This window comes from Puma concolor, chromosome A3 (genome assembly GCF_028749965.1).
Source record: "Puma concolor isolate L17-30 chromosome A3, mPumCon1.1.hap2, whole genome shotgun sequence".
NCBI lineage: Eukaryota > Metazoa > Chordata > Mammalia > Carnivora > Felidae > Puma > Puma concolor.
This window is the reverse complement of record NC_141669.1, coordinates 52,908,916-53,152,572: the sequence shown is the minus strand read 5'-3', so window position 1 is coordinate 53,152,572 and position 243,657 is coordinate 52,908,916. Positions and strand designations below refer to the sequence as shown.

At 39.8% G+C, this 243,657-nt stretch overlaps 3 protein-coding genes, 2 long non-coding RNA genes, 1 other non-coding gene and 1 pseudogene across 25 annotated transcripts; 4 read left to right on the top strand and 3 right to left on the bottom strand.

The window, feature by feature from the left end:
• Window positions 1–12,057: 12,057 nt before the first annotated feature.
• LOC147582445 (uncharacterized) lies at window positions 12,058–21,785 on the bottom strand. 2 transcript variants are annotated; one of them, XR_015249123.1, is made up of 3 exons: window positions 21,659–21,785; window positions 16,942–17,003; window positions 12,058–12,258 (listed from the first exon to the last, which is right to left on the bottom strand). It is a non-coding gene; the product is annotated as an uncharacterized LOC147582445 (long non-coding RNA). The 2 variants fall into 2 exon arrangements; XR_015249122.1 differs by lacking the exon at window positions 21,659–21,785 and adding an exon at window positions 21,520–21,650.
• Window positions 21,786–21,824: 39 nt separating this feature from the next.
• On the top strand, window positions 21,825–61,785 carry NAGK (N-acetylglucosamine kinase). 3 transcript variants are annotated; one of them, XM_086700905.1, is made up of 10 exons: window positions 21,825–21,949; window positions 23,701–23,785; window positions 23,939–24,037; window positions 24,603–24,744; window positions 25,546–25,656; window positions 26,355–26,467; window positions 27,925–28,012; window positions 28,995–29,092; window positions 29,584–29,662; window positions 61,556–61,785. In XM_086700905.1, the coding sequence occupies exons 1-10, from the start codon at window positions 21,921–21,923 to the stop codon at window positions 61,768–61,770; spliced, it is 1,059 nt and encodes a 352-aa protein (XP_086557031.1). In that variant the 5' UTR covers window positions 21,825–21,920; the 3' UTR covers window positions 61,771–61,785. The 3 variants fall into 3 exon arrangements, with proteins under 3 accessions (XP_086557031.1, XP_025787799.2, XP_086557032.1); XM_025932014.2 differs by lacking the exon at window positions 61,556–61,785 and adding an exon at window positions 30,504–32,639 and having other exon boundaries at window positions 21,832–21,949; XM_086700906.1 differs by lacking the exon at window positions 23,701–23,785 and having other exon boundaries at window positions 21,931–21,949.
• Window positions 33,696–67,251, bottom strand: PAIP2B (poly(A) binding protein interacting protein 2B). 5 transcript variants are annotated; one of them, XM_086700909.1, is made up of 5 exons: window positions 67,024–67,251; window positions 41,738–41,886; window positions 40,208–40,274; window positions 39,604–39,780; window positions 33,696–38,694 (listed from the first exon to the last, which is right to left on the bottom strand). In XM_086700909.1, the coding sequence occupies exons 2-5, from the start codon at window positions 41,809–41,811 to the stop codon at window positions 38,638–38,640; spliced, it is 375 nt and encodes a 124-aa protein (XP_086557035.1). In that variant the 5' UTR covers window positions 41,812–41,886; window positions 67,024–67,251; the 3' UTR covers window positions 33,696–38,637. The 5 variants fall into 5 exon arrangements, with proteins under 5 accessions (XP_086557035.1, XP_086557034.1, XP_086557036.1 ...); XM_086700908.1 differs by having other exon boundaries at window positions 67,064–67,250; XM_086700910.1 differs by lacking the exon at window positions 67,024–67,251 and adding an exon at window positions 60,562–60,726.
• A 20,016-nt stretch (window positions 67,252–87,267) lies between these two features.
• LOC147582444 (uncharacterized) lies at window positions 87,268–100,824 on the bottom strand. Of its 2 annotated transcripts, XR_015249124.1 has the most exons (7): window positions 100,584–100,824; window positions 99,139–100,020; window positions 98,916–99,030; window positions 93,545–93,658; window positions 93,269–93,337; window positions 91,574–91,841; window positions 87,268–90,178 (listed from the first exon to the last, which is right to left on the bottom strand). It is a non-coding gene; the product is annotated as an uncharacterized LOC147582444 (long non-coding RNA). The 2 variants fall into 2 exon arrangements; XR_015249125.1 differs by lacking the exon at window positions 91,574–91,841.
• Window positions 99,354–240,426, top strand: ZNF638 (zinc finger protein 638). 12 transcript variants are annotated; one of them, XR_015249120.1, is made up of 29 exons: window positions 99,354–99,509; window positions 168,207–169,719; window positions 174,810–174,871; window positions 180,032–180,070; window positions 181,049–181,341; window positions 182,384–182,661; window positions 184,467–184,613; window positions 185,738–185,860; window positions 191,230–191,288; window positions 191,659–191,711; window positions 202,817–202,867; window positions 205,631–205,702; window positions 207,139–207,225; window positions 207,483–207,551; window positions 207,936–207,976; window positions 210,328–210,459; window positions 212,727–212,855; window positions 215,027–215,068; window positions 215,530–215,664; window positions 218,006–218,131; window positions 225,158–225,195; window positions 229,847–231,071; window positions 231,673–231,738; window positions 233,358–234,312; window positions 234,820–234,939; window positions 237,604–237,702; window positions 238,417–238,535; window positions 239,837–239,963; window positions 240,106–240,426. XR_015249120.1 is itself a non-coding variant. In XM_086700892.1 (28 exons), exons 1-28 carry the CDS (start codon window positions 99,394–99,396, stop codon window positions 240,169–240,171), a joined length of 6,237 nt encoding a protein of 2,078 aa, XP_086557018.1. In that variant the 5' UTR covers window positions 99,355–99,393; the 3' UTR covers window positions 240,172–240,426. The 12 variants fall into 12 exon arrangements, 11 of the variants coding, with proteins under 11 accessions (XP_086557018.1, XP_086557017.1, XP_025788595.2 ...); XM_086700892.1 differs by lacking the exon at window positions 239,837–239,963 and having other exon boundaries at window positions 99,355–99,509; window positions 207,939–207,976; window positions 234,835–234,939; XM_086700891.1 differs by lacking the exon at window positions 239,837–239,963 and having other exon boundaries at window positions 99,355–99,509; window positions 207,939–207,976.
• Window positions 141,610–148,655, top strand: LOC147582443 (ATP synthase F(0) complex subunit C3, mitochondrial pseudogene; annotated as a pseudogene).
• On the top strand, window positions 171,895–171,998 carry LOC112869788 (U6 spliceosomal RNA). Its single transcript, XR_003224434.1, has one exon. It is a non-coding gene; the product is annotated as a U6 spliceosomal RNA (small nuclear RNA).
• Window positions 240,427–243,657: the final 3,231 nt, after the last annotated feature.

The following is a 243,657-nucleotide window of genomic DNA, read 5'->3' as shown; positions in this document are numbered from 1 at the left end:
CTTTGTAGCCAAGTTGGACAGAAGCGTAGGTCCCCTGGAGACCCGTGACTGTAACTGGCATCTGACTTGAGGGCAGTCTTGTGGGACTGAGCCCTTTAACTTGCAAAATCTCACACCAACTCCGTGTGGTTAGTATCAGAATTGAATAAAATTATAGGACACCGAGTCTGTGTACAGGTTGTTGGAAAATTGGTTGATGTGAGGGGAAAAGCCCACATGTTTGGTGTCATAAGGGTTGTGAGTAGAGAAACAGTTTTCCTTTATTACCACAATGACAAAGTATGAATGAACGTAAATGATGTTTCAAATTACCTTCAATCATGTGAGAGAGTTAGGGATATTACTAACAAGTACTATGAGTCTGTTGCCTTTATTCACCATGGAGGGAAATGTTTAGTTTCAGTTAGAGGTTATTAGTGCAAATAAGGTGGAATTTTTTTTCCTTCCAATTTCCCAGGGTTCTGGAGTTGATCTCCCTGAATTCTATGTCCACTGTTGACTTCTAAGGTGTCCCAAACCCCTGCTTAAGAATTCCTGAGAAGGGGGGCCTGGGTGGCTCAGTCAGTTAAGCGTTCGGTTCAGGTGATGATCTCACGGTTCATGAGTTCAAGCCCCACAGTTGGACTCTCTGCTGACAGCTGGGAGCCTGGAGCCTGCTTCCAATTCTGTGTCTCCCTCTCTCTCTGCCCCTCCCCTGCTCTCTCTCTCTCAAAGATAAATAAACATTTTTTTAATTTAAAAAAAAGAATTACTGAGGAATATGTATAAGGGACAGTGGGAGCTTAAAGGGCTGTGTGCCTGTTTATAAGCCTCTTTGTTGCAGCATGGGGAAACAATGAAAACGAAAGTTTATTAATAGGAAATTGGATAAAGTACCTTTTGATACATCATACAGTAAAGCCATAAAAACAAATGAGGATGGAATAAGTCACGGGGATGAAAGGTACATCAGAGGGAATACAGTCAATGGTATTATAATAGCGTTGTATGGTGACAGATGGTGGCTACACTTACGGTGAGCAGAGCATAGTGTATAGACTTGCTGAAATCACGATGTTGTATACCTGAAACCGATGGAACATTGAGTGTCACCCATACTTTAATAAAAAAGAAAAGAGTAGAAACGAACAACAAAAATGAGGATATTCTTTATGTACCCATGTAAGAGGATCCCCCTTTTGAATAAAGTAAAAGACTGGGGAAAAACAATCTAGGTATTCTTTATTTAGGTATTTCTTTACATAAAACATTTCTGAAAGGATACATTACAAAATGATAACATTTAAAAAAATGGTAACATTATGGGGTGCCTGGGTGGCTTAGTCGGTTAAGTGTCCAACTGTGGCTCATGTCATGATCTCGTGGTTCATGAGTTCAAGCCCTGCGTCAGGCTCTGTGCTGACGGCTCAGAGCCTGAAGCCTGCTTTGGATTCTGTGTCTCCCTCTCTCTCTGCCCCTCCCCCGCTATCCCTCTCTCTCTCTCTCTCTCTCTCTCTCTCCCTCTCTCTCTCAAAAATGAATAAATATTAAAAAAAAATTTTTTTTAATGGTAACATTGCTTTCTTCCTAGGAAGAGAGGGTGGGGTTCAAGAGTAAGAGAGAGCCTTTCCACTGTATGTCTTTTTGTCTTCTTAATACATGAAACTATGTAAGTATATGTAAACACATTACCTATTCATAAATTAAATTTAAAATTAAAATTTTCATAGTATGCTGAATCTTCTGGGAGGGCTCAGGTTTCCTGTTTCACCCCATCCCTTTGTGAGAAAAGCCACCGTGTAGTGGCTTACAGGGAAGATGCCTAACCTTGGATCATGTGGCCTGGTCACCTGGGAGTTTGAATTTGAGACACAGATGCATCAGTGAGTAGAGGCACAATAAAATATCAATTGTTCTTATTTTTCCTAAATATTATCTTCCCTGGGAGGGAGAAGAATATAAAAGTATTCCCCCAGTCCTCCCAGAATTATACATCAGGGGAATTTGAGGGCCACAAAGTAAAGCGCGTTGTGGTGACTGACGCGTGGTTGTTGCTGCAGAGCTGGGTACCTTCACTTCCCCGCACTCTTAGGGCCCAATTGGCCCCAGGAACCAAGGCTTGAGCACTGGCATTTCCTCCCACAGCAGGAGAAGCCATAATTTCCTGAGAGCAGTGAGAAGCAAGCCCAAGGAACTGGCTCCCGTCTGCCCCACCTGACCCAACAGGGCTGGACAGGGCTCAGGGAGGCTCTTTTTTAAAATTTTTTTTTTCAACGTTTATTTATTTTTGGGACAGAGAGAGACAGAGCATGAACGGGGGAGGGGCAGAGAGAGAGGGAGACACAGAATCGGAAACAGGCTCCAGGCTCTGAGCCATCAGCCCAGAGCCTGACGTGGGGCTCGAACTCCCGGACCGCGAGATCGTGACCTGGCTGAAGTCGGACGCTTAACCGACTGCGCCACCCAGGCGTCCCTCAGGGAGGCTCTTCAGGAACGATGCTTAGTAGGCAGAAGGTCACAGGGGAGAGCAAACCCAGCCTCCCTTGAAGGAGGGTTGGGAGGAAGCAGGAGGGCTTCCCACCTTCAGTTCAAGGGACTCAAGAGTGAAAGGGTCTGTAGATTCAGAAGTTGGTTGATTTACATATTGACAATAAGTATATACACTTATTCCAATGTTACACACAATCCTTTAACTTTTACTAGTTCACACACTCATGTGTTACCATTTAATGCTGGCGTGTGTGGGGACCCATTTCCATACATGTCATGAGGATGTTCTAGGGGACATTAGCTTTCAACATCATATGGATCTCTTCCTCAAAACACTTAACTGCTAGCATTTATAGTGTTCTTACTCTGTGCCAGGCACTGTTCTAAATGATTTGTATGTATAAACCCATTTAATGTTCACATCTAGCACAAGAGATAGTGCTCCTATTATGTCCTTTCCACAGAGAAGAAACCTGAGTCATAGACACCTTGTCTATGGTCACACAGCTAGTACTTAGGAGAGGCGGGGTTTGAATCTGGGCAGTCTGGCTCCAGAGCCACTGTTTTTTCTGGTCTCTTAAAAGTCACTTGCTTTGTTGTGAGAGTGATTCTGCCTGTCTTGTCACCATCTGCCATTTGGCTAGTGGGCTGGATCCTGCTTTATCTCCCTGCAGCCTGCTGGACCTCTGGGTCTTCCTCTTTTCCCTCTACCTTTATCCTTATGGGAGCTGATGAACACACCTCCAGGTTCTGGTCACTTCCCATCCCTTCCTGCATCTTCACTCTGACACTCTCACAGCCTTACACTTTCCCTGAGCCCCAGGCCAGGGATGGGAACTTAGCTGGTTCTGTGGTCCCACTGGCCCACACAGCTGGGGCGGGCACATCCCCAGGGGCTGGGAAGAGCAGGACGATTCGGAAGGAAAAGGCTGGGGAGGGCAGCAGTGTGCAGCTTCAGTTCTGCGTCTTGGCTGCTGCCCTCTAGTGGCAGCCAGAGGAGCTGCAGAGGACCAAAGCCAGGGCTAGTTCAAAGTCTATTGAAGGAGTTTTGAGAGACCGTGGGAAGCCTTATCACCAGTGTTAAGTGTGGGCCAGGAGGGCACGCCAGGAGAACACACACACACACACACACACACACACTACACACAGATGGAGACAAAGTGCACATCGGCATCTGGGCCTCTGCTGCCCCTGCCTGGCCTGGCCTGGTTGTGTGAGAGACACAGTGAAGTCAGAGACAGACGGTGGCAGGCCTGGAGACCCAAGCCCCTCTTCCTTTCTGATCTTCTTCTCCCCCTGTGGAGCTCCTTCCTGCCCCTTTCCCTGTCAGCACCCCAGCCCCAAAGGAAGCACAGTTATGCCCCCCACTGTACCCTCACACATACAATGTCACTGAATGATATCCCCTCTCCAAGATGCCCATGTCCTAGGGGAAATTTTTCCTAGGATGGTCTGTGTAATCAGCAGCTTTATTGTTTGACATCTCACCCCTCTGGTCTTTGTTTTGCTACAGTTTAGCCAGAGCAAAATTTGGTTAAGAAACAAACCACAAACAATGAAAAACAATGACCCCTGCTATGTTCACATAATCTATACGTCCCAGGATTCTAGGCCTCCTGACCCTGTTTCTCTGCTCTGCTTCCCCCACCCCAAACAGCTGCCCTGGTGTTCCTGGCACCCCTGTCACATGCCTGGGGCCCCAACTCAAGTGGCTGAATTAAAGGGCCTTCTAATGACAAGTCCTCAAAGGGCTCTATTAATTGCCTTTCATTAAGCTACTAGGCCTGAGAGGACCACGTGGGAGGTGAGGGTGAGGGGGTGAGGCTGGGGAATAACAGGAAAGAATAAGGTGGGGGAAGGGAAGCAGTCTGGGACTTCGTACAGATCACATGAGACCCTTGCTGACCTCTCTCTCTCTCTTGTCTCTCCCTGGCTCTGTCTGTCTCTCTCTCTGTGTGTGTGTGTGTGTGTGTGTGTGTGTGTGTGTCTCTCTCTCTCTCACACACACACACACACACACACACACACACACACACACACACACACACACAGCAGAGCCCCTGAGCAGGGTTGTGGGGAAGCAGCCAGCTAACGGAAGCCCAACCAGGGCTGGGAGCTCCTCTCCAAGGAAGGAGGCAGCCCCATCGGCCAGGACAGCAGAGAGCTATTCGTTTGTGTCTGTCTTTAGCATAACACAGATTATTGGAATCATGGCTGGAATGTCTCCCCATCTTTATTCAAGCAGCTCTGAGTGGTCTACCAGACCAGGAATTGCTGATTAGAAGAAAAGAAACTGCTCTCTCTGACAAGCTAGCTCCCCTCCTTGGGGGGGGGGGGGGGAGGGAAGGGGGGAAGGAAAAGGATGAAATGAATATATCACAAGACTAAGGTTTTTCAGGACCAGGAGATGGCTAGTTCTACCATCCACTTCACAAAGCAGGCCTAACATTAGCCTATATTTGAACACCTTAGCAAATCACTATCCCCAGTCTATAAGGAAATTTTTCCTTCTACTGGGCAGATTGGTCCAGTTTTCTCCCTTGGGACCACCCAGAAAAAGTCTATATCTAATATAATATTGTTATTAATGGCTAATGTTTGTTGAACATATCTTTGTGCTAGGCACTGAGCTATGTCCTTTACACAAACTCTCTTGTTTAACCCCCACAAAAATTCTATAAAGTAGGTATTATTTTTATACCCATTTTACAGGTAAGGAATCTGAGGCACAGAGAAGTTAGCAAATTGATCAAGTTCACTCTGCTGGTAAGCCCCAGCCCACTCTGCTGGGCGACCAACCATGCTGATATACTCAGCACAGGGGATTGCAGCGCTAACCAGGAAAGTCAGGCAAACTGGGATGCGACCAGTCCCTAGTCTTCTGGGCATGAGCTACCCACATGCTTAACCACTGAGATACTGTCGAGCAGAGCACCGTGCAGCAGGAACCAGTGCCAAGGGAGGACTCCAACTACAAGGAGGGTAGCCAAGGCCATCACAATGCGAGCCACCAGGACCAGAAATCCAAACACTGCCCACTGCATCTTGGTGTTGGACTCACCCAAGAAAACATCACAGTCAAGCACTGGATGGAACAACACTTTACTCACATAGAAAAGAGAAGATCAGTTTCAGCAGTGAGCATCTGTCCCTCATGGCCAGCGGGTGCCCCCAACAACGGATGCAGCCGGCAGGGCATTTGACTTCCGTGCAGCCATCTCCTACCACAGCAGAAGGCCCCAACTCCTCCCTGGACTTTGAAATATGGAAGGCTGGGGGTGTGCCCGAGGGCTATTGACACACCGCTTGGGCAGAACAAAGAGGCACACATCCAGTCTGAAACAGGGAAAGACATTCTCACAAGAGGTGATAAGCCCAGCATAGCTCTGTGGGCTTTTTGTCTCTTGGTGAGGAAGTGGTCTGGGCCTGAGGCTTGTTCTTAGGCACACACGGACGCCTTTCCCCAGGATACTTGGCCTCAGAATACCCATTATTCAGATGCTTCACATGCACACACTCCCGCACGGCCTCTCCTTCCAGCCAGTCTCATATGTGACACTCTTCCTCCACTTTGACAAACTTTTCATCACCTCCCTCGTGGCCCTGCGGTGGTCTGAGTCAGGTGCTTACAATAAAGGGGAATGGCCACATGTAGGCTGAGCAGGCTACTGCCAGACCTCCTCCTTGCCTTGTCCTCTCCTGCCAGAACCCCTATTTTGTTTAGGGCAGCAACGGTGCCCTGCTTTTCAAAACAAAACAAAACTCTCTGTTATCAGCCATGGGGGGCGGGGGCAGGCAGGAGAAGCAGGAAGAGGAGGTGGAGGTGTGATGCAATTCAAATCCAACAACCTGTAAACGTAAAGCCCCTCTGGGGAGCCCTCCTTGCCTCGGCATGCCCCCACTCTGCTCACACAGACAAGAGAGAGAGAAAGAGAGAGAGAGAGGAGAGGTTTCTTCTCTTTCCGTGCTTTCTTGCCTCAGATGCAGACTCCAGCCTTGCTCGTTTCTATATGTGCTCATTTCTATACCCCAGCACCTGGCATGGGGCCTAGCATGAAGAGGGGCTTCTGGTGGGCAAATCTATCCCACCTACAGCCATATTTCTGCTGGGTGATACTGCACCCCTAAAGAGGTAGAGCCTTGACGCAAGCTAGCCAAACTGATCCTCTTTTTTTTAAATTTTTTTCTTCTTCTTCAACGTTTTTATTTATTTTTGAGACAGAGAGAGACAGAGCATGAACAGGGGAGGGGCAGAGAGAGAGGGAGACACAGAATCCGAAACAGGCTGCAGGCTCTGAGCGGTCAGCACAGAGCCCGATGCGGGGCTCGAACCCACGGACCGTGAGATCATGACCTGAGCCAAAGTCGGACGCTCAACCGACCAAGCCACCCAGGCGCCCCTGATCCTCTTTACCTAAGCTAGCCAAACTCATCATTATCTCCCAGAACTGGAAAGGTGCCTGAGAGAAAGCAGGACCAGCCTGTGTGTGGTGTGTGGCACTTGGTCATTAAGGGGTCAACTTGCAGGCCTATCATGTGGATGACAACAAAGGAAGCCAGGCCACCATGAGAAGGCCCAGGCTGATGTGTTCTTAGAGTACAGTCAGTGGAGCATGGCCTGGGCCTTCCAGATCCTAGTTCCAGGCCCTTCCCTTCCCAGCTACCTTCTTATCCTTGGTTCTGTGAGGCACCACTGAGTTTCTGTTTCTTGCAACTCCAGAATTCTAAGTGTCCCAGGGGAAGAGGTTCCCAGGGCTCAATAGTGCTGACCCCAAGTTTGGGCCCTTTCCATCCCACGGCCAGCTGGACTGACCCTTCCCCCTCCTTGTCCAACACTGAGTCAAATGGTTCTTGGTCCTGGTCGCACAATGTAATGACCTCAGACTGATGGAATCAGACGCTCTGGCTGGGACCTGGGTGGCAGCAAGTCTCCTGTTTGCACAGGGTTTCCTCAGGGCAGCTGGATGGGAACTTCTATCCTAGGGGGAAGGAGAGCACAGGAGATGGTGGGGTCACAAGAGTCCTGAGCACTCATACCCACCTCCTCCTCTCAGCTGCCCTACCCAGCCTGCCTTTCTTCATCCTCCTCTCATCCCTACTCAGCCAAGGACAGCTCTCTGGAGCTTTCCTGGCCCTACTCCCAACCCCCACATGGGACATTTTGAACCATGGCTCTAGAACCCTAAAGAATCCCACTTATCCTGACCCCTGCCCTGCAAAGACTCTCCTACTCACCCTTCTTACTTCACAGTGCTCTTCCTGCCCCTTCTCTCTGCCTGTCCAGTCAGTTCCTACCAGTCTTTCAAGACCCAGGCGGCATCCCTCCTCCACAAAAGCCTTGCTGAGAGTTCTAGGCCACTCTAACACCTTTCTTCTCTGACCTCCTGTTTAAACTGAGTCCACAGCCCTCATCAGTCTCATCTGCTGCCTCCCTGTGACTTCTGAGCTTCTGAGTGAACTTTCTAGGAGGTGACGCCTTGCCTGCCCAGCCAGTCTGTGAGACCCACGTCTGTCCACCTGCAGCCTGGTTCAAGCCCTGGCAGGCACGTAGAGGTGCTCAGAAGGGATGCACTGGTTGCCACTAGGAGCCCCTTTCCCTCACTTCTGCGTGTCAGATTTTCAGGGAGGGGTTCCCACCCTTGGGAGAGTCCTAAAGGGGCCGGGTTAGAAGGGAGCAGGCTCACCCTCACACGGAGCCACAACTGTAGCTGACAAAACCGGTTCAATTGGGGAAGAGGGCCAGATTACCTCTTAATTTCCTCCCAAATCTGAAATCTGAGCCCAACATACTGGATGAACTGCTGTCCCAGCCAGCCTGCCTGCCTTTCCTCATCCCCAGCCTCCATACTCCTTCAGCGTGGGCAGCAACAGTGATGAGAGCCTGAAGCCATAGCCAGAGGCCAGTAAGAGGCCAGAATCAGCATGCCACTGGTCTGGCTAGCTGTGGCAGCGGGAGTGGGGGTGGGGTGGGTGGCAACATGTAGGCAAAGCTAAGTGCAAATCTCTGCCAGCCAACAGCAGCAGAATCACATCTCCAAGAACTACGAGTCTCCTTGCCACCCTGTCTACAGCCTTGACAAGAGTGGAGCAGGCAGCTTCTCCCCAGAGCCTTAGGGCCAGGCTAAGGAACAGGGTGGTACAGACCTCAGAGGCTGACAGGTGACAAACCTCAAGACAACTCGCCCACTCATGCCCAGAAAGGCATGTACACATAGAGGCCCCCACACAGCCTGCATGTTCAGGGGCCACAGAGGGGCCCACAGGCAGACATATAGGCACATGGGACTCACTCACAGACACGTGAACAATCAGAAAGGTACCAGACTGACCTAGATATCAAAAGCACACATGCACAAGTAGACCCACAGACACAGCTCCCAGTGAGACACATGGACACAGGCTCCATGCCTGACATCATCCTGGGAAACCCAAGTCAATCTTCCATGGTGGCAGGAAGGCTCTGGCTGGTTTGGCAAGGCAATAACAGTGTTTCCCACCCAACCACCTCCCTTTCCTTTCTTTCACCTGCCCTTTCCTGGAGGTCTCCTGAGCAGGGCACAGCTCAGCTTCCCCTCCTGAGCTAATGAGGCTCTCTGTTCCAGGGCTGTGGGGTTTAGACAATAGAAGGCAAGGTCTGAAGCTGGCTCTTGGCCTCTTTGCTGGGAGCTGGATCCTGCCTTGTTTGTGAAGAGGGATTGGGCAAGACAGCAAGGGCTGGAGAGGCCACCAGCTTCCCTCTTTTCCACCCTGGTTGCTACACAATGCCAGACCTCCGAAGGGGAGCCTGGGCTGGATCCCCAGTGTTCCCCTCCAGCCTCTCAGCCATCACATCACACCGACCTGCCAGCAGGTCCTACACATCACGCCAGTTGCCTCTGGCTACTAGGATGAGACCGGTTTCAGGCTCTGGTTTTAGGGCTGGGAGGGTCCTGTTTTCTCTTCCTGGGCAATGGCTTCCTGTGGCTGGCACTATATGGGCACAATTGGATTGGCAGAGCTGAGGGGACTGTGCCTGGGGACAGTCGGGACCCGCACAAGTAGAGAGGTCTCTGTGTGCTCGACCCTGGGACTGGATTTGGGGGAGGGTCAGAATTACCCCTTAGAGCTGAGCTGGGCAAATAGATTTTTACCCAGAGGGCTGTCCCACTGTCTGGACCATCAGATGTCTCCACAGCTGTGGAATCCCCCTTTTCCTCCTGTCCACGCCATGCACACCGGCAGCGTGGTAGAATTCTAACTCCCCTTGCTCTGTCCCCGATGCCCGCCATCTGTCTACAGCCATCCTCCTCCTGATATTCAACAGGCTGCCATCATTTAGGTGAAGGTCACCTCTTCAGAGGGGTCCTCCCTGATCACACTCTCAAATAACTCCCCTACCCCATTTCCTGTTTTACCTTTCCCCGTGGCACTTACTACTGTGCTTCCACATAGATGTTTATTTGTTTCTTTTTTGTCTCTCCCATTAGAATGGAAGCCCCATGAGGGCAGAGACTTTGGCCCGTTTAGTCTCAGAATGCCCAAGTGCACACAAAGTCGGCATGAAGTGGACACACAAAGTACGTTAAATGAACGAAACGTGCTGAACGAACATGAGCAGGCAGGCACACAGACACACAAGTCCTCAATTGTGAATGTGCGCATGAGCACTCACAACCACGCACATGGGCGCAGGCACAAGCAGAGGCATGCGTGCTCACGTGCCCGGCTCCCCAGAGCCCAGGGGGAAGTGTTATCACCCATGTTCCCCCATCCAGGCAGCCTCCAGCAGGACTCCACTCAGCCCTCCCCGTGCTAACTCAGCCTGACACGCCAGTTGCACGTGGGGCTTCCCGTGGAAGCTGCGGCAAGTCCACCGCCATCGTGGTGGCCGCTAATTGGCTCTGTGTTGGGCCTTGGGTCACCGCTCGGTCAGCCATGGCTGATACCTTCTTCCCACTTGTCTCAGGAAAGGCACTGCTGTCCCCTCTGCTTAGGCCTCAGCCGGCCACTGAACCGCACATGCCCGGCCATGTGGGACCGGCTGGGCCAGCGAGGCCCTCTGACAGTGGCCCCCGCTCCTCTCACTCCCGAAAGGGAGCAGAGATATCTCAGCAACCAGGATTGGCCGTGGGGTGGGCATGTGCCTAAGGGCTGTGGTGTGATAACAGGAGTATGGGGAAGATTCCAAGCCCAAAGATCTCTGTCACAGCACCTGAAATGCCACCATCGGACATTGGGCCCGCTAGGTCAATCCTTGCTCTCCCACAGGGTTTCTGTTAAAGTACACATCCCCTGATATGGCAGGGGGTGGGGGGGGGGGGAGGTCCTGAAAGGTGGGAAGAAAACACACCGCTAACTCGAACATTAAAATCGATCCTTGCTTGTATCCATCTGTCAGGGCCGTAAGCTTGATACGCTTATGCTCTCAACACCCCATTGCCAGGGATTTTCAGTGAACCGTTTTTAGAGTAGAAGCAGCTGCCCTAGCTTAATGCCACCACACCCCATTTCTGAGATATTAGGGTTTGGGTGAAGATAAAGTGGATTTTCCTCAGCCGTGTCTGGGATCCTGGGTGGGTGCTGGGTTATCTGACTTTCTTCCCAGACAGTGGGGTTGTGCCTGGGCCTTGAGAAAGCTCAAGACCTGGTTTCCTGTACAGAGGTGCTCTCCTTGCTCCCACTTTTCATTCTTCCAGATCCTAACTTATATCCTTTCACAGTTTTGCCAGGCCCCAAGCTTCCTTCCAGTTTGGGACTGTAATATCTGTCACTCTCCATGCCATCCTCCAATGCTGCCTCCTCCAGGGAGGCCCCTCTACTGGTGCTCTGGCCTGGTTTTGCAACCAACCTGTGGCCACACCCTTGCCTGATCTGCCCCATGTAGGGGACTGCAGAGCTCAGGGAGGATTGGGGCAGCACCATCCCTCCCCTGTCTTTCTTCCCCCAGTGCCCCAGCTGGGGATTTATGACTGCACAAACCCCATCTGGTCAACAACTCCAGTGACCTCCTTTGATATATTCCACCACCCAGAGAGGCAGTGTGCTAGAGAAGGTCCACAACAGGCTCTGGGCCTCCCAGGCCAGCCCTGACCCCTGCTCTGGGTCTGGAGAGCTGACAGCCACCTTGCCCCTCTCCTTAGGAGGAAAAGGCTGGGGCAGGCCAAGGTCTTACTGACCCGGAATCTGGGCTGCCCCAGGGAAGGAGGAGTGGAGGACAACCAGCCCCTCCTCCTACCCTGCAAGGCAAGAGGATGATCCAAGGCTTCTGGTGGTTCCAGCCCAGAGAGAATCAAAGCCCAAGCCTGAGGCCTTAGGGTGAAGAGCGGAAAAGTCCAGCATTTAAAAGACAATGGATTATTAAAGAAAAAGAGAGAGAGAGAGAGAGAGAGAGAGAGAGAGAAATTCAACACGAATGGACATTACGCTTCTAACTGGATTATCTTTAAAGTCTGCCCATGGGATTACTGAGTTGGTACAGGCCCTCCAGGAGCATGAAGTGGGTGATCCTATAGATCTATGTTCTTTTCCAGAGTTTTCCAGTCTGGAATTATGAGAAAATTTGTATGTGTTGGGTGAAAGCATTTGCAGCGGGGGTAAAGACAAGGCTCCTTCTGTGCAAATAACCTTGTTTATTGAGCCATTAAACAGGATGAAACAGGTTTCTCTCCCTTGGGGCTTTTCTGAGCCTTAATGTACTGACAGGCAGCAGAACTCTCCATGGTTAGGGTATGGCAGGCGGACGGATGGTAGAGGACTGTGTTCCCAAGAATCACAGGAAGTCTTTGTTCTGGAATTACCAGTTAACATCTCCTGAGGAAACAGCATTTGGGAAACATTCCGGAATTGCTCTGTGGGTAATACTTCATTCTGTTATTTGCTGTCACATGTAAATCCTGCTCTCCTAAAGTACTGGAAGACAATTCTATAGAGCTGAAATCTGAACATTTCTCCTAAAAAATACTTGAGTCATATAATGTGTCATGGATCGTTGGGGCAGCCCCTTCAGACTTGCTCTAGGATGGCCCTCTCCAGAAAGGATTGTTTTTAAAGGGTGACCAACTCATCCCATTTTTACAACTGCAAGTCCCATATCCCAGGACCTCCCTCAGTCCTGCACAAACCAGACCACTGGTTTCATTGCTTCTTTGCAGGTATTTCAACATATTTCAATAGCAGGGGTCAGCTCCAAGGAGCTCAGGAGCTCTCTGAGCCCTGCATGGCACCCTGCAAGAGGCCTGTTTCAACTGATTAGGCTACTGCTCAGCCTTCTTCTTCCTTCTGTTTAGTCTTCTGCCCCACAGGTCACACTGGCCAGGTCATACTGGCCAGGGAAGGGAAGTTACCCGCCCTCACAAGACACTCTGCATCCTGGCTCTGGAGTCCTAAAGAATCCCACTCATCCTGGCCCCTGCCCTGCAGAGACTCTCCTACTCACCCCTCTTACTTCATTCACAGTGCTCTTCCTGCCCCTTCTGCCTGTCCAGTCAGTTCCTACCAGTCTTTCAAGACCCAGGTGGCATCCCTCCTCCACAAAAGCCTTGCTGAGAGTTCTAGGCCACTCTAACCCCTTTCTTCTCTGACCTCTGTTTGTACTGAGTCCACAGTCCTCAACAGACTCATCTGCTGCCTCCCTGTGACTTCTGAGCTTCTGCGTGAACTTTCTAGGAGGTGACGCCTTGCCTGCCCAGCCAGTCTGTGAGACCCACGTCTGTCCACCTGCAGCCTGGTTCAAGCCCTGGCAGGCACGTAGAGGTGCTCAGAAGCGATCCGCTGGTTGCCACTAGGAGCCCCTTTCCCTCACTTCTGCGTGTCAGATTTTCAGGGAGGGGTTCCCACCCTTGGGAGAGTCCTAAAGGGGCCGGGTTAGAAGGGAGCAGGCTCACCCTCACACAGAGATGCAACTCTGGCCGATAGAAAGGGTAAGTTGAGGAGGAGGTCGAAAACCCTCAGGATTCTGGGAGGAGGGAGCTTGGGCTGTTAGGGAAGTCTTTTGGGCACCTGTAGGGAGTGGCAGAGCCAGTCAGAACACCTGGCTGCCCTGGAGCAAATCTCCCAGCCTGTGCTTTCCTCACTTCTCTCCCTCTACCTGACTCAGGGGACCACTCCTTCTCTCATGGGCTCTCCCTGGAGGTCCTGTGCCAGTCCAAGGCTTGAGCTGCTTACTGTGTGTCCAAACACAGACACTTAGTGCCTGATAAGAGGATCCTAGCCAGGCTCAGCTCTGGGAGACAAAGCCCCAGAGGTCTGGGTCCTGAATTCCCACCTCCTTCCAGGAGCCCTGCTGGCAGAGGCCTGTCTGATCCTAGGACTGCCCTTGCACTTGTCCCATCCCCAGGCAGCAGCTGGTGCTGGTGGGGACTTGCTCTGAGGGGGTCCCTGCCCAGCCTCTACTGGCTCCGGACAGCCTCCTCTGTCCAAAAGAAGTCAGAGTAGAAAGAGAGGCTCTTGTCTAGACAGGTGCTAGTCTGGCAGAGGTTTATTTACCTCTTCTCCCTTCTGAGGTCCCAACACCTGCAGGCTTGGGACACTGGGCTCTGCTCAGCCCCTTCCCAGAAAACAGTCCCACCCAGCCTGGGGACAAATACTCAGCCACTAGTGCTCAAGGGTGGGTGCCAAAACATGGAGTTTCTCCTTATTTTTCAGATTCTTCTGTGAGGCTCAAGGATTTGCAGATAAGGAGCCACAACTTTATAACCTTTATGTCCATTATATAGGATTTTGTATGTGGGAAATATTTCACTAGAAAGAAATGCACTCCATCCAAATGGTGGAATGCTACTCAGCAATGGGAAGGAGCTACTGAGACATACGACAACTTGAATGAGCCTCCAGGGAACTGTGCTTTGTGAAAAAAGCTTCCGTTTATATCACATTCTTGAAATTACAAGGTTATGGAAAATGAAGAACAAACTAGTGGTTGCCAGGATCAGGAAAGGGGATGGAGGAAGGGAGGGAGTGTGGATAAAAAAGGGGCACTTTGCGGGATCCTTGTGGAGACGGGACTGTGGCAGCCGACATATGGACCTACAATTGTGATGAAACTACACAGAACTAACACACATACACACACATGTGCACACACGAAAGCAGGTAGAGGGAAACTGGGAAAATCTGGGAGACTGATAGATCTGTGTCAATATCTGGGTGTGATATTGTGCTACAGGCCCTGGGATCTCTCTGTAGTATTGCTTACAATTGCTACAGTTGTCTCAATAAAAACTACAATTCTTTATTTTTGGAAAAAGAAGTAATTTTATTAAAGGGGGTGTCTGGTTTCCCTACATTTGCATATAGGCAAGGCAGGGGCCTGGAAGAGATGAGGCTTCCCCTCTACCCGCCTCTCCCTTGCAATGGAGGGACCTCTTCCCTCCTGGGAGCATCTGACCTCAGGGCTTGTCTGCCTAACCCACCCCACCCTCAGTGGTTTGCCCTTCCCTCCTGGGACACAGACTGTCGGCAGCTCAGAAAGTTCTGGGTCCAGAGCTCCAGCTAGGTGCCAAAGAACAAATCCTGAGAAAGGAATGGGACAGGCTGGGGAGTGGAAGTTGGTGAGACTCATCCCCCCCCCGCCCACCCCTTTACGTGTCTCAGACTCCCTACAGGGTCAGCCTCCTGGCCCTCGCTCCGGGTACACTTATTTCTGGATTTCCTGCTGTACCACAGCGTCAGGGCAGGTAACAACAGTTGGTACAAAGTCAGATGACGGAATTTGGAATTCTATGATTTATTGAGCATCAGTGGCCTAAGGCATCCTGACCAAAAGTATGTACCAAGTGCCCCTAATCTGCTGAGAATTGGGGCCATCTGGTAGAGTGGAAAGGCTTTAGAGTCAGAAAGAACTGGGTTCAAACCCCAGCTTGGCCCTCTGTGAGGCCCTTGACCTATGGGCATTTTGGTCTCTATGAGATGGGCTTGCAGTTTATCTTATGGGTGTTGTGTAGTTAGGTGACATGATGCTCCTCTCCCCCCCCACCCCCCCACCCCCCCACCCCATTAATCCTGGAGGGGGCATCCTGGAGGGAGAGTCCAGGAGACCAGGAGGAAGGAAACTAACCCCTCTGAACCGGACAAGAGGACATGTTCCAAAAATGGCAGTCTAGACTGAACAACTAGAGGCTTCCTGGGGCCTGGAAAAATCTCAGGAGAGGGAGACTGGTTAGAGGCCCTCACAGGAGAACTGGGCATCTTGGCAGCTGGTATGGCCGCGCCTCTTCACGCTGCTGCATGTTATTTAACCCTGGCCCTCAGATGCAAACCTGGGGAACTATTGTGGGAGGGGGGCGCAAGTGTTTGGTCTACACTGAAACCTGAAATGACTGAGTTCACCTGTACATGATTAGATTAATAGTGGAGGACTAAGACAGGAATTAATCTTAGTTGTAGGAAATGAGTTGCAGTTTAGCACCCCTGAGTTTGTGGTCTATCAAAAAGTGAACCCACTACACAGGTACATACTTTCATACATGTACTTCTTTTTTTGTTTATCTATTTATTTTTGAGAGAGACAGAGCATGAGTGGGGGAGGGGCAGAGAGAGAGGGAGCCACCGAATCTGAAGCAGGGCACAGGCTCTGAGCTGTCAGCGCAGGCCTTGACACAGGGCTCGAAACCACAAACTGTGAGATCATAACCTGAGGTGAAGTTGGACGCTTAATGGACTGAGCCACCCAGGTGCCCCATCATATATGTACTTTTATGTACATATATGTACTGATATACACAGAGCACAGATGTCTCATACACACATAAAACATATATACCCAGTGTGAGCTGGTAAGTGTTTAGCAGTCAGCTTTCTGGAAAACAACAACCTGATTTATAGCAGTTATTGATTTCTGTGTTGTAAATATTCCCACCATGGCAATTTCGAGCTATAATGTGATTATCACCTAATGCAAGTTAGAAAGATGTGCACAATTAGTTCTTTGTGAGCTAGTGTAAGACAGTTCCAGCATAGCACTGCAAAGTTACATTTATACATCTATGTGTCTGCTCAGAGGTGCCTACGTATCCAGGATTGCTTAGGTTCCTTTAAGAATTGAAATTCTAGGGGTGCCTAGGTGGCTCAGTCAGTTAAGCGGCTCAGGTCATGATCTCATGGTTAGTGAGTTCGAGCCCCACATCAGGCTTTGTGCTGCCAGCTCCGAGCCTGGAGCCTGCTTCAGATTCTGTCTTCCTCTCTCTCTGCCCCCCTCCCACTCACGCGCACGTACTCTCTCTCTCTCTCTCTCTCTCTCAAAAAATAAACATTAAAAAAAAGAATTGAAATTCTAATTGTAATTTGATATGTACACTAAGTACAGAAAAATGCATAAAGATATTGTCTCAAATACATGTGCTTGTAAACACAGAAGTCACTTAGAAGCCTATACAGGTCCAAATATATAAATAAATATATATACACCTACATATAGGTAGGTACACGTAGGCCAAAACATGCATATAAACCACACACACAGACACCCACACACTCAGGAAGAAGGAATAAACCAACCTGATTTTCTGGGATGGCTGCACTGGCCTAAGACCCCACATCTTCAGGTCGAGGGCAGGAGACTAGAAGATCAGATAGGTTATTTATAGTCAACCATCTACACCTGCTTCTGCACTCTGTCTCTCATACCCCTCCTCACATCTTCTGACTGTCCTGCAGGTCTGGAAGAGCCTGTCTCTTGCCTTACCAGCCCTGGAGTCCCACCTCCATCCTTAGTAAGGGAGCTCCTTACCTGTCTTCTTTCACTGTGGGAAAGTGAACTCCAGCTTCTGTCTCTGCCCTCATCCCAGATCAACAGAGAGAGAGGTCAGCAGGACCTCTTGGATCTCTCCTCCTGACTTCTGCTCTACCTTATCCCTTATCAATTCCTTGTTCATCTCATTCTTGCCTGGGCCATTGCCCCAGCTTTCTAAATGTCTCCCTGCTCCAGGTTCTTCCCTTCCATTTGTCCTGGTATAAGGAACCTGCCAGATTAATAATCCTAAGCAGTGCTGAGGTCACACTTGTGCTGGCAGCTTCCCAATTCAGGACAAATTAGGGCTGGATCCCTTTGAGGCCCCTTGACCACTTCTCCAACTCTTGCTCCCCCAGGCCAGTTTCCCTTCTGTTTTCTCCAAACATCTTTCTCTCCTCAATCAGTTCTGCAAATTGTCTGTGCTATAGAAACAGCTTGGGGGCGCCTAGGTGGCTCAGTTGGTTAGGTGTCTGACTTCAGCTCAGGTCATGATCTCAAGGTTTATGGGTTTGAGCCCCACACCGGGCTTTTTGCTGACAGCGCAGAGCCTGCTTTGGATTCTGTCTTCCTTTCTCTCTCTCAAAAACATTGAAAACAAAACAAAATTGTTCGTTTCCTTCTTTCGTTCACAGTGGGGCATTTACTACCTCTCATGACTGCAGTACAGTGCTTTATAGTTTATAAGCACGCTCAAAACTACCCTGCCCTGCACTGAGGTTAGCCCTGTACTCCTCTCACCTGCCCTGTACTGAGGTTAGCCCTGGAAATACAGTGGTTAGTGATGTGGAAATGTGGGGGTTAGGAGCCAATGGCCAAGAAAGAATTCTTGACACATCTTTAGTGCAAAAAGGTGGTTTTATTAAAGCATGGGGACAAGACCCGTGGACACAAAGAGCTGCCCTGGGATTATGAGTGACTGATTATATATGATTTTCTACCCTATGGAGGGGAGGGTGATGACAGGGTCCCAGGACTTTGAATCTATAGGTTTCTGGAAGTTTGGCTATTGATAAGATCGTTTTTCTTGTAAATCATTAAGACAGTTGCAAACTGATACAGACTCAAGTCCTGCCTGACTGTGATCTCTGTCAGTTAACCACTAGTTTACTGTGATCTTTATCAGTTAACCACTTGTTCCTCCCTCCAGCAAAGCATTAAGACAATTGGGTGTTCCTGGAGGAATGTTATACTCTGCCTGTTTCAAGTATTTGTCAAGTATTTGCTGCAGGTTATAAGGAAATTTATCTACATTTCTTTTACCTTTGTTATCCACATCAGTGACTAAAAACAGTTGTTGTGCCTTGAAGTCAACATAACCTGTTGAGGACCTTGGGCCCCAAAGTCCTCTGCCCCAAGATCATAAGTGGATTTGGGAGAGAAGATATTTTCCTACTGTCCCCTTTGCCTGCCCCAATCCCCACTCCCAATGGAAATATGGCCTCCCTGGACTCACAGGGACAAAAAAGGGAAGACAGAGAACAAGACTGTGGCTTGCAGAAGAGGACTTTACCAACCACATGAGCATCACAGGAGGGGCTGTTGGGATGTTGCAAGCCCAGTATAATGGGCCATTAAACTTTTACAAAGCTAAATAGAGGTTAACACTTGTCTCTATTGCAACATCTTTATTTCCTTCCCATAACTACCACACCCATAGTAAGGAACATTTATTTGTGTAAGCCTAAACTAAAACTTTGGTTTCAGAGCCTCAGTTTCCTCAGTTGTAATATGTGGTTAGAAGTCTCTGGTATTTTCATGGGGTTGGTAAAATGATCAAACGAGATAAAGGTACATGTAAGAGTTTTATGGAAGTATAACGTACAATGCTGTCAAAAGTTCAGAAATAACAGAAGTAAAACCAATGAGTCATTGAAGTAGTAAAAGTTTACTGTGCACACTCCAAAATAAAGAGTTTGCAAACTAGGAGCACTCAAACCAAAACATGGAATGAGGTTCACTGTTGTCACATATTGTTATAAAACAGCTTGTTTAGTGACAAAACAGTGACTGTTTATTCTTTACTGTGATTGGTTGTTTATGGTGTCTAAATGGGTTATCTGTCTTGATAGATGGGGCCTCCAAAATGTGGGGCAAAGATCAGGTGGAAGCTGCTGGCTCGGGAGGTGAAAGAATTCACCTTCAGCAAACAAAGGAAACAGGTTATTGAATACACCACAAGGGAGAAGCAGGCAAAACAGCAAAGGAGAAGCTGTGGACAACAAGGCAGTGGGTGGGGGCTGTTTTTAAAGGGGGAAGATGAGGTACGGCCACGTATGGAATTCTCCCTTTTTTGGTAACTATGCCTGGTTGTAAGTAGCCCATTGGTCAGTTAGGGCCTAGGGATATTTTGAGGTGGGTGGCCCAATGCGCCTGTCTGTACTCAGCCAGGGAGCCCTTGTGGGCCTTTTCTACATTCCATTGCTCAAGCCTGTTTGCCTACAAGTGGCCTCTGCTGTTATAACATTAAAATTTTCTTAAATGATAGGGAATTGGTCAGTGGTTACTTCTTATGAAACTTGGGAAACAGTTTGCTTATGATTTCTAGAGGAAAAAGCAAGAAATGACCCAGGTCAAGTTAGTCTTGCAAAATAAGCTAAATTAAGCCTTGTTTGTTTGACTAGACTGGTTTTGTCCTCTCAGGGAGTTTTCAAAGCTGGTCTCTGTTTGTTAGCTTATTTTGCAATCCTGTATTTTACAATTACAGCACATCTCATTTTGGACTAGCCACATTTCAAGTGTTCAGAAGTCCCATATGGCTAGCGTGCTGGACAGCACATGGTAATTAACTATGTAAATAAAAATTAGTTAAAATCTGTGTACTCAAGGGTTCCAAAATTCTTCTGATATTTATTTAAATTCTGTGTTATTCTGGGGAGGTGGATGTTTAGCATTTCCATTTTGTAGATGAGAAGCGGCAGCAATTGTGTGTAATTCACCCAAGGTCATCAGCTAATTTGTGGTGAACTTAATCCTTGCATTGGAATCTTGGAATCTGGGCACTTTCTCTTCTGCTTCCTTTTCTTTTTTTTTTTTTTTTTAAATTTTTTTTCAACTTTTTTTTATTTATTTTTGGGACAGAGAGAGAGACAGAGCATGAACGGGGGAGGGGCAGAGAGAGAGGGAGACACAGAATCGGAGACAGGCTCCAGGCTCTGAGCCATCAGCCCAGAGCCCGACGCGGGGCTCGAACTCCCGGACCGCGAGATCGTGACCTGGCTGAAGTCGGACGCTGAACCGACTGCGCCACCCAGGCGCCCCTTCTGCTTCCTTTTCTAAACAAGCAGTACAAAGGGAAACTTTGTCACACATACAGGTCCCAAAGCTGACTGCACTAGTGTGCAAAAAGGCACAGTCCTTTCAAATCCACCTGTAATCTCCTCTCCTCTAAAAATCCTGCCCAGTTTAATCCCACCAGAATCTATGAGTTCCATTATTCTAAAAACGTGTGTTAGATTAAGCACTTCCCAGCTCAGATGTTCTAGGAACGTAAATGATACAAATGGGCATACAAAAATCCTCTCTCTGATATTCTCTATGACGCAGTGATTTACATTTTAACTACACTTGAAGGGTCCAATGTGGTGTTTCAGCGTCCCAAATAGGTAAGACATGAGATAAAGACTCCTCTCTTCCAGTCTAAAAAAGCACATATATGCCAAAGGTTCACACCAAAACATAACCAGACCCAACTGGCTATCAGGGAAAGAAGCTACTAATGCAGGGTTTCTCTAGAAGGAGATGCAAGTTACGTCGCGGGGAGGAGGGGAGGGCAGAGCAGGGACCAGGCTAGGACTCCTCCCTAAGGCTGAAGAGATGCCAAAGGCAGCTGACTTCCCTCCTGACCTGACAAGCTGTCCCATCGTGGGCCCCGAGCAGCCTGGAGGAGTCGGCTGAGTGCTGCAGGAGCCCCAGCCCGGCTCCTAACCATGGCTAGTATTCCCCGCCCCCCTCCCCTTCTCGCTCTTTCCCTTTTCCAATTCCGTGTAAAGGAGAGTGGGGTGGTAGTTGGAGGGCAACAAAAGTTTTGTAGTCTATGTCCCCGCAAATACCCTCCCTGCACAAAGACTTGAACTGAGCGGGTACTAAGAGCTGACCGCCCCCTTATCCGGGTTGCAAGGCCAGCCTCGAGGGCTCTTCTTTCCCAGCCCAATTCTAGTTACTTCCGGTTACGCACATTCGGCACGAGCGCAGCAAAAAGTCTGCGTGGTGCTTGTACGCGCAAGCGTGACTTTTGCCATCTCCAGGCAGGTGCCGGGTTGGCCATCCTAATTTTTAACGCAGTGCCCCTAACTTGTGCGCTCAGCGCCCCGGGGGCCCACATCCACTCAGGGAACTGGTCGCACCTCAGTCTCAGAGTCCGTCACCGACAGCCAACGTGGCTCACAGGCTGTGCGCACGCGCGAGGCGGGGCTGCCAGCAACTTCCGGGCGCTGGGGGGTGGGCAGGGCACTGACGTTTCCAGCAGGTGGGAACCGGACACACCTTTCTGGCTCCTTCATTTGGAATCTGGTATCATCTCCGGAGGCAGGGTCCAGTTGGTGGGGAGGGATCCGGCCGGGGTCCGGAGTTGCCGCAGAGGCCCTCACTGGTTCCGCCCCAGGCTAGCGGCGGCTCGCTGCGCCACGCCCCGCGCAGTCAGCTGGACGGCGCGGACGTTCACGTGACGCGGGGCGGGGCGGAGCGGGCAGGTGGGCGGGAGGAAACCGAACAGCGGGATCGGCGGCTGCGGCGGCGCACTACCGGCATGGCCGCTCTCTACGGGGGTGTAGAGGGGTGAGTGCGGCCCGGCGGAGGGAACCCGGGAGGGGCGGCTTGGAAACGGTCGGAGGGCGGAAGGAAGCCCGTGCCCAGGCTGGCAGGCTGGGGACCTCCCACTTTAGGGTCTGGCCGCTTTAGGCTTCTGAAGTGCGGGGGCCTTGCGGAGGAGGGGTGTGTGCAAGCGCAGCGATGCCTTTCCGCGCGGGATCGTGTGCCGTGGCCACAGCCGGGGCGCGGGGTCTTTTATGTTTCACGGTGGAATCACACCTCTTTTTCCCACGAAGACCCACTCCACCGGCCCCAGCTAGAGAAGTTCCTTTTCCTCATTCCCGACCCTGGAGAGAGTTTGGCTGAACTGGTGTCAGGTGTGAAGTTGCTGGACTGGGGTGGGGAGTGGGAGTGTGGTGGAAGCCAGGACAAAGACCTTTGCCAGAGGGTAGCCCAAGTGCTAGCCTGTACCAGTGTCTGGAACCCCTCTGTTCTTGTCGGCACTTCAGGCTCCTCACGCTAGATCGAGCCCGCTGTCATTCTTGGATTTTTCCTGCTTAAAAGCTCGTTTACTGGATTTTTTGTAATAATGCTTCCTGTATGACTGTGGGCAAGACTTTGGCCCTATCTGGGCTTTTATCACATGTGTAAAGTGAGAAGAGGGATGAATGAGAGGATTGCCAAGTCCCCTGCCAGTGAAAGCATTCTGTGGATGTGGGTGTGTCAAACCCGAGCTTAATAGAGGGTGGCTCTTGTCTCAGCCCAGGTACTTACTTTTGAATCTGAAATTGGGATTACCTCTGTGGCAGCCACATCCCACTGCTGGCTCGCAACTCAATGTCTTTTTTTTTTTTAACATGAATTTTTAAGGTTGATCTCCCCCATCCTATCTGTTAAAAAAAAAAGTACAGGAGCTTGTGTTTATCCATGTTCTATTCATGTGTAAGATAATGACCTATTTTTCTAGTTTGTCAAATTCTTTTGGATACTGAATCTGCCACCTCATGCATTGACTACACCCTTGAAACTTCTTGTCGTCTTTGAGTTTGAACAGTGGGACGTTTGGTGTCCTCCTCTGATATTCCCAAGAGTACTGATCGATAAAGAAACGTACATCACACCACCACAGACCTCTCACCAAACTACCAATGACCATTTCCCCCATTAATAAGCATTTTGCCATTTGGTTGCCTAAGTAGGCATAAACTCTCCCTGCCATCTGGCCAGTGTTTCTCCCAAGGGTTTCTTGAAGAACTGGGAACTGGACCTTGAAAGGCAGCCTTTAGCTATTGTGAAAGAAGCAGAGATGTGTGCCATTCCCTTTAGTCACATTTACTGAGTCTGGCTGTGCCAGGCATGAGGGTGGACACATGATCCAGAGCTTGGTCCCTTGGAGCTGGTAGTCTAGTGAGAGGCAGATAGGAAAACATCTAAACATTCTTAACAGAATCTTGAGAATTATGGGGGCACTGATACAGCTTAACTGAGGCAGCCGTGGGGGTTGGGGTGGGCCACATGTCAGAGGTCTCAAGGACCAGGTGATCGAGAAGTAGGGTCTTGCAGGATAAGTAGGACATTCCCAAGGGAGGCTGAGCAGGAACGTTTCACTTCGGTAGCACATCAAACACCAAACCACAGAAGTGGGCTTGGGCACGGGACTTGGGTTTGCCGAAGCTGCCTCCATCTCACTGGACTCTGCCTGTGACAAGGACTGCATAAGCTTAGCCGTACCTGCAGGTTTGTCTGAGTAAGACTGAGTGCCACCTTGTGTTCTGTAGGGGAGGCTCACAGTCCAAGGTCCTTTTACTCTCAGAGGATGGGCAGATCCTGGCAGAAGCGGATGGACTCAGCACAAACCACTGGGTAAAGACCACAGTGAGGGACCAGTGGGTTTGGTTGTGCTTTTATTCTCTGTAGCTCCCATTAAGGTGGTGGTTGGGGCCACTTACAGCAGCCTCTAGGGGCAACACAGGTCATGTAAGCCTTTGTAACTTCTCTTCCCTTGCTTGGGGCCAGCTGATCGGGAAAGACAAGTGTTTGGAGAGGATCAACGAGATGGTGAACAGGGCCAAGATGAAAGCGGGGGTGGATCCTCTGGTCCCTCTACGAAGCTTGGTGAGTCTGGGATAGAGCGTGGGAATTAAGTCACAGAAACACAGCGATTTTCACTAGATGAGTCTGATAACGACAGAGTGAAAGGCCTTGAGGGCTTAGTCTCTGGTGTAGAAACACAGATTCTCACCTGTTCTTGTGGCTCAGCACAGAGCTTGACCTATAAGCATTCATTAAATGTTAGCCGTTATTCTTAGCTCAGATGTTTCTCTCAAGTTGCTGTAGTGCTGACCACTCCCTGGCCATAGCCTCAGTGAGATGTTCTGCAGGCCCAGCTAAACCCCATGTGTTCCAAACCAAGTCTGTCTCCTCTGCTTGCTCTTCCGCCTGTTCAGGGCACTACTGACCCTCCCATGCTACAAACCTGGCATTGTTGAATCGCCTCTTTGGGTTCATTCCCAGATCAGGTTCCTCTTGCAGCCACAGCCCTCTGATGGGTCATGTTTAGGGTAGAAGGAGGACTTACGCCCCGACGTAGAGAGAAGGGACAGACACCATGAAGGGAGGGGGTTGCGAAAGGAGCTGAGTCTAGGGTGCTGCTCGCTAGCTCACCTCCCCTGCGGCCTAGGGCCTGTCCCTGAGCGGAGGGGAGCAGAAGGACGCGGTAAAGATGCTGACGGAGGAGCTGAGGGACCGATTTCCCTACCTGAGTGAAAGCTATTTAATCACCACCGATGCTGCCGGCTCCATCGCCACGGCTACGCAGGATGGTGAGGAGAAGGGAGGGGTGAGATTGAGAACTGGTTTTCTTGGGAAAGCCCCTTCAGGATAGCCAGCAGAACTTGTCTTACAATATCTGGAAGGCAGGCGTCAGCATACCCCGTTTCCTTCTCCCTGTTCTTTTTATTGGCTTAAGTTCCTGTCAGAGCAAGGCCCGGACAGAAGGTGGGAGGGCAGAACAGTATCTTGATGGGAGGCAAGAGTGAAACCTAAGAGTGTACTGCAGAGGAGGGAGCCCCTGGGGCAGTGCGGGGATGAGGATGGCTGGGAAAGCAGTCAAGTGCTAAAAAGAAAATGGGAGGAGCTCTGTGGTAGCAGTGTAAAAGGGCCTTGGTATTATTGCAAGATCAGCATTTCAATCTCTGTTCCTATTTTGCCAGCGTACCATCTTGGAGAAGTTCTAGAACTCTCTGAGTTTCAATTTCCTCCACTCTAAAATGGGGCAGTTGTATTCACAAATGTAGTTTAGGATGTTGAATCAGTATCACTGTGTGAACAGGATCTGGCATAATCCCTGGCTCATAATAGGCACTCAGTAAGGCAGGTAGTCTCTTGGCTGGGAGAGGAGACAGGCTCGTGTTCCTCTTGTCTTCCAGAGAAGGGCTCTGTGTAGACTGGAGCTTCTTTGAGACTCAGGCCCTCCACTTTCAGGCAGGAAACTAGCTGGGCTCGGTTATGTCTACAAGATTGGGTGGTGAGCCCAGGGCTGGTTTCTGTCCTGTCTTTCCTCAGAAGCTGTGTGCTCCGTGGGGGGCCTTGACTACACTGAGCCTCCCATGCCCTTTCCCCAGGTGGGATCGTGCTCATCTCTGGGACAGGTTCCAACTGCAGGCTCATCAACCCGGATGGCTCCGAGAGTGGCTGTGGCGGCTGGGGCCACATGATGGGGGACGAGGGCTCAGGTGAGCTCATGCTAACTGGGCCTGGCTCTGGCTCGGGGTCCTGGACCCTTCTCTTCCTTCACCTCCCCATCTTCCTCTCCCCTGCCCTTGGCCCCCGACCCCTTGGGGCTTTCTCAGACAGCTCCTGAAAAGTTGTTCTGAGTACAGGATAATGACTGAGAGGTGCCAGACTAGTGGTTGACCTTAGTCCTCAGCAGTGATCTGTATCCAGATTCAGATTCATGCCTCAGCGTAATAGTTGTTGCCTACCTGTGTTCACTTTTGGAGTCCTTTGGGAGAAACTGACACTATGAAAGTTAAGGCCATAGGTGCCAGGACATCCTGTATCAGTCTGCTAGTAGGAGAGAGGTATAGAAGCTCCTCCTGCATGACCTCTTCATAGGTAGCAGGTGTATATTTTCATAGGGGCCTTTGGGGTCAGCCCATGGCAGTGACTACAGTGGTTTGTGTGACAGCTGACCGACTTTATTTTGGGGTAGGAGCTAGTGTGACACAGCTTCCGCTGTCCTGTCTTCCCCCTAGCTTTCCCTTAGTGGATTGGTCAGGTACAGTTTAAACTGAGGCCCCAAGGCTGGGAGTTGGGGCACCTAATTTGCTGTAATACCCATGCTAATCATTGACCTGTCTAGGTCTGAGTTTCCCTATCTGTGAACCCAGGGAGATTGCCCCATCTACTTAGTCCTCTCTGCTTTCCACAGCCTACTGGATTGCACACCAAGCAGTGAAAATAGTGTTTGACTCTATTGACAACCTAGAGGCGGCTCCTCATGACATTGGCTACATCAAACAGGCAATGTTCAACTATTTCCAGGTACTTCCCCCTGCCTCTGGTAAACATGCACACCTGGGATGGGCAATGGCTGCTGAGCAGGAGGGAATGTAGATGGATGAGCCAAAGGGAAGTTGGGGTGAGTTGTGGGTCAGAGCTGGAGGATGGAAAAGTTCCAAGTGAGGACAGGATTCATAATGATGTAGGTGATACATTCCATGAGGTTGTCAGGCATGAGGAATAGGTAGGCTGGGGACAAGTGGTTAGCTAGAATTCATTCTTGGGCAGCTAGACCCTGCTGGGAGATGAAGGCAGATGCCATTTTAGGCTTGAATGAGAAGTGCAGGGTGAGATCAGGAGACTGTGTACTCAGAGACAGCAGGTGAAGTTTGCACAGGTGTGTTGGACAATGAGCTGTCTCTGGCCTGTATGGGTCAGGGAGGACAGCTTATTAAAGAGTTGGGCAGGGAAAGTTCTGAGGGAGGTATAATCTCCTACCCAGGGCATTAGGGACTGACTTTTCCTCTGTCTGGGCCATGCTTACTTGTAGTGGGTTAGGAAACAGCTGCCTTTAGCTGAACCTGAGGTAAAGGGGGAGACAAGGAAGAGAAATCTATTTGATAGACACCTCTGAGTGGGAGCTGCTTTACAGGGGCTAGGGATCAGCTCAGTGAAGGAAATTAGAGTTGCTGGAAGATGGGACCTGTGTTTTCAAAGTTCATGGATTGATGATTAAAGAGAAACTCTGGCCAGGGCCCAGGTGAGGGATGGGGAAGGACCAGGAAGAAAAATTACTTTGGACAGCAGTTGCCGTGGAAAGTGGAGTTAAGCTACCCTGACCCAACAGATTGGTTCTACACCCACCGATATATCTGCCACTCCCTCTTTTGTCCTTTAGTCATTCTTCTAAAGTCATTTCAAAGATTAAGAGAGACCATGTTCATAACATGCTTAATATATTGTTGTAGCTGCCCAAATTGTAGCCCCCTTGTTCCATTTTCGTAGTGTATTCTGGGGAAGCACTGGTTCCTCAGGACCTGCAGAGGCGGTTTGTTGGGGTGAAAGAAGGGAGAGAAGTTTGTGGTCAGAGAAGTTTGGGAGAAACAAATAGATTTCTTGGTTCTGGACTTCATAGGGCCTTTAATTTGCTAATGTGCACTGTGACTCAGGGTTGCAATGTGTGATAGTCCTTAGATTCCTTTCCCCAAAGAAATCTTTTCATGAGCAACTCAAGGAACTACTGAACACACCTTGGTGAGCCCAGATCTGTGATATGTGCTGTATGTATCCAAGCTAAGGACAAGGAGCGATGGAATCCATGTGGGGAAAACAACTTTTTTCAAATGAGAAATCTCAAATCTTTATATTCTCTAGAACTTAAGAAACAAACATTATTCCAGCTTTCCAAACAGAGACATCAGGAAGGTCAACTTGGGTGGGCCAGCTGGTTATTTTCCTTTGCTTCTGATAACTATCTGTGCCCTTTCTCTGTCTCTCAGGTGCCAGATCGGCTAGGAATCCTCACCCACCTGTATAGGGACTTTGATAAATGCAGGTTTGCTGGGTTTTGCCGGAAAATTGCAGAAGGTACTAGATAGAGGTGGGGCAGGGTTTTATTTAGTTTGTTTCTCAAAGACCTCCCTAATTGGGGGATAGAATGGGGTTCGTATGGAAACTGGAAGCTAATTTCCCTTTGACCAAGTGATTTCAATTCTCTGCCCCCGTGCGCCTTGGTACTGGTGGGCCTTGGAATGGAGCCTGAAGGACACGTGGGTTGTATGAAAATTATTTTATATTATCTATGTTTCTCTTCTTGACAGCTGTTATTGCTTGTGCAGGCTATGTGTCTGTTTCTGAGAAATTTATGAAGCAATTCTTTGGTCACATCTATAATTAAAACAAAACAAAACAACTAATGATACCCAAAAACCTAGGAGGTCATAGAGAGGTTTGGCCTATTGGGTTGGGTGTCAGGAGAAACTAAACCATAGGGCTTGCTTGCCTGCACATTGCTTCTCCACTATAAGGTTCATACTCCTTTCATTTGATCCCTAAGGCCTCATGGCATTATAGGGCCCTCTTAGGTCTTGCTGGACTGAGACCTTTTCAGAGCAGAGCTAGGGAGGGGCTGACCAACAGCAGGCTGTTGGATGGGGGCTTAGGGGGGCGGGGAGGCAGGAGCACCAGTCAGCTGCCCAAGTAAGGTCTTGGGTCCCTAGAGGTGAGAGACCTTCAGGGATAGACTCAGTAACTGTGTAACCTGGAGTACAGACCAGGTGGCACTGTGCTCTTCCGGGGCGGTGGGGGGGCTGCCCCTTCTCATGCACGTGGGATGAACCTCCTCCATACAGGACACCCCTCCTAAGGTGGGAGTATGTGGTGTGGGCAGGGGAGTAAGGATGGAGAGACCGATTTGGAGGCTTGCTTACCTACATGCCAATGAGGTGGGCATCCATTCCTACTTTGCTAGCTATGGGTACTCCTGTTGCTGCCCTGCAACAGAGGGAATAGCAGAGGACAGGCAGCTCGCTAGGTATTCACCAGCTCCCTTCCCTCCCCTCTCCCCCAGGTGCTCAGCAAGGAGATCCCCTTTCCCGTTTTATCTTCAGGAAGGCTGGGGAGATGCTGGGCAGACACATTGTTGCTGTGTTGCCTGAGGTTGACCCGGTGAGTTGAGGTGGGAAATGAATCCTCATTTATCACCGCAGGTGGGATGCTGCGGGGCCAGATTTGACTCTTCTCATTAGGGTTGAGACTGTCCTATCAAACTCTGTAAATGGGGCGCAATTTTAAATGAGCTTAGGGTATGAGAAAAATTCCGTATAAAGTCTGTAACACATGGAAATTCTTTGGTCCAGAGCCTCCCCTCTGTGGCCGGCCTGCAACCTGTATTTGTATATAGTAAATTGGTTTAATGTGGTGCATGTTTTTGTCGATTTCCATCTCTTCCCTTCCCTCCTCTGTATTGTTGCTTACCGTTTTTCCTTTCCTTTCCCTCCCTTGGTTTTATGAATCCCCCTGTTTTTCTCCCTTATTTTCCATACACCTTGGCTAGAGGGAGAATAACTGGGATAGGGTAGGCTGGACTTAAGAAACTACCCCACTTCGGCACTGGATAGGTTTGGTTGCCCCCAGTAGCCATTTCTGCTCTCCGCCAGGCCTTGTTCCAGAGGGAGATGGGCCTCCCCATCCTGTGTGTGGGCTCTGTGTGGAACAGCTGGGAGCTGCTAAGGGAAGGTGAGTATAGGGTGGGTGGCAGAAGGGGGTGCTTGGGAAAGCTGCCTGCCCAGGGAGGACTTGGAACCTGGGCCCAGAGGCTTGGATAGGCCATAGCCCTTAGCCTTCACTCTGCCATGGAGCCCTGATACAATGTCCCATCCAGCTTCCTTGAACTCTTTAAACGATGTTCTTTTTAAAGGATTTATTAAATATGCACCACTTTTTTTAAACACTTTATTTTATTTTTTGAGAGACAGAGACAGAGTATGGGCAGGGGAGGGGCAGAGAGAGAGGGAGACAGAGAATCCAAAGCAGACTCCAGGCTCTTAAGCTGTCAGCACAGAGCCCATTGCGTGGCTAGAACCCATGAACTCGAGATCATGACCTGAGCCGAAGTTGGACACTCAACCAGCTGAGCCACCCAGGCGCCCCTAATATGCACCACTTTTTAAAAATTAAAGATAAACCTCACTTAAAATGAGAGCTTCTGACCAGCATGTGGTGACATTTGTAGTCAACACAGTCCCAGCCAGAAGGAAACCAACCCAGCATTGGTTGGTTCGGGTAACTGTGGTTTCCATTAGACATTCTGAAGTAGTTCAAGGACCCCATTGCTTCCTTGGAGTTCCTGGCATTGGGTGCTTGGTGGCTGCAGGCTCTAGGACCCCACAGCCATTACTGGGCTCCTGTACCCTGCTGCCCTGTTAGGGATTTGGCATGTGGGCCCCGCGAAGACCTGTGTGGGAATGCCTCAGGGCCTGGACCTCTTCTTTCCCTGTCTTTGTCCCACCTTCTCCTGGTCTCAACCACAGGGTGCTGGTCTGCTGTCACGTCCGTCATCTGCCCTCTTTCCCTCCAGGTTTCATTCTGGCACTGACCCAGGGCAGAGAGAAACAGGCCCAGAACTCCTTCTCCAGCTTCACCCTGATGAAGCTGCAACACTCCTCTGCCCTGGGCGGGGCCAGCCTAGGGGCCAGGCATATTGGGCACCTCCTCCCCATGGACTACACTGCCAATGCCATTGCCTTCTACTCCTACACCTTCTCCTAGGGGGCTGGCCCTGGCTCTACCACTACAAGCCCAGTGGACACTGAGTATTGGAAAGGCGGAGGCTTTTTTCCTTTTCCTTTTTTTTTTTTTTTAAAGAAAAACATATGAAAGAAAATAAACACACTTTACCCACTCCCCTATTGGATTGTGTTATCAAGCACACTTGCTGTGTACATCCTCAGGGCACCTGCCAGTAGGTATCCTATAAAGCTCAGGAATGGTTTTAGTCTAGGATTTAAAGCCCTGTGCCCAGGTACTTGGCCTGTGGTTTGCGATCTGCTTGCCACGCAGTTGCACAGAACATTCACGTGTGCCATCCCTCCCCAGCCCCCCCAACATTAGCATATGTACATGCTGTGCGGCTGCCAGTTAAACAGTGACCTCAGTTGTCTCCTGTCAAAATGGGTAATGATGCCTGTACAGCCATTTTTAAGGAGCTAAAGGTTTTCTGTGGAGAACATCACAGGGACTAACCTTAGACACACCCTCACCTCCTGAGAGCCCCGGTAGGGTTTAGGGGACAGTACCATTCTGGTCTCAGAGAATTACCTCACTGGATTTGGTGCCTCTAGGTAAACAGCACATTTTGCAGTTTTTCCCCACGAATGAGTTCTTGAGAGGTTATGAGGATGACTTAGATCCAAGAAGGCCAATTAGACACAACTAGGTGGCCTCCATATTCCTGGTAACTACTAGCCTGGCTCTGGTTATAGAAGACATTTTGCATTTGTTGTGTGACACATAATAATGAACATCGGTGAAGAGCAGATAGGATTCCTGTCCCCTGGATACTGTTGGTTTGATCAGTAAAGACCAGGCCAAAGCTTCCTGTTTTGCTGCCCATGCTGCTCGGTGAAGACCAAAGACGGAGTCTCTGTCCACAATGGCTGCTTCTGTAGATGTTCAGAGTGTAAGCTGTTAGAAGGCATGGACCATGTATCAGACATTGGTTCTCAAGCTTATGTGCATCAGTTATTCTAGGTTGTGATATCAACACAAAAGACTTTTGTCTTTCTCTTCTATAAGGTGTCTGATTCAGTAGGTCAAAGAAGAGGTGGAAATGTTCATTTTTGCTGAATACCTCGGGTGATTTGTGCTGCAGAGGTGCAGCACATGTAAAAAACTTTGAGAAGTTTTTTTTACATGATCTCAGGACCAGGATCAATCAGTATTTTGGATTTAGAATCTAAAACTTCATTGGTGGAGAGTGTACAAATAGAACATAAATATAAGAGTTCATATTCAAGAATATGGCCATCCCTCTTCCTTACTATTCATTGTCTAGGCTCTGCTATTCCAGTGGGACACTACAGGTTTTAGAGCCAAGCAAGGAGCACATTTTAATTGATTTTTTAGTCCCCGTGCATAAGGGTTGAATAAATGTTAGTTGAGAAAAATAAAGGCAATATTAAAGTGCACAAGGTCAAATGTGTTCCTGTCTCCTCATCCAGTGTAATTTTCCAGCAGGAGGGCCCTGTTACCAGAGGTTGTGGTGCAGAAAGTCATAGTGATTTTTGATGAGTTTCTCCACCTTTTATTTAAACTTGTAATCTCCTTCCCTAATAAGATACTAGGAGTAACTAATGGGATTCCATGCTATGAAGGCGTTAGAGATGGATATATTTATCTCTCCTGAGCCTCAAACAGCCTTGTGACCAAGCAAAAGCATGGAACAAGAACGGGACTCAAATGAAGCCAGCACTGCTTTACTCTACCTGTGGGATTTCAGCAACAGCACAGCCTCATCTATATCATTCATTCAGCAAGCACTGAATGTCTCGTGGCTGTGATGGGTGCTCTGAGGATTAAAAATGAGTACCCCCCTATACCTCCTACCAACTGAGAAGTTGACAAAAATTTATGGAACTGCATGTTTACAATATCTGCTTTTCTGTAATCTACTTCAGTTAAGTTTAATAAAATGTTTTAGTGAATGAATACAACATTCCCATCTTCAAGGATGTGAATAAATGAATAGACATAACTATAGTATTTCAAAAAGGTCTAAACAGGCAAATCAGCTCAGATTCCACCCCCCCCCCCCCCCCCCCCCGCCCAAATCCTGGTTTTAAGAAGGCAGCAAAGAAAACCAGCACTCGAAGCAAAACCCGTGGCCCATGAGCCATGGGCGGGTCTGATGATTTTGTCATATGACAAAGCCCCTCAAGAGAATCACTGGGAGATTCAAGCTAGGTGTAACCTGAATAAATATGAGTTCTCAAACATCCCCACAACAGAACAGACAATGTCCAGTAGCTCTGGTACCTAGGTCAGTCCTTGGTACCTAGCAGGGTCTCCGACTTTTTCAGGATTTGAAAGGCAGATAGAACTTTTACATGTTTTCTAGATCGGAGTCTGTTTTCCCCAGAGGCAGGAAGAGAACAGCTATCCAATTTCCTTAACTTCCTTTCAACTCCAAGGATTTCCTGTTAATCATCTTTGTTCAAAGCTGTACAGAGGGACGCTTGGGTGGCTCCGTCAGTTAAGTGTCCGACTTCAGCTCAGGTCATGATTTCTTGGTTCATGAGTTCGAGCCTCACATTGGGCTCTCTGCTGTCAGAAGCCTGCTTTGATCCTCTGTCTCCCTCTTTCTCTGCCCCTTTCCTGCTTCCGTGCGCACATACTCTCTAAAATAAACATTAAAAACAAACAAACAAACTGTGCATGTTACTGCCGCGACTGCCACTAAGAATGAAGCACCTTCCCTGTGCCAAGCAGTATTTTGAGATTAAATGCAGTTTGATTTTCACGACAGCCCCAGGAGGGTGGTGTCACATCTTTATAACTGAGGTGCAGGCTGAAGGCACTAAGAAAGTGGTGGAGGTGGGATTCACTTGGCATGGTGATTCCAAGTCAATGCTTTTACTACTTCCTAACACTAGAATGAAAAATGCAACTAAAACCACGTTCCATCTTGGGACAAAAATCTCTCACACATACACTCCCTGTATGAGGACATATAATTCAACCTTAGGAAAAACAGTATGCTGCCAGCAGTAAATGCAATTTATTCTCATTTTATTGAGACTTTCCACAGCTGCCATTTGGTTTGTATAGCAAAATTTTTAAAAAGTAACTTTTTTCCCCATTTTTTATATTTTTATGAAAATCATTTCTTCAATTTTAAAGCCCTCCCCCTCCCCCAAAGAAGTATTAGTAACTACCCTGTAATGTTTATTTGGGGAGGGGGAGGGAACAAAAACAGCTTTTAAACACTTGTGAAACGGGGATCACAGTCCAAAGTCAAGACATTGCACTAAGCTGCCGCGGGGCACCATCAGCACTATGCCATCCACACCACCAGATGGGTGAGCCATGCGTAGACCCTCAGGGCTTCTTGTTCCACAGGCTCCCCTCCCTTTCTCGAGACCTCCTCTGCTGGCTGTCTTCTCCAAATCCATCCAACAGAGGCAGCACAATCTTTAATACATGCTCAACTTTGTAATGGAGACAATACTGTATTCAGAAAGTTCAGAGATCCCCTCCATCCAGTTCAAGAAGATCAAATACCAACAGAGTACAGATGGTTTCACTTTTGTGTCCACTCAAAACATACTCATTAAATTATCAGATGTTTCAAAAGTCCTGATGTGTAGACAGCACGAAAGTTCCTTATAAAAAAGAAGTTGCAAAATTATAAAAATTTTTGCAGTCGAGGCTCCTCATGTGGAGCTTCTGGTGACGAAGCTGGTTCTGGTAAGCAGTTCCTTTGACATGCACAGCAGCTTCCCTAGGAGTTCTGTGTTCTGAGGGTTCTGTTCAGAACACAGGAGGCTGAAATCCAAGTTTAAAAGATTACCTGCTGACAAACTGTGGTATATCCGTCAATGGAATACTACCGAGCACTATAAAGGAAGAAACTACCAACGCAAGTTATACTTCATGGATGAAACTCAAAAATATGCTAAGTGAGAAAAGCCAGATATAAGAGACCACAGCTTGTAGGATTCCATTGATACGATGCCCAGAAAAGGCAAATTTATAGAGACGGAAATATAAGGGATTATCATGTAAAAGAGCACGAAGGATCTGGGGGTGGGAGGAGGATGAAAATGTTGCAAAGGTGAGTATGGTTATGGTGGTTTCCTACCACTCAGGAAACTTACTAAAATAACTTGAAATGGGTGAATTTTATATGTAAAATATGCCTCAATAAAGTTGTTGTCAAAAAAATCCCTGCTTCCCAAACCACACATCAAGCATTAAACATTTCTGAAGGCTCACAATCAACAGGGCAGGATTATCCCTTAGTGTTGAGTTACTGGGTGAAAACGTTGTACCATTTTATAGTAAATAGCATAGCGTACAGCAGATCTGGGTCAATCCTCCTGTTCTCTCCACTCATTTCCCAAACGCACGCATTACCCCCAGGGAGTGGCTGGGGATAGATATACAGTCTTCCCCAATAGGTGGACACCCCCAAATCTTGGTCAGATTTGTCAGAAGTCTGCTACACGTCACCTAAACCAACACACATTATTAACCTGTGATGCTGGGACCCTTATCGAAGAACACTTGTCCCCTCCGATCACAGCAGCGTCCGTTCCTGGGTGCCTGATGTGTCTACGTGGGGTCCGTAGCGGCACTAATACAGTCAAACTGTTTCCTTCAGCTCCTCCTTCACACAGCTCTCCTCTCTGACATCTATAATTGCCAGACTATTTTAGTGACCTCCTTACTTCTTGGCCTCTCCAAAATCAAGACAAAACTCACACTAGGACAGTACACAATTTAAAAAATGCTGCTTAGTATTTCACTGAAAACATTTTTTAGGCCATAGTTAGCCTCTTAAAGAGACCCCAGCTGTTTTGACTTTGAAAACCAAAGGTGCTGCAAAGGTCCAGCCTTTTCCTTACAATCCGTTTTGGTTTGACCATACGTGACCCCCAGAGTCAGCTGTTGCGTCAGGAATGCCCAAGGACCCGCAGCTGCAGGTGCTTAGGCCTAGGCTGTGTCCGTCAGGTTTTCCGCTGCAGTTCAAAGACCTGGAGAAACTGAAAAGGCACTTCCTCGATTTGTTTTTTTTCTCTTGAAGAGCAAGAGATAAAATCATTTTCATCTTGGAGTTTTAGAGTCCAATAATCACAAGACTCAGAAATCAGTCACTAATAAACTAACACTGGGACCTGCCAGAATTGGCACATGTTGAAAATACATATTGTATTTCTATGCAAATCCTCAAACTTCAGTTGCCAATAGGAAAAGTTTAAACACAGTAGTGGCTTAAATTCAACATGAAAATAATCACTTAGAAATAGCAGCCTTGCCCTTAAAGGGTAAAGATGCCCCGGCTGGTACTCAGTCAGAATGTTTGCTACAAAGGGCAAAAGTTGGAGACAGAGGCCCCCAGCCTTTTCCCAGTGAAGGTCCAAAGAGACCCACATGAATTTTTCTGCTAAGGAGCTGGCAAACTCTCTAGCTGAGCCTATGATCTGGGTGACAACTGTGCTCCTGCCTCACAAGATCTGAACAATGGAGAAAAGAGCCAGGCTACGGAAAGAAACTGCAGTGCGAGCCTACTCGTTAAGAAAGGGGCCAGTCACATTGCTGGCTGCTTCCTGATCCTGGAGTCAGCACACTCTTGTGTCTGGATAGGACTGGAAAGTCCAGCCCTCAGGTTTCACTGCTCATGTGGCAGGGAGCTCTCTTAGTCCTGACCAAATCTGCCTCGTGAAACCCGTGCTAAAGACTGGCATGCAAAATGGAACTCCACAGCAGACAGGACTTGGACCGCACATAGTATCTTAGCCTATCCTGGTCAGGAGAACAAGCCTTCTTCAGAATGAAGAAATGGCTCCACCTGGATCCTTATAGGACTTTCCAGATTGGGAGCCACACGAGAATCCATTATATCTTTGTGATGGAGACATCCACACTCTAGAAAACGGCTCTTTCTGCAGTCTCAACATATTTCCAACAGCCTTCAGGACTCTGAGCTTGGATAAGGTAATGGAGACTGAAGGAGGAAAAGGGGTCCCAGCACAGACACACCTCTATTCCTGCACTTCCAAGGCCCTTTCCCTATTACAGGCAACAACCCCAGCTGAAAGCTGAAGTTGGAATAAAGAAGTTTCTTTATTCAGAGGCCTCCCTGAAAATGGGTTAAGCGTTCCATTCTCTCAGGGTAGAGGCTTCAGGAATTAACATGCATGTCTGGCAGTACAAGCTCCTTAAGCTACTCTCCTATGTCGTTGACCTAACAAAAAGGGCCATTCTTCAAACAATGCCATCCTATAGACTCAAATGAGGGAAAGATGTGGGTTCATATTTTAAAACTGACATTAGCCTGCAGCTGTTGAAAAAGTCAACAAGGAAGCACGTAAGAAAAGGGAGAGATTCCTAAGCTTTCTAGACGCTGGTCCTTTCCTTCCAACCTCTGTCCTGTATCCACATACTGAATTTAACAGACTTTATTTCGTTACATGGCCTTTTCCTAATAGGCCTGTCGCACAACACAGTAGCAGTCACACAGAAGCCACTGTCCCCCTCGGGCCTCTGCAAATCCTTGTCCTGGGAGAACGGCCAGGACTAAGACATGTTCTCTTTTAGACCTAACTCTGCCATCTACATCTTTATCACACAAAGGCAGCTTCTGGTGCCCATTTTAATTCCTTATGAGTATCAGCCAAAACTCCTGTGACTTATAGTCGGGAAAGACAAAAGGAACATACCCGAAGAGCCCAACCTAGAAAACTTGCAAAGCTGGGGGTCAGGGAACAGCAAAACTTTATAATTGCTGAAACTGTACCAGTGGGTCACATGGTCACATGGGTCAACCAAGACTCATTCTCCCAGGCTTTTTTTGAGTTCTTTTGTATAATTCTGTAAGGTGGGGAGAAGCATCCAAATTGTGAATGGAGCTCCTTGCTGGTGTCCAGAAAAATATGTTTACTTGGGCAAAATTATTGGGAATAATTTACTAATAAGGGAAGATATCAGGAGGACCAAGTCTTCACAGGGCTGGCAAAAAACTGTCAAAATACTCTTAAGACACAACTAACAGGATTCAAGGTTGACTTCTCCAGGCGGAAGCTGATGGCCCGCACAGCATGCCTCTGCTTCACCTTTGGTAACAGTATCTTTCCTTAAAAACAGAGTAGGGTTAGGGCGGAAAGGAGATAGGGGTCTAGATGCCATGAGAGTTGAAGTGACAAACCCATCCTAGAGCTCTTTTACCTTGTAAATAATGAATAATGAGTTCGGTGATGGCTCTAAGCAGAGGCTTAAGAACAGGTCAGCAGTGATTGAGTGACCCAAGCGACCCAAGGGACAGTCACTGTTGCAGCCCTCCCCTGCTGGTTTACAACCTCCATTAGCCATCACAAGAGTTACCATAACCCAGTACTTTAAATCTGTGTTTTCTTGAATGGGGTTCCAGGCAAGGAGACATGGGCTTGGCAGGCCACGGTAATCCGGTTCATTGCAGGAAAGCCCTGGGAGTCAAGGGAGTTGGGCCGAGTACTCTGATTTGCAACACCTGCTTCTTCCACTCGTCCCTCTTCTCGTCCAGCTTAACGGACTCGATAAGTAGTTCTCCAGGTGCTCACTGCCCTTGGTAAGTGTACAGCAGGGTGAGAAGGGCATTCTTAAACACCCAGATTTTCTTGGTCAGCTTATTTTGTTTAAACACACACAGCAGAACATTCCTGATAAAGGGAAAAAAAAGATTGCAATTTCCTTAACTCAAAAAGCTAGTAATAATAATAATAATAGGAAACTGCCCCAAACCAAAGTCTGTAGAATAAAAGAGAAAGACTCGGAGGCTTGTAGAGTAAGACTGAGCACATTAGTTACTCCACTCACAGTGTCAAGTTAAACCACTGTCCCCCTTCCCCACTGTGCACCCCTCGCCCACCCCACCCCCCTCTTCAGCTCTGCCTCTTTGTGCAGCACTGTCCCCAGATGTGGGGACATACAAGTTCTCCTCAAAGCTTTCTGTCAGTTCAGTACTTCACTCCCGGAATAAATTCCTTGGCATCCGGGTTCAGGTTACTTTTGCTCTGAAAGAAGAACCAAGAGATAATAAATCCCACTTTCAAGGTTATTTTCTGCATGCTTCCATTATCACCAGGCTGTTATTGTTGGGCTGCTCTCAATGGCTCCTGACATATAAAGCCTTGACCAACCTCATTTTCTCCTTCCTGCTTTACACTCCTGTTCCCTTCATGACGCTTTCATTAGAGGCTTGGAAGTCTGACTCCAAAAATAATTTCTCAATTCACTGAGTACCTTAACTCGATGAAAATCAGAGTATTCCGCCAAACCAGTTTGGTTACCACAATCCCTTTATTTTCCCCCTCACTGTTTTCTCTTTGGTGATCCACTCTCTTGTGAAAGTCCAAAACCTGGGACCTGAGCAAACCGCGGGGCACAGTCATTTGGAACATGAGTTCTGGGAGAACTAAGCCACTCACAGAATTCTGACTTTAAGTAAACATGAAAGGCAGGAAATTGGTTTATCCAGTCTTCTAATTTTAAGTGGGAAATGGCCTCTTAGGAGTCATGTTCCTTCCGAAACGAACAGGCAATTTTTATAACCGCATCGTTCAAAACTATAAATACAGATTTGAGGAACAGTAAAAGGAAAGAACAACAAGAGCAAATGCTAATTTGAAACCAAACCTCCTCTGTGTTCCAATTCTTACCCTTAATCCCAATTTTACTTTGAAAAGCCCACTGGGGAAAATAAAAGCTGGCGCTGCTGCGACAATCGTGTTTTCACGGCACTTTATGCGGCACAACGCATCTTCGTCGCACCCTCTTATGCGTGTCCGTGGGATGAGTGAAGAAACGGGGGCTCAGAGGCTCCAGAGATGGGCCCAAGGGTATAGGGCCCCAAGGGAAGTCTGTGACTCCAAATCCCATATTCTTTTCACTATGTCTCGTGTGCGTCTGCATATGGCTCTTACCAAAATGTCTTCGGAATCATGGCCATCGCTGACTGACAGTCCATTTAACTGCTGCTGCAACTGTCCCATAGCCGGAGGCAGGTCTCGTGAGGGGATAAACCAGTCTTGGTCTTCTTCATCCAGCATCTCCTGGAAACAGCGGTCTAAGAAGTCTTGCTCCTGCAGCTCCTCCTCCACCTAGCAAGCAAAGGTGATGAGCTCAGACTTACCGTCCTGGTGGGACTTGCCCCTTCCAGTTTTCTGCCTCTTTCTTTCAGAGGTCCTTATTCTGCTATTAAGAATGATCTTGTATGAGGTCTACTAAGAATTAAGATGCTTCGAATGACTGGCCAGAGAAAATATAATTTTTGTTTTTTTTCAACCACATTCCATCAACAATAAGACTAAGGAAACAGTTATTCAGAATAGCAGAAAGTCAAGGTCTTCGTACCTCTTCTAACATCTCAAATATGTGACAAAAATACTTTTCATTCAGACGGCGCTTACAGAAAATCATTTTAAAGTGTGAGATTCTTTTCTCAACCTTGTTAAGAAGCAATTCTTCTTAAATTTCCCATTTTATAAGTATGAAAAAGGTACAGGAATTACAGAACTAGACCACTACCTGGATAGTGGAGATTAAATCAAAACCAACTCCCAGCTTCTGGCCCACTTTTCTGGTAATGAGGCCCCTAAAGGAGAAAAATACTTTCAGAACCTTAGAAAGATATAAAGAACACTTTTTGGCAAACCAATAGAAAATGATGTCATCGATGTAGGTAGCCTTCCAAAGCAAGGAAAAATATGAATATTTAAACAACTCTGTATTTCTTAAAGATTGCCTTAATCTAAAGCAATATACATCTAGGATATTTTACACCTTCTTTGCAGGCATTGTTAACTCATAGTGAAGAGTATGGTTCACTCTGCAGATTAAGTGTGATTTTAACAGGTCCTGGGCTTCACATTTGGCTATCCCTTTCCCGTGGGCTACCCTACGTGGTGACAGATTCACAGTTCACTAGCACCACCACCAGAGGGAAAGTCAAGCAAAAACAATCACCCAGACTAGCTCATACAGTTATTCATGAATTCAAAAGTCACCAGTAGCACAAGATGTAAAAATAGTGGCATTACAATTAGCCACACTTTGATCTCAAGTAAATTAGATAGTCTGAAGTACTTAAAGTAACAACAAGCACAACATATTTCCAAGCCATAAGATTTAACACGACTGCTCAAGATCTGCCCTGCCTCTACACAGGAGCATCACAGTGTGCTCCTCCCTATTAAATCTACCCTTACTCACTGGCGCAGCCACAAAAACAGTTACCTGGGCACAGGGATGTGATGGGCAGCATGGTCTATGTGCTGTTCACACAAATCATGACACAGTGAGCTGACTGGGGTGGAAACTGTTGGTTGCCCAGATAAACTTGTTTCCTTCTTTCCAGAGCACCAGGCTCTTCAGTTAAAATCACGTCCCGTCTCCCATGCTGGCGGTGGCCACATTACTATTCATCATGTAACAGCCCCCAGAAGGGGTGTGAACACTTAGGCATCACTTGGTTAAAAGGAGATCTCTTCCTCGGCCTTTAGCTCTCCCCATTTCCCAGTGGCTAGACTTTCAGTTATCCTTCAGTTACTCAGCTGATAAATGCCCTGCTATGGCAGAGAAACACCACGGAAGAACCATGTGGTCACAGAATCACTGTCTACCTGGAATGCCTACCTTGGGCTATCAACATCACAGAGATACAAGACAACAGGTTACTGCTGAACCTTTGTTCAAACAGTCTAGCCTTTTCCTACCTAGCACACTTCTCCATCTCAGACACACATTCTACCAGTCCCTGAATTCCCATGGGGGCAGGGGGGGCATGCCAGGCTGGCCTGTCTGCACACAGCTGTTGTTTCGCAGAAGTCTATACCAGATCGCCATGGCACGAGAGCCTCTTGTAATCAAAGTGAGAGAAAAGAATCAGGATCTTCCTCCAAAGTACTGTTACTCTGGTGTCTTACCAGCTGAAGAGGCTCCTTGGTCAGCCCAGACCAGGCCTCCATGCATTTTTAAATTATTCTAAAGCCGACAAATCCATTTCTTTCGTTACAGATGGATGGCAAGATATTAAAGCCGTTCCACTTCTTTCTTTACCTGTCTGTTGAAATCTTCTTCATTCTCCATCCACATGTACTCTGCAAATGGGTTTTCCTTCTCATCGTGCCCATTTAATCCTTGGTCCTCTTTGGATTTTACATTAGGTGATGTATTGGCTACACTGGATCCATTCATTATGATAGAATCTAAACAGGAGCAAAAAGAAGGACAAAATGATACAAGGATCAAGGAAATGAAAATCTACAACATCCAGATTCTTCCAGAAGTTTCTGAAGTTCTAAGTCAAAGTTATTAACTATAGATGAACAGAAACCATTAGCCTGTAACTGTTATAAAATTAACCATATTCTGCAATTATCAACTATGCAGATGTAGAATTCTTAAAGAGTTAAAAGAGGTGCAACTGGGTGGCTCAGTCAGTTAAGCGTCCAACTCTTGATTTTGGCTCAGGTCATGATCTCACAGTCATGAGATTGAGCCCCACGTCAGGCTCTGCGCTGAGTGTGGAGCCTGCTTGGGATTCTCTTTCTCCCCCTCTGCCCCCTCTTTTCTCTCTCTCTCCCTCTCTCTCTTTCTCTCTCAAAATAAATAAATGAACATTTTAAAGAAAGAGTTCAAAGAAAAAATGTCTAGGCTTAGTTAGCCTTTCTAGGTAAGTGAGGGAGGGGGAATCTTTCCAAGCCAACTTTTTTGCAGGTTCTAGAACCTAATTAAGGTCACACAGTTTCGTTAATGTTTAAGTAGGTAGAGAAAATGCATTTTTTTGATTATTTTATTTTATTTTAAGCAGACCACATGCCCAACATGGGGCTTGAACTCATGATCAAGAGTTGCATGCTCTATCAACTGAACCACCCAGTGCCTCAAAAAAATGCATTCTTAATGAACATTGTAAGCAACTGCCCCTTATTCTGATTCTCAAGCTGTTTTTCTATAAATCATATTTCTTTAAAAAAATTTTTTTTTTAACGTTTATTCATTTTTGAGACAGAGAGAGACAGAGCATGAATGGGGGAAGGTCAGAGAGGGAGACACAGAATTTGAAACAGGCTCCAGGCTCTGAGCTGTCAGCACAGAGCCCAACGCAGGGCTCGAACTCACGGACCGCAAGATCATGACCTGAGCCAAAGTCGGACGCCCAACCGACTGAGCCACCCAGGCGCCCCTATAAATCATATTTCAAAAGGTAACACATATTCGCTGTCTTGATAAACAAAAAAGAGATAATTAAGGTTACCAGTTGTCCAACTATCCAGAGTTAAAGACTATTAATGATGTAGTGCATATAACCTCTCCGATGTCCCCTAAGTGTATGCAGTCACATATACGCACACACTTTCCCCAAGCATCTATTCTTAGAGTAACAGCATGATGCTCTATCATTTGCATTTTCTCATTTTTATGTTAATATCACCATACTGTCTTTTGGGATATTTACAATGTTTCCATGTTATAAAGGTTAGATGAACATCTTGTGTTCATCTTTTTCAATGACTTCCTTAAGATAACTCCTAGAAACTGAACTGCTATATTGGAAACTATGTGGTTTTTAAAAAATGTTTATTTATTTTTGAGAGAGAGAGACAGAGCGTGAGCAGGGGAGGGGCAGAGAGACAGGGAGACACAGAATCTGAAGCAGGCTCCAGGCTCTGAGCTGTCAGCACAGAGCCCAATGTGGGGCTCAAACCCCTGAACTGCGAGATCATGACCTAAACTGAAGTTGGATGCTTAACAGACTGAGCCCCCCAGGCACCAATGGAAACTACGTTTTTTCTAAGGCCCTCAATTCATTGCCACACTGCCATAAGAATTTAAATTCCCACCAGTAGTAAGTACCTATTCCTCTGCATTTGTGTGTATTGTTATTATTTTTTAAATGTTTATTTACTTATTTTGTGAGAGACAGAGCACGGGTGGGGGGCAGGAGAGAGGTGACAGAGAATCCTAAGCAGGCTTTGAGCTGTTAGCGTGGAGCCTGATGTGAGACTCAATCTCATGAAACATGAGATCATAACCCTAGCTGAAATCAAGAGTTGGACGCTTAACCTACTGAGCCACCCCAATGCCCCAGGTATTATTATTTTTCAAACCGCTGTCAGTCTCATAAGAGAAAACTTGCCATTTATTGTTTATGTTTACATTTCTTTGATTTTTGCTGAGGTTGAATATTTTGAGATATACTTACTGGCCATTTTTATTTCTTGTTTTGTCATTTTTCTACTAAAGTATTTTGACCATTTTTCTATCAGGATATATACCTTTTATTTGTTGTAAGAACTTGTATTACATTTGTCAAGATTTTTATTTTTCATAAAAGAATTTATAAATTAAAAATACTATATTAGTTTTACTTGCTTAATTTTTTTGGTGGCAGTTTTTGCTGGCCTTAATTTTTGTCTACATCTTGTATGTCTGCCTGTCTATGGCTTTTTAAAGTACATATGTATCTTTTTTTTTTTTTTTTCAACGTTTATTTATTTTGGGGACAGAGAGAGACAGAGCATAAACGGGGGAGGGGCAGAGAGAGAGGGAGACACAGAATCGGAAACAGGCTCCAGGCTCTGAGCCATCAGCCCAGAGCCCGACGCGGGGCTCGAACTCACGGACCGCGAGATCGTGACCTGGCTGAAGTCGGACGCTTAACCGACTGCGCCACCCAGGCGCCCCCATACGTATCTTTTTTAGGTGCTTATACTTGGCTTCCAAATCCACACTGATGTGTTTGCTCTCATCTGGAATGTGTCTTTTTCCTGTTCTTTATTTAAATCTTAACCATTCTTCCAAAAGCACTGCAGTCTTTACTCCCTGCCTCCTTCCTCTAAGCTCCTGCACCTAACGAGTGTTAATACTACTTAACCGTATTGTTTCATATGCATAATTTTCCTCTAATTAGAGTTTCAATTTGCAATAAGCAAGAGGGAGGCTCACAATCTCAATCTCCACTCCATCCCCACCTCCATCCTCCTTGGGGCATCTTTGAGTTTTATTTAACAACTTCTTTCTTCATTCATTTCCATCTTGGCAAGATTCATGAAAAAAGTCTTTCTCTATGTCTGGGTGCACTAAAAAATTATTGCTTACTCCCCTTTAAAGTTCTTGCAACTTTCTAATCTGTTATGAACATTAGAAAATCTAATCTTTTTAAAAGACAAGGTAGAATTGTGAAGAGTAAAGAAGAGATGAAAAACCAACTCACTGATATCTCAAAAAGAATTTCATTTATGACAGAACCCGTTTAATTCACTGTTGGTTTAAAAAATTTTGTTTGTTTGTTTGTTTGTTTGTTTGTTTGTTTGAGAGACAGAGAGAGAGAGAGCACAAGTGGTGGAGGGGCCCAGAGCGAGGGAGACACCGAATTGGAAGCAGGCTCCAGGCTCCGAGCTGTCTGCACAGAGCCTGATGCCTGGCTTAAACCCACGAACCATGAGATCTTGACCTGAGCTGAAGTCAGACGCTGACCCGACTAAGCCACCCAAGCGCCCCACTGTTGGTTTAAATAGGGTGCCTCGGGGCGCCTGGGTGGCTCAGTCGGTTAAGCGTCCGACTTCGGCTCAGGTCATGATCTCACGGTCCGTGAGTTCGAACCCCGCGTCAGGCTCTGTGCTGACAGCTTGGAGCCTGGAGCCTGCTTCAGATTCTGTGTCTCCCTCTCTCTCTGGCCCTCCCCCGTTCATGCTCTGTCTCTCTCTGTCTCAAAAATAAATAAACATTAAAAAAAAATTTTAAATAAATAGGGTGCCTCGTATGAAATACATTGGTTTAACATATTTTAAATAAAGACAAAAGAAATCAATGATTATTCCAAACACTGCTCTATAATAATAATTCTATAATGAAGGAAGGAAACCAATTCTTTATTTTGACCACCACCATTTGCAGCATAATAATGATAGAGGCAAGTCTGCTCTAAATGCCTGGGCAACTGCATAAATAAATAGGGTATTCCTAAGCACAGAGACCCTTAAAGAACCTGACCCTTGCTCGGTAGCAGGTTAAACAGTATTATATTTCCAAAGGCTCATTTCGCAGTGGGTTATAAGCAGCACAGCGATTTCTCCCCATCAGTACGGAAATCACTCAGACAGAACCAGTATTCAGTTTTCTAAAATATCTGCCTTTCCCTAAAAAAATAAATCCTAAGTGCACATGACCATAAGGAAAAAGAGAAGGCAGAGAAACAAAGAATAGAATAACCTGTCTGACTCAAGAGCACGGTGGAATACAGAGCAAACTGCAGGATGCCCTCGCTCATGAGAAAGGGAATGGAAACATACCATAATCCCAACATGGGGAATGTCACCCAATTTAATGCAAATACTTTAGAGAAGTTGAAAATATTGAGATATGGGACTGTTAATATTAGGAAAATGGTTCTCAGTAGGCTATATAGAGTGTTTATTTGCATTTTATACCATTCTATCTGTGTTTTCCACACAATTGGAGAGTTTAGGTTTCTCTAAGTAGAAGGAATGCAACAACTTAATTTGTATAATGTTTAACAATTTATTAAGTACTTTCATATCTATACTCTGACTTCAGGTGCATAATCTGTCCAACTTCACTCTAAAAAAAAAAAAAATCTAGATAGTGCTATATTTAAGACCAAAGAAAGTACCAGATTCAAAGGTTAAGCAAGCTGATTTGCCAGCTTAGCTCAAGAACACTGGTTTGTGGGCCCTAGTGCCTTAGTGCCTAATGTGCCCCTAGACTTTAGTAGTGAGGGGGGAATGGGGAGCTTTTGCTGGACACTGGTAACTCCTAGGTAAGGCACTTGGGGATACCTTCCAACTTGGGGAAGACACCAGGTAAGACAGGACCATTGCCCATAACTTCCCTGATTTTCCTGCTTCCAGAGTTTCATGTAACATTCTCTTTCTGTTCCCAGCTCCTCTCTAGCTCACCATCCACTATGCTTGCCCTCTAAGTGCACAGTGTTTTTCTAACCATCCTATTTTGACCTTTTATATCCATTATTTCACTCGATCCTCACCCACATCAAGGCACATCATGTGACATCCTAGTGTAGTGGGGACAAAGAAAATACCTCCAAAACTTCCAGAATCAGGGGAAATGCCTGGCTATAAAAGTAGAATCACAAATCAGAATGGCTGCCATATTGTCAGCTATGTTATGGAGAGGCCTATGTGACAAAGGAATTGAATCCTGTCAACACCGTGTGAGTAAGCTTAGTTCATCTTCCCCCAGTTAAGCCTTCAGATGAGACAGCCATCCTAGCTGACTACTTGACTGTAACTTCATGAGACACTCTGAGTTAGAGGCCCACCTAACTAAGTTGCCCCCAGATTCTTGGCCCACAGAAACTGTGAGATAATAAATGTTTGTTGTTTTAACCTGCTAAGGTTTGTGGTAAGTTATCATGTGGCGATAGATAATGTAGGTATTTGATAAACAATGACTAGCTCCACCACACAAACCATCAGTTGCCACATTATTCCTCTTATTTAATCAGCAGACAAATGTGCAGTTTGAAGTAGGTCACTGCTTGAGAAATTCTTCAAGATTTAGACCTCAATAGCAGAAAAAAGAGTTTATGTCTGGCCTGGATCTATACTGCACTATGAAATCTGAGAACTATTTGACATTTATTCCCCCTCCACCTCAGTTTCCCTCTTCAACACATGACAAACGTGCTGAAAATAGAAAATAAAAGTTGTCATTTAGGCTGAAGATGGGAAAGCACATAGCACCACACAGTCAAAATAGGGGTGCTAAGGTCTGCTAAGCATTCACTTTAGCACTTTGCCATGGTCAAGGGTTCATGTCTAAAATATATGGCTTGAAATAGGGACCTTAGTTCCCAGCCATAAAGAACTTCAGGACTTTTAATGTACGTAGGACATTTCTACAACACGTGCTTCATCAGTTCAACACTTTGAACACTCACAACTGTCAGATCCAATGTGCTCATACCAAATACTAGCTATTTTTTGAACCTGAGATTTTTCAGAAGCTATAAACCTGCATTGTGCCCATGATAACAGCTTGACAGTGAAAAATACTTGGGACTTTCGGCTGAATTATCTAGAAAAAGTCTATTGAGCAGTTGCTATAAAAACTAGTCTCTACTATTCTGTTTCCTAGAGTTTTGTGAACTTCCTTCAGTCTGGTTAATACCATTTTTTAAATTAAATATTGTGGATATTAGTTTAAATTCTTATTTTATTTCAAATATGTGACACTAGATTCAGCTTTGGTCCATTCTCAGTTATGTCTTAGCAACTCAGGTCATTAGATGCACTCACTCATTAGTTTTTGAGTGCCTATTTACCTTAGCCACTGTACTTTACTGGTGCTTTGAGAGGGTATATGGTTTTCACCCTGGTGATATTCACATTATGACAGGAGAGAGGTAAGCAAATAATTAAGAATAATTATGATCCATGTTACAAAAGGTGAGGTAAAGGGGAATATCAGAAAACAACAGGGGGACCTAATCAAATCCAGGAGTGGGTGGTGGTTATGAAAAGTTTCCCTGAGCAAGAAACACTTTCTTTGATACCTGAAAAATATAAGTTAGCTAGCAATAGCGAGTAGAGGGTATGGGCCAAAGGTAAGAGCCCCAAGATAGGCCACTTTGGCATAAATATTATTTTGAGATTAAAGCACCTAAAACCCACCAGATTCAGGAAAAGCTCTTTAACTCCCCCTCAAGTGCCTAAATTTACATTGGAAAGGAGAGCCTGTACCAGGAAGAGAGTTCCTAACAAAGATTCCTCTTTACCTAAGAAATTTAAGGTAACAAGGTAACCTTTGTTTTCCAAATAATCCCTCCTTCCTGCTAAAGGTCTTCCTCCCCTTCACATCCTCAGACTCCATCCTAATTCCTTAACTCAGAATGTCATGTAAGCTTCAAGTCACCTGTCTTTGGAATTTCATGTCTGTGTGGATTCCCATACACATGAAACTACATTTGATTTCTCCTCTTAATCTGTCTCACATGAATTTATTTCTTAATCCAGCTATAAGAACCTTGGACCAAGGAAAATGTCTTCCTTTCCAAAGAGGAAAACACATGTGCAAAGATTCAGAGGCAGGAAGGAACTCTCAGGAACTACAGTAGGGATGCATACAGTTGGCGGGTCAAAGGAGAACCAGTGGGAAAATGGCAAGGAAGACAGATGAAGTAGCAGAGACAGATGGGGTCAGATCGTGCAGGACATTAAAAGCTACACGGAAGATTTAAAATTTTATCCTAAAAGCAATGAAAGCCTTCAAAAAGGGTTCCCGGCAGCATCACAATAGGATTCAATTTATATTTTGAAATCAGTCAGGCTGCCATATGGAAAATGGATTGGAGAGACTGAGAGTGGATAATAGGAGACCAGTGAGGAAGCTAACGCACTAATCCAGATGGAAAAATGGTGGCTGCTTAAGACTAAGATAATGGCAGTAAGAAGAAAGTAGGCAGATTCTGAAACTATTTTGGGTTGTTTTGGTGATGGACGTGGGGAAATAGAGTGAAGTTAATATCAAGGATAACTTTGGCGCAAGCAACTGGGTGGATGGTAATGTTATTCACTGAACTAAGTAATTCTGTGGGAAGCGCAAACTTTTCTTGGGTGGTGATGAGGAGTGGGGGTAAATGGGGTGAGGAGTTCTATTTTGAACACATTAAGTTTGTAATGCCTCTGAAACAGTCAAATGACTATGTTAAGTAGGTTGTCTATATGCATCAAGAATAGGAAAGTTCTGACTAAATAAAGAAATATGGAGTGGTCGTTTATATAAATTGTAATAGAAGTCACGGGACTAGAAGATATTACCTAGAAAGAGAGGGCAAAGTGAGATTAGAAGAGGATCCAAGACCCAACCTGATGCATGTGAACATTTTTAAAAGTCGGGTAGAGGAGGAGGAAAATACAGAAAAAGAGACTGAGAAGAAGCCATAGAGTTTAGAAGGAAAGCAGAAAAGTATGGCATCACACAAATCAAGGGAAGATAGAACTCTGTATAGTGAGTTGAATGGTAGCCCCCTCCCCCCAAAATATGTCCACATCCTAATCCCTAGAACCCAGGAAGTTACTTTATTTGGAATAAGGGTCTTTGCAGATGTGACTAAATTAAGAACACTGAGATAAGTAGATCATCTTAGATGATCCCAGTAGGCCCTAAATCCAATGATGAGTGTCCTTATAAGAAAAGAAGAGAAGAGAAGGAGGCAATGTGACCACGGAGGCAGAGACTAGAGTGATGTGCCACAAGTCAAGGAATGTCAGTAGCCACTAGAAGAGGCAAAGAACAGACTCCCTCTCTCCTAAAGCCTCCAGAGGGAGTGCAGTTTGGATGACATCTTGAGTTTTTACTTCTGGCCTTCAGGACTGCAAGAGAATAAATTTATGTTGGTTTAAGCTACCTGCTTGTGGTAATCTGTTACAGCCGTCATAGAAAACTAATAAATCCAGTAAGGTGAGTGTGTTGAAGTCTGCTAAAAGGTCAAGAGAAAGGCTGAGGAGTATCCACAGAACTCAGGACCATGGAGGTCTCTGATGACCTTACTGAGAGCAGTTTCCATGAACAGAAATGAGGAGGAAAGTCAAATGGAGGGGATGTGAGTTGCACATGACAAGAAGTATAAGATAACTCCTTCAAGGAGTCTAGCTGCCAAGGAAAGGGACAGGAATGGACAGAAACTAGAGACGTGAGAGGTCCCTGGAAACTTTTTAATGACCGGAGAGTCTAGAGCTTGTTTAAATGTTCATAGAAATGGTCTAATGAAGAAGAGGCTACAAAAGAGGAGAAAGAAGAAATGACTGATAGTGTAGGCCATGGGAAGGCAGGAAGGGATACTTTGAATAGCCAATACATTCCCTAATTCAAAATCTAAATGCCAGGGATTCTTAATTAGTAACAGACAGCTGCATGATGAACATATAGTCAGAACTGAGGAAAAAAGAGCAACAGGAGAGAGATTTTATCCATCACAAAGCCACATGAAACATCCTTACTACGTCGCAGGATATTTTACTTCCCTTGGTGGCAGGGATGCTTATGTACTTGTTGCGGAGGAAAAAAGTTTTCTCTACTTTTCAAGATTCTTATAGCTGGTCTAAGAATCAAATTGACACGAGACAGATTTGTAGGAGAAAATTGGAAGTTTAACACGTATACCTCTTGTAGACATGGGAAAGACCCAGGAAAATTCAGTAACTCACTGAAACGGCTAAAGCCATCACCTTAAATACCACCTCCAGCTAAAGACAAAAGAAATATTGAGAGTGGAAAGTCAGTTATGGAAGGTTACAAGAAAAGCTCAGTAAACACAGGTAAGGTTGTTACACAGATTGAAGTCTGCCTTAAGATTTAAGCCCATGCCTTCAGTTGTTCCCTTTCTCCTGGTACTGAGGGAGACATTCTTACAAATGGAGATTTCCCTTATACTAGTAAATGTCTCTACTTAGTTTTTAGAGGTTCTTCTGGGTCTGCAGTTTCTTAAAAAATAAAACAGTTTGAAACAATCAATATTCCATAGAGGCATATCTTGGGGTGGCAAAATTTGCTCCCCTAAATCCCCCTAAATACAAGTCTCCCTACCTGGACAGCTGCTGGATAAACTACCAAATGCCTTCTAAATTTTTTGCAGGTGGTGTGTGTGTGTGTGTGTTGTGCATGTGTTTTATCTTAAATCTACATAAGCAATAAAAGAAATATTTCATAAAGCATTTTAAATTCATGTAGAACATATTTTTGTATACCATGTTATACTTTACGCTAAAATAATTTGTTGCCTTGTTCTACAGTCTTCTTTTTAAATATTTGTTTATTTCAGAGACAGAGAGAGAGAGTGTGTGTGCATGAGTGGGTGAAGGGCAGAGAAAAAGGGGGACAGAGGACCCAAGTCAGTCTCTGTGCTGACAGCAGACAGCCAGATGTGGAGCTCCAACTCACAAACCGCGAGATCATGACCTGAGCCGACCGAAGTCGAACACTTAACCGACTGAATCACCGAAGAGCCCCTTCTTTTAATAAGTAAATAAACCCATCAGGTTTTCTCCATCATTTGGTTAAAGATCAAGGTGGAAAGAAGGTAGGATGAATAGTTCCGCTTTTTTGGGGAATGAGGTGGGAAAAACATGTAGAATATGTACGTGGAGATTAAAAAACAGGTTCCAAGTCAACCTCTAATTAGAATGATCTTGTCCCCTCTATTTCCATTTCATTTGTTCTTGGAGAAGCTACATGGACTTTAACAAAAAATAAATAAGTAATCACCTTGCTAAGCCTTCCTATACTGACCTCAATACACAAATGCTCCATTAGTTATTTTTCCTTTGATGCAAGAAAAGGGCTTGCAAATAGAATGTCAATGTGCTTGTTAAGCACACAGAGAAGTGAACTTACCTGCAATTAGAAGCTGATGAGCTGCTTTCAAAAGCTTATTAGCATACTCAAATAGGATTAAGAATGCAGTTAGCAAGTGTCCAGAAGGCATATTCTTAATCAGTAGTTCACTATCTCTAGAGTACATTAGAATCACTGGGAAGCTTTTCCACATCATACCTTTTAGATATTATAATTTGTTAGGCTCAAACCAACGCCCGACATTTGTATTTTTGTTTGTCAACTCCCATAGGTGATTCCGAGTATAGAAAGACTAAAGACTAAGAACAATTCCTCCAATAAAGTGGCAAATTCTATGTGGAATAATCCAAATCCTAATTACCCTAATTCCTACATCAGCAGTTCCCAAACTGGTGAATGCTGTTTGCAAAAAACAAACAAACAAACAAACCAAAAATACAGCCAAGTAAATTCATTGCTCTGAGAAATCCTATTTAACTTTACTACCAAACATTTCCTTAATTAAATAATTGCCTTTCTTATTAATTTATTACAATTTTAATCTAACACCTATTAACAACCCACAATTTTTTTGAAATAATACCTCAAGGATGCCTGTGATATTATCCAATTGGAAATGTCTAGAACAGACATAAAATGCACTCCATAAAGCATTTAAAGTCACTTCTAAGGTAGAATCAACAGACTTGCCTACGGTCAGTGGTAAGTTCTCTGAACCCCAGAGGTCTGCCTTCAAGTTCCACTTCCCCAGGTAAAGGCCATCAATTGTCCTCCCAGGATAACATCAAATGGTGGTCATTATAGGGACGCTGAATTCTCCATATCCAGCCAGCTCCGGATAGATATATGCTATTATAAAGGCCTCTAAATGTCTTAGACTAATCTGATGATGCTTTAACTTGTCTTTTAAATGCACAGTAATATCAAAATACCAGTATGGAAACCTGAATACAATCTGTGCATAGTATCAGAAATGACACTGTAGAAACCTGAATATAATCTCTGCCTAAAGTCTCCCCTATTTCCACCCCCATTTTACATTTGATTATACATATACTCACGTAAGCATTATTCATTTGTTTGGGGAACAGTCTATTTATACCCTTAGACATTTTTGAGGGCAAGAATCAAGTCTTTATAGCTTCTAGCGTGCCTCTGTGTGCCCATCATGTCCTCAATAAATAATTTATTGACTGTCATTTTCAGAATGCTGTATTCTAAATCTCATTTCCTAGGAAGGAGACCCATGTGCTTAGGGGCTATGATCTGTGGTTGAGCATTCTTCATTGAGTATTAACAGATATTGCCCACAGCCAGTGACAACATAACTCAGGAATCTGTTTTTGACAGGTTAAATTACTCTTGAGGGGGAAAAAAATCCCTACTTCTATTCTAGGAAATATTTTTATATGCTCTTGTTTACTATTTTAGCATTTAATAACAGCAGGTGGTTATAATAGTCTTCTCAAGAGCTGTAGGCTAGGCATAAAAGCTTGCCATCATGCAATTATCTAAATTGGAAGAAATTCATACCATGGATTCTCAACAAATATCACCAAAAGGGACCACATGCTCATTTTATCTGATATATTTTTGGAAAAAAAAATTGTCTGCTACAACAAAGTGGGAAGAAAGGAGACAACCACTCTAAATACATACATAATGAGGTTGAGAAAACTGTATTCACTAGAAGTCTTTTCAGGAAAGGTACCATTTTGGGTAGAGAAACTCCTTGAAAATTAATTTGCAGTAGAAGGACAGTTCTTGAAGCCTGCTTCAGATTCATGTTTCCCTCTCTCTCTCTGCCCCTCCCTGGCTCTCTCCCCCCCCCCCCCCAAAATAAATAAACATTTAAAAAAAGCTTAGGAGCTGATGGATTTTTTGGTGTGGAAACCACTGAAGAGACAGAATTTGACATCTATATTGTAAAGGCAGAGTAGAAATTAGTCGTGAATTGGGAAAGTACTTGAACAAGTTTTCCCAGACGTCTAAGGGAATAAAAGGGCACCACAGGACAATCAAGTTACAAGGAGGAAACAAGTAATCCATCCAAATACAAGGGGAAAAGACAAGAATAAAATAACAGCTGTTCTAAGTACTTCACTAATGTTCTCTCTTTAATGTTCACAACAATCCTATGAGATAGGTGCTGATATTATCCCTGCTTTTCAGATAAATTCCCCACCATTCAGAAATTAAACACCTTGCCTAAGGGATAATATAGTCAGGGCCAGAATCGGGGCTTAAGTTCAGGTCTTCCTATTCCCAAGGTTCACGCTCTTAGCTACTTCCTTAATACTCTTGCACTTCCCACTTTAGCTCCAGAATGCTTATGATATTAAACTCTGATTTTCCTCAAATATTGCTAATGGGAGTAGGGAAACCAGGCTGAAGAAAATGCTATTTAACAAAAGGACTAGGTCTTTGGAAGGAAAATATGAACAAAGTAATGCTGGTGTAATAAATTATGTTCTCTACCATAAACATACAAAGCTCCACTGAATCTGAAGCTTGCCAGCCCTTTTAGGATGAGAAAGCAGACTCCCAAACACGTATATAATTCCTTATGCACAATTCCAAAATCCAAAAAGTTCTAGAAGCTAAAAAATTTCCATATGCTTTATGTCAAAACTCAGATGACATTAAGACTTGAACTGATGTGAAGCTATACATAGCCTACATTTATCCCACTTAGTGTGAATACTCCTGTTTTGCTCAGAAATACTAATGTGTGTGACTAAGGGTGCTGCAATAGATCACAGGGGCATTACGTAACACACAGAGAAAGCATCTCTCTAAAATTTGAAAAATTCTGAATTCTGAAACTCATCTAGCCAAAAGTTTTTGATCCTCTATGGATTTGTATTCCAAAGTATCTTAAAAACAATTTCCAAGAATGATTAGATCAGAGGTGCTTAGTCTTCAGGATCTCATAGGCCAGTAAATTTTAAAAAATATTTTGAAGATGACATAGAATTGCAATTTTTTTTAACTAAGGATGGTAAAAATATCCTTAGCATCATTTTATAAAAGGATATTTTCAACACCAAAGAACACAGGAAGGCCTTAATTCAATGCAAAAGACAATTCTTTAAATTGAATAAATTTAACTTTATGACAAACACTATGTGGTCTTAATTTTTCTTATTTCACCACAGTCGGATGGAAATTTACTGGAGACCAACACTGTTCTGGTCAGAGGCATAGAGTTCAGCTGGCGAAAAAAAAATCACTTCAGGAAATTATTAAAAATGTAGTCCCTCAGGCTCCATCGCAGGAGAAGGTCTAGGGGTGAGCCACATTTATACTGAATTTTAGAAAACTTGTGGGTGGTCTCTGATGTCTCTGGTGTCTCTGACCAGCTTCAGAACCACTGGTCTAGTCTATAGGATCTAGGTCTACCTTTCTTTTCCTCACCCCACTTCTTTTCTGAGGGAGTAAGGGGAACAAAACAGAAATGTTTCCAAATAGGGAGTCTGCCGAACCCACTGTTTGTAATACCAGTTATTCCTCCATAGTCAATGCTGGACCAGCTGGTCAACTTGCAAACTGAGGCTGTTAGCAGTGGAACAACAGAAATTAGGTAGTAGACAAGCGAGAAAAGCCTGCTGAAGCAAAACTCTGTGAAAAGGTGTGGCTTCCAGAGTTTCTTTCTCTTCAACTCAAAGATTCAGTGATGCCTAAGTTCAGCACAGGTACATCTGTCTTTGCTGAAAAAAAATAATTTAAAAAATATATGTGTGTATATGTATTTATACATGTATGTGTGTGTATGTGTGTGTGTGTGTGTGTGTGTGTGTGTGTGTGTGTATCTACCTATTCCTTCATAGCTGTCTTCTCTGTCCAGCTGTCGCTCCAGGTCTATGATTTTGACTTTCATTTTTCCTTAGGGGATTACAAAAATTAGTAGTATTACATCAAACAACATAATGACAAATAACGAAAACAACTGAAAATCCATGGCATGCTTGATGTTTTATGCAGCAGGCTATATTCTCCAACATTCCAATAAGATAACAACTCATTCCAATAATTTCTTTTTTGGGGAAAAAAATTCTCTTGTTCTCTTGTTACTATCTTTAAAAAATAGTAATATAGTAATAGTATAGTAATAGTAAGAATAAACATAGCTAACATCTTTAAAAACACACAAAACTTTCAATAAGCAATCAAAGTTCTGTCCCAGTTAAAAAAAATTAACAAGTAAGTAAGGCTAAATAGTAAATGATGAGGGACACGAAAATGACACATAAATAATTCTTATTCTCATGGGGTTAATCACGAAATCCTATTTGACCAGAATCCCTTATTCTCTAAGCTTTGCAAATGAAACATCTCTCATTTGATGTTTGTCTAGGGCTTCAGTCATGAAACAAGAATTATTTTATGTCCCTGTGTATGGCCGATTACCTGAATTCAACACTATGCTGGCAGCAAGAGGGGTGAATCTTTCAGGATTTGCTCCATAACCTATGTACTTCTTATACTCCCAAACCAAATTCAGCTTTCTTCTAGAGCTAGAATTCTAGTATTTAGTTAGCATACAGCAGTGGTTCCCAAAATTTAGTCCCAGGCCCAACAGCGTCAGTAATACTTGGGAACTTGCTAGAAATGCAAATTCTCAGGCCCCACCTCAGACCTGCTGAATCAGAAACCCTGGATGGGACCCAGTGATCTGTGTTGAAATAAGCCCTCTAGGTAATTCTGAAGCAGGCTCAAGTTGTGAGAACCACTGCCGGTACAGCAAGTAAAAAAAAAAAAAAAAAAAAAAAATGTGATTCCTCTGTTGGTCCAAAGCCAGGGGTACTATATATTCTATCTTGATATGAAATGAAGACATCCAATTAAAAGACATAATCTCCTCACAACTCCTACCCTCAACCCAATGTATTTTATTTTTGGGAGCTAAATAAAAAACCACACTGCAATCTGAGATTTAGTTGAAAATGTATACTTAATAAGCATCAGTTCCCATCCAGCTTATTTCACACAATGCCACTTTTACATCTTCTTATATCTAAAGTTCCAAAAAAGAATTTTCATAATGTAAGCCTCAGACACTTCGAGAATTATGTAATAAAACATCATCTAGGTCTGAATATATCAAGCTTACTAGAGAAGAGAAGTGGAATTATTTGCTACATCTTAGAACTGTATTCAACAGGGAATTAAAGTTTAGGATTTTTCATCTTTATACTTCCAAGTTAACACAATTAAACCAGAACTCCCCATTCATTAAAAGATTCTAGCGAGGCAAAGTTTCACTGCATTACTTATTGCTTTCAGTGAGCATAAAGCAGAGCCCTGGGAGGCACATTTTGTATATCTGCAAGGCTGCAGAACTAAACAGTCACATCTGCTCGATACTAAAACAAAGGTCCCTGTAAACCCTCAGATGGTGAGTGTAATATTTCAGTATTAGCTGTGGTAATAAAAAGACACCAAGAACACCACTATCAAACAAAAGCAATTACATACTGTTCTGTTTCTGTTTATACTAAAATCACTATGTTAAAACTTCACTTCCCCTAATATTGCATTTTAAAGAAGGGGGCAAGACCAGTCTGTAGTTCACAAAGCATCTACTTTCAAAAAGCAGATAATTTCCATGGAACTGTTTCAGAGCACGAATGAAGAAAGCCTTCTAATGATTAGTTTACAGGTAGCTCAACATATTAAACAGAACAAAAATAGCACAAAAGAAAACCACAGATCGATTTCCATGCTATAACCATACACTTTAAAATAAAACATGAGTAAATAAAATCAAGCAAGTAATTAAAAAACAAAACAAAGCAAAACCAAACCCTGATCAAATAGGGTTCAGTCCAGAAATGCAAGGATAGTCTAAAATTAAGAAATATAAAAATGTATTTTTTCATATTAACAAGCAAAGGAAAAAAACTACATGAGCATCCCTATAGTTGTCAGAAATACATACACACACACACACACACACACAATGATTCTACCGTAAAAAATGTTTCCATGCAATGCATAAAAACATTTGGGTAGCAAAATTACAGACCATTTTTCTTCATATTTTGTTTCCTAATTATTATAAAAAAGAATGTGGCTTCTTTTATATTAGGGAGGAATATTTTTGTTTATAAATATTTAAATCTCTTTCTTATTTTTCCTCATGTATGTGTGTCACACGTAGACTACGGGGCTTGAATTCCTGCCCCGTGAGGTTTAGCAGCCCACTTCTGGGATGTGCACTGGACAAAGCTGCCCCTACCTTCATTATTTTTGAAGGTTCTCTAGTAGCAACACAGAAAAAACATAATTAGGTAAGCTAAAAAATAAGAAAAGTATGATTACAATTGAAAATCATATGTATGCATTAAAAAACACTACAAGTGAACATGAAAAAGAAAGCAGCTACTTAAGCCATGGGGTGACCACCTGGAAACATTGATTTCAGTTGTTTTATTGTGCTCCACATATTTTTTAAATATACAAAATTGAGTAAAAGGAGAAAAAACAACCCTGCCAAACCGTTCTTGGGGCCACTCTTCCAATCTTTGCTACTATTGTTATGTATTCACCTGATATCCTCAGACTCTTCTTTCTCATAACTCCATTTCATTCACTCATTCTACTCAATTTTTTTAATGTTTATTTTTGAGAGAAAGAGCGTGAGTGGGGAAGGGCAGAGAGAAGGAGACACAGAATCCGAAGCAAGCTCCAGGGTCTGAGCTGTCAGCACAGGGCCTGATGCGGGGGCTTGAACCCATGAACCATGAGATCATGACCTGAGCTGAAGTTGGATGCTTAACTGACTGAGCCACCCAAGTGTCCCTCTACTCATTTTTTTGAAAAGGTAACACAAACATGATTCAAAAAAATGTTTTAAATATACATAAAGGCATATGCCAAAATCCCATTTCCATTTGTATTTCTTCCATTGGTATCTTATACATCGTTTCAGATTTCTTTTTGCAATTATAAGCAAATATGAATGCATATTCTTACTCTACCCTTCTTTCTCTCTCAGCACAAAAAACAGCATTCTAAATACATGGTTGCATGCTGTGCCCCTTTTTTAAAAATCACAATATATCTTAGAGCTCTTTTCCATCAGTACATAGTCTTCCCCATGCTTTTCTACGACTGTATAATATTCCAGGGTTTGCATGTACCAGAGTTACTTAACTAGTTCCCTACTGACAAACACTGGAGTCATTTCTATTATGCTATTACAAACAATAATGCCAAGCATAACCACACACACACACAACCCCAAATTCATTTCTGAATGTACCTTTGAGGAAGTTTATGAAATGGTTCAAGATATTAGATGATTACAAAGTCACACATTTACCAGACTGAGAAGTTAGCCCCTTTTCTAGTTCTCATTATATATAGCGTTATGTAGCAAAAGATGTAACAATTCTGTGAATCAAGCAATTGTACTCTTAGGGATTCATCTCATAAAAATAAAATGACTAAAACACGCATTTCTATAAAAAAATGATGAATGTGCACAAAAGGTATAAAATAAACCCATCAAAATGTGAACCACTGCCGTAGTATGGTGGATGTTCTTAAAATTTCTTTTAACGTTTATTTATTTTTGAGACAGAGAGAGACAGAGCATGAATGGGCGAGGGTCAGAGAGAGAGGGAGACACAGAATCCAAAACAGGCTCCAAGCTCTGAGCTGTCAGCACAGAGCCCAACACGGGGCTCGAACTCACAGACCTCAAGATCATGTCCTGAGCCAAAGTCAGACGCTTAACTGACTGAGCCACCCAGGTGCCCCAGTATGGTGGATCTTAGTATGAGTGCTCTATAGCTTCCCCCTTCTCCATTTTTGCCCATCAATACTTTCTAATTTTTCAGAATTAATGTACTATTTCTGTAATATAAAATTAAAAACTAAAAAAATGTTAATTCAAATTAAGCTGGATACTTTGTTAGTCTGTCTTATATTTGTACAGTGCTTCAGAGTTTCTAAAGTACGCTTATGTGCATCATTTAATTCTTACACTAACCCTATGTATTTTCATTCTATCAAAACAGAAAAGGAGGCAACAGATGGTTAGGCAATTGTGCTCAATCAAGGTCATTCAAATAGAAACCTGGCAGAGACAAACTTCAAACCCAGATCTTCTGACTGCAAATTCAGTACACTATCAGAAACATTATTGCCACTTCCTTAATTTTAACAATAACTTGGAGTTAATTACATAATCAGAATTTGACAGATGAATTAAAATTACACAGTATAAGGCCTCAGCCCCTAAAGCTCATATAATCAGATCTTATTGAAGGGAGAACATTAGCATACAACTCCCAAAACTCCAGAGTTAGTATGCATATAAATAAATTACCCAACTGGCAAAATATACATCTAATATGGCCCAAAATGAATGCCTGATAAAAGTAACATCCTCTCACATTGGAAGATTCTTACTTTCAAGACACCCTTTGTCTTTGCCCTGCTCTAGTCTGGTCTCCACATACCTCATGGAAACATGAGGTATAAAACATGTGAATATAAAACATTTTTTTTTAAGTTTGGGACTTACTGACCAAGATGACAATAAGTTGACTAGGATGTATTCTTTCTCCTCAATATCTCTCCTTCTTTCCTATAAAATTATACAGGTTGTTTTGCAATGCACATGGAGACGACTGATAAATCTTGGTTTGTTAAAGTACATTTTAATTCATCATTCCTCAAAATATGTCTCATATAATTCTGTTCCAAAAGATGATTAGATATGCTGCAGAGGGGGTGGAAAGGAAAGGCCATGGTTAAATACAATATACCCCTTTTGGAGATCCATAATTTACAGAGGACATTAATGTAATAAAGGCCCTAGAGAAGTCCTGCATCACAGAAACCTTTGTTTAATCCAGTTTAACAAAAAATTCTTCTACTATGGCATAACTATTCACATCTTGTGTTTAGAGAAACCGCTTGAATATAGTTATTAACTGTACACCCACAACAGATATGACAAACATGGATAGCTCTTAAATCTTTTCTACCACAAAAATATTAATTCTTTAAAAAGTTTCTATGTTCAGTCTAGTGAACTCCTTCCTCTTCACCCACCAAAGCCTTGCTCAAATATTATCTCACTTGAGAAATCTTCCCCAGTGCTCTCTATATTACTAACTACTCCTTTCTGCTGGTTTAGACAGCTTTTATTTATATCTCTATTATCTCACTTAACGTGTGATAAATCAGTTCACCCACCTGTCTCCTTGATAGATGGTGAGCTTCTTGAGAATCAGTTTGTTTATATTTTCATCACTTTGAACAGTATGGGGCACATATGAACTTCATGATGGAAGTAAATAAAGTCACTATGGTATAACAGTTTCCCAGAATTCAATTCTTATATTTCTAAGCTGTTAGTGATACCCTGCCAACAGCCCGAGAATATTATGCTCTCTCCCTAAAACTTGCATCCATTACTGAGCAACAGTGGTCATAGTAAACTCAGTTGTGACATGTCTTCTAGCCAAGCCCATTCAGTTTTTTCCTTAGGTGATCTTTGTTTGTTTATATCTCTAGGCCTTTGCACCTGCTGGTCCCTGCTGGTCATACAGTTTTATTCATCTGGAAAACATTCCTACTCACCCTTTAAGAATCAGTTTGAACAATACCTTCTTTGGAAGCCTTCATATCCTCCCATCCTTTCAGGAAAAGTGGGGAATTCCTCAAGTCAAATATTTGTGCACCTATTACTATGTAAGATAAAAGTGTGGACCCCACGTTCAAGAAGCTGACAGCCTAGTAAGGAAGACAGCCATATGAACAAATAACCACACTATAATAATATTAAATGCAATACCAAAAGGAAGATTTATGAAATATTCGACATGTGTTTACTTTGTTAGGTTCTTTATTAGACATTATCAATGATCACGTTAGATAGGTATTTGAATTAGACAGATGTCTACAAAGCTCTAAGGACTGCTATATTCTCAACTGTCTTCTGAAGAAACTGTCTCCAAGGGGTTCTTTTTATATATGCTGAGGTCTATGCAACAGATAATACATGAAAACACCCTACTTCTTGGGCCACAAGCACCTGGACTAGCACTCAGAGCCCTAACTAAGGACAATCTACAGGTTGAACCTGAGAGAGAGATCACCTAGGACATGGCTTGGCTCAAAATTCTGCCCAGGGGTGCCTGGGTGGCTCAGTCGGTTAAGAGTCCGACTTTGGCTCAGGTCATGATCTCGCGGTTTGTGAGTTCGAGCCCTGAGTCAGGCTCTGTGCTGACAGATCAGAGCCTGGAGCCTGCTTCAGATTCTGTGTCTCCCTCTTTCTCTGCCCCTCCTATGCTCATGCTCTATCTCTCTCTGTCTCAAAAATAAATAAACATTAAAAAAATTAAAAAAAAATTCTACCCAATAGGGGTCCTCTATTTTAGGTGACAAACCAATACAATCAGTTTCTCTCTTGGAAAATACAAATGTTGGGTGAGCAAAGTAAAAGAAGGAAGGTCTCCAGAGCTCAAATCCTATTCTAAATACTGCTCAGTTATTATTTTTTAAAGCTTTGAAGGCAGTAGGGCCAAGGGACAATATGGCTGCTGAGATGACTTCCCATTTAAATTTATAGTAAACCCTCATCATCAAAGGTAACATGTGGGGGCACCTGGGTGGCTCAGCTGGTTAAGCGTTCAACTCTTGACCAGCTCAGGTAAAGATCTCACGGTTCATGAGTTCAAGCCCCACATCAGGCCTTCCGCTGACAACGCGGAGCCTGCTTAGGATTCTCTCTATGTATGTGCTTCTTCCTTTTAACTGACAAGGGCCTAACACATCATATCACCACTTCTGAAATTAGGAAACAGGCTTAAGAGTTCTACAACTTGACCAAAGTCACTCAGTTGGTAGTTGGCAGAGCCAGAAATCAAAGACCAAATCAGCCTGAACCTTCTAGAAAATCCTGCCAGTTACATGGGTAAATGGCCTCAAAATCAACTAATGACAAGTACAAGTTGACACAGGTTAATGGAGGGAGACTTAAGGCTTTTTTTTTTTTTATGTTTATTTATTTTTGAGAGAGAGACAGAGACAGAGACAGACTGCGAGTGGCAGAGAGGCGGAAAGAGAGGGAGACACAGAATCTGAAGCAGGCTCCAGGCTCTGAGCTGTCAGCACAGAGCCCAATGCAGGGCTCAAACTCACGAACTGTGAGATTGTGACCTGAGCTGAAATTGGATGCTTAACTGACTGAGCCACCCAGGTGCCCCTACAGAGAGAGACTTAAAAGGAAGAGTTTATGCACAGAGTAGAACAGAAATGTTCTGTAAGTCAATATGCTGGGGGATGTGAGGTGGTCAAGTTAATTTGTCATTCCAACCTGGACCTCTTCCCTGAGCTGTTAGGTGTCTATCTCTTTTACTCAAATATAATATCAGTAAGGGCAAGAGCTTAATCTCTTTGTTCACCAAAGTATAAAAAAAGCCTAGCTTATAGTAAGTGCTTAATAAATATTTGTTGAATAAATGAATAAGTGAACAAATTATCAGAGAAAAGGAACATTCTACAGTGGACTGCAAGAAGGGTTATGGAGTCCATGGGAATGCAAGCTGGTATAGCCACTCTGGAAAACAGTATGGAGGTTCCTCAAAAAACTAAAAATAGAACTACCCTACGACCCAGCAATTGCACTACTAGGTATTTATCCACGGGATACAGGTGTGCTGTTTCAAAGAGACACATGCACCGCCATGTTTATAGCAGCACTATCAACAATAGCCAAAGTATGGAAAGAGCCCAAATGTCCATTGATGGATGAATGGATAAAGAAGATGTGGTATATATATACAATGGAGTATTACTCAGCAATCAAAAAGAAGGAAATCTTGCCATTTGCAGCTATGTGGATGGAACTGGAGGGTATTATGCTAAGTGAAATTAGAGAAAGACAAAAATCATATGACTTCACTCATATGAGGACTTTAAGAGAGAAAACAGAGGAACATAAGGGAAGGGAAACAAAAATAATAGAAAAACAGGGATGGGGCAAAACAGAAGAGACTCATAAATACGGAGAACAAATTGAGGGTTACTGGAAGGGTTGTGGGGGGGGATGGGCTAAATGGGTAAGGGGCATTAAGGAATCTACTCCTGAAATCATTGTTGCACTATATGCTAACTAATTTGGATGTAAATTTTAAAAAATAAAAAATTAAATTAAAAAAAAAAAAGAAACAGACTCCAGAGGTCATTTACAAGTGGAGTTGATCCTCATTTTTTATGGATCCTGTATTTTTGAATTATCCCACTTGCTAAAATTTCTTTGTAACCACGAAATCAATACTCACAGTGCTTTCCTGGCCATCCACAGACATGTACAAAGTGCAAAAGTTTTGAGTCAGCCCTCAAACACACTCCCAGCTAAGGTGGAACTAGGGAGTGCTCTGCATTTGTATTTCCATGTGTCGCAGAGATGACTAAAGGACACAGATGGTAGGGGGCAGTGCAGTGTACTGCAAGAGGTTCTGGCTCTGAGTCCAACCAGACAGGGTTTGAATTCTAACTCTGGTACCTGTTAGAGGGTGGCCTCAGGCAAGTCACTTAATACTTCTGAACCTCATTTCCTCTCTTGTAAAATACAGAAAATATAATTTAACTGTATTTAGGATCTAAGATTATAATCCATGTAAGATGTATATATGTGCATATTTTCCCTAGGAGCAGTGGTTCAGTATTTGCCAATTTAGCGTTCTAGGTGGCTTTATACACCAAAATTACTGCAAATAGTGAAAATCAAAGGTATTTATTTATAATAAAATAACTGAAAGATACAGCAAACAATTATTTGGATGGAGTGCAGGCCAGTGTCAGGCTTCAAGAGATTTTGCAATAGAACCTCACTAGGCGTATGAAGTGTGGAAGAGGCTTTCAAGGAGCGAGAACAGCACCTACAGACAGAGACCCAAGTGTGTAAGATAAACAGGTTGGTTTAGGAAAGGCACATCAGAAAGTCTAGAGCAGGCGATGAGGCCAGAACACCGGATCACAGTGCTCCTCTGTGTCCTACATATACCCTGCACTGCAGAACCTCTCCCTCTGCATTTAATTCTTGGTTTACAGGCGTCTCTTCCATTAAACTGTGAGCTCTTTAAAGACAAAATCTCTAGGAAGAAAGCATAGTTATAAGCCTTTAAAGTTGCAAACGAGTATTTACTAAGCACAAATACACCTGAAAAGACTGCAAAATATAACTTCGGTTTTCAGTCGCAGCCTATACCAATGCATAATAGTAACCAACCCATCAATCTGCAGTTTTTCCAGGACTTTTCTTTGATGAATGCTGCTAATAATTCTGTAATTAATACTTTTTATTGTTCTCAATACCTGTGCATTTGTTAGAAAAGCTTTAAAATCTTCCCCTTTTCATGTGATTTATTAACAGGGCTCAAACATATGGTCTATTAGACAACACAATGCTGCCTCCTCAGAGTGAAGATTCCCTTTAAATCACTCTATGACTTATTTCTCTGTATACAAGGTACAGTCTTACCACAGTAAAATACAAGGAGATATATATATATAGTTTTCCTTATTTGTAATATATATATATATATATGTTACAAATAAGGAAAACAATAAGAATTTTTCAAAAACTTGCAAAAAACAATGTACATATTAAACTAACTGCTTACATTTCACCTCTGTGAACTAAGAAAAACAATTCCAATTTATGTGAAGACTCTCTCTCATACACACATAGCCTAAGGGGCCCATCACGCTTATTCCAATACTTCAATCTCCTCAAAACAAAACTCTTACTGTCCAATATGTAAATTGATATTTTCAAAACTCTAAAGTGACAAGTTACTTTTTCCCCATAAATTTCTTGGCATAATTTTATTTAGGCACAACGCAGTTTGCACTATTATCTTGAAACATATGGCTAGAACCAATATCATTAAAACACAAACTGATATACTATGAATGTAAATACAAATCCTCTGTGACTGGGGAATAGAGAATATTGTTTTTAAACAGATTCAATGCCATATTATCCATAGTCTGGTTGTGATCAATCCCACTGAGCCACACAGCTAAAACATGTTGTATATTTTATGATAAATGAGGATGGACAGGCCCTTACACTGCAAACTCTCTGCCACTCCAGTTAAGCCAAAGTATAATGCAAACTGCCTACTTAAAATAATAATAAGACATTTTCAATTTCTTGTGGCCAGTAAACCCTTCTCGCCTGCATTTCCAGAAACTATCATCAGGACTGTCCTGGGACAAAGATTCCAGAGAGGATATTATGATCGAATGCCATTTTAAGGAAGGCAAGAACAGTTTACCGTTAACAAAACTGATTAAAATTCCCAATCTTGCAAAGCTCCCTGTACTATGTATCCTGCGTCTCTTGCATTCACCTTCCAGCTGCTTGGAAGGAGCAAGTGGAAAATGTTAGTTTCCATGAGAGATGTAGATGAAATTCAGGTGGTGGAAGGGGTAAAGGCTCACTCGCAGAACGGAAGGCAAGAGACAAGTGGCCAAGGTTCCTAACTCAAATAAGGTATTAAGAACGAAAGCTGGGGTAAAGCGGGAGGTGGAGGGAGTGGAAGAAACACAGATAACGCACCCAGGCCCGCGAATGGGGGAGGGGTGAAAATGTGCAACTCCTCCCCGTACCCGCCTGGGGAGGGGACCAGGGGATGCAGCACTGGTCACTTTCCCTCGCGGTGTTGCGCTGGGGTAGTGAGGGGACTCGCTTCAGTCCGAAGGAGGCTGAGGAGGCTCAGGGAAGTTGAGGGGCGGGGGAGGAATAGCGTGCCTGTGCGGGGAGAAAGGGACTAAGGACCCTCTAACGACCGCAAGGGGGAGAGGGTACCCCCCGCGGACGCCCCTTCCTTGCGTATGGCCGCGACGTGGGACCGGCCGTCTTACCCTCCCCACAGGAGCTCGGACGGGCGCGTGTCGCCCCTCGCAGCCCGGACGGCTGCGGAAAGGGAGGCGCAGGGCGCCCCCAGAGCCAGGAGAACGGCGCTTACCGCGGGTCCCCTCCCCGGCAGCCCGGGTGCCCGAGCCCACCTGGGCTGACCAGAAGCCCTTCCTCCAGACCGTACTCCGTCACTCCTCCGACAGCCTCAGCCGTCGCCGCAGAGGTCGCCGTCGCCAAAACAGTCTTGGCCTCCAGTACCAAAGCGTAAGCGAGCCACAGCACGGGAAAAGCGCCGCTGCCACTCGCCAGGTTATCTCTTACAGCACACTGGCTATTTACTCCGCCCCCGAACCCAAGCCATTGGTTGCTGGGCACCGCCCCATTCGCCTATTGGACTGAAGATGATGCCGCTCATTCACCTAGAAGGGCATGTGTGGTGCTTATTGGTCTAAATGTGAAGCAGTTCCCGCCCACTCTCTCAGAAGTTCCAGCTTCCGATTGGTATGAACATCTGTCTTTTTGCTCCCTTCGTTCTTTCTCTCCGGGTGGAGCGCCTCCTTTCGGGAGACACCGGCTCTGATTGGCTGAAAGGATGCTACGTTAGTCCTGGATAGGCATTGGGCCAAGGGTGCGTCCGGCCCCCCACGTGGGGGAGGAGCCCAAGCCTCAGCACAGCTGGGTTTGTTTACACAGGCTCTTGTTCGCGCTTCCTTCTATTGGCTGAACCAGCGGCCCCTCCCACCGGGTTGAGCCATTCAATCTAGCAAGGAGGGGCAAGGGGCGGGCCTCAGTGGGATTTCCCCAACTGTTCATTACCAAGGGAGGAGCTTTGAGCTAGGTTGGGTTAGAAGCTGGCGCCGCGCTTTGCCGTCGGGAAGTTGGGGAGTTGGACTCTTTGAAAGGGCTGGAAGGGAGCAAAGAGACTCTCTCACATTTCTAGAAACAAACCTAACTTCTGGAGTGCTTTTAAAAAAATAAAACCGTTTTTTCCACTTAAATTAGGACGTCCCATTTTTGCTTGCTAAGGACTTTGAATTTTATCCTTCGGGAAGCGGGGATTTCTTTATACGTCTTTGTCTCTTCCCACCTCTCATGCTAACTATATACGTAACACAAAGTAAAGGCTTAGTAAGTGATTACACAATGAGTAATAAATGATAAAAATGAAAAGGAAATTTAAGTAAGATTAAATAGCATAATAGTTAAATGTGTTAAACATACATTTAATATAAATAATGTAATAAAGTTAATACATAAATAAATTCATTCAACAAATATTATTGAGCATATGCTATAATGTTCAGGCTCTGATCTAGGCTGTGGTATATGATATGAATAGGACAATGAAAATGCACCATGGTGCTTATTCTCTAGTGGAGGAGATTGACAATAAACAAGTAACCAATAAATAATAGAATGCCATGTTGTGATTAAGTGCTACAAAGAAAAATAAAGCAAAGGTTAAAGAATGGTTGAAGAAATGGCTATTTTAGGTAGAATGGTCAGTTTAAGAGCTGTTTGAGGAAATAGCATTGCACAGGAATGTGAATAATGTGAGGAGTGGGATGGAGGCTGGTAAGCAGGGCCACTACATTGCACAACACTATCATACTGCTTCATGTATTTCCAACTTGTGTTTGTAGGTATGGATAATTTTAGGATCATCTGCTCTGGTTTAAATTTGATTTGGTTAAATAATGTAAATGGATCCTACAAGAAATACTTACCTTCTTTAGGAAAAAAATCTGACTCCAGAATAACTTCCCCACCCTCCACTGCTTCTTTTCCTAAGGTGACCCTCAGGTGTTTCGTGACAGTGGTACCTACATGATCTCAAAGCTTTGGAAAACAGGGTCCTCAAGTCCATATGGTGTTCTTGCATAATCAGAAATACTCTTCAAGGATGAAGATATACTACAGGATAGCAATGGGATCTGAGGAAGTGTTGGTAGACTCCTGTTGTTTCCCTCCCTACCACTGACACTGCTCATAACTTTATGACTGGGTATCACCAACGATAAAGAGAAAATCTTAAAAGTAGACAGAGAAAAAAGGTACTTTGCATACAGAGGTGGGGAGGATAAGAATTACAGCAGACTTCCTATCAGAAATTATGGAGGTCAAAAGACAATGAAGGAGGGAGGTAGCCAGGTGGATATCTGATAATGGCATGCAGAATAAATAGGCATCCAAAGTGAGAGAGAGTAGGCAATAATCAATCATAAAGTTATAGGGGATGGTGTCAGTTGGAGAGAGGAAAACAAAAGGAGTCCACCAGTCCTTCCTGCACATTCCATTTTTGTCATGGTGATAAATCTTCATCCTTGAAGGGTATCTCTTTTACTTTTATCGTGGTAAAAAACACATAACATGAAATTTACCATTTTCACCATTTTTAAGTATACAGTTCATTACAATTCATAAGCACATTCATTGTTGTGCAGACATCACCACTATCTATCTCCAGAATGTTTTCGTCATCCCAAACTGAAATTCTGTACCCAGTAAATAATAACTCCCCATGTCCCCCTCTTCTGTTCTCTGGAAATCACCATTCTACTTTGTGTGTCTGTGAATTTGACTATCATAAGTACCTCACATAAGCAGAATCATAATATTTGTGCTTTTAGGTCTGGCTTATTTCATTAGCCATGATGTCTTTAGGTTCATCCATGTTGTAGCATATATCAGAATTTCACTCACTTTTAAAGCTGACTAGTATTTTGTTGCATATACATTAAATCTTTTGTGTATCTGTTAATCCATCAATGAAATTTGACTTTTGTGAATAATGCTGCTATGAACATTGGTGTACAAGTATCAGTTCTAGTCCCTGCTTTCGATTCTTTTGGGTATATAGCTAGAAGCAAAACTGTTGGATCATATTGTAGTTCTACATTTAATTTTTTGAGGAACTTCCATGTTTTCCACAGCAGCTGTACTATTTTACCAACAGTACACAAGGATTCCAATTTCTCCACATCCTCACCAACACTTGTTATTTTCTTAAGTCATATATATATATATATATATACACACTCATTAGAATAGATATTACATATATATCTATATTACATATGGATATAGATATATATGTAATATAGATATATGTAATATAGATATATATGTAATATCTATTCTATAATAGATTCTATAATATAATATCTATAGTATAGATATAATATAGATATATATGTAATATCTATTCTAATGAGTGTGAAGTGGTATCTTGTGGTTTTGGTTTGCATTGTCTTAATTACTGGTGATGTTGAGCATCTTTTCAGACTCTTGTCTACACAAGTCCTTTGTACATTTTTTAATACTGTAGGCAGTAGCATAATCAAACTAATTCCCCATATTTCAAAGCAGAAAAGTGATAGACAAAATGGTCTAAAACTTAAAAAATTCTAAGAATAAACATATAACCAAATTTTTTTTAAATTTTTTTTTCAACGTTTTTTATTTATTTTGAGAGAGACAGAGCATGAACGGGGGAGGGGCAGAGAGAGAGGGAGACACAGAATTGGAAACAGGCTCCAGGCTCCGAGCCCCAAATTTTTAACATATGAGAATAATATAAAAGAAATAAGTACATACACACATACATACAAAATCAGTAAAAATGTTGGAAAATGTTGCTGCAAGGGCCAAGGAGGAGACTGGTGATTTTTATTAAGAGCTTGTTTTTTTTTTTGTTTTTTTTTTTTTTTTTTTTTTTGTAAGCCAGATAGGGGCACCTGGGTGGCATCCAACTTCAGCTCAGGTCATGATCTCGCCATTCCTGAGTTTGAGCCCTGCATCAGGCTCTGTGCTGACAGTTCAGAGCCTGGAGCCTGCTTCAGACTCTGTGTCTCCCTCTCTCTCTGCTCTTCCCCTGCTCATACTCTATCTCTCCCTCTCTCAAAAGTAAATAAACATTAAGAAAATTTAGTAAAAAAATAATAAGCCAGATAAAACCAAATGATTTTGTAAAACATGTGCAGGCATATCTTTAAAGACATGTAATTAGAAAACCCTAAGGTGTGAATGTGGGACCCTGTTGATAGAGTTTCTATTTGTAGCATTCTCCCTGCTGGTCTTTACTCTCATGTTCCCCAGCTCCCTGACCTTGTCTCAGGATCTTATTACTTGTCTCTGGCTCCTTGCATGATGACTGGATTGGCTGAGTTCCTCAGTGTTGGCACCCGTCCTTGGACATGGCTTTGGTATTTGTCCTCCAGCTGCAAGTCTGGGACTCTGGGTGTCTAAACCTCTCCTGTCAGAAGGGGGGCCAGATAAGGACTAAAGCCAGATTAGTCAGATTAGGCTTCGGTGGGTTCCAGGCATAGTATGTGGGCAGAGCACCTCTTTCCCATGTTTATGTGGCCTGGAGCCAGAAAGCAGAGACCAGAATCAGAGGCAAAAACAGAGATCATACACCAGGAAGTTCATCCTAGGGGCAATGGCCCCTGGATAGTAGGGGCCAGGTTGTAGAGCCAATGTGGAATGAGTGAACATGGGTGAAGGAATGGAAGTCTTCCAATAACAAGGAGTGACAGAGAGACTAGAGTGAGCCTTGAGTAAGGATGACAAGCAAATGGGCCCTAACAAGTGGGTCCTGACTGATGAACACATTGGCTATGAAGGTACAGACAGGGGCTAATATGGAAAACGACAGGTAAGAGCTTGGGTCAGAAACACACGAGTAAGCACTGGGAGGATGCATCAAATCCTCAGGATTCCCAGGCATCTCCTGACTTCAGGGTGGAAGTCACATGTAGTGGCAATGAGCAGGATGTCAATTTTGATTCTGTACTTTGTAGACCATATTCAGGGCTAGTTAAACCTAGTAAAAAAGCATGGTGACAAGGCAAAAGCCTGAGCACATGCTCCTTGAACTTCAGGAAAGAGTGTTTACCTAGCAGTTTTGGCTGTCTGGAGTGTATGAGATTGAAAGCTCAAAACACTAAAAGAGGCAGCCTGCCTGGTATGAACAAAACTTTCCTGCATGTGGCAGCTGCTACAGGCTGTGATGGGATAGGTGCTCCACCCTCAGATGTGGAGTCCCTAAGCAACAGTGCCCGAAAGCTGATTTTAGGCTGGAATTCCCATTCCCTGGGATGGCATTTGACCTTCACTGGGGTCACCTTCCATGAGAAAGGGGCACAGGGTTAAGGTACCAGACCTGATGTCCCTCTGGAATAGAGTTGCCTGTATAACTTTGTTATAAGAGACTATAAGAATTCCAGACTGGCTCAGATAAAGTTAGAGTAGAGATAAACAAAGACTACAGCCTCTGTATTATAAAGCAACTTCCATGGACCTAACAAATCACCTTGCCTTCTCAATGAATCAATTGTGGTGCTTTCAGAACATGAAAGGAGTAAATGAGCATTTGTACTATCCAATGCCTCCAGATATGGTGATGAGCTATGTTGAGGCTGTGGTAATCATGGTAGGAGTTCTTTACAAAGCTCAGTGGGGTCTCACTGGGGAACTGATGTTGTGGTTAATGAGAAGAGCTTCAGGCTAGAAGGGGAATGCAGCTGCTTGGCAAGAACTCAGGCTGGGCACATGTTCATGTGAACACTTGTACCAGGGAGAGGGGGGTGATAATAGGGCAGCTCCTCAGCCTCTCTGTAGGTGGTATACATCTGAAATATCTGGCATTGAAGTGGCAGAGAAGCTGAAGCTCCAGGGGGCCCAAGCCATGCTGGTGGGTGGCAGGCACAAGTCCTTCAAGGGATGCTTTGGTTGTCGGCCCTCAGTCTGGAGAAGCCAAGGAACTCAGTGTGGGCAGCTGGGACTAAAAGAAGCTGGCTCTGGGCATTTTGCTCCCAAGAACAGCTAGAATGAAGTGGTCCTCGGGGTCAGTGCCCTTCCCTCCATTTCAACCTCAGGAACATTGCTTCCTTTCTTCTTTCCAATACTTAAAGAAGAGTTGGGTCTAGTTAACTGCAAGTCTTTGTTTTCCTGAGTCAAGTATGCAAGTGGTATGTGATCACCTACTGTCTTTCTCCACGCCTCTCCACATAGTGTGTAACTTTTCCTTTAAAGAAACATTGAACAAATATTCTTTTTTTTTTTAATTTTTTTTAACGTTTATTTATTTTTGAGACAGAGAGAGACAGAGCATGAATGGGGGAGGGTCAGAGAGAGGGAGACACAGAATCCGAAACAGGCTCCAGGCTCTGAGCTGTCAGCACAGAGCCTGATGCGGGGCTTGAACTCACAGACTGCGAGATCGTGACCTGAGCTGAAGTCAGCCGCTCAACCAACTGAGCCACCCAGGCGCCCCTGAACAAATATTCTTTAAGTTTATTTATTTTGAGAGAGAAAGAGAGAGAGAGAGAGAGAGAGAGAGAGAGAGAGAAAGAGAGTGCACCATCATGGGAGGGGCAGAGAGAGAGAGAGAATCCCAAGCAGGCTGCACGCTGTCAGCACAGAGCCAGGGTGGGGCTCGAACCCATGAACTGTGAGATCACAACCTGAGCTGAAGTCAAGAGTCAGACGCTTAACCGATTGAGCCACCCAGGCACCCCTAAACAAATACTCTTTAAGCATTGATTTAATGGAGCATCAAATCATTAGCTTCCTTGGGTACCTGGGCGTCCTGAACTGGCCCTTCTCCACCTACCCTAAAAAGGAAGACTCTATGAATGTACAGCTGAAATGCAGAAAAACTCTTCTTTTAGTTGAGGTCTGGAGAACGACACCAAACCTGTAGTTCAATGAAGCATCAATCTGAAGATTCCAGATGGAGAAACAGGAGCAGAAATGAAGCCGTGGAAGTGTGTTCGGGCACAGCAAAGAGAGGGCAAGATAAATTTCCAGGTCTTTAGAATCCCTAAATGCTAAATGCAAAAATGTCCCATTTCCCTAGATGAGGACCCCAGTAGATGTCCAAGGCATAGCTTGCCCAATGTTGGCACCGGTTTGGTCAAATAGGGTATAACAACTGAAGGAAAGAGATCCAGAGGAGGGTCCAAAAACTATCCAGGAGACAACTGAGGCCAAGACTGCAGAGGCCAGTGGTGTCAGGTTGGAAGGGTAGCAAAAAGCAGGTAAAACTAAAAAGTTGGGAGCCAGCTGAAAGAAAGTGAAAAACAAAGGCAAAAAAGGGGAAAAGGGTCTAGCCAGGGCTTGTAAAAAGGGCTGAGATACCCAAAATTTCTTTGTGTTAGATTATAACCTAACACATGATAGGAAGGGATATTAGGCAATTAAAAATATAAGTGATACCAACAGTAGTTATTTAATGGTAATGGTGATTTCAGTGATCTTTTAAGTAACAAGCTAAAACAGCTATAAAATATATTTGGAACAGATAGGAAAATATAAATGTGTACTGGATATTATCACAAGGGAATTATTGTTCATTTTGTTGGTCTAATGGTAGTATTATGGTTAATAAGGAGAATATTCTTAACTTTTTACAGCTACAACATAAAATATGTAAGGATGAACTATCATAACCGACATAAACTTTGAAATGGTTTAGTAATACACACGTATATACACAAAGATAAAGTCAATATGACAAAATGTTACCCAGTTTTGGATCCAAGTAATGAGTATATGGCTGTTTGGTGTACCATTCTTTCTAATTCTTTCTTATTTTCTGTTTGTTTAAATATCTTTCTTAAAAAAATTTTTTTTGAAGTTTATTTATTTTGACGGAGAGAATGAGGGGGGTAAAGGCAGAGAGAGAGGGGAGAGAGAGAATCCCAAGCAGGCTCCATGCTGTCAACACAGAGTCCAGTGGGAGGCTCCAACCCATGAACCATGAGATCATAACCTGCCGAGATCATAACCTGAGTCAAAATCAAGAGTTGGATGCCTAACCAACTGAGCCACCCAGGCACCCTTTAGCTTTTTTTTATTTTTATTTTTATTAAGAAAAATATTGGGGCGCCTGGGTGGCGCAGTCGGTTAAGCGTCCGACTTCAGCCAGGTCACAATCTCGCGGTCCGTGAGTTCGAGCCCCGCGTCGGGCTCTGGGCTGATGGCTCGGAGCCTGGAGCCTGTTTCTGATTCTGTGTCTCCCTCTCTCTCTGCCCCTCCCCGTTCATGCTCTGTCTCTCTCTGTCCCAAAAATAAATAAAAAACGTTGAAAAAAAAAATTCTAAAAAAAAAATTCTAAAAAAAAAAAAAAAAAAAAAAAAAAGAAAAATGTTTAGGGGCTCTGCACTGACAACATGGAACCTGCCTGGGATTCTCTCTCTCTCTCTCTCTCTCTGCCCCTCCCCTGCTCATGCTCCTTTCAAAATAAACTTTAAAAAAAATTAAAAAACGAAATCATTAGCTTTTATAAATAGACCAATTAGAAACTAAAATACAGCTATGTAATAAATTATTGATTATACTAATGAGAAATCAAGACTTATGTGGGTGAAAATGTTATCAACTCTCAGTGTTGACCAGAAACCTTTGGCCAAAAGCCTTTAACATAGACTCTGCACATTAAATCTGATTAGAGCTGATTGATAAAATAGTTTCTGAAGTTCTCCAGCAGTTTCTCAGGTGTTTCCTGATTTCAATAACCTAAATATTCATTTGCAAATTCATCTATCTTAAGACCATTGGGAGCAATGATTTCTTTCTTCTTCCTGAGTGCTGTTATGTGATCCTTATCATTTTTTGCCTAGCACTCTTAATTATGTCATTGTGACTGCCTGGTTTATTCCTCAATGAAACTGCCACTTCTTTAAGGGTCAAATTTCAGAATTCTTGATTTCTCTACCCGATATGCATCTATCCCCAAAATATATATTTATGGAAGGACTTTAAAGATTCATGCTGTGATGTTTGTAGAACCCAGAAACTCTACCACCACTACACAATTTGTTTTGCAAACCATTATTTTTATAGTAGCTTGCGTTCTGAAAGCAAAGCTCATCCACGTTTCCAATGATCAGACGGGTTCCACTGCACTTTGGGAACCAAAATTCCAAGAATGCCTTCAGGTTCCAAATTTACCCCTCCTGTAATGGAAAATCCAGTGCCGACCTCTCCTGCTGAGGTGGTAGTTTTTGATTGCACAATATTGTTTTCCCTTCTCAGGGCTTCAAGAGCCAACACTCTTTGAGAACCTCTCTCACTAGAAACACAGACTGTTCATTTAGCAATTAGAGCTGTCAGCACAGCAAGCTGGCAAGAGAGCAGCTTATGTCCCTGGGCAGGGAGCCCTTGGCAGAGCCAGGTCCTCAAGGCCTAGGGAAATAGGTAGGACAGTGACTCTAATTTGTTACTTCCCCAGCACTTACTAATTTGCATCTTGTATCCTGGCAAATGACATATGTTTTAACTGCACCTATATGGCAGAGAGGAAAGTTAGACAGGAAGGGTAGGGAGGAAGAAGAGGAATGGTCTGTGAGTCTCCAATGGCTTGGATCTTGGTGCTGCTGCCCCATCCATTCATCCCTCCATTCAACATGCATCTGACGATCTGCTCTATACTAGTTCCTGAGATTTGTGCCAGGGATTCACTGGTAAACATGACATGGTTCCTGTCTTTGAGGGACACACAGGGAGTGACAAAAAAACAACCACCAAAATATAAATAAGAGCAACAGGTTTCAGATTTTATGGAAGAGAGAGATGACATACAAAAAGGAATGGAATAAAATGTCGGTCTCCAGAGTTTCCACTTGCCCCTTTGCCCTAAGGAGCCAAATTTCCTAACCATTTTGGCATACTAATACTTTCCAGGTTCTTTTTTGAGGTTTTCTATCATCTGACCAGGAAACCCTGAAATTTCTCAAATTTTTATGGTACATGCTATTTGTGCATTTTATTTTGTCCTATAAAATGTGTCAAGCCTGTGATAGCTATCTAGGTATTGCATGTATATAAATCTTGCCTCCCGGGGCGCCTGGGTGGCGCAGTCGGTTAAGCGTCCGACTTCAGCCAGGTCACGATCTCGCCGTCCGTGAGTTCGAGCCCCGCGTCGGGCTCTGGGCTGATGGCTCAGAGCCTGGAGCCTGTTTCCGATTCTGAGTCTCCCTCTCTCTCTGCCCCTCTCCCGTTCATGCTCTGTCTGTCTCTGTCCCAAAAATAAATAAACGTTGAAAAAAAAAAATATCTTGCCTCCCTGAGGCCCCTCACTTGATGATGGTGATTATCTTGTATTTTATTATATAGCTACTCAATATGCATTTTTAATTGGACAGCTACTGAGCTGTTAGAAGGACCTTCATCTTTCTATCAGATGCTACATGTGAAAAATGAAGAGAATTGCCCTGCCTCCTTACCACCCCTCCCCCCCCCCCAGAATTGATGATCAAGGGCTCTGAAGAATGAATATATTCTTAAAAAAATTTTTTTTATGTTTATTTATTTTTGAGAGAGAAATAAAGAAACAGAGTGTGAATGGGGGAGAGGGAGAGAGAGAGGGAGACACAGAATTCAAAGCAGGCTCCAGGCTCTGAGCTGTCAGCACAGAGCCCGACGCGGGGCTCGAACTCACAAACTGCGAGATCATGACCTGAGCCGAAGTCCGATGCCCAACCGACTGAGCCACCCAAGCGCCCCACAAATTAATACATTCTTGATAGATAAGGGTGAATAATTAGTGTCCTCCCTTTCATAATTCAAGATACAAATGTCAGGGAAGGATCAAGGATAGTGCCCCTTGCTACCCAAGACTCTTTAGGTATAACTAACAGAAACCCAACTCCAATTCCCTTAAGCATTAAGAAAGGGAATTTGTTGGTTCAATTAACCGAAAAGCCCTAGGATTGGTATTATCTTCAAGCATAGCTTGACATAGGTGTTTAAACAATGTCATTAGGCCTTATTATTCCCTCTCTCAGCTCTGCTCTCCTCTGTGGTAGGAAACAAGGACATGTGTATCTTTTGACTTTATGATTCTCAACAACGTTCAATTCTAGAAAAAGAGCCTTACTCTCCAACCATATTCTAGCATATCTCATGTAGTGACTCTGATTGTCTGTAACTGTGTCATATGCCCATTCATTTGACTACTGTGGACAGTAAGAGGAAGCATTACAACTATCTAGGCCTAGGGCACTTTTCCACCTCTACCCAACGATGTTGGTACGGCACTACTTGATAATACTACCGGAACTACTACAGACAGGGAAGGGATGTTCTCCAGTGGAAAAAGGGATATTGGGAAGAAAACACATATCCACAGCCTCCTTGATCATTCTTACTTAGTCCAGAAGCAGGGAGAATTCAAGTCCATGTATGGGCAGTGGAACCTACTGAGGGACCACTATTTATCCTTTGGTGGATGACTACATCTTGACTTCCCTTTCCAAGTGCTGGCAGCATCTAATTGGTAGAAAGTAAACTAACTGTTTTAATTTGTTCCTTACTAGTTCTCTCCTATTCATAGAGAGGAAAGTGGCCTCCAAGTAGGTTGTACTCCTTGTCACAACTTGTGGGAAGATGTGGCTTATTTTATAGGTAGGTCAAGGCATGATACATGGCCAGGTCACTTCAGAGTAAAGAACAAGGGGCCAAGTATGAAACAGATTACAGGCTCCACGTCTAGATAGGAGCCATAGTGCATAGTGACTGCCTTAAAGCCCAGTTATAGACTGGGCTCATCAGGGATGCAATTTTATGGGTGGGGCTTATCAGAGATGCACCATATGAGCAAAATAAATTCCCCACCCCAGCTATTGGTGCACTGGGAGTTACAAATATTTCCCCAGCCCTTCCAACTCCTCCATCCCTTCCCTAGCAAAGAGAAATCTCTGAACTGATTGATTAGATTAAAATGCTAATTAGGCCTTGTTCATTAGGTCTTGTTCAAAGATCAAAATCTTTTGGGGTTGGAAGATTCATTTACATCAATAGTAGTTGATGCAGACTCAGTTGCAGCTGTCAACTGGAGTGTCTTGGCTCTAATTCACATGATTTCTCCATGTGGCTTGGGCTTCTCCCACCATAGTAACTGGGTTCTAAGAAGCAGTATTCCAAGAAAAAGGGAGAGGAGGTAACCAGTTCTCTCAGGCCTGGATTCAGAAGTCCCAGAACAACATATCCACTTCCATCTATTGGTAAAAGCAGTCACAGGGGCAGCCTGTATTCAATAAGAGGGACAATAAACTTCACCTCTTGATGCGGAGAGCAGCATACACATAGAGGGAAGGGAAGAATTTTGCTGTTGTCGGAGGCCCTCTTTGGAGACTAGCTACCAGAGTTTGGGCCTTACTCTTATACGATAACATCACAATGTTTTTAAACTTTTAAAATATTTTAAAACATTATCTTATTTAACTTTGCATATCCTTAATTACTAGTGAGGTTATGAAAATACACACACACACACACACATATATACAGTTGACCCTTGAATAATGCTGGGGGTTAGGGGGATCCACCCCCCATGCAGTCAAAATCCTTATTTAACTTGTAACTCCCCCCAAAACTTAACTACTGATAGCCTATTGTTGACTGGAAACCTTACCAGTAATAGTTGTTTAACACATATTTTGTACATTATATGTATTATATACTGTATTCTTACAATAAGAATGTTATTAAAAAATCATAAGAGGGGCACTTGGATGGCTCAGTCGGTTGAGCATCTGACTTCGACTCGGGTCATGATCTCACAGTTGAGGTCAAGTCCCACATCAGGCTTGCTGCTGTCAGCCTGTCAGTGTGGAGCCTGCTTTGGATCCTCTGTCCCCCTCTTTCTGCCCCTCCCCCCTCAAAAAATAAATAAAACATTAAAAAAAGAAAACATAAGAGAAAATATATTTACAGTACTTTACTGTATTTATCAAAAAAATCCACATATAATCCACATATGTATATGTATATATAGCTATTTGAATTTTTTCTGAGAATTGTCTTCACATCTTTGTTCATTTTCTCCTTATGATAGCTTATTGATCTTTAGGAGCTGTTTATATCTCATGAATATTAATCCTTTGATGTTTGTTGCAAATACTTTCTTCACATTTTTCTTTTAACTTTATTCATTCTGCTATTTGAAATTTTAAAAAACTTTATGTTTTTTGAAACAATCTATCAGTGTTTCCCTTTAGGTATTCTGGGTTTCATGTACTCCTTGGGAAGGGCTTTCTTACCTTAACATCATAAAATACTGTCATCCATCTCTTTCACTGTGTATAGTTTTCAAATACGTATCTATAGAGGTATTAGGTTTTCATATCAATTATAGGAGTTGTGTATATATTAAGTCCTTATTAGTCATATTTGCTACATATGTATTTCAAGTGTAGCAAATTAGTGATATAATTTTGGATTGACTACAAAATTTTAATTTTCATAGGGTTGATTTGCTGACTAGATTCATCCAATGCATTCATGCTTAGAAGAATTTTCCTTCTGTGATCTGATACTAAATTCTGTTTTATCTCATTACTTTTAAATATATTTTACTACTTTTTAATATTTCCCTCTTTCATTCATCTGTAGGTTACTTTGGGCTATAAACCACTTATTACAGTAACATTTAATAAGTCATCCTCATTTGGGGCACCTGGGTGGCTCAGTCAGCTAAGCGTCTGACTTCAGCTCAGGTCATGATCAGGTCACCTTGTGAGTCTGAGCCCCACATCAGGCTCTCTGCTGTTAGCATGGATCTGCTTCTGTTCCTGTCTCCCTCTTGTTCTGCCTGCCCTTCCCTAGCTCGTGCTTTCTCTCTGTCTCAAAAATAAATAAAAACATTAAAAATTTTTTTTAAAAAGTCATCCTCATTCACTTATTTCAGTGGTGTCTCTTTTTGTCATATACTAAATCCTGACATACTTCTGTGCCATTCGTCATAGTCCAATTTATACAAGTATACAAGTATACCAATTTATACAAGTCATTTTGATTACAGTTGCTCTGTTGTACTTCTTAATATCGAAGAGGGTTAGACTCCCTTCTTTGCTATTCTTTATGTTTTAGAATAGTCTGTTTCTTTCACTTAATTATTCTTACTGATGTAAAAGTTGAGCAGTATGCCAAGAGTCCAGTCAACCAGGGTTTCTAGAACGGCTCTAGAAATGGGACAGGAGATTATGTACTTCTACCAAAAGGAATAAGATACAACTCAGGGGCCCAAACTTATGATAGGGGTGGGGGTCAACATGGGCTTGAGGTACAGAGGGAGAAAAGGGAAGGGAATGTCACAATTTTAGTGCTATATGAAAATCCGTCAACAGGGATGGGATATGTTTATTTTTAATTAATGAAAACACTGTTTTAATATTTTTTCACTTTTTAAAAACTAAAAACTATTTTATGGTCAAAATTATAGGTTGTATTAATAAACATCCAATGATTCATAAAAACATGAAGAGGAAGGCAGTGTGTCCACAAATAACATTATCCAGAGATAACCACTATTAATAGTTCCTTCCAGATATACCCCTCTCTTTATTTAGCCACACACACACATATGCACAGGCAGGACCTTGTACACATGATGTTCTCTAACCTCTTTTTTCATTTGAAAAAATATTGTGGGTATCTTTTCATGTTAATATATCTAGGCTAACATCATTTTTTTAAATGTTTACTTATTTTTGAGAGACAGAGAAACAGAGTTTGAGCAAGGAGGGGCAGAGAGAGAGAGACACAGAATCCGAAGCAGGCTGCAGGCTCTGAGCTATCAGCACAGAGGCCCACGTGGGGCTTGAACTCATGAACCATGAGATCATGACCTGAGCCGAAGTTAGATGCTTAACTGACTGAGCCACCTAGTTGCCCCATAGGCTAACATAATTTTCAATGTATGTGTAGAATTCCATTGTTTGTATGCATGTCATAATTTATTTACCAGATCCCTATTAATGAACTTCTGTTTTATTTACAATATACAAATACTGGTATTAACACTCCTACAAATGTATCTTTAGAAATTTGTATTATTCATTCCATAGGATAACTTATAGAAGTAAGGGGCACCTGGGTGGCTCAGTCAGTTGAGTGTCCAACTCTTGATTTTGGCTCAGGTTATGATCCCAGAGATGTGGGATTGAGCCCCATGCCAGTCTGCACTGAGCATGGAGCCTGCTTAAGATTCTTTTTCCTCTCCCTCTCTCTCTCAAGTTAAAAAAATTTTTTTTAATAAATGAATAATTTATAGAAGTAAAATCCTGGTTAATTTTCTCCCTAAAGGTTACCATTATATAGAATTTTGTGCTAATCACTTCTCATTTTTCTTTATAATTTACCCCACCTGTAGTTACTTCTAAATTTACCCCACCTGTAGTTAAATTCTTGTGTAGGTCAAACTTATCTATTCTCCTTTATGATTTATGACTTTTGTTTTATGTTTAGAAATGTCTCTCTCATTTATATATTCACTGTATTTTCTTTTAGTACCAGTTTCAGTTTTTTTACATTCAAGTGCAAAAACAATCTGGAATTTATCTATTTGATTTAGGAACTGAGATAGGAAATTCAACCAATTTTTTTTTCCCCCGGATGGTTAACTAGTTGCCCCGATAGCATGGGTTAGAATAATCTGTATCTTAAGAAGGATAATACAACTCCGTTTCTTGCTCCTTTGTAGAAACCAAGGAAGATGTGGTTCTGGGCTAAGAATGTAATCCAGTCACTAAGAGCATTATAGTAATCTTCAGAGCCTTGGCCAAGTCTTTGTGCAACTGAGGAAAGACCATAAAGAGCCACTGGGCTTCTTTTTCTCAGCAAGCCAAAATGAGCACAATCTGTGAGCCAAGAAAGGGCGGAGGAACTAACAGCGCTCTGCATAATAATGCGAGACTCTGACACCAGTGTGAGAGTGCTCCAGATGCATAAGTTAAGAAATGCTGTTCCTATTTAAGAATTTATACTGAATCAGGAGTCACGCGTGCCTCGTTTAAATGTTCCTTCTTTTGTCCATTCATTCATTTATCCACAAATAACTTATTGAGTGCATACCATGTGTCATGTACCGAGGCTGGATTTCAAAGAGCTATTTGTCCCTCGGGCCAGAGGCCCTGGGCAGGGAGGACATCCCTTGGAAGGTGACACTTGAGCAAATGTCTGAGGTGAAGGATAATATAGGAAGCATTCTAAGTAGAGAGAATAGCAAGTGCAAAGGTCCTGAAACGGAAATGTGCTTGGCATATTTAAGGAAAAGCAAGAAAGGCCCACATGGCTGGAATGAAGAAATCAAGAGGGAGAGAAGCACCAATGAGTTAAGTGGGAATGTACACCATGTAGCATCTTGAAGGCCATTGTAAGAACTTTGGCTTCTAGTCTGAGTGAAATAACCCAACTTCATTTTAAAAGGATTTCTTCCATTGCTGGGCAGAAATAAACTGTAGGGGAAGTGGGGGCATGAGAGGAAGACCAGTAAGATGGGGATGATGGGGGCCTGGACCCAGATGGCAGCACTGAAGGTGGTGAGAAGTAACTGGATTCTGGATATATTTTCACGGCAGAACTGACAGGATTTGCTGCTGGATTAGATGTGAGAGGTGATCAAGAGGAGTCAAAGGTGACCTCAATCTCGGTGTGGGAGATTGGAGGGATGAAGTTGCCCATTTACAGAGACGGGAGGAGAAAGTCTGGGGAGAAGACTAGGATTTTGGCTTTGCACATGTTAAGTTTGAGATGTCTGTTACTCATCCAAGTGGAGACAGGTAGATAGATTTATGAGTGTGGATTCCAGGAAAGAGGTCCAGCTAGAGATATTATTATGGGCGTTGAAAATATATAGATGATGTTCAAACTCACAAGACTGGATGTGGAGAAGTGAAGCAGAGAAGGCAGACAATAAAGGATGTATTATCGCCAAGTCATCACTGTGTGTAACTGGAGCTTAACCCTGCAGAGGAGCCCTGAATCTCGAATACACCCTGAGGGGTGTGGTTGCTGAGATATTAATATACCAACTCCTGTTAGTCACTAAATAAGGGCTGTTTGAAGGTATGTTAATTCATAGGTACTCCTGGCCTGATGGACCCACTCACCCATGGTCATACCATGTTCTGGCTTCTAAAGAAAGTCAATAGGCAAAAAGATGCAGGTCCTGACAATTAGAAGTAGGATGGTGTGCACTATAAGGCCCAAGGTATAAGGGTGGAGCCATAACACCATCTTCTACACCATTCTATCTTGAGAACTTAGAACTGTCACTGATACAGAGAGGATGCTCAATAAATACATTGTCAAATAGACATTGTTCACATGTGACATAAACATCATAGGGCTTTTCTGGGAAAAAAACGTATTTTGCATACAACTCTTAAGTTCCCCTTCCTACATCATGATTTCCTGTCATTTTCCCCAATCCTTCAGTAGAGTGAAATACACTTGGGCAGCCTTGTGCGATTGTGATGTGGACCCTGAAGGAGCAGAATCTGTGGGGGATATGTCCCCCCAGGCAGAGAAGGGAAGCGCTAGGAGGAGCATACACAGAGTAGATTAATTCAAGGGGAAATAAGAGGGATGTCTGACAAATGCCTACTTTTCCAATGCCTACTAGACAAAGCTGACTCCTAGATGAGTGTTTGGGCATCTCTCTTTTCCCTCCCACTCATATGTCAAATATTACATTCCATTGTATTCTTGTATCTATTCCTGGATTCTATTTTGTTTGAGGGATCCTTATCTCTATTCTTTTGCCATTTCCAAAATGGGATTTAACTCTTTAAAGCCACCTGTTTTGTTTTAGTTTGTTTTTTCTTGCTTGAAAGCTTATAGGACTATTCCTTTTTTATTTACGCCTCCCTAAGTCTGCCTTCAGTAACTGACCCTTGAGGTAACTCTTAAAGGAGGTATAGGAGTGTGCAGGTAGAGGAAGCAATAGGTGCAGAAGACAGCAGCCAGAAGTTTGTGTCACTGGAGCAAGGAGGTCAAGGAGAGATGACAGGTGGGGAGGGTGGGCTTGTGGGCAGGGTTTAGTATAGTTTGTGTGGCAGATTGTATTTTCCATAGATGTCCAAAGTATCTCCAAACTCATATACTCATCTACAGTGTGAACTGATACTCTTTCAATTGAGAGGTAAAGTCTATGTCCCCTCCCCTTGAATCTGGACAAATTTGCCTGTGACCAACAGAATGTAAAGTGACACTGTGTGAACCCAGAGGTTGACATAAATGGCCACGTAGCTTTCCAGTTTGTTTGCTGGAGCACTTGGACTTGGAACTCTGAAATGTCATGTAAGACATCAGGCCACCAAGCTATGAGGAAACCAAGCTGGAGGGAGAGGCCACACATACGTGCTCTAGTCAGCAATCTGAATCTTCTCCACACAGCCTGTGAGGCAAAGAGCCTTCAGATGGTCCCAGTCACCAGCTATGGAGACACCCCTAGGTAAGGCCCTGGACAAAGGAGAGAGACAAACCGTTCCTCCTACGCCCTATGCGAATCTCTGACCCACAGAATCCACAAGTCTAACAAAATGGTTAGTGTTTTACCCTGCTATATTTAGAGTAGTTTGTTACAAAACCATAATAACCAGAGCAGTGTGTTGGGGTTTGGGCTTTATCCTGAAGGCAACAGGGAATCAGGAAAGTGGTTTCAGGCTGTGAAGTAACCTAGTCACACATAGGATGTAGAAGGCATATTTCAATAGTAGTGTGTACAAAGCCTCAGTGCTGCACAAGTCCAGGCTGCACCAATAAATACAGGATATGATGTAATGACAGTGCCTACATCAGGCAGAGTAGCAGCTCCTGCTGCTGTGGAGGAACTGTCAGCAGCCAGAATGAGAAGAAAGTGAGCTACAAATGAGGCTTATGTAATAATCCAGGTAGGAGAAAAGGACGGTCTGAGTTAGGGTCAGGGACACTTCAGAAATGTTTCAGACGTAGATCCAGTAAACCTTGGGGCAGATCCTAGGCGTGAGGTAGCAGAAGTCTGGAATGATTCCCAAGCGTCTGGCTCACAGAGGATGGTGGTGGTAATTCCCTGGGTTGGAGACCACAGGAGATTTCATAATTAAAGCCATGGAGGTAAATGATGTGGCAGTTGGAGAAGTTATAGAATGAGAAGAAAGAAGGGCCTAGGACCAAACGCTAAGGAATGAAGATAGTTAAGGGACAGGCGAAGGAAGAGTAATGTCTGAAAAGCAATTACTGGAGAGGTGGTAAGAGAAATAGAAGTGCCTGGTGTCAGAAAAACCAATAGAGGAGAGAATTTTGATATGAAAAGAAAATGGCCAATAATATCCCATATCTGAAAGAGCAAGGAGGATGAGGACTGAAAAGCGGCCACTGAATCTGGTAATTATAATGTCGTTGGTGCCTTTAGAGAGAGTAGCTTCTGTGGAGTGGTGGGAATAATGGACAACGGGCAATGTACAAGGACTTACTGCAGAGTGAAAAGAAATATGAGTTCCCTAAACATGCAGGGAAAGAGAAAAGAGCATTGAAATCTAAAATGGCAGGGAGAGGAGGGAGAAGGGGTGGATGAGTGGGATGACTCAACCTTTTGTCATTTATACTGCAGGCCTTTGTCCCTCAGAGAGGCAGGACAGTACAGTGGTGAGTACAGGCTCTGGAGCCAGCGTGCCTGTCTTTGTAGCCCAGCCTCACCACCACTTACCACCATTTACCAAAGGAAATTTGGGCAAGTTAACTTAACTTCTTTGTCCTTAGTTTCCTCATCTGGAAGATATAATTATGACCGCTTCTTTGTTCTTGTGAGTGCTTAGAATAACGCATAGTAAATACCCCACAAATGTTAGCTATTAATATTATGAATACTATTCTCATCAACAATTACTACATTTGTAAATTCTGGCTTTCTCTCTCAGGAATATCCACTGCTCCTGCTGTAGGGCAGTGATTTTCAAACTGTGGCCCAGGGACTTCTGTGGGTCCCTGGAACCCTTTTTTTTTTTTTAATGTTTATTTTTGAAAGAGAGAGACAGAAAGAGAGAGAGAGAGAGACCATGAGCAGGGAAGGGGCAGAGAGAGGGAGACACAGAATCCAGAGCAGGCCCCTGGTTCCGAGCTGTCAGCACAGAGCCTGACACAGGGATTGAATTCATGAACTGCGAGATCATTATGTGAGGTGAAGTCTGATGCTTACCTGACTGAGCCACCCAGGTGCCCCTCCCTGGAATTCTTTCAGGGGGCTTGGGAGATCAAAACTATTTTCATGAATGAAAACCTGATTTGTCATCTTTGCTGTCATCCACTCACAAGCATAGAATGCTGTTTTATAGAGGTGACTTGATATGTGATATTGCAAGGGATTGATGCAGAAACGGATACAAAAATCCAGCTGCCTTCTATCAAACCAGACGTTAAAAAAGATTTTCAAAAATGTGAAAGAGTGCCATGCTTCTCCCTTATTTCCGTTGTGTTGTGAGAAATATAATTAATTTTCATAAAAATATGCTATTTTTGTTAATTTGTTTATTATTATTTTAGATGATTTCAGACTAAATCTTTTAAAAAGTTACCTGTTTGAATTTCTAAACCATAAACATTCAAATGATATTATCAACATAAACAAAAGCTCTTTCAGGTCACCACTAATTTTTAAGATGGTAAAGGGAAACTGATACCCAAAGTCTGAGAATTACTGGTGTAGAAACTAAATAAGAATCAGAATAGGAGAGCAATCCCTATCAAAATAACACCAGCATTCTTCATAGAGCTAGAACAAACAATTCTAAAATTTGTATGGAACCACAAAAGACCCTGAATAGCCAAAGCAATCTTGAAAAGGAAAACCGAAGCTGGAGGCATCACACTCCCGGACTTCAAGACGTATTACACAGCTGTAATCATCAAGACAGTATGGTACTGGCATAAAAACAGACACTCAGATCAAAGGAACAGAATAGAGAACCTAGAAATGGACCCACAAACGTATGGCCAACTAATCTTTGACAAAGCAGGAAAGAATATACACCATGGAATAAAGACAGTCTCTTCAACAAGTGGTGCTGGGAAAACTGGACAACAACATGCAGAAAAATGAATCTGGACCACTTTCTTACACCATACACAAAAATAAACTCAAAATGGATGAAAGACCTAAATGCAAGATAGGAAGCCTTCAAAATCCTCGAGGAGAAAGCAGGCAAAAACCTCTTTGGCCTCAGCTGCAGCAAGTTCTTACTCAACACATCTCTGGAGGCAAGGGAAACAAAAGCAAAAATGAACTATTGGGACCTCATCAAAATAAAAAGCTTCTGCACAGTGAAGGAAACAATCAGCAAAACTAAAAGGCAACCGACAGAATGGGCGAAGACATTTGCAAATGACATATCAGATAAAGGGTTAGTATCCAAAATCTACAAAGAACTTAGCAAACTCAACACCCAATAAACAAATAATCCAGTGAAAAAATGGGCAAAAGACATGAATACACACTTCTCCAAAGAAGACATCCAGATGGTGAACAGATATATGAAAAAATGCTCAACATCACTCATCATCAGGGAAATACAAATCCAAACCACAATGAGATACCACCTCACACCTGTCAGAATGGCTAACATTAACAACTCAAGCAACAACAGATGTTGGCGAGGATGCAGAGGAAGAGGATCTCTTTTGCACTGTTGGTGGGAATGCAAACTGGAGCAGCCACTCTGGAAAATAGTATGGAGGTTCCTCAAAAAATTAAAAATGCAACTACCCTACAACCCAGAAATTGCACCACTAGGTATTTATCAAAGGGGTACAGGTATGCTGTTTCGAAGGGGCACATGCACCCCAATGTTTATAGCAGTGCTATCAACAATAGCCAAAGTATGGAAAGAGCCCAAATATCCATCGATGGATGAATGGATAAAAAAGATGTGGTATATGCATACAATGGAGTATTACTCAGCAATCAAAAGGAATGAAATCTTGCCATTTGCAACTACGTTCATGGAACCGGAGGATATTATGCTAAGCAAAATTAGTCAGAGAAAGACAAATATCATATGACTTCACTCATATGAGGAACTTAAGACACTAAACATATTAACATAAGGGAAGGGAAGCAAAAATAATATAAGAACAGGGAGGGGGACAAAACATAAGAGACTCTTAAATATAGAGAACAAACAGAGGGTTACTGGAAGGGTTGTGGGAGGGGCGGTGGGCTAAATGGGTAAGGGGCATTAAGGAATCTACCCTTGAAATCATTGTCGCACTATATGCTAACTAACTTGGATGTAAATTAAACAATAAATAAATTTTTTAAAAAAGAATCAGAATAGGAGATGTTAACTGTTTTTACTCCTTTCTCTGATCACACAGGACAACTTACTATTCCCTAAGGAAATGATTTATGCTCACCGCTCTGAATCTTTACTTGTGCTGTTCCCTCAGTTCGGAATGTCTATTTTCCTTTCTTTGCCTGTCAGAACTCTGCATGTCCTTAAAGGCACCTATACCCCAACTGTACCGGCTTACAGAGACATAGGTACTCAACTTCCCTTCTCATAGTCTTTTTTACTGTTTATCAACCACAACCATAGAAATAGCTACGTGCCAATCTCAGGAGAAGCAGGAGGGCCTTGTCTCCTTCATGGTGGCCAATATCCCCCATGAGAACCCTTCCTCCCCATCGAGGGTCCTACGCTCCATACTCCCAAGGCAGGAACTCTTGAGTTGAACAACTGCACTATCTCTTGGCTTCACTTTATAGTTGTAGCCATGCTCCAATCTAAGCAGAAGTGGGAGAGTAACCCTCTTCCCAGTTCTTGGTGAAACTTTGTCACCTGGGCCCCCACACACCTTTTCTTGTTCACTAACTCTCACAAACCTGCTACTTTAGCTTTGCTCAACAAGTCCCCTTCTATCAGAGTCAGACATAGTCTGGGCCTGATTGAGAAATGTGATACCTTGTTTTTTGTACTTTCATCTTTCTTGTACTCCTCAGGGGGTTCAAGCACTAAATATAACTTCTTCACAATAGTAGCATTTCTGCCAGGTTCTGAACCTTAATTTAAGCTTAGCTGGGATCCCCTGTTGTCGTTGTCATTACCATTACTGTCATTATTCTAATCCTCACATATGTTCTGATTCTCACTGTAATTCTGGAAGGAATTGTTATCCCATTGTACTAGTTATTGGTTGCTATGTGACAAATTAGCCCCCAAATTTAGTGTTTTTCAACAATACTTATTATCTCTTAGTTTCTGTAAGGTCAGGAGTCCAGGCTGGCTTAGCCGGCTCCGCTGCTACACAGGCTGCAGTCAAGGATCAGATAGGGCTGTGGTCATCGCCAGTCTCTACTGGGAAAGGATTTGATTCCAGGCTGACTTACATGCTTGCTGGCAGGATTCAGTTCCTCTCTGGCTGTTGGCTGGAGGCCTCTCTCAGTTCTTTGCCACGTGGGACTCTCTAACATGGCAGCTTGCTCCATTTAAGCACATAAACTAAGACGGTCATAGAGAAAATTCAGGAGAGAGGTCAGTCTTTTGAATCCTCATCATGGAAGTGACATCCCATTACTTTTACAGTGTTCTCTTTGTTAGAAGTAAGTCACTAGGTCCAGCCCACATTCAAGGCAGGGGAATTATACAAGCGCATGAATACAGGGTCCTTGAGGGTCGTCTAGAAAGAGAACTGTCACATTCATTCTCCTGGAGGGTGATACTGAAACTCAATGAGGTTCAATAACTCAACCAAGGTCACTTGGTTCATAAATAGCAGAGCTGAAAGCCTTGAACTTAAGCCTTTCTGACCCCAAAGCTTACCTCTAGTACTTATTTCATATATTCTTACATTGCGTTTGTCATGGTAGTTATCTCCTTCATTCAACTACAGCCTTATTAAAGGTAGGGGATGCTTATGTCCCCTGGAGTGACAAAAATCTTGGTGAATAAATGGATGAATACATGAATCAATGAAAATAGTCCAAATGTTGGAACCGTGCATACAGAAATTGCTAAATGAAGGTTTATAATAAACAGAACTGTACCATAGAACTTGGGTCAAACTGAGAAGGGAGGAGTAGAAGTGAGCAAAGGGGCAACCCAGATGCACTGTTGACTCCATGAAGCTTTTCAGATTTCTCTTCCTTCTGTGTGAAACACAGACTATCCCTTCAGTGAGCAGAGACATATCCTGTGGGTAGCCAGACTTTAGACAGAATGGCCAAAAATGCTCAAAAGGTATTCTGGATAATGCTAGATCCACTTCCCACACCAAATGTATTTAAACTTTGTGTTTATGTGTATTTAACCCAGAAAATCCTAACCTATGTCACTGAGCTGCTTTAAAGGGAAAAAACGAAACAAAACAAAACTGGTAGCAGCCAAAATACTTATGCTAAAAGAGATGGAGAGAGCAAAAAAATTTCATGTAAATTTGGATGTTGGATTATTCCTTCACTTCAAATAATTGGCTTATTAGTATATTAATAAAATACTGGGGAGCCTGGGTAACTCAGTCAGTTAAGTATCCAACTTTGGCTCAGGTCAGGATCTCATGGTTCATGGGTTCGAGCCCCACATCAGGCTCTGTGCTGTTAGCATGGAGCCTGCTTTGGATTCTGTCTCCCTCTCTTTCTGCTCCTCTCCCACTTGTGCACTTGCTTGCTCTCTCTTTCTCTCTAAAATAAATAAACATTAAAAATATATATATACATATTAATAAAATATTGCCTGCAAAAGGTAACATTTCTAATTACCCTGATTTTATCAGTGGATACTTTGATGTACGTTTTGTCCAGGCAGCTCTATCATTCCTGCCTTTTATGGGGCTTCTGTAAGATGGTTTCAGATATGATGTTACGCTATGGAAAGGGGCTTGCCTTCCACCACTCTTACCAGTTAAGTGACAGCTCTCTGAGAAATAGTTGCTGGACGTATCACTTTCTTTCTTCCACTGTACATTTAGATTTTATCTTTTTTTGGTCAGGGTCTCATGGAAGGCATGACTGAAGCACTGAGCTAAAGCAGTAACAGTGCAGCCTCCTTTATGCAGGGAAGAGAATCTGGAGTCTAGAAGTCCAGACTCTGTGATTGTGTGTGATATTCTTAGAGCTGGCCCGACAGTATTAACCCACTTCACACAGCAAATCATCAAGAGCCCTTTCTGGAAAATGGGAATGGGATTAACAACACTCCTGAAAACATAAATCTTTAAAGCTTTTTGTTGACTAGATCAGTGAAATATAAAAATCTACTCTGAAGAACAGTTACCTAATAGTGGTACTCGCTTTTTTGGTTTTCCTAAAAATATGAGCATAGAGGCTCAGGCACAGAATAGTACCTAGCTGAGCAATCCCTCCAGAGCCCGGGCACCCAAGGGACATAAATTTAGTGGCTAAGCCCTGGGGCTCTAACTATCTGACTATCCCATTGTACTTTCTAGTTCTGTTAATTCAGTAAGGCAACTTACAGAACATTATCACTGAGGCCAAAAATCCTACACTTCTAGAAATCCAGAAAATCCTACACTTCTGAAAATGTTTAGATAGTTCTGCTAGGTCCTGTACAAGCTTGCTGATATTACACTGCTGAGAGTTGTCAGCTGGAATTTAAGTCTTAGAGGAAGACAGTGAGGATCTCTAGAGCATATGCATTACACAAGTAGTGGCTTCATGATTGTGGAGCTGTGTATTTTTTAAATTTCTCAATTGTCAAACAGTAATTTTTTTCCTGAAACTTTTGCTTAAGTGTCTAGGTTGTTGCTGTTTATAGGATTATGTGGGTCATTTGCTGTTGTCAAGTAGCATTTGCAATTGTTGAACAAGGCTCCCTTAGCCATAAAACTATGCTAACCTCTCCAGGACATTCATTCCTCAACTCTGCTGACAGTACACAAGTTATCATATAGCCTGCATGGGAGTATGAGGTACAGTTCTATTTTCGGCTCACCCTCTGGCTTGCTCTATAACCTTGGGAAAATCACTTCTAGGCCTTGTGCCACAGACCTGCTATCTGTAAATTAGGGCTGGTTAGTAACCCTCCTCTGGCAAAGTCAGTGGAAGTCATGAATTCTGGAGTTGGGCAATGAAGAACTTCAACATGCTCACTGACAGTCACTTATGCGTTAGTTCTTTTGAACTTTTCGCACAGCCCAGCCATCTTGTCCATGTGATCATATTTTTTGCTCCAGTAACACTTTTTTTTATTTATTTATTTTTTAAAAATTTTTTTTCAACGTTTTTTATTTATTTTTGGGACAGAGAGAGACAGAGCATGAACGGGGGAGGGGCAGAGAGAGAGGGAGACACAGAATCCGAAACAGGCTGCAGGCTCCGAGCCATCAGCCCAGAGCCTGACGCGGGGCTTGAACTCACGGACCGCGAGATCGTGACCTGGCTGAAGTCGGACGCTTAACCGACTGCGCCACCCAGGCGCCCCACTCCAGTAACACTTTAATGTAGAACACATAGAACAATTTTTCTATAACTGGACAGCCTAACTACCTCAGGCCCTGCTGCTAAGAGAATAGGTGTAAAATTTTCCATCTTATACATTAATTTCCATTCCCCCCAGCCATTATTCAGGGTGTACCTGAACATCAATTCCACTGGATTTTGCCATGGCAGGGGCTTAGCCAGGATCCATTCATTCTGTTTTAGTCTGTGGATGGGAATCAATATTTTTAGAACAAATAAGAAGCAAAAAAAAAAAAAAATCATACATTTAAGCCTGTCACAAACTTAAAACACCTACATTTACTTCGTGTTACTTTCCCATCCTTTATGTAAGGCAACTGTCAGCCAGAGCTTCCCTTCCCTTTGTAATCTCAAGGAGATTAGCCTAAACATCCATCCTTCCCAAAATTACCGATAATTTCTGAGGGGCTCATTTTCTTGTCTTCTCTGGCCGTGAGTCCATGTATCAATGGCTGCTGTCTTTTCACTATTCCAACTGCTTCATATTCAGCCTCTTCTTCAGTTTCTACAAAATCACAGACAACTTAAGTGAGATTTTAAGATTTGAGAAAACAAGTTAAAACTTACATATTAGACATGCCTGTTCTTTACATGTTTGTTTGTTTATTTTTGAGAAAAAGAGAGTGCATGCCCAAGTGGGGGAAGGGCAGAGAGAGACACACACACACAGAATCTAAAGCAAGCTCCAGACTGTCAGCACCGAGCCCCACGCAGGGCTCGAACTCACAAACTGTGAGATCGTGACATGAGCTGAAGCCGGATGCTTAACTGACTGAGCCACCCAGGTGCCCCTGGTACTCCTGCTCTTTAAAGTCCATTTTCCCACCCTATCACCAGAGATTTCCCACTAGCCCTTCACTCTGTGCAGCGACCAGACTTGTCCTCCTAACTCCTCTCTCCCACTCACCTTTCCTTGCATGGTCCATCTCCTGTCACCACTCTCTTCCTCTCTCCCAAGAGCAAATATAAATTCCTCCAGTGTTTACATGCAGAGCAACTTTCTTGTGTTGCTAAGGCTTTTAATTACATCCGTGCCTTTTTTTTTTTTTGAGTCTCACTTTATACCCGAAACAGCTTATCAAGTTATTTTTCCAAATGAAATTTCTTTCTAAAAGGAATCCTGGTGCCATTTAATACATTTCCTCCTCATCATACTCAACAACGTACATTTATTTATGTACACTCATCAGCGTTTAAAAACTCATTTGAATTCTCCTTTTCTCATTTTGTTTGTACTTTCCCACTTACTAATGCAGCCCATGTTTCCTACTTTAATAAACACCCTTCAAATTATCAGGCATTTGAGGTATTTCCAGTTTAGTTTTGCCTTATAAATAGTGGTGCCATAAATATTTCATTTTTGTCACTTGGATTGTTCTGAGGGAATATTCTCCCAAATAAATAGATTATGGGGCAAACATGAATAATCTCATAGATTCTGTGCTTGCCTCAGTATGTTCATTAATAGTTGTCCTAATAAATAATTTTATCAACTTATGAGTTTGGCCATTTTGCTTAGCTCTACCAACATTCTCCTTGTTTACTTTTCAATTAATCTCACAGCAAGGCTAATAAATTCCCCAAAATATACTTTTTTGAGGTTTTTCATGTATGAAATAGTTGGTCATATAACTTTGACATCTTGTCCAGTGAAGTTTGCATACTGATTTTGTTTTAACACGCTTATTGTGATACAATTCACATACTATACATCCATTCACATACCATCCATTGAACATGTAGAATTCAGTGAATTTCAGTATATTCACAGGGCTATGCAATCATCTCCAGAATAAATTTTAGAACATTTCATTACCCCCCAAAGAAACCCTGTATCCCCAGCCTTCACCCTATAATCCCTCTATCCCACCCCAGACCTAGGCAGCCAGTAATCTGTGTTTTTTTTCTTAAGATTTTATTTTTGTTAAGTAGTCTGTACACCCAACACAGAGCTTGAACTCACAACCCCGAGACCAAGAGTCACATGCTCTACTGACTGAGCCAGCCAGGCACCGCTAATTTTTCTTTCCATTCCTCCCAGCCATTATGTAGGATGTACCTGAACATCACTTCCACGGGATTTTGCCATGTCAGAGGCTTAGCCAGGATCCATTCATTCTGTCTTAGTCCGTGGATGGGGATCAATATTTTTAGACCAAATGAGGGAAAAATAAAAGCATACATTTAAGCCTGTCACAAACTTAAAACACTTACATTTGCTACATAGATTTGCCTATTCTGGACATTTCACATAAATGGAATCGTATAGGGGTGCCTGGGTGGCTCAGTCGGTTAAGCATCCAACTTCAGCTCAGGAAATGATCTCATGGTCCATGAGTTCAAGCCCCATGTAGGGCTCTGTGCTGACAGCTCAGAGCCTGGAGCTTGCTTCAGATTCTGTGGCTCCTTCTCTCTCTGGCCCTCTCCACTCGCACTCTCTCTCTCTCAAAAATAAACAAACATTAAAAAAAAAACTTATAGGGGCGCCTGGGTGGCTCAGTCGGTTAAGCGGCTGACCGGCTCAGGTCATGATCTCGCGGTCTGTGAGTTCGAGCCCTGCGTCGGGCTCTGTGCTGACAGCTCAGAGCCTGGAAGCCTGTTTCGGATTCTGTGTCTCCCTCTCTCTGACCCTCCCCTGTTCATGCTCTGTCTCTCTCTGTCTCAAAAATAAATAAACGTTAAAAAAAACCCTATAAATGGAATCATATAATATATAATCCTTAGTGACTGGCTTTTTTTACTTAGCATAATGTTTCAAGGTTCATCTATCTTGTACATGTATCAGTCCTTTATTCCTTTGTATTGCCAAATAAAGTTCCATTATATAGGTATATCACAATTCTTTATCCATTCACCAGTAGATGGGCATGTGGGTTGTCTCCACTTTTTGTCTATTACGAATAATTTTGCTAAAAACATTCATATACAAGTTTTTATGTGGACATATGTTTTGAACATACATGTATATGTAGGAGTGCAATTGCTGGGTCATATGGTAATTCCACGTTTAACTGAGGAACTACCAGACTGTTTTCCAAAGTGGCTGCATCATTTTACATTTTACTGGTCCCACCAGTATTGCATGAGGGTTCCAATTTCTTCACATTCTTGCTGCATTAGTTTTCAAGGGCTGCCAAAACAAAATACCACAGACTGGGCGGTTTAAACAACAGAAATGTATTTTCTCATAGTTCTGGAGGCTGGAAGTTCCAGATCAAGATGTCAACAGGTTTGGTTTCTCCTGACATTTCTCTTCTTGGCTTACAGATAGTCACATTATTGTTATGTGCTCATATGGTCTTTTCTATGTGTATCTATATATATATATGTCTCTGATGTCTCTTCTTTTTTTTTTAAGGATACTAGTCATATTAGATTAGGGCCCCAACCTTATGACCTCATTTCACATTAATTACCTCTCTAAAGACCTTACCACCAAATACAGTCACAGTGGGGTAGGTTAGGGGCTTCCACATATGAATTTGGGGGGGCACAATTCAGTTCATAACACTTGCCAACTGCTGCAGAGTAAAATGTTTACATCTCCCCAAAATTCATATGTTGAAACCTAATCCCCAAAGTGATGCTATTTAGAGATGGGACCTTTGGGAGATGATTAGGTCACACAGGTGGAGCCTTCACACATGGTATTAATGCCTTTTAAAAGAGACCCCAGAGAGTTACCTCACCCTTTCTGCCATGTGGTGAAAAGACAGACATTTTTGAACCAGGAAACTGGTCTTCATCAGACATAAAATCTGCACAGTGCCTGGAGTCTGGACTTTCCAGCCTTAAGAACTGTGAGAAATAAATGTTGTTTAAGCCATCCAGGCTAAGATATTTTTGTTATAGCAACTCAAATGGACTAAGATACCAACATTTGTTATTATCTGTCTTTTTGATTACAGCCATTCTGGTGGGTGTGAAGTTGTACCTCATCGCAGTGTTGATTTTCATTTTGTTGATGGCTACTGACACTAGAAACATCTTTTCATGTGCTTATTCGCCTTTTGGTTATCTTCTTTGGACAATTATCTGATAATATCTTTTGTTCTGAATTATTTCTTTGTTGTAACATATTATTTTTATTGTAGCTTATCTGCATTATGGATTAATCATATAGATATCAAACATACTAGAAGGAAACATGGGAGAATTTTTCTTAATTTGGGGGGTAGTGACAGCCTTTCTAAGATTAAAAAGAACTAGAAACATAAATAAAAATCAATTAATGTGACTACATGAAAATAAAAAAATAATTCATTGCAAAAAACAAAGCCAAAAGACAAGATGAGGGAAAGATAAACAATTTATTCACAATGGACTAATTTTATTTATATAGAGAAAGGGATAGATAAATATCTCTTTTTCTATCTATCTGCCTATCTATCTATCTATCTATCTATCTATCTATCATCTCCAACAATAAAGAAAAAAAAAGACCAACAATTGAATAGGAAATGGGCAAAGGGGTGCCTGGCTGGCTCAGCTGGTAGAGCATGAGACTCTTGATCTCAGGGTTGTGAGTTCAAGCCCCACAATGGGGAATAGAGCCTACTTAAAAAAAAAAAAAAAAAAAAAACAATAAAGAAAAAAAAAGAAAAATGGGCAAAGGATACGAACAGACAGTTCACAGAATGGCAATTTTAAAAACTTATGTTTGATAACATAATGTATAGAGATATGTGATGAAATGGGCACCCTGATAAATTGCTGTGGGAGCATAAACTGACACAAACTACATGGAGAGCAATTTGGCAACATTTATCAGAATTTTTAAAGTCCCTACCTCGGGATTCAGCATTCAACACCTACGTATTTAGTCTAGACAGACATTTATTTGTTCACATGCCAAGTGGCTACAAATAAGAATATAACTACTGACTGCAGCATTCAATCATTTGATGAAATACTATGCAATCATCAAAAATAATGTCCAAAGTATAGTGTTACATGAAGAAAAGCAAGGTGGCAAAACTGTGTAGAGTACTGTGTGTGTGTATGTGTGTTTATGTGTGTGTGTGTGTGTGAGAGAGAGAGAGAGAGACAGACAGACAGACAGAGGGAGAGAGAGAAGAGAGGGAAAAGACTGGGGGAAGAGGAGCACCTGGGTGGCTCATTCAGTTGAGCATCCGACTTCAGCTCAGGTCATGATTTCATGGTTCGTGGGTTTGAGCCTAGTGTTAGTCTCTGTGCTGACAGCTCAAAGCCTGGAGCCTACTTCAGATTCTGTGGCTCCTCCTCCCTCTGCCCCTCCCCCACTCACACTCTGTCTCTGTGTCTCAAAAATGAATAAACATTAAAAAATTTTTTAAATAAAAAAATACTTGGAGAAGAGTTTTTATACATATATGTAATATTGTAATAGGTAATATTACATATATGTTATATATATGTATATATATATATATTTATTGCACTGAGTGTCTCTGAAAGGACATACGACAAATCCGTTAACTGTGATACTCTAAAAGGAGAGAAAATTGGGGGAAGGAGGAGGGAGCAGTGGATAATGGAAACTTTCTTTTCAATGCATATCATGTATTTTTGGTGTAATTGAAACGTTTAGCTGTTGTGCGTATTACATGGCTGTCATTAAGAAAACAAGAAGACGAAAAAGATGTATATGACCACAAGTATTATAGCGTAACAAGCCTTTTGGTTCTCTCCTGGCAGAAATCCCCACCACCACCCTACATCCCCCCGCTGCAAAACATGACTTTTGATTTTGGAACGCGTCTCGTGAGGACTCCCCTAGTCACCTGTTTACCCATCTGCTCCTCCGCCTGACTGATTGGGATATCCTTGAAAGCAGAGGCTGTTACTCATTCCGCGCTTCCCCAGTGTGGCTAGTGTTCTGCAAACAGCAGACGAAGTCTAAAACGGGAAGAGACCCCGCAAAATCACAAGCGTGTCCTCAACATCTCAGACTCTCACAGATCTTTTATTTGGGGAATGTGCGTCCCCTGGTCCCTCCACACTCACCTGACACACACGTTTCCAAGGCAGGTGACTCTTAAGCCCGTACAGCTCTCCACGGTGGGCGAGGACCTCTGAGCCCGCTGCGTCGCGGGGCCGCCTGGCCGCTCAGGCTCCGCCCCCAGCTTCCCGCGCTCCGCGCCCATTGGCCGTCCTCCGGAGCGGGTGGGGCTTTCCGCGTGGTGCCCCGTGCCCTGGGGCCAAAGGGGAGGCGTGCGCCCAGCGCCGGGAGCCGCGCGGGTGCTGTGGGAGCAACTGGCGATGCCCCGGGACCCGGTTCCCGCCGGGGCCGCAACCCGAGCTGCAGCCGGGGCCGTGGCGCCGAGTTTAGTCTCCGCGACTCCCGCAGCTCGGCGGGCTTCGGACCATCTGAAGCGGTGAGCGCTTCCTTTGCCCCCTGGGCTCCCTGCCCTAATCCGTCCTCCGGGGCTACAGGCACTGGGTGGGCTGGCAAGGGCGGGCAGGCCAGCGGGGTCTTCGCCGAGGCATCCTCGTGTCGCGGGGGTGCGGGTCCAGATTCCGCTTCCCTTCCTATCCCCCCGCCCCGGGCCTCCCGCTCCCCCGTAACTGTCACTCCTCAGTAGGCCGGTCTTCAGCACTGTTCAAGTTGTGTGTGCGGAGGCGCCAGCGGGTCTGCGAATAGCCGTGGGACGCCTCACCGGCACTTGTCGCTCGGCTTCGCGGTCCCAGCAGCAATCCCCCCGTGTCTGGACAGGCTCTGTGGACGCGGCGCTGTGCGGGCGAGGCTTGGGAGACCACTCTTTAGTAAATGGTCCTTTACGCTGCAGGGCACCGGGCGGTGGTGAGGAGTCTTCCAATAGCATGTGGTGTTCGCTTCTCAATCAGAGAAACCGCGCGGACGAGCTCCGGCTCTTTTAAAAGGTTGCTCTTAAAAAAAAAAAAAAAAAAAAATTACGTTGTAGAATTGCATAATATTCTGTATCTCCGTCCAAAAATAGTTTTTGATATCAGGGTAGTAGTCATTTGAATATAACACTGACACTTTTGTTTCCTAAATAGTAAGTTTGAGCTTTTTTATTTTAGAGTAATAGATTACTTAATGAAAGGAATTTCTCAAAGTACAGAAAAATAAAAGAAACCATACATAGTGTTTTGAGTCATCAATTTTTTTTTTTTTTTTGAGTCATCTGTTTTGAGGGATTTTGGTTTTTTTCAGTTTGCTTAGGTTTGCTTTCACCCACAACTGCATACCCAGGTTCCAGACTTTGGAATGGTGTAAATAGCGAGTGCGGTCCCGCCCCCAGCCCACTTTGATAGCAGAGGGGAATCGGCCACGCCCCGGAGCCTCGCTTGGCATGCGGACTCCGGGCTGTCCCCGAGCCGAGAGGCTGTCGCGCCGCCCCAGGAGGGCGAGAGGACGCCCGCCCCGCCGGCTGTTTATTGCAGCGATTTGTACGTTCCAAGAGTCTCCAGAGAGGCGCGCTGCATACCTGTTAGGACACTGTTCACGTTCCAGCCTTGGTGGGGGGTGCGGGTGGGGCTGCTCTTCGTACCAGTATCAGCTCTTTTCTCCCTGTGGCCTGGGTCGGCCTCCGGTCCTCTCGCTGGAGCAGGTTGAACGGACGCTTAGTTTTTAGGTGAATTGTTCTGACAACCCAGTACCAGTACTATACTGCCCTCTCCCAATCTTTGCGGCGTTTGTGCGAGTTGATGGGAGTCGGGAGTGGAAAATGATTGACATTTTGCAGAACGGAACGTCCAGTGTTGTCATGCTTCTTGGCACTTTTTTCTAAGTCCAAGTTCTGGTGACATTGTTTCAGTTTGCTTTGCTCTTTCCCAAGACCCGGTTGGTTAGTTTGAGTTGAAAAGGCGTGTCTATTTCTTATTCCGTAAGGATTAGGAAAAAGGAATTCCTGGCTTGATAAAAAAGTGCTGGAATTTATTCTGCTGTCTTCCAAGGATTATGGGGTTTTTTAAAATGAGGGCATATTGGAGATTGGAGAATACTGTAATTATTGTTCTTTTTAGGGGGTTGGAAAATAAAAATACCTCTATTTTATTTAGTAATTAGGAAAAGTGTAAGTACTTTAAAGAATCCTTTAAAATTGTGAATGATACTGTGAATTGTCTTGTAAGATCAAAAGGCATCCTTAATTCATCTTTTCTGTATATCTGTTTTTGCATATGCTTTAAAGACTTGGGTAGTGTTTTGCTGTCCCTAGTCATCAGGATTCTTCGGGACTTCTTATTTTAACTTTAAGTGTATTTTATTTTATTTTATTTTATTTTATTTTATTTTATTTTATTTTATTTTATTTTATTTTATTTTATTTTATTTTAGAGAGGGGAAGTGAGCGAGCTATCACATGCAGTAATTCTTTACCTTTTGCATCTGGGGATGTTTTGTTGTGGTGAACAAAACTTATTCAGTTCTGATCTATGAGAATAGTATGGTTTATAGAATTTGTTGGGGTTGCTCTTTTTTAAGAAAGTTACATTTTGTTCTTATGATTTCTAGAATTGTATAATATGATCTATCTCATCCAAAAATACTTCTTGATGTCAGGGTGATAGTTTGAATGCAACACTGACACTTTTGTTTCCTAAATAATAAGTTTGGGCTTCCTTAATTTATGTTTATATACTTTCTTTTATTAAGGAAATTTTGCAAAATATAGAAAAGTGAAAGGAAAACCCACATATAGTGTTTTGAGTCATCGATTTGGAAAGATTACTTTTTCTCAATTTACTTAGACCTACTTTGACCCACAACTACATATTCAGGTTCCAAATTTTGAATGGTGTTAAATTATGGTGTTGAATATACAACTTCAGGGAGTGGGGGCTTATAGGTTGTATTAAAATGTTAACTTTTCTCCATTGAAATGTCAACACCAACAAACTATTATGGCATTTTCTCCTTCAAGATATGGATGTACTGATAAAGTGCTTTAATAATTTTGACTATTATAACTACTAACAGTTAATATGATGGCCTTTTAAAATGACATTAAATTGGAAAGCTTTGAGAACTTGCGTCTGCCATTTTTCAGTGATGTGTCATTGCTAAGAGTTCTTTTTCCTCTTTCTCTGAAGCCTTTACATTTCTTGCAGCATACATGTGAAAGCTGTGGTTTTAATATCAAGGTTCATCACCCTCTTTTTTTGTTTTACTTTTTCACATGTTACCTGTGCAACATTTTACAGTTTGAGATTTGGGGCTTCATTGGGGGGTACCTGAAGACTCACAGATTGAATCAGTTACGTATCCTCTGTCTTTTCCTTTAAGTACCTTATAAATATAATTTCCCATTAACAGTCACATAGGTTTTTGGAGGGCATTTTGCCCGTAGTTGTTACAATTCTTGAATTTTTAGCTACATTTTGACCCAGGAATCCTACCTCTCGGAATTTATTCTAAGGAAATAATAATGGATATGTACATAAGGTTAGTTACTGGGATGTTTGTTGTGATTTAGCTTATGATGGTGAAACTTTGGAAACACTCAATGTCCCAAAATAGGGAAATGGTAAAATAATTTAAGTCAGAGAACATCGATACAATGGAATAATTAATATATAATGTATTAATTAATATATTAATATAATGTTAACTTATGCAGCCATTATTAATCATGTTGTAGAAGAAATCTGACAAAATCAAAAGATGGTCATAATATGATAGGGTAAAAAAGAATATTAAAAAGTATGAATATTTTCCCCTTTTGGTTAAAAGAAATATAAGAAGATTCTGGGGTGGCTGGGTGGCTCAGTCCATTAAGCATATGACTTCTGCCCAGGTCATGATCTTGCAGTCAGTGACTTTGGGCCCCCGTCGGGCTCTGTGCTGATAGCTCAGAGCCAGAGCCTGCTTCTGATTCTATCTCCCTTTCTCTCTGCCCCTTCCCTGCTTGTGCTCTCTTTCTCTCTCAAAAATAAACATTAAAAAAATAAAGAAGTATAAGAAGATTCTGATGTGTAGTAAAAATTATGTTTGATTGAATATTCAGCCTTGTCAGTTTGGGAGAAAATCTCCTGCACTGTAAAATTTAAAAACCCTTGAGCTAGGTTTAAAGAAGGAAGAAAGCAAAGACTATATTTACATACCTAGGCATTGAAACCATTCTGTCTTTGAAATAATCATCGATTCCCTAGAGTTGAATGGGGATTATCCATATGTCCCTGCTTATCCACAGGTTTACTCTTTATTTGGCCTTTGTAATCTTAACATAGGTTAATAGATTTATTGTTGTGATGATTAAAAGCCTGGTAATTAACTTTCAAGTTGGCGTGTAAACGTGTGCAAGTTCAATGTGTGATAAAATTGTAATTTTGTGCCAATAAAAAGAGGTATGACTTGAAAGTAAAAAAAAATTTTTTTGAGTAGGCAATGGTTTTATAGGGTTGAAGATTAAAATGTAAAAAAAAGGTGTACAATGGAAAGTCTCCCTCTTTCCCCTGTTCCTTATCAACTCAATTCTCATTTCTCCAATTCACCTACCCTGGATAAGCATTAATACTAGTTTACTGCTTATCATTCTAGAGATGTTTTATGCATATCCAAGCCATAACAGATCTACATTTTTCCCCTCTTGGATATAGTGGTCATTTCTTTTTCTTTGCTTTTTTCACTTGACAGTGTATCATGGAGATTTTTTCATACCAGTACATAGCATCCTCAAAAAAGGGTTTTTTCAAAAAAGTGCCTAGAACATAAAGAGAGTATAAAGAGGGGCGCCTGGGTGGCTCAGTAGGTTAAGCATCCGACTTCAGCTCAGGTCACGATCTCGCGGTCTGTGAGTCCGAGCCCTGCGTCAGGCTCTGGGCTGATGGCTCAGAGCCTGGAGCCTGCTTCCGATTCTGTGTCTCCCTCTCTCTCTGTCCCTCCCCCATTCATCCTCTGTCTCTCTCTGTCTCAAAAATAAATAAACGTTAAAAAAAAAAGAGTATAAAGAAAGAAGTACTTTATTCAAATCAATTAAGAGTTTTCTTATTGGTTGGGTGTTGAGCACAAGGTGCTCTTGCTGAGCGAAGAGGAAACAACGTAGTGTACTTGAACTTGGCATATGGAACTGTAAAAGCTTCCGGTTTAATTATCATCGAATTGTTTTTTAAATTTCACTTTAAAATCAAAGCAATACATATATATCATTGAACAAAATAAAGTAATTCTTAAAAATTTGCCACAAAAATATGAGACACACGTTCATTCCTCCTAAGTCCTTGTTTTTCTCCTTTGGGGCAACTACCTTCAGCTCTTAATTTTTTCTTCTAGTATTTACCTCTTCAAGTCTTAAAGTGTAAGTATACTTTATAACTACTTCTTGACTTAAATGATTTAGATATCATTTAATTTTTTTATAAAATGAGAATTGATACATTATGGTAAGGATTTAACTCCTATACTCTCTATTTACTTCTACTTCCTCCATCCTCTCAATTCAGATTTTATCTCAGTAATTAGTTAGATCAATAGGTTTTATATTATTGTGATTAGGTAAATATGATTAGCCTTTGAGCCAAGGGTAAGGTAAGATAGCTTTTTTCATTTACCTAATTTTCTATCAATCTGTGGTTTTTCCCAAGTACTCAAATGCTGTTAAGTGCTCAAGCAAATGCAAGAATCTATCAACTTCATTTTTTTCCCTTAAGACTTCTTTCTCATAGGTCTCGTTCTTCACATACATCTGCTCTGTTTCTAGGTTTGCAACCAACCTAAAGATTAGTATTTTTAAAGAGATAAAAAAAGGGGATTGTACCCATAAAATAGGATTTGGATGCTATGGAAAGAAACAATTAGAGAACAAGAAAGTGTTCTATGAAATTGGAAATATGATAGCTAAAATGGAATTCTGAATAGAAAGACTAGAAGATAAAGTTCTCTAGGTTTAGTGTATAGCTGTAGTCCTGTTTCCCCTCTCTCCTGGTTTGGATCCTCTTACCTAGGTCCTGGTTTGGTTGACTCAGTCATTTTACTCAAGCACTTAGTCCATTTACTTTCTGAGAAAAGGTACATTTTCAACGTCTTTGCATATCTTAAAGTGTTTTTCTTCATGGCTGAGGTGTTGAATTGCAGTTTGGCTGAGTATGAATTTCCTCAGAATGGTTAAGATTTAATTTTAAAGTGTCTGTTGTCAGTATTACTGTGAAGGAATCTGATATCATTATGTTGTGTATCCCTTTATGTTGTTTTTCCTTTCCAAAAGAAAGCTTTTTAGAATCTTCTTTCTGGTATCCTGAAATCTGATGATTTGGTGACGTTGGGATGATTCCTTTTTTCATTCACTGTGGTCTGCACTTGGTGAGCTCTTTCAACCTGAGGCCTCTTTTTTGTGTGGTGTGGTGAAATTTACTTTACTAATTTCTTTCTTTCCATTTATTCTGTTCTCTTTTTTTTTTTTGGTTGGATTTTGGATTGATCCTTCAGTCTCCTTCTTTCTTTTGTTTTTCATCTCTTTCTCTCTTTTTTTACCCCTAACTGCTCTGGGCAGGTTTTCAACTCTATCATCTAGCCATTTTTTTCAGAATTCCATTTTATTGGATTTTCTTCCTTATTCTCTGATTTCTTCTTTTTATAGCTTCCTACTCTTCATAAATGCAATATGTTTTCTTATTGTTTTTTTTTATTTTTTTTTAACGTTTATTTATTTTTGAGACAGAGCATGAACAGGGGAGGGGCAAGAGAGAGGGAGACACAGAATCCGAAACAGGCTCCAGGCTCTGAGCGGTCAGCACAGAGCCCGACGCGGGGCTCGAACTCACGGATGGTGAGATCATGACCTGAGCCGAAGTCGGACGCTTAACCGACGAGCCACCCAGGCGCCCCTTCTTATTGTTTTAAAGATATTAATTGTAGTTTTACTTTTGGAATTTCCTTTGCTTTTTTTCATTGTTTCTACCCTTTGCAGTCCTTTTTTTCTCTTCATTTTTCAGTTTCTTCAGGGAGAAGTCTCCAGTCCTCTGCAGTGTGGGATATAATCCTGGGTTTTGATATTCTGGGAGCAGGGCCAATGAAGGGGACTGTGTAAAGAGTCCCCAAGATCACCTCCAGGTTCAGTGATTCACTAGGAAGACTCATTGGACTCAGCATATGGTCATGCTCACAGCTATGCTTTATTTCCATGAAAGGCTTTAAAGCAAAATCAGCAAAAAGAAAAAGAACATGGCGTGAAGTGCAGAGGAAATAAGGCAGAAACTTCCCAGAATCCTCTTCGAGAGGAGTCAAGCAGGATGTGCTTAATTCCTTCATTATGGCATTGTGACATGTGTGAAGTTTTGTCTCACAAGGGAGCTCGTTAGAGACTCCATGCTCAAGGTTTTTATTGGAGACTGCTTACATAGGCACCGTCTGCATAGCAGTACCAAAATTCCAGACTATCAGAAGGAAAGCAGCTGTTCAGCATAAACTGCATTGTTTGTGCAGACTATGTTCAGTCATATTAAACAACTCTTATCAGTTATGGAATGGTGGGAACCTTCCTGAAATCAAGATTCCCAGATACCAGCTAAGGGTTAACCTTGCAAACAGGCCTTTCAAAGGATAGCGGTCTTAGGCCTGCTATGAGAATTCTTTTGTTTTGGAAAATATAGCTATTTTTCCATAAAAATAATGGGTTTAGGACTAATAAATATTTCTATTAGGACCCCAGTAGGACTAATGGGGTAAGGACTAATAAATATCTCTAAATTTCTATTTTTCTTAGGATAATAATTATTGGTAGATATAACCCACAGAAATAAAAGTTCTTTGGAGTCCCAATGGTTTTTATTTTTTATTTTTTTATTAATTTTGTGTGTGTTGCAATTTTTTTATTATTGAAATATAATTGGCACAATATTATATTAGTTTCAGGTGTACAACATGTTGATTTGCCAATTCTACACATTATTCCATGCTCACCATGATACCTATAGTCACCATATGTTACCATACAATGTCATTACAGTATTATTGACTATATTCCCTTTGATGTATTTTTCATCTCTGTGACTTATTTATTCTATAACTGGAAGTTTGTAACTCTTAATCCCCTTTATCTATTTCACCCATTTCCCCTATTGCAGCATTATTTACAGTAGCCAAGATATAGAAGCAACCGAGGTGTCCACTGATAGATGAATGGATAAAGAAGATGTGGTAGGGGCACCTGGGTGGCTCAGTTTGTTGAGCCTCCAACTCTTGATTTCAGCTCCGGTCATGATCTAGCAGTTTGTGGGTTTGAGCCCCTCATTGGGCTCTGTGCTGATGGTGCAAAGCCTTCTTGGGATTCTCTTTCACACTCTCTCATTCTCTCTCTGTGCCCCATCTGCATGCTCTCTCCCTCTCAAAATAAATAAATAAACTTTAAAAAAAGATGTGGTATATATATATATATATATATATATATATATATATATATATATACACACACACAAGGGAATATTACTCAGCCATAAAAAATGAAATCTTGTCAGTGCTTTTTAAATATGTGGGTCTTTGCACCAAAAAAGCTTGAGAAACCTACATCTCTCATTTTTCTGAGTCTAGAAGTATGTCTTTCTACTGGCATCAATACTAGTTTTGTCCAATATGGTAGCCACTAGCTACATATATTAAATATGTTAATTAAAATTAAATCAAAATTAAAACTTCAGTTCCTCAGTCACACTAATAACATTTCAAATGCTCAATAACCACGTGTAGGTGGTGACCATTCTATTGGACAACACAGATCAAGAACATTTCCATCACTAAAAAACTTTCTGGGGGCACCTGGGTGGGTCAGTCAGTTAAGCGTCCAACTTCGGCTCAGGTCATGATCTCGCGTTGGTGAGTTCGAGCCCCGCGTCGGGCTCTGTGCTGACCGCTCAGAGCCTGGAGCCTGTTTCAGATTCTGTGTCTCCCTCTCTCTCTGACCCTCGCCCGTTCATGCTCTGTCTCCCTCTGTCTCAAAAATAAATAAACGTTAAAAAAAAAAAAAACACTTTCCGTTGGACAGTGCTGACCAAAGCTATTAACATTTAAAAGCCATTCTTATCTCTTTCCCTTATTCGTTTTTACTCCCATGCTGTTTGCTTAATTATGACAGTTAAGCACAAATACGTGTATTGTTGGTTCATAAAACATCTCATCTGTCACCAAGGCAAAGACAAAGCACAGGCTCTCTGCTAAGACACACGCCATGCACACAAATTGCTCTTGCGGTGGAAGGGGCACTGCCATGTATGCCATGCAGACCTGTGCCAAGTGCTTTGCAGGGAGGCACCATTCACAGAAACTGCAGTGTGAATGGCACGTCTCTCAGGGTGCAAAGTGCAGTGGCCTCTAGCTCTTCAGGGTCAGGATTTGAAGCCAGGTTTGTATAATTCCAGTGTGTGCCTTTTTAGTTTGGTTAAGATCACCCAACCAATCCCTCCTGGCCTGTATATATGGGCCATTGAAGGACATTTTTAAAGAATAGGTAAAATCACGATTCTCACACAAATATAAAATAAATGTTATTTTATTGAACTCATTAATTAAATGAGGGAACCAGTAAGATGTTACAACCAGTTCAAAGGTAGAAGCCAGAGAACAAACATATTTACAGATCGGGAAGAATGGAAATGAATGTGTAAATGAAAGCAGAGCTAGCCTCTTTCATAGTAGAGAGGAGTCACTTGAACCTCCCCCAGACAGAATTTACATGCCTGGTAGAAGCAAGAGTTATTTTACATCCCTCTAGCTTTCCTTCAGTACAAACTAATAAAGTATGATAGTTCAACCGCAATGCAAGGCTGGAATCGGATAATCTGGAAAGGTGTGATCTAAACAAAGATTGCTTTCCATTGAAGCACACACTTTCTCCTATAAAACTCATCTAGATCTCTAGATTTTAGATTTTAATTTGCCTGCTCCTGTAAAGTTATCTATATGAAAATTCTGGTCAACAGAGAAGTTAAACCTCTCATGGAAATGAATAAATTTGTATTCTGGGTTTGTTTTACACATGTTGTTTAGGTGTATAAGGCAAATCAATGATGAGCTAAATAGATAATTTAGAAGGCTTCTTACCTTGGTCCCAGGCTGGTTTCCCCACCAGGAACTGACAGTGGCTGAAATATATATATATTTTTTAAGTTCAACACTGTTGTGAATTTGGAAGGCATCAAAATAAGTAAACCTCAGTTTTGTGTTCTCATTGGAGAGACAGCCTTGTACATAGTGAGTCATTATACAGTGTAATAGGTACTGCACCAGAGATGAGAATGATGTGATTTAGAATCACAAAGGAGGAAGCAATGAAGTCTGGCTAGGAAGTTATCATTTCATCAGGGCGTTGAAGGAAAAGTAGAATTTAACCAAAATGATTTTTTCAGTTATACAAACATGAAAGCTTCTGTTTATACTTCCAAATAAAAAGCCAATCTCCTAGATGATCCCCAGATCTAGCCTCGTGGTATTCACACCCTTATGTAGGTTCCTCCCACATTACATCAGGATTGATCTGTATAGCTATGTATATGTAGTAGACATGGCAGTGTGTGGATTCCAAGATTTGGTCGTAAAAGACATTGCTACTTCCACTGTAGTTTCTTGGATTCTCTGAGAGAAATCAACTGTCATGTCGTGAGAACACTCAAGCCGCCTGATGGAGAGGCTCAAATAGGAAGAAATTGAGTTTACTCTGGGCCAGTAGCCACCCAGCTAGAATCTATTTCCTAGATTCCCTAGCAACTAGGTTTATCTTTGTGACTAAGTTCTTGGGAGCAGAAGAGATGTGTGCAACTTTTTGTGCTTGCCTTTAACACAGATTTTCTCAATCTTCTTTTATTATCACTGCCTTGAGGAGCCTTTTAAGGTCTTCCACCCACCCCCCTCCAATTTCTGCCATAAACTTTTCATATATTGTATATCTGCTTGTGCACTTTATATGAATATATGTGCTTTATCCATAAAAAGACTAACATTGTTTTGCCCTTCTATCCCTCAAGAATCAGCATTTGCCCCCTTAGAGGTGATATTGCCCTTGTTGAGAAAGCATGCTTTCAAAGGATTGAGTTTGCTGTCCCCTCCTTCTCTATCTTTCTGCACATGGACTGGAAGGCAGACTTGTGTGGTGCGCTAACTTCAACTATGCAGATGAAGACAATGTGAGTGACAAGACAGAAGGAACTGGGAGCTTAGCATCGCAGATCAAAGCTAATAGCCTATGACAACGAATTGGGAATGAAACGTACTCTGATTTTATTTGAGCTGTCTTATTTCGGGGCCATTGTTGTAGCAGCTTAGCCCATATTCTAACAAATATGGATCCCATTTTTTCAAAACTGCTTAGAAATTTAAAAAAAATTCTCCTATTTCCATGTCACCCAGGTCTGTTTAGCAATGAGTATACAAATGTTATTTACCCTTTGCCATCTATGAACTCCTTATAATGGCCAGAACTGCAAATTGTATAAATATTAGCATTGTTTGGTCCAAAATTTGGGCACCTCTAGGTGATACCTCATAATCATTGAATGAAGGTGTCATCATGCTTTATCTCATTACAAATATTGCTAGTTTGCTAGCAAATATTGCTGTAGTTTTGTTTTGTTGTTTTTTTAACCATTAGTTTTATTGCAATAGAGTGTACTAGGAGTGCACACTCCTCTAAATTCAGTTCCCTCATCTGTAAAATTGGTCTAATAATAGTACCTACCTCACAGGGATTTATGAGGACTAAATGAGGTAATGCAGTGAATTATTGAACACATTGCCTAATCTGTACTGTAAGATAGTAATTGCTATTATTACAATGAACACTTTAAGCTACATTTCAGAAACTTGAAAAGACAATATTTAAGAATTCTCAACATTTCAATAAAATGGTAATATAAAAATTAAAACAGCAAAAAAGAATAGGAGACCAAAGCAATTTTAACAATCTTTTAGAATATTGATAAAGTTTTCTTAGGATGGTGATTCCCAAAATATGGTCCCTGAGGCAGCAGTATCAGTATCCCCTGGGAACTGATTAAAAATGCAAATTCGTGAGCCTCACCTCAGACCTACTAATTCAGAAACTCTAAGGGGTGGGGCCCAGTAATCTGTTTTACCAAGTGCATTGGCTGATTCTGGTGTGTGTTCACGTTTGAGCAGCACTTCCTTAAAAGAATGGAGATGACTTTGAAAAGAAAACCAGTTCATCAATACTCTCCTCCCCTCACCCCCCACGCTCGGTATTTGCTGACACCAGGGCCAAGGAAGATGGGAATGAAACGTGCATCTGTAGATAGGGATATCCCTTCATCTCATCCCTTTATCTTAATGTAACCACCATGAAAATTCTGCATATCATCCTTTCATACATCTCTTTCTGTGTATACACATGTATATGTTTAATTTTACATATATGAGATCATACTGACATTTTTTAATAGTCACATTTTGGTTACTCTTTCCCCTTATGTTGCACATCTGAGCAGTGTCATCTTACATTAGCAATATAATGTATACAATATTAGCAATGTGTGTGTGTGTAGCAATTTTATTGTTTGCTATTCTTTTCTTCATGCTCATATATACCTATCATATAATTACAACACACATGAGTTTTTCTCTTTTATGGTCACTCATCTATCTATTCAGATTTTCTATTACTTCTGTAGTCAATTTTTATAATTTATACCTCGCTAACATGTCATTCATTTTCTTTTGGCTTTTACATTTGTTGCTGTGGAGTTGCATGTAACATTCTCTTGCAGGTTACTAAAGCTCTTTGGTATCTCTTTTCTTATTTCTGATCCTATGCATTTTTATTCAACCCTCTTCCTCTTCCACTCTGCCAAAATCAGAGGTTTTTTTTCTTCAGAGTTTTGTTTTATTGTCCTTCAGAAAACAAGCTTTTGTATTTATATATCCTTGCTATTATTTTTTAAAGTGACCCTTAAGTTCATCTGTATTAATTCCTGCTTCGTACTGTTTTTTTCCTTTTTATCCTTTTCCTTCCTTTGAATAATAATTCCTTTACATTTTTTTTTTAATTTTTTTTTTTTTTTTAACGTTTATTTATTTTTTTTGGGACAGAGAGAGACAGAGCATGAACGGGGGAGGGGCAGAGAGAGAGGGAGACACAGAATCGGAAACAGGCTCCAGGCTCTGAGCCATCAGCCCAGAGCCTGACGCGGGGCTCAAACTCACGGACCGCGAGATCGTGACCTGGCTGAAGTCGGACGCTTAACCGACTGCGCCACCCAGGCGCCCCTCCTTTACATTTTTTAAAGCCCTATTTAATGATGAAGGCATTTAAGGCTTTAAAATTTACTCTGAGGACTATTTTAGCTCCTAGAGTGGTAGCTCATTGGTCTAAAATTTTCTCCTTTTCATCACCTTTTAAATGGTTTGTAATTTTGGTTTTGATTTCGTTGATCCAAAGATTATTTAGTAGTGTGTTAATTTCCAAGTATTTATGAATTTTGAAATCCTTTCATTATGTGAAATTTTATTGAATGATTGGAGAATATGACACATAAAAGCTTTACCTCCTTAAAATATTTTTCATGCAGAGTTAGTTAGGCCTCCAACTCTTGGTTTCAGCTCAGTTTATGATCTCATGGTTTGTGAGTTCTACCTCCACACTGACAGTAGGGACAGCCTGCTTGGGATTCTCTCTCCCTCCCTCTCTCTCTGCTCCTCCCCTGCTTGCGCTCTCTCTCTTTCTCTCTCAAAAAAGAAAAAATTAAAAGAATTTTTCATCCATTCTTTATTTTTTAAATATTTATTTATTTATTTTTGAGAGAGAGTATGTAAGAGTGTGAATGGGGGAGGAAGAGAGAGAGAGGGAGACAGAGACTCCCAAGCAGGCTCCTTACTGTCAGCACAGAGCCCGACTTGGGGCTCAATCTCACAAACTGTGAGATCATGATCTGAGATGAAATCAAGAGTTGGATGCTTAACCAATGGAGCCACTCAGGCGCCCCTCCATTCTTTATTTTAAAATTTTTTTTTCAACGTTTTTTATTTATTTTTGGGACAGAGAGAGACAGAGCATGAACGGGGTAGGGGCAGAGAGAGAGGGAGACACAGAATCGGAAACAGGCTCCAGGCTCCGAGCCATCAGCCCAGAGCCCGACGCGGGGCTCGAACTCACGGACCGCGAGATCGTGACCTGGCTGAAGTCGGACGCTTAACCGACTGTGCCACCCAGGCGCCCCATCCATTCTTTATTTTAAATGACATAGTTGTTTGGGCATTTTTGTTCTATAGGTTTTTTCACTTTTCAAGAAGACAGATGGAATGGCTAATTGCTTCTCAAGTAAAGAGATAGGATATGAACCATGTATTTAAGAGTTTTGACACAAACAGGCTACAGAAACAGAACAAGAATTTCTCATCCCAATCACTGGGTTCTACTCCTGGAACCAATACTATACTGCATGTTAAGTAACTTGAATTTAAATAAATAAATTTAAAAAAATAAGAATTTCTCATCCCAGATGACAAATTATTTATTTGTTTGTTTGTTTATCTCTATGGGCATAGTTTACAAGTTTACAGCTCCATTTTGGGCTCAGTTTTCTTACAACAAAGGCAGTTTGGATGACAAAAAGTTAGGAGGTAAGGACATCAAAACAGCAAAAACAAAAAGCTTAGGCTTTTTAGATGCAACTGGGAGTTCTGGGCAGTTAACCAAGGTTTGGTAGAAGACTGTGAAGCTCCAGCCAAAGAGGGGTGGCCTTTTTTTGGTGAAAAGACTACTGTTTGCTTTACTAGTTTTACTAAGAATATAGATTGATGTCGGTAGGACTTCAATCTCACAATGGGTTAGGGGAGGGTGGATGTAGGGAAAGGTGTCCCAAATTAATGGGTTTTGAACAGTTGTTGGGCCCTCACAGTGTTTTATATGTTTTTATTTTTTTTATTTTTTTTATTTTTTTATTTTTTTTTATTTTTGGGACAGAGAGAGACAGAGCATGAACGGGGGAGGGGCAGAGAGAGAGGGAGACACAGAATCGGAAACAGGCTCCAGGCTCTGAGCCATCAGCCCAGAGCCCGACGCGGGGCTCGAACTCACGGACCGCGAGATCGTGACCTGGCTGAAGTCGGACGCTTAACCGACTGCGCCACCCAGGCGTCCCTATATGTTTTTAAATTAGTTGCCAACACTTTGAAATAAAGCAGCGTCACATACACACAAGTACAATCTGCATTTCCAGTGTTTAAAGACTTGGAAGCTTTGAGAACACTGAGATTAATTACATTAGTACATGGCTGCAATATGCTGGAGCTGGAGAGCACCTGGCCCTTTTAGAGAGGCATGTGCTCTCCACTTAGACCATCCCCACCATTCCCTCTTGCCCCCAATATCTAGGTGAAGTATTGGTCCTCATTTATCCTTTGTACTTCTGCTGCTGTTTGTCCACTGTAGCTTTAAGAAGGAAAGACTGTTTATTTTAAAAACACTTGTCTTTCAAAAGTGGGGAAAGAGGGGGCGCCTGGGTGGCGCAGTCGGTTAAGCGTCCGACTTCAGCCAGGTCACGATCTCGCGCTCCGTGAGTTCGAGCCCGGCGTGGGGCTCTGGGCTGATGGCTCAGAGCCTGGAGCCTGTTTCCGATTCTGTGTCTCCCTCTCTCTCTGCCCCTCCCCCGTTCATGCTCTGTCTCTCTCTGTCCCCAAAATAAATAAACGTTGAAAAAAAAAAATCAAAAGTGGGGAAAGAAAAAGGCCTTTTCATATTTAAAAAAAAAAAAAAAAGAAAAGAAAAAAGGAAAGGGTGCCTGGGTGGCTCAGTCAGTTAGGCATCCAACTCTGGATTTTGGCTCAGGTCACAATCTCACAGTGAGTTCGAGCCCCGCATAGGGCTCTTTGCTGACAGTGCAGAGCCCACTTGGGATTCTCTGGCTCTCTCTCTCTGCCCCCCCACCTTGCACTCTCTCTCTCTCTTTCAAAAATAAATAGATAAACATTATTTAAAAAAGGGAAAGAGCACACAATGTGCGTGTCTAAATATTCCCGTGTTTTAATATACAAACAGTGTGTCTATGTCAAAAGAATGCAAATTAAGATGCCATTTTAAAACCAACCCCACATAGTAAGCATCATTACAAGATTCAGAAAAGATATAATCGGGTTTGTTTTTGATGGGAATTAAGTAAGCGATACCATTATGATATGTAATTATTTATTTGGTAAAAATAAAACATTCCTAGATATCAATACCTTATACAGATGGTAAGTTCCTAAAGCAATGCCTTTTGAGTAGAACAGAAAGTATGTACCTCAAACAGAAAAAAAAAAGTAAATAAATGTAAATATTATTGGAAATACTATTTCACAGCATATTGAAGATATGACTGAGAACTTAAAAGCAGGTTGTATTTCAATTTTAAATTATTTATGGCATTTTCAATTTAAGCTCATGAAAATACATAGATTATATCACACAGCAATACTTGTGGTGTCTGAAAAGTTTAATGAGTTGAAGAACTTTTGGATTTGTCACCCATGAAAAGGCCAGTATAAGTGACTCATTTATGTACATTAGAAAAATCTGTCAAAATTTACTGAAAGTAGTTTTAAAATATATTAGCTTAGTTATAGATAGTGCTCCTGGAATGGTGAATAGTTGGGGTTAACATTGGACATATTGGTGACCTATATTCACCTATGAAAATATGGTGATCACATTGTTCTAATTAATTTTACACTGTTACCACTTTTCCTTAACTTAGGCCCTAAACATATTTTCATGGTGCTTTGTTTCATGGTGGCAGGTTTAGGAAGTAAAAATGAAAACTTCTTGCCTATTTATTTCAGCACTGTAAGTACATATTAGCCAGCCCAGCATCATGCAACAAGATTTTCCCCTTCACCCTTCTCTTAACCCCTGTAGAATCTTCAATGAGAATTCCTTGTGAAAGCTTCAGGGCAAACCATTAAAAAATAACACCCATAAGCTTGGATAGGATCAGAGGGTCCACCCAGACTCCGTTGGGACAAGTAATTGTGTTCAGGTGAGGAATCATAGGCTGTACTGTGTTTTGTAATAACTCCTGAGTTTCTTTGTTGCCTCATTGAAATTCTTTAGTTTGGGACCAGATGGCTGCTGCCTCTGAGAAGCTGCCTGGTACTCCCCTCTCCCTGGCAGTGCTATCCTCACCCTGGCTCGGATGCAGCTAGGGCTCTGCCTTCTCAATTGCTTGCTGTTTGCTGCCTTTTCATAGAATTGTAGACCTTAAAGTCTCTCTAGTAAAGCTTTTGACCACATACACATCATTTTTTTTTTCTAAAGTTCCCAAACCAGCTCAAGGAAAATAGAGAAAAAGAAGACAATGGAAAATGTTTTTCTAAATCTTGAATAATTGGTAGCAATGAACTGTCACTATTGATATATACCTTTTTCATTCATAAAGTTCAGCATCTATTTGGGTATTTAAGTTTTAATTTTGCTGAATGTTTAGAAAAAATATATTTTTTTAAGAAAGGACAACATGGGGGGTTGCCAGGGACGGGGGGTGGCAACTCTCCACTCTTCACCTTTCTCCTTACTCCCTTTGATCCTTCGCTGGGGTCAGATAGAATTATGTTTCTGAATACACTCTTCAGTGGTTTCCCAGTGTGGTCCCTGTTTCAGCGGTTCCCAGCATTGCTTGGGAACTTGCTGCAAATGCAAATTTTGGGGCCCCCTCCCAGACCTACACAATGAGAAACTTGGGGAGTATGATGGGCAGCAACCTGTGTTTTAACATAGCCTTCGGGTGATTCAGGTGCACGCTAAAGTTTGAGAGCCACTGCTTTAATAACTTCAAGTATGTCTATGTTGGATTTAGATGTGGAAATGTATAAAAGTTTTCAAACTCTTGTAGTCTCTTCCTGCTTTCTTTTCATTGCTTAGGGAGTCTGGATAAAGTACATACTGTGGGGAACTGCAGGGCTTTATCCCAGCTTTGTGGTAGCTCTGTGGTAGCTACAGTCAGCTGCCTGCCTTGAATGACAACTACTGATTGTAGAGGAGATGGGCGAGACAGATACTTTAGGCGATTCCAGAAGAGTCAGAGCGCGCATCGGAGGGAAAGCTAGTTTTGAGACGTAGTCAAGCAATTATTTTCATCTGGTTACTTAATGTAAGTAATCCACTAGAGTAAAAAAAAAAAATCTGAGTATGTGACTTTGTATGTGAAATTGTGTGTTCAATTTTTTTTTGTAGTAGAATGTACATAATGTGAAATTTACCATTTTAAACATTTTTAAATGTACAGTTCAGTGGCGTTAAGCACATTCACATTATTGTGCAACCATCACCTCCATCCATCCCCAGAACTTTTCCATCATCTCCAACTGAAATTCAGTACTCATTAAGCAATAACTACCCATTCCTCACTCCCCATATTTAGCCCCAAATAACCACTCTTCTGACTTTCTTTCTCTATGAATTGACTATTCTAAGTTCTTCTTATAAGTGAAATCATACAATTTTTGTCCTTTTGTGTCTGGCTTATTTCAGTTGGCATAGTGTCTTCAAGAATCATCCATGTTGTAGCATATATCAATTTCATACTTTTGGGGGCACCTGGATGGCTCAGTCAGTTGAGCCTCCAACTTCGGCTCAGGTCATGAACTCACAGTTCATGAGTTGAAGCGCTGCATTGGACTCTGCTGTCAGTGCAGAGCCCGCTTCAGATCCTCTGTCCCCCTCTCTTTCTGCCCCTCCCCCACTTTCTCTCTATCAAAAAGAAATAAACATTGAAAAAAGTATTTCATACTCTTTAATATATATGTATATTTATTTATTTATTTTAGAGACAGAGCGAGAGTGGGGGTGAAAGACAGAGAGAGAGAGACAGAGAGCGAGAAAGAATCTTTAGCAGGCTCCACATTTAGCGTGGAACCTGAGGCGGGGCTTCATCAGACATCATTGGGAGCAGAACCTGAGCCCAAATCAAGAGCTGGACACTCAATAGACTGAACCACCCAGGTGCCCCAGGATTTCATAGTTTTAAAGGCTGAATAAAATTCCATTGTATGTATATCCCACATTTTGTTTATCCCTTCACCTGAGGGTAAGTGGGTTGTTTTTACCTTTTGGCTATTGTGAACACTGCTGCTATGGTTACAAATACCTGTTCAAGTCTCTGCTTTCAGTACTTTTGGGAAGTACAAGTGGGTTTGCTAGATCATATGGTAGTTCTGTTTACTTTCTTGACGAATTGCCATATGATTTTCCAGTGACTGCATCACTCGCACTAGCAACGAACACAGGTTTTAATTTTTCCACATCCTCACCAACACCTGTTATTTTCAGGTTTTTTTTTTTTTTTTTAATAATGGCCATCCAGATGCATATGAAGTGTATCTTATTTGGTTTGTGTTTCCCTAATTATTAGTGATACTGAACATCTTTTCATGTGTTTATTGCTCATCTGTATTCTTCTTTGAAGAAATGTCTATTTAAGTCTTTTACCCATTACTTTAATTGGGTGTTTTGTTTCGGTTTTGAGTTGTAGGAGCTCTTTATGTATTCTGGATATTATTACCTTATCAGATACACGATTTGCAAATATTTTCTCCCATTCTGTGGGTTGCCTTTTTACTGTGTTGATACTGTCCTTTTGATGCACAAAAGTTTTTAATTTTGACAAAGTTCAATCTATATGTTTTCCTCTTGTTGTTTGTGTACTGAATGGGTAGATCACTTTGGGTATTACTGCCATTTTAACAATTTTAATTCTTCCAATCCATTTATTTGTTGAGTGTTTTAATCAGGAAAGGATGTTGAATTTTGTCAAGCACTTTTTCTGCATCAATTGAGATCAACATGTATTTTATTTCCCCTCCAATTCATTTTATGAAGCTAATATTGCTCTGATACTGAAACTGGACAAATACCAAAAAAGTACAGACCAATATCTCTCATAAATATAGATACAAAATCCTTAACAACATATTAGAAAATAGAATTAAGCAAGATATAAAAAGAATTAAATACCATAATCAAATGGGGTTTGTCCTAAGGATGTAAGGCTGGTTTAACTGAAAGTTAATCAGCCTAATTCATCATATTAACAAGGTAAAGAAGAAAAATTACATGGTCTTGTTAATCAATGTAGAAAAAGCATTTGACAAAATTTAACATCCATTCATGATAAAAACTCAAAAATTAGAGCATCATCTACAAAGGCCTACAGATAAAATCATACTTAATGGTGAAAGATTGAATGCTTTCTCTTTGAGATTGGGAACAAGAACAGTGCTGGACATTATAGTAGAAAATAAAAGGCATACAAATCAGCAAAGGAGAAGAAATAAAACAGTCCCTGTTTGCATATGACATAATTGTCTTCATAGAAAATCTCAAGGAATCAATGGAATTAATATATGAGTTTGGCAAGGTTGCAGAATACAAGAAAAACATACACAAATTAATTGTATTTCTAAATGCTATTAGCGAACACCAAAATTTAAAACATTACCATTTAAAGCTGCTCCAAAAATATCGAACCTTAGGTGTAATTATAACCAAAAAAAAGTACAGGACTTGTATGCTAAAAACTATACAACACTGATGAAAAAAATCAAGGATGATCTAAATACTTCCTTGTAGAGGGGTGGCTGGGTGGCTCAATTGGTTGAGCCAACTACTTCAGCTTGGGTCATGATCTCACAGCTCATGAGTTGGAGTTGGAGCCCTGCATTGGCTCTTTGCTGTCAGTGCAGAGCCCAATCGCGATCTGCTGTCCCCATCTCTCTCTGCCCCTCCCCCGCTCGCGCTCTCTGTCTCAAAAATAAACAAAACATTAAATAAATAAATAAATAAATAAATACTTCTTTGTAGAGAGATAGTGTGGATTAGAAGACTCTACATAGTGAAGATATGGATTCCCCCCAAATTGAGATATAGTTTTAACGCAATTCCTACCAAAATCTTAGTAATTTTTTGTAGATATAGACAACATTACTCTAAAGTTTATCTGAAAAAACAAAGTAACTAGAAGAACCTCAACAATTTTGATGAAGAATAAAATGGGAGAAGTCAGGCCATCTAATTTTAAGACTTACTATATATGGCTATAGTAATACAGACTGTTGGTTTAGTAGAAGGATAGGGACATAGATTTTTTTTTTTTAATTTTAGTGTTTATTTATTTTTGAGAGAGGGGAGGAGCAGAGGGAGAGGGAGACACAGAATCTGAAACAGGCTCCAGGCTCTGAGCTGTCAGCACAGAGCCCGAAGTGGGGCTCGAACCCACCAACCGTGAGATCAATGACCGAGCCCAAGTTGGACGCTCAACCGACTGAGCCAACCAAGCACCCCTAGACACATAGATTAATAACACAGAATGGACAACCCAGATAGAGACCTACACAAATATGCCCAACTGATGTTTTTACAAAGATGCAAAAGCAATTCAATGGAGAAAAGATGCCTATTTCAACAAATGGTCCTAGAGCAATTGTATACCCACTGGCAAAAGTATGAGTTAAACAACAGTTAACAAATAGTTGATAGTTAAATAAAAACCAATCAAATTAGGAAATGGGCAAAGAGGCATTTCAACAAAGAGGATAGTACAGATGGCAAGTAAGTACATGAAAAAAATGTTCAACATCATTAGCCATTAAGGAAGTGCAAATTAAAACCACAGTGAGTTATCAATATATAATTATTAGAATGGCTAAAATTCTTTTTTTTTTTTTAATGTTTATTTATTTTTGAGACAGAGAGACAGAGCATGAACGGGGGAGGGTCAGAGAGAGGGAGACACAGGATCTGAAACAGGCTCCAGGCTCTGAGCTGTCAGCACAGAACCCGACCGGGGCTCAAACTCACGGACCGCGAAATCACGACCTGACGGAAGTCGGCCGCTTAACCAACTGAGCCACCCAGGCGCCCCGTAGAATGGCTAAAATTCTAATAGTGAAAACCCCACATACTGACAAGGATGCTGAGTCACTCATACTTTGCTGGTAGGAATGTAAAATGGCATAGTCATTCTGGAAAACAATTTGGCAGTTCCTTATAAAATTAACCATGCAATTACCATACAATCCAACAGCACTCTGGCATTTATTTATCCTAGAGAATTGAAAGCTTTTGTTCGCACAAAAACCTGTACACCAATGTTCCAAAAAGCTGTATTTGTAATAACCAAAGACTGGAATTGGCCTACATGTCCTTCAAAGGGTGAACGTTTAGTATAGTATGTAATACTACAGGGGTGCCTGACTGGCTCAGTTGGTAGAGCACGTGACTCTTGATCTCAGGGTTGTGAGTTCAAGCCCCATGTTGGATGTAGAGATTACTTTTTAAAAATGTTAAACTGTGAACACTATTTAGCAATAAAAAGGACTGGATTATTGGTACATGTAACAATCTAGGTGGATGTCCAGACATTTATGCTAAATGAAAAAAGCCAATCCCAAAAGGAAACATACCATATGATTCCATTTATATAACATTCTTGGACTGACAAAATATAGAAATGTTGAACAAATTAGTGATTGTCCCAGGTTACGGAAGGAGGTGAGTGCAAGACAGAAATGGATGTGGGTATAAAAGTATAATAAGAGGGATCCTTGTTGTGGTGAAAATTATCTGTATCTATATTATATCAATGTCAATATCCTGGTTGGGTTATTGTACTATAGTTTCTGTAAGATGTTACCATTAGGAAAAACTATCTAAGGGACACAGAGGACCTCTCGGTACTATTTCTTACAACTACATATGAATCTACAATTATGAAAAGTCAAATTTGAAATTTTTCTGTACAAAAATACACAGAGTCAACACAAAAATCAACCACATTTCTATATATAAACAACAAATGATCTGAAAAGGAAATTATAAAAACAATTCTATTTACAATAGCATCAAAAACAATAAAATACTTAGGAATTAACTTAACCGAGGAAATGAAAGACTTGTATAATGAAAACTACAAAATAGTACTGAAAGAAATTAAAGAAGACACATAAATAAATACATTTTTCATGTTCATGGATTGGAAGACTTCTTATTTAAAAAATGTCATATTATCCAAAATGATCTATATATTAATGTGATCCCTATCAAAATGTCAATTATGTTTTTTGCAGAAATAGAAAAACCCATCCTCAAATTTATATGAAATCTCAAGGGACCCCAGAGCCAAAATCATCCTTAAAAAGAATAAGAAGCTGGAGGCTTCACACTTCCTGATTTCAAAATTTACTGCAAAGCTACAGTAATCAAAATGGTGCGAAATTGGCATAAACACAAACATGCAGACCAATGGAATATAATAGAGGGCCCAGAAGTAAACCCTCACATATATGGTCAAATGATATTTGACAAGTTTGCCAAGATCATTCAATGGGGCAAGGACAGACAATCTCTTCAACAAATGGTTCTGGGAAAACTGGATACCCACAATGAATGAAGTTCATTCAACAACCCAAGAATGAAGTTGGGCCCTTACTTAACACCATATGCAAAAATTAACTCAAAATGGATCAAGGACCTAAATGTAAGACCTAGAGCAATAAAACTTTTAGAAGAAAACAGATGGCAAAGCTTTAAGACATTGGATTTAGCAATGATTTCCTGGATATGACACCAAAAGCACAGGTAATGAGAGGAAAATAGACAAATTGGATTTCATAAAAATTAAAAAATTTTGTGCATCCAAAGACACTATCAACAGAGTAAAAAGGCAACCTACAGAATGGGAGAAAATATATGCAAATCTTATGTCTGATAAGGAATTAATATCCAGCATATATACAAACTAAAACTCAATACTGAAAATCAAACAACCCAATTCAAAAATGGGCAAAGGACTTAGATATTTCTTCAAAGAATATATATGAGCTACCAATAAGCACATGAAAAGATGCTCAGTGTCACTAATCATTAGGGACATATAAGTCAAAACTGCATGGAGATTCTACTTCACGCCCATTAGGATGCCTATGATAAAAAAAACAACAACAACAGATAACAACAAATAGTGATGAGAATATGGAGAAATTGGAACCCTTGTGCACAGTTGGTAGGAATGTAAAATGGTATGACTGCTGTGGAAAACAATATGAGAGTTAAAAAATTTTTTTTTAATGTTTATTTATTTTTGAGACAGAGCAAGTGGGAGAGGGGTGGAGAGAAAGGGACAGAGGATTCGAAGTGGGCTCTGAGATGACAGCAGTGAGCTTGATATGGGGCTCTAAGTCACAAATCCTGAGATCATGACCTGAGCCAAAGTCAGACGCTTAATTGACTGAGCCACCCAGATGTCCCACAAAAAAATATTTTTAATTACCATATGACTGACCAATTCTACTTCTGGGTATATACCTAAATGAATTGAGAGCAAGATCTTGAAGAAATATTTGTAAACCCATGTTCATAGCAGCATTATTCATAGTAGCTAAACCGTGGAAACAACCCAAGTGTCCATTGACAGATGAAGGGATAAGCAAAATGTGATATATACATACAATGGAATATAACTCAGCCTGAAAAAGGAAAGAAATTCTGCATATGCAGTAACATGGATAAACCTTGAGGATTTTATACTGAGTGAAATAGGCCAATTACAAAGTGACAAATACTGTTTGATTCCACTTCTATGAGGTACTTAGAGTAGTCAGAATCACAAAAACAGAAAGTATAATGGGTGGTTGCCAAAGGCTAGGGGGAGGGGAGGAGGGGAATTATTATTTAATAGGTAAAGAGTTTCAGTTCTACAAGATGAAAAGAGTTACAGAGATGAATGGTGGTGATGGTTGCACACAATGTGAATGCATTGAGTACCACTGAACTGTACTCTTAAAAATGGTTACTGTGGTAAAGTTTATGTTATGTGTATTTTACCACAATTAAAAATTTTTTTTTAAATTCTGTAAAGGGGCTTTATGCCCAGATGGCTTCACTAAGGTATTCTTCCAAGCGTTTAAGGAAAGAATAATACCAGTATTTTACAAACCTTCCCCCCAAATAGAAAAAAACAGGAATATATTCCAACTAATATTATGAGGCCAGCATGACCTTGATACCAAAACTTGTCAAAATATTCTGAGAAGGGAAAATTACATACATGCAAAACATAGGAACAAGATGGAAACATTGGAATGTGGCTGTATAATACCAAATAAAATATTAGCAAACCAGATCTGGGAATATGTAAAATATGTAAAACAAATCACAAATTGGCATTCCAGTTAACATCAAGGAACATTAAGTTGATTTAACATTCATAAATCAATTAGTGATTTATTACACGAGCAAAGTAAATGAGAAAAATCATCTGACCATGTTGATAGAAAGTGTATTTGATGACACTGAAAATTTGCTGATGCAAAAATTCTTAGTTACTAAGAAATAGTACTTTTTTGATCCAGTAAAAGAAATATACAAAAACAAACAAACCCCTGCAACAAACATTGTACTTAACATTGAAAGATGAAAGATTTCCTTTTGAGATTGGGAATAAAACAGTAGTGTCCACTATCACCCATGTGTTCAGCATTGTACTTGTGATCCCAGCTTGTACAGTAAATAAGAAAAAAAAAACAGTGAACTATACAAAGGATGGGGAAGGAAGAAATAAAACTATCATCAATCAAATGATTGTGTATGTAGAAAATACGAAAGCATCTAGGGAATTACTAAAGTTTAGCAAGGCCAGTATACAAAAATCAATTGCTTTTATATATTGCAGCAACAAACAAATTTTGAAAAAATATAGTATTTTTAAAAGCATCAGGAATAGTAAATGCATCTAACATAGTGTATATATACTATAGGAATGCAAAAAGCCATAAAATATTATTGTGAGGAAATAAAGAACTACTTTAAAAAATTTTTTTAAGTGAGCTCCACACCCAATGTGGGGCATGAACTCACAACCCTGAGATTAAGAGTTGCATCCACTACCTACTGAGCCATCCAGGTACCCTAAAATTAAAGAACTTCTGAGTAAATTGAGGGATATACCATGTTTATAAATTGGAAGTCTCAATATTGTAAAGATTTCATTTTCTTGTCAAACTGATTTATTGAGGCAATGCAATCCCAACCCCCCCAATTTTTTTTTTTTTTTTTTTTTTTGAGAACTTGACAAACTGATTCCAAGCTGGGTGGTTCAGTTGGTTGAGTATCAGGCTCTTGATTTCATCTCAGGGCATGATCTTGAGGTTATGAGATCGAGCCCCCAGTCAGGCTCCACACCAGGTGTGGAGCCTGCTTAAGATTCTCTCTCCCTCTCTGTCTCTCTCTGCCCCTCCCCACCTGTGAGCACATGCTGTCTCTCAAAAAATTTAAAAAAAAATTTAAGTAATTAATTAATTTAAAAATAAAATGTGCATGGAAATGCAAAGGGCCAAAAGTAACCCAAACAATCTTCAATAGAGGGAGGACTAGCCGTGTTGGCTGTCAAGACTTATATAAAACTGCAGTTATTATGAAAGTGTAATATTAATGGAAAGATAGAAAAATTAATCAATCCAATTGAATAGAGAGCCCAGAAACAGATTCCCATATATCTGGACACTCGATACACGAGAAAGTTGACTCTAAAGAAAAGGGAAAAAGGACTAAGTTTTTCAGCAAATGGTGCTGAAACAATCAGATATTATTTTTTTTAAAGAAAGAAATAAAGATGCAAATTAAAAACCAAACCAAAACTTGACCCAAGCTCACACTATTAAAAAAAAATGTTCCAGGTGGGTTGTAGTTTTAAATGTCAACAACAAAACAATGAAGTTCCTGGATGATAATATAGGGATATCTTCATAACCTTTGTACAGTAAAAGACTTTTTTTTAATAGGATGCAAATAACACTAATTGTAAAGAGAAAGATAAATTAGACTATGTTAAAGTCAAAGTATTCTATTGGTCAAAAGGCACCATTAAAGACAGTATAAAAAGACAAGCTGCAGTGAGAAAGATATTAATATTTAGAAAAATCTAATGAATAATACTAAACAATTAACATACAGAATAGAGAAAGAATGCTTACAAGTCAATAAAAAAAGGCAAACAACCCAAAAGAAAAATGGATAAGAGGCACCTAGGTCTCTCAGTCCTGTTAAGCATTTGACTTGGGCTCAGGTCATGATCTCAGGGTTCTCTAGTTCAAGCCCCGCGTTGGGCTCTCTGCCGTCAGCAAAGAGCCTGCTTAGGATCCTCTGTCTCCCTCTCTCTGTGCCCCTCCCCCGCTCACACTTTCTCTCTCCCTCTCCCTCTCAAAAATAAATAAACAGTAAAAAAAGAAGGAAAGAAAGAACAGTGGACAAGAGACAAACAGAACTTCATAAAAGCAGCTACCCAAATAGACAGTAAACATACAAAAAGGTGCTTAACCTGTTTAGTGAGTAGGGGAATGCAAAGTAAACCTAGCTTCCTTATTTCCTTTCTTCCTTCTTTCCCTCCCTCCCTCCTTCCTTTCTTTTTGCTTCCTTCCTCCCTCTCTCCCTCCATTCCTCCTTTCCTCCTTCCTTCCTTCCTTCTTCATTTTTTCCTTCCTTCCTCCCCAGATTTAGCTCTGCTGAGGAATTATTAGATAGCAACAATAACAAGAAATTACTCCTCACTAGAAATACTGTGGTAGTTAGTATCCTCTCGCTGGTATCCTCACATAAACTATTGCAAACCTTCAAGCCCTTCTCCACAGTGAATACCTGGCAATTATCAGCCAGAATGACCTTTCCAAAAACATACATTTCATTATGATATTCTTCGGCTTAAGTCTTTCCACAAAGACTGGTTAAGTAAATTCTAGGATATCTCCATGAAATGAAGTATTGTGCAGTCATTAAAAATAATGAGGTAGAGCTCTTTGTACTAATATAAAATAATCTCAAAGAATTATTATTAAGTCAAAAACAAGGTACAGAACAGCATGTTTAAAAATGGGTAGAGGAATACATACAGTGGAATTTCATCATATACTCACTTAAGTGACTCAAAATCAACTAATTCATACAGGTAAAAAGCAGAAAAATATATATTATTGAACAGGGGCAGGGGACTGCCATTGCCACTTTTCCCACTTTGTGAGTATGCATTCCGTCCTGTAACAGTCTATGGAAATAGTGTCCAAATAATTGTAAGGGTTGTATTGACCATTTATAAAGAATTGTGCATAATGCAGGAGGCCAGACAAGTGAACAGTAGTGGTTTTCTTTATTGTTGTGCAGGACTATTTGTTTTAAGAGGATGTCACACACATTGCAGGATTTTTAATATATCTGGTCCTCAACCATGAAATGTCAGTAGTTCCTGAGTTGTTGAGTCAAGCAAAGAACCACCCCTATAGACTTTCAGACAGAAGTGGGTGGGGCAGAAGTGTTGGGAGCAACATAAGACAGAAAAAAGAAGAAATGATATAAGGTCCTAACAAAGCTGAGTGAAGAATTAGAGGGCTTTAGGATTGGTTACACAGAAGTGTGTATACTGTATTTGCTTAAAGACTTTAAGGACTTTTCAAAGATTAGTTTGACCATAAGTAAGGCCGGAAAGCAGGTAAGATCGGGGCACTCAAGTTTTCTGGTGTTTAAGTTGGGCTCTCAGTTGCCAATACCAGGGAGCTGCCAGGAAATGGTCATGTGCCTACAGGGCTCCTCAGTCTTCCTCTGTGAGCCTCACCCAGAAGCATTACCCTGGCACCTGTACTTGCCTTATTTCCCCAGGGCCAGCCTGTCCCTCCTCCCTCCCAGAAAAGGGAAAGAAGAAGTATTTTTGAGGGGGGAGACCAGCCCTGAGGTAAAGAAATAGGATAGTGACTAATTTAAGAATTCTGATTTGATGCAATGTGTTACTTGATTAGACTAAGGAAAACCAGAATGAATTCAGCATGAAGAACTGTCTTGAGACTTTTCAACTGTGAAAAATCACACAGACTTCCCCCCCCAGCAGGGGCTCAGTAGGACAGCTTTCCTTAGAAAGGTTTGAAGCACAGCCAGTCTTGGTCTAATACTTCATAAATAGACTGGATTGTGCCAAATTTTGGTTGCCACACTTTTTAAAAGATGTAGATGGAGTGCCTGGCTGGCTCAGTTGAAGAGCATGTGACTCAATCTGTGGATTGTGAGTTCGAGCCCCATTTGGATACAAATAAAATATTTTTTGCTTACAAATAAAATATGTTTGAAAATGTAGATAAATTTAGGAGCCCATAGAAGGTGGTCAAAATGATTCAAAGCAGGCAGAATATCAGCCCCAAGATTAGCACTGACTTTTTTTTTTTTTTTTTTTTTTGGAGCCCAACCTAGAGAAGTTTGAAGTTTTCAATAGCAATACTGCAAAAGACCACAAGATGGCAAAAGAGCTCTAAAATGTTGCCACTACCACCCCTCTTCACCCCTTTTTAAAGGCAGATTTGGAAGAGGCAATTTCAGATCAGATGTTCCTTGATAAAAACAAGGGAAAAAAAGTTTTAAGAATGTCTATATTTCAAAGCTAATAGAATGAACAAAATACTTGTTTTGGCAAGTTTTTGCAACACTTGCTTATAAGATGAGTAAGGTCTGAGGATCTAATGCATGGTGACTATAGTTGATAACACTGTATTGTATAATTGAAATTTGCTAAGAGAGTAGAACCTAAATGCTTTCATCAAAAAATGTATGTATATGTGTGTATCTAGTGTGTGTGTTTGTGTCCATGCATCACAGGTATATATAAAGCCACATGTTGAGATGTCAGTATTATAAGAATATGGACTCTCAGCCAGGGATACTGTGTAACTATTTGGGACAGAACCCCTTTACTAAGCTGCACTGAACATGCAGCACAAGCCAAAAATAAACCTTTGTTGTGTTAATCTAAAAAAAAATACATGTAGGGACCCCAGGGTGGCTCAGTCAGTTAAACTTCCCACTCTTGATTTTGGCTCAGGTCATGATCTCATGATTTGTGAGATCAAGCCCCGCATAGAGCTATGTGATAATAGTACAGAGGCTGCTTGGGATTCATTCTCTCTCTCCCTCTGCCTCTCCCCCTCCCCCACTTGTGAGTGCAAACACTTTCTCTTTCAAAATAAACATTTAAAAATAAATGCATAAAAATAAAAAATAAAAATACACACACACACACACACACACACACACACACACACAGTGACAGATAACCAGATGGAAGAAGTCCTTTCACAATTTATATGCATATCACATCATCACTATGTGTACTTTAAATATCTTACAATTTTATTCATAATAGAAAAAAAGCTAAAAAAGAAGAAAAAGCAATATTGGTAAATGAGTTAGATATTTCTCAGACAGATAGGTCAGATATTTAACAAACATCAATATTTCTTTCTTAGCTTTCTGCCTTCTTTTTTTTTTCTTTTTTCTGACCTCTGTCCTTCTGTCTCCTTCCACCAACGCATGGTATAATAAGGAAAGCAATATAATGTAGTGATTAAGGGAATGGGTTATGGAGCCCTACTGCTTGAGTTCACATAGAAGCCACTAGTTATTAACTATGGGACATTCAGCAAATTATTTAACTCTGGGCCTTTGTTCCTTTTTCTGTGAAATGGAGACAATAACATTGTCCATTTTGTTGAATTATTCTCAGGACTAAATGAATTGATATGTATAAAAGCTCTTAGAACCATGTTTGGCATATAAAAATGTTAAATTTTGGGGCGCCTGGGTGGCTCAGTTGGTTGAACGTCTGACTTCGGCTCAGGTCATGATCTCGCAGTCTGTGAGTTTGAGCCCCGCGTCAGGCTCTGTGCTGACAGCTCAGATCCTGGAGCCTGCTTCGGATTCTGTTTCTCCTCTCTCTACCCCTCTCCCGCTCATGCTCTGTCTCTCTCTGTCAAAAATAAATAAACATTAAAAAATTTAAAAAAAACCAAATTTTTATGGAATTCAAGTTTCAGGTTTTTTTCTATTAATTTATAGAACTACCTTGTTTTAATTTGTTAAGCAGATGAGTGAACTGAGGATTTTTCTTGTTAAACTCCCAAATCAAATTTAGTTGCTTTTGGTGGAGATGATATTTAATAAACTTTTATTTTTCTATCAATCATGTTTTCCTATTTCCCACCCTTAGATTAGTCACTGAGGAGAAGATGACAGGGATTTTGCTTATTTATATATTGGATTTTTATTAAAGGATATAGTGTCGTTATATTCCCAGAAGGCAAAACAAGAAAAAGGACAGATTCAGGCAGGATAGATTTTTATGTTTTAATTAAAAAACATATTTTTTAAGTTTATTTATTTTGAGTGAGAGAGAGTGTGAACAGATGAGGGGCAGAGAGAGAGAGAGAGAGAGAGAGAGAGAAAGAGAGAGAATCCCAAGCAGGCTCCATGCTGTCCTCACAGAGCCCAATGCAGGGCTCTAACCCCAAACCTTGAGATCATGACCTGAGCCAAAACCAAGAGTCGGACACTTAACCGACTGAGCCACCCGGGCACCCCCTAGATTCTTATGTTTTAGATATTTGCTATCTGAATAGAAGAAAGACCTTTTCAATAATCCAGAAGCTTTTTTTTTTTTTTTTAAAGGATACTATGCTTTACTTATTTAACCATTTCAGGATCATATTAAACCTATCTGCCAAGGAAATTGACACATGTACATTCACTCTTTAGAAAACAAAACTTTTTAAGTAAAATACTTCAAGCATCCAAAAGGTATTGTATGTATTTGTATGATAAATACATATTTGTATATTTATATGATAAAATCATAAATATAAAATTAATGCCATGTACTTACAACCCAGTCTAAGAAATAGAAATTAGAGACACCTGGGTGGCTCAGTCGGTTAAGCGTATGACTTCAGCTCAGGTCATGACCTTACATTTGTGAGTTTGAGCCCCGCGTTGGGCTCTGTGCTGAGAGGTCAGAACCTGGAGCCTGCTTCAGATTCTGTGGCTTCCTCTCTCTCTGCTCCTCTCCCACTCATGCTCTGTCTCTCAAAAAAAAAAAATGTTACAAATAGAAGTTAATAATACTTTTGAAGCCCCACATACCCTTAGTGATCCCATGCCATTCCCTGAACTCCCCCCTTTATGACTTTCTGATTTCTTAATCTCTTACATTAAAAAAATATTTTCCCATTTGCAGACGTATTCATAAACAATGTATTGCCTAGATTTGCATGTTTGAAAACTTTACCGGAACAGAGTCATATTATGGGTGTTCTGCACCTTGCTTGTTTTAGTCAACATTATATTCCTGACATTCATCTGTGTAGATATGTTTAGCTGGAGTTCACTCATTTTAACTGCCATATGTTATATGTGACATATTATGTGAATATACCATTTATTTTGCCTTTCTTCTGTCGATGAAAAATGGTATTAAAATCAAGAAGACATTTGATTTTGCTTTTAAAAAATCAGTGCTTCTATGAACCTTTTGTGCTTATTTCCTGGTACACATGTTCCAGAGCTTTTCTAGGCTGCATAGTTGGGAGGAGGGTAGTGCTGGAAAGCTATATACAGTTTTCCAAGATGATTATTATCCATGTGCCTTCCCATTAGAGGTATCCAAGAGTTAATGTTATTCCATATTCCCACCAACATTTGGCTCTTGAGGTTTTGCCTGGTGTGTACAAACTGGTCTCTGCTCCAGTCACTCTGGCCTCCTTAGGGTTTTTCAGGACCTTGCACTAACTTGTTAGTCTGCTGGGAACGTTCTTCCTCCTGACACCTGCGTGGTGGTGCTTTCACCTCCTTCAGGCCTTTACTGAATTGTAAAGCTTTCCTCGTATATCCCTTTTACTTATTTATATTTATTTATATTTATTTCATTTTTAAGTAATCTCTACATCCATTGTGGGGCTTGAACTTGCAACCCTGAGATCAATAGTCACCTGCTCTACTAACTGAACCAGCCAGACGCCCCAGTCCAGCTGTTATAAAATATGACATGCCTCTCTCCCACTCCCTACCCTGCTTCACTGCTTCGTTTTTCTCCAGAGCACTTATTACCACTGCCTTTCCCCACCGGAAAGGATAGGGACTTCGTATATCTTGTTCATGGTTGCATCCCTAGTCCTTAGAGTGGTAACTTGTGCACACTAGACTTTAATATGTATTTGTTGACTGAAAGGAATGAATCTCCTTGAGGTTTCATTATTATTTCCTTGATTATTAATGAGATTGAGCAGATTTCTATTGGCTATTTGTACTTCTCCATCTGTGAATATCTTTTGCTCATTTTTCTATTGTGTCGTTTAACACTTCATTATAAACACTTCATTCTTTGCTAATTTCTTGCATGATATTCTTCTACTTTGTGACTTAATTTATAACTTTAAAAAAATATTGATATCTTGGGGCGCCTAGGTGGCTCAGTCAGTTAAGCGTCCAACTTTGGCTCAGGTCATAATCTCATGGTCCGTGAGTTCGAGCCCCACCTCGGGCTCTGTGCTGACAACTCAGAGTCTGGAGCCTGCTTTGGATTCTGTCACCCTTTCTCTCTGACCCTCCCCCGTTCATGCTCTGTCTCTCTCTGTCTAAAAAAATAAATGAGCATTAAAAAAATTTAAAAAAAATATTGATATCTTTTGGTAAACAGTTTTAATTCTAAATAGTGGAGTTCATTAATATTTCCCTGTATGGTTTGTGTTTGACTGTTGTGTAAGGAATTCTTTTCTAGCCTGAGGGCATACAAGTATTTACCTATGTTTTTTGTAAAAGTTTAAAAACTTTGCTTTTCACTTTCAAGTTTCTTTTTTTTTTAAATTTTTTTTTAACGTTTATTTATTTTTGAGACAGAGAGAGACAGAGCATGAACGGGGGAGCGTCAGAGAGAGAGGGAGACACAGAATCTGAAACAGGCTCCAGGCTCTGAGCTGTCAGCACAGAGCCTGACGCGGGACTCGAACTCACGGACCGCGAGATCATGACCCGAGCCAAAGTCAGCCGCTTAACCGACTGAGCCACCCAGGCGCCCCTCACTTTCAAGTTTCTAATGTACCTGGAATGGATTTGGGAGTATGTTGAGAAGTTGGAATCCACTTTTTTTTCCATGTGGAAAGACATCCTTTTCCGTGCTGATCTCGTGCCACTTCCGTTTTATATAAATATATATACATGCATATATACAATTTCTATCTCTATATTTCTATGCTTTCTATAAGTGCTTTGGTCTTTCTTTTTTGAACTCTTTTTTTTTTTTTTTGTTCTTTTAGTTTTTTGTTTATTCTGCATAATGCCACACTTCTTTTTACATATTACAACTTTTAATGCTTCCTGATCTTGGTGGGGCAAGTCTCCCCTTCTTATTCTTCTTCCATAGGAGAGTCTTAACTATTCTCAGCTCCTCATTCTTCCATATAGACTTCAGAGTTGGCTTACTAGATTGCAAAAAAATGTGCAGTTCAGGTTTTGACTGAAATTCCCTTGACTTTATACATGTCTTTAGGGGAGAATTGCTATACATATGGTATTGAATGTAACTATCTATAAACATATATAGCTCATGTTTATTTGGATGTTCTTTAATATCTCTCCATAATGTTTTATAATTTTCTCCACATGGAATCTTGCATAGCATTTTAAAATTTTACTTAGTATCTTAATTTTTAGCACTACTATGGTTATTATTTATATATTTATTTATTTAAAAATTTTATAAGGTGCTTATTTATTTTAAGAGAGAGAGAGAGAGAGGGAGAGAGAGAATCCCAAGCAGGTTTCATGCTTAGCTTAGAGCCTGATGTGGGACTCAATCTCATGACTGTGAGATCATGACCTGAGCTGATGTCAACAGTCAGACGCTTAACTGACTGAGCCATTCAGGTGCCCCAATAGTTATTTTTTAAATTACATTTTTTGACTTTTTTGTTGATGTATAGACACGCATTTGATTTTGTAATTTGATCTTATACTGTTACTCTGTTAAATCATCCTATTAATTCTAGTTATTTATCTGCAGGTTCCTTGGAGTTTTCTGTGTACATAGTCATATCATTTTCAAAAAGTGATAATTCTATTTCTTTTTAATCTTTATGCCATTTTTTGGGTCTTAACTCATTAGGTAGGACCTCCAATGTAATGCCAAGAAAAAGTTCAGAGCCTGAGCTTGCTCAGATTCTGTGTCTCCCTCTCTCTCTCTGTTCCTCCCCCACTTGTGTTCTTTTTCTCTCTCTCAAAAAAAGTAAATAAATAAACATTACAAAAAAAGAAAGTATTTTAAAATTCCTTAATAATGTTTTTGACACTTTCTGATTTTGTGATTTTTTTTTTTTTTTGTAAATTGTTTCATTTCTTGGTGCTAGTATATAGTTGTGATAGGTACCGGGTTGGGGGGGGGGGGGATGCCAGCCCAGAAAAAAATACAAATTCAGTATGCCCAAGGATTGTATTTTCAGAGAATCCTTATGTGACTTTGGCAATCTTTAGTGAAAACTTGAGGGGTCTTGATATAATCTTTGTGTAGCCCTGACTTAATAAGAAACATTTTTTTACCTTTTTTTCCCTAAGAGATGTCAATATCTTGTTTTGTAAGTGTGTGTGTGTGTGTGTGTGTGTGTGTGTGTGTGTGTGTGTGTGTTTGTGCGGGGGGGATAACCACTTTGCAGAATGATCTGTGGCTTTACAAAATAAAGGTATTTCTAAGCAAAAGAAAAAAATCAATATACATTCTATGTTTCAGTCAAAGTTTTAAATCTGAAAACTGTACCCTCATGTGCACATAAATTATTAAAAATTTGCTTTGGCACAAGGAAAAAACTGTGGTCATTATAAAAAAAAAAGTAGAAATGAAAATGAGCAGGAAAAAAACTCTCAATATATCCCACTATTAACACAAGGCTTTTAATGACATCTACTTTTGGATATATGATTGCATATATTTATATTTTTCTTTTTAAAAATGGGAACATACGATAGATACTTTAAACTTTTTTAGTTAATACTACGATCTAAAAAATTAAATTGTCGAGCAATATTTCATTATGTGGATATAAAGCAATTGTGTGGTTTGTCCTCAGTTATTTCTTTTTTTTTATAATTTTTTTTTAACGTTTATTTATTATTGAGAGGCAAAGAGACACAGAGTGTGAGCAGGAGAGGGCGCAGAGAGAAGGGGAGACACAGAATCCGAAGCAGGCTCCAGGCTCTGAGCTGTCAGCACAGAGCCCGACATGGGGCTTGAACTCACAAACTACGAGATCATGACCTGAGCTGGTTGATCGCCTAACCAACCGAGCCACCCAGGTGCCCCAAAGTCCTCAGTTATTTCTGCAAGCTCATCCTTTTCTTCAGAGTCATTAAATATTGCCTGTTCTCGACACTTGGCCTAGACCATCTTCTCAGTATTATCTCCCCAGGTAATCTCATCAATGGCTCACAGCTTCAATTATTAGAAACATGCCAGGGACTTCTAAATTTACATTCTCATAAGCCTCTTTTGAGACCTAGCCTAGGTATATCTCATTGCCTATTTAGCATTTCTGCTTTGTCAAAGACACTCCAAACTCTACAAATCCAAGCTATGCAGAACTAATGAATCTCCCGTCCCCCAAACCTGGCAGTCTTCCAGTGAAAGGCAAGATTATCTGTCCCACTGAATAAGCCATCAACTTAGGAATCACTGTTGACACATCCTTCACTTCTTCCTCATACCTACATATTACCAAATTGTACCAATTTTGCCTCCTAAATATGTTAAGTTTTTTCCATTTCCATTGCCAGCACCTTAGTCTGTACTGTAATTTTTGGCCAAATGAACTGGTTTCCTATACCCAATTAGGCCTCCATGTTATAAATTCTCTATACCAAGGCTTCTCAAAGTATCTGTGGTGAAGGACCAATTTTTTAAATGTCCAATCTGGGGGCACTTTAGTGGATTAGTTGGTTGAGCATCCAACTCTTGATTTTGGCTCAGGTCATGATCTCACAGAGCCCACTTAAGTTTCTCTTTCTCTCTTTGCCCCTCCCCTGTTTATGCTCTCTCTCTCAAAAATTAATTAGTTAAATAATTAACTAATGCCCAATCTGTCACAGAACAATATTTTTGTTAAATACAATAAAAATAAGTTACTGGAAAAAATAAAATAAAAACGCAGAGATACAAAATATAAGCCATGGATTTTTATTAGCTTTAAGACCTAAAAGTGCTGTGTTAAGTTGATATAAAAGTTTCTGAACATTCACTTTTAGCCCTTAATTTGACATGTACTGTTTTATCTCCGTTGTGTAGCAAAATGGCTGGAATATAGAAGACACTTAAATGAAAGACATAACTTTGGCAATTGGACATTCAAATTGTTTTCAGTGGTGGCCATTTGAATCTATCTGTAGTTAAGTCTTCATTTCTTTAGAATCGATTCCTAGATATAGAATTGTTAGATCCAGGGGTGCCTGGGTGGCGCAGTCGGTTAAGCGTCCGACTTCAGCCAGGTCACGATCTCGCTGTCCGGTCCGTGAGTTCGAGCCCCGCGTCGGGCTCTGGGCTGATGGCTCGGAGCCTGGAGCCTGTTTCCGATTCTGTGTCTCCCTCTCTCTCTGCCCCTCCCCCGTTCATGCTCTGTCTCTCTCTGTCCCAAAAATAAATAAACGTTGAAAAAAAAAATTTTTTTTAAATAAAAAAAAAAAAAGAATTGTTAGATCCAGAGTATAGACTTTTTTTTTTTTTTTAAGCTAGGCTTCTTGTCTAGCACAGAGCCCAATGTAGGGCTTGAACTCAAGACCAGAGGTGAGATCAAAGGTCGCACACTTAACTGACTGAGCCAGCCAGACACCCCCAGAGTAGAAACATTTTTTAAAAGGTTTCTGTTGAGTTAAATTGCCTTCCAGAAAGACTGTGTTCACATCAATATTGAATGTACATGCTCATTTCTGTTCCTTAGGAATAGGTCTCTCTTTTTTTTTTAAGTTTATTTATTTATTTTGAGAGAGAGAAAGAGCACGCGCGCGCATGTGTGTATGTGTGTGTGTGCATGTGCATGTAAGGGAAGGACAGAGAGAGAGGGAGAGAGAGAATCCCAAGCAGGCTCCATACTCAGTGCAGAGCCTGATGCGGGGCTTGATCATAGGACCTCGAGATCATGACCTGAGCTGACATCAAGAGTCTAACACTTAAATGACTGAGCCCCCAGGTGCCCCAGGAATAGGTCTCTTTGTCTGTTAAGCTACTTCACTCAAATTTAACTGCTTCAATCATGGCCTCTGTCTTGGGGCATTTTCAAGGTGGGGAGGCACAACTTTTCTTCCCCTTGTCCCCAGTGTGCGTTTCAGACTGGCTCATTATTATATGGTATTCACCTTTGTCCCACCTAGAGTGGGTTGCTGTGAGGCAAAAGGAAGCAAGAAGACATTGGTCCTTCGGGCTGTCCCAATTCTTTGGACCTTCCAGGACCCTGATGAGCTCTCCCATTGTGACTCCTTTACATTAGCTTGAGGCAGAACTTTTGGTTTTTGTAACCTAGTAAGGTTAGTGATTATCTGACCTACACCCATTTTGGGATTACTGTCTCTGGGCAATACAGATATCTCTTTGCAAGGCTCTAGAGTGTTTCTTATTTGTTTTCAGATGGGCCATTTTGACTGAAGCTTATTCTTTCTTGCAAGAATTCAATGTCAGAAGTAGCCAATTATATGACTTAGCTTACATGACTGAGGATAGTTTTTGACTTTGATACAAAAACACTGGCTTGGGGGTATCTGGGTGGCTCAGTTGGTTAAGCATCTGATTCTTGGTTTTGGCTGAGGTCATGATTTTGCAGTTCTGGAATTCAAGCCCTGCAATAGGCTCTGCACTGACAGTGTGGAGCCTGCTTGGGATTCTCTTTCTCTCCCTCTGCCCACCCTCCCCCCCCCCCCCACTGTCTCTTTCTCTCTCAAAATAAATAGACTTTTAAAAAATTAAAAATAAAAAAAACACTAGACCAAGCAAATAAATTTATTGTCTTATATAACCCAAAGTCCAGTGATAGGTGGTAACTGATAAATGTCAGCAGTGGCTCACTTATGTCAGTATAGACCCAAGTTTATTCTTCTCTTCATCCTGCCATTCTCAACAGAGGCTCTATCCTAAGACTGGCTTCCTGTGGTGGCAAGGGAGCTGCCAGTAACTACAGAGGATAGAGACTTTCTTGGTGATGTCTTGGAATGGAGGCAAGGAGAGGCTGTCCACTAAAATGAAATGTCTTTCCCTTTAGTCTGATTGGCCCAATTTAGGTCTTGTGTTCATATATAAGATACTGTATTTCTAAAAGCCTCTCAAGCTTTAGGTTTGATAGGCACAGATACAATGTTCCAAGTTATAGTAGTTTAACTGAGCATGGCTAGATATAAGGGTTCAGGTGATGTCATCCACATCTTCCTTCTCTCTTTAACAGCTTTTCTCCATTTGGTAGTCACGAAGGCCACCAGAAACCTGAGACTTACATCTTATCAGGTTAGCAACCTTAGCAGAAAGAGAGCATCTTCTCTGATAACTCTGCAGAAAAACCCCAGAGAAGATCCTGCTTGGCCATATTCTCATTCCTGAATCAATTACTGTGACCACAGGAATAGAATACTTTGGTCAGGTCTGGGTCCTGTGTCTAAGGGGGAAGCAAGCACCCCTAAGCTACTTAGAAATAGTTCTCTAGAAAAGGGCTTGGTTACTGAAAAAAGCCAGAACAGGTACTGGGAAGGCAAAAATAATAGCTGTTCACTATAATGGTATTTTAGCAATTCAAAAGAGGCCAATTTGGCAGAGTAGTAGCTCTCAAATTGTGGTCCCCACAATTTTTGACCTATTGAATCAGAAACTGTAGGGGGTGGAGCCAGAAATCTGTGTTTTAAAAACCTACCTACCATGTGATTCTGATGCAGGATGAAGTTTGAGAATCAGTGATAATGAGGTTTCCCTCTGGAGCTTTGGAAGTGCAATAGGTCAAGCCATTAATTCTGGGGATAGGGGAGGTTTCTTAGGGGAGGTGGAATCTAATTTGAGCTCCAAAAGATTAGGTGGACCTCACCGTGTGAAAGCATTTCCATTTCTTTCTCTCCACCTTCCTACTCTTCTCTTGCATTGAAACCTGGCTGATGCCAATTTAACATATTCATTCTGCCTCTTGAGTCACTGTGTCTCGGCTTTTCTTTCTCCTAGAATATCCTTTTTTTTTTTTTTTTTTCCTCTTTACTGATTCAAATCCTAGCCATCCTTGAAGGGTCAGCTCAAACCTTCATTTCTTCCAGGAAATCTTTTTTTTTTTTTCCAATTTATTTTTATTGTTTATTTATTTACTTATTTTGAGATAGAGCGTGAACAGGGGAAGGGCAGAGAAAGAGGGAGAGAGAATCCCAAATGGGGTCTGCACAGTGTACAGAGCCCAACACAGGGTTCGAACTCACAAAGCCATGAAATCATGACCTGAGCCAAAGTCAGACGCTTAAACAACTGACTCTGTCAGGTGCCCCCATTTCTTCCAGGAAATCTTACCTGATAATCTCAATTTTCACATGGTAATTGATTTTCTATATACCAGGTACTATGATAAGTACTGGAATTATATAAATATACTATCTGGCTTAAAGGATATATGCATTTTTTTTAAGATGCCATCAGAATGCCCTCTAAAAAAGGCTCTACCAGTTTACATATTCACTAACATATGAGTCTACTAAATTCCCCACATATTCACCCCCACTAGATACTATCAGTCTTTCATTTTTGCCAATCTGGTAAGTGAACAATATCTTCTTACTGTTTTAATTTGTATTCCTTTGATTACTAATAAATTTGACTATTTGCATTTTCTCTTCTATAACTTGCTTGTTAATATCTGTCTGCTATTTTATGAGAATATCATAGAATGAGTGGCTTATAAACAACAAACACTTATGTTTCATAGTTCTGGAGCCTGGAAGTCCAAGATCAGGGTGCCAGCATGATCAGGTCTGGTGAGAACCCTCTTCCTGAGTTGCAGACAGCTGTCTTCTTGTGTCCTCACATGACAGAAAGAGAGCGAGAGAGCTCTCTGGGGTCTCCTTTATAAGAGCACTAAATCCCATTCACAAGGCCTCCATCCTCATGACCTAATCACCCCCAGAGGCCACACCTCCTAATACCACCACATTAGGGGTTAGGGTTTCAACTTATGAATGGGGGTTGAGGCGGGGGACACAAACATTCATTCCGTAAGAATATTCTAAGTTCGTTAGTTTTTATTTTTAAGCTTATCGTACAGAAACTTTAATTTTCTTTCTTTTGGTGTACAGTTCTTTGTATTTTAACTTACGTATAGATGTGTATAACTACCACCATAATCAGAAAAAGAACAGTTTTATCATTCCAAAATGCTCCCTTGTGCTAGCCTTTTACAGTCACACTTCCACTCCAACTGTAACTCCTGGCAACTACTGATCTGCTCTCCATCACTCCTGTCTTATGGTTTTGAGAATGTTATATAAATGGAATCACATAGAAGGTAACTTCTTGAGGTTAGATTCTTTAACCCAGCATGTTTTAAGATTTATCCAAGTTGTTGTATGTATCAGTAATGTGTTCCTTTTTATTGCTGAGTAATGTTCATTGTATGGATGTACCAAAATTTGTTTATCCATTTATCCTTTGAAGGACATTTGGTTGTTTCCTGTTTGGGGCTATTATAAATAAACCTGCTATGGACATCTGTGTATAGGTTTTCGTGTCGATATAAGCTTTTATCACTTTAGGGTAGATTCTCAGGAGTGGGATTCTAGGGTTATATAGAAAATGCTTGTTTAACTTTATAAGAAAGGGCCAAGCCATTTTCTAGAATGGCTGTACTATTTTGGATTCACACCAGCAATGTATCATATTACCTACTGCCTCTTCCAGAGCTAATTAAATTAGGGATAAGTGCCTTAGCCAAAATGTATGTTCTATTAGTCAGACCAGTGACTTATGAATGTACTAGTATGAGAACGCTGCAAAAAGGGGACAAAGGGACCCAAACAAATCTGAATCTGAGATTTACAGAAAGAAGACAAGCAGAAGCTAAGGTCAGAGGGGAAGCAGAAACCTAGAAATACTGAGTCATCTGTATGGTAGACTTATTTAAGTAGGGAACAACAGTTGCCTGTGTCAGAGGGCATGAGGAGATGACAAAGTCAGCAGAGCTGCTGTTGCTGGGTCATGAATGATGAGAAGTTCATATTCTATTGCTCTTTGAGACCTGGCTTTCCAGTAGCAGAGCTGGAGGCTCTGTCCTTTTGTTTGTTTGTTTGTTTTCTGTGCAGCTTTAAAATAAACTCTCATAAGTTATAGAAGGAACCTTTAATGTAAAAGCTTTACTGAGACATGATTCACATATGAATTCAATGGATATCATCCATTGAAAGTGACCATTTGGTGGTTCTTAGTATATTCATAGAGTTCTACACAGCTATCACCACAATCAACATTAGAAAGACTTCCATCACTCTAGAAAGAAATTTCAGGGGCACCTAGGTGGCTCAGTCAGTTAAGCAAACGACTCTTGATTTCAGCTCAGGTCATGATCTCACAGTTCATGCGTTCCAGCCCCATATCAGGCTCTGTGCTGATAGTGTAGAGCCTGCTTGGGATTCTCTCTCTCCCTCTCTCTCTGCTCCTCCCTCACCCACGTTTCTCTCTCTCAATCTCTCTCTCTCTCAAAATAAATAAACCAAAAGAAAAAAAAACTAAAGGAATTAAAAACAAAACAAAACAAAACAAATAAAATAAAATAAAAAGAAACTCCATATCCCCAGCCAAACAAACTTTTTTATCATGGGGACCATGTGCAGTTCCTGATTGTTCCTGAGTAACAGGTTTCCATTCCCTGCAAGTCCATGAAAGTCTTCATATAAGACAATCACAGCTTACTGCAGGAGCCAAGTATCAACCCACTCTATTGAAATGACAAAGCCTACCTCCGACATGTGATTGTTCATTCTGTTTCTGAGTATGACTCTCACAGGGCTCTGTGTGATGTGTGATGTTCTCTTCCCCCAGGTGGTAAGTATATGTGACAACAAATTGCTAGCAATCTCATTTTCTCAGTGTTGGGTGTCATGTGTTCAGTCATGTCAATAATCCTAGATTGGGAATCCCACCCTTGCTAATGGGGTGACTAGGAAGAAAATAAAACAAGGTATTCAATAACATATTTAAGCAGGCAGAAGAAAGAATCAACACCCTTGAAAATATTTAATTGAGAGTATCCAGTCAGAGGAGCACAAAGGAAAAAGAATGAAGAAAAATGAACAGAGCCTAAGAGATATGTGGGACACCATCACACATACCAGAGTATGTGTAATAGGAGTCCGAGAGAGAGAGAGAGAGAGAGAGAGAGAGAGAGAGAGGGAGAAAGGAGAGAGAAAAACAGGGAAGAAAGACTTTCTGAGGAAATAATATACAAAGACTTTCCAAATTTGGTGAAAGATGTGAAACTACACATCCAAAAAGTTCAATGAACTAAAAGTTCAATTTATCCTAGCAGGATAAATTCAAAGAGATCCACATACAGATATAGTATAGTCAACCTGTTGGAAGACAAAGAATCTTGAAAACAAGAGAGAATGGACTTATCTTGTACAAGAGAGCCCCAGTAACAATGACAACCAATTTCTCTTTGCAAATCGTGTTGGCCAGAAGGCAATAGAATGACATATTTAAAGTGCTAAAACATGTGGTACCTGGCTGGCTCAGTCAGTAGAGCATGTGATTCTTGATCTTGGGGTTGTGCGTTCGAGCCCCATGTTGGGTATAGAGATTACTTAAAAATAAAAAAACTAAAAAAGCCTTTTTAAAAAACATTTCTTATTTATTTTTGAGAGAGAGAGAGAGAGAGAGAGAGAGAGAGAGCAGGAGAGGGGCAGACAAAGAGGAGAGAGAATCCAGGGCAGGCTCTGCACTGTGAGCATAGAGCTCAACATGGAGCTCAGACTCTTGAACTGTGAGATCATGACCTGAGCCAAAATTCAGGTCTGACTTAACCGACTGACTCACCCAGGTACCCCTAAAAATAAAAAATAAAAAATAAAAAAACTTTAAAAGAATACAAAGTGCTAAAGGAAAAAAGTATCAACCAAGAATTCTGTATCTGGTCAAACTATCCTTCAAAAATGAAAGAGAACCACACTCCTTTTTTTTTTTTTAATATTTTTTTAACGTTTTTATTTATTTTTGAGACAGGGAGAGACAGAGCATGAACAGGGGAGGGTCAGAGAGAGGGAGACACAGATTCTGAAACAGGCTCCAGGCTCTGAGCTATCAGCACAGAGCCCGACGCGGGGCTCAAACTCACAGACCGTGAGATCATGACCTGAGCCGAAGTCGGCCGCTTAACCGACTGAGCCACCCAGGCGCCCGGAACCACACTCCTTTGACCTCTGAAATAGACACTGCCACCGCCTTCCAGGAAGAGAAGAAGTGGGAGAGGAACTTAAGTTGCCTGTCACCCAAGTCTTCTAGTTGTGCTGCCTGCAAAGAGTATAGTATGTTCATCTGTGCCAAGCTTGCCTGCACCTCTCCTCTAATCCAAGCTGGATCCAGAATTGCATCCAGACCAATTTCTGCATCAGTGTTATCTTGAGAGAAGAGGGCTCTACAGTATTTAATGGCAGCACAGAATGGTGTTTTAGCTAATCCAGTGGGAGTTTCACGCCAGTGCAATCAGAGAGACATTGATACTATTAGCAAATTTATTGGTGCAGGTGGTGCAACAATAGGAGTAGCAGTTTCTGGTGCTGGTGTTGGAATAGTATTTGGCAGCCTTCTCATTGGTTATGCCAGAACCCCTCACTTGAATCAGCAGCTGTTCTCATATGCTCTCCTCGGACTTGCCTTGTCTGAAGCTTTTGTTTGATGGTCCTTTCTTAATTTTATTTTCCATGTATGAGAAATTACTGCTTGAAATGTTGTCCCTCATATTAATTATGGATGTAATTCTGTGTATCTTACAGTGACTCCAAAACCTATAGTGCTGGTGCCACGGAAACGTCCATTACAAGTTTCCCCCACTGTCTGAAAGTAGAGCATTCCTATGAAATATTTCTTAAGCCAAAATGGTATAAAGTGAAGAGTGTCCCCCCCTTTCTGAAAATTGTGTTACACTGCTGTTTTTTATGAAAGGTCTACATTGGTACCTGTTTTAGCTGTTTCTTCTGCCAGTTCAGATCTATTCTTGAACCCTTCTAGTGAACTTGTTATTTTAGTTATTGTACTTTTTACCTCCATAATGTCCATGTGGTTCTTTGAAAAAGTTATTCCTCTATATTTATTGACATTCTCTATTTGCTGCAACATGTCATACATTTTATTTACTTCTTTTAGCATGGCTCCCTCTAGTTCTTCTAATATATTTCTTTTTTTTTTCAGATTTTATTTTTTATTACTTTTTAAAATGTTGATTTATCTTTGAGAAAGAGAGAGAGAGAGAGAGAGAGCAAGGGAGGGGCAGAGAGAGGGGGACACAGAATCTGAAGCAGGCTCCAGGCTCTGAGCTGTCAGCAGAGCCCAACGCAGGGCTCGAAACCACAAACCATGAGATCAAGACTTGAGTGGAAGTTGGACACTTAACTGAGCCTCCCACGCGCATCTCTACCAATACATTTCTAATAATTATTATTAAGTCTTTGTGTGTTAAATCCTATATCTGAACCTTGTCACAGGCAGTTTCTGTTGTCCTATCTTATTGTGTAGGAGTCACACATTCTTGTTTCTTTGTATGTCTTGTAAATTTTTGTTGTTGAAAACTGGACATTTTAGGTACCATGTAGCAAATCTAGATCCTGATTATCTCTCTCCTGGGACTTATTTTTCTTGTTGTTTGGTTGGTTGTTTGTCTAATAACTTAAACAAACTATTTTAGTGAAGCCTATTGCCCCTTCAATGCGCAACCTCTGTTCTTGCTCCTCAGAGAATACAGCCGTGGATAGGCACAAGTTACTCTGGGATGACAGTGTTTTAGCAGAGCTCTCTTTGACAGTCTCTTTTCCTGATCTCTCTGTTAAGCTAAGCTGTCTGCTTCTGTTAGTATTTAAAATCCCTTCCCTTTTGGGCGTCTCAGCAGGCTGTTTGCATGTTCTTATGACATGGAACCTGGCTTTTCCTGCTGTAAGTAATCCAAAAGAGAGAAGGGAAAGCCGGGTGGAAGGTATCCTCTTTATGGCCTACCCTTAGAAGTCACATAGCATCCCTTCCACCACATTTTATTTATTAGAAACAATATGATAAGTCTGACCTGGGCATTCAGTGAGTGCGGAATTAGGCTCTACCTTGTGAAGTGAATCATATCAAAGAACCGGTGGATATATTTAGGAATCACTTTTTTTTTAAGTTTATTTATTTTTGAGAGATAGAGAGCAGGGGATGGGCAGAGAGAGAGGGAGACAGAATCTGAAGTGCTGTCAGTGCAGAGCCTAACACGGGGCTCAAACTCACAAACTGCAAGATCATGACCTGAGCCAAAGTTGGACGTTCAACTGACTGAACCACCCAGGAACCCTTAGAAAGCACCTTAATAAGAAGAGGCAGACTGGGACACCTGGGTGGCTTAGTCGGTTGAGTGTCCAAGTTCGGCTCAGGTCATGTGGTTCATGGGTTTGAGCCCCACATGGGGCTTGCTGCTGTCGGTGAAGAGCACACTTTGGATCCTCTGTCCCTGTCTCTCTGCCCCTCCCCTGCTCATGCTCTCTCTGTCTCTCAAAAGTAAACATTTAAAACACACCTTATAGTCTGGCAAAACGAGGCAAAATTCAAATATCAGTAACACCCAACTTTTGTTGATGTTTATGTTCTTTAGCAGGGCATGATATGGCTCTGGGGTTTCTCAGACTTTCATCATGGTTCTGTGTCTATCTCAATCATTAGATTTTGATTCTAAAGATATATGGAGCGTAGAGGTGCCCTGGGTGGCTCAGTTGGTTGGGTGTCCAACTCTTGATTTTGGCTGAGGTCATGATCCCAGGGTCATCGGATTGAGCCCCATGCTGGGCTCTGTGCTGAGTATGGAGCCTGCTTAAGATTCTCTCTCTGTCTCTGTCTCTCTCTCCATCTGTACCTCTCCTCAACTCATGTGTTCTCTCTCTCTTTCTAAAATAAATATAAATAAATAAATAAATACATACATACATACATACATACATACATACATACATAAAGTAAAGACATATAGAGGGCAATTATTGCCCCCAAATCCCATTTTTTACAACACTTGCACTTGAGATGAGATGGTGATGAGATTCTTTATGTCATTTAGACAAAGTCCCATGCATGTTAACAAATCACAGGAAAAAGCTTGGGATGACTATTCTTTTTTCTAATCCTTTCAGGCATTGAGCTGTGACTGTGCTGAGCAGGCGGAAGGCGCACAGTGGCTAGAGCTGCTCAGTACTTGTATGGCCAATCAGAAAGCAGTGTGGGTAACAAAAGGGGTGGAGGATTGTGGACAAGATCGATGGTCAGAAGAGGATGTGGAGTAAAACGACTTTTTTTCTGTCAGGAATACTGACATTTTTAGATGGGAATGTGCATTTCTGCAAGTGGTCCAAGGTAGCTAAAAGGTATAAAAGCATGGAGTAGTGTGGATATAGTAGATTCTAAAATTTAAAAAAAAATTTTTTTTGTAGGAATGCCAAAAATATTCATGAACATCTTTTAGTTTACAGGAGATTTCCAGATTCACATCTTATGGGCAAGCTAATCTAGTCCCTTCCCTTACCCCTTTTTATGGTAAGGAAGCCAAAATCCAGTGAGGTTAGTATCGGAGCAGGGCTAGAAAGGAAACTTTTGTGATTCCTAATCCAATATGTATTCAGTGTTCTGTATAGCCATAAGTGGCTTATCAAGATTTGCATGATCTGATCCCTTATACTTCTCTATCCTCATCTTGTCCTTCCTCTGTATCATTCCACCTCAGCTGTGCTGGCCTTCTAGTTATTCCTCAAACATACCCAATGTGCTCCTGTCACAGGGCCTTTGCACTTGATGTGTCCTGTTGGAAACCTCTTCTTCCAGATATCTGAATGACTTTCCCTCACTCTTCCCTTATATCTCTGCTGTCACTTTACCAGAGAGGACTTCCCTGGTGACCATATCTAAAGCATTATCCAGCCACTGCTTTATCATTTTTCCCTTACTTGCTTTATTTCCCTTACTTTATGTTATCACATTATATATTCTTTGTTTATTATTTCTTTCCACTAAAACGCTGTGAAAGCAGGTACCTGATTTTTCTTGACTACTGTATCCTCCAGTATTAAGAGTAGTGGCACAGAGTAAGTATTCAATGTATTGAAAGTCAGTTTGTCATGCCTTTGTTCAAAAGCTTCCCATCTCTTCACAGTAAAAACCAAAGGCCTTGAGATGGTCTTTGTCATGGACTGAATTGTGTCCTCCCAAATTCATATGTTGAAGTCTTAACCCCAGTATGCCTCAGAGAATATGACAGTAGTTGGAGATAGGACCTTAAAGGGTAATTACAGTTAAATGAAGTCATGTGAGTGGGCCCTAATCCAATATTACTGGTGTCCTTATAAGAAGAGGTTAGAGACACTAGAGATGTATATGCATAGAAGAAGCCCATGTGAAGACACAGAAAGAAATTGGCCAACTGCAAACCAAGGAAAGAAGCCTAAGGAGAAACCAAACTTGTCTATACCCTGATCTTGGACTTCTAGGCATCAAATATGTGAGAAAATAAATCTGTTGTTTAAGCCACCCAGCCAGTGATATTTTGGTAATGGCAACCACAACAGACTAAAATAGCCTGGTTCCCCTCCACCTCATCTCCTGTGTCCCCTCTTACTCATGCTATTGCAACTTCTTTGGCTTTCTTGCAGTTTCTCAAGTATGCCAAGATGGCCTTCACCACAAGAATTTTTGTATTTTATGTTCACCTTTCCTAGGCTGCTCTTCCTCCCAGATTTCTCTAGTGCTTATTTATACACTTCGGTCAGTTTTCTGCTCACATGCTGCCTTCTTAGTCATGCCTTTTTTTTTTTAAGTGTATTTATTTATTTTGACAGAGAGGGAGAGAGAGAGAGAGCGTGCGCTTGTGCACAAGTGGAGGAGGGGAAGAGAGAGAATCCCAAGCAGGCTCCATGCTGACAGCATGGAGCCAACATGGAGCTTGAACTCACAAGCCATGAGATCATGATGACCTGAGCCAAAATCAAGAGTTGGGTGCTTAACTGACTGAGCCACCCAGTGGCCCCATGCTTTTTTTTTTTTTTTTAAAGAAGTTTGTTTGCTTATTTATTTTAGAAGTAATCTCTATACCTACCCAATGTGGGGCTCGAACTCATGAACCTGAGATCAATGTTGGATGTTCTATTGACTGAGCTAGCCAGCCACCCCTGGGTCATGCTTTCTTGACCATCCTATTTAAATCACAGCTTCTGTTACTTCCTTATTCCCTCTGTCCTGATCTTCCTTGGTTTTCTCCAAAGCAAGTACCAATCTGACATACCATATATATTCTTGTTTATTGTCTGTCTCCCCCATCTAGGCTGTATATGCCATGAGGGCATGAGTTAGTGTTGCCTTCTGGTTTGTCACTGACTCTTTGGTGCCAGAAGAGTTCCTGGAACAGAGGAGGACCTCAAATAATAACCTCAGTTAATGAATGTTAAAAATGGTCCTGGAATATAGGTATACAGATAAGTAAGACAGACTAGAAGGTCCATGAATCCATTTTATATATGGGAACTTACTCCTTTGTTGTTTGTTTTTTATTTTATTTATTTATTTATTTATTTATTTTTTAATTTTTATTTTTTTTTCAACGTTTATTTATTTTTGGGACAGAGAGAGACAGAGCATGAACAGGCGAGGGGCAGAGAGAGAGGGAGACACAGAATTGGAAACAGGCTCCAGGCTCTGAGCCATCAGCCCAGAGCCCGACGCGGGGCTCGAACTCACGGACCGTGAGATCGTGACCTGGCTGAAGTCGGACGCTTAACCGACTGCGCCACCCAGGCGCCCCTGTTGTTTGTTTTTTAAAGGGAAGAGCCATTTCAGTGAAGGGGGAAGAAAGTATCATTTTTTAAAATATCTGGAAACTTCATGATTTAATATATTTGGAAGAAAATAAAGTTAGATCTTTACTTCATATCAGAAAAAGAATAAATGTTAGATAAAATATATCTAACTGCAAAAAATAAAATTATGAAATTGTAAACAAAAATTTAGCAAGTTTAGGAGAATTATGGTATAATTCCTGGGTGTGTATGCTTCTGGGGAGTAGAGTGAGGTTTCTTAGACAGAAAGAATACTCAGAAGTCATAAGAGAAAAGATAGATTTGATTACATTTAAAATTTACAATGGCAAAAGATACTCAGAAAGAAAATATATACCTATTTGACAAAGGGTTAATGTTCCTTCTATACTAAGAATTACCTCCTAATACAAAAGAGACAATCAGCTCATTAGAAATATAAGCAAAGAATATTAGAAGGATTTTTTTTAAAGTTTACTTATTTTTGAGAGAGAGAGAGAGAAACAGAGCATGAACAGGGGAGGGGCAGAGAGAGAAGGAGACACAGAATCTGAAGCAGGCTCCAGGCTCTGAGCTGTCAGCACAGAGCCCAACATGGGGCTCCAGTTCACAGACCACAAGATCATGACCTGAGCTGAAGTAGGACACTTAACTGACTGAGCCACGCAGGCGCCCCCGAAGGATTTTTTTTAAAGGAGGAAACTCACATGGCCGGTAGATATGAAAGGAGGTCAATAACTTCATACACACATGAACACACACACACATACACACACATTTTTACTCATTCATTTTGTAATAAAAGTATACACTAATTTTTCTACTGTGTGTCAAGTATTATTATAGACATTGGAGATAAAGCAGTGAAGAAAACAGGCAAAATATCGAACATCATGGAGCTTATGTTCTAGTGGACAGAGATAAGAAGCAATAAGAAATAAATTATATGGTATGTTAGGTGTAAGTGCTGTAGAAATAAGTAAAAAATGTAAGGGGACAACATAAAAGAAAAAGGAATTTACAAGATTATTTTGCCCAATTCTAGGGAAATGAATTTGGAAACCCAGATAAAATGGATGTTTTTCTAGGAGAATTAAATTGCCAAAATGATTGTGGGGGGGGAAAGAAATTATAATCAAATTATATATCATAAAACATCTAGATATAGATATATATAAATCTTTAAAAATTTTTTTTTTCAACATTTATTTATTTTTGGGACAGAGAGAGACAGAGCATGAATGGGGGAGGGGCAGAGAGAGAGGGAGACACAGAATCGGAAACAGGCTCCAGGCTCTGAGCCATCAGCCCAGAGCCCGACGCGGGGCTCGAACTCACGTACCGCGAGATCATGACCTGGCTGAAGTCGGACGCTTAACCGACTGCGCCACCCAGGCGCCCCTATAAATCTTTAATGTAGCAGTGTAACTATTGGGATTCTAGCCTATAAAAATAAAAATATCAGTGGGTAAGGCTGTTTATATACAGCAATGTTTATAGTATCCAAAAGATTGAAAACAACTTCAGTGTCAACAACACGTTGAATAATGGAGCCATACTGTGAATATTATCTATTTAAGAAAGAGGATCTATATTGTTTATTTGGAGAAATGTCAGTAATCAGAAAAGGAAATAGCAGGCTAATGTGTAAGTTTTTGGCAAAAAAGAAAAAGAACATTTCCCGTTACATGCAAATAATATGCTTGTGTATGTTTGTATGAATATACAGAAATGTATGGAAGGAAACACTTCAAGACTCAATATTAGTTATTTGGAGTTGGCGTGTTGGCTTTTTTTTTTGGTTTGTTTCCTCTACCAGGATATTTAGTTTGAAATAAAAATGTGGTTAAATATAGTTTGTAAAAAAGACTTTTCTTTCATCTTTTTCTGTGCTTATTTTATTTTTATTTATTAAAAAAATTTTAATGCTTATTTTTGAGAGAGAGAGAGAGAGAGAGAGAGAGAGAGAGCGCGGGCGTGCACGCGAGAGCATGGTCGCGGAGGGGCAGAGAGTGAGGGAGACCCAGAATCTAAAGCAGTCTCCAAGCTCTGAGCTGTCAGCTCAGAGCCCCACGTGGGGCTGGAACGCAGCAACCACAAGATTGTGAGCCAAAGTCGGACACTTAACCGAATGAGCCGCTTAGGCCCCTCTCTATGCTTATTTTAATGTTAATAAAAGAAACGCATCTGCTGGCTGCTAGGTAAAACTGACGCATGAGACGTGGGGCAGGTGGTGTGATTTGTGTGGTATCCTAGGTGAGACTTCTGAGTTTTACCAGATTTTGCCCAACCATTGAGCTTTTATGTTGGTGTAGTAGAGTAAATTAAGTTACTCAAGTTCTCTCAACCCCAAGTTTTTTCATCAGTTAAACGAAGGTTAAAAATCTCTAACACACAGGTAGGTTATTTTTATTGTGGAATGACACATGAAAGGATTTTTCGAGCGTTAAGCTTTCAGCTTAATAAGCTTCAAATCAGTTCCTATTTCCTGATATTTTCAGTGGCTGTGATACCCATCACATCATTGCTAGGGATGCAAAAATAGATTTAAGGCAGGAACATAAAGGCAGGAAAATCTTAACCATACAAAGCACTATGATATCCAGTGCGAAATGAATATTACTGAAGCCAAAAATGGCCAGGGAAGACTTCACGGAGGCGAGACAACACAGATCTTAAAGGTTGCGCAAGATTTGGATGGGACAAGCACAGAGCGGTTAGAGGCAACGATACACTGGGTGCTTGAGAACACGGTGGACTCCTGGAACGCCACACGCGAGAGCGCCCCCTTCCGGAACCAAGCTCCGCTGGCTCCTTTCTTTTGCCTCCCGGCGAGCGCGGTGCCGGCGGTACGCAGGCGCCGGGAGCAGATGAGGGCTCGCAAAGGCTCGATAGACGCGCATGCGTGCAGCTCTCTGGAGGCGGTAGCTTCTTCGGCGTCGAGACTGGAGGCTGAGTGCTAAACTGTGTGGGGCGCAAATGGGATCCGGCTGTTAGTCGGGTAGGCATAGGTAGGACCGCTGCCTTGTGGGGAATAGGGGGCTGGAAGGCGGGAACCCATAGCGTGGGGGTCCTGAGCCTTTCCTGTGAGATCCGGGCCGACTATTGTATCTGTGTCGCAGCGGCTGCGCACAAAATGGCGGCGGGCCGGCGGCGGGGGCGGGAGGAGGTTGGGGGACCCCCCGGGATGAGAAGGAAAGCTTGGCTGCTCCGCTACCGCGTCCGTTCACCTTGCTGCCCCGGAGGGCCGGGTCGGGCACCCGTGCTAGGACATTGCTTCTGGAAGAGCCGCCCGACTCCGTTGCATTGGGCCGAGGAACAAGAACAGCCCTTTGGCAGCGCCGTGGCGGCCCCTTCCCCATCTGCGCAGGGCCTGCCGAGGCCGCGCCGGGCCTGACAGCCAGAGGAAGCGGTGGTGCGGGAGCACCGACGAGGGAGTAACCTTTCCCGTCGGGCCTTGAAGAGAGGCGGTGGAGCTTGAGCTGATCCCTGTGGCGAGCGACGTTATGCAAGGAGCGTGGAGAGAACATGTTTGTGTTTGGGGCTGGGGAAGGGGGAGTTGGGATGAAGGGAGAATGTTAGATCCAGCGGCTTTTGCTGGTTGCTGTTTCCGCCTTTCGCGGGTATGAAGGCAAAGAAAATGTCACCTTTGTGCGGGATACGGGGAACCATAAATGATTCTGATACTTATTTACAAATTTCTCAAAGGAATCGCGAATACGGATCTTTAGTGGTTTACTTGTGTGTGATTCCTAGGCTCAGTCCCCTTCTGTTAAAGGTGGGGGGAGAATGTATACCACACAGTTGGATCCTTGAGGACGTTTTGAACAGATCTTTTGTTGTTTGAGATAATTGCGAACCAGGGAGACTTTTGTTAGTACAAAATCTTTAATTGAACTAGACAGTGACGGCTGCCTCAAGCTAATTTTTCTTAATCTTAAACATTTACTCTAGGGTGAAGTTGGGGGCGGGGAGGGTAAAACCCTATTTTAATCTGAAGGATTTCTGAAGCAAAACTTGTTACCAGGATCTGGCAACTTAAGTTGATTCAAATTCTTTTTCTAACCGGCTTTAGAATCGTGCACGAAAAAATTTATTCGTTTTTATCCTTCATCTGTTGTAAAGGGTTGACTTATATGTCAGGGATATTTGCTGACTCAAATTTGCAGTTAGAATTGAAAAATTGGAAAAATTAATTTATAAAAAAAGGTTAATGAAACTTACACAGAAAAATAAATGCACACTTTACATTATTCCAGCATAGCTTTAATTTTATTAGGCATTCTAGACTTTTTTAATGTTGCATTTTCTTTCAATATGACAACATTTCATATACATTTTATTTTGTATCCCCATACTCTGTAATATGCACTTTTAAGTGATGTGGACTCCAACATGTTAATACGGTAAAAATATGCTGGGCCGTTCCCTGCTTGGTTATTGGAATCTAGTTCAGAAAAAGGTAAAACATTTGGAAGAAAATCACAAAATCTCATTGGTTCCTATTAACTAGTTTCAGAATGTTTTTATTAGTGTTACATATATGTTACCTTGAATATTGGTTATATTTTAGTCTTGTAATCTCTTCTTTTTGTGTCTTGGAGAGTGTGTATAGCGGATACTCTTGTTTAAAAAAAAAGCTTATTATAGTCGGTGATCAGTTTGTATTTCAGGGCTGTCCTAAAGATTTTCTCTTGGGAGCTTTTCAGAGGTGATCTCTGGAAATTTTCTTTTTATGTAGTGAAAGAAAATGAGAGACATAATTTAGTGAAAAGAGAATAGGCTTTGGAATCAGATCTGGATTCAAATCCCTGTTTTTTTCTTACTGTGTGTGTAAGATTTTGGATAAGTTATTTTAGTCTTACTTAACTTTTGTTTTCTTATCTGTAAAATGGTGATAATACTACTTCCTGCTTGGGATTGTTGTGAGAATTGAGCGAGATCGTTAGCTGTTACTTTTATTACAAGTTTTTCAGTCTTAAGGAAGCATCTTTTGTTTGAAGATTGTTTCCTGGGGATATTCCCTTTTAGTTAAAAAGAGGCTTAAAAGAATTCAGATTAAATGATAGAATTTTGGAGCTGAAAAATCAGCTAATCTTTCATTAAAATATTTGGTGTATCTATAAATTTTATATATGCCTCTCTTGTAACCACTTATATTGTTGATTGTTTATCTTTGTATCTGTCCCAGTGACTGGTATGCAGTACTCATGTGTTGAGTGAATGAACTCAGCTGGTACTTGCTAGAGCCTGGGTAAGATCCTGAGCCTTTGGAGTCCAAATTGTGTTCTTTCTAACATGACTTGACTTAATGTGTACCAGTCAAAGTTTGAATAAATCTGTCCAAATTCTTCATAACATGCTTTAGATACTAAGAATTAGTGCTTCCAGTATGAGTACCCAGTGACATAGTTTGGGCTGTTTGGACTGTTTTGCAAGGAAAGAGCAGCTACTGAATGTTGACCTGTGGTGGTTTCGACCTCCTGCACGTTGAAAGTAATTGTTTGTGGTCAAAGCCAATAAGCCCGTTTGTATTCAACTTTACTTTTTTATTACTTCAACTTTGTTTACTGTAGTCTGAAATTTGTGGCTGAGAATGAAAATGGACAATAGGTATATGAAAGATACGACAGTAATGGAAAGGAAGAAGGTGAGGTGTAGAAATAAAACATAGCTATAATAATGATTAGTGAGGGTCAAGAACAAGAGTTTTGTAATGAGAAGAAAGTTCAGGGAGTACAGGAGAGTTTTAAGGTACACATGTTTTGATATTTCATGATTACCTTGGGCACATACATTTTGGGTTATTTTCAACTCTTGAACTCCTTAAATATCAAAATAATTATTGTTCAAGTCTTTTAAGTTTTTACATTTTTTTTCCTACCTGATTTCCACAGTCTTCATTTTATTAAACTTTCAGCTAATATCCTTATTTTGTTGTTGAGTGAATGTTGCCAACTTCATTTTCCTTTGAATTTCTTCCCTTTGTTTAGAAAACTTTTTATTGTGGAAAATTTCAAACATGTATAAGAGAGAGTATTATGTAACGATTCACCTGTGTACCCATCTTCAATAATTGCAAGCTAATGCTCAATCATGTCTCTACCTTCCACCCTATTACTGTTTTTTTTTAAAAAATTAAAAAAAATTTTTTTAATGTTTATTTATTTTTGAGAGAGAGAGAGAGAGAGACCGACCGAGCATGAGTCGGGGAGGGGCAGAGAGAGAGGGAGACACAGAAACTGAAACAGGCTCCAGGCTCCGAGCCACCACCAGAGAGCTTGATGTGGGGCTCAAACTCAGGAACCATGAGATCGTGACCTGAGCCGAAATTGGGCACTTAACCTACTGAACCACCCAGGCACCCCTCCACCCTATTATTTTTAAGCAAATTCCATGTCAATCATCAGTTTATAGTTCAAAGTTTTTCTTTAAAATGCTTAGAGAAAAGCATATTTATTGCTCCTAAAGTAACAATTTCTTAATGTCAGGTAGTATTCAGATTTCCCCAATTATTTCATACACCGTACTCGTGGTGTATATATACATATACGTACACTATATACACAGTGTATAGTTTCTATTTCAACTACTATATTGAAATTTTCATAAGTTACCCAAGTCTTAATAAAAGAAACAGGGATTTACCTATTTCTTTTTTTTTGTTTTAATTTTTTTAATGTTTATTTTTGAAAGAGGGAGAGAGAGCGTGAGTGGGGGAAGAGCAGAGAGAGGGGGAGACATAGAATCTGAAGCAGGCACCTAGCTCTGAGCTGTCAGAGCAGAGCTGGACGTGGGGCTTGAACTCACAGACCATGAGATCATGACCTGAGCCAAAGTCAGATCCTCAACCGACTGAGCCACCCAGGCGCCCCAAGCAATCTACCGATTTCTTAAGTAAAGCATTTCGTTTGCTATCTTAACATTTTTTGAGTACCTACTGGGAGTCAGAAGGTGTAATTTCGCCAGGAGGTATAAATTAATTGTCACATCACCATTCTGAAGTGGTATTGTTTTTATTCCTATTTTTCACATGATGAAACTGAGGCTTGAGTTAACCAGATTGCTGAGGGTCACATTTTTAGCACTCAACAGGACCAGAATTAATACATTGAGTTTAAGTTTTTAAAAAACACTATGTTACATTAGTGTTAAATTTTACTTATGGGAGTTAACCAATTTTGTATGAAGTAATTCACTGGAACCCCTCCTAGCAGGGTGGATATCTTCAGATTAGTTGAAATGTCCCCAAAGATGAGATTATTATGAATTGCATAATAGGCTGACTAATAGTCAATAGGGAGTGAGCATGATGCAGAAAAAGAAAAACAAAAATGTGTTTAGGGCTGATGCTCTTTTATCGTGTTACATGTTTTGCTTGTTTTCTGCCTGTTGCCTTACTTGCTTATGGTTTTTTTCCTTGGTATATGATTAAGGAGATAGTCCTTAGATAGTCTGGTGTTAGACTTAAAAGGTTGGGTCATTAACTTATTGAATGAATTAAATCTCTGACAGAAATTCCTGTCTCTCCTTACTTCCCTGTCCCTTCTTTCCCTTCTGTTGGAAGGCAGCTATGCTTACCACTATACCACCAACGCTCTTTCCCTTCTATTGTACACATACATACATGGTGATTTTTTTTCCTGAACTGTTTGAGAGTAAGTTGCATATATTGTACTCCTTTACCTTAGTTTATTTCCTAAGAACAGGTTGTTTTCTTTTGCTATTGCCATTTCCTCTACTGTTTCTTTTGAACTATTAGTCATAGTAATCAACCTCAATTTAACATTGATAAAATTCTTTAGTCTCCCATCTTCTGATTTTGTCAGTTGGCCCAATAGTGTTCTTGATAGCAGGTTTTTTTTCCCCCCTCTCCAATACAGGACCAGTCTAGAATCAGATGATTGCATTTAATTGTCATGTCCTTTAGTCTTTTTCACTCTGGAACATTTCCATAGCCTTTCTTTGTATTCTGTGAAGTTGACGTTTCTGAAAAATATAGCTTGCTTGGTTTCTTTTTCTGTTCTTTTTAATTTAAAAAAAAAAAATTTTTTTAATGTTTATGACAGAAAGACCGAGCATGAGCGGGGGAGGGGCAGAGAGAGAGAGGGAGACAACAGAATCCAAAGCAGGCTCCAGGCTCTGAGCTGTCGGCACAGAGCCTGACGCTGGGCTTGAACTCACCGCGAGATCATGACCTGAGCTGAAGTTGGACACTCAACCAACTGAGCCACCCAGGCGCCCCTTTTTTTTCTTTTTAATAGAACATTTCTCATTTTGGATTTGTCTCATGTTTCCTCTTGATTAGATTGAGATTATGTGTCCCTGGCCAGAAAAATCGCCTAAGTGATGCTGTGTCCCCATGGTATCAAATCTGGAGGTACATGATGTCCATCTGTGTGCCATGGATGATAATATTGTTTGATCATATATTCAGTCAAAATGTTTGACTCCTCCCCGCCTTGAACTAATTAATTTGTGAAGACGCATTTTAAGAATATGTAAATGTCCTACTTAGCAGAATTTCCCTCTGGATTTAACATGCGTAGGTGATTCTTGTCTGAACCAATCTTTACCAATATAGTTATAAGGGGCGCCTGGGTGGCGCAGTCGGTTGAGCGTCCGACTTCAGCCAGGTCACGATCTCGCGGTCTGTGAGTTCGAGCCCCGCGTCAGGCTCTGGGCTGATGGCTCAGAGCCTGGAGCCTGTTTCCGATTCTGTGCCTCCCTCTCTCTCTGCCCCTCCCCCGTTCATGCTCTGTCTCTCTCTGTCCCAAAAATAAATAAACGTTGAAAAAAAAATTAAAAAAATATATAGTTATAAAATGAATTTTCAAGTCAGCAGTCACTCTACATTTGCATTGATTGGTATGGAGTTATGGATTCTTGTTTTTTTCAGTGGTTTGTAATTTATTGTCCAGTTTTTTTCTTGTTTTTCCTCATTTCATATTTATGTATCTTGTCTTGCACAGTGAAAGCCCTGGTTCTCAGCACTATCAAAACATTTACTTTTTTGTTTCATCCTATGATATATCTAAAGTAATTGAAGAATTACTTCACTGATGTCACTACCAAAGAAAAATCCCAAAACAAACTACTAAAAAGAGTAAGAATTTGTTTGTAGTTCTTCCCTTTCTCTTAGCTACTCTCAAACCGACGATATATATATTTAATAGTGGGTTCATAAATTACTTGGTTTAATTTTTATTCCACAGTGGCTTACGGTATTCATTTGAAAAATGTATTAGTTCGCTTTCAGTTTTAGATTTTTTCCCTTCTTCCATCCTTGTTTTAATTTTTTTTTTAAATGTTGACTGTTAACATGCTTAGGCATTTGACCAAATAGTTTAGGTATGCTTAATTGAAGATTTTGGAAACCCTATTAGAGATGTACCCTTTGGCTAGTATACTTCATGAAAACGAACAGCGTAGTGGCAGGGAGGGCAGGTTATGCCTCAGAACAATTGCATCTGGGTAGTGAATGTCTTCAATATTGTATTTACCTCTTGGTCCTGCTGGCCTCTGTTATATGGGCTTTATTTTGTTTCAGTGCTTGTGCTTTCTAAGGCCGTAATATGTGCATTTGAGTTAAAAAAAATGTTTATTCATTTATTTTGAGAGAGGGAGAGAGAAAGAGCGCGTGCAGGGGAGGGGAAGAGAGAGGGAGGGAGAGAGAGAAAATCACAGGCAGGCACTGCACTCAGTCTCACAACTGTGAGATCATGACCTGAGCTGAAATCAAGAGCTGGATGCTTAGCCCAGTGAGTCACCCAGGTGCCCGTAGTAGCATTTGTTTTTTGTTTTTAATTTTTTTTTAACGTTTATTTATTTTTGAGACAGAGAGAGACAGAGCATGAATGGGGGAGGGTCAGAGAGAGAGGGAGACACAGAATCTGAAACAGGCTCCTGGCTCTGAGCGGTCAGCACAGAGCCCGACGCGGGCTCGAACTCACAGACCGCGAGATCGTGACCTGAGCCGAAGTCGGACGCTTAACCGACTGAGCCACCCAGGCGCCCCCGTAGTAGCATTTGAAATTTATCAACATCCACTACTTTCCTCATTTCTAGTTTTGTTTTGTTTTATTTTATTTTACACTTATTTATTTATTTATTTATTTATTTATTTATTTATTTATTTATTTATTTATTTATTTTTAGTGAGAGTGGGGGAGAGGGGCAGAGGGAGAGAGAATCTTAAGCAGGCTCCACACTCCGCACAGAGCCTGATGCAGGGTTCCATCCCACCACCCTAGGATCATGAGCTGAGCTGAAATCAAGAGTCAGACTCTCAATGGACTGAGCCACCCAGGTGCCCCTCATTCTAGTTCTAAAAACAATTCCAGGAAAGATTTCTTGATTCCAGCTTGGGTCAGGAGGTTTCTCTTGGGCTAATGAATTACATTTGTTGATGCTAGCTAGCAAGGTAAGCAGGCCCACCAATGCACATGTCAGGGAGGCATCATTTACTGTGAATGCAGTGTTGTCTTCACCCATTTATGTATGCAGTGCTTCAAAAAGTATATCTAATTATATTCATCCTGTTTAGCAAAAAGTCGTTTTCCTGGAAATAGTAACTATTGAATCATTGCTATATGAGGTGATTAATACTTGGTTCTTGTGGTGATCTGTTCCTAGCATTGTACGTTAGCAAGTTGAGCTTCCATTTTTTTTCAAATGTGGAATCATGAGGTTTATCACTCCTTTCAAGTGGCAGTGAAGTTTGTGATGCCCTCCATGATACCAAATAATGTTTCTAATTGTCTACTCATTCTGTTTCTTTGACAGTTTCCTTGAGGTACCTCATTGTGGCATTTTAATTTCGAGGGATACTCTCTATTCACACTTGTGGCACCTTTGGAGTTATGACTTGCATATCTTTTGTGAGACAGGAAGGGACAGAAAATGGTAGAAAAGAGGCTGAGTGGATCCGTATGTATGCCAGAAGAGATTAGCTGATTGACATTTAAACTGAGGAAAGCATAGAATGACACATACTCCCTGTTGTGTTAACTGACCAGTGTAATACCTGTATTCTCAGGTGTGAAAGTGGATTTATATGTTGTGAGACCATCACTAACAAAATAATACCAAATGAGGTGTGTGGGTATATATATCTAGGAAAATAATGGTAGTTTATATAAACTTTATGTAAAGATTATAGAATACTAAAACGAACAAAAAGAGATTGTAGAAAACTTTTTTCTGAAGGTAATGAGGGGGATTTTTCTTTATTGGGGGGTGATAATGAACACTTACTACTTTTGTATAGTTAGAAAAAGCAAAGCTATAAAATTTACATTTTACATGGAAAGATACTGAGAGGAATTATAGGTTCTAGTTATGATCTTGCAACTTAGTTCTGAGGCTTTACTTAATCTGTAAAAACTGGTATCCCCTTGCTCACAGGGTTTTTGTGAGGCTCCAGTGAGATAATGAATATTAAAAGTGTTTTGTAAACTGAAGTAGTATAAAGTTCAAGTTTGGGGTTTGATGTGCATTTTTCATTATGAATCTAGTGTAATCATTATGATGTGGCTGACTAATTTTTTTTTAAACGTTTATTTATTTTAAGAGGCGCAGAGAGAAGGGGAGAGAGAGAATCCCAAGCAGGCTCTGCACTATCAGCCCAGAGCCAGATGTGGAGCTCAATTTCATGAACCTCGATATCATGACCTGAGCCAAAATCAAAAGTCAGACTCTTAACCAGCCACCCAGGTGCCCCTGACTAATTTTTGATGATGCTTTTAGATTTCTGGATTTCTGATTTCTTTACCGGTATCCATAAAGAAAATAAAGGATTCCCTTTCTTATGAAAGATTACATTAGAATAATAGGTAGTTCTTGATTGTCCTTGGTAGTGGACATCTCAGACCTTATGGGATCTAGTGGCAATATCTTTTTAATCCATCAAGCCATTTCTTCATGCCTGCCTCGAGAACTCAGTTCCTATTAAATGTTTCTTTTCTTGGGCGCCTGGGTGGCGCAGTCGGTTAAGCGTCCGACTTCAGCCAGGTCATGATCTCGCGGTCCGTGAGTTCGAGCCCCGCGTCGGGCTCTGGGCTGATGGCTCGGAGCCTGGAGCCTGTTTCCGATTCTGTGTCTCCCTCTCTCTCTGCCCCTCCCCCGTTCATGCTCTGTCTCTCTCTGTCCCAAAAATAAATAAACGTTGAAAAAAAATTAAAAAAAAAAATAAATAAATGTTTCTTTTTTTTTTAAATATGAAATTTATTGTAAATTGGTTTCCATACAACATCCAGTGCTCATCCCAACAGGTGCCCTCCTCAGTGTCCATCACCCACCCTCCCCCCCACCCCCCATCAACCCTCAGTTTGTTCTCAGTTTTTAAGAGTCTCTTATGTTTTGGCTCCCTCCCTCTCTAACCTTTTTTTTTTTCCTTCCCCTCCCTCATGGTCTTCTGTTAAGTTTCTCAGGATCCACATAAGAGTGAAAACATGGTATCTGTGTTTCTCTGTATGACGTATTTCACTTAGCATAACACTCTCCAGTTCCATCCATGTTGCTACAACAGGCCATATTTCATTCTTTCTCATTGCCACGTAGTGGCCATATTTCATTCTTTCTCATTGCCACGTAGTATTCCATTGTGTATATAAACCACAATTTCTTTATCCATTCATCAGTTGATGGACATTTAGACTCAAATGTTTCTAAAAGAATTTTTATGTTTGACATTTAGTTGAATATTTGTTGTGTCAGAGTGGCAGGTTTCAGTTCTTAAAAGGGCATAGAAAAGAGTTACCTGCTACTTGTCACAATAGAATTTTTTCGGGAGTTCAGAATGTTTTGTGACCAATAAATATCCTGGTTTTGAAAAAATATTAAATATAGGAAAATAAAAGTTAATTGAAAATAGTATAGTTCTAGTTTCATACAGTAAAGTTTGGTGTACTTTCCTCCCCTTCTTATCCATGCTTGTATTTACATACACAAACTTGAAAGAAATTATATCAAAATACGAATTCATTCTACATGACGGTCTTATTGGTAAGGATTTAATTTGCTACTTTCTGTTTTCTATAAAAAGCATGTTACTTATATAATCAGGAATAAAACTTACTTTAAAGAATTTATATTTAATTGCAATTTTTTCAAAGGAGTGTTAATAATTAAGAACTCAGATCTTTTAAAAAAATTTTTTTTAATGTTTATTCATTTTTGAGAGAGACAGAGCACAAGGAGGAGAGGGAGACACAGAATCAGAAGCAGGCTCCAGGCTCTGAGCTGTCAGCACAGAGTCCAACGCAGGGCTTAAACTCACAAATTGCAAGATCATGACTTGAGCCAAAGTCACTTAACCACCTGAGCCACCTGGGCACCCCAAGAACTCAGATCTTAATGCAAGTTCTTCTAAGTTAGTTTAATGATTTCATAAATTGACTATCCATAAATTACAGTAGGTGAACAAACCTGTTTATGGCTAGAGTTCAGTTATCCAGAAAATGGCATATTCTCTAATAGTTATGGTTAATAGAGATTATATTTACTATGTCAGGCATTTGTTCTGAGTTTTGGGGTATCACTTGTTACTTTGTATAAATTCTATGGTAGTCCCAAAACTTACAAAGTACTGTCAAATCAGTGAATCCCATTGTTGGTGAAACCACTTGAGTTTCTTTACTTCTAATAGCAGATTTGGAGAACAAGGATTCTCTTACATTTCCTGTTTTTGGGTTACAGACCAGTTTGACTTCAGACAGATGAGATGGTCATACTACATATTTATATATGTAATACTATTATACAAGTGTTTTACTTTTAACATTTTATGTTTTGTCCATATACCAATTTAAAAAATGAAAACGGGTGTGTGGGTGGCTCAGTGGGTTAAGTGTCAGACTTCAGCTCAGGTCATGATCTCGCGGTTTGTGAGTTTGAGCCCTGCAGCTGGGAGTCTGGAACCTACCTCAGATTCTGTCTCCCTCTCTCTGCCTCTCCCCCCACCCCCGTCTCTCTCTCTCTCTCTCTCTCTCTGTCTCTGTCTCTCTCAAAAATATTAAAAAAAAAAAAGAAAACATCTTGAAGGGTTTTGTATCTACTAGTTCATATCTGTAGGGTATGCCCTACCAAGGATGTTTAATATCATTCCTTTTTACAGCTGCAAAATATGAATATACCATAGTTTATTCAACCAGTTTCCAGTCTCTGCAAACCCTTTTAACTGCAGAGGTGTGAAAAGGGAAACTTCCAGATTTTTAACTGTATTTTTTAATGTTTTTTAAAAAAATGTTTTAATGTTTATCTTAGAGCACGTGGGGGAAGGGCAGAGAGAGAGAGGGAGACACAGAATCCAAAGCATGCTCCAGGCTCTGAGCTGGTCAGCACAGAGCCTGACGTGGGGCTTAAATCCAGGAAATCATGACCTGAGCCACCTAGGCGCCCCTAACTATATTTTATCATTTTGGTTTCTCTAATTCTTAGGAAACGTTAACTCCATCTTAAAAACTGAGTGTTAGCTTTATGAAGAAAGGGATCGTTTCTGGCTTAATAGCCTTGCTACTTCCTTACCTAGACCAGCATTGTCAAAGTATTGGTCAAGTGGATGAGTAACAGTTGGATTTGGAGTTACTCTGATGTATTTATTGCTAAGAAGACAGTTTCTCTAAGTTTTTTAGGAGTACCTAGCTTTTTTTTTTTTTTTTTTTATCTCAAATGGTCTGATAGTTGATTTTGGAATTTTATCCTCCTGAATCTGTTGAAGATGGTAAATTCCTGTGCTTCATTTTGTTGTTAGCATTTGCCTTAAGTAGTTGTACCTTGAGGCATCATTGGTAGGGCTGAAGTTTAAACAAAATGAAGGGGAGAAAGTTAAGCAGCAAAGAAAAGGATGCTGATTGGTAGAGCTTGCCTGTCCTTAAATTAGAGTTGAAGAAATGAGGCTTGAGAATTCTATAATTGCCAAAAGGAAGTTTATAATACCTTATAAGTAGAAAGCTTAAACTATAAATACAAGAGCCTTTTTGGTCATAACATTTTATTTGCAGTGAATGTGAATGATAGTTTTAAGAGAAGATTAAACAATAACTTTCCTAAATGATTAAAAATGCACTTATATTTATAAAAAATTGAGCAAATGAAATACAAATATACTCCTTAAATTTCATTTACAGAGAAAATAAAAGGTTACTTAAAATTTTTTTTAACTATTGAAGGTATGTGGGGCACCTGGGTGGCTCAGTTGGTTAGTGGTAGCCTAAGGTGTTTGATGATTTTACATTAGTGGATTACTGTCTGAAAATGTTACTAAATGCAAACTAAGATGAAAACACACTAGATTTATTTTTTTTTAATTTTTTTTTCAACGTTTATTTATTTTTGGGACAGAGAGAGACAGAGCATGAACGGGGGAGGGTCAGAGAGAGAGGGAGACACAGAATCGGAAACAGGCTCCAGGCTCTGAGCCATCAGCCCAGAGCCTGACGCGGGGCTCGAACTCACGGACCGCGAGATCGTGATCTGGCTGAAGTCGGACGCTTAACCGACTGCGCCACCCAGGCGCCCCAAAAAACACACTAGATTTAGACCAGGTCTGAAATTCAGAAGGAGTCTTGGGATAAAAGAAGTATTGGCTTCCAGTTCAGAAGGATTAAATTTGTTCTTAGGAAGGAGGTTAGTTGAAGAGACCTATTGAAAGAGTGACATTTGCTTATAATGACGGATTTTCTGGGATATGCATACAGGAGAGAAACTTTCTTACCTCAAGCCATCAGCAACTCCAGGAATCAGAATGCAAAATAATTAACTATGACTAAACAAGACCCTCATTTGTCTTATCAAGAGAGAAGGGAAAACAGTCTCTTTGGGAGAACCAGGGCTGTTAATTTATTACTATATCTTATATTAGATTTCACATTGGGATTAACTGTGTATAGGAGGTCTAGTGTGTGTGTGTGTGTGTGTGTGTGTGTGTGTGTGTGTGTGTGTGTGTGTGTGTGTGTGTGTGTGTGTGTGTGTGTGTTAAGGCTCCTAAATGGAAACAAGCCAAACCTCTGCTTACTGAGAATTTAAATTTAAATTAGGAAAAGGCCTTTTTATTTTTATCTTCGTGTATATTGCACATTGTTTTGTGAATATTGAATGTTTCCGGACTGATATTCATGACTACTACACTGATGCAGATATGCCAGTTGTTTAAACACGGAAATAATTCTACCAGTAAGTAGCTGCTATCCCAAGGGTGGACCTCCATTTCCCCCACTCTTAGTTCCTCCCTGAGGACTGTGCCCCTCTCAACCCCCCCCCCCCGCTTTGTGCTACAGCAACTAAAAGCTTAAGGAGGGTGGAGGAAGGGGAGGGGCACAGGAACCTGGCTGCATACTATAAGTCACAATTTACTGTACTTGTTACTCATTGCTTGTTAGCAATTACTAAATATTTCAAATATCACCTCTGGGTATATGCATGAAGAAAACTCAAGTTGAGGAAGCACAAAATGAAAAAAGGTTTTTGATAAACAACAGGGCATCTCAGAGCCTTTTAATTCAATATATAGTAGGCATCATGTCCCTCTAGGAAGAGTAACTAGTGCATGCATTTCGGACTTTCTTGACCAGGGACTTTGTTTGGAACTTGTTTGCGAAGTCCTACAATCTTACGGGATAGTAATTTCTGCAGGATACAGTTTGTGAAGGTCTGCTGTCTTGCATTCTGTAGATGTATACATGTATCAGTGTAAGGCAGTGCTAGGCACTTAGGAAATAGGTAAGTTTTTAATAGATACCTCTAAATCATGAGATAATTAGATGACTGATTGAAATGTGTTCCTTTTGGTTTTCTTATGGGGGAGAAACAATATTTGGGATAATTTGTGTTCCTAAAGTTGTGAGAGGAGTCTTAACTGGTTAATAAGGAAAATGGTGCTGAAAGAGTTTGAGTAACTAGATGACAAACTGCTTACGTAAGAGAACATTGTTCTTGGAAATATTTCTATTTTGTAGAAAGTAGACACAGTTTAATATGATTTGTTTAAAAAGACCTGGAGTTTGTTATAAATGAACATTATTCACAGAGAATTGGGTATCATTGTTTTAGTAAACTTCTGTCTGCTGCTTGTATCTGTTGAATTAGAAGCCTGTGTAATTTTTGTTGTAGTGTTGTGTTTCATCCTAATTTGAAAATTAATAATCTGTGTCTGTTAATAATGAGGACTTTGGATGTGATCATTCAAACAGCTTAACAAATAGTTGATGGTATTTTAAGTAGGAGTAGGGTTATATGCTTGGAAAATAAACATGCTTTAAAAAGGTTTTTAATGTTTATTTGAGAGAGAGAGAATGTGCGTGAGCATTTGCAAGGTAGAGGAAGGGCAGAGAGGAAGACAGGCTTGAAGCTGGCTCTGTACTGACAGCAGAGTGCCGATGCAGGGCTCCAACTCACAAACTGCGAGATCATGACCTGAGTGAAGTCAGATGCTTAACTGACAGAGCCACTCAGGTGCCTCAATAAATATATACTTTTAATTAATGGTTGATAGTTGAAAAAGACAACACAGACAAATGCAAAAGCATAGTAAAATGGAGGAGTCCCAGATGGTACAAGCAACAAACAAGAGTTTGTTGGAATACTCACTCTGGGCCTTGGTGATCAAGAAAGGTTTAATGGAGGCTGACCTTGAAGGATGAGTAAAATCAAGTAAGTCAGGTCTCGGGCAGAGTTGTTTTGTTTGTTTTGATTGGAAGAGATGGTTGGAAGGGAGTGTGTTAACCGGATAAAGCCCATTTCTTAGCTTAATTAACATTTCACTAACATTATGTATAAATAAAAGGGTATAGTGGAATTATCGATGAAGTTGTAGCTTGAACCAGAAAGTGATGATCTTCATAACATCTTTTATTTTATTAATTTAAAAAGGTTTTTTAAATTTATTTTTGAGAGAGAGAGGGATACACAGAATCCAAAGCAGGCTTCAGGCTCTGAGCTGTCAGCACAGAGCCCAACGCAGGACTCGAACTCACATACTGCAAGATCATGACCTGAGCTGTCAGAGGCTTAATAACCAAGTGAGCCACCCAGGTGTCCCTAGAAAGTGGTGATCTTCAAATAGGATCTATAGTGTGGATTTTCATTGTAGGTGTAGATGCCTGGAGACCTCATGTTTCCCACCTTGCATTTCTATCAGGTATAAAAGTAGGGACCTAATGGAAAACAGACAATCTGTTTTGTTTTTTTTTAAACTGGCAGAGGAAAGTCAATCTCGGTGGCTGCTGACCTTGGTCCTGAATGATAGCTAAAGTGTTTCTATGAGAATCAGCTTGGAATGCGTTGTGCTGTGCTCTGATGGCTGGACAGCAATCAGTTTAATAGAGTGCCTGGGAACTGCAAGATATTCTTGCTCACATCTCTTATTGGTTAGGAGCATGCATTATGGGGCTAATATGCACCTTGAGTGCAAATCTGAGGCTGGTTGCTTATTACCTGTGCAAGTTACTTAACTTCTCTGTGCTTTAGTATCATTGTCTGTGAAACTACATATTTCAAGGGGCTGTTGTGAGAATTAAATGAATCAATCCATGTGAAGCACTTCGAACAGTTACTGGCACACGAACAGTATAAAGTTAGCCATTGCTATTATCTGTATATATTTGCCTCTATGCCTCACGTTGTGGAGGGAATCTGAGAGAAATATAACGTGGTCGTGCTACCTGTTATGTTGTATGTTATAATCAATTCCACACTACTGCACTCTTGTCAGACTCTAGTCGAGTTATTGGTGACAAGTTTTCATCTTAAAAGAAACACCTATTTAACGACAGAACTTAAGCATAGTCTAATTGCTATATGAAGTTTGTAAGATGTTATTCCAGGGAAGACTGTGTCTTAGAGAAATGGGTCTTGTAAAATTTTAGGCTTACAGTTTCTGTTTTCCTGGTTTCTACATAACATACATATAAAGTGTATGTGTATTTCCAGTATTTTAATGCCTTTATTTTTTTTTTCCAGTAACAAAGTGTGAAATAAATCCCCAATATTTTTCAAGATTATTTAAAAGGAGTTGTAATTACTGCTCAGCACCTAGGACAGCACCCAGTGCAACACTTTGTACATGAACTCTGGCTTGAGTTTTGGGGTTTGTGTTCTGGATTCGGGAAAGAAAAGAAGAGAATCTTTTTGGGAAAGTTAACAATTCTCATAAACACTCTAAAAGTATATGAAATGGAGAATGGTTTCATGGCTTTGTTTCAAAATGTTTTACACTGGCTGTAGAACCCACTTCATGAAGTAGTTTGAGTTAAAATGATCTAATATTTGTGTTTTAACTTTCAGCTTTGTGTTATTCTTGGAAAATTTCGCACCACTTGTGAATTCCTTGAACCTGGGCATTGCAAACCCACTTCTGTTGGGCCCATCTCCTTTGCACTTTGCTCAGATTAAGACTCAATTGGCGCTTCAGCAGCTGAATGCCGTTGCCTCACATAGTTCAACACCACCTTATACTTTATTAAATCAGGCTTTCTTGAAAATAGCCATGTCGAGACCCAGGTTTAATCCTCGAGGAAACTTTCCACTTCAGAGGCCACGAGCACCTAACCCTTCTGGGATGAGGCCTCCAGGACCATTTATGAGGCCTGGATCCATGGGTCTTCCAAGATTTTACCCAGCAGGGAGAGCTCGTGGAATTCCACACAGATTTGCTGGCCATGAATCTTATCAGAACATGGGACCACAGAGAATGAATGTTCAGGTAACTCAGCATCGAACTGATCCAAGATTGACCAAAGAAAAATTGGATTTTCACGAAGCACAACAAAAGAAGGGGAAGCCTCATGGTAGCCGGTGGGATGATGAGCCTCATATATCTGCATCAGTGGGAGTGAAACAGAGTTCTATAACACAGGTTACAGAACAGAGTCCTCAAGTACAGAGCCGCTATACAAAAGAGAGTGCCTCAAGTATCTTAGCAAGTTTTGGATTATCTAATGAAGACTTAGAAGAACTCAGTCGCTATCCTGATGAACAGCTAACTCCTGAAAATATGCCATTAATCTTGAGGGATATAAGGATGCGTAAAATGGGGCGCCGATTACCTAATTTACCTTCTCAGAGCAGAAGTAAAGAAACGCTTGGTAATGAGGCAGTTTCGAGTAATGTGATTGATTATGGGCATGCAAGCAAATATGGCTACACAGAAGATCCACTTGAAGTACGTATTTATGATCCTGAAATTCCAACAGATGAGGTCAAGAATGAATTTCGGTCACAGCAGAGCATTTCTGCATCTGTTCCCACTCCAAATGTGATATGTAATTCTATGTTTCCTGTTGAAGATGTGTTTCGACAGATGGACTTCCCCAGTGAGTCCTCTAATAATCAGTCCTTTTTCCCAGTTGAGAGTGGAACTAAGATGTCAGGCTTACACATTTCAGGACAGTCAGTCCTTGAACCTGTAAAATCCGTCAGTCAATCCATTAGCCAAACAGTTAACCAGACAATGAATCAGTCTCTTATTCCTCCATCAATGAGCCAGCAACCTTTTTCGTCAGAATTAATTTCAGCTGTAAGCCAACAAGAGCGGATCCCACATGAACCTGTGATTAATTCATCTAATGTACATGGATCAGGAGGAAGTAAAAAGAATTACCAGTCAGAGGCTGACATTCCCATTCAGTCTCCCTTTGGGATTGTGAAAGCATCATGGTTACCAAAGTTTTCACATGCTGATGCCCAGAAGATGAAGAGACTTCCAACTCCCTCTATGATGAATGATTATTATGCAGCGTCTCCAAGAATATTTCCACATTTGTGTTCTCTGTGTAACGTAGAATGTAGTCATTTGAAGGTGAGTGTTTTTAAAGATCACTGTATAATGATACTCAGCGCCCAAATTTCCTCTGAATTTTCGTATTTATGCTGGTGTTAACTAGGCATTGAGGAAATGGCAGAAATAATTGATTGCAACATCACCGCTTAGTTGTAATCTAAGTAGCCCTGGCCTAAGTACTGAATTGAGTTTTAGACCTTCTGTATTCCTGTGTCTGGGCATACCACATAGTTTGTCATTTACTTTGAACTTTTGATTAGTGCTCCTAGAAAATCCATTCAACATAAAATTTATATAACATAAATTGTATACTTATAAAACAATTCCACATGAGTGAACTTTGTCTAAATAGAATCTGTTACTATAAAAATATTTTAAAAATGGAATAAAACACTTGTACTGCATACTTTTAAGAGATAGTATATTGTAGCCTTGCATGTGTCTACCTGTCTTGGGCTAAAAGACAGTTAATGCTGATTTAAATATTTTCTGACTCTAGCTAGACAAGGATTTCTAATGTTTCATGAGGAGCTTTCTAAAATGACTTAATCCATAGCAAAATTGAGTCAAGATGAATTGTTTGGGGAAAAAAAGAGTATTTATTTGGGGACCAGCTGTGGGCTAGAGAATAGTGTAAAATGGTAGACATTTAGAGAGAAAAAAATCTTTAAAAAGGCCTTAGGTACCTTCATGGGAAGTATAGTTAGAAGGAAGTATTTTATAGAGGTGCTGAAGAGTAATGTAGAATGTACTGTTTGATAGTACAGTTGACTCTTGAACAACTTGGGGTTTGGAGATGCCAACTCCTGTGCAGTTGAAAGTCCAGGTATAACTTTTGACTCCCTAAACTACAGCCTACTGTTGACTAGAAGCCTTACTGACAAACAAATAGTTGGTTAATACGTTTTGTGTGTTAAATGTATTGTATACTGTATTCTTAAAATAATAAGTAATACTGCTAGAGAATAAATGGTATTAAGAAAACCATAAGAGAAAATATATCTGTACTGTAAAAATCCATGTGGACCTGTGCACTTTAAACCTGTGTCTGTTCAAGGGTCAACTGTAATTGTTGGATTTGTATAGGAATTTCCCAGTATGTTTTATTTACTGATACATGTTTGGAAATCAGTGTTTCTTCTGTTTACTAATGTGATTTATAGATTTATATTACAAATGGTCAGGAAGGAGTTGTACTTCCCACAGGAATAAAGTTTGATTCAAGGACATATAATTGGTAGTATACTATGAATAGGCTTAAAAACCTATAGGTGTTAATTGTCTTGTTTTTTTCTCCTTCCAGTGCTGCCCTTTTACTGTCTTTGTAATACCCATTTACCAGATTTCAGCTGATGATTTTGTTAACTCCAGCAAAGGAAAGCAGCATTTTCCTGCATTTTAGTCAGATTTGCTGAGTTCTAAATAAATAATAGTTGCCTTCCCTATCAAGGGAGATAGCCAAGTCTTAAAAAATTTCAGAATAATTCATCGTTCTTATAGTTTTTAAGCAGTCCTAAGCCCTGAATTGAGTAATAAATAGGCTTTCTGTATTCCATTTGAACTTTTAATTAGTCATGCTGAATCCAAGAAAGGTATCTTTAAAATAAAGAACTTAAGGTTTTAATTTTTTTTAATGTTTATTTTTGAGGGAGTGTGAGCAGGGGAGGGGCAGAGAAAGAGGGAGACACAGAATCCAAAGTAGGCTTCAGGCTCTGAGCTGTCAGCACAGAGCCTGACATGGGGCTCGAACTCATGAGCCATAAGGTCATGACTTGAGCCAAAGTCAGACACTCAACCGACTGAGCCACCCAGGTGCCTCTTAAAGTTTTAATATTTATTTTGTAGAATGGAAAAGGTGTATGTTTATTCACTAGGTGTTTACTGATTATCAGTTTTGTACATGACTCCATTAGATGCTGGGCAGAAATGAGAACCATATAAAGTGAAGATGTTGGTCTTAAGCAGTTTAAACAGTCTTATTGAAGAGAAAAATAACATATCTAAGGAATTTAAAAAATTAGAGGTCAACAAATGGTTCGCTGATTGTATTTGACTTGTTTGGGTATGCTGTAGGGGTGAGAGATTTAATATTTCTGTATGGAATTTAGGCTTATATCCATTCAGGCCAGTGTTAAAAATTTATCAATACCTTTTGTGTATTTAACAGCATATAATTAAAAAGAAGTATAAATAGTGCTCAGTTGGGCAACACATATACTAAAATTGGAATGATACAGAGATTAGCATTGCCCCTGTGCAAGGATGATATGCAAATTCATGATATGTTCCATATTTCTTATAGTAAGTTTAGTTACCATCTCATATAGATAAAGAGAAAACAAAAGAAAAAAAGTATAAATGTACTTTCTGACATCAAAAGACTTCTGTAGTCTAGTTGGAGGAGATTGAGTGACAGTGACTAACTGCATTGAGTCTGTCTGGACTAGAAGTATCGGGGAGGGAAGACTTCATGGAGTAGATTAAATATGGGTCTTGAATGATGAGTAGGCTTCAAATATACCTAGGGGAAGATGGATGACATTTCAGACATCAGCAACAACAGTAAGTACCAAGAGCCTTCAAAAACTTAGCTTAAGGTGTTTAGACTTGAGGTGAGAGGCACTAAGAAGCTATTTAAAGTTCTTGATATGAAAAGTGACATGTTCAAAGTGTATTTTAGAGAGATAAATCTGGCAGATGTATGTAGGGTATACAGGAATGAGAAGACATATGATAGGGCACTGAATATGAGGCTTCCCTAGTTCCTCAAGTGTAAGATGGTGAAAGTCTGGGTGAATATGATAAAAGTAAAACTTAGGAAAAGAAATCATTTAGTGATGCTTTAGAGTTCACAGAGATTACCATTTAAAACAAAACAAAAAACACATACATTTTTAACAGAATAGCATAATGGATCTAACTAATGAATTCTTCACTACTGGATGATCAAATGATAGGGATTTGTGAACATGGACTTAGATGGTATAAACTACCTCTCATTTCTGTGTGATATATCTTCCTGCCTTGTAAATGACCTTGTAAATAATGTAGCCAATAAATGTAAATTACCAATTGCAATTTTTTTCTTGCAAAGTAACGTTTGACAAATATGTTCCCCATGCTGAATCTTTAAAACTATAGCCTGAAAAAGGCAACAGTGGAATGTGAAATGTATTTTTCTAAATTGGTTTTCAGATGTTAGAGGAGGAGCTGTCCTTGGTTTAGAAGTTACGTCTTTTGGGCTATCCTTGGTTTAGACGCTGTCTTTCAGACTGAAATAATTCAGTTTGAGAAAATACTAATTGACATAAAAGATTTTTGAGGTAGTTGGAGGATAGAGTGAGCTCTTACGTGGGTAGGTATTTTCACAGTTTGATTCTGGACCCACTCAAGTCTACAGTGCTTGCGATATTTCCTGCTTAGTAAATGATACCACTTTTTCTCTGGAGAGGTAGTACTGCTTTGGACCCTTAATCTAATCTGGATACCCTTACTAGAGAGTCTAGAAATTTGGGTGGCATAGGTATATTTACTGAGCTTAAAGCAAGTAATGTCAGTGAGTGAAGTGAGCCTGTTAAACAGAAGAGAGAGAGGGAGAGTGTGTGTATATACATATACGTATATATGTGTATATATACACGTATATGTATATGCATATGTATATGTATCGATACACATATATATGAATGTATATGTAAAACTGGAGAGTGTGCCTTAAATAGGGCAGCCATCAGCATTAGCTGATAGTTGCTGTACAGAATACATATTTAGTATTTTTTCAAGAAAAGCTGTAAGTCTGGATTTGGGGATAAAATCTCTGGATTGTTCAATGATGGCAACTTATTCAAACAAAACACTTTGTGGTCTGAATAAATCATGCCCAACCCACTACTTGCCAGTGTGTCTGTTTGATGTAAACAATGTCCAGTTAATGTCAAAGACATGGGTTTAGGAGTACTAGAGACTCTTGTGGTTTCTGTTTTGTAGCATTGAGCAGGATATGCAGACATTTCTTTTTTGCAATCCACAATGAGTTCCATGGCTTAATGAAATAGTTTAGGGTTTTTCATAATCTGTTGCTACGTATTGCAGATAGCATGCACTTGTGTTCATACAGTTTTTGACAAGGCAGATTCCAAAATTAGCGTCAACTGTGGTTTTAACTGTGGAAACGTCTAGTTTGTAGCAATGACATACTAAAATGTTTTTGAAATGGATATGAATAACATTTTCCTCAAGGAACATTTTAAAATATAAAACTGTTTACTAAGTTTTTTGCTTGTCCAAACGCTAGAGAAACATATAAATCATTCGGTAATAATGTTGCTTTTAACTTTCACTTGGGGGACTGTGTCTTTGAAAAGTGTATTGTCTTTTGTTTTTTTTTTAATCGGATGTATCTTCCAGGAACTATTTATGGGTATAGAATGTAATTTTAGGGCAGATTTGTAAATTAAGTAATGTATTAAGAGAGAATTTTGTTCATTGTAAAGCTCTATATGTAAGGGATATCGTGTCTTTGAAATAGTGTTATTTTCCCTTAAGTCCTGAAAATAAATTAGATTTAATCAGCAGTTTTTCATATTTTTACTAATCTTATCCTTTGTCAATATAGTGGGTACCTTGTTTGGAATGGTACTGGCCTAAGAGGTAGGAGTTTTTGTTGTTGATGTTGTTACCTTGAGTTTAGAGATACAAGTTGTGTACACTATGTTTTGAAGATGCCATTTCAGATACTGTTTATTATAGAGTTTTTGGTGTTCTCTGGAGTATTTTTATATTTGAGATGAATTATTTCTGACCAATGCTTTTTTTCCCCAAGTTTAAGTATATATTTGATTTCAAAATGAGTGTCCACGGGTATGATTTTTTAAATGTGTTCTATACTAAAATGTTTCAAAATGGCATCAATGAGGTCTGGTATTGAGTGCCTTTATTTAGAGGCCTTTTATTTTTGTGAAATACTAATGAGTAGTCAAATGTTATTTATAATTAGATTTGTTAATTTTTGAAAAAACAGAAGTATCCTGTGTCATTTTTAAAAGCCTAATTTCATTAGTCAGTGTGAGGAATATTCTAATTTCAGCACTTTTCTCCTTTTACAATAGGATTGGATTCAGCATCAAAATACATCTACTCATATTGAGAGCTGCCGCCAGCTACGTCAACAGTAAGAACAAGTTTTTCTTTTTTATAGGTAGCAAATTTACAAAATAGTTCAAGTGTGACTGTTTAATACCATTTGTGTGGTACTTTAGAAAAATATTTTTAGAAAATTATTGCCTGTTTGAAATACTTTATAAAGTATATTTAATCTTTTCCCAAAAGGAGAGAATTAAATATGATCTTTTCTTCTGAATCCCTCCTAATGTAATCCCAGTAGGTAGACTTTAACAGGAACCTCTTATAACCCTGGAGTAACAAAATTAAATTGTATTTCTCCTACCGTCATTAAACGTGCTAATATAGTTGTGTGTCACGTTACTGGTCACTAAAACTGACCTACTAAACATGAGAGTAACATTTTGGGTGAAATGATTTTTGTGCAGTTGGTTTGGGATTTGGTTTTGTTCTTTATGAAAACAACACCAAATTTTTTTGAGATTATTCAGGACTCTTCTGGTCATAAATGATAAACAACTCAAAGTAGTTTTTTTTTCTTAAGTATTTATTTTGAGAGAGAGCACATGCGCGTTGGGGAGGGGCAGAGAAGGGGGGGAAAGAGAATCCCAAGTAGGCTCTGCCCTGTTAGGGCAGAGCCTGACAATGTGGGGCTCAATCTCGCGAACCTCACAAACCATGAGATCATGACCTGAGCCAAAATCAAGAGTTGGACACTTAACCGACTGAGCTCCTGAGGTGCCCCTCAAAGTAGTTTCTAAAGTAAGGAAATGTATTAGCGTATACAACTGGGAAATTTAAGAAGTGGTTCTAGTTTCAGGAACAGCTGAATTTGGATACTGAAACAAAAATCAAAGCAGTCAAATGTTTTTGTTCTTTGGCTGTTCTCTTCTGCTTTGGCCTTGTGAGATCCCAGGTACACTTCCTCTACAAAGCAAAATGACCCCCATAGTTTCAGACTTAAGGGAACTGTATAGTTAATAATTCCAGGAGTTAAAACCAAAATAGAAACACACAATAACCCTCAAAAAAACATCTTTCCTCATAAGTCCTTGGTTTGACTCTTTTGGTCTACTTTGAATTAGTTGTCCATCTTGAAATCAGGTATAATGGTTGTAAGAATTGGGTACTCTACCTGTGTTGGTGTCATGTCCTTGCTCCTGCTGTTGAGTGTGATAATAAGCCCTACCTGAATCATATAGACTGTATATGAGTAGAGATAGGAGTTGCTTCCCTATATAGATGGCTGTGCAAGCATAAGTTAACTTATGGAGATAATTTGTCATCTGAATTAGATAGGCTTAGCTAGCACTGTAAATGGAAGATCGCTCTTAAACCATAAATTTTCTCAGATCAGTAGGATGTCTAATTCTTATGAAGGTGAGGGATTTAAGTGGGAGTGAGTTATTTGTTATAGGTAGGCATTAATGCTGATAAGGGGATTCTAGCTACGTATACTGCCATCAGTTTACTAGAGGAAATGACATGTATGCCTATTAAAGCCTTCTGGTTTTTTTTGTTGTTGTTGTTGTTGTTTCTTGTACTTAGGACCTGAGTTTAAAGTGCTTTCTGTGCCTGCCACTTAATTACTCCAGCCTACATTTTTACCTTTTTCAGGTTATGTGCTCTTGAATAATACCTTCTTGACTTTTTCTACACTGCAAAAAAATAATGACCAAAAAAATGGATTTGATTAGGTGCTTGGGATCATTCCATGGGAAAATATATGCTACTATATTCTTTGTTTTTTTAAGTTACATTGTGTTCCTTTTGTTTCTGTACCTTAATCTATATAGACATTCCTCTGCTGATGTATATTTAGGTTCTTAGTTCTTAAGGTTTATTACCTCTTTCCTCTCTTTGTCTTTGTTGGATCTTCCTGGAATATACCACAAGAGTAGTTGGTTAACCTGAGAAAAGATACATTACATCAGAATTTTAGTATTAATAATGAAGAATAATAGCTATATTCTTATTATTGTATGCTGGACCTAATTCTAAGTCCTTTACACAATTTAATCTTCACAGTAACCTTTTGAAATGTATATATAATGATTATTTGTGATTTTTACCATGAAGGAAACTAAGGCACAGAGAGTCGTTTTCCCTGCTATCTCACAGCAAATCATCGGCACAACTAGTCTGTCTAGCCATGGATCTTTCCTCCTTCCCCCTCCTTTTACACTCAACATATTATTCTGAAAAGTTTCTAAGCTGCAAAAGTTGAAAGGATAGTAAACATTCATGTATTCATCTTTATTCACCAATTATTATCATTTGCCACATTTATTTTATTTTTATATAAACTTTTTTGAACTATTTGAAAATAAATTACAAACGTTATGGTAACATCACTCCTCAATTCAACATCTGTCTCCTCTAAGAGTAAGGAAATTTTTCTACAATGGTTATCTGTTATAACCACAATGAATCCCTGCCTATCCCCCAACCACACTCCCAATCTGAGATTGTCAAGATTCATGCATTACAGTCTCTTAAGCTAGAACAGCCTACTCTGCCTGTTTTGTTTCGTGTCATTTCATTTCATTCATTTATTTTTTTGAGAGGAATGCTTTCACAGCGTTGACTTCTTTTGAAACATCCAGGAAAGTTGTCTTGTAGAATGTTCCAAAAGTACATTTTGTATTTTCTGTTTGTTTCCTTATAATTAAATTGAGATTGAACTTTTTGTCACAAAAACTATTGGTGATGTGTACACTAATCACATTGGGACATAGGTAATGTCTCTTAGGTTCTTGTTCTTAGGAATTATGCTGTACTGCCTTTGTGAGGAGTACCATGCTTCTGAAACACATTTTAAACTAGTTAGACAATATACAGATAGTCCAAACTCTACTTGAAGAATAGTATATATGTTTTATCTTCCTGCCCTGGCAGCAGAGACAAGAACATGTATTTTAGCAGTCAGCCTAATGAGGATCCAAAACATTACTACTAACTCTTGAACAGTGGCTCTCAAGATCTTGTGAATCCATAAACTGGAGAGCTCAAGGAACTTAATAACCTCTGTGTTGACAAGCAGCTATATTTCTAGCATTGTACATGTGAGAAAGCTAAAGCTTACTCACATTAAGTAACTGGGTTTCAGATGCATGGTCATTAAATGTCAGCATGTATACTTAGACCTAGCATTGTTTGATTCCAGAGGGCTTGCCTTTTTTTTTTTTAAGATTTTATTTTTAAGTAATCTCCACACCCAACATGGGGCTCAAACTCACAGCCCTGAGATCAAGAGTCACATGTTCTACTGACTGAGCTAGCTAAGCGCTTCCAGAGGTCTTGCTTTTATTGATTGATTTGTTTATTTGTAAAGTTTATTTATTTATTTTGAGAGATTGAGTGAAAGAGCGCGTGTGCAGGCAGGGGAGGGACAGAGAGAGGATCCCAAGCAGCTCTGTGCTATTGGCACAGAGCCGGATGTGGGGCTCGAACCTGTGAACTGTGAGATCATGACCTGAGCCGAAACTGAGACAGATGCTTAACCAACTGAGCCACTCAGGTGCCCTAGAGGTCTTATTGTTAAATGTTATATCATAGACCAGAAATTTACCTTCTTAGATGGTAATAAAGTAAAGGGTAAGTGTAAATGAAACAGTTATTCATGTTTTGACAATTGTTGATGCTGGGTGATGGATATGCTGGATTAAAGTTAACTTTTTTTTTGTCTTCATAGTTTGTCACCTTATAGTTACAAGATGCTTTAGGCATCATGTTTCTCAAAGCAGGAAGAAGGGGGAAAGAAGCAGGAAGAATTTTGCCAGTGGTTTTGCACCTATGTCTCATTCGTTGAACCTATCACTGGCTATGTTCTAAGGAGGCTAGGAAAGCAAATATTTAGCTTTTTTTAGCCTTTGTAGTAGAGGCAGGCAAGTGAAAAGGAAGTTGAGAATTGCTGTTGAGTTAACCTGCTAACATTGTCTGAGACAAATAGTAACAAATAAAAGCCATTTTACCTTACTGTGGTTTTGACCTGACTTTATTTTCCTGCCAGGTGACTTGCTGTAAGAGTCGGCTGCTTCCATTTCCTTACCTGGCGCTCCTCTTGGTTATTGAAATTGTGTTTTTGAATATTAATTGGCTTAATGGTTTAATTTCCAATTTAAAATTTTTTCCAAAATTTCCAATTAACCTTCCAAGTTCAGATTCTCTAGAAAAGTTGCGGATGAAGATGTCTTTTTCTTAGACTTCTATGATGTTACTGTTCCTTCTACTTTTTTTTCTGTGGTTTCTTAATCTCTTTTATTGGTTTGTCTTTGCGTTACTCTTGAGTGTTGGTGTCCTCAGCCCCTTTTTTCCTATAAACTGTATTCTGTTAGTCTCACACAGTCTTTGTGCTATATGTGACTTCTGCATGCCTGATTTTTCAGTATCTTAGTCCTCATCTTTCCCCATAATTCCAGATATTTATTTCTAGTCGTTGTGAAAAATTCTTGTGTTCTTTTGGATTTCAGAAATGTTTATTGGTCCCCTATTGCCTTTTACTTAATGTGCACCCTCCTTACCTTTAGGAACTTCACCATTTGTAATTCTGAGCCACCGTTGCAGGTTTTTCCCCTCATAATTGCTTTTCATCATTTCCATGCTGCAGCCAGACCAGTTCCTGGAATAGAATACTTATTTTGCCTCTAAATTCTTTTATGTATCGCCACTTAATGAAACCTACCTTGATCCATGCCTATTGGTAGACCTTAAAGGGCTACCTGGAAAACAGCCTTTTCTGCAAATTCTCCCGATTATTCCCACCAGATGTGTCTTTTCGAGAACCACTAGGTACAGTGTAAAGGGCTCCATACATGTTGTATTCTATAGAATTGTGTCCCCTGGAGTTCTGCAAAGTGCATGAACTGTCTTTGTCTTTTAACCTCTACCTAAACTTGTGTCATGTACCTATTCTGTACCTCTTTACACACTTTTATGTGTATTCCCTATTTTACTTAAGTAAACTTTGAAGTCTTCAAAATTGAGAATGTGTTTCTTTTCCTTGAAATGCCTACTAGAGTAATGCTTTGATTATTTCTTGAATTAGACACTCAAATATTTTACTTCCAAGAAAATTTTCATATATTAATCTACTAATAAATTATGTAAACTTAGGTTTTGAATAGTCCTGATACATTGCAGGGAAAGATTAATTGAAACTTATAGTCTCATTTCAACTGTTCATTAATACTGTTTATTCTCAAAATAGGTATCCTGATTGGAATCCTGAGATCCTCCCATCAAGAAGGTAATTCTTTTTTGAATAGTGGTGTTGTTGAGACTTAATTTTTCTCTTAAAAGTAAACAGGTATTTTTTTTTAAAGGTGTTCTTTTTGAGTTCCTGTTTTGATTGTTTTCACTTTGAAACATCAGACAAATGCAGCAATCTCTATGAATCTTTAATTACCCAGCTTAAGTATGATAGCTCACCTCTGTGAACTTCTGGTTTTTATTTTTTTTAGTCTTTCCTGAAGATACTTTATGCGTTTGTTATTATTTTATGTTTCGGGGATCTTATGTTATAAATGCCTTGAAGGCTAGGAATGGTTTCATTAAGCTTTATATTCCCTAGGAGGTACCTATTTAATGTATGTATATACAAGTACAGCAGTCAAAGACTTTAATATTTGTAGCTGGTATAATCTCTCAGGAAAAATTGTTGAAAAGCGTTTGTTCATGTAAGTCGTTTCTTAAATTCTTTATATAACTTAATACTTTCAATACATAATTGTCTATATTGTGATATAGGAAAAGCTCAGGAAATTGATGAAGGGTATTGTGTGTGTATTAGCAAAACTGGGATCCAAGCAATTAGAGGGATAAACATTTGTTTGTTTCTTATTTATCTACAAGGCTGAATTGCACCATAACATAGGTTTTTTGTTTTAAATAAATATATGGTATCAGAGTTTGGTATTGTTAATAATCTGTTGTTAAGAAGGGACTTCGGGGGATGCCTGGATGGCTCAGTTGGTTAAGCATCCGACTCTTGGTTTTGGCTCAGGTCATGATCTCACTGTGGGTTTGAGCCCTGCACTGGGCTCTGCGCTGACAGCACGGAGCCTCCTTGGAATTCTCTCCCTCTCTCATTGCCTTCTCCCCACTGGCGCTTTCTCTCTCTAAATAAAAATAAACATTAAAAAAAAGTGACTTTTGTTATTTAATATAACCTAAATTTACATTAAATTGCTGAATCTTTTGATCCCCCCTCACCCATTCTTTGTAGAAATGAAGGCAATAGAAAAGAAAATGAAACTCCAAGAAGACGTTCTCATTCCCCCAGTCCTAGACATTCTAGGAGATCAAGCTCAAGTCACAGATTCCGTCGATCTCGAAGCCCAATACGCTATATATACAGACCGAGAAGTCGAAGTCCAAGAATTTGCCATCGTTTCATTTCTAGATACAGATCCAGATCCCGTTCACCATATCGAATGAGAAATCCATTTAGAGGTAGTCCAAAATGCTATCGATCAGTTAGCCCTGAAAGGACATCACGGAGATCAGTGAAATCATCAGGTACACTTATGGATGTGAATAATAGATCTACTTATTTTGAATGAATTTTTCAGTTGGGTTTTTTTGAATTTTTTATTTCTATATTTTTAATACGTTTGAAATGGTGACGTGTATGCTACTGTCAAGATTTAACCAAAGTTGACATTTTGCGCTATTTGCCTTAGCCCTTCTGATAAAATGGAATATTTCATTTCTGTGTTTAGAATTTCTATGTGAAATTGACCCACATCCCAACCTAGTCTGATCTTCTTTTATTAAGTATCAGAAGAAATTTGGGAGAGTTTATCTGTCTACCCAGAATCAAATTTAAAAACCATGGCTAGGCAAACATCTTAGTTTGGCCATGAGTTAATTTAAAATTTTTTTGGTATTTTTCATATTTTCAATCTGTGTCTTAATATTGGTTTAGTGACCTTTCTAGAAATATCTCAATATGTTTCCTCTGAGATCTTTTTAGAGGTCTCCAGTGTCTTCCCTTTTCCAACTACATGTCTGTGAAGCTGGATTTTCTTTATACATTTCAACCAAAATAATGTATCTATCAGACTGGATGCAGAAGCAGATATGATAATTCAGGTTTTAAGTGCAACATGAATATCTTTGGGAAAATACACAGTGGTGCTACTCCTCCACCTAATTTTTTGTTTGAGAATTAAGGTTGTTTTTCATAAAAATGTTATTTATGCTAACACAGGAGATTATTATTGTTAAATGAATTAGTAAATATTTTAAAATTTTGATTTTCAATTTCTTATATGGTAAATACTGATAAATTTAACACAGAAACTCTTTGGAGTCCTCAGTTTTTAAGAGTGAAGGGGGATTCTGAAATCAGAAGTTTGAGGACCACTCAAGCTCATGAGTGAAGAATTGAAAACTCAGAATTTTTTTGTGTGTATTTGCTTCCTGTTTGGTCTGACAGTGGCTCTATGTGATAAGTATTTGGGCATTTGAGTTCTTCCTTTTTCTTTGCTAATGTGATGAGATAGTTTCCACCTTAAGTTCTTTTCAGTTGAAGTTTCATTTATGTCCTTTTTACTAGATAGAAAAAAAGCATTAGAAGATGTAGTACAACGATCCGGGCATGGGTCAGAATTCAGTAAACAGAAGCATCTTGAAGCAGTTGATAAAGGACACTCACCAGCACAAAAGCCTAAAACTGGCAGTGGATCAAAGCCATCAGTAAAATCTACAAACTCTACAAAGAGTGATTCAAATTTAGGGGGACATTCTACTCGTTACAAAGTCAAGAATATTGAAGATGACACATTACCAGAATGTAAACAAGTGTCTGATAAAGCTGTTTCTCTCCAGCGTAAGGTCAGTAGTTCTTGAATTGTTAGTGCAATTGTGTATGTACATGTCTTATTATGACAGAAAAAGTTGCTTGAATTTTTTATTTTCATATTTTAAAAGTTTGAAATTGTGACTTGTTGAAGTATGTTGGTATGGAATATTTTATTGGTTGGTTTTATGAATTTAGTAAAAGCCCAATAATTCAAAATCTCATAGCTTACAAATAAATCCTGGAGGTTTGGCATTTGATGTAACAAAAGTGAGAACATTTCGGTGGTTTGGTGGTTTTTGGCTAGCCACACAAACAGGTTGTTGTGATGAGTTTTGCTCTTTGGTGGGTAAGGTGAATGTAATCACCAGCAATATAAATGAGTTTTTGTAAGCTGTACAAGTCTATACTGAGAATTGATCATTTTTAATCAATTTTTTTTACTTTTTTGAAGTATAGTTCAGAAGTCAAATACTCTTGTCCAGTGTAGAACAGCTTATTTTCTGGTACTGATTTATTGGTGTATTTTGACTGTATTTTGACTGTTAGTTATAATCCTGAGGTATTATTTTATTACATATGTTAATTACTATTATAGTAAATAGTATATGAATCATCTGGAAAACATTAGGGTAATTGCTAATTTTAGGCCAAATTATCAGATGTTTAGTGTGTTGTAGTATTAACAAATCTTCAGGTATTTAGGTGCATATTACTGTTAACTTGTCTAAATATTTTCAACAGTTCTAATTCCTTGCCTTCAAAGAGCTTATATTTAGAAGGATGCACTTAAAATGATCTACCTGTAATTACACAATTTTGAAGAGTGTTGGGAAGAAATTTTTAATATGGGGAATAGGCTAAATTAATGTTTAATGTTCTTTTCATTTTTTCCCAGGACTTGTAGATGGTGGCAGTGGAACTTTTTCAATGTTTATTTTTGAGAGAGGGAGAGAGAGAGGGAGACAGTTTTTGACATAGGTGATAAATTTCATATTGCAGGGTATTCAGATTTTATACATATTTTATATGAATCTTTTTAAATGTTATACTTACCTAGGTATCATTTCTTTAACGTTTTAAAATTTATTTTTGAGAGACAGAGACAGAGCATGAGCTGGGGAGGGGCAGAGAGAGAGGGAGACACAGAATCCAAAGCAGGCTCCAGGCTCTGACCTGTCAGCATAGAGCCCAACACAGGGCTTGAACCCACAAACTGTGAGATCATAACCGGAGCTGAAGTCAGATACTTAACTGACTGAGCCACCCAGGTGCCCCTACATATCATTTCAATTATTATTATTATTTTTTAGAAATCTTAGTTTTTTTGTTTATTTTTGAGAGATAGAGTGCGAGGTGGGGGGCAGGGGGGGACGACAGAGGATCCAAAGTGGGCTCTGTGCTAACAGCAGACAGCTGAATGCTTAACTGACTGAGCTACCCAGGCGCCCCGATATCATTTCAATTATTTAAACACAGAGTTAACAAAGCTGTAATTTCAGCTTCATTAGTGATAGGCCTTGTAGATTCATATAGAAAACTATTCTTCAGTAGTTTTAGATTATTCCATAGGTCTTGTTTATTATAAAATGCTTCTAAACAGAAAAGAGCATTTGTGATCGTGTATGTATAAACTCTGACCACTGTTAGGGTTGAGTGGTAAAATATAAAACAGTTTTTACTACTTCAGCATTTAAAATTTTTTTTAATTGTGCTAAAATATTTAGAAAAGTCTGCTTAAAGGACTAAGGTTAAGGGTAGCAGAAATTATATTGGGAATTATTATTGTACTTCACAGCTTAATTCAGTTTTTTAAAAATTTTCTTTCATTCAAATATAGCTTCGGAAAGACCAGTCTTCGCATTATGGTTCAGTTCTTCTTATATCTGAATTACCAGAGGATGGCTGTACTGAAGAAGAGATTAGGAAAATGTTTCAACCATTTGGAAAAGTTAATGATGTCCTCGTTGTTCCTTATAGAAAAGAAGTGAGTCTCTGTTCTCAAAATGCATACAAAGTTATTACTTGATAAAGACTGATGTTGGATCTTTTAGTAGCTTTTACTACATATATAATTAATAATTGAGAGTTAATGTAAATGATTAGATTCCAGTGAACAAGGTCCCAGCATACTGTTTTATATCCTTTAGAACAGGGATTGGTTAACTTTTTCTGTAAAGGGCCTGATAGTAAATATTTTAGGCTTTGCTGTATGATTGAAGATACTCAACACTGCCATTGTAATACAAAAGTAGCCATAAATAATATACAAATGAATGGGCATGGGTTTGTTCAGAAAAACTACTTGTGAAAATAGGTGACGGGTTATAGTTCGCTTTCCATTGCTTTACACACTGGTAAGATTATAGCAAAAAATGACTTTGGTGTACCATACTTTTTACATGTGTATTGTATTCCTATGCCTCACACAGTAAAGTTCATTAAAATTATGAACAACCCCAGACTAAGTAGAACATAAAATCGTGAGACAAGGGGCGCCTGGGTGGCTCAGTTGGATAGGCGTCCGACTTCGGCTCAGGTTATGATCTCACGGTTTGTGGGTTTGTGGGTTTATGGGTTTGAGCCCCGCATCAGGCTCTGTGTTGACAGCTCAGAGCCTGGAGCCTGGTTCAGATTCTGTGTCTCCCTCTCTCTCTTCCCCTGCTTGCACTTTATCTCTCTTTCTCAAAAATAAATAAACACTACAAAAAAATTAAAAAAAAATTGTGAGACGAAACAGGAGAACATAGTTGGTAGTGTTCATTGTTGCAAGAAACTTAAAAATGTCAGACTTAAAGCCGCTAGACCAGATCTTGCCTTCTCTGGTTACTCAGCCATGCCTCCTATGTCTCATGGTTCCACAAGCCTGCTACGGACCCCTGTTTTCCCTGTCCTTTCTTGGTAATAGTGTAGAAATTCTATAAGGTTAAATGTCCCATTTCATGTGCAAAAACACCATAGAGATCAAATGACACTTGAGCAAAACAAAAAGAGGTAAAAGGAACCAGGAGTTGAGGTAATTTCATAGTTTTATGTTCCACAAAAAGTACCAAGTCATACAGAGAATTTTGAGTTAGATTTTTGACTAACAGTATAATACATTTTATTTAGGCTTACTTGGAAATGGAATTTAAAGAGGCAGTTACAGCAGTCATGAAGTATATTGAAACAACACCTCTTCTGATAAAAGGGAAAAATGTGAAAATAGGTGTTCCAGGAAAGAAAAAATCACAGGTAAACTGGATTTAGATCACACATATTTCATTGTTGTTGATTAATTTGATGATACGAACAGGGGCGCCTGGGTGGTTCAGTTGTTAAGCATGGCTCAGGTCATAACACCCGGATTGTGGGATCAAGCCCTGCATCGGGCTGTGCACTGAGCCTAGACCCTGCTTGGGATTTTCTGTCTCTGTCTCTCTCTGCCTCTTCCTCCCCTGCTTGTACGTGGAGTGTCTCTCTCTCTCTCTCTCTCTCTGTCTCTCTCTCTCTCTCTCAGTAAAAATAAAATAAAGTATGATACATACATAAAATGCATAAAACATAAATGTTCACTCAGCAGATTGTATGTGTATAGATTAAAATATATTGAAATTAACAACTTTATATAAATAGCACTATAAACCGTATTAAATGGCAAGCAGTAGAGCAGGAGAAAATACTTAACAAAGTTAGCAAACATCTGTGAAACCTCTACCTAGGTCACAAACTAACATTGACTACATCCTGGAAGCCCCTTGCATACATCTTCTGAATTCTTACACCGTCCTTTCTGCCTAAAAGTAATCCTTAACTTGATTTCTAATACTATAGTTGAGTTTTGCCTATTTTGAACTTTAAATAAACAATTATAAAGTGTATATAGTCTTTTGGGACTTGTGTTTCCTTCGAAGTATTAATATTTATGAGTTTAGTCTTTCTAGACATTTTTTATGCTTTAGTTTAACCATTGGTAATGTCTGTGAAAGTACTTAGAAATATTCAGTAAGCTTTGCTTTGTTCACGAGTATTCTTTTCATGTGATTATTATATTTGCTGAAGAATGCCTACTTTATAGGGGCCTGGTAGTACTTTTCAATCAGTGATTTAGAGCTCTAACCATGTTAGTATATGTAGATTAATTATAGCTATTATAATTATTAGCTATTAATTACTATTTTAATGAGCTGTGAATATCTGTTCCCATCTGTCTTTTAGGTTGTATTTTTTAAAAGACTTTTTAAAAAACTATTAAAAAGTTTTGTTTGGGGGCGACTTGGTGGCTCAGTTGGTTAAGTGTCTGCCTTGATTTCGGCTCAGTTTATGATCTCATGGTTTGTGAGTTCGAGCCCTGTGTTGGGCTCTGCACTGACAGCGAGGCACCTTCTTAGGTTCCTTTCTCTCTCCCACTCTCTCTGCCCCTCCCCCTTGCACGCCATCTTTTTTTCTGTCTCTTAAAATAAATAAACTTTAAAAATTTCATTTGGGGGTGTTAATGATTTTAGATACTAATTTTGTACTATGTATTTTCTTCCTCTGTGTTATTTATATGTATATCCATATATGAAGTTTTTAGTTTCAGTGTACTCAACGTTGATTTTTTTTCCCTCTTAATGGCTTTTGCTTTTTTGCTTTCCTCTTGTTTTAGAAGACCTTCTCTATACCAATGCCAAGAAGATATGCTTCCATTATTATTTTAATGTATAAATTGTGGTATAATGTGTTATTGGGATCAACATTATTTCCAAAATGGAGAGCCAGTTAGCCGAACACCATTTGTACCTAATTGGTTCTTCATTGATTTCAAAAGCTATCTTTATGTGTATAAATTGCCCTGCATATATAGATCTGTTTCAGACTATTGTTAGCTCAGTCTGTTTATTTCTGTTCCAATAATACATGATTTCAGTTATTATTACAGTTATTATAATTTTATATAATTGCCTGTCTTTCTGATAGAATCTTTTTTCTTTGTTCCTTATTTAAATTTAGTTAATCTTGAACATTTACTCCTGTGTATTGGTTTTAGAATCAGTTTAAGTTCTCTGAAAACTCTTTTTGGGAGTTTAACTGATACTGTATTGTGTATTGAAATTTTTATAATACTAACTCTGTTTAGAAAGATGGCTTGTCTCTGTTTATTTAGACCTCATTTAGTTTCTTTTCCTAATGTTCTTTTGTAAAGTTTCCATAATGTACATTTTGGAGGGGGTGTTAAGTTTATTTCTTACATTTATTTGTATATATCATAAATACTAGTTAAATTGCTTTTTGATAAAGCATCTATATTTTTTAATTTTATGTTTTCTGATTACTTACTAAGTAACCCATGATTCTGGTTTACATCTGTGACATGCCATCTCTTTATTTCCATTGTCCTATCTTGAATAATGAATTTTATGATAACCTTAATTATTACCAATTTTATTACTTAGAATTTCTTATATTTTCCGCTAACAGAAAATTTCACCAGTAGTTTATGAAATAAATGAGAGGTTTATTTATCTCATAACAGAAAGTCTGAAGGTAGGTGGTACACGGTTGGTACAGGAGCTCCGTGTCATCAGGAACCCAGCTTTTTTGTTTTTCTGATCCACCACCTTTAGCATGTACTTTTCATCCTCCGTTGATGAAGATGGTTGCCATACCTTCTGGCACCATTTTTATCTTCCAAGCAGAAAGAAAGGGATAAAAATCAAAAGCAATATGGGTTTTGATTTTTTTTTTTTGAAAGAGTAAGTTCCTGAGCAACTTTTATCGACAATTGATTTACCAGAACAGTGACATATAACTTCCTCTAGTTGCAGAGGTGGAGTGAGAAGCAAGAATTGCATGCATAATTTAAGAACATAAACTTTATCCTGAAGACAGTTAAATGTTATTCCAGGTTTTGAACAGGGCTGTGACACAAAATGGATTAGATTCATTTGGGAGTGATCTGCAGAATGAACTAGGCAAATGACTGAAGAAGGGAAAGAAAGAAAGCTTAGCAGATTGATTAAAGGGAAGAAGAGAAAAAAATCAATGAGGTCCAGTTAAAATACTTATTTAGTCAATCAGGCTACTATAATAATAGTAATGGTTTTGGGTACATATGCAAACTTGAGAATAGGAAGGAGAAATGGCTGTTACTCTCAAACGAGACCTGACCGATCATTCAGTTGTGAAAACTGGGGAGATCAGTCTTATTTAATACTGAAAAATTTAATCTGGGGAAATGGGCGAATAAGGATACATGTAGGTTATTAGAATATTTCAGTAAGATTAAAATAATTCTCTTGGATAGCTTTTTGATAAGTTTGGTAAGGTAACAACAGAGGTCCAAGAAAAGCCCAACCATATTTATCATTCTGATTTTCATAGTAATGAATAGGGGAAACTATCAGCACTAGAAACTAGAAAATATGCACTCTACATGTCAAAAATATTGTTTTTCTTCAACTAAATATAGTTTGGGTGGTGCTGAATTGAAGGAGCCTTACAAAGCTAACTCATGACTCTTCTGTCCTAATCTAACATCATTCCTAGGGATTGACTGGAGGAAAATCCCATGCAGGATTCCAGCTATGGCTTTTTCAGATTGGAAGTGTATAGATAACCTTCTTGGCCTTTTACCACAGGGGGAGAATCAAACTTTCTTGCCAGAGCAAGCCAAAAACAGGCTGGGAGCCCAAACTAGGAAAAAGAAGGGCAGTGCTATTGCTTTCTTGGTCCAGATCTTACTTTTGGCGTGAATAGTCAAACCAAGACAAGTTTTCTGTCCACATTTGACGTTTCAGGTTAAGACTGCCTTTGATTCTGGGCCGCCTGGGTGGCTCAGTTGGTTGAGTGACCGACTTCGGCTCAGGTCATGATCTCACGGTTTGTGAGTTCGAGCCCCACGTCGGGCTCTGTGCTGACAGCTTGGAGCCTGGAGCCTGCTTCTGATTCTGGATCTCCCTCTCTCTCTGCCCCTCTCCCTCTCATGCTCTGTCTCTCTCTGTCTCAGAAATAAATAAACATGAAAAAAAAATTTAAAGACTGCCTTTGATTCTGGCTGTGATTCAAAGAATATTCTCCATTTTGCTACTTTGAATCAATAAATGATACAGAAAAGATGAAAATTTCCCACATCCCTATATTTAAACCTGAAGGATTAAAATGAGTCTGCACAACTCTAACAAACTTAATTACCTTTAGTTACAAGTCAGTGTAATCTTTAATACTGATTCTTAAAACATTTTTGAGCTACTTTCTCCACCGCCACTACCAAGAATCTGATGAAAGCAAGCATTGTTTTTTTTCCCCAGAGAAATGGACCATTGTGGTCCATACTCCTAGAATTTTCTTTAAAGAAGCAGGAGCACTTGATCTAGAAAAAAGTATCAGATTTTCCATTGCAACTACGAAATAGTGCTGCAGCTCAACTCTGCAAAAACAAAACAAAAACAACAAGACTTAAAAATTTTTAATTTAGTATGTTTTGGCAAAATTCATGGAGACGTGACTTCTAAAACCTAGAGCAAGCAGTCAGCTAAGATCCAAGAAGATTGCACGGAAATGAAAAGCAATGCTGGGAAACAGTGATCAGTCGTTTGAGCATTATAGAAAATTCTAATGAGTAACAAGGAGATAAAACCAAAGATACAATCAGAATTCAGATGAGAATTTGATTTCATTTTAATTGAAAAACTATTTCTTAAAAATCTGTTATGTGTCAGGCATTGTGGTATCTGCAGAAGATATAGTGGTGACAAGACAGAGGTGCTTTCTTTTTAAAAAAAAAAAAATGTTTAAGAGAGAGCATGAGCAGGGAAGGGAAAGAGAGAGAGGGAGAGACAGAATCCAAGCAGCCTTCATGTTGTTAGCATGGAGCCCCATGCTGGGTTCAAACTCAGGAACTGTGAGATCATTGCCTAAGCCGAAATCAAGAGTCAGGCGCTTAGCCGACTGAGCCACCCAGGCGCCCCAAGACAGATGTGCTTTCACCCTTCTTGGAACTTAAAGTCTATTCGTGAATATTAAAGAGTTTAAAATGGTGAAGACGAAAGACATGGTGGATACATTCAGGAAACCCAACCTGCATATAACTAAAATTATCCTCTACTTCCAACCCCAGGCATCCTTTATACTCCTTAAGCTAATAGGCATGGATCTCAAAAGTCTTTTACAGTTGCTGTTCCTTCTGTCTGGAATGCTTTCAATACAAGGATTTGCTTGCTGTCTTATCTCCTTTAGGTGTTTGCTCATATATCACCTTTTCAGTGCGACTTGCATAACTTATTGAAAGTTGCACAGCTTCTCATTCCTCAACAAGAGCTTCTGTTTCCCTCTTCTGTTATTTTTTTCCATAGCACTTGTTGCTAACAGATATATACATATTTTTAATTTCCTTATGGTCTTTCTTTCCTTACCCTTTGAAGTTAAACTCGTTTGAGAGCGGGGTCTTTGTTTTATTCACTACTCTCCAGTGCCTAAAATTGTGCTTGGCAATTAGTGAGAATTCAATAAATATATGTTAAATTGATCTGAATTTCATAATAATGTTTTTTGTTAAATTTCTTGTACTCTTGTGTACTTTCTAAATTGCCTTTTGTATTTGGGGGAAAAAACTAATTTTTTCTTTTTCAAAATCTTTTTCATAGAACAAAGAGGTGAAGAAAAAAGCATCAGATTCAAAGAAAACAGCTGCATCTACTTTAAAGTAAGTAATTCCATGACTTTATAATGCTAGAATGAATGGGCATATGAATTAAAATTTTAAAATTTTTATACAACTGCATTTTTAATATATTTTATTACCCTGACTCCAGTTTAAATGGGACATTGTTCAAAATGAATACATTAAACTTTAAATTTTAAAATATTTACATATATAGGTATGTAAGTAAATAAGTTCTGTGACCAGTGTGGGGCTTGAACTCACATCCCTGAGATTAGGAGTCTCGTGCTCTACCTACTGAGCCATCCAGGCATCCCTGAACTTTTTTATTTTTTTAGATCTAAGTTTTACATCTTTAAAAGTTTTAGAACTTAAAATTTCAATCTTTGCCTAATTTTTTTCTTTTCAATAGAAAAGATCTAGATGCTTCCAAAGCTGTTGATACTGTGACTTCAGGTGCTGCTGGTAAGTTACTTTTAATACTCCTCCAAATGAGTATATTTTGTCAGTTTACTAAAAACTTCTTGCAAGATGATAGTAGAAAAACATTGTTTATTGTGCTTTAGTGAAAGGGATCCATATTGGTCTCTGTATTAAGCTAGTGGTTAATATTTAGTACATAAAGATTCAGTGAGGTAGTGTATGTAAAATACCTACCATAGTACCTCCTTCCATCTCCTACCAATAAGACAAAACATAAAAATACGTTAAGATTGCTTGATTGGTCTCCTTTGATTTTGAAAGTTTGCTGAGAGTGCAAAAGTAAACAAAACAGACCAAACAAATTGATGTCACTACACTTCTGTGTTGAAGTTGTTTCTTTGTACTCAGGAAAACATTGCAGATATTTATTATGTATCTAGCTAAGTGAATTTTGCATATAGTTTCAATAAACTGCATTTTCTCAGTCTGTTTAGGTTTGGAAAGAAGTTATTGCCGAAACAAACACTCTTGACTTTAGTAAGAATAGATAGCTTGATAGTGAAGGATGAGACAGAAAAACTAAAATAAATAGACATAAAATATATTTAGAAAGTTAAATTCTTTTGTGTGTTATCTCTTAGAAAAGCCAGTGTACAGTGTATTCTGGATTTCTATTCAGAAATTCATATGTAATATGTATGGGGAAGGAGGGATAGAGAGGTGCAGAAGATTACTTCAATTAGGGAGATGATAAAACAAAAGTAACAATTGGGGAATCACTTTCTTATAGAAAGCCTTGAAAAGTCATGTTGGGAAGTTTTTCAGTTTGACCCTGTTAATAGCATTTCTCAGAATATGGTGTGTTAGAGACTAAGTCCTGGAAGATACTTTGGGTCAAGTTTGTATTATAGCTTTTTCTTTTTTTTTTCCCCTTTAAAAAAATTTCATAGACTACGTTCCCATTATTAAATCCTGCAGGGCAGGAAAGAAACCTGTTTAGCTTTGTTTAACCCACTGTTGATGAAGCTTGGCTAAGGTACTCCCCATTTTTTCTGTGTAAGACCTAGTAATAATTAGTATAGACTCTGGGAAATTGCCATAGAGAATAAACCACTAGATTGTTACATAGATTGATTGGATAAATGGAAAGATTGAAAAATCCTGTTGAGAAAACACAGTTGGGATTCCCTTTAAGGTAATAGGGACTGGATGTAATAATGTTAATTAAAATGGTGTGGGGTGGTAAAATCTGAATTTTTATTATATAGAATTTTTTAGTGGATAAAATTTAAAATTAAAATAATTTAAAATGTTCAAGGTTTTAGGCTAGGTGGTTTTTACCAGAAGATGTGGCAATATTGATTATAATAGGAAAATTTAGATGCAGTGGTCTCTTTGAATTTGAGGAAAACCATGAACTCACATTTCAACGTTGATAAATTTCATCTGTCAAAGACTATCGGACATATTATCTAGGTCAGCCAGTCACATGGTGTTAAAAGTGGGATACCTGAGAAATTATTTGTCAAGATTGAGGTCTAAATTTTAGGAGTGGTCCTAACACATAAAAGCAATGAGTAGAGGGAGAAGTGCTTCAAACCAAGTATTTCCTCCCTTCTAATATAACTATAGAAAGACAGGAGCCTGTAAATAGGACTGAGAAAATGTCAGGTGAGAAAGGTGAGGGTGTATGGTACCTTTTTTGAGATCAGCAATGTCAGATTGGACAGTGACAAGTTAATAATGGGAGTTTTAAAGAGAACTTTGATTACAAGCACAAATCAGGATGAAGAGAAGTCAGGAAGCAAAAGTGTAATTTGATCAGAATGATAAACTTCAGAACTGTTACCCATCACTAATTAAAAAGAAGTAAGAATACCGAGCACCTACTATATGCTTGTAATAGGAGGCACTTTTTAAAGTGTTAGGATATGTCAGTGAACCAAATAGGCAAGATCTCTATTTCCAAGTAGCTTACATATTAGTTGAAGTGACAGATAATAAATACTAAATAACGTGCTTTATAAAGTGAGAAGAGCTGTGATAGGTGATCCAGGGTTAGTTTGATTTGGAGTTAGAATTTACTGTGTAGAATTTGGTAATTATTTGTTAATTAGAAGAATCTTCCAAGGGGCATAATCTGTGCCAGAAGACAGAAAACAAGAAAAAGAAACTTACCATTGGTTATGATAATTAATACCAGGCAATTTATGTTATCTCACTTAATCTTTCAAATCACCCTTCTCATTTTATACATGAGAAAACAGATTAAGAGAGTAAATAATTTAAGTTTAAATGTCTTATTCAGGGTTACATGGAAGAGTTAGGATTCAGATCTAAAACTGTATGATTTCAAAGTTTCTCACCTATATTAAACTGCCTCTCTGAGAATAAAAACTTGTTTTTCATTTCCTTTGATTGCTCTTTTATCGTCCCTTAATTGTTTCCCTAAATGTCTGTTCCTCTTATGTCATACTTGTCTTCCTGGTTTTTTTTCTTCTCATATAGGTTTAAGGACCAGTGACATTTTGCATATGTACAGAAACCTCTCTATCCCCTTAAGTTTACTCCTCTCATTTTCTTGTGTCATCTAACAGTCACCACTAATCCTCCAGTGTGGAAACTGTTAGTAATCCTATCCCTGTCCTTTTTTCTACCCAACCCTGTTCAAACTTAAATACCATTCTTCCTCTTTTCATCCAATCCGTGGCTGATTCAAACTAGTTCTCTCGCAAATCTACCTCAAACTATGTCTTTCACTATTGCTGCATCACACCTGTAACTGTTTTAATTGCTTCACATTTGAATTTTGAAGGTAGCCTCCTGACTGGTATTTATATTCCACTCTCTACTTCATTATTCACACTGATGCCCAGAAGTCTCTTGAAGGTAGATCTGATCATTCCACTTCCAGTGATCCACGGGGGAAAGCCCAAATTCTTCAGCGTTGAATAAATGACCCTTTACACTTGTCCCAGATGACTTTTTCAGTGTCTTGTCACCTGTATGCTGTCCATTTGTTTGGAATTGTCTGAATTCCACTTTTCTTACTAAGTACTTGTTATATACCTGCTTAAGTAGGTGCCAGGCCTTGTGCAAGGTACTAAAGATAGAAAGTTAATTACGACTCCTTTTTTAGGGTGGAGGTGGAGGAAATTCTAATTTATTTTTTAAGGCCCATCTCAGATATAACTTCTTTGTGATACCTTCTCTGACTCACCTAGGCAGTTAGAAGCTCCCAATTCCCTTCTAGTAATACTGGATACATTGAGTAACGTGGTATTAGTAGTTTGTTAAGTCTATCTCTTTTACTTGGCTGAGTAAGGGAATATTTGTAGGAGGAAGAATACAGGGACACTGAAATTGAGTTTATATTGTTGCGGCTGAACCCGTGGGAAAACATAGCCATAATTTTCTAGTTTGTCATCCTTGATTTAATGATGTTTTTTGTGTAAGGTTTTATTGGTTTAGTTGTTTGTTTTTAGTAAATGTATCTTATTCTTTATGCTTTTCAATTCCTAGATGAAAATGACTTTTCTTTTAGGAAATAAAACATGAACAAATGAAAAAAAGAGGCAAACCAAAAAACAAACTCTTAACTATAGAGAATAAGCAGATGGTTACCAGAGGAGAGGTGTATGGGGGGAGGGGTGAAATAGGTGAAAAGGATTAAGAGTACACTTATCTTGGTGAACAGTGAATAATATATGGAACTCCTTTTTTTTCCTAAGCCTGTTTTCTTCTTTTTTAATGTTTATTTTTGAGAGAGAGAGAGAGAGACAGACAGACAGACAGACAGAGCACAAGTGGGGAGGGGCAGAGAGAGAGGGTCACAGAAACCGAAGCAGGCCCCAGGCCCTGAGCTGTGAATACAGCCCCACACGGGGCTTGAACCCACGAATCATGAGATCATGATCTGAGCTGAAGTCAGACGCCTAACCAACTGAGCCACCCAGGCGTGAATATTATATGGAACTTCTATATTGTATTCCTGAAACTAATACAACACTTGATGTTAACTACACTGGAATTAAAATTAAAAAAAAAAAAAAAAGAGTGACTTTCAATCCTTTATTTCCCCAATAAAAGCACTCGATTCAAATAGTTCCCACATCGGAGTTCCACAAACCTTTAAGGAAGCAGTAAATCTAGTTTGATTTCAGCTCTCCTGTGGCATTCAGAGGAAAGGAAAACTATCTTTAAAACTGGAGACGGAGAGAAGGGAAACAAGAAAAAGCAGGCTAATATGGACATCAGTGCTGACAGAGACACTATATGCCTATCAGAAGGGTTAGACAAAATCGTAACACCAAATGCTATTAAGGATGTAGAGAAAGTTGTAAGTTGCTATTGGGAATTTAAAATGGTACAGAAAAGAGTATTGCAGTTTTTTTTAAGTTAATGAATTTAAGTAATCTCTGTACTCAACATGGGGATTGTACTCATGACCCCAAGATCAAGAGCCGCACTCCCTGCTGACTGAACCAGTTAGGTGCCCAAGTATTGCAGGTTCTTAACAAAACTAAGCATATGCTTACGATAGCACCCAGTGGTTATGCTCTTTGGGCATTTATACCACATGGATGAATTACATTTACAAAAGACCTCTTCACACAAAACCCTGTGCGTGAATATTTTTAGCATCTTTTAAAAAAAATTTTTTTTAATGTTTATTTTTGAGAGAGAGTGAGAGAGCGTGAGCAGGGGAGGGGCAATGAGAGAGGGAGACACAGAATCCAAAGTAGGCTCCAGGCTCCAAGCTGTCAGCACAGAGCCAGATGCGGGGCTGAAACTCATAAACTGCGTTTAGTTAACATACAGTGCAATATTGGTTTTAGGAGTAGAATTCAGTGATTTATCACTTACCATACAACATCCAGTACTTCTCACAACAGGTGCCCTCCTTAGTATCCATCACCCTTCTAGCCCATCTACCCACCATGCTCCATCACCCCTTAATTTGCTCTCTAGCATTTAGAGTCTCTTGTGGCTTATTTCCCTCTCTTCTCTTTTTGACCCCCTTCCCATATGTTCATCTGTTTTGATTCTTAAATTCCACATATGAATGAAATTATATGTTATTTGTCTTTCTCTGATTCTAGCTCCATCCAGGTCATTGCAAATGGCAAGATTTCATTCTTTTTGATGGCTGAGTATTATTCCAGTGTGTGTGTACATACGTGTACACACACACGCCACATCTTTATCTTTTCATCAGTGGATGGACATTTGTGCTCTCTTCATAGTTTGGGTATTGTTGATAATGCTGCTATAAATGTTGGGGTGCATGTGCTCCTTTGAATCTGTATTTTTGTATCCTTTGGGTAAATACCTAATAGTAAAATTGCTGGGTCATAGGGTAGTTCTATTTTTAGTTTCTTGAGGAACCTCCATACTGTTCTCCAGAGTGGCTGCACCAGTTTGCATTCTCACCAAGTGTGTAAAAGGGTTCCCCTTTCTCCACATCTTTGCCAACATTTGTTTCTTGTGTTGTTACTTTTAGCCATTCTGACAGGTGTGAGGTGGTATCTCATTGTTAGGTTTTGATTTGTGTTTTCGCTGGTGATGAGTGACGTTGAGCATCTTTTCATGTGTCTATTAGCCATCTGGATGTCTTCTCTGGGAAAGTGTCTATTCTAATGTCTTCTGCCCATTTCTTAACTGTGTATTGCTTTTTGAGTGTCGAGTTTATAAGTTCTTTATAGATTTTGGATACTAACCCTTTATCAGATAGGTCATTTGTAATATCTTCTCCCATTCCGTAGGCTGCCTTTTAGTTTTGATTGTTTCCTTCCCTGTGCAGAAGCCTTTTATCTTGATGAAGTCCCAGTAGTTCATGTTTGCTTTTGTTTCCCTTGCCTTCGGCAATATGACTCGGAAGAATTTGCTCTGGCCAAGTTCAAAGAGGTTGCTACCTGTTTTCTCCTCTAGGATTTTGATGGTTCTCTGTCTCACAGGTCTTTCATCCATTTTGAATTTATTTTTGTGTATGGTATAAGAAAGTGGTCCAGTTTCATTCCTCTGCACGTTGCTGTCCATTTTTTCCAACACCATTTGTTGAAGAGACTGGATTTTGTTTTGTTTTGTTTTGTTTTTAATTTTTTAATGTTTATTTTTTTGAGAGAGATGAAAGAGAGACAGACTGTGATCAGGGGAGGGGCAGAGAGAGAGGGAGACACAGAATCTGAAGCAGGCTCCAGGCTCTGAGCTGTCAGTACAGAGCCTGATGTGGGGCTTGAACTCAAGAACCGTGAGATCAAGAGCTGAGCCTAAGTCAGACGTTTAACCGACTGAGCCACCCAGGTGCCCCTGAGACTTTTTTTTTCCCACTGGATATTCTTCCTGGCTTTGTCAAAAATGAGTTAACCATATAGTTGTGCGTCCATTTCTGGGTTTTCTATTCTGTTACATTGATCTGTGTTTGTTTTTGTGCAAGTACCATACTGTCTTGATGATTACAGCTTGATAATATAGCTTGAAATCTGGAATCATGATGCTTCCAGTTTTGTTTCTCTTTTGCAGAATTGCTTTGGCTATTTGGGGTCTTTTGTGGTTCCATACAAATTTTAGGATTGTTTGTTCTAGCTCTGCAAAAAATACTGGTGGTATTGTATAGGGATTGCAATAAATGTGTAGATTGCTTTCCGTAGTATAGACATTTTAACAATGTTTGTTCTTCCAGTCCATGAGCATGCATGGAATGCTTTTCCATTTCTTTGTGTCCCCTTCAGTTTCTCTCATAAGTATTCTATAGTTTTCAAAGTATAGATCTTTTACCTCTTTAGTTAGGTTTATTACTAAGTATCTTGCTATTTTTGGTACAGTTGCAAATGGGGTCGATTCCTTGATTGCTTTTCCTGTTGCTTCGTTATTGGTGTATAGAAACACAACAGATTTCTGCACATTGATTTTGTATCTTGCAACTTTGCTGAGTTCATGTATTATTTCTAGCAATTTTTGGTGGAGTCTTTCAGGTTTTCTAGAGTATCATGTCAGCTGCAAATAGTGAAAGTTTGACTTCTTCCTTGTGGGTTTGGATGCCTTTTATTTCTTTTGGTTGTCTTGATTGCTGAGGCTAAAACTTCCAGTACTATGTTAAATAGCAGTGGTGAGCATGGACATCCTTGTCTTGTTCCTGACTGTAGGGGAAAGTTTCTCAGTTTTTCTCCATTGAGGATGACATTATTTGTGGATCTTTGTATATGGCCTTTATGATGTTGAGGTATGTTTCATCTGTCCCTATTTTGTTGAGGGTTTTAGTCAAGAATGGAAGCTGAATTTTGTCAGAAGCATCTTTATTTGTAATAGCCAAAAACTGGAAATAAGTCAAAAGTCCTTCAGTGGGTGAATGGTTAAATTGTGAGGTATCTGTAGCATGGAATACTACTCAGCAATAAAAAGGAACAAACTATTGATACGTGCAGCACTCGGATGGATTGCAGGGGAATTACACTGAATGATGAAAAAAATGGGTCTCATAGAGAATAGATTTGCGGTTGTCAGATTGAGGAGTGAGGCAGGTGGCTATTTCTATAAGTGGGTGGTAAGAAAGATCCTTGTGATGGAGCTTTCTGTATCCTAACTCATAGTCACAGTAATCTACATGTATATGACAGAATTTCATAGCACTAAATACACATTAATGAATGTGTAGAACTGGGAAAATGTTGGTAATTGTATTAATGTCCGTTTACTGTTTGTGATTTGGCGTATAGTTATGCCAGATATTACCATCAGGGGAAACTGGGTGAAGGGTGTATGGGATCTTTCTGTATTATTTCTTACAACTGCTTGTGAATTTACAGTTGTCTTCAAATAAAAAGTTAAATGTTTTTTTTAATTTCTTAATGTTTTATTTATTTTTGAGAGAGAGAGAGAGAGTTCAAGCAGGGGAGGGGCAGAGAAAGGGAGACACAGAATCTGAAGCAGGCTCCAGGCCCCAGGCTGTCAGCACAGAGCCCAACGTGGGGCTCGAACCCACAAACCATGAAATCATGGCCTGAGCCAAAGTCAGATGCTTAACTGACTGAGCCACCCAGGCGCCCCTCAAAATTAAATGTTTTTAAATGGTGTGATAAAGCTATCATAATAAATTAAAACTACAGAACAATTTCATTTAAGAGTATTGATGAAAATTTTAAATAAAATTTTAGCATATAGAGGCTGTCAGCACATTAAGTGAATAATATGCTATGCCCAAGAAGGTACCGCATCAGAAATTTAAAAGTGTTTCAAAATTAAGAGATCTGTTAAAATAGCTCACCAAATTAAATAGAGAAAGATAAATGCTGAGATCGATATTGGTAGAATTCAACATCCACTCCTAAGCATCAAAAAACAAAAAAATTTTGGGGCGCCTGGGTGGCTGTCGGTTAAGCATCCGATAGGCTCAGGTCACGATCTCAGTGTCCGTGAGTTCGAGCCCCGTGTCGGGCTCTGTGCTGACTGATCAGAACCTGGAGCCTGTTTCAGATTCTGTGTCTCCCTCTCTCTGACCCTCCCCCGTTCATTCTCTGTCTCTCCCTGTCTCAAAAATAAATAAAACGTTTAAAAAAAAAAACAAAAAAACAAAAAAAAAAATTCTTAAAGTAGCCAACTGCTTTCTTAATATGATAGTGTTTTGTGTGTATATACTTTTGCTCATATTCATATGAACATACACATACATCAAGTCAAAAGGCAGCATATGTTTAATAGTGAGGCTAGTAGAAATATCTCCATTAAGGGAACAAAGGAAGGGATACTCATCATCAGTTCTATCAGTTAACATAAATATTGTTTTAACCCTAATAGTCACTAGCCAGTGCAAAGTCAAGAGGCGTAAAAATTTGAGAGTACGTTACAACATTATTATTTGCAAATATGCATGTATTACGGAAAACCTAAGAGAGTCTACTGAAATGCTGTTAAGTCTAGAAAGCAAAAAATAAAAAGGGGGCATCTGGGTGGCTCAGTTAGTGAAGTGTCCAACTCTTGATTTTGGCTCTAGTCATGATCTCCTGGTTCTCAAGATCGAGCCTGATGTCGGGCTGTGAGCTGAGCATGGAGTTGGCTTGGGATTCTCTCCCTCTCTTTCTGCCTCTCCTCTGCTCATGCTCTGTCTCTCACTAATTAGCCACCTTATTAATATAAGGTTTCAATTGTTTTATTATGTAGAAAGAATAACCACTTACATGTAATCTAATAAAATGTTCCATTTACAATAATAAAAAGTACAAAAGATACAAAAGGAAAATTTTAAAATACTACTGAATGGCATAAAATAATGATTAAGTGAGAAAACCGTTTATTCTTTGATAGAAAGCCTTTCAGCATTATAATGTGCCTGTTTTCTTATATTAGAACATAAATGTTATGGGGCGCCTGGATGGCTCAGTCTGTTGAGTGTCCTACTTTTGATTTCTGCTCAGGTCATGATCCCATGATTCGTGGGTTTGAGCCCTACATTGGACTCTACGCTGATAGTGTGGAGCCTGCTTGAGATTCTGTCTCCCTGGCCCTCCCCCACTTGTGCTCTCTCCCCCTCTCAAAACAAATAAACCTAAAAGAAAATAAATGTTACGAACCCAGTAAAAACGCCAGTAAGATTTTTTTAAATTCAAGTATAGGTGTCACACAACCATTAAGATTTTTATTTTCTTTTAAAGTTTACTATGTTGTTGGGGGGGAGAGGGGAGGGGAGAGAGAATACCAAGCAGGCTCTGTGCTCTCTGTGCTCTCAGTGCTCCCAGCCTGATGCTGGTCTTGATCTCACAAACTGTGAGATCACGACCTGAGCCGAAATTGAGTTGGATGCTTAACTGAGTGATCCAGGTGCGCCCAGCCATTAAGATTTTTAAACCTGATGAACTAATTGTTTATATATAAATAATACAGAGTGGACGAGAAAATTCTGCAAAGGAAGAGTGATTAGGACAGACTAGCACTAATGTATTAATATATATTACAAAGGAAAGAAAAACTGAAAAGAAAATCATTGTTAAAAGTTACAGATAAAATACCTTACAAAGGTAAAGTTTCAAAATAGTTTCATGTAGTTGCACAAATAGACAAAAGGTCAGTAGTACAGAAAGAATCTAGAAATAGTCCCCAGATCAGATGGAGCATCAGTAAATCATTATGATAATATTTTTAATTAGCAAGGAATTATTCATTAGTTATTCATTAAGTTAACTAGCCACATTGTAAAAGTAAAGTACTTTAATGGAAAATGTAGATGGATCAAAGATTTAGTGTGATACATAGGTGGTAATTAAAATATTGAAAGAAAATGTGGAGTTTTTTTGTTTTTTTTTTTTTTAATTTCAGAGTGAGGACTTCCTTCCCTATCAGGAAAACATTTGATTACATAAAAAGTATTTTTACCTAAGTATTTTGCATAACTTCTAAAAAATTGTTACCTGTATGATACAGATGAATTTTCTTCTTTTTTTTAATGTTTATTTATTCATTTTTGAGAGAGAGAGAGCATGTGCTTGCGAGTATGAGCAGGAGAGGGGCAGAGAGAGCGGGAGACAGATGATCTGAAGCAGGTTCCGTGCTGACAGCAGAGAGCCTGATGTCAGGGCCCAAACTCCTGAACCATGAGATTATGACCTGAGCTGAAGTCTGATGCTTAACCGATTGAGCCAACCAGGCGCCCCCAGATGAATTTTCTTAATATATAAAGATCTCTTAACAAATAATGAGAAAAACCTCAACAACCCAAAAGATAAGTTGGCGAATATTATGAATAGCAGATCACAGAGAAAAATATAGTGTTGAATTCAACATGTGAAAATTAACACAACTTGACTCCTATTTAAAAAAATAAAAATTAAACCATACCAGTTTCCATTTCAGTTTTGAGTGATTAATAACTTATCTACTATGTGTGGTAATGGAAGCTCCACTGTCATGGGCTATTGATGGGAATATCAGTTGGTACAGACTTCATGGAGGGCAATTTAATATAGTTAAAATTGAAATCTTTGCCTTTTTTCTCATCACCTCCATATCTCACAATTTATCTATATAGTTCCACAAGTATACAAAGATGAGTATAAGGATGTTTCTTACAGTGTTTTTTCAGTCATTGCCAGGTTAGGTCTTTCCTAAATCTATGTGATATTATTTGTAATGTGTCTTTGATATATTTTTCTTACTAGCCAAAACTGGACAAGTTAAGACATCTGGAACCAAAGTAAATAAATCTTCAGGTATGTTTTTTACTAGAATTCTAGACATATTAGTTAACTTTAAATTACTTATCTTGGATTTCATATGACATAATATTTGCTGGGTGTATACTAATTTTTTTAAATTTATAGTCACCTAGAAATTCTGAGAAAGAGATTTAGTAGATATGCTCCTTCTTTGTAGTAATTAGTAAAATAAGATAATTGGGAAACTTTCTCATGATGAATATTAGAGATAATTCCCCTCTTTTTTATTGAAGTCTTCTCTCTGGTTTACTTTCTTTTGTAAAATAACTCTGATAACAGCAAATTATGTTTTCAGTTTTTATGGACTATAGTGGGTTTTAATTATTTTTTTCTCTTCTATTATTATCCTCTCTAGTTCTCCTTTCTATTAAATGTTGGTTAGTTTAGGGTCATCTTTTTAAATGGATAGAGATCAGTGTATTAAATTATCTTCTCTATAATGGTAGAAAGGAAGCAGGTTACAGTTGGGAAATACCATTGTTAGTGGCAGAGCCAGAATTTTCATAGAATAGTTTCTTCAAAGCAATAATCTGAGTGGGTCAGGAAGCTGGAAGTCTTGTTTTAAGGATGCATTTATTTACTCAACAGTTCGATATTGCTTTGAGAGTGAGTTTATGGGAGTTTTGGTGGAGACTTGGGGGGAATAGGTGTTAAAGCTGCTTAGCCACTCCTTAACTGTTGGAAATTAATTCTACATTTTTTCTCTCTTAAGTTCTGATAACCCAGCCAGAAGTAATAAAGTGGATTGACCTGTTATAATATAGGGATAGTGAAAGAAATACGTAAGGGCTCTTTGGGGCTCAGTGTGTCAGAATTTGAGATTGACTAAGAAATGACTAGTTAGGTGATACTTTATAAGTATTGGTATTAATCTTTTTGAGCAATGGTTAGGGTCTATATTTGGATATAAAGGGTGAATTTGTAAACTATTTCAGTTGATTTTTGTGCATATCTATAATTGTTTTATTTGTATGGTAACTTCTCAAAAGCACGATCATGTTCTCACAAGGGTTCTGTAAAGTAATCATGGCATTTGCCACCCTTGTTTATAAATGGGCAGATATGCACAGAAATTGATTCATGCCCTAAGACTTAACAGTTTTTTTAAGTTCATTTATTTATTTGGTGGGGACCAGAGAGAGAGAGAGAGGGAGGGAGGGAGAGAGAGAGAGAGAGAGAGAGAGAGAGAGAGAGAGAGAAAGAGAGAGAAAGAATCCTAAGCAGGCTCCACACAAGCAGCTGGAGCCTGCCACCGGCCTGAAACTCATGAAACACGAGATCATGACCTAAGCCAAAACGAAGAGTCGGACACTTATCCTGCTGAGCCACCCAGGCCCCCTAAGACTTCACAATTTAATTTGGAAGTCAACTTGATCTACTGACTTTTTTTTTTTCTAAAAAAAAAAATTTTTTTTTTTTAATGTTTATTTTTGACAGAGAGACAGAGCATGAGCAGGGGGGCGCAGAGAGAGAGGGAGACACAGAATCTGAAGCAGCATCTAGGCTCTGAGCTGTCAGCACAGAGCCCGACCTGCAGCTCGAACTCACAGACCGCGAGACATGACCTGAGCTGAAGTCGGATGCTCAACCGACTGAGCCACCCAGGCGCCCCATGACTTTTTTTTTTTTCTAACGTTTATTTATTTTTGATAGAGACAGAACGTGAGCAGGGGAGGGACAGAGAGCGAGGGAGACAGAATCCAAAGCAGGGTCCAGGCTCTGAGCTATCAGCACAGAGCCTGATACAGGGCTCGACTCATGAACTGTGAGATCATGACCTGAGCTGAAGTCAGATGCTTAACTGAGTGAACCATCCAGATGCCCCTTAATCTACTGACTTCTGATTCTGGGCTTTTTCCTCATAATGCAACCTTGGTAGTTAATGGATCCTAGTTTTCAGAGCTAAACCTCCTGTTGCTCTCTGAATGGAAAGGGATTTGTTCTCCGGTGATCTTTTCAGTGCCGCTTTGATGATCACAGTCTTTACACACCATCCTTGAAGAAAAGCAACAGTAATGTGTATGTATAAAAGGTCAGAATAATTTAAATAGTCCTGTTCACATAGAGCGCACTAGGTATGAGTTATAGCAATCTTAATGTAGCCTAGCCATGATTGTAGGTATTCTTCAATGCTTTTCAGTCAACTGGAATCCAAGTAAGCTTGAGCTGGGAGACCCTAATAATAACTGCTTGTGGAACCATTAAAAGCATTATGGGATTTTTTTTTTTTTAATATTTGTTTATTTTGTGAGAGAGAGTGGGTGCAAGGTTGGGGAGAGAGGAAGAGGCAGAGGGATAGAGAGAGAGAGAGAGAGAATGAATGAATTCCAAACAGACTTCCTGCTGTCAGAACAGACCCTGATGTGGGACTCTATCCCATGAACCTTGAGATTATGACCTAAGCTGAAACCAAGAGTCAGACACTTAACCAACTGAGCTACGCAGGCACGTGGGATTGTTTCTGTATCCTTGGCAGTTAGTTGATCCACACGTTGAGAGATTTATTTAACTTGCCTGAATGCTATTTTTAAGTACCTCACTGGAGAGATGAATTCTAATTTTATTGATTTTTTTTTTTTTTTTTTTCTCCTGAAGGAATTAATCATCCTTGCTAGATTTAGAAAATGACCTGTGTTCCAAAGATGATACCATTATGGGTTTGGGATAAAATGTTCTGTCACTCATATTCTTTATGAAGTTCTTTGGGGATCGTTGATACCAATTAAATCAATTTTGACTATAACTTTTGTTATTTAGGGAAATCAGCTGGTTCTGTAAAATCTGTGGTAACAGTAGCTGCTAAAGGTAATAAAGCTTCAGTCAAAACAGGTAAGACTATTGGGAAGGAGAGGTTTTATTAAGTTCTTCTTGCCTTAGAGAATATAACAAACAATATCAAAAGCAAGCTTTATACTCCTATAATTTGTAGTATCTAATAACATCTTGAAAAGTTTAGTAGATACTTATTTAATATTTAAAACCTGACATGTAATGCGACTTTGAGTTTTTGGTATATTGATCTTGGCAGTGTGTGCCATTGCAGATACATTTTTGTGTAAGAAACTTTTTTTTTTAAGTTTATTGGTCTATTTTGAGAGCAAGAGAGAGAGAGTGCGTGCAGACAGGAGGGGAAGAGAGGGGGGAGAGAGGGAATCCCAAGCAGTCTCTGCACCATCAGCACAGAGCCCAATGCAGGGCTTGAACCCACGCCTGATGCTCAACCGATTGAACCACCCAGGTGCCTCTGTATTGGAAGCATTTTTTTTTTTTAATTTTTTGTTTTTTAACGTTTATTTATTTTTGAGACAGAGAGAGACACAGCATGAACGGGGGAGGGGCAGAAGGAGAGGGAGACACAGAATCGGAAGCAGGCTTCAGGCTCTGAGCCATCAGCCCAGAGCCTGACGTGGGGCTCGAACTCGCGGACCGCGAGATCGTGACCTGAGCTGAAGTCGGAGGCTCAACCGACTGAGCCACCCAGGTGCCCCTATTGGAAGCATTTTTAACAGCACTGTGATTACAGGTTGCTCTGTCACTTCCCCCTACAAATTGTTTAATCTTTATTTTCTCAGTTTTTAGAGCTGTCACTTCATATTACCTTCCCTACCTTATATATTTTTCTATTTGTTACTCCAGAAAAGATTTTTCTTACCCTGTAAAAAGAATGTGTTTCCTCCATAAAGAAAGGAATGTAACATGTTGAAACTAATATGACCTGTTTATTAATATATAGAATTATTTTATTTTATTTTAAAAAAGTGGTTTTTTATTTATTTTTGAGAGAGAGAGAGAGACAGTGTGAGTGGGCAAGGGGGGAGAGGGAGACACAGAATCCAAAGCAGGCTTCAGGCTCTGAGCTGTCAGCACAGAGAGATGTGGGGTCTCAAACTCATGAACTGCGAGATCATGTCCTGAGCTGAAGTTGGACACTTAACCGACTAAACTACCCAGGCACCCCATATAGACTAATGTTAAAGAACCTTTGTACAAATTACGAAATACGATTTTTTTAATGTGTGATCATGATGTGCTTCTACCACTGGGGGGATAAATCTGTGGCTCATTACTGACCATCAGTAAGAACTGTATCTCATTTTAAATTTGCTTTTAATCTTACTGGTAAACAGATATAAGTGGGAATAATAAATACATGGAAAAGAACTGCTTTTATAATGTTGGACTAAATTACTTCTACGTGTTAGTATGAAACATGCTAAGTGATTGAACAGGTCCCTAGAATAATAGTTCACTTCTACTTTTAAAAGCAAAATCTAGTGGAAAGAAGTCTCTAGAAGTCAAAAAGGCTGGCATTGTCAAAAACAAAGACACCAACAAACCTGTCATCGTACCAGGTAAGCTTGAAATGCTTTCTTTTAGTGCTTTCTTTACATCTTCTAGGTGTACGTTTAGAGTGTATTTTGAAATTATTGCTTTAAAATCTTGAAAGGGATTGTTTTGTTGTTTTTCAAAGAAAAACCTGTCTTAGCTCTGACCTAAATCAGGTCAGCCTAAGGAAACTTACGTGACGATTTAAGCTCCTGTTTAGATTCATTAGTTTAATTATATTAGTATGCTTTTCTAGACTATTAAAGCAGACTATTTCATGCAGAAAACTCTGAAATAAAGACCAGTGTGGAAGTCAAAGCCACTGAAAATAGTGCTAAAGAAACGGTTTCAGGTAGGTCAATAAAAATTTTATTTTGTTCTCTTATGTTTAAAGATGAAAGATTAAATTTGAAGAAAATAGGGTATTTAATTTTGTGTCAGATATAGTTAATATATTTTTTTAAATACGAGGTTCATACCTAAGTGAAATTTAAAATATTGTGATTCAGATCTACACCCTGTCTCTTGATTATTCTGAAGTTTTGCTCTTAGAGGGGATAAAATGAAACATATTAATTTAAAAACCATTGTTCATTCTGTAGCTGCTTCCTTAAATTTTCTAGTATTTTGTCAGTTGTGTACACTTCCATGCAGTTACTGTTTAATCCAATGTGGAAAAAGTGAGAGCTTGATAAAATATATCTGCATGAATTCTTACTTTATTTTCTATCTTAAGAAGCTGCTGTGGAGGCCACAGAAAATGAACAAGTCAACAAGGTCAGTTTTTATATTTTACTTATTATTTAAAAGCTTAGGAAATTTTGACACAATATGTTTTTCTTATTGTAAACCCAGTAAAAAATGTACAGGATTTGGCATGGTGAAAAATCTATCATTTGTGACTTTTTAGATAGGGTTTGAGTTGCAAAATAAGTCATAAAAATTTAGGTGCAGGTTATTAATAAAGGTACATGTTTTTGAGGTTTACCTTTCACTGAGAAAAAAAAGTTAGGCCAAAATGGGCTTTTGAGTAGAAAAACCAGTGGTGTAATTAGAACCAGTAGAATTTTTTGAAGTCTGTTTTTTTAGAAGCAAATAGGAGATAAGTTAATATTTAGAATACCAGTTCTGTGTGTTTTCAGAATAGCGAGTGGAATTTGAGATTTTATTTGAGGGCATAAAGTTTGCTTTATTGTTTTCCTGTGGTTAACATTTGTCATTATGAATGTATTAAAATCCTGTTAATGTAGATTTTACTGGTTAAGGTCTTGAGATCATTCAGGTGCTAAGCATTAAGTTTATTTTTGACTGGTAGATTCATTCTTCAAGTAGTAACTAAGTAGTATGTATCTTACTGTTGTTTCAGGAAGTTTTTTTTTTTTTTTTCTTTTTTTGAGAGGGAACACAAGGTGGGGAGAGGGGCAGAGAGAGAAAGCATCCTAGGCAGAGCTGGACACAGGGCCCAATCCCACTACCCTGGGAAATCAAGAGTCAAGATGCTCAACCAGCTGAGCCACACAGGCACCCATGTTTCAGGAAGGATATTTTAAAGCACAAATAGATTGACTTAAAGACTTCAAAAGGAACATTTATGAACACAATTGATGTGCTAGTTAAAAATCATTCTCAACTTAGTTATAAAAAGTATAACTTCCTGACACCCCCCCTCCTTTTATTTTTCAAAAGAAAAGTTACAGATTGTCCAATTTACTATAGTATACCTTTGGGGATTTTCTCAACATTCACTAAAGGAAAAATTGGCATTGATGAGAGTCATTTGAAGAATAAAATAGATCCGAAAGACGAGAAGGCAGAAATGAAAGTATTTATTTACTTTGTAATGGGAATTGGGCTATAGGGAAAGGTTCCTAAGAGACGAGATAAGCTTTTTAATATTGCATAAAAGATCATTTTATTTGGCGAGATAAAAGGATATGCTCTGACTTGGAGGTTGGAGATGTTAGCAAAACATGGCACAGGAATGGCAGAGCATGGAGGTGTTGTCAGAGACAAACTGGTGTTTTAAAGTTGTATTTTTATTTTTGTTATTTTTTTTAATGTTTATTTTTGAGAGAGAGAGCGTGAGCAGGGAGTGGCAGAGAGGCGGGAGGGCAGAGGATCCTAAGTGGGCTGTGCACTGAAGGCAACGAACCCAATGTGGGCTGTAACTGATGTGGGTTGGAACTCATGAACCCATGAGATCATGACCTGAGCCGAAGTCGGATGCTCAATCAACTGAGCCACCCAGGTGCCCCACTTGTATTTTTATTTTTTAATTATTTTTAGCTTTTTTTTAAAGCTTTTGTTTACATATTTTTTAAAGTTTATTTTGAGAGAGAGTGTGTGTGAGCAGGGGTGGGGAAGGGAGAAAGAATCCCAAGCAGAGTTTGATACTCAGTGCGGAGCCCAGTGTGGGGTGCAAACTCATGAACTCTGAGATCATGACCTCAGCCAAAACCAAGAGTCAGATGCTCAACCCACTGAGCCACTCAGGTGCCTCCCAAGATTTAATTTTTTTTAAATAGTTTTTTTTTCTTTTTTAATGTTTTTATTTATTTTTGAGAGAAAGAGAGACAGAGCATGAGCAGGGGAGGGGCAAAGAGAGGGGGACACAGAATCTGAAGCAGGCTCCAGGCTCTGAGCTGTCGGCACAGAGTCCGACGCGGGGCTCGAACTCATGGACTGTGAGATCATGAGCTGAGCCGAAGTCGGACGCTTAACCAACTGAGCCACCCAGGCGCCCCCCAATATTTAATTTTTTTAAAGTAATCTCTATACCCAGTGTGGGGCTCAAACTTAACAACCCCAAGATCAAGAGTTGCATGCTCCACTGACTAAGCCAGCCAGGCTCCCCTTAAACTTGTATTTTTAAACAGTGGTTGAAAAAGAGAACTAAAGGCTTTGACTCGATGACACATGGTATGAATGAAATTATGCTATGTACTTAAAGAGAGGAAATTCGCATTTTGTTTTGTTTTTGAGGTTCGGACCAGCCTTCTTAAATGATAAGATTTAGTATTAAATGCAGTCAGTTTAAATACCATAACAAATGATCTGCAGCATAAACTTAAGTAAATATAGAAGCAGTTAAAGAAATTTGAATGTCAACTCTTAAATTTGTTTTGAAGGAAACAGAGGAAATGTGTGTGGTACTTATTTCTAATTTGCCTAATAAAGGATATTCTATAGAAGAAGTTTACAACCTAGTAAAACCATTTGGTGGTTTAAAGGATATTTTGATTTTATCATCTCATAAAAAGGTAAGCGTTGATAATAGCTGTTCATGTTGTCTGAAGCACATTTTGAAAATAAGCTCACAAAATGAAAAGAAAAGGGTTTAAAGGCAGCACCTCAAAATAATTAAGCCATCTCAACCTAAGGGATTTTTAAAATATAAAACATATCCCGTATTTTAGTGTTATTGTAATCTGACATAGTTTTTATGATGGGGAGGATGGCTTAATAAATGTGTCAAAATTTTGCCTAAAATTTTAGTCTAAATAAAATATTTTATCTTCGATATGTTAATGCAGTTTTATAATGACTTACAAACTTGCATAGCACTTTTTTACTAGTATTCCTGGTATTTTATCAATTGTACTCAAATGGGAAGTAACCATTCTTAGACAAAAATGTCATCAATACTTAGAATAACCTAGGTTATATTTGTGTTTCACGTTTTCAGGAATTAGTACATACTACTTTTGTAATTTCAAAACAAAATGTATTGTTAATAACTTGTGGAATGTACTTTACAAGAGGTGAGATTTTAGGAAAGTTAAATGGAAACACCACTCAGGTGATTAGAAGTGGTGTTCTTACATTAGAAAGGAGTTTGTGATCACTAGAGATCTTTGGAAGGTTATATATGTTTGATGGTAGTTGGAGCCAGTTTGCTTAAGAAAACGGAAGAGGAGAGTGAATGCAAGTTACATGCAATTTCACATTATATTAAAAGTAGATTATTTGAATGTCTGCACACCTTTATAAATTACTGAAAACCAATGAATTCTGCACTTATAAACAGGTGAACTTTATAATGTATAAATTATATTTCAATAAAACTTTTTGTTTAGAAACAAGAATAAAAGGAAGGAGAGGTTTTTTTTGTTTTGTTTTGTTTTTTGAGAGAGAGTATGTGTGAGCGAGGGAGGGGAAGAGGGACAGGTAGAGAATTTTAAGCAGTCTCCACGCCCAACACAGAGCCCAGTGTGGGACTCGATCTCACATCCATGAGATCATGATCTGAGCTGAAATCAAGAGTCGGATGCTTAACTGATTGAGCCACCCAGGCGTCCCAGGAATGATTTTTTAATAAAAGAATTTTTTAATGTGAGTACATTAAAATCGGGGGAAATTGTGGGAATCTGGAAATGAATAATTCAGATTCACACTTTGCATCATATACCAGAGTATGAGTAGATACTTTAAAATCAAATACAGAAAATCTAGACTTTTATCTGCCCAATTTTGATTAGAGTTGACTAGAGTTATTAACTATTGGGAGATTTAATACTTTTCTAGATATTATGTAGAAAAATACCAGTTTCAGTCATATAAACATTTCAAACATTTGTGGTTTAAAATGAACATAAAGCAAGATGTAAATTAAAAACTAAAAATATTCTAATTATTGTAATAGGGAAACAAAGATTCATACCCACATTATGCTGTAAAATATTAAAAGTTCAATAAATAAAATGGCAAATGACCCAAAGAGATAATTCTTTAAAAAAAGAATTATAGGGTGCCTGGGTGGCTCAGTCGGTTAAGCGTCTGACTTTGGCTTAGGCCATGATCTCACAGTTCGTGAGTTCGAGCCCCGCGTGGGGCTCTGTGCTGACAGCTCAGAGCCTGGAGCCTGCTTCAGATTCTCTGTCTCCCTCTCTCTCTGCCCCTCCCCCACTCACGCTCTCTCTCTCTCTCTCTCAAGAATAAATAAACATTAAAAAAAAAAAAGAATTAACAGCTGTGAACAAATATATGGAAGATTTCTATCTCATTAACTCCAAGACATGTAGAAGAATGTTCAGCCTATTCATTTAGCCAGGGATGAAAATTAAAACCAAAATGTGTGAAACTATGAATTTCACAATTAGGAAAACTGCAAAATCAAAAATAACATGGTAATTTGGTTCTTTCAATTCTCATATTTCTCATATTTTACCAACCATTAAATTTATTTACTTAACAAATATTTATTAAATGTCTGCTATATGCCAGATACTACTCTAGGTACTAAGGATACAGTAATGAATAAGATAAATAAGATTTTCCTTAATGTCATTTACTAGAATGTCCACTCTTATTTCTCTCTTTACTATTGCCTTATAAATGCAGTCATCCATTCCTTATGGTTGTAATATTGTGAGTCTGTTGGCCTCGCTTTTGAGGAATGCCTTTTTTTTCTTTAAAACATTTACTAAGTTATTCAATTTATTTGACTCTTAAGTATTAAATCTTTTCAAGAAGAAGTAACTTAAATAAGAAATTTATTTTTTTGTTCTTGTAATTTCTATTTTAACAGGTATTTATGGAAGTAAATAGAAAATGTGCAGATTCTATGGTAAAATTTTATACCTGTTTTCCAATATCAATGGATGGAAATCAGCTCTCAATAAGTATGGTTCCTGAAAACATGAATATAAAAGATGAGGTAAATAATAGATTTCCCATCAGTTTTTCTACAAAATTATAAAATTTTTAAATTGGATTTATTGTAGTCTGTTAAGTGTTTCCTGGCTTGCTTCTTCAGGTTAATGTTTTTTTTGAGCCATTGAGAAAGCTTCCTTTTCCTTCATAATCTCCCATTCCATTGTTTGAGAGTTACTTCCATATTGAGGGAATCCAGCCCCTCATATATTTTAGAATCGAAAAAGAGTTGAAAACTATCTGTAGACAATATTCTTTTTTTTATGTTCGTTTATTTTGAGAGAGAGAGCACGCGTAAGCATGGGTGGGGTCAGGGCAGAGAGAGAGAGGGAGAGAGAATCCCAAGCAGGCTCCATGCTGTCAGTGAAGAGCCCGACTTAGGGCTTGATCTCAGGAGCCATGAGATCATGACCTGAGCTGAAATCAAGAACAGGATGCCCAACCAAGAGCCACCCAGGTGCCTCGACAGCTCTCTGTTCTCGTGTTACTGCTGTTATCAGCCCTCCAGACTAGAATCCCAGATGTTATTTTTGAGTTTTCTCTGGTTTCACGTAATCTGTTTTGTATATTTTAAGTCATAAATATTTCTGGGGTTTATTCTCTCTTCATCCCATCCATCATTGCTTTGTTTCTTAAAAACTCCAACTAGGGGTGTCTCAGTGGCTCAGTTGGTTGATTGTTTGATTGTGATTGTGGCTCAGGTCATGGTTTGTGCGTTCGGGCCCTGCATTGGGCTCTGTGCTACCAGCATGGAACCTGCTTGGGATTTTCTCTCTCTTCCTCCTTCTGCCCCTCCCCACTTGTGCTGTCTCTCAAAATAAATAAACTTAAAAAAAATTAAAAAACAAAAAACTCCAGGGGTGCTTGAGTGGCTCAGTTGGTTGAGTGACCGACTCTTGGTTTTGGCTCAAGTCATGATCTCATGGTTTGGGAGTTCACGTCCCGAGTTTGGCTCTGTGTTAGCAGTGCGGAGCCTGCTTGGGATTCTCTCTCTCTCCCTCTCTCTGTCACTCTCTCTCTTTCTTGATAAATAAGGAAAAACAACAGACCCAACAAAAGTAGTTCTTTATGTCTTCTAACTTTAGTTTTGTGTCTTAAAACCACAAAGTCATGAGACTGACATAAAATTCAAATCTGTCCAAATTCAACTGATGTAGAAACCCTTCACTGTTTCTCTGTGGCTTATAAACATTTATTATTATCAACTGCTAAGAGATAATATCAGTTATCTATTAGGAAACACAGTTATTAGAATCCCTGGAGGAAAGTGGAAATGGCATATAATTTGAGAGAGCCTTCTGTTGAAAATCACTCTGATGTAATTGGTGGTATTGTTTTATATGTGTCAGTATTCTTTTCAAAAGAAAAAACAAAGTTAAGAACCAGAGGCTCTGAAGATAAAGTTCCATTAGCTTTCCTTTCCCAGCTTTGACATTTTTGTCTTATACCAGTCTTAGCCTTCTTTATAATTCAACAGCACCAAATAACTGTGCATTTAATACTCTTCACTATTTGTTTTTACTAGCCTAAATTTCTTTTTTTTTTCTTTCTTTCTTTCTTTCCTTTTTTTTTTTTTTTTTGGCATTTTTTCTTTTTGAGAAAAAGTATGTGAGTTGCATGTGGGGTGGGGGCAAAGGGCAAAAGAATCCCAATCAGATTTCACGCCCATGATGGAGCCAGAAGCGGGGCTTGATCCCACCACTATGAGATCATGACCTTAGCCAAAATCCGACACTTAACCAACTGAGCCACCCAGGTACCCCTACTAGCCTATATTTCTGTTCTTCCTTATCCCCTACTTTGCTTATACACTTTTCACTTTGTAATTTGAATTCTCTTACTGTCTGCTAAAGTAATTCTCTTATTCCTTGTATGTGAAGTTGAATGTCCTCCCTGACACCACCTTATTAACCTTTGATGTACTTATGGGAATAGGAAGAATTGAAATGTATTAAGGTGGGACTTGACTAATTTGCTTAGGAAGAAGGAAAAATTTTTAGAAGGAAAAAATTTAGAAAAATTTTTAGAAGGAAAATTTTTTAAAAAACTTTTGCTGACTTCTTATTTTATGAAATAATTCTTAATGTTTATTCATATAGGTTATTTTATTATAAATCTTGACTAAATATATGAATGAGGAAGACTTATACTTTCCCTCTATTTTGCCTTTTCTAGGAAGCTATATTTACAACCTTGATTAAAGAAAATGACCCAGAGGTAATATTTGCTTTTAAATACCTTATTACACTTGTTTAATTGGTAGAAATATTGGTTATTCACCTGTAATAAATAAAACCTTAGTACTTATTTTAAAATATTGAGGTGATGGAAGTATACAATGGGTTTTATCTTGGTTCAAATAAAAAGTAAAGGGTCATGGTAGTCCGTAATGTGAAATACTTTCCAGATACTGGAGCCATATTAAGTGGGTTAGGTATATTAAGTGTTGGGTAAATATTATGTTGATAAAAGAAAGATTATACTTCGTGTTTCAGTATATTGTTTCATTGATTACTGAAATCTAAAACTAAGATCTCACTGTCTTCACTCACATAGTCATTTTCTTACCTTTGGGAGAGAACATCATCTGACCTCAGAAAAATTAAATTTACTATTAATCTGTGATTTACAGTTTAATAATTCATACTTTTTCTGTGTTCTCTCTTAAAAAACTACAGGCAAATGTAGATAAAATTTACAATCGATTTGTACATCTTGATAACTTACCAGAAGATGGACTTCAGTGTGTACTTTGTGTTGGACTTCAGTTTGGAAAAGTAGATCACCACGTATTCATGAGTAACAAAAACAAGGTAAGGAGGTTCCTTCTGTTTTAGCTGTGTGTTCTGTAGAGAATATATGACTAAACCCTGTACTCTTAAGGATTTGCTGTTTGTTTGTTTGTTTGTTTGTTTGTTTGTTTGTTTGTTTTGAGAGATTTGGAGTGTGACCAGGGGAGGAGCAGAGAGAGAGAGAGAGTGGGGAAAGAGAATCCTGAGCAGGCTCCACACTGTCACTGCAGAGTCCAACACAGGGCTCAAACTCATGAACTGTGAGATCACGACCTAGCCTGAAATTAAGAGTCAGATACTTAACCAACTGAGCCACCCATGTGCCACATGGGTTTGCAACTTATAATTCATCTTCTGAACTGAAGCGCCTATAAACATTATTTAATTTCTTAGCAGTACTATAATAGATCAGCATATTTTTTCCTATGCTGTGATAAGAAGCAAGAGATGATCACTTTCTCCTCAGAACTCCTAGCTTTTTGTTTCTGTTTTTGTTCTTTAATGTTTATTTATTTTTGAGAGAGAGGGAGAGGCAGAGAGAGAGGGAGACACAAAATCCAAAGCAGGTTCCAGGCTCTGAGCTGTCAGATTTGAGTTCATCTAAGCTTAATTACTTTTGTGACCTTGGCTGAGTTGGCTTACACTTTTAGTTCTCATCTAAGTTGAAAAAAGGTGTTGCCAGATAGTTCCTAAAGTCCCTTCCAGCCATAAAACACATAGAGAGTTGTTTGGTCTCTTTGTTTAGTTATATGGGAAGAAGTATAAAATGATCAGCCCTTTACTTCATGGTTTGGCTTCCTTCCTTAAAAGAAATTGTTAACCTCTTTACATTTGCTGTGCCCTCTGTGTTTAATATTTAATTCAGATACTTAAAATTAGATTTTTAATAGAAAAATATTTATTTTTGCAAGAGAGAGAGAGAGAGAGAGTGCGCGCCTGCGCCTAAGAGAAGGAGGGGGCAGAGAGAGAAAGGGAGATAGAGAATCTGAAGCAGGCTCCAGGCTCAGAGTTGTCAGTGCAGAGCCTGATGCAGGACTCAAACTTTTGAACTGTGAGATCATGACCTGAGCTGAAGTTAGATACTTAACTGACTGAGCCATCCAGGTACCCCTAAAACTAGATTTTGGTGAAGCATGTATTACCTAGAAAAGTAGCATTTCATATCAGAGTTGAGAATGTTTGCTTCTGAAAAAGCACCTAATTCATCAAAAGTAGATGACTAATTTTGACATGCTTCTGATATATAGAGCATGTTAGATTGTTAAATACTTTAGAAATAGTGTGACATAGGGAAGGGAGATGACAGATGGCATAAGGAATTTTGATAAGTTTAATTTTTTGGTAGGTATTCTTTAAATTTCTTAAAAATACCTATCATACTTTGCCATTTTGCCTTGATTTTGCAACATTTTAAGGATTGTTTTCTCTTGTTTCCTTTGAAATGAAGATTTACCTCACCTTTGAAATCACATTTGAAGTCTGGAAGAAAAATATATCCATTCTTTATAAAAATTAGAAAGCGTTTTTGTTGAACTTTTTGTTTTAACCCTGTTTAAGTTTCCATTCAGTGGCATTAAGTATATTCATGTTGTTAAACAACCATTACCACTATCCATCTCCAGAACTTTTTTTATCTTCCCAAACTGAAACCCTCTGTCCATTAAACAGTAATTCCTCCTTCCCCCTCTTCCTAGCCGCTGACAACCACCATTCTACCATTTTACTTTCTATCTCTATGAATTTGACTACTCCAGCTACCTCACATAAGTGGAATCATACAATATTTGATCTTTTGCGATTGGCTTATTTCACTTAGTCTAAAGTCTTCAGAATATATTGTAACATGTCAGAATTACCTTCCTTTTTAAAGCTGAATAATAGGGGCACTTGGATGGTTTAGTTGGTTAAGCTTCTGACTCTCTTGGTTTCAGCTCAGTCATGATCTCATGGTTTTGTGGGTGTGAGCACTGCATCCAGCTCCAGGCTGATGGTGCAGAGACTGCTTGGAATTTCCCTCTCTCTCTCTCTCTGCCTCTCTGCCTGCCTCTCTCTCTCTCTCTCTCTCTGTCTCTCAAAATAAGTAAATAAAAATAAAGCTGAATAATAATCCATTGTTTGCATATATCACATTTTCATTTATCTACTCATCCGTTGATAGATACTAGGTTGCTTCCACCTTTTGACTATTGTGAATAACACTGATATGAACATGGGCATACAGATGTCCATTAGAGTCCCTGCTTACAATTATTTTGGGTGGAATTCCTGGATCATATGGCAATTGTACTTTAGGTCTTTTTTGTTTTGTTTTGTTTTGTTTTTAGGAGCTACTTAATATTTTTTTTTTTTATCTTCTCCAAAGGCAATTCTTCAGTTAGATAGCCCTGAATCTGCTCAGTCAATGTATAGCTTTCTGAAACAAAATCCACAGAACATAGGTGACCATGTATTGACCTGCACATTATCTCCAAAGATGGATTCATCAGAGGTAAGATTATTTTGTACAAACTTCTGTGCTTTTAGAAAATGAAAAAAAAAAACTGTAAAGGTCATTCTTCCAAAACTAGAAAGAGGTACTCTGAAGGAAATTTTTTAAGAATGATTCTTGAAGAGTAGTCAAATTGGTACTAAGTTTAGACATTCTTTTAAAAATTTGTGTTGCGGGGCGCCTGGGTGGCGCAGTCGGTTAAGTGTCCGACTTCAGCCAGGTCACGATCTCGCAGTCCGTGAGTTCGAGCCCCGCGTCAGGCTCTGGGCTGATGGCTTAGAGCCTGGAGCCTGTTTCCGATTCTGTGCCTCCCTCTCTCTCTGCCCCTCCCCCGTTCATGCTCTGTCTCTCTCTGTCCCAAAAATGAATAAACATTGAAAAAAAAAATTAAAAAAAAAAATTTGTGTTACAATCACTACTCCAATTGTTATGGTTTATGGCGGAGTATAAATTTGTTTAAATTACAGTCATGTGAAGTAATTTTGAAAAATGTAACATATTCATTCTGATACTTATTACAGACATATGTGTAGAATGATTCTATATATGTAACATGGTCATAATTATCTCCAGAATGCAGAGTCTACTTTTGGTCCATTTTGGCCTTTTGCTGATAGAAATTTGTTTATTTCTTTCTTTAATTTATTTTAAACTCTTGTATAAGACATAAGAGTTACAGATTATTGGCTTACACAGTAATAATACATGTATGAAAATGATAGTAAACCACCTTCGAAAGAATTAACACGTTTTCTGTAATAGTTTCATTGTATCTCCAAAATAGGAGGTAAATAATAGGGTCTATATTTGGTGTCTGCATGTTTTTTTTTTGTTTATTAATGTGCCAAAAATCATATGCTAGCTCAAGAAAAAATACAGTTCCACCATCTAAAGCCAAATTAAATAGAGCATCTATAAGTAAATGTATCATGTGGTAGGTACTGATTTCAGACAAATATGAGTGACTTGTTTAAGCTGATAATTTCAGAAACAATTTTAAAAGTTTTTAGCATCTCAACAGAATATTGTATTTTTAAAATTTTGTGTTTTTGATATTTTTGTTATGACATTGTTCAGAATTATAGTAAACATTGATGATATAGAAATTATTTTTCTAAAAATACAGTCCCACATCTTTAGACCTAAAGAAAATGAAGTGAAAATTATCAAAAACCTCTGCCTGAATTGATACTTTACTTCCCAAGCTTTTATTCAGAACCTTATTGTTATGGCTTATTAAATTGAAGAACATAAGAACAAAGACTTAGCTCCACCACTGATAAGACAGCCTCGTAGTCTTGAGCATGTCACATAGTGTCCATTATATTGATTCAAAAAATGGTAAATTGATGGTTGAAGCAGGTAGACTAATTTCAAGGTATTGTAATAGTCTCTATGAGAAGTAATGAAAGCTAGGCTAGGAAATGGAAATAAATCATGTCCCCAAATGTTTTAAATGACAGGTTTTAATTTACTGTGTTTATAATGAGTTAATTAAGTAATTAGCATCCTTGTATTACCCTCTTCAACACCCTCCCCCTTTCATTTTTGTTACCTGTAATGTTACTTACACAGGTGTTCGTTACAACCTTTAGTTATGTAACTATAGTTACCCCTGCATATGAAGCATGAAGGCTTAATTCTAAGTACTAAAAACTAATATCTGTATTTTTGATATCTTGATTAAGAAGATACTACAGGGGTGCCTGGGTGGCTCAGTTGGTTAAGCGTCCAACTTCGGCTCAGGTCATGGTCTCACAGTTTGTGGGTTCGAGCCCCTCATCGGGCTCTGTGCTGACAGCTCAGAGCCCGGAGCCTGTTTCAGATTCTGTGTCTCCCTCTCTCTATGCCCCTCCCCCACTCACGCTTTGTCTCCCTCTGTCTCAAAAATAAAAATTAAAAAATTAAAAAATTAAAAAAAAAATAAAAAAAAAAGATACTAACTACAGAATTCAGTAGTATCAGGGTGGTTGTGTAAAGAAGGAAATACAGTAGAGGTGACTTTCTTATATTCCCATTCGTTTTTCAAAATGATGCTGTGTTTTTGTTTTCTTCAGTATTTGGATTATTTCCTGTAGTTTGGGGTAGGGGTTGTTATTGAGAGGAAAAAGGATGATTGTCTTCATGTTCTTCAGGTTATATAACTTAATTACTATTTGTTGAATAGAATCTACTCTTGTTAGAGCGATTCTTCTGACTTTTCTAAATTTATGGCCATTTGGCCTGGGTGGCTCAGTCAGTTGAGCGTCCGACTTCGGCTCAGGTCACGATCTCTCGGTCCGTGGGTTCGAGCCCCGCGTCGGGCTCTGGGCTGATGGCTCAGAGCCTGGAGCCTGCTTCCGATTCTGTGTCTCCCTCTCTCTCTGACCCTCCCCCGTTCATGCTCTGTCTCTCTCTCTCTCAAAAATAAATAAACTTAAAAAAAAAAAATTAAAAAATTTATGGCCATTTGTTTTGTAAAGCAACTATATGTTTATTTTTATTGCTCTTCTGAGTTACTTCTGTTATTTCTTGGATTCTGTATCTCCTCCTCTCTTGGATTGCTTTTCTGTTTGCTAGATTACATCATCAAATAATTTTCCGCAGAAATTGTGTGTGGACAGTAAACACTCTGAATCCCTGCATATTTGAAATTGACTTTATTTTGCTTTTACATATTTCATTGATAGGTTTTCTAGATGGAGAATTCTGTGCTCCTCACCTGTACTGGTTTTTTTTTTTTTTTTTTTTTTTTAAGTATTCTCTACAATTAGCATGGGACTTGAACTCACAACCCCAAGATCAAGAGTCACATGCTCTACTGACTGAGCCAGCCAGGTACCCCTTAACCTGTATTGTTAAGGAGAAAGCTGATTCTAATCATATCTCCTGTATTTTTTTCTTTTGAAGGCTTTCAGCTTTTATTCATTTATTCATTAAGCAGATATTTATCTAATGCCTTATCTATATGCCAGCATTATTTTAGGTGTTGGAATACATGGATAAACAGAGGAGTTGATGTCCCAAGTCCTCAAGGAGCTTATATTTTAATAGAGAAGACAGACTATAAATCTATAAATCTCTGTATGTGTGTATGTGTCTGTCTGTCTCTCTCTCTCTCTCTCTCACGCACGCACACACGCACACACACACCCACGTCAAGTGGTAAAAAATGCTATGAAGTGCTATGGAGACCAATCAAGATAAAAAGGTAGAGAGAGTAATAGATGGGGGCGAATGTGTATTTTAGGGTTGTCAAGGATAGCCCCTCTGAGGAATAGTTATTTGAGGCCTGAACAAAGTAAGAGAGCAGGCTCTACAAATAAAAAGGAAGGGTTTTTTTTTTTTTTTTTTTTAATTTTTTTTTTCAACGTTTTATTTATTTTTGGGACAGAGAGAGACAGAGCATGAACGCGGGAGGGGCAGAGAGAGAGGGAGACACAGAATCGGAAACAGGCTCCAGGCTCTGAGCCATCAGCCCAGAGCCCGACGCGGGGCTCGAACTCACGGACCGCGAGATCGTGACCTGGCTGAAGTCGGACGCCCAACCGACTGCGCCACCCAGGCGCCCCGGAAGGGGGGTTTTTAAAGAAGAAGAGCAAGTGCTAAGTACTTAAGGACAGAGTTGATGATTCATGAACTACAAGGAGGATCAGTATGGCTAGCTAGCACAGTGAAGAAGGTTTTATCTTGGTTTGGGACTTCATATATCCTGCTTAGAGCACTCAGTGAATTTATAAAGATTGGTGTGTTCCTTTTCCCGAAGAAAGTCTTCCTCTTTAGTGTTCTGTCTTTCTGGAAGTAACACCTGTAACTGATTTTGTGGATTTCAGTTGGAACTGATTGCAGTTCTCTGAAATATCTTCAGTCTGTTTTGTATGCTTATCTTGCTTTCTGTTGTGCATTTGTTTTTCTCATTTATGAATAAAGAAGCAAGCTAGCTAATAAGGGTATCTGGTATAGATTTCCTCTACTATCATACAGCTCCCCTCCCCCCCCCCCCCGTAAGTTTCTCCTGTGAATGGGAAGATTGATTGTAAATACTGTGATTGGCGCTTATCAACTCTCATCTTTATGTATCATTACACTGTAGACTGCCCAGCAAGATGCCCCAGTAACGAAGGCCTGGGACTCCCATCACCCACACCAGGAATCCTCTCTAGGCACATTGTTCAATTTCTTTAAAGTATAATTTTCACTTTTTAATCTGACAAAATACAGAGAAAGATAATTCCCCACTCAGAATACACATGATTCCCACAGAAAAAGCATATAGCTAGTATGTATAAGCTCTAAAGAGCAGACAGTTTTTGCTATTTTGTTCACTGATGTGTCCAGTGCCTGGACCAGTGTTGGTTACATAGGCGTCGAATGTTATCTATCTGTTTATAAACTTCCTTTATTTATTTTTATTTTATTTTATTTTATTTTATTTTATTTTATTTTATTTTATTTTATTTTATTTTATTTTATTTTATTTTATTTTATTTTATTTTATTTATTTTTTGCAGGATTTATTTATTTATTTATTTATTTTATATGAAATTTATTGTCAAATTGGTTTCCATACAACACCCAGTGCTCATCCCAAAAAGTGCCCTCCTCAATACCCATCACCCACCCTCTCCTCCCTCCCACCCCCCATCAACCCTCAGTTTGCTCTCAGTTCTCAACAGTCTCTTATGCTTTGGCTCTCTCCCACTCTAACCTCTTTTTTTTCCTTCCCCTCCCCCATGGGTTTCTGTTAAGTTTCTCAGGATCCACATAAGAGTGAACACATATGGTATCTGTCTTTCTCTGTATGGCTTATTTCACTTAGCATCACACTCTCCAGTTCCATCCACGTTGCTACAAAAGGCCATATTTCATTTTTTCTCATTACCACGTAGTATTCCATAGTGTATATAAACCACAATTTCTTTATCCATTCATCAGTTGATGGACATTTAGGCTCTTTCCATAATTTGGCTATTGTTGAGAGTGCTGCTATGAACATTGGGGTACAAGTGCCCCTATGCATCAGTACTCCTGTATCCCTTGGATAAATTCCTAGCAGTGCTATTGCTGGGTCATAGGGTAGGTCTATTTTTAATTTTCTGAGGAACCTCCACACTGCTTTCCAGAGCGGCTGCACCAATTTGCATTCCCACCAACAGTGCAAGAGGGTTCCCGTTTCTCCACATCCTCGCCAGCATCTATAGTCTCCTGATTTGTTCATTTTGGCCACTCTGACTGGCGTGAGGTGATACCTGAGTGTGGTTTTGATTTGTATTTCCCTGATAAGGAGCGACGCTGAACATCTTTTCATGTGCCTGTTGGCCATCCGGATGTCTTCTTTAGAGAAGTGTCTATTCATGTTTTCTGCCCATTTCTTCACTGGGTTATTTGCTTTTCGGGTGTGGAGTTTGGTGAGCTCTTTATAGATTTTGGATACTAGCCCTTTGTCCGATATGTCATTTGCAAATATCTTTTCCCATTCCGTTGGTTGCCTTTTAGTTTTGTTGGTTGTTTCCTTTGCTGTGCAGAAGCTTTTGATCTTCATAAGGTCCCAGTAATTCACTTTTGCTTTTAATTCCCTTGCCTTTGGGGATGTGTCGAGTAAGAGATTGCTACGGCTGAGGTCAGAGAGGTCTTTTCCTGCTTTCTCCTCTAAGGTTTTGATGGTTTCCTGTCTCACATTCAGGTCCTTTATCCATTTTGAGTTTATTTTTGTGAATGGTGTGAGAAAGTGGTCTAGTTTCAACCTTCTGCATGTTGCTGTCCAGTTCTCCCAGCACCATTTGTTAAAGAGACTGTCTTTTTTCCATTGGATGTTCTTTCCTGCTTTGTCAAAGATGAGTTGGCCATATGTTTGTGGGTCTAGTTCTGGGGTTTCTATTCTATTCCATTGGTCTATGTGTCTGTTTTTGTGCCAAAACTTCCTTTATTTTTGAGAGAGAGAGCGCGCGCATATGTGGGAGGTGGAGGGAAGGGACAGAGAGAGAGGAGGACAGGATCTGAAGTGGGCTTTGCCCAGACAGCAGAGATCCCAGTGCGGGGCTCAAACTCACAAACCATGAGATCATGCATGACCTGAGCCACCCAGGTGCCCCCATACGCATTGAATTTTAATTTCCATTTTGGGCCCTAGGACATTATTTTTTAGTGGTTTAGATACATGTTTAAAAGGATTATTGTTAAATTTTGCTCAGCACTTCTAGGTGTTTTGAATAGAAAGCCTTTTTTTTTTTAAGATTGTTTTTACTATTATTTAAATCCAAGTTAGTTAACATGTAGTGTAATAATGATTTCAGGAATAGAATTTAGTGACTCACCACTTATAGCAACACAGCGTGCATCCCAACAAGTGCCCTCCTTTATTATTATTATTATTATTATTATTATTATTATTTAGTGCTTATTTTTGAGAGAGAGAGAGAGAGAGAGAGAGAGCACCAGCAGGGGAGGGACAGAGAGAGAGGGAGACAGAGAATCTGAAGCAGGTTCCAGGCTCTGAGCTGTCAGTGCAGAGCCCGATGCAGGGCTCAAACCCATGAACAGTGAGATCATGACCTGAGCTGAAGTTGGACACTCACTCGACTGAGCCACCCAGGCACCCCTCAACAAATGCCCTCCTTAATGCCCATTGCCCATTTAGCCCTTCGCCCCACCCAACACCCTTCCAGCCATCCTCAGTAGTCTTTCTTATAAGTAGTTTTTTTAAATAATAATTGCACAATGAAGATGTTGATGGTTTTTATTCTTTTAAAAAAGGCAGTAATTCTAAGCTGTTAAAGTTAAAAAAGTTTCTTGTTTGTATCAACATTGAGACTTTCTGTGATTAATTTCTGTGTGTCACTTATTCTCTATAACCTACCTTAGGGCTTTTTAATGAGAAGAAAATTCTAGAATCTGAAATTTAAAGTGGACACTGAAAACTGTTTTATTTTTAAGATGTGGTCTTGCTTCTTTAGCTTAGATTTTAAGAACTGAAAACATTGCACTGATGGGTTAAATATTTAAAATCCGGTAGAATAGCCTCTAATGAAATGTGGAATTGTGTTACAGGCTCAAGCTGACAAAGACCCAGAACTAGGAAAAGAAAGGTATGTTGCTTTAAGTTTGCTGTCATTTTTGCATAGTATTTAATTACTGAATTTTGTTTCTGCCTTTTATAGTAATTGTTCACTTGTAGCAAAAAGTTTGTATCTTCCATGTCCATTTTGTGTTATATATATGAAGTGTGGGGCAGTTTGTGTGTCTTTGGTTTGTTTTTTGTTTTTTGGTTTTTTTCTGACTGTTTGAGGGAGCATTGTTTTGTTTTTTAGTCTCTGTAAGGTATTCACTGATACTTTATAAAAACCAAATATGTAAACTCAGTTTGAATTAAATACACAAATGACTTCTTTATGAAATGTTTCGCGAGGACTCCTGAACAACTCAATTTCTGTTATCAGTATTCTTGTTAGATTTTTCTATCCCAGAAAGGTTAAACACAGTAATAAAATTTCATTGACTTAAAACCAAAAAAGAAAGTATTCAGTATGTATTTTGATACTTTTTGAAAACAACTGGGGGAAGGATATTTATTATAAAACAAAATAATGTTTGAAAACTTGGATAAAAGATGAAAACTTGTTCTTATGTGTTTACACAAACTAGTGATTCCCAGTCTTATTTAGACTATATATAATACACCCTCTTCTTAGTAACTTTCTCACCCTTATAACCACTTTTGCCTCAACCAGTTAATTACCTTCGTTTTACTGCTTTTCATTGAGAATCACTGATTTAGAATTCTTTTCCCTTTTTAATACTAAGTGATTTGCCCTTGTTAGAGTCTTTATATTAAGAGCTTATCAGTTTGAAAGAGCATTTTGAAAGTGTTTAAATATGGATATTTTGTTTTATTTGATGCACTAATTTTAAGATCATGACCTGAGCTGAAGTGGGATGCTCACCTGACTGAGCCACTAGTTGCTTCAGTTTGTCTTAGTAATTCTTACATGAGGCTTTTAAATGATAAAGGTAATTAAGAGTACTTCAAAATATGTTGGTAACTTTAAGCAATTAGGTTTGCTGTACGTGTCAGTACAGACTTTTTTAAATTGTACATTATTAATACCAATTATGTTCACATGTCTAAGACGTAATGCCAACAGCACTGTTGAATATAGAAGCCCACAAAGGGCTTATTGAGTGGTAATGCCACAGGTAATATAGGTAGACCTACAGTTTGGCCACACTAACTCCGGCTGATTAAGTGAGTAGGCTCTTCCAAAAATTCATCTTATGTATTTCATTTGACATAGTTTCAGGTCTGCACAAACAACTATTGTCTGTGTTCTGGTCATTTTTTCCTCTCATTATTTGACTCACCTTTTAAAATCTAAGATCTTTTTTTTTTTTTTAATTTTTTTTAATGTTTATTTTATTTTTGAGAGAGAGAGAGATTGAGAGACAGAGTGTAAAACAGTAGAGGGGCAGAGAGGGAGGGAGACACAGAATCGGAAGAATGCTTCAGGCTCTGAGCTGTCAGCACAGAGCCGGACACAGGGCTCAAATGCACACAGACTATAAGATCATGACCTGATCCGAAGTCGGATGCTCAACCCACTGAACCACCCAGGCGCCCCTATCCTTTCTTTTTTTTGTTTATTTTTGAGAGAAAGAGAGAGTGAGCCTGTGTGCGTGTGAGCAGGGGAGGGGCAGAGAGAGGGGGATAGAGAGAGAATCCCATGTGGTCTCTTTGTCAGCCAGAGCCTGGTGTGGGGCTCAAACCCACCAACCATGAGATCATAACCTGAGCTGAAATAGAGTCAGACGCTCAACCAGCTGAGCTACCCAGGCACCCCAAAGATACTTCTTAATGAATTTACAGATAGTTGTTTAATCTTATAAAATTCACTTTTAAAATTCTAGTACTAATAACTTAATTTCCATTTTGCAGTTTTTTCTGACTTACATATATTAGAGAAAAAGACATGGGATGGGGCCTGAATACTTCACATTTCTTTATCGGAGTAAAGTGATCCTGGGAAAATACTGGTGCTTGTGTTGTTTTTGTTTTTGAGGCACTTTTGAATGCTAATTCATCTTGATGTGATTATTTTGTTTATAATTAGTTTAATGTATTTAAATGTATTTCCTATTTTTAAAGGAAATCTATGGATGTATTAATAATATTCTACATTTTGCCTGTTCTCATTCCCTCCCATGTAAACATTATTTACTTACCATGTGATTAAGGATGCAAGGTGCAGTTTTCACCAACTCGTTAATAATGTTGGGAACTTCCCAGTGGCCCTCTGAAATGTAAATACTAATCTTCAGTATTGTTAAATTGTAGTCTAAAGTTTCTCGCAAAGTGTAGGGTATGGTATTAACCTTTGTTCTCATGTCCAGCTTTTTTTGAGTTTTGAAACCCTGGTATTTATGGGGAGGTGGAAGTGGGACAGGGTTGGAAATTAGATACCTATATCCTGGATGTCTTTCCTATTTCTTTTTTGTGCCATTTCCCAAAACTTGACTGTGTATTCCTTTGATCTTTAAAAGACTTTTTTTTTTTTTTTATACTTTGGTGTTAATAATTCATTTATTTGACATCTCAAATTGACTCTCCAGGCTAACTTGATGAACACGGAGGCTTTTTCCCATATTAGCCAGAAAACTAGATGTTAGTTTTTGGTAAATGAAATCTATGAAGAAAGCACTATAATTTTAAAAGACAAATGCATATAAACAAACGTCATATTAAGCCATTTTTCTAAGTAGGTCCATGCTCTCTGAAGTATGGAACTGCATAGTGATTTGTATAAAAGATAATAGCTTTTTTTTGACCAACCTTAAATATGGTAAAGTGGAAGGACTTACTGTGTCCTAGAGCCAGGAATCAACGTCTCCATTGTTTTCCTTTAGCTCAGTAGATTTGGTGTTTTTGTATAGCTCTAATTTATAAAGCCTTTAGTGTTAATGGTTTAGTTCTATAATGAGGCAGGAGTTTGAATTTAATCTTCTTTATTGAAAATGAGTCTTGTAAATTTAAAAATGAAAGCTTACATTTTGAGAAGCAATTATTTACATAACTGCTATAACTAAATGTCACAAGTTTTTCTTATCTTTGTCATATTTGTACTTGGCCACAAGTTTTATTTTGACTAGTTCGAAGGATTTGGAACCCTTAAAATCAGCCATTGGTATTTTTGAATATAAGGGATGTGAATTATTTCAAATAAAAAGTTTTAAACCCTTTCAGCATATAAAGGAAGGTTATATAAATGAATAGAATACATACGGATTAAAGTCTGTCGTTACTGACTTTTGAACTTAAATTTCTCCAATTCTGCCTTTATAACTTTTCATCAAGAGGTGTTTCTCCAATCTCTTAGAACATTTTTTTCCTTTGGAAGTTTAAACTTAACCATCTTTGGAGGGGAAGACCAGTTTATTGTCTCAAATGATTAGACCCTGATATGGTAGCACTTACTTTTTCCAAAGTTTTGAAATGTTAACATCTCAGGACACTGATATGCCTCATCTTGCATTAACTAAAAGATATATAGCCATCCTCTGAGAATCCTATCGAGCGGATGTCTCATCCCCTCCTTCCTTGAAAACTAGGAGGAAAAAAACCAATATTCTTTACTATGAGGTATTGAAATGGCATTCTGATGTCTTCCTCTAATGTACTGCTTCTAATGTAATTAAGTGGATGTATTTGTTACATTTGATTTGTTTTGATAGCATTGCTTCGGAAACTCAGATTTTCCTTGTCATTCTTCAAGATAACCTCTGATCTATGGAACATTAATATAAAAAGTTATTCTGTCTCTGTCTCAGTGAAAGAAGTTGAATTACAGAATCACATACACTTTTGTTTACTTTGGATTTAGGAAGACCACAGTGAAAAAAGATCAATTATATATACTTGCCATGCATTTTCTCCATTTCTTCTGAACAGTTTTACTTAAGACTTCAGAATTCTAAATTATTCTTCTGTAACTGGAAAGATTTCTTTTAATATATACTTTCTCACTCAGGTAGCCAAAGGCACATACTTTATGTTAAGATGATTCTATTAGTTTTACCTCTAACTTTGAATCCAATAGAGTATTTAAAAGATACTTCCAAAGAAAGATTTCTTTTACGTATTACTATTAGTAATAAATACAGTTCTTGGGAAAAACAAATCTGTCTCACATCCAAAAAAAAAAAAAGAGTTGACATGGTTAAGAGTATAGCCTTCTCCCTACCAGTTTCTTTTTCTGTTCATTTTAGGTAAGATTCACTTAAAATTTTAAATTTCAATGCATGGATTATTAGTTTCATTGTAGAACTATACATATATTTTATTATTTTAGTTAGCACTCTTGGGAAGATCTTAATAATTTGAGATGTCTCACATTCAGCCTTCTCATGTCTAGTGCAAACGTGACCCAGAAGGAAAAAAATTGGTTAGAAGAATTTTATCAGTGATCATAGTTTTGTCATTATTTCCTTTGAACTAAGAAGAAATCTTCAATGCAATGGAGGATCTTTTTAAAAATTTTATATTGTTTACATATTTATGTCAAAACATCTTTACCATTTTAATGCCTATTGGCTGGATTTCCCAGTGCTTATTACTAATGCATCAGGAAGTCTTAACAATTGGCATCAACAGGATTATTTATAATGGTTGAATTCTCATCATAGTTTGATTTTTGTTTGTGTTTTTGTTTGTGTTCTTTTTTTTTGTTTGTTTTTAAATACTTTTAGCCCTGACTTGAAAAACAGTCCAGTTGATGAAAGTGAGGTGCAAACAGCAGCTGATAGTCCCTCTGTTAAACCTAGTGAGGTTGAAGAAGAAACTGTTCCCAACATTGAAACAGAAACTTCTGTACAGCTGGAAGAACCTTGTGTGGAAGAACCTGAAAAAGCACTATGTGACTCTGACTTTGCTATTGAAACGTTGGAAGTTGAAACTCAAGGAGAAGAGGTCAAAGTGGAAATTCCTCTTGTAGCATCCACTCCAATCAGTATTGAATTATTTACTGAAAATGTAGAGGAGTGTGTTTTAAATCAGCAGGTGTATACCAGTGACTTTGAGAAGGAAGAGGCAGAAATTATTAACCCTGAAACAGAATTATCTACATCCGACAGTGCATTTATAGAAGAAAGGAACATTAAAGGAATTCTAGAAGAATCTCCAGCTGAAGCAGAAGATTTCTTTTCTGGGATTACACAGTCTATGATAGAAGCTGTAGCTGAAGTGGATAAACATGAAACTGTTTCAGAAATAGTACCATCTCCTTGTGTTGTGGCCTTAGTACCTGGAATTGCCATTGGGGATGAGAAAGCAGTGAACAAAAAGGGAATTCCTGAGAAAAGTAACATGGATGAAAAGGAGAAGAATGAAATTAATAGTAAGGAAACCAGAATGGATCTGCAGATAGGAACAGAAAAGGCTGAAAGGAATGATGCTAGGATGGTTGCAGAGAAGTTGGAAAAGATTATGGCAGCAGTGAAAGAAAAGCCTGCAGAAAATGCTGTGATCAAGGCATACCCAAATAAAGGAATGGGTCAGGCCAACAAGCCTGATGAAACTAGTAAAACTAGTATGTTGGCTGTATCACATACATCTAGCACTAAATCAAGCATCAAGGCTGGTATGGTCTCCTCTCCAAAGGCAAAAGCTACAGCTTCAAAATCTGAAAACCAGAAAAGTTTTCTAAAATCTGTACTCAGAGATCAAATAAATGCTGAAAAGAAACTTTCAGCCAAGGAATTGGGTCTCCTTAAACCTCCAAGTGCCAGGTCAGGCTTGGCTGAAAACAGCAATAAATTCAGACCCACTCATTGCGGTGTTACCAGAGGAGGCAGTGGAAGGATCTCAGCCCTGCAAGGCAAGGATTCTAAACTGGATTACAGGGATATTACAAAACAATCTCAGGAAACAGAGGCTAGACCTTCCATCATGAAACGGGATGACAGCAACAATAAGGTGAGGAGGGTAGGAAGAATGGCTCAGTGTATCTTTGAAATAGCTCTGCTGTGGTAGCTTTGGAGTAGGAGATGTAATCTTGTTTTGTACTTTCATCTCCTCACTCCACTCCCAAACTCAGTTTCTCTTAATGATTCCATCGAGTTAAGCCAATAGACATTTAAATAATAAGCTCAAGTTAGTAATTTATTAACAGGTTTGAAAAACGTTATTTGGATAAAATGTGGTCAGAAATATAACTGGTTTAAAAAAAATTCTGCAGTGAATGTCCTGAGGTGACTTAGCACTCTGCTTCTGAATGGGAAACGGTTTTCTTTCTTAAAGTGAAGCTTCCTTTATCAGCTTACTGATTGCCCAACTTAGACATTGTGGCTATAGGGAAGAAAAGATCAATAAAACAAAATTTAACTACAGCTTACAGAGATGATGCCTGTACTGTTAAATGATTGTTGACTTAGTGTGCTATACCTGTTAACTGTTTGCATAATTAAATGTGTTTGGATATTGTTTGGTGTTTGGATTCTTTTTTTTTTTTTTTTAAGGACATTAATAACATAGTTGTAAATTCTGTTTTTCTATATTTTTTTACTTAATGTTTCAGACTTTGGCTGGGCAAAACACTAAGAATCCTAAAGGCACCACTGGTAGAAGTTCCAAATCTAAAGAGGTAAGAAACAAGTCACTAACATTAAGCCTTCTATTCTGTCCTTCAACAGAAGAGTTCATCTGTGGTGTAACTTGTGTCTCTCCTGTAATAGTCAATTTGATACAGAGCAAGGGACAGGAATGAGATACCTTTTTTTTGACCCTACCACCAATTTGTTTTTTGACCTTGAGCTAGACTAAATGGTTTGTGTTCATGGTGCAGGGCAAAAAATTAGGCAGGGGTAGGAAGGGAATTAAAATAGGAAAATCCCTCCAATCTTATATTGATGGCAATGGGTTATAAACAGAATAAAAGCACATGTGTAAAGAAGACCGGTGTTTGACTCGGGTCCTTGCCATTCTGTGGAACTTGCAAACAGGTCTTCCTTTTGAGATGCTCAATTTAACCTAACTGGATGGGCTCTTAAGATTTACTTTCCTGGTACTAAGTTCTACTGCCAAATAAATGTCTTCTTTTTTTTGTTGTTGTTGTTTGATATTTGAGGTTTCCTACCATGCATAAAATATTTTTTTAGTCATTTTATTTTTTTCCCCTGGTAAGGGATGATTTGGGGCCTATTTTATTTAGGGCAAGGAGAAATGGTAGTAGTTTAAGAAGCAGAAGTAAGGATAACAGTTATTTCTGTTGTCTTAAAAAGTGGGTATTACAAATGCTTACATGTCCGTTCCCTCCCCCACCCCCTTACTGAGTGTATGTTCTAATGTCATTATATATACTAGTAATTGATTGTTGATAGCATACTAAGTTTGTAGGAGGCCTGTTGGGGATTATTTTCTTTAGTATTAACACCATTTTTCAAATTACAGATACTGTTTTTTCTCTCTCTCTCTGTCTCTCTCTGTCTCTTTTAGAATTAAATTTTGAGAGAGAGAAAGTGTGTGCAAGTGAAGGAGGGTCAGAGGGAGAGACGGACAGGATCCCAAGCAGGCTCCATGCTCATTGTGCAGCCAACATGGGGCTTGATCTCACAATCATAAGATCATGACTTGAGCTGAAATCAAGAGTTGAACGCCTAATCGGCTGAACCACCCAGGCGTCCCACATACTGTTGTTTTTTTTTTTTTTTTTTTCCCAAATGCAGTTGTATTTGACATTAAGTCTTACTTAGTAAGAATAAACTTCATATTAATGCTGTATATCTTAATTGGTTAATGGAGCAATCTACTTAGCTATTTACTTTCCGGCTACATTTGAGGTACTTTTAATAGTCCAATAAGTCTCCTAGAACACTTGTTAGGTAACATTTAACAGGGAACAGTAAATTCTTTACATTGTTGTAATTGGTAAGTGCTTTTAAGTGTAGTATTTTTGTGTTTCATATTTCAAAACTCGTATATCACTTAGGAAATAATTGTAATCTTATTGAAATTAAGTAAAGGTGAAAGTAGGTTGATCTTGTTAAGATTTTACCTTTGGTGTTGTTTATTATGAATTAGAGCTGATTCGTTTGTGGGGCTTTAAAAACTAGCTTCTCTCAGCCTATAGGAAATTTCTTTGCCCTGAAATTCTCACAGATGATCCTTCATGCACATTTACTGAGATTATTTGGAACCTGACCAGTTGTTGGTATCTGGTTCTGTTCACAGTTCTGTGATTTTTTTTTTTAACCTTTTCAACAGGAATCATCATTTCCATTTAATTTGGATGAATTTGTCACAGTAGATGAGGTTATAGAAGAAGTAAATCCTTTTCAAGCCAAGCAGAACCCACTAAAGGGAAAAAGAAAAGAAGCTCTGAAAAATACCCCTTCCTGTGAACTTAACTTAAAGAAGAAGAAGGGGAAAACTTCTGCCCCTCGTGTTGTTGAGGGGGAATTATCTTTTGTAACATTGGATGAGATTGGGGAAGAGGAAGATGGAGCTGCACATCTAGCACAAGCTCTAGTCACTGTGGATGAAGTAATTGATGAAGAAGAAATAAATATGGAAGAAATGGTAAAAAATTCAAATTCACTTCTTACATTAGATGAGTTAATTGATCAAGATGATTGCATTTCCCATAGTGAACCTAAAGATGTTACTGTACTGTCAGTGGCTGAAGAGCAAGATCTCCTCAAACAGGAACGCTTGGTAACTGTGGATGAAATTGGTGAAGTTGAGGAGCTACCTTTAAATGAATCGGCAGACTTAAGTTTTACCACTTTAAATACTAAAGGAGATGAGGGAAACACTGGAAGGGATCCCATTGGGTTCATTTCTTCCCAGATGCCTGAAGACCCTTCTACCTTAGTTACTGTAGATGAGATACAGGATGACAGCAGTGATTTGCATTTAGTGACTTTGGATGAAGTAACTGAAGAGGATGAAGACTCCCTGGCAGATTTTAACAACCTTAAAGAAGAGCTTAATTTTGTTACTGTTGATGAAGTTGGAGAGGAGGAAGATGGAGACAATGATTTAAAAGTTGAATTAGCACAAAGCAAAAATGACCATCCCACAGATAAAAGGGGGGATAGAAAGAAGAGAGCTGTGGACACAAAGAAGATGAAGCTTGAAGCCTTGTCCCACGTTGGTCCAATAAATGAAAATGTTATGGAAGAAGATCTGAAAACCATGATTGAAAGACATTTAGCAGGTAGATATTTAGAAGTGGTAGTTTTTCTGCTTTATGAGGGGATTTCATTTACAATTTTTAAAATAGATGTTGCAGCATTAATAATTTTTCCTGTGTTAATATAAGAAGTCAACAAGCAGTTATATGGCCAGTGATACTATCCAAAGAAATGTGTGCAAGTTCACAGATTTCTTTTAACTATAGAGCAGACTTTGTCCCAAGTTATCATACCTCAAGAAAAGATGACAAAGCTGGAAAGCAAACTAGAGTGCCCAAATTAGAATTGGAATGCAAATGGTATATTTGTGTTACTGGAAAACACAGCTTTTGATGAATAGAAGGATGTTATTCTACCAGACTGCTTCCCAGTTTTTCCTTAGATTTAGGATTTAGAAAAATTTGTAAAGGTACCATTTCACTGTCAAGTAATATTTTGATGGTATAGAGTAATAGGTTTAGCTCACTTTAGGAAGATCAAAATAATTTCTGAACTAAGAATGGCATGCTATTACTATAGCAATAAATTAGACTTTCTCTTTAAAGCTAAAACGCCAACCAAGAGAGTTAGAATTGGGAAAACACCACCATCGGAAAGAGCTGTTGCGACAGAACCAGTGAAAGGTGAAGAGGCCTTCCAAATTAGTGAAGGTAAAGCAGGATTGATGGAAGTGGGGAGGAGTGTAGAAAGTAACACAACACAAGGTGGTCATTGAAACTCCAAAGGTCTACCATCTAAGAAGAAAAGTAGAAAAGCAGTGAAATAGAGTGGGGGGGTGGTGAGGCAGAGAAGGCAGACTTACCTGGATAAAGATTTTTGTCTTTGTAACTTGAAGATAATGGAATATAATAGAATGGGATAACAGAATAGGAGGCAGTCCTTTTATGATAGAATGTGACAATAAAACATGACAATTTTGTGGAAATGATACACAAAAGATTATTCTGACCATGTTGCAGCCTCAAGTAGAAATCATTGCTTAATTCTTATTTGTGGGCCCAGATCCCTTGCTTTGTGGAGGCTGCCAAGCAGCTAGCCAATGGATGAAACAAGGTGTCTAAACATTGATAAAATTTATGTTGAAACAAATAAGGACCAGTGTCTAGTGAGAGTGAATACTCTAGTCACTCAACAAATATTTGTCACTGTGTCTATTATATTCAGAGCAAAATTATAAAAAGGGAAAGAAAAAACACACAGTTCCATGTCTCAAGTTAACTGATTCAGAGAGTTAAAGCAAAAAATCAACTACTAGGATGACTTTAAACAGCACTACAAGGTATTCTTTGTACCATTCTCATTGATGTACCCTCCTTGCCCTCTTGCTTTTCTGTCCTGTCTTCTTTAAGGAAAAACTACTAACTGTGATCCAGTCCAAGTTCATTGAATCTGATCTAAGCTGTGCCCTCAGTGCTGCTTCACAGTCTGTTCTAGGCCTCCTTTCTTCCTCATTTCCTAACCAGATGTAATAGAGGTCTTTTCCCCACTCTGTATCACCTACTGCATTACCCAGCTCATTCCTCCCTGGATAACCTTGCTTTCATTTCCATTTACCAGAGCAAATAGAGTATCTCCCCTGTCTACCAACTTGTATTTGATCTACCGTGGCACCTCACATATAAAATATGGCCAAGTCTTTCCCATTAAAAAAAAAAACATGCCCTTAACTTGGGAATCCTTCTGGTTCCCACCCCTTCTCTTTGCTTTCAGTGCGAAGTATCTGGAAGGAATCACCTGTTTTCACTTCTTCTCATTAAACTGAATGTATTTTGACTTCTTTCTAATTCACCTTCCTGAAATTGATGTTGACAGAGAACCCCCCCAGCTTGATTTATTGTTTTCTTTTCTTCCTAATTTGGTTTTATTTGACCTCTCTGCATTATTCGTTACTATTGTTCATGTCTTTCTTGAAGCTCTCTCCCATGGCTAAGTGGGTACTCTTCCTTCTTTGTGTGTTCTTCTCCATAACTTCTCCTTGATACAAAGCTATAGTTAGTAGTTTGGTAATCTGACAAATAGCTCCTAGCATGATTTCATGAGAGTGTTTTTCTCCCAGGATTTCTGTTTGCAACTACCAGCTTGTCTAGAACTGCCTCATCTCAGCTGAAGAATAAAGATGACTTATATACTGTTTATATAACAATTTATTTCTGTTAATGGACAATACATTTGACAAAAGGACCTAGCAGAAGCAAAAGTAATTTTCTAAATAATTTTAAACCTAAAATAATTGTTCTAATCTATTTAAATAATTATATATAACATATATTTTTAATATTACAAGATAAATGTAGCCGGAGCAAATATGTTTGAGAAAGTTTATTATTACTCTGGTGAGGGAATAAACTTTTGTAGGAAGAGACTACAGGCTATTTTAATCAAGTCAAGAAAAGGGAGAGCCTTTTTTAATTGAGTCTTTAGGACTTGATGACTTGTAAGACACCAGGAATAATGATTTCATAGTTCCTGTCCATCCCCTCATATTTGTTGAAGAGTGGCCCAGTTGCATGGAGAGACACTGAACTTGAAGTCACAAGCTTTGGTTCTAGCCTCTGTCCAAGCCTTGCGACCTTGGGCATGCCTATAGTTTCTTGTGTCTTGGTTTTGCTTTCTCCGTCTCTGAAGACATAGGGATAATGATGATTTGGCCTGCCTATCTCACACAAGATAAATGCTAAGTAGATGGTGTATATGTGAAGGAGATTTGTCAACTACCACAGTAACAGTAAGGTATTACAGCTACTGAGGGTAACCAGGATTGCTTGGAACCAGTTCCCATTTTTGTTTTCCCCCAAGATCATATTTTGCAGAGTCTGCTAACATTGAATGTTTCTCACATATTACTTTGCGGACCTTTAACATTTGTAATTTCACTTACGATTCTGTCTGACAAGGGTCTTGTCTGTCAGTTTAGGCTCAGTTTTTCCTGATTGGAAGAGCCTCAGTACAGGGCATCAGAATTATTTTCTGCCCATGTCTTTTCCTCCTTAATCCACACTCTTTCCCAGCCCAACCCAGCCCTTTAACATACTCTAGTTAACTCTTGACAGTAATTATAGAACTTGGGCTTCTTCCATTACCATTTAAGTTCTTTTGAGAGCAATATATAAACAAAATATGCTGTTAGCTTTTGTCCATTTATTCCTAACATTGAAGAATCTTGGAAGAGTGGTCAAGTGGGATTAACCAAGGAAGGTTTACTTAGAGAGATGAACCATAAGTTAATCTTTGAAGGCAGGGACTATCTGATGTTAGGTTTATAGGCTGTAAGTCTATTTTGAATAACTTTTTCCTTGAAAATTTAATGATTTTAGTTGATGAAGAATCTGCATTGAAAGATTCAGAACCAGAACGAAAACGTAAGAAGATTGAGGATTCTTTAGGGAAATCAGTGGTACCTGATGTTCCCGAAGGTAAAAATAAACATGACATTTTTCCTTCTCCATATGAAATAAAAGTTCAGTACCGTAGTAGGCGTTCTGTTGTTTAGATAACTAATGCAGTAACCTTGCTTAGATGATTATTTAGAGTAGAAATTCACATTGACATTTCTGAAGACAGAAGGCCTAGCAAGGTTTTTTTGCATTCTGGGAAATGTCTCTTCTTGTATTCCTGTACTTCATTTGCTGCTATGGAAAGAATTGAGTTATACTTGCCCAGGCAGAAATTTCAGTTAAATAGAACATGCTGAAAAGCTTGGCTGGCAAACTGTTTTGTGGCCAGCTAAAATGAGCTAAGGAGCACCATATTTGTTTACCCAGCATATTCCTCAAGCAGTTACCCATTGTTCTGCCTCTTTTTTTCTTGATTCATTTTAATAGGATTCCAAAAAGGTTTATTTCAAAGGCTTTTAGATTATTTTCCAGTAAATTGCTATTCTGAAAGAATGTCATGGTATCCTTGAGGCTCTGGAATATTATAGAATCCATTCAAAGATAGAGACATTGGTTTTGTGATTAAAAGCTTAATTGCTCTTGATCCCTAGGTACATGGCCGTATATATTATGTTTATATGTAAATATATATTGTGATTAGCATGTTTGTTGTGTTTAGATAAATTAACACAGCTATAGATAAATTATTAATTTTCCTCCACTCTCTTCCCCCCTCTTTCTTCCATCCTCTAGATTTGGACTTTCTTGTACCGAAGGCTGGATTCTTCTGTCCAATTTGTTCCCTCTTCTACTCAGGTGAAAAAGCAATGACAAATCACTGCAAGAGTACACGTCATAAGCAAAATACAGAGGTAACTCTTTTTTTTCTTAACATCTCATGAAATTCTTCAGGGGGTAGTATTATAATCAAACTACTTAAGTGTCCACCCAAAATGTACATTCTTTCCCTTTGGGAGAACTTTTGAAGGTTTGTACCTGTTCATTCCTCTTCAGTTCAAAAGTACAGTCTTCAGTGTACCTTGCCAGGAACTCTGAGTCTTTATTCCTTTTCCTCTGGCAGCATTCCCCAGAGTAGATTCTGCAGGTCATTAGTCCCATGTGACGCTCCATTAAAGTGTGGGAAACCATGTATTCTGATGGCCTCTTGCAGAATCATGGACACATAGCTTTTTAAATTTTGTGAATTGTCTAGTCAGAATCTGCTAAACTTTATTTAACACATTCCCTAAATGGATTTAATCACAACCCCTCTCCCCTGTTTAAAATTGTACTCATCTTTAGGAAGCACTACTTTAGTGAATCATCATTAACCATAGTTGAAGCAGTGTTTCTGATTCCTCCGGAATCTTTGAGAGTTGTTTTATATATCCTCTACCTTGAATCTGTGGCATCAACACTGCTCTAACATTTATTGAGTTGTTATTTGCTGGAAGCATATTTACTCCCCTTGTCAATTCTAGGAGGTAGATGGTGTCATTCAAAATGTACTTTTAAAATTTTTTTTTAAATTTTTTATTGTTCCAGTTATAAAGATCAGGAAAACAGGCTTAAAGAGTATCTAAACCCAAGTATCTAGTCCCAAGTTCACATAGCTAGTTCATGGCAGACCTAGGATTTGAAGCTAGCTCTGTTCTATTCTGGCCTCAAACCCTTAACTGTTACGCTATACTACCTGTGCTCTTAACTTTATCATGTCATTTTTCTATTTAAAATTTCCACTGGCATTGTATTACATTTGGAATAATATCCAGACTTCTTCTTGTAGGGCTATGAAGATCTGATTCCTGTTTCTCTGATCTCACTGTTATTGCTCACTACCTTTCAGTTTTCCTAGCTCTCTTGGCTTTCCTTTTCATACATGAAAGGCCCCTTTGCTACTTTTGTACCTTTGTATCACTGTTCCTTTGCTGTCTCCCAATGCCACTTGTATAGCCACCTCTTCCCCATCATTTAGCTAAATCTGAATTCCAATGTCAACTTCCCAGAAAGGGCTGTGCTTAAGAAAGACCTAGCTGAAGTACAAAACTCCCTCCCACTTCCAAAAAGAGTCAACCTCGATCACTTACCTTATTGTATTTCTTTCCTTTATAGTGCTTACCAGCACCCAAAATTGTCTTGTTTATTTATTTTATTATTTCTCTTCCCCCACTAGAATGTAAGTTCCATGAAATAAAGGGCCTTACCTATCTTGTTGACCATTGAATCCCCAAGCACCAAGCATAATGCCTGGTATATCATAAATATCAGATGACTGGTGAATGGAAGGAAAGAATGTTAATGTAAGGCAATGTGTTTCTAATCTTTATTTTGTAGGATCAGGCTCTTTTAAATTGTAAATTCAGTGAAATATATTAGATACGTTTGTATACAGAGCAAAGCTACATCTAATAAACATTTTATATTGCAAATTGCTTTTAACAGAAGTTCATGGCCAAGCAAAGAAAGGAAAAGGAGCAGAATGAGGCTGAAGAAAGAAGCTCTAGGTGATTGGGGGAAAGGGGAAGGACTTCATTAGAAATTCGTTTAGGGTCCAGTTGATTTGTGTATTTTTGTTATCATTAATTTGTAATTTTTGTTTCAGAAGCAAATATTCATGTTGTACAAATTTCTGATTGCCCTTGATGTGGAGAGACTGATGGGGAAAGTATGATGGGTTTGATTTTTATATCAAATCATCAGGCATGGAGAAATATCTTTTAGAAGTGTTAAAATAAATGTTCCTACTGTATATTTAAAATATCATCTTGTGTTTGTGGCTGATTTTATTAAAGACTTGGTTGCCTCTGATTTCAGACAGGAGACCGCTGTGACTTAGGATGTTTGGGGATTCTTCATGTATTACTGGAAGTCATAACATAGCAGGGTTTCACTTTGCTTCAAACATTCATATATAGGTCAAAGATTTCTTAAAACTCCCATTTTTTCTGGATAAAATAACATTACAGCAAGTTTGACCCAGGTAAGTTTAAGTAAAATTGCAGCTTTTAATGTGTTAGGAAGATACTTTTTTCTGCTTGAAGTAACATCTGTTTCTGCCAGGACCTATTTAAGATAGCTTCTAGCAAGTCATTTAGTATTAGCTTGAAACTACAAAGACCAAGCAGCCTGTACTTCTGTGGACCATAAGACAGTTGCTTTTTAAACCATTTGAATTTGTATTTCATATGTTTGTAAGAGTTGCAAAGGTGCAAAAAAATAATTCAGTGGATTATTAGGTGCTGGACATAGCCTTGTACTGTAAATTTTTAGATTAGGCATGCTTCAAACATAGGCCCACTGACTTTGAATTGCTTTAATACCAGATTTCGTAACTTTTCCAAGATTAGAGTATACCAGTTAATAAGAGAGAATGAATGGAAGGAAATGAAAAACTACTACTTTTTTGGGTTTTTTTGTTTTTTTTAATTTTTTTTAATTTGAGAGAGCACCAGAGTAGGGGAGAGGGAGAGAAAAGAGACTGGATCTTAAGCAGACTCCACGCTCAGTGTAGAGCCCAATGCAGGGCTCAGTCCACCGACCCTGTGATCATGACCTGAGCCGAAATCAAGACTCAGACGCTCAACTGACTAAGCCACCCAGGCGCCTGAAAACTACTACTATTTTAGATCTCTTACTCCCATCACAGCACATTACCTCACAGTGAGCGAGAATGAGGAACAAAAAGCAGCAACTTTTTGTTGCCCACTAAATTCACTGCACACTCAGTTCAGGCTTAGCCACAGCTTGAGCAAAATGACAAACTGTTACTACATGCCATAGACTAATGAATGGGGTGTGGAGAGGGATAGCTTATGAATGCTATCTGTCTATTGTAATTAAAACCTGATTGGTGAGTGAGGTAGTAAGATGGAGAAGAGCTATTAAAAGGTTGGAGAATAAGGTGCCAGTGAGCTAAAGCAGTATAGTCAGAATCTTTTCCTTAGGCCGCTCTGAAGCTTTTAAAACCAGAGATAGTAAGAGCTTTAATCTTGTCTGATTCAACTTTGGAATTAAAAAAATTTCTTTATTAGCATTTTTATTTATTTTTTGAGAGAGAGCATGAGCAGGGGAGGGGCAGAAGAGAGAGGGAAACACAGACTCCAAAGCAGGCTCCAGGCTCTGAGCTGTCATCACAGAGCCCAACTCGGGACTTGAAGTCATGGAAGCCACAAGATTATGACCTGAGCCGAAATCAGACGCCTAACCAGCTGAGCCACCCAGACACCCCTCAACTTTGGAATTTAATCTTAAAATTTTAAGTGTGAAGCTCTTCTGTCAAATTAGTTACATGGAAATTGGGATTCTAAATTAGAATAAAAGGAACTCCTAAAGCATAAAAGTGATAGGGATGATTTTTGTTTCATCCTAGTGACAGGTGTTAATGGTTAGTAAAAACCATGTTCCTGTCTGCTGCTTATTCTTAAGACTGGCAATTTTTAGGGTTCCAAATACAAAAGTTTTGTGTTTTTCTAAAAATAAAGACTCTTTGCATATAATTTTAGAATTGTTGTATACTTTTTTCAGAAAACCTTGCAATACCTCCATCCTTTATTCACACTATACTTCATCATATATGTAGCAGTTTTTGCTTACTAGTTGGTTGGGGGATATAATTGATTGCAGTGTACTTTTTAAAATTTCTATCATTTCATCATCTAGACACCAAAGCAATAAACGATTGCATTCAACACCACTTCTAATAAAAATTTCTAGGTTTTATTACCCTTTCTGGCACAGAATGCTGTGGAAATTTTCTGCCTCTCCAAAACTGTTCCTTTTGAATTCTTGAAAAAAAAATGAGAGCCAAGTTTTTAAGATTTAAAATTTTTGTTTTAATATGATTTGGTTGTGGAAAATACCAGGCATATTGAAGAAAATAGGATAATTTACACATATATACTAATTATGTAGTTTCAATAATTATGAACTCAAAGCTGAATATATGTATCTCCACTCGTACCTCTATTTTAAAGTAAATCTCAGCATGTCAGTTTACCCATACATATTTCATTATGTGCTTTTTAAAAATAAGGATTATTTTCATGTAACCAGTAACATCATTAATGATATCCCTTATTTAAATCCAGTTCAAATTTTCTAATGTTTCATAAATGATTTTTATTTTATTATATACTGTGTTTGAATCAAGGTCCAAATAAAGTCCATACCTTGTGACTGTTTTGATAGGTCTTTTTTCTTTAATGTATGTTTGTTTATTTTTGAGAGCGAGTGAGCCCAAGCAGGGGAGGAGCGCAGAGATAGGGAGGGAGGGAGGGAGGGAGACAGGGAGACACAGATTCCGAAGCAGGCTCTAGGCTCCTAGCTGTCAGCATAGAGCCTGAAGCAGGGCTTGAACTCAGGAACTGTGAGATCATGAGCTGAAGTCAGATACTCAACCAACGGAGCTACCCAGGCACCTCTAATAATTTTAAAATGGGGTTTGTATGTTTCTGCATTTCTTAATTTCTTAATTTATTTGTTTGGTATTATAAAGAATAATAATATGATGGATTGGAAATGGGGGGTGGGGGAAGGAAAGAAAAATTAAGCTGATCCCTCACATAATTTGAGAAACACTGCTGAAGTGTTCCTCACAGTTTAGATTTTGTTGATTGCAGCCTTGTAGTGCAATTTTAGTATATTCCTCTATCCTATGATATCCTTTGAATTTGTGGTTGAATATGGAAACATCAGAATTTGGTTCTTTTTCTTTTTGTCAAGACTGCTTCTGGTGGTGATGTGATCTTCCTGATCAGGAGGCACAAAGTATCTGATTGTTTTCTTTAAGATTTTAGTAGCAGTTGATGCTTAAAGTTTAGATGTATATTTTACTCATTGAGGGTTGCAAAATGGTGATATTTTAATGTATATTCCTTGTATAAGCTGGAATACTCTTCTGAAAAAAGAAACTTGTCTCATCTGCTTTTTTAGTTACTTAGTGGTGTCGTTTGTTTAAGAAAGGCATGATGCAGGGGGTGTCTAGGTGGCTCATTC

Bases quoted from the DNA above. Each gene is read 5' to 3' on its own strand.
- NAGK (XM_086700905.1), top strand. From the start codon at position 21,921: ATGGCCGCTCTCTACGGGGGTGTAGAGGG. The intron at 24,745-25,545 runs GTGAGGAGAAGG...CCCTTTCCCCAG, and splicing joins CGCCACGGCTACGCAGGATG to GTGGGATCGTGCTCATCTCT. The intron at 28,013-28,994 runs GTACTAGATAGA...CCTCTCCCCCAG, and splicing joins TTGCCGGAAAATTGCAGAAG to GTGCTCAGCAAGGAGATCCC.
- PAIP2B (XM_086700909.1), bottom strand. From the start codon at position 41,811: ATGGGCACGATGAGAAGGAAAACCCATTTGCAGAGTACATGTGGATGG. The intron at 40,275-41,737 runs GTAAAGAAAGAA...TTTCTCCTTTAG, and splicing joins AAGAAGATTTCAACAGACAG to GGGCCTCATTACCAGAAAAG. The intron at 38,695-39,603 runs GTAAGAGCCATA...TTCTTCTTTCAG, and splicing joins ATGATTCCGAAGACATTTTG to AGCAAAAGTAACCTGAACCC.
- ZNF638 (XM_086700890.1), top strand. From the start codon at position 99,394: ATGCCCCGGGACCCGGTTCCCGCCGGGGCCGCAACCCGAGCTGCAGCC. The intron at 184,614-185,737 runs GTGAGTCTCTGT...CATTTTATTTAG, and splicing joins TTGTTCCTTATAGAAAAGAA to GCTTACTTGGAAATGGAATT. The intron at 218,132-225,157 runs GTAAGATTATTT...ATTGTGTTACAG, and splicing joins CAAAGATGGATTCATCAGAG to GCTCAAGCTGACAAAGACCC.